The sequence below is a fragment of the Aythya marila genome, assembly GCF_965140915.1.
Source record: "Aythya marila genome assembly, chromosome: 3".
In the NCBI taxonomy this organism is placed as follows: domain Eukaryota; kingdom Metazoa; phylum Chordata; class Aves; order Anseriformes; family Anatidae; genus Aythya; species Aythya marila.
The window spans coordinates 50,380,799-50,669,156 of record NC_139044.1 but is presented as its reverse complement, the minus strand read 5'-3'; the positions used below and the strand labels follow the sequence as shown (position 1 = coordinate 50,669,156).

Genomic DNA, 288,358 nt, shown 5'->3' with positions numbered 1-288,358 from the left:
TCTTCCACATAGTCTCTTTCAACAGGCAACATTCACTTAAATAAAGCTCTTTTTCTCCCCCTTGTACACAGAGGGAGAAAAACAGTCTCATAAAACAAGAAAAATGAGTAAGGCTGAACCGTGTGTGCTTTAATTCATATTTAATACTGCAAAAAATACAAAGCTGCAGTGCAGTGTACATTTAATAGCCCAGGAGTAAAGTCCTGGAGAAAAAAAAAAACAAACATAAAGGCAGATGGACCATTGTAGAGAAAAGTTGCCAGTATTATACTGGGGTTAGAAAGTAGTGGTAAGCAAACTTTTTCGCAGAATTATTGGATGCTTTAAATGAAATGGTCAGGATTGGCAGGATGCTAAATACTAGTATGCATGCTGTTCTCCTGAAGTATCATAGCTGATACTCCAAGAGTATTACCAATCATTTGGCACTACCTAGCTGCAAGCAAAAAAAATCAAAAGCAATGTACCTTACTACATTTGGAAAGCATACATTATCATCTTAATTTTTTTTAAGAGTCTGACTTCTGTAGGAGCCATTAGATTCACTGGAAGCGTGCTGCCACGGTGCCACAACACCTACTGACATTGCAGAGACTGCATTAAACTTCGTCTCTACTAATAATCCTCAACTCAGGCCATTTCATCTTGTATTAATGTTCTATTGCCCTACATAAATGAACTCTCAGAAGCATGCAACAGATGATCACTATCTTAAATTCAGATGCATTTTCAAAGATTATTTTTGTAAGCAACAATTCAGCCATTTGATAGGATAAAAATTTATAGGCTTTTATGATTGCGAGAAATAATTCCATCTCGTTTGTCCCCACTCTGATCCCTAAATTGAAACATATTCAAGTATACATGTGATGCATAATAGTTTAAGAGAGTGGTCCTTACATTAATTTAATACTCAGTTACCTTCATAGAAAAAACATTGCAATTGCCACGTGCATAATAATCCCAGCTAGCTTGCCCTAAAGTCAAGGAATATTTTGCAACTAGCTGCAAAACGGTGCAGTAACCCTTTACAAACAAGAACAGGCAAATTTTGTGACATCTTCTACAGCTTTGCCTTTCACTCATTAATGAACAAAAAGCACTTTAAAATGTTTTATGTAAAAAAAAAAAAAACACAGAAGTATTTCTTCACTGAAATTCCACATTTCCATGGATTAGCCAACTGCTACCCTAAAGCTCCAAGAAGGCAACAATTACACCGCTTGTGCTTCCTTAAAGGTACTCACTTTAAGCTGGAGACTGAGCAGTCAAAACAAAGAAGTTCACCAGTACATTGTCTGTGCTAATAACAGAGAAAAGGCATCATCTACTAATTAACAAACCAATAATTGAATATTGATTAGAGTTTGCCAGATTTAAAATAATTGATTCCATCTTGAGTCTAACAACCAAGAGACTGTTAAAGATTTGTAATAAACAAAGGATCTTCAATTCAGAAACGCTTTGTCAGCTTTCTTATTGTGTTCTGTACATTGAAAGATGCAAGCAAAATATATTCCCCTATTTGATAATTTTCCCCATTTTTCTGTTACCAAATAAAAACAATTGGGGTAGCCTAAGTGCACAAAAGTCATACATGCCATTTAATTTCCATATACAAAAGAACATCCAAGTATGACATATTCAAGAAAAATAAGACCTAGTTACCGCTTAATGTTACATTATTTACTGGAGATTTAGGATAAAATTATAAGGGTTTCATGGCAACTATGAAAAGTCAGTAACACAAAAGAATTGAGGTGAAGGTTTCTTTTTTTGTTTATTTATTTAATTATTGGAGGGTGAATTTTCAAAGAAATAGCAAAAGTATAAACTGTGCAACTACCAAAAGCTTTTATATGATTCTACAGAGCCATCCAATCCTAAAAAAATAAAAAATAAAAATGTCTACACTTGACAAAAACTGGAAGAATGATGGCTGAGAAGGTACCTGCATGGTTAACAACATTAATGAGTAAAGGGTACAATCCTGTCTGGAAACACGAAGGCCATTAGTCTTCAAAAGTTTTCTTCCTAGGAGTGGGAAGAATATAAGGCAGAAGAACAAAATATTACCCCCAAGCCAGAGGAAATGACAGTAAATGGAATGTTGTTCATAAATACCACTGTAGTGTACTTAACTCATCATATGCTTTCTCAGGTTTGAGGGTCTGTAGCCCCTAAAAATTCAAATTAAGGCCCATAAAACCTAAGACTGGATGTAAAATGGTTGCTTTTAAAATAACAATGACATTATCATATTTCAGCTGGTTTTGACCAACGGATTTCATATTTTCTAGGGAAGTTACTTTCTTAGTATGTTAAAAAAATCATGTGAGAATACATAGACAATATAAATATATGCAGTTTGCCAACTTCACTTTAAAAAGGGTATTAAAGTTTCATCCAAAAAGGAGTTCTTAACAGCATGGATTCAAGAAATGCATATTAAAAAAAGTCATCCTGATTCCAAAAATTTGTACTAAAATAGCCAGTTTTGTGATATTTGCATCACAGATGTTAAAGTACAGGGCACCTGCCAACTGAAACCGCCTGTTTACATAAGTGACTGCTCGTTTCTTTACTCTCTGATCTGAAAAAAATGCAAGGGCATAACCAAATCATAAAGTCAGAAAAACACTTGCTGTGACTAACTAGTACTTTAAGTGTAACAAAATGAAATGTTATTGGTCAAATAAATAAATAAAAGTATTTTAACGTACTTAATAAATTGGTCAATTCATAGGTATCCCTTTGCTATTTCATGTTTCTTACAAGACTGAAGTGAAGGGGCTCTACAGTTTACGCTGCAGCTGGGAGAGATAGTGGTATAATATCCCACCAAACAACATTTTTTCTCCTCATAGAAGTTTTCTTCTGTGAACGGCTTTTGGGAAAAATACATTCTGGATGAAGGAGTCAATTTTTCATTAAAAGTCACTGAAGCTCATCTTTCAAATAGTGCCAAAAAGGTTTCCCGCACTGTGACCCCCTGTGTCAGCATTCGGCACGTAGGGCATTTTTCCAGCAAATTCTACACCTCCCGCACAGCCTGGTTCAAAAAGGAAGCACGGACACAAGGTTAGCAATGGCCACGTTATGATAAGAAAGAAGGGAATACAATGACTGTGATAGTTTTCCAAAGCCCACCTGGAGGACCTGGTGGCTAAATGGATTATTCGCTGACTTCTCACCTCTGGGACTCCAGCCCTGGCTGGAGTGACTGAAAATCATTCTGATCAGCCAAGTGAAAAAAGACCAACGTGAAATTAGACTGGTGGTTTCAGCTCGGTTCCCTCAGTGCTGTACTTCCAAATCAGAGAACCACAGCACGTTGCACGCTACTAGCAGGGGAGAAAGCGAGAGGCTTTAAGGCTTAATGAGCATGAATCCAGCTGCCTCTCCAGCTCACAAACACCTTAACATAGACCATAACCACCCCATACAAACAGGCACAAACTGGAATAAATGACTGTGGATTACCATACAAATTAATCAGAAGGAATCCCTTGCAAACGGGTATTGAAATGTCTGCATTGCATTACATATGACAATAATATAATTGTTAATCTTATTAGATTAACTCTGACAGCCAGATGATACTTTGTGAATGTTTAAAGTAAGTCTCTAACAGTATTTGAACATTTCTATAAAAAACATCACATGCCCTTCCATTTTCATCGCACTCAAAAAAAAAAAAAACAAACAAAACAAAAAAAAGATTCTAAGATACCCTGTTACCTACATATGCAGATATTATTTTAATTCACAAATGAAGAGTTTAGTAAATGCAGAGACTGAAGGGTTTTCTCCATAGATTTATAGGGCCAGAGAAGGCTGCTGTGATCATCTAGTCTGACATTACACTTGCCACTGTCTCTGCACAAGAGTAGACAGCAAGAATCAATAAACAGAACTGCTGTTGGGATGCAAGAGTTCAAGACTGGAAACCCCAAGCTCAGGTCCCCATTAACTTTTAAAACCAGGCGTAGAAAATTTGCCTTGATATCAGTGTTTTACTGCAAATAAAAGTCTTGCCCTGTGCTGCTGTCTTGAGCTGTAGCTTAGCCAATAAAGATAGATCAAATCCCTCTTCCTCCAGTGAGACAATTTAAATGGGAGATGAGAGCTAGCATACATTAAACGTGTATGGAAAATACCTTATCAAATTACTCTTTGGAACCAATCAGGAGAAAGATCTCTGTCATAGTGTGAATAATTCAAGGTTTTTGGAATATTCTTCTCCCCTTGCCTTAATTAATTTTATATGACCACTTCTTTATGTCAGAATCTGCAGAAAATACTCCTTTGCTACGTGAACATGACTGACATAAGGAAGAAACTGTGATTTTGCAGGTTGGAGCTAAGATATCTCAAAAAAGAAGTCTAGCAGAGAGCATAGCCTTAAAAAAAAATGAACACTTATTTATGAGATTATTATTTGGGGGCAACCAGCACGTTGTCATGTTTTTCATTAAATGAAAAATCAATTGAGCTAAAAACAGAGCCTTTGAATTTCTCCAGGGGATCAGGCATTGTTCCTCACTCAAAAGCAATGTTGGTTTTGCACCTCAGAGCTTTCCCAATTCTCACATCAGAGCAACAAACAGAACAGGAGTTCTTCCAAAGCAGCCTCAGCAACCAACTCCTGCTCACAGAAGTCTCTGACATTATTCTCCTCCCCTGCCACCTATCCATCCTCCATGCTCTCTTTAATGAGATTAGGGAATATTAGCAAATATGCAACACTGGACCGTTGTGAAAATGTGTGAGAAAAATGTAGAAGTCAATTGAAACGTCCTGTGTACGTGAAGAATTTTCAAATATGGCTTGCTGCAGAAGGCTTGATTAGCTAGATATGATTGCAATCACTAATTTTCTTCTTTAGGGTCATATGACTGCTCAGATGCCCAAGAAATTTCAATTACAAAGCAAATAGGTTGTGTATGCTCCATAACTGTTTCACTAGCCTAATACTAAAAATCTTTCTTAAATACTGTGTTTGTAAATACAAGGAATTTCATAATGTCATGCTTTTGAACTATTTGTCTTTGTTTAACAATAATTTCTTCAAAGGATTTTTCTTGGTTTAATTTAAATTATATACAATATAAGACTGCTTGTGGAACTTTTGTACAACTTAATATTTAATGAAACGTTATGTTAGAAGAAGTTTTAGGACCTGATAACAACTGAAACACTTGGTAGCTACTTGGTTATGAACAAAATACACTTTACTCCAAATTAATTTATTATTATATATATATATATATTTATTATAAGTTATTGCATATACCTTATAACCCAGGCGCTGTAGCACGTTTATCCTGCAGCTCACTGTTTTTTACACTGTTGTATCCATAAATTGGACTTTTTTTGGATTAGTCTTTGACAATTGGGACCTGGATTATTTACTATAATTCACTGAGCTAGGCTTCTACTGAAAAGCATGTGGCATAACTTTTCTCTAGTAAATCATATGCATTAGAAAAAAAAAAATGGTTCACTGAGAACCTCTGTGAAAACTAGTCTGAAATTAATTGGTCTCCATACAGACACAGATACGAGACAAAGGACCTGATACACTCTATCATAAAGGAAAAATCAGATCTGCTAATACCATTTACTGCTATGCAAAATTAAGGAGCTAGATGCAAGTTAATTGCATCTGATGATTCATCTGTTTCATCACAGAAAAATCTTCATGTGCTCTGCCATAGAAAAGCACCACTATAGAAAATATTACTTTTGTTGATGCATCACCAGAAATTGAAAATGGCTTTTTAAAGAGCCTATTGGGGAACTGACATATTTTCCACATTTTTTTCTTCCTTTGTTTCTCCAAAATGGATTTTCTTATTGATTTTGGAGCTATCATACATTGTAGTTCACGGTAGCCTGGCATACTAAAACATTGCTGGGCACATCTATTTCTTTTGCTCTCTGCTGTTTGGATTTCGCATTAGATTCATTTCTCATCATGCAAGTCTGCATCATTTCCATTGGAGAAATCATATTAATCATTTTTAGCTTTACTTTCACATCAACCCTTTTCTTACCAAGGACAGTACATCTTAACTAAAAATGAAAAATCCAAAAATCTACTAGACTGTTTTAAGTGATCCCTGTAATATTTTGATTCATGTCAATAGGAATGTTTCCATTTATTTTTTTTTATTATTTTATACTTGCAGCAATATCCAACGAAATATTGCTGCTCCAAGAAAAAACAGCTAATAGAAAAAAATTTCTTCCAAAATACTTCTTCCAAATACTATCTCTTAAGAACAGCTATCAATAAGTCCAGTTTCGTTCAAAAGCTAGTAATGAGTCAGATATGTTATTCTCATTTAAATGCATGCTTGCATAAAGAATCATTATCTGTCTACATCTGTACAGAAAATCTCTCCCTCAGAAAATAAACCAGAGCTATGAGCTGAGCTCTGCCTGTGAATCAAATAGAAGGGTTTAGCTGAGAATGGACAAGCACCACTCTAAGCACTGCTAAAACACTGAGGGCTGGTACCACAGTTTACTCTCTGCCTGCATCTGAGATGACAAGCCATTACCACATTCAGGTTAGCATTCCTACAGGTTAGACATTGTGTTATGAATGTCCACTTCTCTCCTCCTCTTCTGCAGAAAAGAAATGGAAGAAAGAGAACGTGGTGGAAGTTTTGGGCACACTGAGAAACTTGCATCTTCAAATCAGGGCTCTACTCAGCAAAAAAGGGCCTGGGAGAAACAGTCTACATGAGGACTGGATTCCAGCTGAGATCTCATACAAGCATCCTAACAGCTGGTAACAAGATATAACAGAAAGAAAAATACCTTAGAGTTAACCAAAAGCATAGGAAGAAATGAGGTTGATTTTCCTGTATTTTGCTATTTCAAATGTTAATACACATGTAAATAATACATTTACCATGGTAAGGCATTAACCTCTTAATTTTATGAATTGATTTGTGAACATTCATATTGCATTAAGGATGTGTTCTCACAGCACCAAAGCACAACACTCTAAAGTGAGAGGCAGGGCAGGGAGGTTCCTCCGCAGAGCTGCAGCAGTGTGGCAACAGACAACATGAGGCACTGCGCAGAATGAATTGCCTTCAGACAACCAGCCACAGCCAGAGGGTCCCTAGTAAGCAAGGACAGCAGGGGAACAGCCAAACCCCTGGATTTGTGACCATACTGTAACGCTTCTCCTAAGAGATCCTTTTAGTTTGTTTGCTCTCTTTTGCTTTTCCCCAGCATCTTCACACAGTGGGATCTGCATGCAAGCAGAGGGCAGAAGCTCCCATCCTCTGAATCTCTCACCGCTGTGATCAAGTGCTTCAAGTGGATGCATAAAAGTTAGTCCCATTATGGTGCAGCGCCACTCCCATGGTGTTTCTGAGTGGTATAATTCTCCACTCTCCACAAATAAATAAATAAATAAAGCACAATAAAACTTATTTAATATGCTAAGAGGAGAGCATCTCCCTACCAACTATCTTTGCTAGAAGGGCCCTTGAGCACCCTTGAGTTCATTTACGCTGCTGATATTGGCAAGGTTTTGTTTTCCTCTTACTGGTGATTGTTACTATTTTTGGGGAAATGCTGTTTGAAACAAAAGCACCTGTAATCACCGACACTTCACAGAGTGCCCTCAGGCACGGAGGTAGCAGAACAACGGATGCCTCCCCACACATTTGCATATATCGGGTTTCTATATTCAGAGGAAAAGTTATTAGACACACAATATTTGAGACTGTCGATACACAAATAAAAGGACATGACACATTTAAATTAGCTTCCTCCCAAATAATATTGCTTGCAGTGGGTATTTTTCAATATAGTAAAAACACAAATGTCAACAGGACGAGGCTGTCTCATTAAAAACCAGAGGTATATGAGCAACTGAGACTATAGCAGCACATCCTATAAAGAACAAACCAGGCTGGTAGATGTCCAGCCATAGGCTGTGGGGAAACAGCTTTTCTGCAACCGGTGATCTACAGCCACAAACCCCAGGTGGTACTCTGAAAACTCTGAAGTCTCTCTCTCTACTAACATTTTAAAATAATAGCTACATCTCCCGAGAAATAATAATATACTTTTATTCTATAACTGACCTTTTCTCTTTAGAATTTGCCCAGCAATCATCAGGTCATTGTATGGCAGAAGGTAAAACTGTAACTGGTTGCTAGTTCTCTAAAAGCAAATGTTCCTAAATTCTTGCCTTCCCAGATAATATCTTCTAGTGCTCTAAAAGGCACCAGAACCCAAAACAAGACTGCAGAACTAACTTCTCAAGGTGTTGAGCATTATTTCACTACTAAACATTGGGATATACTTTTATTTGGTAAACTTTGGCTAACCTAATACTGTTCTCTTAACATCTGGATGAACTTCAGAAATTGCAAACCCCAGAACTTCTGTATAATAAAATGAAAAGGTGATGGGAAAAAACACAGCATTAAATATTCTTGTGTGCCAAACAGGCTATCTTTAAAGAAAACTCTAATTAAAAATACATTAAGTATTAATAAACTCTAAAAATATAAACTGGAAAACTGTAGTCAATATATATCATAGATCTTCTACAGCCTATAAACGCATTAGCATTCTGAAGCTGTAATTAAGCACATACAGCATTTATGCAATTAATTTCATTGTGAACACAAATAAGTACAAAAAAAAGTATGTTTTTTTAAGGAATGTAAGTTCATGCTACATCAAAATTAAAATGAAAGAAACATGAGTCCATTGGGATATTACATTTTTCCCATGGTATGAAAACAAGTAAGCCTAGATTTATTTCAAAACTCCATTTCATCTTTGAAAAAGATTGGTAATAAAAGTGGGAAAACACTGGCATTTTCTAGAAGGTTCTTTGTGTCACTCAAACCTGATGTTTTCAAAGTTCAAAGATTAATTATTAAGATAGAAAATAGGTTTCTTACATTGTTTTTCACATAATATGTAAACTAATGTACACAGAATTTTTCTTTAGCACCGAGCATTTGCAGCTTCTTCCCAATACAGTTTAACCAGAGAAAACTACAGGATACCATTGATCTTTTTCTGAATGCGCTTGGTGCTCAAGCTTATCTTACTTTAAATAGCTACATAGTTCTGCCCATTACACTAGACAAAATAAAAAGGTAAACCTGGAAAGGACAGTCCAGGGACTGCAGGCAATTCCATCATGTAAACTTTATGTTGATCACTTCACTGTTCCTTTCATAAGTGATTACTAATCCTTTGTGAGATTAACCAGTTTTTGCCCTCTCTGCTGCTCTTGGCATATTGCTCCAGAAGCCTGTCCTGAGCCTACCTGGTCATGTGTACTCAGGGACAGTTATATTCATTCCAGTCTCATGTCCTCCTTTAGCTGAAACAGCTATTTTGCTCTCTTCTCTGGTGCCTGCTCCTGAAGGAGTAATTACATTTCTAAGCCTTAATTGTAGTTGTACTACATTTAAGGAGCCAAGAAGGTCTCTCCACTACCGTCACGACTGCTCTGCTACCTCCACAAAAGTGCATTGCTTCATACTGGCTAATATTACTGGCTAATATCTGATTCATGGATGTACCTTCGGGTCATAACAGGTCTTTTTTTTCTTACTTTTCTTACTTAATTTCTGAATGAAGAGGACACCTCAGTGCTGGGACTAGCAGCCTATAAGGCTAAAGAAAACAAGTCCAAGGACTCTATACTGCCACCTCCACATCACACAACAGCAGGGTCTAAAATTGGGACATCCTTTGGCTCAAAGGATATGGTGATGATGATTACTATCACTGGTACTATTATTACTATAGTGCATTTTTGTTTGTTTGTTTGTTTTCAGTTCAAAGTATCTGAAATAACTCAGAAGCCCAAGCTACATTGGCTATTTTTGATGCTACAAACAGGAGAGTAAGTGTAACATGCAGCACAAGGCTGTGGTCTGAAAGCTCATGGGAATGTTTGGAAAAGTAAAGCCTGTGGGCATTGGAAGACTGCAAAGTGGTGCCAAAACTGATTTCATCTTTTCCAAAGTGACTACTGGGAGTGGTGTTTGGAGCACACTACTCCCTGAGCCATATCTTTATATTGTCTTGAAGAAGGCTGGTTGGCATGGCCCAAAAGCACATCATGGAGTGTGCCAGAAATTAAGACCCATGCTAAAAAAATAAGCAGTAAAAAACAGCAATCACTCCACAATCTCATTAACTATCTCCACTTTATTTAGCAGTCCTACAAATGTAGGAATGATCCTACATTTGTTAGAACTGAATTTCATCACATTTCTGTTACAATCTTCAAGTTCCTCCAGTTCTTCTCATTTCACTAACTCAATCCCCTTCTCTGCGGTAAATCCCTCTTAAACTTGTGTCAACTGCAACAGGAGTACAACTTGCTACAAAATTATTAATGAAAATATGACATACTCCATTAACTTCCTTATCTCTGGGAAATTCCACTTCCTTCTCCCCCTCAAGCTGGTTATTTTTTTTTTCACTACAATCCGCTGTCATCTCTAGTTAGCTAGATATCTAGCTTTCTAATATTTCACACAGTAACTTCAATCTTCCCCAGGTGTTCTTTTCTTTAAAAAAAAAAAAAAAAAAAAAAGTTTTTCACCATTCCTCTCTAAAATTAATTTGCCATACTTCAGTACTACTCTGTCACTGTAAATTCCATCTAAATTACTAATTCCAAACTGACAATCTTATTTAAAAATCTTCTCAGAATTCTGGGGTATAAGCTATGAATATAAACTCAGTTCTCCAGAACTGAGCACATTCATCTCCAGAAATTCTGCTTGGATGCAGTAATTCCCATTTTCACACATGCAGTCCACAGCTCCTTGGGCTTAATCTCAGCAGAGCCTCATATTGTAGAAAATCCAATTCTTCACTACTCTTTTATATACAGAGTTGAAAAATTTATTTTGAAACTTCTATAAGGATTTAAAAGAAGTGTACATGTGCCAAAATATGAAGCTTTTACAGTAATACAGCTTCACTTTTATTATACCTTTATGGCAGACACTCTCAGTTCTCTCTTCATACTCTAATTAAATAGTTATTTAAACATATGCTTGGTTCAGAACCTCACAATAATGACAATGTAGATTCATAGCAATATTTTTTTTTTGAGCTTTTCAAGTTCTGACCTTACCAATGAGCTGCTAATGAGTCCAAATTGTACTGTTAAAATAATAACAGAATTGAACTTGATTTTAACTTGACTTTTCTAATCATATTCTTTTAAACATGCTTTAATGAAACAGCTGTAATAGCTAGTAGCAAGGAAGTATTTGGGTCTAAAAATACTTGGTTTGATTAAAAGTGCTGAGTCTTAAAAAAAAAATAAGACCAAATATCACACTATTAATTCCTTATAGCCTATTGCTTAAAGGCATAATATTTTCTTTTTATCATTTATCTTTTATCATTTTAATTTATAATTTCATTTATCATTTATCTTTTTATCATGTTTCAAACAAATAGGGTATCAGAAGTTTTTTAAAATAAATAAATAAATATTCTACTTGAACTTCTGAGCTCCTCTTCTCAGTTACTTCCAAGAGCTCCTAAATCTGACATATCTCTGATACAAGTAATCAAAAAAAAAGAAAAAAAGGAAAGTGAAATATAGCCTCTGTAAGAAGGAGAGAGGAGATAAGCTGATACACTTTTATTTTATTATTATTATTATTTTTTTTTTTTTTTTGAAAAGGGGCAACCCTTCCAGCAACCCTCAGCCTGGGACACCAGATTCAGTGAAACCTTCTTGCTATCCCAAATCTAGCTGTGCCTCACATATTCTGAAAAAGATCATACAAAGGTGAATTTAGAGAGTTTGCTCCTTCTAGTTTTTCTTTTGTTTGGTTGGTTTTGCTTTCTAGCAGGAAGAGAGGATTTGCTTCTGCTTTTCATTGAAATGTATCAAAAAGAATACCTTTAAGAATATTTATTTTCTTTTCTTCACCTCCTGTTCTCTCAATTAAAAGACAGAGTATAACAAAAAGCATATTCTGATTAGTATTCCACAAAATAACCAATCCCCGGAGCTCATTCTCCTCTCAACAGCTGAAGGAAAAAGATAGGAGCTAGAGCCTTTTTATCATAAAAAGCTGTCTTTCTATGCAGTCAAAAGGGCAGTTTATTTATTATTTGTACATTCTTCCATTCATTCCAGCAGTCCCTTTGACCACAAGAATTACTTACACCTGCAAGGCTAATACTAAAACTGATTTATAAAAGTTGTTCTTGGTCCATCCTTCACCAGTACCTCCTGACCCAGCTTCCTCTGCCTCTCTGGAATTAAATGAAAGCCATATGCTGAGAACACATAACTTGAACACTCTTCCCAAGTTAGCAACCTTATGACTTGTACTGACAGAGCAATACTTAGAGGATAAAACAGCTACAGTGGTATCATCCTTTCAGAAACACTGCACACAGACTAATCTACCTCTAGCAAGTAGAAGCATGGAGAAATTGTTTTTGAAGACAAACCCACTAACTAATTTGATGGACGTTCCTCCCTTTCTCCCAAAGACAGCTAATGGTACACTTCTTTTGAAGTAGGAAAAAAGATTCCCACATTTATATATAGAAAGGTAAAAACACAGTCTCTTTATGGTCTGACTGAGAATACCCATGGAGGCAGAAACACACGCTGAACCTTGCCAGATTTATTTTCTGACATCAGATGCAAAGCAATTTTGTGTGAGCATGCAGTTTGCACTGGAGGAAGACCTTACAAAAAAAAAAAAAAAAAAAAAAAAAAAAAAGAACCAACAAATGATTCAAGATGCTGAATCTCAGCAATACCGTTCAACAACGTAATGATTTCTGAGAAATATAATTGCATTCTCACACAAAAGGACCCAGGGAACTGATCCTTTATTACCAAAAAGCTCCAGTCAAACTGTAATCCTTCATTGTCAGGATATTTTCAAACAGAAACAAACTTCTAAAGTGAAACAGTATGAGACTAAATTGTGGTTTGTAGAAGGTGTCTTTCTTTCTTCAGCAGACAGTTGTATTAGGTCTGCATGTATTATAAACTTCAACTCAATTAAAAGAAAAAAAAAGGCATATTATTCTCTAGAAAATGGAAAGTAAACTTCTATTAAAAGTACATAAATAGTTATTCTTTTAATGTGCCATTCCTAAATAGTAATAATTTGCACACCACTACCTCTAGCAGAAGTGGAGGTTATAATGATGGTGATGCTCTCAGAAGTTTCATCATCTGCACCTGTTTTTAAAGAACATTACCAACTTCCATATTATAACACCAAGAAATAAACATTTTTTTAATTTTTTCCAAAATATATGACTAGAGAAAACAAGAACTTCCCTATGTTGGCTGCTGTCAATGAATTTGCATAAGTATCTGTCATTATCACCTACAGTTCTTCTGTGGTTCACTGTATTTTAACTACAGCTCCCAACCTGCTGAGAATGGATGCAGGTTCACTTCCCCAGAAGGTGATCAAAACATCTAATTTGCTTTCAGTGAGAGCTTTTCTCACAAATGACTTTTTGCCTGAATGCCCTTCTCTAAAATCTCAATAAAGCTTTTTACAGGCAAAATTACTTTTATCACTTATAGTTTCTTTTATTTTAATTAATAACCCTGGATGTAATTGCAAAAGGACATTTTAGAGGGTGCAATTATAGTTTAATAAACCATGCAGGGTATTTAAAGGCAAAGTGCCCTAGGTTTTCAAGTACTCTGCACTATTTGCATACTCTTTGACATGCTTTGTGGCTTAGTCTGATGTGGCTTTTCTAATTAGAAATAAACAGAAGTTAATCATTCAGGAGGCACTGGGAAAGGGAGAACCAGAAAAAAAATATACCTATTTTGCAATTACATCTTAATTCCATGTAGTAATTTAGACATAATTTATCCTTTTTTGTTTGTTTGTTTTTGTTTCTCCTCCAAATAGAAAGAAGATTTAGAGTGAAACTGACAATGAGAAAAGAGAAAAAAAAAAAAAAAGACGAGGATAACTTACAAGTGCTAAAGCAGGAAAGAAAAGTTCTGCTAGTATTTAAGAGTGTGCACATCACTTCTTTCCACACTGTGTTTTCTGAACAATATATTGTAGTATTCTTCAGTAGGGAATACACACCATTAGTTAACCAGATGATTCAGAAAAGAAGAATTTGATAAGGATATCACCCAAGTTGTACATGGAATCTGCATGACTCACCAGTCACATAAAGTCTCTGGTATCATTCCATTACTCATTTCCTAATATTTTGGGACCGTCTAATTTCAGTTGGGATAATTACTAGGAAAAAAAATACAATCAAATTGTCTAGGAACAAGGTCAGATGTTTATACAACTCAAAGACTTTCTTAAACAAAGCAACTGCTCAGCCACTGCCTTGCGGAAGTTCAGAAAAGATAAGGAAGCTGCGTGTACACAAAGATTTTTATATACTTCATAGTAATGAAAGGGAAATGCTTAAAATAGTCAACCTAATGAATAAATTCTGTTTTAAGCTTGGATTTTTGAAAGCTTCCTTCCCTGTGTAAATTACCCTCCACTTTTGACCTGTACTGTTTTCCACACTGAGTCAGGACCAGAACCATCAAGGTCTGTGGGTGCTTGCTGCTACAGGCTGGCATTTCAGGGCCTTCTCAAAATGTACTGCCATGATAGCGTTTGCTCCATAACACGTTCTCTCCCTACTTCAGACTATTTCTGAGGTGAACTAGTTTTACAGCAAATATTCTGTGCATTGAATTGTGCTTTGGATGAAGAGAGAAATGAAGAAGAGGATCAACTCACCAAGGAAAATTACTACCAATTTAATCAAAGAGGAAAAAATAAAAGTTCCTTCAATTATTATAGAAACAGGATAGAACATGACAGGTCTCTGCTTAACCTTGTAGGTTATCCCCAAATATTGATTTGCAACTATTACCCAAATAATTTTCTAATTTTTCTTGCTAGATGTGTTAAAATTAACAAGCTAAGGGTTCTGTGAAGCATGCAGCATGTCTTCATTCTTACTATATATATATTCTAGGTGCATTAACTTTTATGCGTATTATTCATTCTAAAGAAACCTCATAAGAATATCCCAGAGCCCTGAAATTTTTTTTTTTTTTCTTTTTCTTCTTCTTGTTCCTCCTTCCTGTCTGTAGATTGCTTTGTCATTCTCATTTAATGAAAATCCTTTTGAATGCAGCAATTTAAAATTCACAGCTGCTCAGAGGACTACAGAAAAGTCTCTGACCACCAGGTGCCTACATTATGCTGACACTTGGGACTGCTCTTTTGCTAAATTCTCATGGAACTTTCTGTGAAGTATTAGATTCAGAAGGTAGTCAAAAGCAGTTGGCATTTTTATAATGAGAGAACAAGCCCCAGCTCCAGTAAATGGAAAGTATTTGCTACATGTGCTTGTCTTCCCAGCACCTGTGGGAGCTGCTGCCAGAGCAGATGGCAAAGAGGAGGATGAAAAGGAGATGGATGAAGGAAAGAAGGAACCAGACTGACAAGTCAGAGATAGTATTCATCTAATTGTACTTTTTTTTTTTCTTGTTTCTTCCCTTCTGTCTCTTTGTCTATTCCAGACTAAAAAATAAGTTGCACTTCTTCAGGATGTTTTAAAATTTTACAAGGAAACTAAATGATTATATTAATTCTGCTTTCATAGGACTCCAAACAACGAGTAAAATAAATGTTAGCTTATAATGGAAAAAATGCTAAACAAGACATGTGCTTATGCCTGCAATAAAATGTCTTTCTGATTATGTGATTCTCCCATCACATAAGCACAAAATTGTTTCAAACGATTCAAAGACATTTCTGAATTTATCTTCCTTTATTCATGATTGTCCCTATAGTTTACTTGTTTCTAAACTGCCTTACTCCTTTCCTGAAACCAGTTCTAATACACATATAAACCATTACTAAAAGGCATATAATTAGACTTAAATCAATAGCTGGATATCTGGATTGTGCAGTGGCAAAAGTCAGGCAATTCCACAGAAACAGCCCCTGAGGAATATCCTCTGCTGCTGTATGAGGTTTTAGATTTTACTTTCTGCATTTTGACTGATTAATACAAAATGTGTCTTGGCATTTTTGCTGCTTATAATGCAAAAGGTTCGTAACATTCAGCAGGATAATCTTACATTTGCACAATATTTCTGATACAAACACTGCCTTAAGTTTTCTGAATTAGAGAAGCAGATTTATTTATTTATTTATTTTTCTCCCCCTGTATTGGTAAAAGCACTAGCTTTCAATTTTATTTTATTTTTATTGAGAATTAAAAATCTGTTTATTTGATTTAATCAGCTTATTGAGCATTCTCTTTGTGCCTCTAATCCCTGGAATGGGGATGTCAAGGCATGTGATAGCACATAACCATGACGATAATCTCGAGGTTTTCCATTACTGCCATTTGTAATAAGTAATGCATTTTAGTGTTAAAGAGACAGCTGTACTCATTAAAAGGGAAATTTACTCCTCCCCATGCATAAGAGCAGCAGCATCTGGCCTTGGACAAAGAATTATTAAGGTCTTCAATGTACACAACCCATTCTCCAAGCAGGAGCTGGCTCTGCAACCCTCCACAAATGCCACGTCAGTCCATCACCTTTTTTTCTTCAGCTTCTGGAGTAGGGAGCAAGTGATAACTAGATCTTACTCAGTTCGAGTTACTCCTCTAGAGTCCCCTTCTGCTCTTAACTATACTCAGAGACTGCCACGGACCCAACACTTTGTTTTCCCACTATGAACATGAAGGAAAAAGAGCCTTCTATATCCAGTTATGGATAGCTTTGTGTATATGCATTCATGTGGTGTATACGGCATTCTTTGACTCTGAATCAATGACTATACACACAAAAACATGCCCAGCTTTATCTCAGAATTGAGTATCTTTAGTTAGACAACCCTGCAAAAGAAACCGTTCAGAGATGCTGGTTAATGGCTCTAAGAAGGGCTGCCAGAGCCTTAGACAATCAGGACAAACTTATTTCATCTGCTTCAATAACATTTTATATACTTATGCTCGAAATTGAGTGTTGTTGGGCATGAGTTGTAGATACACATATCTACAAGCTAGGTTAGAGAACAATATGCCAGAACAGCAAAGAAAATTTTTCATCTGGAGATGAAAACACACTGTCCCACTTACCTTAAGTATAAGAAAAACAATTATTTATTATACAGTTTCCTCCCACTTCAGACTCCTGTTCAGTACAGATTAGTTTTTCCTGATAGTCGCCCTGCTTCTCTTTACAAACTCATCAGTGCCTGCAGTTGCACTTCATGATGGAAAAAAAAAAAAAATAAAGAATCAGTAACATGCTGTGAAGGACTGTACAATGCTGACTAGCATTCATTTGAATGACATGTCCACTCAACAGGGCAGGTAAAATAAGTCAATAAGGTTATCATGATTGCTCAGTCATTCTGTCTCTGGAGAAATACACAGTCATCTCAAATAAAGCAATTTTTGCCTCTTTTCGTAACTCACTGAGATAAGAAAAGTCGAGCCATTACCCCTTCCACCTCACAGAGATGACTTGATTTTTCCACTAAATTGTGGCTGTGAACTTCCAAAGAACCATGAAAAACCAGACAGTTTGTGCTCATATAAAAGAACCATAACATCTGCCAGGGTTTATCACTGTCAGGTTTGGACTGCATTTTATTTTTGTCAAATGCAACAGTTTCTTGCATTGGTAACATGTTTATATTCATTTGCACTTTGTCATATATGGGTCATGTGATTGCCTTTAACTACACAGTTGAAAGAGGTTCTGGGATTTCTACCACAGCTTAAGTTTGCTGCCATTATTTGAACATGCATATTTATGTTTGAGCTTTAGTCTGCAGAAACCCTGTGAATATCAATCACAAAAACTCTAAGAGGATGTACAATATAACCTCTGTGAAGTGACTAGATCCTAACTAATTGTCATCTTGAGGCAGCAGGACAAGTTCTATTTGGCTACGTGTAGAGGAATAAAAAAACTCCTTCAGTGCAACACTTACTCTAGAGTCGGACTCAGTGTTACTAAGAGCACAACAGAAACCTTTACCCACAGATAGCAGCAGATAAGCCAGCAAAGTTTATGCCATGATGCTCACCTCTTTGTGCTAGAGTTGACTCTGTTCTAAAAGATATTTCAATACATAACTGAAGAACTAAGCAGGGAGATGTAAAACATCTAAGTTCCTACTGGCTTCTTCTAGAGATAAATATCAAAAGCTGCAGAATCAGACACACTTTTTTATTATTATTAGTTTTTAAACGCAATAAGCAAATGTCTTTGACCATTCCTTTGCTAACCATGTGAACCCATGTGGATACCCAAACGTAGCAACAACAAAAGCAGCAACAAAGCATCCTACAAATTATTCTATGGAGAAAGGATGATTTCCATAACACATTTTTTAGTGTGACATTTAATGCCTGCTAAGTCATTAAGCCGAAATTTGACTTTGATCCACTCTGGGGAAGCATTCTCTCTCCTCTGTACAAGCATGTGCACTGACTAGAAACAACTGTAGCTCACCACCAGAGCTGCTTCAAAATAATTCATTCCTTATTTTAAGATAGATAGGTCTCAAATCAGCTTGGGGCCTTGACTCCCCCTGCTAAGACAAGACACAATACCTGTTGTATCCCCTCAAAAGAATCCACAAGTCAGAAAAACTTTAAGGCATCAAATTCAGGTGGGTAATTGTGACAGTCACGAGGGCTGTCTTGTGCAGTGAAGCATGCACAGAGGAAGATTTTCTTCCACTGGCTGTGAAGAATCTTGTGCAAGGACATTAAGAAGCCACTTGCTTCTACTCTGATTTATCTTTGTCATCAATTAGATAACTTTTATTTATGCCTTAGGGCTGTGCTGTGTTGGCACTTGCTGTGCACTGTTGCCCCAGTGAATTTATTAGCCAGAGATGTAATTTAATCAGTGATTTCAATTTACCACCAGCAAATCACATTTACCATCATTGCTTCCAATAATATTGTTTTTCAAGAATGTGGTGCTTTATTCTACCTCACTTTAAAACAGTGTCTTTGCTATTGCCAGTCTGGTCACATTAAGCGTCCACCTGCATAAAAGGATGGGATAGCTCCTCTGAGAAGCAGATCTATTACTTCAGAACATGCCACATGACAAAAATATCATCAAAATTTAAACTAACAGCCTCCAGCCAGTTCCTTGTCTATCTTTTCCTACCCTGTTCCAATATCTCCTAAAAAAGCACTTGGATAACAAGAGATTGAATCAGAACATCATATGTGCACCAATGATTAAATTACTCTTATAGATCAGTTTCAGTTCCATTACTTTCCTGATACAATTCCCAGTGGTCTGAACAAAACAAGGAAAGAAAAAGCAAGCCTCAAAATCAGCTAAACCTGTATAAGTGAGGTAATACTGGCAAAGGATAGAAGAATGGCTGCCCTGTTTGAGCTCTTCATCAGGAACCTTTTATTGTACCTTTGTGATATCAACTCTTTTGTGCACGATGGGCATGCCTGGGACAGGAGTTGAAGTAGCAAAGGAGCAGCTACCAAAAAAAATATCTCTGATTTTCATGGATATCCCAGCTGATTATGCTGAAAAGGCACTCGGATATCTTCTACTTTGCAGCTGGTGTGGTAGGGAAGACTTTACAACGTTTGCACCTTTCAGTGCTGCTAACAGCCTAACACAGGGAAACAGCTAAAAAAAAAAGGTAAGAAGGGCCTTGATGTTTACAGCTGCAGTCCCTTCTAGTGATCCTACAGGGGTTGCCTGGAAACAGTCTTCCCCAGATATTTTGCTGTAACGCTGAAGACCTGTATTTGCAACTTAAGGGTAATTCTTTGCCATCCAAATAAATGTGACATTTATCATTTTGATAATGCAGGCCAATCTGAATACCTGTCAGTTTTGCATAGAAATTCAAGGCACCAAGCAAAAAGGTACTGCAACAGTGGTCTTCAATGGAAAAAAAAAAAAAAAAAGGAAAAAAAAAGAGAAGCTAAGTGATGAAAGATGAGCAAGTAATGAATTAATTAGCACTTAAAAGATGTATTCACTTACTAAACATAGGTTCTCTACTCCAATCATTCATTATTCTCTTTAGTTGATATTAAAATGAAACCTTTAATTATGGATTATTATTTCTAGAGAATTTGGTATGTGTATAAATTCTATAATTCAGATGTCAAATATCAGGCTGGTATGGAGCAGTATTTTGTGATTTATTGGTTGTGTTGTGTAAATATATTTTTTACTGTGGTTTTATATACTCTTATTAGGGTTAGAAGTTAACATATCCAGATAACAGGGACTTCCTAAAAATTACTAGCAAATATGGATAATGGATCTCAAAAAAAATCTCATATAAAAATAAACCTCTCTGATTAACAGTATTTTATACCCATACTTTTTAATGAGTAAAGACTGTTAATAGCAGCAATGAACTTGATGAGAAAATGTTTGTAAGTTTTAGTATTTTTTCTATGATTTAATTTCTCACATGCATAGTTATAATTAGCAAGAATAAGACAGAATCTAAAGAAAAAAAGTTAACACTTTGGGTATCGCTACTTGGGACTACGCTTTTCCTGAGGTTCAAAAGTCTTCTTAATATGGGACACAGGTAGAGATGAAAAATCCCAGTTATTCAAACTAAAGAAACAGACATTTAAATTAATTTGGGGAATGCGCATGCTCTCTGTAAATGAAATCTGAAGCCTGAAACAAAGATCCCCATCTACTGCAGGTCCTTTAAAGTATATGTACTCATATTCCATCACCTCCACAGTCTTTCTACTTTAAATAACCCAGACCGGATCCTCAGATGCAACAAACCTGACTTTTGGGCAGGACAACAAGGACAAATTGTAGGCAGATCACTCCATCTGGCATATCTAACTTTTACCTTTCTATTACAGAATATAACAAATATGTTAAAAGAAATAAGATAATATGACTGGGGTTCTGTTTTATTGAGTATTTTAGTCAGTTTATGTATTAGACAACAGACTTATAAAATAACCATGCTAAGCCCACATCATCACAGACTTTCATGAGGATCAGGAGCTGCAAACAAACTTTTTGAGACAGCTAGAAATTCAGTCTACTGGCTTTCTGTTAAGTGGCTTTAGTTACCTGCCTGCTGTCATACTTTGCCAACCTGCAGCGTATTCACAAAATGAGCCAAGGTCCCAGGTTATCACTCTGGGCAGTAAGAGAATAAAATCATGGATACAATCCCATGGAAGATGTTTTAACATGAACTTAAGCCAAAGTGGTAACAAGAAGTCAAAACCTTACAAGTTCAGAGGACAAAGCATGATCCATTCTGAAGGTTTCACTCCCTAGTTGACAACATACAGAAGAGTGTAATGGACTTGAACCTAATGTGTTACAAGTTTCATTCCTACCCTGACATTTTCTTTTATTTGCAACACAAGAAGCATAAAGTTCTGTCCCATATACTTAGTTTGGGCTAGCAGTCATTTTCCTATTGAAATGTTACGTAATTTCTAAGTGAAAGTGAGGTTGAGTCTTCAAAAAAAAAAAAAAAAAAAAAAAAGAACATTGAACTAACAAACAAACAAAACAAAAAAACAGCTTCAGAACTCTCAAAGCTTTCCAGATACACAGAAGAGACTACAGTTGGGCAGTGATGTTTTCCTGCATTACACACATTCAAAATACAGCCATATAGGAGCCTGAATCACTTATGTGCTAACAATTAATAAAGACTAAGCAATTCGAGAATTTAGGGATATCAAACAAACAAGCCCCAAAAACCCCTTTGTACTTCACACTGCATTGAAAATAACATTTAAAGAGATCGTTTATGTCTTCAGCTCTCAACAGAAAAACAAATTATGTTCCATTCTCAGAAAAATTTGGCCAAAAGAGATCTGATGATTAAAAGTCCTATGTATTTAGGGTTTGCATACACACTTTTAGATATCTAAGGGAGCTACCTACAATGCTAGGTCAATAAAGTGTGGACTACTATAAGGTTATCCATTTTGATATTTAACAAATGGAAATGGTTTAATCACAAGTCACCAAATGGCAAAGCTAACACAGTACCTGAACAGTTAAAGAGTTCATGGTTTCTGCCTACCATTCCACCAGTAGGAACTGGGCTGTCCTAAGGCAGTCCTCCCAGGAGAGCTAAAATACAAAGGCATCTTTGGATAGGGTTAGGAGAAAGCTCAGCTTTATTTATTTATTTTGAGAGGAATGAAAAAGGGAGTTAATGGAAGCATCTGTTCAGATAAAGACCAAACATGTAGAATACAGTCTCGGTCTCAGAAACAGAAGATATCTGAAGACAACAAGATTGCTTCTAGATAATTTTTGAATATGTTACTGCAAAGTGAAAAACTCAACAAATTAATTACCCTGAGAGGTATCCAATAACTTGCACTCCCGAAGAGTGAGATCTACAAGGCAATAACTGCTTCAGTTCTTTGTAAAGATGTATAAAAAGTAAGTTCAGCATAATTCACTATTTAGGTGGTTGAGGAGTGCTTCTTCCAGCACTTCCAATGTCAGCCTCATTACTAGTAATAAGATACGGACGTCTTGATACACATTTCATTTTCTATAATAGTCTAAATTGGTGATGCTGGAAAAGCTTTTTAGGCACATGACCTTCCTCTATAAAACTGCAAGTCAGCTCTTGTTTACAAGTGCTGGTGTTGTGTTATGCTGTTATCATTATCTATATATCTACAGCATAAATCACATTATAGATCTAATTTCTGAATGGTTTGGGGATGAAAATTATATTTGTATGATACAAAAAACTCTCCAGGCAAAGTATTATATAGGTAGTTTTTAATTTTCCCAAACTATTACTAATAACAGTACTTCATATTTCTGCCATAAGTCATTCACTGGTACCCAAATGCTATTTAAGCAGTAATTAATTAGTTTTCTCAACATGCTGGTGAGGTACTGTGGCTATTATTTCCATCATACTGAGAGATTAAATGACTTGTTCAAGGACACGGAAACAAGCAGAGATTCAGATGGAAGTTTGAATCCTAGTTTCCTGCTTTTAATGGTGATCAACACTTTCCTTTCCTTTTCTGTGGAGAGACTCTACCATGAAGATTTAAATGTGTAATCCATTAAACATATAATTTTGCAGGCTATCAGTATCAGTGAACATAAATACATAGTCTCTAAGCATTTCATCTTCACTGTCAGTCTATGACAAATTACTTCAATAATACTGAAAAAGGAGACTTATCAGAAGGAGAGATCAGAGGTTAATTGTTATCACATTAAACTCTAAAAATACGCTCCCCTTTAACACCTCATGACAGTTGCCAGAAAAGCATACAGAATCTGTCACATGGGAACAAAAGATCCTAATTTGCAGATAAGCCAAGTGTACTCTACAGTAATAAAGTCAGTTCTTGTTGTTTCTTAATAATGAGCTGTCAGATTATAGCGAGGTTTGACACCAAACTCCTTCCCATGGAGAGCCACAGCTTTCTCCATGGCACTCACTGCCTTCCCTCCACTCGGATGCATCGATGCCATCCCTTATAAAATGGCACCCAATTTCACGCACAGTACAAACCAACTTTGAAACCCTCAACGTCATTTTGTGGGGCAGGCAGGCAGGAGGGAAACCACTTCATAGGCAAACTAAATCATGTTGCTAGATTATCATTTCTCACAAATAGACTCTGGTACCCTCTCTCTTTTTCCCCTTGCCCCAGGGCATAACACAGCACCGTGCAGCATATTGCCTTATGAATCTTCTTCAAGTACCCAATTATCCTGGTGCACCAGACCTGTCATTACCATGACAGCTGCATGCAGTATGCAGTACATGCTGTCAGAGGTGAAAGATTGCACACAGGCATCCTGCATTTCCATTACAATGTGGAAAGTGAAGGGGAAGAAAGAGACAGACAAACACACACCCCCTCAACAAAACAACTTTCCTAAAGAAGCTGATTAAAAGCAGAGGTTAAGATCATTTTTATAAGTGGTAATGTAATTGCCAGACATTCCGGTGCTGTCCCTGCCTCTAGCAAAATTCCCCCGTGTGTTTTTTGTCATGATAATCAATGAGGTGGTGTAAGTACATTTTGAGCACTTTTAACAGAGTTGAATAAACCAGTTCATCAGCCTGCAGTTCCTCGGGGAGGAGAACTAAGCTTTTGAATTTTCTCTTTCTGACCAGTTTTCTTTTTTAAAGAGTAAATATCTCACCTACCCACAGAAAGCCACCCCAACAGGAAAGCCCATTCTGTCACTGCTGTAATTGAGCTGTGGTGGTTCAAACAGGCTGCCAGGAACAGGAAGGGGTACAAACATGATGTAGGACACTTGCCCTCCAGGTGAACATTGCAGACTGAGCACAGAGATCTGACCCAAAACTCATCTCAGTAACCACGCTGTGATGGATAAGAGCTGGCATTCACATTGCGGGAGGTAACGGATGTTACCCCTCTGAGCGTATGCTCATGCTAGGTGACATATGCCCTCAATTCCTACTACCATCAACAACGACCATGCCCTGCAAGCACCACAGTTGGTATCTCACAGGATCAGGCCTTTAATGACGAATGTGCAGCGCAGATGAGTGGTCACAGTTCATAAGAATATGCTGCAGATTTTCTAATTGCACGTAATGTTTGGCATTTATGTCCTGTGTCTCACTTCCTCCTTCCTGAATTATCCCCAGCAGGCCCCCACCAATTCTTCGTGTGATTGCACAGTTCATTATAGCTATAAATATAAACATCCTTTTTTCACAACCCATCATTATTAGGAAACCAGACGGGAAAAAATATCCAGATTAACAGTAGACATACTGAGATTTCTTGTTCCCTTGGAAAGGGAAAATTTGCTATTTTAAACCAATGAATAATAAGCTTGTGGAAAACAATAATTACAGTATGTATAGCTAGGACAGTTAAGGATTCTTTCTGAAGACAACCAGATGGGAAAGGCCATCTAACTGAAATAACTCATCATTCAAAATTAATTTCATCTACATCAATAGAGACAAATGGAAGCAACATGAAACCTCTGGTCAAGTATTCTAATACCAACACTCAAGGAGATATATCTTCACAAGCTGAAATGGAGAAGTGGAGCAGATGCAGAAAGAGAAGGGAAGAAAACAGAGAACTCCCACCTCTCCCTTGCAAAGTGGGGACAAGGTGTTTATTACTCAGCATCAGCTGCTTGCTTTTCATCAGATGACATAACAAATGAAGGCTCTGAGGTCTAGAGTTAATACCCTGCACAGACAGGCAGCACACTTATCTAGCCAGAGGAACTGTGAGGGTGAGGTTTCAGGGAATATTCACAAAGACTCACTGTAGCCCCTGATAAACTTGGGCTCCTTCCTTGAATGAGCTATATAAATGACGTCTCCCTCAAATCAGTGTCCTGTCATCAGACATGACAGCGTTCTTCTCAAGTTTGGAAACATCACAGCTAACAGGACAATAAGGCAATCTCACTCTTTTCAGAGATAATAACATCAAAGACAAAAAAACGTGTAGAGAGCACATGAGCATTGAAAGTTAAGGATGCAGAAAAATGTGAAAGAATACGGAATTAAACCATTTACTCTTCAATATGATACATTTATTCTTCAATATTGCTGCTCCATTGCCTAGCAAGGCCTAGGAACATCACTGTATCACCATCTTTATGGTGCACTTGCACCAATTTCTACAACAGATTTTAGTCTGAAAAAAAGATCTTTGAAGATGGGGTAAGAATTTGTACAGTGAGATAAGAGAAGAGAAGGGGGGAGGGAAGGAAAGAATAGTAACAGCAGCAATAACACAGCAAGCTCTAAAAAGGATAAACTAAATATTCATCTTATCTTGTAAAAGCAGCTCTGACAAAAAATAAACCCAGAAGTTAATCTGACATATATAAAATAAACACCAGTTTTACTGGTTTTGAAAAGTGCAGTTATTTTGTACTGGAAGTTAATCAAGTTTCATATGTTTTAGATTGTTATAAATTCTTTAAAAGTTTACATTCATCTCTTTGATAAGGACATTTTTCTATGTAAAGCAAATTGCTTTCATTTTAAATTATGTACTATCCTTTTTTTTTTTTTTTGGCTAAAACTAGTACTTATAACAAGTCACAAATACATGGTTTACTGCACATTCCTAAAGTAAACATCCTCTTATGAAGCTTCAAGGTCAAAGGAATAAAATACTCACACAACAATGTTAGTTGTAAGAAGGAGCTATAAATAACTAATTTTATTACACATCTTCCTCCCAAGATCCTTTCAGTTTGCTAAAGCTTGTGAATCTTCTTTGCATTGCTGAAATAGAGCACTATGTATCTGGAGGACAACTTTTATGTTCTAAAGATATACTTAATACCTGGACAGTAGCTACATGAAAGCTGAAGGAAATCAGAAAGCTTAGTCTTCAGCTTCTTAGGCATCCTTTAGAAGCACGACTAAGTTCTGGTTAGTCTTAGCTCTACAAGATGACGTTCATGCTTAAGATTTTTTTATTATTTTTATTTTTAACTTCTATTTTCTTTCTTGGCATTCTGGTACTTTGAATTGCAAATTATCTGAAATTCTGGCTGTCAAAAATAATTTTGTTAGTTTGTGATTAACAGTCTTGAAAAACAGTCTTCCTAATGTGCTATGAAGGAAACCAGAGGTGCTAAATGCAACTTTCATTCTGAAAAGCAACACTAAAATTAATGTGCATGTACATAAGTGTTTCTGAAAGGCAAAAAGGATGCACTATCCTTTCTAACAACAGAATGAGAATTTCAGAAATTATTTCATGATAAAAAGATATTTGTTCCTTAAAAGAAAAAACAAAAACAAAACAAAACAAAAAACTAAAAAAAAAAACAAACAAACAAACAAACAAAAAAAAAAAAAAAACACAAGGAAATTGCCCTCAATATTTCCACCTTCAGCTGTTTACACACACACTCCCAACAAAAGAAATTAAAGATACCAGTCTGGTAAATGAAGACCTCAAGTTACCAGAACTTGTGTGAGCATACTGGCTGTAAACCACTGATACCAACAGGCTCTCCTTATCCTTATATGTTTTGGATATAAGGAAGAAATTCTTAATAATGATTGTGGTGAGCACTGGAACAGATTGCCCAGGGAAGCTGTGGATGTCACATCCCTGGAAGTGTTCAAGGCCAGCCTAGATGGGGCATTAGGCAACCTGGTCCAGTGAGTGGAATCCATGCCTGTGGCAGGACAGTTGGAACTGAATGATCTCTAAGGTGTCTTCTGACCCAAACCATTCCGTGATTCTACGTACGCTGATGAAGATGTGCCACAGTTGCTGTTCACGAAGTTTTCTTATTTTTATTCTGATTGTAATTGAGCTTTTGATTTTGAAGGCAAGCATATTATCCCAAACCTTCACTTCTGTTACTGTTATCATCACTCAAATTACTGATAGTTTTCAAGATCTGCAGTAATCCTTAACATACACTTTAAAATTATTTCATACAAAAAAAGGAATTCAGCAATGGAAATTTTGACTTTTTGTTTTGAAGAAGGGAGAAAAAACATTAAAGTGAGTAAAGATATCTAAAAAATGTGTATTTCCCCAGTGTCCCTGTACACCCATAAGACTATGCTGTCTTCATGCCTTAAATTAGCTGTAACTGTTATCACTATCACTATTAATAATTACAAATAAAACTAATAGAGGTTAGTGAAAGATTACAAACCAAGACGTTCTACTTCAGGAAAAATGAGAGTGAATACCATGCTCATGAAGAGAATTAGCCTGAGCCTTTCAAAATCCTCACGTAAAACATACAGTGCTTGTGGATTGAGATGCATGGTGCTACTCATTGTGAGTGTCAAACATTCCAGACAACTGCGTCCTTCAAAAACAGAAATTACTACCTTTCGCTGACCTCCAATTTCTTTTCCTTTAGTCTGCTGTTACATTTTATTTCTATATTAGGCCTCCCCTGCCTCAGTTCAGCCAACTGATATCTGTAGGTAACATTTAGGAAACTGGGAAACAGTCTGAGGAGTGCCTGTAGACCTAAATATTCTAATAAACTTAGTATTTACAAATGATAATTTTTGTCTGCTTTATAAGACTGCAAATGTTACACCATACCTGGAATCCATTATCTGTTGTCGACGTAGTAATATGCACCTCCCATAGCATGCACAACAGAGAATCATTAACCTTACAGGATGATGCTGTAGTAGCTAGAATGCCCTTTAGTAACAGCAACAGTGCGGGGGCCTAGCACTGCCAAATTGCAAAAGTAGCTATTGCCATGGAGAAGTGATAAGCAGAGAGCCTTAACCATTATCATATGCCACTGGGGCCAAAAAAAGCAATAACAAGGTAAACTACTTGCATCCATAGACTAGGAGGGAAGCTTCAGAACGTGCTGGGTGAGGACCCAGCCAGAGCTGCTATCTGAGCATTCGATAGAAGGAACTCTATCTACTCATAGCTGTAGGAGCACATGCTTTCACATCGATCTAGCCATCTTGTGCTACAGAAATAGCAAGGTTTTTGTTGACTAAGATTATGGTGAAACTTATCTGAGGGTCAAAGCCTTAAGCAAAATCATTTATATACCTGTAGAGGAAACGCTGCTGTTATGCTCTGCTTGTGATAACACCAGGCACTGAAAGTCTTTGTTTTTTCATCATATCATAATAATTCGAATCAGCAGAGGTGTTTTTCTTAAAAACAAACAAATGCAGCATCATATTAGAAACATTTGAATATATTAGCAATGTAAGTCTTAAGGAAAATTGCCTTCACGCATAGACAGTCTTGTAATTTCCATTTTCTCCATTCTTCTCCTATGTGCCTTTTAATAACGTGGCACATTTAAACTGTCATGGGACAAAAAATATGTATTAGCAGAAATACTCAAGAACAAGAAATCTAGGATGAAAGTTATCTTCCTTCTTTTCCCGTGTCACAGAGCAGCAGCTCCACTCTCTCCTGTACACAAACTCTCTGTAGAATAGCTGCCAAATCTGGGTAGCAGAAGACCTACCATTTTTTCTGATCTTCTCTTGCTCATTGTGACCTCCAGCTCAAATCCTGCTCTATGGGATTGCACAGACACATCTGAAGAGTTGGCCTATTCCTTTCAAGGATGCTCAGCATAAGTTTCCCCAAACCCTTTCATCCTTTTATGCAGTGTCATAACATTGATTTGATCATGTCAGCGAGGGTCTAAAAGTATGGAAGAAAAAGAAATTGCTCAATCTGCAGCAGAGTTTACCCTTCAGATTATGTCTGTTCTCAACATTTCTTGTCAAAGTTGTTTAGCTTCTCCTTCTAAGCAAAGATATTCTCCACTTGTTTATAACCATCAGTCTGACATTTAAGAACACTTACAGAAGCAAAAAAAATGCAACCCAGTTTGGAGCAACTGATAAGCAATAAAAGTACAGGTCACTTATGAGCTTTGAGTCAAATAACGGCAAATTGCCAAGTTGACTGACAAACTAGGACATAGCTTACTTGGCTCTTTTTTTTTTTTTTTTTTCCTACTCCATTTACAGCAAATAGCAGAAAGGTCTTTAGCATTTAAAAATGCTAAAGTTGTCTGGGAAACTGTTCTCTATTTAAATTCTATTGCTATTTAAAAAAGTAGAGGTGGAGATAGAAGATGAATTTTCCATATCAGAAGAATTACATCCAGTGAATGGCAAAACAAATTGTGACATGTAGCACACTGCCCAATTGCTTTTCAGTCACGGCTTGGGGCCAAGCACTGCTTGTCTATTTGCTTTGCACTAACAGCTGAACACACTTATCCATAGTAAGCTGCCTTCCTAATTACATCTAACAACATAATTATAAATCTTTAAAACAAAAATGGAGACACAGGAAAAGGTTTACATTGGGACACAGTATCTGAGTGTAGAAGAATATGGCTACTATTCAACTTTTCCAAACAAATTTTTTACATTTCAGAATTTGGTCTCGGTTATATACTGGAAGCTGGGGTGTAGGTTTTAGTCTTTCACAAAAAAGAAGCTTTATAAATTTGCAACAGTAAAAGTATTAATTAAAAAGTAAAAATCAAGGATATTGTAAAAAGATAGCATAAAATTGAGAATATTATTTTTTAAAGAATCTGAAGTTATCAAAGCATCTTTATCAATTAGTTGCTGCTGAGTGCAGAACTCAGTCCTTTAAAATATTCAACACAGTTCATCAGTCATCTACTAGATAGCAATGTTGGAAAGCTCTTATAGCTGAAAAACTGCAAAGAGGACTTCTTCATCCTCAAATTACTGCACACAGTGACACATGAGTTCTAGTTTGTGTGTGCGTGTTCTGAACGGTAGTAATGCTTCATGAGGAGGTCCTGTGTCTGCTTTCAAGCAATATTCTCTAAAAATACATCAGAGTAGAGTCAGCCATAGCCTGGAAGAAGACATTAGAAACACTTTGGTTTACTATACTAGTAAATGTTAACATGTCAAGAAATGTTCCTGGGTACCAAAACTCAGCTATCTGTACTTTTAAAGTACTGTAACATGCTTTGGGGCTGTGATGACCAGTATGCCCTAACAACTACCTGCCATGGTCCATGAGTTAGGACGCATGGGAGGCTACTCCAACTCGGCAGTCTGTCTGTAGCCATGCTGTCTCTGTTTTGGAGGGTATGAAAAGAGTGTGAAAATGTATTATGAGTGTACAGATGTGCCATAACAGTTCTTGGCATGTTTAATTTACTAATGACTGTGTGTCAGTACAGTACAGATACCAGAGGCTGACTCAAGTATGCTCTGAGCAAGCTATTAATAGACACTATGTTCAGCAAAAGATAAATGTTTTAATTTTAAGTACATGTTTACCTTTACACAGATGGTGTGCCTAAATGGCTGCCATGAAAGAGAAATGAAGACACAAACCATTACTACAGAAATAAAAATTTCCAAAGAATTTGCATAAAATTCAAAGCAGCAGTAAGTGCACTAAACCATGTTTGTGGGTTCAGCCAGTTAAGTTTTATTTGCAAGTGCAGTTAAGTTACTACAGTGGAAAAACATTACTTCAGGGTAAAGATCTTTCTTAATAGAAAGGGGATTCCTATAGTAGTAGTCTCTGTATTGCAGATATACAGCCTAAGAAAACAGCGCACTGAGACTGTGTGGAATAAACCATCTAGCATAATAATGTAATTGCCATTAACTTTAAAAGGTCACTACTTTCTGAGCACTGAGTAAAAATGACCAGTGTGAAGATGAATTCAAGTAGAGTGCAATTTGTTGCTGCTACCAGATGTATGCTAGCTGTGTTATTTGTTTTTACTTGTTTAGGAGATGAAGGAAGTTTTGTTCCTCAGAAGAAAAGAGGACTGGCAACATTCCATCAAGCTCTTCTATGTGCTGCACCTCAGGGGTCCAGCCAGCAACTTTATTTTGCTTTTGTTTTGTCTTTACATAAGGGTCTCCATATGCTTTACCAGCATATCCATATGCTGTTTCTTTGGGTCTCTGAATAAAGAATTTGGGATTATTTATTTATTTGTTTAAACTAACAAAGACTTCGTTAACACTCATCTCATATGAAGTGAAAACATAAAGTAGAAATCAAGAAAATAATCTTATCAGCTTTCTTTTCACCTCCTGAAACCTACAAATGGCTAATCTTTTGCTACCTTTCTGAACACTCAGCAGTCAGTTATAATACTTGGAGTGGAGCATGTTATCATATATCTTAAGGAATTTGGGACAGAGACTTCTAAACACTATTGCCTCAAAACATATGGCAAAATTTTTCTCCCAAGAACATATACAAATTTGAAAAAAGCAAATGTCAGAAGAAGCATGCTACATAGTTTTTATTGAATGTCTCTCTTTATAAATACCGTTTATGCTAAAATTCTGAAAGCCAGTCTTTAAAAGTTATCAATAACTACCACATTGCAGTTTATTTCACACAAACACAGTGCAGACTAATTTCTTCCATGTTGTGCATGTGTTTATTTTTATTTATTTATTTAGTAGCAATGTAGTATTTAGAACTACTAAATAAAGAGATGGAGCAGAATAATGGCAACTAAAATTATTTCATCTTTCAAGGTCACTATTTAGTACAGCCTCTTATTTAAGTCCATCCAAAGATTACTTATTTGTTTGGACAGAGAAAAGTCAAGTGCTTATCAAAATATTCAAACAATCAGAGATCTTAACTTTGATATGGAGAAGCAGGTTGGCAGAGACAGACAATCTTCTTGAATGGAATAATTTCTCATTGTGTAATTTGGTTTTCTATTCTTGACATCTCTACAGCACTTTCTAGCGTATCACCTCCAGTTCTCTATTCTTCATGTCTCTTTTTTTTACAGTTCTTATAAATAGAACATTTAGCCAGCTTATCATCTAGTGACATTCTATATATTTATGTATACGTGTGTATAGATGCTGAAAAATGTTATGTGGAAAAAAAAGATTACCTTACTCATACGCAGTGAACATGTGCAGCTGGTCATCCACACACCCACACAGCAGTAGCTCTTGTAGGCTGAGAAGTTAATAACAAGTGCTTCTTTCGAGTCATAATATCTCATCTTTGTTATTGTAGAAGAGCCCTTGTGTTACATATTTACATTTCCATCTGTCCACATTTCAAACATTTTCTTTCAAAATATGAAAAAGTCTGCATATTAATTTCATTTTTAAAATAAGTATACAAAATATGACTTAGTACAACAAAGTACAATAAAATTTTATTATGAACATATGACCATATCCCTGTGAGTTTTCCCTTCCCATGTGTGTTGTCCTCTCCAGGATACTTCTATAAAAAGGTACTCTAAAACCCACAGAGACATAATTACCAAGCATCATGTCTTTATAAACTGAGAGCTTCAGGTAGATGCAATGAGATGAGGAAAAAAATAAAAGTGAGTTAATAATACTTAGAAATCTTAATTGCGCCAGGTTGAAAGCAAAGATATCACTATCACAAGCAAGAACCTGCAAAACTACATAGCTCTTGCAGTGAAAACACAGTCTCTTCAACCTTATCAAAATAAAAATGCAACTGAACACATTCATGTTTGGACCAGCCATATGTCAACACAGCTCCTGCCCACTGATTTTATTTGCATAACAGCCAATTACTCCAAAGAAATTTGTTTTCTATCATGGCAATGACACTATGTTATTTTTTTCTTCCCTCTGCAATACATTCCTTCTACATTAGATACTCTGTCCTAAAAGGAAATTTTTGGTTATTCCTGTCCCACTAATTTTTGTAAAAACAAACAAACAAACAAACAAACAAAAAAAAAAAAACACCCCACCAAACCTAGCACTATCTGATCACCATAACAATGTAATGCTGCTTGTGCCATTACAGCAGCAAAGGGGCTTTCTTGATTCTTCCATCATCCTACCTTAAGGGTTATGTTTTTAAAGTAATGCAAACTTTTCTACTTAAAGCAGCAATCCATAAACACACAAGACAGACAGCAAGAATTAGAGCAGATTTCACTATGAGAGCTCAGACAAGAGTTCTTCTGCAGTAACAGGGGGGAATTGAAAGCCTGTGTGAAAGCCAACAGTAGCGGAGAGCATATTTCACTGTAGTCTGACAATCAGCCACCATGTTATTTTGATGGTGATATAAAATAAAAATAAAATTAAAATAGAAGTGTTTCATAAAGCTTAAGGCTAAGAAAAGAAACACACAAAATACAGGCTGGTGGACCATAATTTTTGTTTTGCAGTAAGACTGCATAACATGATCTGTGCCTGACTTTCTATATATTCTTAGGTTGGCAAGTATTTTACAGTATCTTTAAGTACTATCTGACAGTTAATTTGAATTTTCTAGAGATCTCCTCTTCCTTTACTTTTTTAAATAACATGTAAAATTTTAACCCACAACAGAATCATTTCTGTCATAGACTTCATATCCTGTAAATTAAGCAATCAGGACAAAATTTTACAAGAAATGTATAGAGAAAAACACTTCAGTATTTTCAGCTGTTCCTCTAACATCAGCCAAAGAAATATTCCCTTAAGCTTCACAGAAGCTAAGCGACAGAAGCCAAGTGATGAGATACAAACTAATGGAATGTGCATCTTCTCCATAGATACTACCTTAAAATTAGACATTCGCCAAGAAGTACAACACAAAGAGCCAAAGACAGAAGTAGAAGGCCACTGTAGCAGTCAAGAAGGAAAGCCAAGTTGGATTCACACTCTTTTTAAAATAGGGTAGCTGGGAAGAAGGGAGAGGAAATTACAACAGCACTTATGTCTAAAAGCCCAGGGGTTGGACTACTTTAGGGGCAAGAGACCCAAGGTTCAACTTCTATGTCACTGTATAGAATGAATTTTTCTCCATAGTTCCACTGGCAAAAAAACCCAAACCAAACCAAAACCAACCAAAATAAAAATAAATAATAATAAAAAAAAAAAGAAAAAAAATCACAGTAACCTGAGGCATGAGCCTTGGTGTAAGAATAGCAGACAGATTTAAACTCCAAGAGATGAGGGTACTTTCAAGCAGCAGCAAAGCTCCTGTTTGCTCCTTTCTTGTCCTGTAACTCCTGCATGCCTGGCTGCACAGCCATCTACCTTCAAGAGAAGATTGGGGTGGGAGGGTCACTGTCCTCATAGCCTCTTCCGAAAGCATCTGCTTAGAAAACTCTCCTGATAAGAGACATCTGTAGCTCAGAATCCCCTCAAACTGAAGAAAGCTCTGACTTCCAGGTAAACCATTAGAATGCTTCCAAAACAATCCCCTTAAACCTTGCCCCTCCATGACCAGTCAAAAAGACAGTCAAAAAGTTCACCTAAAAAAAAAAAAAAATCACTTGCAAATCACTTGCTCACAGTGGAAAACATGCTTTGTGTATCTGTCCTGTAGCCTGGAAAACGGAAATGAAAGATGTCACACTGTGTAATTTCATTTTGCAATGTTCAGTAACCAAGTGCATGGATATTATGTAACACTGCCACAACAGTAACCACATCTTTTCTTATAACCTTTGTTTCTGCTTTTCCACTTTATCAAAGATGACAACTCAAAGGCTTTCACTATCACTTATACTTACAATCTCAGAGCTAATTTTCACTTCTCTCTTTCCTCTTTTCTGTGTCTAGGAGTCACACTCAAATTCTCTGCTGCTTCATTCTTAACATCTCTGAGATCCTGCTGATATTTTCTATAGCCAAGTCTCCTAACTCAGACCCACATTATACCCCACCTTGACAATTGTTAAACCTTGCTCCTTGAGTTGCCAGAAAGACCCTCCTCATTCTTTGCATAATGCAGCTGCAAGAGCCATCTTCTTTCACCTGTCCACTCGATCACATCAAGTCACTCCTTCTTTGAAACCTTCCACTTCTATCACATCAAATTTAAGCTTCTTGTCATCACCTTCAAAGCTCAAATTGCCTGTCACTGTCCCCATATTCCCCTGACCTTATGCTGTGAGTTCCCTACAGCAAAAAATGTTCTCCCTGAATACTTGTAAAGTGATTAGTTGTACAACAGAGGCTATTACCAGAAATAAACCATAAACAATAAAGATTGCGCCAAAGCTCATTGTTTATTTCCCTCCTAGCCCTGCAAACTAATTTCTACAGCTCAGACAATAGTGAGATAAATTTCACTTCCTGGGTGACACCAACAAAATTTCTAAATTATGGACCTCAACACCTCTCTTCTCCAGAGTAACAGAGAAAATTACAGTGTAGAGATAGAAACAGAAATGCGCAGGAACAAAATACAGCACACACACAAAGTTTTTCACAGGAAGAATTGAGGGCAAAAGAACCAATATAAATTCTCCTCAAAGGAGGTTTACACAACAGCAAATAAATGCCCTTTATGTCTAAATGAAACCCTTACAGCAGGGTTGTATGCCTCTGTATGCACATCACCTCCCACCATGAACTAGCTGCTTTCCTACCTACATGACATTCTGCAGAGAAGCCCTCTGTTTCTCAGGTGTGCCAAACATGGAAGAAAGTTTCACTCTGCTGCTTTACAAGATTATCTTGCGTAGTAATATAGCTGTTGTATGTGCTCTCTCACCTGCACTGATACAAAATTCATATCTGAGCAATCCAAACAGGGTAATACTACTCTGCTGTGGTGCTAGGCTGACTGGAAGGAAAGACTTTTCAAAACTGGAAGAGCTGTGAATCTCCTTGCTGTTTCCTTCACCAATTTAATTATAACAGATTATCATTTTGCTACAGATATTCAGCACAAAAAAATATTATTTACAAATAAGCTTTTAAGAGATTCCTTAACCTCTAATGCTGCATATAACAAGAGGCAATTGTGTTTCACCATCCAACTCTTCTGTCCAAAGGTACGCCGCTCTGTATTGGAGAGGTAAGCAAGCTGACTAATTAGCGGAAAGGGTCTGTATCTCCCCCACAGAGCTTTTCTCTTTATACAAATTCTGGCTTTGCGTGTTAATTTAGAGGAGCTAAATCTCCACTGGTGTCATAAGCCTGCAAGATGTCAACATCTGTAACAGATTTAATCCCTTTTTCTGTAGCAAGCATTATGTCAAATGCATGCTATATTTTGATCATTTCCCTGCTTGCTTATGGCAGATTCAAACACCCATGACAGCTCAGCACAAAGGAACTATTCAAGCTTTTGCAGATTCCAGGAAGTGTCACCAGGAAATCTCTTTAGGCCACCACACAGTCCTACAGCCTTCACATTTCCACCTTGCCAGTGAAGGTACCTGTTGTTCTTACTATTCTCCTCTCCTTTTATTACTTAGATACTTCATCCACACAGTGAAGTTAGCCTGTAATGTTTCTAATGCATTAAAAAAAAAAAAAAAAGTTTATCAGCATCTGTTCTGTTCACGCAAATCTTTCAGGAAATGCTGAGGAATTCAAAAGGCAAAATATCCCACAAAATCTGTTGCCCTTTCTTCTGTAGCAGCTGTAATTTTCAAACCCCTGCCACAAGTTCATAAGGATAATAAAGAATAGTGATGACAGCACAGTCTGGTGGGTGCAGGCTTCCTGAGTTCATTGCTGGCTCCCTGCACCTCTGTTTCCTGCCCTGTGCTTTATCTGCTCCTCTGGCAAGGCTGCTGGGGTGAAGAGACACTTTACAACCTGAGCTGACCTGAATGATGCTGCTACTGAAGAAGGAGCTGTAGGTACAACCAACTCTTCTGCCATTCCCCCCTTGATCCCAGTGGCTTCTTTGTGCCACAGCAAGTGCTTGCCCCACTCTGCACTACATATAGAAGAGGTGTCGAAGAAAAGCAAGTGAAGAACTTTCTGCTGAATTAGCAAGGTGAAGGGACTAAATGAAAAGCTGTGTGAGAACCACAGCTGCAGCAAAGGAGATTGGCAAATGGTGTGGTTGATAACAAGAGGCAGGAGGAGTATGGGAGGAGAGGGGAAGACTTCTCTTTACAGCACTCAATGAGCTCAGCTGTACCATGTAACTACATCCCCAGGCTGAGGCTCTATAGCAGGCCAGATCAAATCAGCTTTGGCTCTATGCAGAGAAATGCAGGTTTGATGAATACCAGAACTGCCAAAAGTGAGTGGGACAGGACTGTGCAGCAGAGGAAGGAGGAGAGTGGGACTGTGCAGCCAGCTGTTATATCAGCTTAAATTCCTGTTAGGTGCTAGCAGGATCTTCAGCTGGCTTTCTGAGACAGGAGTGTCTCTCATCTGCATTCATACAGCACCTCATACAGCACAACTTCAAATTCAATGAGGCCATTAAGTGCAACCACACTGGAAAAATACAATAACAGATAACATAAGACACCAAAGCGAACACATTTCTTGTAACATTTGCCAAACAGTTATACTTACTCCTTCACTGGCCACATTCTTAGCAAGCGATAGCATCAGATGCATCGCAGATTTTGCATGGAAAATGCCTCAATATATTTGACAGACCCCTCACAGCCATTCAGAATGACAAATTCCAACAAGAAGAGTTTTCATTTTGGAAGACCTATGGGCATCAGAAAGAGAGCCATAAATCCTTTATTTTGTCTCCAGATCATTCTTTGTAAGACCAATAGGAAAGATACATCAACCTAAATATACTGCACCAATGTAGAAATGTGTGGGACCTTGTTTAACAAACTGATGCTCTTTCTGTGACAATTTCTTACTCTTTTTATAGACTCCTCAAAGCTTAAATAAAATCTGACAGTTTTCCTCCTGCCATATGTAGAGGTAATGAATCTATCAAGTCTCTTGAGGCAGCCAGCAATTATCTCTGACATTAGATACAACACACTTGCATTTACCCACACAAGCATAATTTTAACTATGGGCAAGAATAATTAAAACTTTGGAAGCTGCAATGAAGAACGGACAGAACAGCTGGTGAAATGAAAGAGCACTGCAAATAGATTTTAAAACTGCAATGCGCTGATTTTCTCCTGGCCTTATTTTTAGTAGTTAAGGATGTTCATAGAGAGATGTTCAGTGCAACAGTTTGGCCCAATCCACCTCTGAACAGCCCAAGTGTCTGCAGATCTACTCCTCTCTCTAGGTCCCTTCCATATCCCTTTTCCGAATCCTTCAGTGACACTTTGAACTCGCTCTTCCTCAGTCCTTACCCTGACTTCAGGCTCCTCATCTCCCTAGTTTTAACCTTCTTCTGGCTGAACGGGTATTTACTCATAGTCACCATACTCCAAAGAGTTTGGAAATTTTAGTTCAAACCATAATAATAAAGGTGCTGGGGTTGCCCGTGAGTTAAAAAAATTTTAATGCTCTGGGGCAGGCAAAGTGCCTCTTGTTTTCCTGTTCACCAGTCATCTTTGCATGGGGATGGTCAACCATAACAGCAGACTCTGCCTCTCTGCCATGTAGTAAGGCTGAGAAGTGTCAGAATGTTGCTAGTTATTCGGTGATGTTTCCACAGAAAATTCACTGTCTCAGCTAGCTGGGCCAACTCTTGAGAGACAAGCCAAGCTGATGTCCCAGATCACCTTGCGATAGCTCTCAGGGAAAGGCTGTCAAGTATCCCTCAGCAGCTAAACTGCAGCACACTGTCTTGGGCATAGGTAGATGTGTTCTTGCTGTAATACAATTTGGATATCCTAATGCAAGACGGAGTGACATTTTGACACATGCATCATGCTGTCATTCTTGGAAATTGGTAGTTTCAGGCCTACATGCCTTACAGCTAAGCAGTGATTTCTGTTACGCAACTCAGAGAGGAGCTTCCCAGCTCTTCCTTTTCATCTTTATCTGGGCTATCAAGTCCTCAAGCCTACATCACAAGAGGAGACTGAACTGCTTTTTCCTCTTTTCTTTCGGAGTAGATGGTTACTGCAGATAGGCAGAACTTTGTTTCCAGACTGCTGTATGTGCTAGCCAGGCTTGCTTAGTCAGCAACACACACACAGTTTGTACAGGTCAGCAATTACCTGGGAGCAAGCAGAAAACAAAGAATACGACGCAGCTTACTGATGCGCCTGTTCCTGCTCACGTCTCCTCTGGCACTCTTGGGCAGTGGTGCAAGGTGACTGCCAGACCTCTCCTGCAGCAGCGTGCAGTCCTGCAGTGAAGTACTGTGTGTGCATAGAGGACAGTCACGTCTGTTCTCACCATGGCACTATTGCCTCTGCACCACACACATTATGGCTTGGGATTTGCAAGGTCTGTACAGGACCTTTACCTGTCAGTACAAATCAGAAGCCTGACATTCTTGCCAAGAAGAGTTACAAAACAACTGTTTTTGTGAGGCTGCATGCCTACACTACAGCGGAGAAGCACATCTCTATTTTTGAATTACGTTTAATTCCCTTCACCCGCTCCCTGGAACTCATGGGTGCTGAAGACCCCTGAAGTCAGAGTTTCCTGGTACCAAGCATAAGGCCTGCCTGGGTTATGCTCACTTTGGAAAATCCCTGTTGTTGGCACCATGGGAGTTTTTCAGGCCTCCTTGAAAAATACTACCCTTAGTCTCAGAACTACTAGTCAAACTCCCCCAAAACCATTTCACAGTTATAATTATAAACCCACCATATGCTGGAAATAGACATGTAAACTAACATTTGCTTCATAAGCTTACTAAGTCTTCTAAAAGACAATTGTTAAAATTTGTTTTAATTACCCTTACAGCTTCCTATTGTTAGGACATGATGAAAATGAGCAGATCTGATGCATACTACAGAGATGCATGTTAGCTTTGTGCTTACCTTACACAGCAACTGGAGGGAGAAGCAGAACAGTAATTAACAAACTATCTGAATGTTGTGGCAGTGCTAATTAGACACTGCTAAAGCTGATTTAGCACCACAACAATTTCCACTTAGGTAGTCACTTCAAGCATTTCTTAAGGGGTCTTTCTGTCAATCATATAGAAAGATTCCTGCTTTGCCTTTTTTTTTTTTTTTTTTTTTTTTAAGCCTGTCATGATATAACTAAAAACTTGCCAGACAAAAGAATAAAGATCAAACTGTGCCTCGTCTCATTTTCTCTGAAATCAAAACAAACTCAATACTTGACAACTCAGGCTTATTTAACTTGCGCAGAATATGTCCCATCGTAGCCATATTTAACTGAGGAGTGATTTAATATACTTGGCCACAGGGCAAAACAAGAGTTCAGTCACTGCTTCCACTCTATTCTCAGAGGTGAGCAATGCAGAAACCAAAAGTTTAAGAAATCTGCATATTACTCACTAGAAGAGAGAAGTAAGCAACTCCAAGAAAGCAAGACAGATTTCTGTGGAAGAATAAAATTGTCAGGCTTGTAGTCCTAATGTACCAAGCACACAAGATATGTCATGTCCACGAATTGTTGTACTTGTAGCTAACATTTTGGAATGAATTAGATGGGTGGACGGTTAAATGACAACAAGTACTGTATATCTTTAGCCCTCAAGGAAGACAGTACTTCAGAACCCCTTACATGTCTTTTTTTTTTTTTCTTCTTTTAGGCAATAAATTTTTCCAGGAAAAGGTCAGGCTGGTGTGACAGAAAATCATTCTGATTTGAAGGCTGTTAGGAGTCATGAGAGTAACACATCCTGCTATATTCAGCCCGGCTAGATGTGTGCAGAAACCCACAAAACACAGACACAAAGAAGGTGAGGGGTGTGTGGGGGACAATAGAAAAGAAAAGAGAAACAAAATCCTTGCAATGAAAGTTTTATCAAAATTACATCCAACCATGTGGGGAAAGACAGAATAGTTCTTTCTATTGACTACAAAGCCTCTTATATCTCTGCTAGCACCATTGCCTACCATTTTTTTCCCCACATGAAAGTAGCTATTTCTGTAAAGTATTTTGGAACAAGCTGGCTAAATACATTTCTGAGCTTTCACAAAGCATGGAGGACCCAACTGTGAGGTGCCTTGAATCTCATCCCTTGAAACACGTTGACCAGAAGAGGTGAGCTAAGGCAGAGAGGAGATAAGCAGTGGCAGGTTTAAAGCCTGTGATAACGCCCTGATCTAGCTCCAGGACACACACAACAAAGCTTCTTCGAAGACTTATTTCACTGCATTCTTTACCAAACAAGGAAATCTCCTCTAATCTGCAAGTAAAGGAAATGACAAATGCGAACAAAAACTGAGCCCGTTGCAGACTATTCAACCTTAGATTATATTACTCTGAACTGTTAATTAAACTCTTTTTATAACTCTCTCCTGAGCCTGCCTGGGGCTATACCTTTAAATTACCTTTTAATGGGAAATTGATGTGAACAGCGTGCAGCCACAAGTCTGGGGAAACATGTCCCCATTCTTAGGACGTTGGCTGCATACATCAATGGACAAGCGGGGTTTGTGTCGGGCCGTTACCTCTATTCTGGCCGCATGAAGAGCCAGCCAATTAACCGGCTGTCAGGAAGCGCACACGGCACTGTAACACTTGGAGAGAAAATGAAAAAGCATACAAATCAGAGAAAAGAATACAAGATAAGCAGGTCACCTATCACAAAAGCGTGAAAAAAAATAGCTACTGGAAATACATGAGCACGATGGCTCATGCTTCCAATTCAGTAGAGTTATACTGAGGTGAGCTTGGCCAAAATGTTTACAAAATGATATCTATTACACTGTGATGCCTTTTGGAAATAATTCCAAAATCCTGATTTATACTTAAAAGGTATCGACTGGTAGCACATGTCAGATGAATGGTGTAAATAAGATTATTGAAATGACAAACTTACAAAAAAAAAAAGAGAGAAATATCAATGACTTTATTTTGTAGCCTTAAGTTAGGAGTGTGGAGTAATGCTGAAGGTTTGAAAGGGTTTTGTTTCATTATCACAACTCATTCCTTTTTGCAGAAAATACAGGTGTAATATAGCTTCAGCATCTCAAAGCTTTGCTGTCAAAGACAGCATTTTCCACTAGATCTATCTTCTGAGAAAATCCAGATAAAATAAAGTTTTAGGAAGTGAGATAAGAATTTATATCTATAAAAAGAAGAACTGCAAGCTGTCTCAAATAAGACACTATTAGCACGAAACAAAGTTGAGCTAAGTTCTGCCCTTAGGTTACAGCACAGGAAAATCAGCTTTCAGACAGTACACAAATGCATTCAGGAGAAGACTAACTCAAAAGAAGAGGACTGGCAGGAAACACTAAGAATTCTACAAAGAAAGGCAACAGTCACCTTTTTTGAACTAAAGAAAAACTACATGAAAAGAATCACCACATGACATAAATAGTTGAGGTCTTGGTTGAACTTCAGCAGCAATGTAAATCAGAATAGCTATGATGGGAACTGAATTCATGACCAAATTACAGATCAGGTCAGTGCTCCATTGCTTAGACATTCCCAGTACTGGGGAAGCAAAAATAAAATAGCTCCAAGCAACAATTTCTGAAACATTCTTTTAAAATACATATTCAGCTATATGAAATTCTCCTATCCTTACCTGAAAAACCACTAAGTAGTGTAAAAAAAAAAAAAAAAAAAAAAAAAAAAAAAAGAAAAAAAGTCAATGCATTTTTTCATGTCTACAGGGCAGATTTTACTCTTTACTAATAAAACCAAAATTATAAACCTAAAAATCCTGTCCAAATTTGAAGCCCATAGCAGTTGATGTTTAGACAGAAATTACAACTCCATCAGTGCAGCATCATGCTGTGCACTTCTGTTCTCAGTTATTTCAAAATTATCACCACAGTTTTAACTAAGAAGCACAAAGCTAATGACGCACAGTACAGCAGAAGCAGGCCTAAGATCACAAACCTGAACACCTTTGTTCTGCAACAGCAACGTTATAAGACAGCAGTATGGTTGGATCACAATAAAAAGTGTACTTCGTTAAACATTTCTGATATGGCACCTGTGTCTTTGGTTCAAATACACAAGTGTTGATCATCACACAAAAACTAGATTATTCAGCATTTCATATCCAAAACCTTTTACTCCTCTTTAAGCAGAGCCAGCAGGAGGGGGAGTAATGATTTGTTATTCTAACAGGTTATCGGCTAATTGCTACAGTCTTAGAGGAAAGAAGCAGCAAGGAGGGAACAGTAGGGATGGACTATATCCTGCTGATTCAATGCAGCTTGTAGAAAAAATCCTTTATTTTGAAGTAGAAATGCAAATGATCTTGATGGATGAAATCCTTCCTATTTCCTCAAAAAAAAAAAAAAAAAAAAAAGAAATGCGATATTTGCATGCGAATGGCATCCTCAGGAATCACCACTTCCATACTGCATTTCAGGATGCTGACATCTTACCTGATCTTTAACATTCCTAAAATATGACTCGGCTGAACCATATTTGTGTCTGCTAGTCTTATACTGTAATAGAAACAGCAAAGAAACAGCATTTCACTGGAAAGAGCCTCAGCAAGCGTAATCGTGTAGCACCCAATAAAAAGATAGGAACCTAGCTCCCCTTTTAGGAGTGATGAGTACCCCCAAAACAACAAGAAAAAGTAGTCTCAGTAAGGCTTTAGCCTACCCAGTGATTTTGAAGCAGACAAGTGGAACATTTTACTGCACACAATCTACAATGCACAGCTGGAAACAGAAGAGTAAGTGCACAGCATTTAAACTTCCAAATGGCTAAAGGCATATGGAGACATCAACAAGGATGTAAACAAACCCTGTCAGAATTTAAGAGAGGTAATCTAGGAGGCATCCTTTCATGGAGGGGTTATCTGTATTGGAGTCTCGCTCTTAAACTACATGATTCTGTTGCTCACTACCATGCCCACTAATGCTGATAAAATGCCACAAGAAGAAAAGTAATCTTTACAGCAGGCAAATAGTTTTGCCAATGGCATTGCTGAGAAAGTAACTTTTAAGAGACAATCAGTTATAATTATAACAAGTTACCAGATTTTTTTTTATTTTTATTTTTACTTTTGGACTTAGCTCCAGTTTCAGATTACTTTAAAATGCAATCAAGCAGAGTTAATTACTTTCAGTTACTTTTTCTTACACTGTGTATTGGTACACAATCAAAAGAAAGATTGCTGAAACGCACAGACATTTCCTTCCTCCCTTCCCCTGTGAAAGAGGAAACTTCAGGGATGCACAGGGACAGAGCAGAGGCTGCTGGCTGCTCTTTCAAATTGCGCTGCATCACTGCACCATTCAGCTGTGCAAATGCAAGCTACAGAATGAAAAATATCACTGATATTCCCAGTGCGCCTAAGTGGAACACACATTTTACTTATACACGTTTTTCTTGGTTTTGAATGTTGATGTCCCCAGAGCCTTTACAATAGGTTTTCATTTTGTTTCCCTTATGGAAAGAAAGACTGGGTGAAGGAAAAGGAGAGAGAAGGGACGCACTGACCATGAAACTAGAAGCTCACTATTTCATGCAGCTTTTAGTCAGGATAAATACAAAGCACAAGAATGCATGATATTTTGGAGAAATTTCTTCACACTCCTCTCTCCCCTCCCTTACCCATTCTTTTCCCTCAAATCCCCTTAAAACCCTCTGCTATCACAACTACCAGAGCTTGACAATGGTGTAGGCAATGCATTACTGCAGTACTGTTTATCGTCTTGGATTTCACAATTTGTTACAGAATGTTGATAAGAATATACACTGATTTGTGTACGTATATATATATCCGTATACATGTTATTTCTAATAAAAAAATATTTTTGAGCATGATTTACAGATAAATGTAAAACAGTAGAATATTCATTTTAAAAACCATATTAGAAAATCTGAGAACACAAACAGCATCCAAAAGCTGCCTTCAGAAAGGGCAGTGTGCAGGGATGAATGCAGCCACAGTCTAACAAGGAAGGAGGATGTGCATCGCCAAGCATCTCGCACAGCATACAAGTATACTCTGCTCTCTCCTCAACTCCTCCCTGGTGATGGCTTGGGTGCTTCAGAGCTTACATCCTCTTAGTAAATAGTGTATATGGTTGACTTGACAGTTCACGGATTATTTTTATTTCTACAGTGATATTACAAAGCATTTTAGAATGTCATAAAACTTCAGTCCACTATCTTCAATAACCAAAAACATCAACTAACAAAAATATCAAAAAGGGGATGACGACCTGAATTTGAGATAGAGTGCCCAGGTACCTTTTTGAAACCTGGCTGTTCCACACATGCAATGAATGTTCTGAACCTCTCCAGGTTCAGAGATGTCCACAAGTCCTACAGTTTTCCATACGAGATTTAATTCAAAGTGGTTTTCTGACCTGATAGGCTATAAAAGCCTTGACATTAAGAATGTATTTAGATTAAGTTACCTAATGCATTATTGTAGACACATAAGGGGAAAGATGAGAGAGACATGCAATACTAAAGGTTTTATCCCTGATTCATATTACTCATTTTAAGATCGAGATTTGAGGAATTGGATAGCAAAACATGGCAGAAAGCCAAACAAAGCTATTATCATTACAAGAAAATAGTCTTAGGCACTAGAGGGAGCGTCTGCCTTTACAGTCAATGAACAAAAGTTTCTGTGTGCCTACAACATATACATAAATTTCACTATTACGTGGAATAAGCTGTAAGTCATACTTTTCTCACTTTTTGAGCAGTTATCGAATAGCCTAATAGTTTAACACCATCGCTTGACTTGTTCAGGAAACAACAGCGACAACATTTTATTTTAAGGACACAGTTTCAGAATTCTACAATGCAGACACTTCCACATCTTGGCTATCTGCCTGGACTCGCCTTGAGAGAAGGGCGAATCTGGGCTGTGATTCACCTGACCAACTTTACACAGCTGTCAGAGGATGAATGTGTGAATCATTTTCTAGAAGTGCCACATCTATGAACTGCAAAGGCAGCTGAATGCAAACACCAAACATGTACACCATAGATGATTAGACCACAGGATCCCCACCCCAAAACATAAACAGTACTTACTTAGCAAAAAATTGTGTGACAACGTTAGTGAATACAAACTGTGGGGGTAGGGAGTGTGAGACAGCATATAAATTAGGGCCATTAAGGTGAACTAAGCTTGCTGAATTACGAACGCTAAATAATTTGTTTAAAATGGAAATGACTTCCCCATGGGGCAGCAACTATGACAGTGACAGAGCCTTAAGAAAAAACTGCGGCAATTCAGGAATATCATTCTCAGCAGAGGACTATATCAGTTGGTCACCCAGAGTGTACTAGCATCACAAACTGATGGTAAATTTTTTAGTACCATAAAGCTCTTCATTATCATTACGTGCAATACATCCAGTTAAGAAAGTGAAAGCAAGAGACAAAGCAGAAATCCTGTATTAAAGGCTGTAATAAGCAACTGAACCTAAACACCTAAGCTTGCCTCCAGAACATGTAATAGCTTTTGTTTTGTTTTGTTTTCTTCCCCTGAAAGCAAAAGAAAACATAAGTTTCTGTGGTGTGTATTTCCCTTTAACATCTCAGCTGTTCTATGAACTCCCTTGCTGACTGGCAGGCATACATGCTCATCTCAAGGTAGCCCTCACCTCTCTCTCTGGATGCTGATACCTGAAGCAATGCTGAGAATCATGGCTTAGTTACATACCTTCTAGAAGTCATTATCGACATCAGACATTGTGATCTTAGACCTCATGCCAAGCCCTCAGACAGGAAATTTTATTTTCAGGTCCATCAAATTGGTCCTGCTGCAGTCAAGGATATTAAACTATGTAGGTTTTGTTGTGCCTTTTTTTTTTCTCTTCTGTCCACAATCAGCCGTCACATAAGAGAGACTATAAATTTGGGAAATAACATTTATTTCCACTTATGTCTTTAAAGCAAAGGACAGTGATTGAGGTTCTTCAGAATTTTTACTAGGATGCTGCTTTCTTTCTCCCCTCAATATAACAGTATTTCTTCATTTTTAGACAATGACTACACAGTGCAAAGGTGGAACTACAGTAGGATCTACAGTTATCCTCCCAAATGAGGAACACTGTCTGGTCTATCCAGTGCTGAGGGGAGGGTAGGGCAGCTGAGTTGCTCTCACCATAGCAAAGGTGCCTTCATGTCAATGTTGCCCTCCAGAGAGGGAAAACAAAACAAAACAAAACCAAACAAAAAAAAAAAAAAACAAAAAAAAAAAACCAACAACAACAACAACAAAAAACACCAAAAAACAGATAAGCATGAAACCAGTTCAACCTGATGCAAGAATACTGTGCACAAATTCTTAAATATTCTTTTGACTGACAAATATTAGCAAAGGGATCTCAATACATGACTTAATGAACCAGAATAAGATAATGGGAGCCTCTGAAAACCCAGTTTCCAGATAGGAATGCTGGCAATGGTCAAAGTTGGAAGATCTTGCAAATCCACTACTCTGGACCCTAACAAAGCTGAACAGAACTTGTTTTACCAAAAGAAAGCCACAGAGTAGTGTTTAGAAATGCAAATTTTTCAAGATGTAGCAAATACAGAGGTGTCTAGGGTTTATGTGTCAAGATTTAGTAGCAGAGGGGCTGCAGGAGTGACCTTTGTGAAAAGAGTCCAGTAGCTGCCCCACGCCAGATGAGGGCCAGCTCCAGCTGGCTCCAGAAGGGACCCACCGCTGCCTAGAGACTAGCACTTCAGCAACACTGGTTGAGCTTCTGTGAGAGCAGATTTAAGCAAGGGGAAAAAAAAAAAAACTTGCTGCTCAACAGCATCTGGGATAGTGAGGAGTGAGAGCCAACCCTGCAGCCCCTAAGGCCAGTGCAGCAGGAGGTGCTCCAGGTATGCAGCAGCAGTTCCCCTGCAGGCTGTGGAGAGGGGCAGAGTAATCGTAAAGGAGTGGCACCAGTGCATTAGCAACTGACTACAACCCCCATTTGCCATTCCCCTGCACAGCTTGGGGAGAGGAATGAATGGGGGGAAAGTGTTTTTAGTTTGTTTTATTTTCTCAATGTCCACTAGTGATAGGCAATAAGTTACATTAATCTCCTTATGCTGAGTCCATTTTGCCTGTGCCAATAACCATAGAATGATCTATCATAGAGTGATCTCCCTGTCCTTATCTCAATCCCTGAACCTTTTCCAGTGCATTTTCTCCCTGCTTTCCCTTTGAGGAGAGGGAGGAAGAGAGGGTGTATGGTGGAGCTCAGCTGTCCAGCTGAGTAAAACCACCACAAGAGTGTTTCATAATATAGAAATACTTCTATATGCAACTAAACTTGCCTTATAGTCCTATGGTCAGTCCCTTTGGTGCTGTTGTAACAAGGCAGATGGAGATTCCCTTCAGCAGTGGAGCTTATTAGTCATACTGAATGTCTGAACTGCAGGGCACCTGACCAGGGTGCATGTGGTTGCAAAGAGAAGATGAAAAAAGGGCAAGAGGACCAGGAGGAATGAGTGTGGTTTAGACTTGTCCCAACATGAAGGTGGAACATTATGAGACTCGTAATTTAGAAATGAGCAGAGGTGAAGAAAGTCTTTCATCTTTTGCACTTTCTCCATTTATTCAGTGTGAGCTTCAGCAAAGACAGAAGTGCCCAGGTCTCTCAAGTTCGGTATGCAATATTTTTCTTTTTCCTGCAAGATTAAAATCTCTTTTTAAAGTGCTGTGTGAGCTTTAATAAAGTCCTATAGCTAATAATGATCCAAAACACTATCAACCACAGGGGTGATCACTAAAGCTCTTCTCTCTCTCTCTTTTTTTTTTTTTTTTTTTTAACTGTGTCTTGTACAGAGATTAGTTTCATGTACTGAAAAATAACAGGTTACCTATGTGTCTGATCAATAATGTCAATCTATTCAGAGACTACCCCTTCATATTCTATTTCAAACAAGCCACCTCCAGCCATCTAAAAACATCTTTTAAAGAGTTTCACAATCTGAGAAGTTTTATATTGCTACCTAGATTCACCAGACAGAACGTGTAATCTGAGTAATTGACACCCATAGCATCCCAGATCTTTAACTCCTGTTTATGTGGGATCCATGAAGTTGGTCACGGTACCAAGGCCCAAAGTTGAGATGATGGTGCTACAACCATAAAACACTAAAGAATCAGAAAGTCCCCTTTTTCTTTTCCTTTATGGAAGAGGTACATTAAAAATTGCAGCAATCTATAATGTTGTACTATGAGGACAGAACACTAAGTCTAGGAAGTGTTTACTCTCCATTGCTAGCTGCTTTTAAAAAGCAATGCAGGGACAACTTCTCCATGTAACAACTCTACAGGGACCTGCTTATTATGTTCTGGTTATATTTTTAGGAAAAGTTGGACAAAAATTGTGCTAATTTTAAGAGAACAGAGAAGGACATACGAAAAGTGATTGGTTCTGATTAACAAGATAAGTTTTGAGACTGAGACTGCAGAGAATGAACAGCTAGATCCATACAGTGTGCAGAATGAATTACGAAGTACACCAGAGCAGACTCAGTCCACAAGAACAAAGGTGCTAAAGGCACTCTTGTCTCCTACATGTCTTAAACTGCTTAGAGGTGGCTCTGTAACTCTCACCAGCTCCATCCCCCAGCTACTTGAGGACAGCTTCATGTACCAACAACAACCAGAGCAATGCTTATACTTCTGTTTGGTTCACAGGCTTCCTCCCAAACACAACAGATTGTACTACAGGCTGTGAGTGGGAAGGCTACAGATTACCCCCATCGTTTCAGTCCTCTATTCCTTGTGCATTGTGGAGAGAGGAAGAAAAAATTATTTAAGATATATATACATATATATATATATATTTCAGTGCAATTGAATTCCTACTTAGATAGCTACTAATGCTTTGCTCTATAATGGTGAGCTTTTTTTATTATTGTTATTTATTTATTTTTAATTTAATAGTGAAATCTGGTAAGGCTGTCTGTCTTCAAAAGGTTACAGGTAATTATTTTTCCCCAAGCTCTGAAAATGACAGAGCAGAGCCCTGTGAACCATTTTCTATACAAACTGTGGGACACTTGCTGTCTTAGAAGCAACACATAAATATGTATTACCAGTTTATAAATATGTATTGTATTATAAATGAAGAAAACAACTGAATAGAAGATCTCATAATTGGTAGGATCATTTATTTACAAATAATAAAAAAGGAATTACATAACTCCACAAGGAATTACTTTATATCAAATCATTAAAAGATTGCAGAATAGTTTCCACTTCTTCATACTTGAATGTAGCATTTATGTTTGAACTTTATCTAAATTCTGTGATTTTTCAAGCCAACACACTAGCGTAAGTAAAGGAAGGAGGCAGAGTGAGCTGTCTGGATTCTTGGGAGAAGGAAGATATGGCTATTCTGTACCCATTCACATGCCAATAATGTTTGTGCAAGCCCACAGCATCTCACACTGATTCTATCTTTCTTTTTAAGACTGGTAAATACAACAGTGTCCAGTTGAGACCTTTCCCTTAAACAACTACTATAAACATGCCATCCAGTTCTTGCATCTCTCTTTTCCAACTACATCAAAATAGACAAGGGTAGAAATGTGAATATATAATTCTATACAAGTTCTTCCTATCAAAAAAGTTAATCAGATATTTGAAGCCTTGTCTTATAATTTGAAAACTATAAATATAAGAGAAAAAATTGAGCTGACTGAACTTCCCTTTGAAAAGTATAGATTTTGTCAAATCTATTCTGTCCATCTAAAGTGTTCCCGATTTAAAATGACATCCACAGATCATCCAAGTACTGCACACCCCTCAAAAAGCACTGGACATCATCGCTGGCCAAAGAAACAACAGCAGCTCAGCATCACAGCTGACTGTGTACTGATGTGTAGCTATAGGAAAAGACACACAAACACATGTCCAGTAGTTTAGGCTGCTGAATCCTGGGTGCCTAGTGAAGACACCAGGAACCTGAATCAACTAGAGAGGCAGAAAAAGTCTGAAGCCAAAGGCTAGTCCTCTAGAAACTTAAGTATAAGCAAAAACCTGAAGTTATGTTTCAAAATGTGTCATAGGCCTCCCATTATCTAGTTCGGGTGTCTGGCAGCAACACTCAAGACATCTGAGTTGGTTGACAAGAACCCACTGAAGAAAACGCCACTTCATCGTTCAACCCCTATCATGAACTTAACAATGGAAAACCAGAACAGTTTACAAGCTTCACTGCAGAATTTAGTGGATAAGTCATAAAAATCAACAGTGTACAAGTTAAAAAAAAAAAAAAAAAAAAAAAAAAAGTGACAATATCAGTAAGCATACTATTTCCTTTTAAAAATAAAAAAAAAGAATGTAATGTACAAAGAGATGCAGCTATATTATTCACTGTGAATATCACATACTTCAGTTTGTATATCAGAATATTATTTTTATCTTCGTCACCTGTAGGGAGCTATACCAAACACATGTTCTATGGATACTGAAAATCTCTAACCAATTGTTACCAGACACATTGCAGGCAAGTTTTCCATAGGTCAGAATGAAAGACTCCATAAGATGAGCAGGGTACATAAATGGGCATTTAATAAGAATCACCTCCATGCCAATGGACATGATTTCCAGATTCTTTTTCTTTAATGCTAGTTGTAAGGGTAATTCTACCAACATCCCCAGGGGTAAACCTAAGGAATATCAAGCCCACAAGGCAAGTTTTGGGTTGCAACTTGATGATCCAGACCAAAATGAGCTGTTCTACTGCAGAAACAGAAATGGAAAAAGCTAGTCACTTGAATCACAGGAGAAACTTACAGGTTGTCCAAGCATCCTTCTGCCTAGATCATCCAATCTCTGTGTTTGAATCCCACCCTTGCATATGAAAGACAAAACTTCAGGAAGGAGTCTCTAGAAACTCCATAACATCCATTGCTCTTAAATTATTTCTCTACATATAAAATGAATACAGACTAGGGAGAGCTTTTCAAGAGCATGCTGGAAGCTATGTAGGCTATGGAAAAAGACCATCACATAGAATGTTACAAAAGGTGACACAGTGATAGCCTGCGGCCATATCTTCCATGTAAGACAAATCGGGACTATAAAGGAAACAGGAATCCAGGGTTGAGCCCAGACCATCCATTCTTTCATGGCAGAGGAAGATCTGGGCCTTTGGTTGTATTTCTTTTATTTCCAGGAGAAAAATGGTACTGAGATTTGCATGTAACATATCACTTATTTTAACGTTCTGCAATTTAAATGAAAACAAAAGCAGACTTTGCAATTCAGTGACTTAAGGTTCTGAATTAATGACAATGAGATGACGAGAGGGGAATATAAATGAAAGGGCTCAGTACTAGAATTCCCATGAATAAAGATCTGAAGGATTCTGAGAAATTTTCAAAAAACAAAACAAAACAAAACAAAACACATGAAGTTATTTCACTCTGTTATCCTTCAGTAAGGGCTAGAAATATAGTGCCATTTTCTGGCAATCCACTAATGTATATCTTTATTGAAACTTCATGTTTTATTACTAAATGAAAAGATAATTTACCAGTTTATGAGTTAGAAATTATTTTACACTTTCGAATCTCCCTCCCACCCAAATACCATAAATGTCTCATTGTTCTCCCAAGAGCACATCTCTGGTGGAATATAAAGATGGTGCTTACAGCAGCATTTTGAGTCACTTAGTAGTTAATCATATGTATAACTGTAACAAACTAGGGGACCAAATCATTTTTAAACCTCCCTCATGCACTCTGTATTAGTACCTTGGGAACCTGACAGCCTGATGAATAGTGGGTCAAAATTGCACAGAATGCACAGTGTTTAGGTGACTGAAAAGGTAACTGTAATAACAGCAAGGAAATTACAAGGGGAAAAAAGTCTTTAAAAAAATCTGACTTCAAGAACAGTACACATTTAAGCATGTTTCTCATGAAATTCAGCTCTCAGGCCAGCAAGAAGAACCAAAAGATCTAGAAACCAGATAACTGGTCAGGCTGGCAGAACATAAGGAGGTGAGTCCAGTACACTGTATTTAACATGCCTCCTTATTGTCATACTGAAATGGGATGAAAGCATAGTCTCCAACATCTCATGAAGTTTATCATCTAGGACTGACTGTCTTTTAATTTTTGGATTTCCATTTGATGTGGATATATATAGGAGCACATGTAGTAAGGTGACCAGAGGACCCGTGTTTACCCACGTATAATTTAATAATAAACTATGACCTCCATGTTCTGAACAAAGTCTCTGAGAAGTATTTTGCCCTACATGGAGTTCACTATGCAGGATTTTTCCTCTTTCCCTCTTTTAATCCATGGCTTTAGGAACTCACCTATTCCCAGCCTCCAAAGGAAGGCAGGAGATAGGCACCTTGGAATTAACCCTATCATCATATCAAGAAAGCTCTTACTCATAATCTGCTGTAAGGGACGAAAAGCTCTTAATTCATGATGCTACATTTCATTTTTGAACCATTTTATTCTTCTAAAATATTGTAACACTCCTCAAAAGGTGAATAGGTCCAAGGCCCAAGTATGCAAGCTTCATAAATTATGAAAAGAACAGCAGTGCCATGAAGCAATAGCTACATTACCCTTCCTTTAGGAAAAAAAAACTCTCCAAAGCCCCACAGTTCAGACTCCTTGCCTATTTCCACTGTGAGAAGTCAACAGAGGCTGGCTTTGGTTGGTTTATGGGGGAGCTCCACCCACTGTGAGCAACCTTTCACTTGGAGCTACTGGCTCCTTGCAGTCATGCAAAGATCTGCATGATTTCAGTGGTCAGAAAAGACATACCTATTCCCCTACCACGTCAGGCCTTAAAAGGTGGTACAGTTTCCTTTGAAATCACTTAGATTTGAGGACAATTTGTTCCTAACCTTGTTTCTACACCAACTTACTACCATTTTAGTGCTAATTTTCTAAAAATACTGTGAACCACATTCACTGCCTTGCTGCTCAAGATGAAACAAGGGGGCAAAAGAATCCTAATATCAGAACTAATTCACCTTGGAACATTGGAAGTGCTGTAGACATGACAATAGGAGGTTTTGTAATTAAATACCATGGCTTTAAAGTCATCCAAATATTATATATACATATATATATATATATATTCATTCCCATATTAAATAACAGTATAATAAACCATAGAACAGAAAACATTTGTTTAATTTTTTGGGGGCATTCTGATCTTCTTCACACAGTATCTTGCTGTACAACAGAAGAGCAACAGTGTGGAAACTCCCTCTTCAACTTTTACAGCATTTAGGGGAAAAAAAGGTAAAAAGCAGCCAAAAACTTGTAAAAAGTAAAGAGTAAATGGCATTAACATTTGGGGACTAAAAGGAAGAATATTAAGAACAACATTCAGAACAGTATATTCAGTACTTTGGAAACTTAAAAGAGAACAGCTCTAAAATCTGACCATGTCACAAGGAAGTGAAAAATGTGTGTATACTTACTACTCAGCTGGCAAAGAAGCTGCTTGTGTGAATGCCAAAGAAAATTAAATAATATTCATTTGGAAGCCATTCAGGGTTTAGTTTCACATGATTATAATGAATTAAATGCAGCCAGGATTCACAGCATCAAAGTACTCAATCAAAATAAAACAATGAGAAAATAGGCAAGTGAACTTGATGATTTAAATATGAACAATTATATCATAGAACAAATAATTCTCAGTGACACAGCCAAAGGAAAATAGGTGAAACCCTACATTATGCATTTTGCCTTTTGGTGTTTTTGCACCTACTGTAGAAAAAACACCATTTGTTTGAAAATATATAATACTACATTAAAACTGGAATAGACTTGATTGACAGAGAGGGACAGGGATTAAAATCCCCAAGGTTTACTAGCCTAAAGGCAGTCATGACAAACTGCTGCCAGTTGCCCAAAGCCTGCACAGCTACTCGAGCACACAATCCTCAAAATAGTCATATGTGGCTGAGGACAATCCCTGCTGTGCAGAGCTGAATTTCAAACTGGGCTCAAGAGAAGGGAAAACATCAACACAATCACACACCAGTCACTCACATCTTACATTCATTATCAGGTTTTTCAAAGGAATCCCCAAGGTGGCTATATTTCACAGAACTGAAGATTTAAAATAAAAGAAAGAAAAACAAAGCAGCTCCCTCCATTCAAAGATGCAGTTATGCTATTTTACAAATGCACAAGAAGACAAATAAAATGGTTTAAGTAGATATTAAGAAAAAAATAAAAGACGTTTTGGAAAAGAAATACTAACAGTGTAGATAACTTAAATATTAACACTGTAGATAGTGGGAATAATAGTGGGACTGGGCAGTCATGAATGATGACAAATGAATGTCATCCAACACATAGGATTCTTAGCTGAATACTATTCATTTATAAGAACCTTATTTTGCAGTAAAACCCACAAAGATCTTGAATTGATATATACAAAGTACAGCTACCTGTCTTGTTCTTTCCACTGTAAAGACTCTATGTACCACTGCAGCTAAATATAACATATTAGCAGGAGGATGTGATAACTTAACACGCTCTAATTCCCAGTATTTCAACAGAACTGATGTGTGAATAAATTTAAAGCCTGCGCATTAGAATGATTAATAGAGTCTAGAAACAAAGTACACGATTAGAAAAATCTGTTTGAATTAAGAGACTTTGCAGAGACCTCTTACATAATCTACATATCAACATGCATGTGAATAATTACTTTTTTTTTTTTTTTTTTGATGTCAGATTGAAATTTTCTTTACTGTGGTACCCCCCCAAAAATAAAAGGCAGAGAAGAGATTACTAAAGATTTCAGAAGGATTTGCGTGTACTTTAGTGATGTAGGTACAACATATTTCTCCGAGAAATCCAACAGTAGTCAAATAAGGCAATGTTTATCAGTAACGCCTGCGGATAGCAGGCAAGCCAAATAAACATACATCTGTGATGGATGTTTGTATGGATGAGGACAGCCTGGGAGTTGCTGTTTGTTTTCTTTGTTTTTACTGCAAGACACAAGTAGCCTACCTACAGCAGTGCACTGTCCTTGTGAGAACCCTTCTTCTGCATTGCCCTTTCTCACCAGTGGGAAGTATTTCAGAAAGAAGTAAAGCTTGGATTTAAAAGATCGAACTGATCAGACTGGTTAGCGAGACTGACTGCAGCCAGCAAAGTAATTGTCACTATCCAAATCTATGAATTACCCATCACTCTCACAAAGGAAATGTGGCAACCAGCAAGCCCTGCTTGTGTCAGGCACAGATGGGAAAGCTCCCTCCTTCTGCTAATTGACTGGGAAGAAAACTCATTAAATAGCACTTTTCACCTGTCACAGACCATGAGCAGACTCAGCAGCCCTCTCAGCTGCCCACCTGTTGGGGAAGGCAGAGCTGATGCTGCAGTGGCGTCTCTCCTGCTACTGAACAAATGCCCTGTTGCTCGACACAGAAGAGCAACAGATCTTCCCTCTGACAATTAAGCTCCTGTAAATCACAACGTCACACACACCACTCAGTTTGATCTCCACCACAGAAAGTGTTCTAACCCGAGACTTTTTCATGGGTGGTATGTAATGAAAATTAGAACAAGAGATCTGCATTTTTCCCTTCTTTTCCTTCCCACTTTTAAAGCACTGTCAGCACAATGGAGCTTTATGAAAAGATGCATTTGGATTTTAAAAAGTGCATGAATTGTTTTCTTGTGACTTTTTCCTTTTTCATAAAGCAAACCCATCTCTATTATTTACACGCATTATAAAAGAATGTAAAAAACAATACAGAAGGATTTCATTTTTTTCCCCGTTTTCTTAGTACGCTTGATTTAATAGCAGCACAATTTTGCTAAGTCAAACAAAGCAAAGGCATCTATGACAATAACATAAATCCACGCTAGGCCAGCAAATCCTTTACTTCCATGTTACACTGGTAACAAACAGAACAGAATTTGGCTTGTGGCATTTGCGGGAATGGTTGAAGTAAATCCTAGACACTTGTGCTCCTTCACTGCGTTGTGAAAATTGACAGCAGACTTAAAGAGAAGGAAGCTTAAATATCACATTTAAAAATTAATATTGAACAATACATTAGGTTCAAATACAGTGGATATTGACACCCTTCACAGGGAGGACCTACCACAATCATGCATTCTCTCATATAATGAATTACAGCAAGAAAAACAAAACAAAACACAGAGCTAGAAATCTCACAAGAAATAATAGATAGTTACTTTATAGTAGAACAGCAGACAGCAAGAGCATATAATTCACATCAAGGGACAAAGTGGAAAAAAGACAGTGAAGGACTTTGGCAACCTCAGAAACACATGGGACACCGCCACCCCCAAAAAAGTTCTAAACACCTCACCTCAATACAGTTCTAAAGAAAATTCCACCAGAACCCTGTCAAAGTGAATCAAAACGATCAGCAAAGTAGGAAAGTGGGCATAAAGTGAATCAACAGTCACAAATCCTGCCAACAATGCTGCCCTTCCCAGTTGCACCCCTTTCGTCCCCCCTCTCCCCCCCCCAAAAAAAAAAACAACACCAGAAAACAGAACAACGTCCCTCTCCCCCCAGCACTTATCTGTACCACTGTTCATCTGTACCAGTCTGTTCATCACAGAGACCTGTCCTTGTTGTTAGGTGAACGGAGCTGCAGGAAGAACAGGACTTTACTTCAAACCAGTGTTGTTTTCAAGAGCCACTTAACTACCACTCTTTTAATTTTAAGATTTGTATGCCAGCTCTAAACCACAATAGAATTTTCTCTCATGAACACTGGAGAAGCTATTTCAGGATGCTGACAACGAAATTGAAAGAACAAATAAGAAAAACAGTCCTGAAATAAATTCTTTTGAAAGGAAGCATCATGTGACATCAGCTTTAAAAGAGCTGGTCTCAAGACCTCAGCCACTTTTCTACTTGGACAGTTTTTCTGTGTTGGTCTCCTTTTTCCTTTCATTGTGTGTTTTCCTTTATGCAACATGCTAACAAATTTTGGTTTACTTAGCCATGGACCAAGATCTCACTGCTGTAGAAAACAAAATGCAGAACACAAGATCCCTTCTGATTAATACGGTATTATCTACAGGGAAGATGGACATGGAGAGATGGAAATCCAATAAAAAAAAAAAAGTTCAGTAGCAGCAGCGTTGGTCAGCCCAACAGTCACCAGCAGGTCCTTTATCCATAGGCTTAACACTCATGGAGAATTTAAAGTAGGGATGTGAAGGAGAAGAGTGAAGCAGTTCTACAGATCTTCACAATGAGCCCCAACCAAGCATGGAAAGCTTCACATGGGCAAATACAATGGGTGCTCATTTGAGGATGTGTTAAGTAAGCACTGGAGACAGATTGTAGGTGTAGGCAAGGGAGATGATGTAATTTTGTATTAGTCCTACCCAGTACAAGAGCAGAAAGATGCCAAAATGGAGCAAAGACAAAGAAAAAAAAATACCAAAAAAAAAAAAAAAAAAAAGAGGCTGAATGAGCATTAAGTTTGTCCTACTTCATTCTGCCAGCTCCAGAAGCTGCTGAAAAAACACTGATGGAACACAAAACATGAAGAGATATCCCTTACTCCCCCAAAATGTGATTACTTGATTCACAATTCACCCTTGCCTGTTTGCTCACAAGGCAGAATCCAGTCCTCAGCTACTTTCCCTCTTCTTAAATTTCTTTCCGTGTGACATGATGGTAACAATCATCAGGTTAGGCCAAATTTGCCGCATAGACAAAATTTTCCTATTTTTCTACTTCGTGTGTTCTACAACTGACAATGCTCCAAAGAAAACTATTGTGCAAGCTCCTTGGTTTGGTTGAGCTTTGTGAAGATTACCACAATGTTACAAAAGATCTCAAAGACTGCAAAAAAAACCCCATATTGTTAAAGTTATTTGGTCACTGCCATCCTATTCGAAATGCCTTTTCTGCCCCTTCCTTGCTTCAGATGAAGCAGCCCCATTATGTTTTCAGATGTCAGACATAGCGAGCACAATGCTGTCAGACTATTACAAACAAAGTTTTTTTTTTTTTTTCCATAATGTTATTTGTTTGTATGAAGAACTGTGCCAGGGATCTGCTAAGTTATATCATATCCTTCAATGAAAGTAATTTAAAAGGAAAATGAATCATGGGCAAGGCAAGGATATCAGCTATTCTACATCCACCCTGTTCCTTCCTGTATCTGTGCCTGGAAAAACCAAGCAACAGGAACACAATAGACTGAACTCAAATCTGGTGTAATAGCACTGAAGTCAACGATGTTATGGCATGAATGAATTTGGCACAACATCAATTTATTTTTTAGCAGTGCTGAAGCCAATCCTAGCGTGTGAAGATTTGCCAATTAGTTGGCAATATGAAGATGCAACTTTTGTGTCAAAGCACAGTATGACACATCCATTCTGACTGAGAATTTACAGGTAAGTGGGAGGCACAACATATACTTAAAAGTAGGTTAATGCTGCAGCAGAACAATGCAATAATTGCTATAACCAGCTGAATGAAGAATTAACAGTAACAGCAGCAATGCGCTGCCACAGCCAAGCAAGATCCAGTCATTTTACATCCATATACAGAGTATAGCATCAGAGGGACAAGGTCAGATTTATGATTGAAAAGTTATTTTTATCGTTAGTCCTCATGTCAAGCATTTTCATACATTTTCTTATGAAGGTCATTCTCCAGGAGAAAATTTCTTATGCTTGAATTGTTCCCATGATTTTGGGGTGTATTTGTCATTCTCTTAAAATTGCACATAAAATAAATAGGAAATCATATGCCCAAGCATAAAAGTCCTCTTTCATCAATTTAAAGATTATACAGATATTTTTTCTTCCCTCTTCAGTTACTCAAATGTAATATTTTAAATTATCCACACCTTTATTTACCACCCATTTGATCTTCATTAAAAAGATGGACCACATTCCAAAGCCCACACAATGCTTCTTTGATTTATTTTTTCTCCTCAGTGTCTCACTAGTAAAACACGTGTTGCCACCAAAGTCAATGATTCTCCATACTTTGAGAAAATGTGGACAGAGAAGGCACAAATAAGGTTGCAAAGATGATGAGAAGTGCATAGAACTGGATCAAAAGTTGTGCTGACAGACAAATGATGAGACATGAAATATTTTATTCTTTTGGAATTAAAGATTTTAAGTGTGCTTCTGTAATAAGTGGCAACAAGACAGCATTATAGTTGTTTTTGTTGGTTTTGTTTTTACTTTGGTCAAGAACACATGGTTTCAGGGTCCCCCATCCACTATTGACACATTCCCTTTTTCAACACATTGAAATAAACTCTATCCCTATGTAGCTCATACCCACCACTTCAATTTGTTTTCAGAACTCTTTGTCAAATGTCTTCAAAGTCATATAAATCTAAATGCACACTTGAAGTATCTCTTAAGAAAATGTACTGAGCAGTGTCGTTATTTAACATTCACACATAGCACTATAGCAGGGTGTAACACAGCATCCCTAGCCTACTCTCCCTGTTCAGTAACGTGGCAATCATATCACTCGTCTGAGCTATGGCATCTAGGCTTGTCACTGTTGTGTCCTAAAATTCATACAGTATGTAGAAACTTGTAGCACACCTTTTAAAACTAGACCTATATTCTTAGCAATGAAAATTGATTTTAGATTAAGAATGTGTAACTATAAACTGGAAATCCATGAACTTGTGTCAATTTGTAAGAAGGCTTTTAAATTAAACTAAAGAAACAAAGATGGGTCAAGTATATGAAAGTATGTAAGCATGAAAAACATACATACATTTTCAAGTATGAAAAACAGCAATGACCGACTCCAGAATATGTATGCAAATATGCTGGCATTAAAAAAGATAATTCATAATAGGAACAAATAGACCATTCACACACTGCTTCTATGCATCCAAAAAGCACTTGAATCACTCTCAGTGACAACAGATAGGTCAAGCAGAAGCTGATGATCTGTTGCAATGGGTGCCAAGCTGATACTCTGGTGACTGCAACCTGCTGGTGTCACTGACCTCAGCCCATCTCTTCATGCCTCAGTTTCCCAGCCTTCAAAATGAAGGCCAATGGCCTTACTGAAGTACTTTCAAGATTTCTCAGGACAAGCCCTACAAACACTAGGAGCTGGGTCTTGTTGCAATTAGCAGTATGCCACATGCTTTCAATCACACCAGCTTTACTACTTGGGACTGAAATATAGCCTTCAGCAGAAGAGATTTGCAAGTAAAACCTCTCTGGTCCCAGTTAAGTGTCTAAAATGGCATTTTTCCTAAATTTGCATTCAGTGGTGACAAGCAAATAGGACACAGTTGTGCAGCCTCAGAAATAGTCTAAGGGAAACAAATACTCACTTTGTATTCCTCTCCTCCTGGTGCTCCCAAGGAGAGTAAATGGCACTGAGTGTGTTGTTTAAATGCATGTTGAAAGCCCTTTCACTGCCCTGGAGCACAGCACAACCTATTCTGCAAAAGTGCAGAATCACCCAGCTCCTTAGGTGAAGGCCTGCCTTCTTCTGTAGATCGAGTTTCTATTCTTGTTTTCCAGCAACTCCAGTAGGTGACAATGAGATGTAAAAGGATGTATATATCCCTTCCCTATGAAGCCATTTTGTATTTCTATATGTTTTCAGTGTCTCAGAAATAAAAAGTTTAGCTGTGTGATGAATGTTCCGCAAGGGCTGGCTGTCATCTATCACTTTGCTTACTGTAATACCGTAAAATGTAGTGATTATGCTACAAGGAGAGGACTAAATCTGAAGTCTGTATTTAAAAAGAGCAAGCAAACCTAGTGAAAAGTAAAGTGAAAAATAAACTCCCAAAACAATAGAAGAAATGAAAAAGAAATTTAAAAGCAAGAAGTAAGTAGGAACAATTACATTTCCAGATTTCTTTTTTTTGTAACTGTCAAATAAAGAAGAAGTAATGTTTAAATCAATCTCATAAAAGTAATGTGGCAAATTAAGTAAGGGTACTGCTTAGTAAAATAATAGTAAAAAAATAAATATAAATAGTAAAAAAATAAATATACTGTAAGTCTCTGCTAAACTGATGTGTGAGCTACAACAACATGATTCCAAAGAATAGTACTGTTTGTTCAAAAACTTAACAGAGGCATAGGTATGAAGAAATTAAGGTAAACAACCAACACTTACTGAGAAGAAATAGATATCTACAGTGATTTTGAATTTACATTATATAGACTTTTTTTTTTTTAAATAGATGGCTCAACAATGTGTTCAAACAACTAACTTCAGCTAGATATCTCGGTGATGACTTTTTAACCCATATGACATTTGCATACGTGCACATACCAACTAGTGAGTACTACTAAAAATACAGTATTATGTTTTATTTCAACTGGCACAATGATGCACAATATCATCTTATTCATTCCATAGGTATGTCAGTGGCACACGTGAGTTGCAATTGGATTTCATCTGTGAAGACTAAATCCACTTTTGAAGGTTTAGAAAGTTAGAGTCCTGAAGCAGCTTACCACACATGAAACCATTTGTTTTTCCAACAGAAAACAAGTTCTTTTTTTATTTAGAGGCCATTAAGAAACTCAGCCTGTTATTGTTTAGAAGCTTAAATTTAATTCAAATACTCTCCTAAATATTGCTTAACCATGATTTTTGCTGCATTCTTAGTGGTAACTTCACATTAATGAAGCATAGCACATGCATATGCTGTGGTGATAACAAGAGAAAATACATTTTATCCCCTCCCATGTCACAGTTAGTTATGTATTTCTTACTACTTTTTCCCCAGAACACACACAGAGCTAATGTTTACCTCTCTGAATTCCTTATATTTTCTTCTACATCCTTTTAACACCACCCTAGGTTACTAGAATAATGTATTTTTCATATTCATTGTATTTCTCTCTCATGTTCAGGATATTAGCATTATTTAACATCAAACAGAACATTATCACATAGTATATTAGGCATAATGCCAGTGTCTACCTACTTGCAGGTGATTGAAAACCACTAGCAAAGTTATATTACTTTTAGTCTAAGACAATCATCCAGAAAAATAATTTTGACCCACATAATTCTAATCCTAATCAGCCTCACGGCTAAATCTTTGCATATTGGACTAAAACCCCATGTTTAAGAGGTATCTCCTACAGGATAATGCCCTCCTATACGCAATTAGCTCAAGAACACCAAAGGTCTCACGGCTCTCTGTTCAGAGGTACGCACCCGCACTGCTCCATACTGTTAATTACTCCACATCAGCAGATGCAGAGCTTTACTGGAAGTTGCCATTGATCCTTAACAACAGACTTCCAACATTGTATTTGAGCAACATTGTTAGGCAAAAACCAAGCATGCAAACAAAACCCGGTAAAGACTTCCAGCAGGATTGTTTTTTCTTTTTCCTTTCAAACTTAAAAAAGTGTAGGAGATTTTGAAAAGAAGCCCTTCCAGACTTGCATGGCTTTTGATCATGAATCAAACTATTTCACTGTTACTCCCTTTACTCCCTGCAACCTCCCACCCTCCTTACCAAAAAGCAAAGAGGTGGTCTGCCTAAAATATAGCTATTTGAAGCAGGCTATTGTTTCCTTCCCCCCTCAGAGACCACCCAGATTTTCTATATTGAATCTTCTTTGCACTAGACAGATTAAACTAGCACCACAGCTCTCTGCATCCTGCAAAGACCTGCTACTCTGCAATGTATTTGTCACTATTTACCACCATCACTGCATAAACAGAGCATACTGCGCTGGCTAAATGCATATGCAGAGATAGTGAAAGTTAGGAACTCTGCAAAATCATAGGCATTTGGTGGGGTGCTCAGGAAAGCATGTTCAAAAGTTGCATATCTTTGCCTTTTAGGGACTGTATCTGAAGTCTTATTTTCTTTACACACCTTGAGTTTCGACTGCTATATTTTCAAGCTGGGGGGTTAATTAAAAAAAGGAAATTGAAGTTATCACATAATAACCTAATTTCAAGCTCTAACATTTATGGGAAAAAAATAGTGCCTAAAGGACTCAAGTTACAGTTTGTCTTAGAGGTTAGGGCTGTACATTGGGAATTAGAAAATAAGAAAGCCATAATTAGAATCTGTATAAACTCTTTCAGCTCACGATGTTTCAGTTTCCCACCTAGAAACCAGCTATATCGCTGCTGAACTCCACTGTGTTTTATTTCTCTTTTGTGGATTTCAAAAGTTATGAAAAGAGCTATGCTGTTATGAAAATGAAGTGGGGAATCACTCAAGGGATAGATGTTGCTTAGGGGCAGGATTTATCTAGTTTTAGCCAACAACAAAAAAATAAAATAAATAAATAAATCAAGCCAGGCACAGTCTTCTTTTATCACACGAAATTATTGAGAGCCTCTCTGGAAGTAGATACGAACAAAGTTGCTGTCTGGAGATGCTCAAGAGAAGTCCTTGTCCAATCAGTGATTTTGTCAACTCGAAATTTATAGTAGGTATCAAAATAAAGTAAAGTTATATGCATGCAAACATATTAGGCATTTATCCTTGGCTCAAGGCACCACAAAGGCACTAGTGTTGTAATGCATTTTATCACATCTAACATAATTGATTTTTACCGTGATCAGCTGTACATTTTGTTTTACTAATCATGAATTTGCAACCCAAGACTTGACTTCTTACAACTGTCTGAGAAACTGTCCTATAAATCTCAGCAGCTGCTAAACGGTGAGGTGGGGCAGGCAAAGAATTGCCCAAAAGAATGATTGAGAGAGGGCACTTTCAGTGATAATACGTATCCAGGAACATGTAAAGACAAAATTACAGGTGAACCAAAAGCATGTCATTATTAAATCTAAATAACTAGTATCAATAATGTTAGACAGGGAAACACAAAATGGAGAACTGTACACTAGGTTGTGGGTTATACTTTAAACATCATATTAGAACTTTTAAATCAGGAAAAACATCAGACTGAAAATACTTGCTCTGTCACTACTGACATTTAAAGTGGCTTATAAGTGAAATGTTGCCCCTTAGATGTTGGGCTGTATTCTTAGTTTCCCATTTTGGGTCCCTGCAAAACCATACAAGTCTGTATGACAGCTTCTCTTGGAAACAGGCTGCTTGTGCCTTCTCTTAATTGCAGCCAGCACAGATGTGATAACCACAGTTTAAGACACCAAACTGGGGTGGGTGGTCAGAGTTTTCTGAGAAGTGCACAGGGACAAGATAAGTGACAATCACACAAGTTGTAACACGGGAAATTCCAGTGAGATATCAGGAAACAAGTTTTCACACCAAAGAGTCTAGCACTGGAATAGGAACACAGTGAGGCCGTTCAGTATTCACCTCTGGAGATACTCAAAATGGCCTTATGCAACCTGCTCTAGGTTGGTCCTGTGTTCAGTGGAGGGTTAGGCTTAGGTCTCTGAGGTACCTTCCAAATACATGTGTATTCCTCTCCAATTTTAAGCCACCTTTAAATATATTTGCTTTTTAAATGGCTACCATTCCTTCTAAGCCATTTAAAATGATTACAGTCATTACAAGATACTATTTCCATTGTGCATTTTTTCTGCATACAGTAGCTCTATTTTTGCTTCTTAGGTGGGAAAACAACAAACAAACAAAAAAGGTTCAGCTGGGATCCTGCCTTGAAAGTCTTAAGTTTGCTCAACAAAAACTGATTTCTTTCTCATAGCCCTCACTTGATCCCCGTGCCCTCCAGCCGTACCCCCAGATATGGTCTGTAAGCGGTTTTCTGCCTGTAAAATAACCAATGGCAATAGTTCTTTGATAACTATGTTGTGCTTTTGCCAAGTTGAAAATTTTAATGAGGTTTGCTGTTGCCCAGTTCCTGACCAGGCTTTGAATCCCTCCACATGCAGACACAGAAAGAATTGTTTGTGCTTCTGTAACCCAAGTTTAACTGCTCAATGCTATTCATTTGAATGAGCTATTCCCCAAAATAGATTTCTCAAAGATATATTAACATACAATAAAAAAGGAAGTGGTTGGTATGCTCTTTACCACACTGGTGGCTACACTGGCTCATACTAACTCAAAAAAAAAAAAAAAAAAAAAAAAAAAAGCACATTCAGAATCCACAGGAAATTTTGGAACAACTGTATGTTTCCCAAATAAACAGTTCTTCTCACCTCTAGTTCAGATATATCTTCACAGAAACCATCCCAACTGTAAAAGGTCAAATGGCAACTGGTATTTCACAGAGGTTAAAAGGAGTTTGAGGGAAAATATTCCTGCCACTTCTTGCCAATCTCATTTCACTTGTAATTTGATAATACAGAAGGAAGAATAGGTTCACAGGTACCTGACATTAGTAACTACATCAGGTTAGGGCTGGGACAGAATAGTAAATTAGACTCCATCATCATTATAATCATGGTTGTTATTATGCTATATGTTCATCAGCTACTGAGCTTCTGAACACTTTAGGGCAGCAAGAACAGCTGTCATTTTACAAACACCAAACCTATCTGTTCCTGCTTGCATGAAGATGCAAAAGTAGCTAGAGGGAAAAAAGCAAATTTAAACTGAGAAAGGGATGAAGTGGACAGGTGGCTGTTTCTTTCAAAATATGTTAAGGCTAGAACATATACAAACACTCATATATTTACAATGTTGACTTTGTCAACTGAAGGTTAGCAGTTTTCATGTGATTTCTTCTTTTGTCTAAGAAATACAGCCTTACTACACCTTCCTTACATTTACAATTTCTAATATGAAAAGCTAGTTTGACACAATATTAATGCTGTACTGAGATGGAAGCCATTTTGCTGCCACAAACGATTTTGATTCTTTTTTCTAACTATAGATAAAACATTTAAAAAAAATCAAATACGGCCTCAGGCCAAAAGTTTGGAAAAAAAAAATCATTCTAAAATCAGATGAAACATTTCATTTTGATAACTACAATTTGTTTTACTGTAAATTAGAGTTAGAAAAAAAAAAAAAAAAGAGCTTTTATTTAAATAGTATTAAATTAGAATGTCACAACAATTTCAGAACTTCAAAAACATTTCAAAGCAGGAAATTCCTGACCACTTCCTATTAAGGCTGAAGCCAGGAAAATTCTGCTGTAGCTTGCTGCTCTGCCTGGCCTTTGCATACATGACATTGAGTATTTCTAATACAGTATAGCAACGAAGAGATAGCATTCTGAACTCCACGGTGTTAGAAACTGGAATGAGCTGTGAGGTACATTTTAGGAGCTATATTTACATAAAGAATTGTCAGTGAATCGGAAAAGCTTAAGTAAGAAAGGAAAGAAAACTGCCTGCACATAGGTGTGAGAAGCAATATTTATAGCACCTTATGCTTTGATTCTTAATTCATTGATTTTATCTGTGCAAAGATTATTTTAAAAACTAGTGAAAAGCTAACAAACTTGTCGTATACTCTGGATTGTGAGTTTATCTCATGCACTAAACCATTCACAAAATCATAAAATACAACAGTAAAAGGATAAAATTGAATGTAAAAGGATCAGCATTGAATGAATTATTCTATCCCTGGATCCCCACATTTAATCTTCAGATGTGTTACAGATGGACTCAAGATTTACTGTTAATTCTTCAGATGTACAGGATTTAAGAGTTATTATGTTTTAGAGAAGACCATCTGAAAAAGAAGAATATTTGGCTCTTTGACCATCATGTTACACATAGACAAGCTTAGCACATGCTGCCGCCTTTGTCTTGGCACAAATATTTTGCAGATTTCAGATGTGGAAATGGCCTAAGCTGATGCTGATCATGAAACTGATGTATTTAGGTAGGCTGCAAATCCTTGTTTATGATGGAATTATACAGGTTATTTTCTCTTGGACAGAAGATCAACACATTCTCTGGGGACAGAGAAGCCACACAAGGGCCAAGCTATCTGTGGCCTGGATTGTGCTGCCAACCTCCATTGCACCAGCCTGACAGTCCTGAGCTGTGAACTACTCTCTGCATTCACAAGGAAAGGAGGTTCCTCATGGCACACCCTCAGAAACTGGCAACCTGGGTAGGTGGATGCATAAGCACTGCCAATCTAAATGCTTATTGTTTTTTGAATTAATGCGTGTCATGGTGTTGGCTGGAACAGAGTTAATTTTCTTCATAGAGGGACATATAATGCTGTGTTTGGGGTTTCTAATTAAAACAGAGGTGGTAACACCCTGACGTTTCAGCTGTTGCAGAGCCATGCTCACATATCAGCCCAGGACCCTTCTGCTCCTGGCACTGCCCTGCCACCGAGGAGGATGGGGGTGCACCTGGAGCTGGGGGGGTACATAACCAGGACAGCATGCCCAAACTGGCCAGAGGGATGTCCCACACCACAGGGGAGCTGATGCCAAGGAGGAGGAAGGGGGGACATTGGGAGTGATGGCATTTGTCCTCCCAAGGAGCCACTCTGTGTGCTCAGCCCTGCAGGCCTGGGAGCAGCTGAGCCCCTGCCTGCTGATGGGAAGCAATGAAGGGATCCTTCGCTTGGCTTTGCTTGGGAGCCCAACTCTTGCTTTACTTGGTGAACTGTCCTCTCAGCCCATGAGTTCTCAACTTTTACTTTTCTGATTATCTCCCCCATCCCACTTGGGGAAAGTTGCTCCCCTGTTTCTCACAACAATGAGCAATGAGCCTTTTCCTCCAAAAAGCAGTTTTAATTAAGGGCTGTGTAGGACACATTCTTGGGCAGCCTGGGCTAGCACATTCTTGGAGCAAAGAAGATGTGCTGCAACCTCCCCTGTCCTTTCTGAGATCCCCAAAATGAGCAGAGGGTAGCCCCTCTCTCCTTCTGTTTTTTGTTTTTGTTGTTTTTTCTTTCCCCTGCTGCAGTCCCACTGTGAATTTTTGATGTAGCAAAGTGACAGGTTTTCTCTGAACACACGTACTGGTTCAGCTGCATCAGGAAGAGGCAAAGGGGAAGAAATGCATCCTACGAACACTCAGACACAAAACAGGAATAATGAATACTAATTGACCTGAGGCACACACATGGTTAGACGTGTCTTGAGATAATATTTAGGCTTTCTTTTTCTATCTAGTTTTAGGCCCACAGGGGCTAGGGCACCAGTGCTCTGTTGGAATGCATGGAAGTGAAAACAAAGAGCAAGAAGGCAGAAAGCAATTTGCCAGTGAACACTGCATGTACACACAAACAAGTGCAAGATGCTCCAAAATGTCCAAGAGTAACAGAGGACATTTTCTTTCACACCTTACCTCACAGCAGAATCCTTTGCATAGAGCTTAGGGATATGGTTTAGTGGGGACTGTTAGCATTAGGTCAGAGGTTGGACTTGATGATCTTGAGGTCTCTTCCAACCTAGAAATTCTGTGATTCTGTGATATTTCGAGCATTCAGCATTACGTACTCTTCAGGGCTGCCAAACAAAAATGTTTTCACATGTAGCCATGGAAGAATGGGAAAGTGAGGTCCCAAAGATGCACAACCTTTACAAGTCCTGTAGTTGACAGCTTAAACCTTCCTTACCAAGCCTCAGGTGATACCTGTGGTGCTTCGTGACTTTACAGATTTAGTTATGTCTTAAGTATTTAATAACTAAGAGATATAAATAGGAAAACAAAACAAAACAAAACAGCAGCATCTTGAGAAGCTTCACACTCTGAAGGAAAGAGATATGTGGCTGTCCTCTGGCATTTGTTTTCATTGCTTCATCTCCTGAATAAAGCTGCTGTTTTGTAGGCATTGCAGTGCTGTTTCATAGTGCTACTCAGACTAATTGAGAAATTAACTTTAGTCATGTGGAGCTACTAGCAGTGAACTTCAGTCCCATCTAGTTTTATAGCACGACAAGAACAGCATCAATGGCTACAGGAGTTTATTGCAATAGTAGCATGTCACAGGGGTGTTCACAGCAAGTAACACACCATACTCCTACTAGTTTCCCAGAGAGTTACTCCCTTATTCCCTTACAAAAAAAAAAAAAAACAAAAAAAAACACCTGTTCTGCATTTTTTGCAACTCTGGGGGAGGGGCTAGGTGTCATTTCTGGGAGCTCTTCCCCCTAGTTTAACCATAGTTGGGATGAAATAAGTAGTTTAAACTGCTGAATAGCAATTCCAGCAGAATTGCTGGTTCATGTAAATTACCTACCCCCTGTGGCATGTTTACTAACCAATCAAAATATTTTCATCAGACAAAGCAATGCAATAAATTTAAATGAAAATAAGGACAACTACAACACAAGACACATAATAAGAGATTTGTGCACAGCATGGAAAGTATCTTATAAGAAAATTATGTTCATGCTTTACAGTGCCAAATTTCCAGAGTAATAAAGCATATTCATCACTTGATACAGTACAGTTATTTCCAACAACTTAATGAAAAAACTCCAGCTATAAGTGGCAGTTGCTGTTGGACTCACTGGGAATAAAAAATTAATCTAGGCAAAGCATTTGAAAAAACACGCATATTCTATGAGAGTAGGTCTTTTATCACAATCTTAACTATAAAGAACGCTTACTGAAATGTAGATTACAATCCTGCAAGAAAATTCAGTTCAATAACTTCTCGGTTCCATCACAAGGATGGATGAAGTATAACACAGATGTCATCAGAAGTTACAGGACAAGGCACAAATACCAGCTGAACAGAAAGGATTTATAAATACCCTGCAAAATAACTTCACATCCCTTCAACAGAAGTACGTTAAAGATCCTATTACTACCAGGCTTAGAAAGTCTCTGTCTTGGTTTTCCCCACACCCAGAATACTGTAGGGGATTATGCCTTTGGGATCTGATATATATCCCAACACAAGGTAGAAGGTATTGTATAAAATACTTCTATCTTCTAAAGGGTGCAGTCCTTTGGTCTGCTTTTTCATTAAAACTTTTGTATAAAATGACAGAAGTCACATCCACAAGACCGTCTCCTGGTAATTTCTGCAAAAACGTCTGTGAATTGACAGTCCCAGAGCCTTTACATGAAGTTTTTCCCTTTAGCCTAATTACTACTTTGTATATTTAGATAAAAACGTGTTACAGCATCCTGAGTCAGGATAAAATAAGATTTCATTCCTCTTTATATCTAAATTTCCACCTGATGACTAAGGATGTTGGATGTTCTGGTACTTGACAGAAACTACCTGCTGCTACATTGAGAAAGCTGGCTCTCTGTGACTTTCTCCATGGGGAGCTTTATGGGGTCCTGTACACATATAGCTAAAAGCAGGTAACTACCTACAGCAGTGGATTTCTGGGGGCTGCAAAACAGACCTGGCCTTTCTTCCTCTTTTCCCATTTCAGAGCTGTGAGGAGCGACACTTGATGATGGAGATGCTGAGGAAAGTCACAACACACTGAGTTACTCCAGCCTGCAGCAGAAAGAACCAGCCTGGCCTGAGCCACTTTCCCCAGCACCATCACTCCCCTCAGGAGGAAATAAGTTCAGTTTTGCTTAAAGGGACTCAGTGACACCTTACAGACTTCACATATTCTGCTGAAGGGCCTGGTAAGCCTGCCTCATGGCAGTCCCCTGGGCACCCACTGTGCTTATCCAACAAGCCCAACACAACTGGCTCTGCTGAGCCAGGCCTTGGAGCTAGCAGATGGGACCAACAGCAAATTCTTAAAACAAAAGCAGCATTCACCTGCTGCTAAAAACTAAGTATTCCTACATGAAACTGTGTACAATACAAAAATTAATTGTCGCATGAAGGTAATCTAGGAAAAGCCTTCAAACAAACCCAGCCAGCAACCTCCCACGATTCTTCACCTTACCTCACCAAAAAGCCCTTTTCTCTCAAACTACCTCCTTCCCTGTCCTCCACCACACAGCCATCTTTTACTGTCCCAGCATTCCCCACCAACTGCTCTCGGTTGTTTTTGCAGTAGCAATTTACTTTGAAATACTCATTTTCACAACTACTTATTTTTCCTCCCACAGCTCCCTACTAAACTGAAGTTGCTACTCAGACAGTGAACCCATCAGCAAGTAAGTATATCGATATACCCAATTATGTAATTCAGACTCAAAGAGCAGTTTAAATTCATCACTTCTGTACCAAATCAGAGCTATTAAAATGAGAACATCATGAAAAGGTTCCTTGCCACAAGTGCTTGATAGGCAAGCAACAACAGCTGCCAAGCTGCCTGGCACAGCAGTTCCCAGTCACCTCAGTTATTTGTCCAGCCAGGGCATATCTTCATCTACCCAGCTGTACCACATCTCACCCAGCAAAGGCCAAACATTTGGGACATTACAAAATACAGAGGACATCAAGGAACTAGTGGGGACAACACAAAGGCAAATAAGAGGCATACACACATGGGAGCAATGTGAGGGGGAAAGAAGAGAGGTAGTGCGCACAGCGAAGTGTGCAGTGATCTATAATGGCCCATGCACTAATCTGGTTAGACTACTGTTCTGCTTTTGAGAAATGGGCAAATCTTGCAGGCTGAAGCTGAAGACTTCAATTTTAAATCTTTCACTTTGTTCAAGAAAAAAAAAAAAAAAAAAAAAAGATTAAGAACAAATGATAAAAAGGTGAAGTAGTAATAGCATAGGTAAGTTGGAATCAGTCACCTAACATTACCAGAACAATGAAACAGAAGGCAAGAAAAAAAATCAAATAGAAGAGTGATCACTATTGTGTCACTTAATAATTAAATTGAGGCTTGTTGTAACAAAGCGACTTAAAATTCAAAACTGAAGCAAGAACATATCTACATTATTGACAGCCATGTGTAACTTGTAGAGCTGTCAAGGATACTTAAATTTTGTGAAACCAACATAACATTACAAAAAGCTATTAAAATCCTATGCTTTATGATTTTAAACCTGTCTTTAAATATCTATAATCAGAATAAAAACAGTTGTGAAGAAGAAATTATCTGCCCACTGTGCCACTTCTCCATTTTCAGTTATCTGATGCTGTCAAATGCACTGTCAGAGCCAGGACATCAGCCAAGGCAGCACTGGGAGCTGGTATTCCTGCAAACAAAGGGCTCATTCCTCATCACTGAGGTTTCCCATAGCCATGGTTCTGCAGACTCAGTGATTCTCAAATAAATCCGGGTTCACAGACCAGGAGAACAACTTTTTTTGGAAAAAGGCTGTGATGCTGGAAGGGGATTTACAAAGAACAAAAAATTGGAAACCACTGATCTGCATGCTGTACTTAATGAAGTATGCTAGATTTCCATTTGAACAAGAAATTATCCTTTTTGTCCTGTATACCATATATAACATATATTTTAGTGGAAAAATCATTTGTTTTTAACTTTTTTTTTTTTTTTTTGAATTAGGGAAGATTTATTAAATCTGTATAATATCTTTGGCTTAAATAACTATTACAACATCATGACAGCTTTGGCTATTCAACTGAAGCAAGAACTGAATCATCCAAAGTGAAAATTAAGCCCAGATCTGAAGCAAAGAATTCTGCTTTAGAACAGTAAGAACAAAAACACTGAAGATTCACATTGGGTCCTGGTGTAGGTTTTTGTTTGTTTGGTTGCTTTGTTTTGACTTTTAATTATTTTGCATGAAAACTTCCAATTATAGTGAGTTTTATAGTCTGCAATCTGTTTGTATATTACTTTGAGCTAGAGATGAAAACTACACCCAGCAAAACATTTTAATCCAGAAAGTTAATGAAAAATGAAATAGCCCAGTTCTTTCTGTATTATCAAAAATTTTTGCCTTGAATCTTGGCTGAAATCTCCTTATTTCCACTGAGAAAAGAAGTTAACTTGAGTTTGGATAGCCTGCATCCTGGCTAACTAGCACAGATGGCAGCATGGCTTAGAGCCCAGGATCTAGTTTCAACCAAGTTAGCACCTGCTTATTTTGAAGAGAGAATACAAGTGAAACAACACAGAATCCTCCTGTGCCTTTCCTGCAGTCCTTGTTTCCCCCATAAGAAAGGTTAGTGTTCCACATCTGGCTGGGATAACCTCAGAGCATCTCAGGTCTGCAGGATGTGCTCCATCCACACCATAAAGCAGTACAATAGCTACATCTAAAGAAAAATAAATAACTGAAGCTTACGGTTACAAACTTGGGCTTATAACACCTGAAATTGGTGTTTCCTGGTGTCCACCACTTTGATGGACTTGCTTATGGAAGAGTTTGTGATCATCTCCATGCACAAACACTCTGTTGCTAGGGTATGGACATAGAGCTTATCAGACACAGCTTTATGCTCGAAATTCACACTTCTATGATGAGAAACATTTGAAAAGGTAACCAAGGCTGAGTTTTCGGAAGCACTGAGGCATCAGGTCACTGACAGCTGGGATGTGACTAACGTCAGCCAATGGGCAAAAAATTAGCCAGGGGGTGAAAAAAATCTATGAAAATTGCAGTAGGTGTCCAGCTGCATCTTCAGAGATGTAATCAGGCTGCTCAGTAAGTGGGGATATTACACAACCCTCCCCATGGAATGAAGTCATACTAGCTATAAATTTAATAGAAAGTGTAAAACTTAAGAAAACATGAAACAACTTAAACATCTGTACTGTTTAATATGCTTATTAAAATAAATCATATACAGTAGCTTCTCGTTTTCATACTGGCATTTATAGATGACTTTTCACCTTCCACCCTTACCATGCTTTAATCTCCAGTTAAGTCCAGCATCTCATAACCCTTCAATAAATGTATCTTTCCAAATATCTGGCAGGCGCAGAAGTGCTATTCTCTCATGTTTCATAAATATGGTGCCTGGAAACTCATTATTAAAACCATTTTTGTGAACACTCAAGTTCTAATTCATGACTTCTCTGAAACTCTTTAATGAAACCAAGATGTCTGATAGTCAAGTTCTTCCAATGGGCATGAGCAACAGATCTTTCACAACCTGTTAGAAGATGTGCCAAGACTAGTTCCTTTCCTGTGTAATAGAAGCCACAGGAATCAAAGTTTCTGATCAAAGTCCAACACCTCAGCACTGCCAAAAGCTGACAAGCCCTCCCTTAACCCCCCCCCCCCCCCCCCTTATTTCCTGAAAACAGCTCTGTAATCATGCTGAATTTTAATAGGATAACTATCTCTTGGACTCAGACTGAACTTGGTTGTATTAAGCTATGATTAAGCCATATGACAGTTGCTACATATAGCATTACTTCATATATTTATTTTTAAAGTGTGACGAGATTCTTATGCAACCTACTACCACAGTCCAGGTTTTCTTTATACAAAGCCATTTTTCCCTTATTTATACTATCCATGAAACAAAATATTCAAGCAGTAAAGTGATGATTCTAATGCATTTACTGAATGCCAGCCCAGAACATGCATGCAAGATGTAGTGAAGTTATTCTGATTTGACCAGTGTAACAGAAGAGATTTTAACACTTGCAAACAAGTTCTTCTTTTCATCCCTTTGTCCCTCTCACCCTGTGGAGCCATGCACAATAACTGCTCTTAACCTGTTCGTGGCTACAGTCCTGGGCAAATGGTCATGGCTACCAGATTTATGCAGTAAGGCCAAATGACTGAAACGTAGAAATGCAGCACAGGTCTGGCAAAGCTTACCCGCTCCCGTTTTGCACTGTAGCTCACTGACAGCACATTTCCAGCTCACCAGTGAGGCACACCCCCATTTGCGGGGGATTTAACCTGAGGCCACATGAAGTCTTTCTTAAAATGTGAAATTGGATAAACTGTCCCTGAGTAAGAAGCAGCCTTAAGAGGATTTTATGTAGACAAAGGAGATTTTAATTTAATATTCCACATAGCCAATTCACACTGCAGCCAGAGCAGGGCAAGGGGTGGGGATGAGTAAGGACATTAACATCCTAATGAGTGGCTTTCCACAGCTAGGCTGATGCAGAGCTTCCCACAGAGCAAAGACACAACCACACGTACAGGCTGAGTAACTCAAGCCTTCTCTGAGCAATTCTTGTGGACAAGTGCCACTCCAGACAGACAGCTTCTCTCATCAGCGAGACAGATTTTTATTTTTATTTTAAAAACATTTCATGCCTCTTGAAATCTTTCAAAAAAAAAAAAAAAAAAAAAAAAGTTTGGTTTCCATCAGTTCTCCTACAAACTAGTACAGATGCTTACCAGCTTTGGATGTATAGGTAAACTTTAGATGTTATTTAATTAGGTGAAATATTTGTTCCAATAGTATAGTATTATATGGGAGTTTGGACTCTTAAATTTCTTATCCCTTCACATTACTGATTTATTCTACAATCACAGCAAAATCCAAGAGTATCCTAGTGCTTTAGTTACCAGAAGCAGTAAATCACTGTCCAAAGTGTGATGTTTAATTAATGTTTGCAGAATACCTTGACAGCCTTATTGAAAAATTCTCAGAACTGTAAGTCCCAGGACAGTTAAGTTTGTGAATTTCTGGTCACTGCAAAGGAAGCATGTCTTGAATTTCATCCTGGAATTTAAGCATAAAAATGTTCCTAACAGTCACAAGCTTCAAGCTGAGAGTTTGTGCTCCATTCCTTGAGAGTGCTGAGTTTAACAGTTATCCTGTCCAAATATATGTGTACAGTGGGAAGGGGAGAAGTACAATACCCCTGGTATAAAGAAGTCTAATTGTCCTCCAAAGAAAAGAGTAACTATAATACTTAGCCTAAAATGACGAGTCAGAAGAAAGTCCTTAGTTCAGAGAGAAATGCTCTTTTACTCAGGGGGCAGAGAAACAGTTTCAGCTCTTCTGTTTCAGTCAAATCACTGTTAAATATGTGTGCCAATGACCTAATTCTGTTTTCTAAGGATGTATTACTTACGCAAGAGAGACCATAACAACCTCTTCACAACTATTCCCAGTCAATTGCAGGGTTACATATTTGCCATATGTACAGCGCATAGTGAAACTTAACTGTAAGGAAACATGCAGAACTCAATTTAGCAGAGGGATTATAAGAAGTTAATAGAGCCTCAGTTGCATCTCAATTCAGTAAAAACAAATCTATCAGGTTTCATACCATATATTTACAGAAATTTTAGCACCTACAGAGAAATGAGTTAACCTCCTGAGGCACCAATACTTTCAAATTTAAGACATTATAGAAACAAAAAGACCATCTATAGATGATGATAAACCTCTAATCTAGCATAATTTTTCCTTTAAGTGTAGTTTCTCACTGCTCTCTCTCTATTTAGTATTTACTTATATGCCCATAATATTATTCATCTATATAGGATTTAAAAACCTGTAATAGTAGAATCACCCCAGTTAATGTTTTGAGAGTTTCTATAGGAAGCTTAATTTGCACTGTATGCTGGGATTTGTGTTAAGAACAGTTCTTGAAAATCTTATTTTGTTTATTCAGATGCGCAGTGCTGACAAAACCTCACAACTCACGACCTATGTTCAATTCTCAGTGAGGACTAAATCACTTTGATGGATAACAGGTTTCATTATGATATATCATTCCCTCTGAATTATCTTTTTGTGGCAGACTTGCTAAAATTGTCCTTACATCCTAACCTAAAGACACCAGGCATTTTTTTTTTTTTTTTTTTTTTTTTTTTTGATAAATAAATACCTGCCTGTATGAGTTGCTTCTGATGGGCAAGCAGCCACAGGAACAAGCAGACTCCTCTATCTCTGGCAATGCTTAAGTTTGTTTGACCAGTCCCAATGCAGCCAAGGCTTCCAGTGTGGGGCTGACACATGCAACCTCCCAGCAGTCATCATGTGAGAGAACACTGCAGGCTTGGGCCCAAGTGGAGCCAACCGTGTGTCAGAGCACTGTTCATTTTCTTTCCTACCCATTATTGGCTTGACATGCTTCCCAGCCAAGTTCACGAGTTTTTCCTACCAATTTCAGCAAGAGAAGAATTTTAAACTCACAATACTTTCACGATTTACAAAACCGCACATAAAGGTAAAACACCAAGGCATCATAAAACTTGGAAAATTAGGTATTTCTCACTCTCTAAATGCAGAAACCTTATATTCACAGTGACATTTTTTGGGGGAAAAAATCTCTGAAAGTTAAAATCTACAATAAAAACCTGATGTGCACCTGAAAAGGTTTTATTTCACAGGTTGTATCTGAAACATAGCTGTTCACATCCTGGCACAAGCGAGCCAGGAAGGTCTGCACTTTGCTCCTCTGCCAAGAGTTCCTTTACTGCTTGAGTGGGTATTTAAGTCGCTTTCAGTAACATGAGTGCTAGTTCAGCAGACGTACTCCTCTTGGTGAAATGGTCTTTACATCCCCACCACACCACCACCCACATCCACCCCTTTCCCTTCCCATGGTACAGCTGGTTTTACTTGTAAATTCTTCCTAGTGTCATCCTGAGCAAAGCAGACCCCTCTGCCAGCACTGCTGCTTGGCCAGAGTGCAGGGAAATGTTTGTTCACTTCACACTGCTCAGGGGGAGGCAGATTATCTCATTATTGCCCAAATGGGGGAGTTCAAGCCACAAGTGCTCATATGCCTGATAATGTTTGTATACATGATGATCATGCTTCCTAATAAACTAATTAGCGCATTTTGGCATGTTTATATCCATAAGCACATTACAAGGCATCTAATGCTTAGATATAAGAGAAATTACCTGCCGTGATGAAAAGACACATAGAAGAACTGAGGAGTAGGGGAGTAATTTTCCAAGTTATTGACATCATGAAACAAGATTTAAAAGAAGAGCTAAAACGCAGGTAATGCCTTACACTACATACTTGCCTCACAGCCCAACAAGAAGCAGTGACTAATGTAGTGGACATTGTAATCTTGTAAACCCTCTGCTGTGACCGAAAACTAAAGGATCAACACAAGTGCTTGCCTAATGTGGAGCACAGTACCACTTAGTCTTCCACAAGGCAAGACTTATTACTGCCAGTGCTAGATCTTCCTAACTACCACTTTCTCAGAGTTTACTATTAAACTATTATCTAAAAATATAAGATTTAAAAATAAAGGCATTTTAGAATTCCCATACAAAGTGTTAAAATCCCAAGAACCCTCATCCATCATGTCGTGGAATTAAAGCTACTGTTATTTATGATGTTTCACATAGAAAAGTACATTGGCAGCAATGAGCATGGAAGTGGATAAAGACTCCCTATTTGACAATATACAAGAGGAATAATTCTGTAACACGAATTTTACTAAGAGTGATTAAAACTGTCTTTCTGTGTTTTCTTCAGTTGTGTGACCAGAAGAATAATAAAAATTCTTTAATCCTTTTTTGCCTTTTTTTTTTTAACCAATTCTAGAGAACTTCCTCACATGTTGACACAAAATTCTGCATATGCCAAACCCTAAAACATTTTTCTTATTCCATGTTGGGAGATGCATAAGTTTATGGTGAGTAGAATGTGTTTACGCTCTCTCTCTCATTGCATACTTTCTAGATCAGATCTTGGCAGGGATGGAACAGTATTCACTGTTAAAGTTTTCTTGAAACCTTATTGCCTCATAAAGTACCAGCAGCGCTGCAGTACGTCCTTCCATACAAATACATATTAAAAGTTTCCAGATATAGAGAGTTGAGCTTGTTAAAAAAAACAAGAAAAATGAAGTATTGTGAAATGCTTGTTTTCCCACTAATTGTTTTGACATTACGAGATAAAAGTCTGTGAAGAAACTTCCACAGCAAAACAGTGTCTGTAAAGGATTTTGCAAAGATAATAAATCTTTACATGTCAAGTTTTGGTCTAGTTTCCCAAGATGCCACTTATTTAAATTTCTCAAATCAAAATAGCTCAATAGTTAAGAAGTCAAAGCAGCACTAACTAGCGTATATTTCAATTTTATTTTATTTTTTACATCAGTAGTAATTCTGGGGTCATGTCAACCATATGTTTAGCACCTTGTTGAACTACTAATTAAGGGCTTCCATGTGCAGGTTGAAGAAAATTAACTAGTTGTACTATGGTTTATGCAATATGCATTATAGTTAAAATAAAAAAAAAGTTCATATTTCTCTATCTAAACTGAATTAGGATTCTTTACGAGAAATGACTTCATACCATGCACAGCTTTTTAGTCTTACAACATCTACTTCACAGTATGCCTGATTAGAATACCAAGGACTGTTTGTATTTTATTGTCCAGTTATTCTGATTTCTTATTTCCTCTACCAAGTACAATCAATACTTTGCAAAAATGCATGCTTCTCATTTGTTTCCAGCAGTCATCCCATTGACATTTAACTAAACATGGAGATAGCCATAATCCACTCTTGACAAGTACTCATCTCATTAATGCCTTTTTAATCATCAAGGATGACATCCCTGTCAAGCTTTAGATAAATTGTGTCAAAACACATTCTACACACAAAAGCATCATTTTCTCATACAACTAAGTATAAATGGGTTCATTTATGGAGAACTGAAATAAAAAAAAAGCAGTGGACAATTTATAATATATACATAGCAAGTGTTTTAGTGACATTTTAAAGTGCCAAGGTGATTTTTATTCTTGTTATTTTGTTTGGTTTTAGGTATGCTGGTTTATTTTTTTCCCCTCTAATCCCTGTCTTCTCCTGTGTCACAAGAAGATATGACCCATCAAGACTACGACTGTAAAGCTGTAAAACTGCAGTTGTTTGTCCCGGCATCAGACTTCAAGCTACCTTATGCTCCCAGATCCTTCCCCCCACACACACACACGCACACGTGTACTGGGTCTGGCTGGGATGTTAACTTTCCCTGCAGCAGCCCATACAGTGCTGTGCTCTGCACTTGTAGCTAGAACAGCAGTTGTATCACACCAGTGTTGCGTCTGCTGCTGAAGAGTGCTGGCACAGCATCAGGACTCCCTCTAACCCTCCTAGGGGGTGGGCAAAAAAGTGAGAAAGGAACTTCACCAGGGCAGCTGATCTAAACCAACCAAAGGGATATTCCATACCATATGATGTCACACTCAGCAATAGAAAGTGAAAAAAGGTAGAAGAGGGGAGGGATGGGCTCTTGTTGTGAAAACATCTTTCCTCCCTAACACTGGCTACGTGCGTTGAGGCCCTGCTTCAAGGACACAGTCAAGCATCACTCACTTGTGGGAAGTAATTTCTTTCCTCTGCACTTCCACACAGCCTTCATTGTTTGTTTGTTTGTTTTCCTTTTCCCTTTAGTTAAATTGGTTTATTAATAATAATAATGATCTTTCCTTAATAATTATTTTTTCCCGTTAATTAAATTATCCTTATCTCAACCCGTGAGTTGTTCTTTCCTTTATTTCCTCCCCTTGTCTTCTCAGGAGGAGGAGTGAGAGCGCGGTTGTGGTGGAGTTCAGCTGCCTAGCACGGTAAAACCACCACAACAGGCAACACAATTTTTCCTCCCACCACTGTTGCTCCACTGCCACCGAAACATTTCAGCACTGCTCCACCCCCCTCTTTCTTTGCACACTTCCATATGACAGTGTCTGCCCCAGCACTGCCTTGGGGCCAGCACAGGGTTCAACAACAGCACAGCAAGACAAGGGCTATGATTTCAGTTTCAGTGCTAGTTCTTCAGCCAGGAGCAGCAACTGCAGTAAAACGAATTCAACTTCAATGCTGTAGCTCCAGGCTAAAACAAGTTAAGCATCCCAGAGATGTTGATATGTGCACAGACTGGTCAGCAGTGGCAGAACTAGAATGTGCAGCAAAATGTTCACACAGCTTCAGAGATTTTAGTAAAACAGTATTATTCACCAAGGCTAGCTTCAGTCAACTGGGATTATTCTTCCATGACTTTCTCCAGAAGTAAAGAAAGAAGAGAACAACTCAGCAGGAACTTAACTTTGATCCTTTGAATCAGCCATGGAATAACTTGTTTGCCATTAACTACAGAGAGGATCAGCCTTTTTCATTACCTTCCTTTTGACTCTATTCAGCACATGCAAGTAGACTTTAAAGTTTATATTTTGGCAAACGAATAAGGAAAGACAAAAAGGCCACCTGCTCCTACATTTCAAGTCTGTGCTCCCAACTATTTAACACCATACATAAAGCTAATAAAATCCGCTGGAATCATCTGAAATCTAAAACATTTTATCTCCTCATCTTATTTCCCAAAACTATGCAACCACTTTTTCCTGAACCTTTATAAAATATACTAGAAAACAAATTCCACTACAGTGGAAAAGTTAAAAGATATCTATACATTTGTAGTACTTAATCCTATCAAAAATATTGCCTTGGCTCCCTTCGGTCACTCCAATGATCTACAGAATTGTCTCAAATCAAACCATGGCAAATGACTTTATTTACAAGTACACATCTTAATGATAAAGAACACACAGATTTACTCAGGCTTATTGTAAACTATTATAACGTCATGCAACAGGGAGGTGTCATGCAGAACGATCAATAGACAGAGGCCAGCTTGTAATACTATTAGATGTTATTAGCACTACACACACACTATTTTTAGCCTAGATCCTTACCTTTAGAAGTGAAACAACAGCAAAGACTGAAAGTTCTAGTAAATGTACATCCTCAAGATTTGTTCCAACAAAGACACCACCTTCTCTCAACACCTCATAGGACCCATGCCAAACTCTCCTCACTAAACCCCTGCCCCAAGAAAATTGAATAGCATTATAGGAACAATAGTTAATATAGCTGCATTTTATACAGGAACTTGACCAACTTACAGCTTGATTAATCCTCTTATCATAAAATGAGATATAAAGTGAAATATATTCAGACCATACAAGACTTACTCAAGCCTTAAATTTTGCAGTTTCTAACTTCAAAAGTTTAGCTAAGTAAATGCATTTCATTAACACATTGGTTAATCCATTTATAAAACCATCAAGAACAATCACATTGTAAAAAAAAAAAAAAAAAAAAAAAAAAAAAACTCAGGAGAAATAACCTTTAGCAGTTTTAGATCTTAAAATATACTTTAAAAAATATCTCTAGACTAGTCAAGGTAAAGTAAGAAAATACAAATGAATGGAGTTTTAAATAGTTTCAACACTTTTCTATATGCCAATTGTTTCAAATCAGATGCAGCTAAGAAATATTTTGACTTACGCGATACTTTGATGAAAAACTTTCCTGCTATCAAATGTTACTCATATGGGGAAGGGTAAGCTGATGGCCAAGTAGTAGCTTTTAATGTTAAAAGATATATTAAAGTAACATTGTTAATACATTCCTATTCATGGAAGGCTTCTAGGCATGCCTTTGAAATATTTTTTTTGAACATTTGTCAAACGAGTGAGACTGCACACTTCTATATTATCTCTGACTCATACAAGATAAGTATCTCCTCATCCCCTCACCAACACTGGAACTCTACCACTCAGGCTTTCTGATTATCATTCATAATTTCCCCCTTCTTGCCTGTAAGAGAATCCTTTCCTATACACAAGCTTTTCAAAACAGAATGTGAATTTAGAACCACTGCCTTATATCTCAAAAAGACCAGGAGAAGAAAGTCCAGTGAAATATGTTGATACTAAAATAATAATAAACTCTAAAGAATGTCAATTTTTCCAGCTATTGCCCTTTTTGATGTTTATTAAGTTCTACCCACTGAACTTAATTGCACTGCATAAATGTATCCGACATGAGAATTTGGCTAACAGTAGTTAGAAAGTATGGCAGTAGGTCAATATTTAGACTCCCCTGCCAAGGGCAACAGAGTATTGAATATTATAAACATTCTGCTGGGCTTCTTTGTCACTGCATGCCAAGTTGTTCTCTTCCCACACATGGGCCATAAACCTCTGGAAGCAGAGGCTGCAATTGGGGGCTTTAAAGCGGCTCATGATGGCTAGCCACTGAATGCCCCATTGACTGGGCATTTAATTTCTTTTCCTCCCTCTAAAAAGCTTAGCTTTCTTGCACGGTCTTCTAACATAATGGATGTTATACATATAAAATAATGTTCCCATACATCAGATTTCTGAAGTTATTCAGCTGTCTCAGTGCCTAATGGGATTTTTCAAAAGCACTGAGTAATTTAACATTTATTGATTTCAATGGAGGTAAGCAATAGTATGATTACCTGCATCTGTAAGTATACTAACATATATAATTTAACTAGACTTATGAGATCACCTAATTGGATACTCCAGTTTTGTCATTGCTAGTGGTGTGACTTCCAAAGACGCTGAGTCTTTGCAAATCCAAGTGACTCAGAGCTTTGTAGATGCTCAGCACTTCTGAAAAGGCATGCTATAAGCACACCTGCCCTAATCAGAAGTGGAAGGCTACCTTTGATCAAGTATGCCTGACACAGCACATTTATTTAAAGTGCTGAAGTATCAGGCACCGAACACTGAGAGTCTGCCTGAACAGGAGACCAAGGGGCCCTTCCACTTTCATTCAGAGTTCACATGACGTGCCAGCAGTGCGCTCACAGCACTCCACTTAGGTAGGCTTGAAGAACAAAAGGCTATTCATATTTCAAGGATCCTTACCCACATGCATCAAAAAAAAGAGTTTCAAACTAAATTCCCTTTAAAACCTGGTCTTTGCTAAGAACAGTGCAGCCTCCACAGTCCTACTCTGCAGCAACAGAACCAAAAGTTACAAAGCCATTTCTGTGACTACTTCTTTGGCATTTATTTATACCAGCTCAGAAACTTGGCTGGCACATCACTGTAAGCCTTCAAAAGGATCTTGCTATTCAAATAGCAAGAATCTACTACACTCGAGACCATCCAGATGAAGTAAAAAGTTTCTCTAAACATAACAAATAGCTAGTGTCAAAGGAATGAAATTCAACAGGGCAGTGAGAAACAAAAGCACATAAAAGACATTGGCAGGGAGGAAGAGACTATCACTTGAAATAATCTCAGCTTTGAGGTATGCTTTTAACCTCTGCTCTTCAAGCAGATCTCAGCCCTAGCTCAAAGTGGAGCTTATTGCAACAAGTTACCTACTTTGTACATCCTAGAAGGAAACTTCTAATTCATTAGTCGTGGAGATCAGAAACTATATTTCTCATATTTCTTCAGCAATTAATTTAGAGATCTATAATAGATATTAGATAATAAACAACATGAGGAAAAGGTTCTTATTAGTGCTACTGTAAAATGCAGAATAATATAACAGTAATGACAATGATCTATTTTTTTTCCTCCTGTAAGTAAGTTAAAGAGCCTGAAGTAACTATTATAAATATAACTCTGATTAGGACACAAAAAGGGGAAATCAAGAGGTCAATAAAGCTGAGACTCAAGATCAAGCATTTTGATTTCACTGCTAGGGAATGCTTTCAAAGGCACAAAATACGGCATGATCCGAACAGTCTTATAAGAGCAACAAAACTTGTACACGTAATTCTTAATTCTGATTGTTTCAGACAGCACTGGTTATCCTTGACTTTGAGTCTGTGAAAATGTTGAAACTGAGGTCGGATGGCAGGATTTCTCAAATGCTTTCATATTGCAAACTCTCTTAAGGTAGTCTTAAATTTCTTTGACGTATATCCTTCCTCTCATAGACGCAGACAACCATCCTTTTCCATTCACAAGTCATACAATATCTTTTCAATGACTACCTAAATTGCTTACATAAGAGAGCAATACTGGCAATGTGGTTTTGTCTTTCTTTTAATGAAATTTTGAAATAGAAAATGAAAAGGACAGTTGAAACCATATGATTAGCTAGCTCTCAGAGGATCACATATTTGCCATGTACTTCCCAGACCATCAATAACTACTGAACCACTAAGTGAAAACCAATGACACAGTGGAAAGTCACGATAAAAGTAAGCCAACTAATTTTTGTTTATTTCATTTCAAATGATTCTTAGCAATGTCGTCTAAAATCCATTGAACATACTAGAGCTAATACAATAAAAAGTGACTGGAAAATTTTAAAACTAGATAATGAATTCAGTTTAGAAAAGAGGGTGGGGGAAGAGAGAGGGGAGGAAAGAAACTGCTTTCCAGTTTCTGATTAGCCAGATTCCAAAGATTCTTTGGTGAGAAAAAATATTTGAGATGTAACTGTATGAAGCTCTTCAGCAACAGTACCATTTGTTTTAGAGGTGGTAACATATTTTTTTTTTTTTTGAGGAAATTCTTGCATAATTTCATGTGTTTTCTTTCCTCTACTTAGACACATAGAAATACCTATTTCCAATAAATAAACTAGATCAAGGAATCATATGTAACTTGGAAAAAAATCTCAAAATATCATTTGTTCAGCTGTCACTGAGAGGTTTGCAATTAATGGGGTCAAATTTGTTTTTTCTCTCCTTAAGATCACAACAGATTAATCTGATGTATAGGAATACTGAAAAACTTTAAATATTATCTTAATAAAGCTTTTAACTTTGAAGCAGACTTGGGCTCTTCCTAATTCAGAGGAGTTTTACAGAACTAAGTTTTGTGTTTTCTTCCTTTAATAGATTCAGGATTTATTTCCTCATATGTTCAGCATTCTTTCTATTTTCCAGTGAGCCCTCTTTGCTTGGTTAGCCACAAGCAGACAGCTATTGATATAGTGCAACAGTAGGTTTCAGCACAACACAGCTCAGACAAACACTTACAGCTATCTCTAGCTCAGTCTATAGCTAGAGACAGAATTATGCCGCTGTTCAGCCCTCAGTTCCCAGAACTCAGCTGTAAACTGAGCCAATATAATCTCAAAGTTCCCTAAAATATCTGCATTAACACTAAGTTAAATGGACAGCAGCTGAAGGAACCTGAACAAGATGTTTCCTCGGTAAAGCCAGCTTCACTCAGGCCTTCAAAGTTTCATTCAAAGGAGTTGTTTCTTGTTGCCAATAGTTTGCAAAATTTGAAGCCTGCTGGCAAAAACCCAGCCTGTCACCTCAGGAAAACCACCTTCCCAAACAGCACAAGCCTTCAGCAAGATGTCACCATGGACGAACTCCAATTGAGAACATATGCCCTCGGCTCCTCTGACACTGTCCTTTCCCAGTGTAACACCTTTGTCAGCAAGGATGCTTGCCACTGGGAGAAGCAGCCAACTCTGCACATGTTCCAGTAATACAGCAATGCTGGCAGCTGTGGGCTGGCAAGTTTGGGAGTCTCATGGCTCACCAACACAGGAATATAAGTGGAATAGATTGCATTCTAGGATTTCAAGTTAAATACAGTTTTCTTTTGGCTTAAACTTCTTATCTTCTTTCATACCTGATAAATTAAAAGGGAGTGTGTTTTAAGAGCAAAAAGTGAAAGGAGAAATAAAATAGGCCCTTGTCTCTGTGGGAAACAACGTGCTAGCAAAAAACATAGCTATGGCAGCTTAGAATTTACCTTTTAGCCTGTTGTACGATAATTAGAGCTGACTGGGTAATTTATACCTTGGCGTCTACCAAACAGGGAGGAAAGCATGATCACCAGTTTCACTGCTTTTAGATGACTAATATTTCATTGCTGAATGGACCAAGAACTGTTTTAGTCATGAAAAAAGATTCTAAACGCCAAGAAGTAATATTTAATTTTGAAACTCTACTGTTCCAAGAAGAAATTACAAGCCAAACAGATCTGCACAAACACGCACAGATATCCATCTTTAGTACAATGAGTAAATTTTTTAATTATTTATTTATTTTTGGTAAACCCCATGCACAAACATAACTTCAGAAAATGCAAATTTAGATATGCATAGTGTATGGTCACAGTACTTTCCATTTCTGTTGAATAAATAGTATCAATCAAGCTAAAGGACACTGTCTTTTGCCAGACTTGACCTAAACAATAGCCCATTTTCAAGCTGTCCTGCAAGGCATCATGCCACCAATACAAACAGCTCTTCAGGCTGTGCTATTACACAAGTTGGTTTCTTGATACCTAAGACCAAGAAAAACAACTTTTGATACCTAGATGAAAGCAGACTTAATAACTTTCACTGTCCTTGCACACACTGAAAGGAGGAAGAGAGGGGGAGAGACAGCAGGCAGGTTGACCAGGTCTTCAGTAATAGCAGATTACCCAAATTTTGTACAAAGTAGGGACCTTGGGCTCAGCACAGAGGCGTGTTCCCATTCATAAGAAAAACAACAAATGCATCTGAGTAAATACCAGAGTTCAGCAGCAGCAGCACTGTGGTGAGATCTTGATTAACTCACACAAGGTAAGTAGGTTTCTGAAAATGAAAACAATTACGCTATTTATGTTTATGTTGTAATATTCACTTTTGAGAAAGCTTTTTCTGGGTCAATGGAAAGGAGGCCATTTGAATAACGTATCCTTAGATTTTAATCACACATTAACTATTCACGAATATGTCAGGTGGCTGAATGGAAAAGTAACCAATGATAATTGAAAATAGATTTTTACTCAGAGGAAAAGTTACAACTCATGTAATTCAATAAATTTAGCACCTGTTTACTACACAAACAAACAAATGAAAGATTCTAGTTCACAGTTCACAAAAATTCAACAACTAATGTTTCTGCTCAAGGGACAGTATCTAAGCAGACATCTGGAGAATCTACTGATTAATTAATAGATTCATTAATTAGACAGCTGTACTGTTAGAAGAGAATTTAATTGTTTGGATTAATAACCCTACTAATTAGTCCTAATGAAAATCATCATCAACCCTTATAGCTGAGAAAACGCTGACTTCCTACATGCCCATCTGCATGATTATCTTCTTCCTAGAAGATGCTAGATAGCTACTGGCTGAGGTATGATACCACATGTACCATGGGAACATCCAGAACAACCCTGAAGCCAGTGATATTTCCAGTCTCCAGCAAACATTCCAGTGTAGACAGGCACTAAAATCATTTACCTGCGTCTTGACTCTGAAACATGGCACCAGCACAGAAATATGTGAAAAACAAATTATAAATAGCAAGCCTGTGAGTGGGTACAATAAGTCATGAGGCAGCAGATGAATATTACTTAATTTAAAATCATCAAGGTGAGCAATCTATACACAATAGCAAAGAGAAGCCTTTCAAAACCATGACAGGGCTGCAGCATTCACAAATAACCTTATATAATTGTCTTGTCTCACCAAGAAGATACTCATATCCCTTTCCACAAAGAAAAGATTGTAATTATGAGGTATTTCATACGAGCTATGACCAACTACAGTATGTGACAGCCAGCTTAGAGTGCTGATTAATAATGAACTAAAGACTTCATTGGAGAATGTTCCTGTCATCATAGCTGAATCAAACAGTACATCTATACTGTGTTAAGTACGCTAAAAATTCTGATACTAGTTTTCCTTCTATGTGTTTAAGTTACCCAAATGTATAATGGAGATAGTACATCAAGGGATACTGAGGGGATGTGAGGGGGAAATAAACATAGTGAATTTTATGAAGCACAGATAACTAAAATCCACCTTAAAAGCCCATGGAGAAATGAATAGTTTTGAATTATAGTTTAATTAGCATACAAAAAGCATATTGGGGGCATAGCAAGGAAAGATTAATTTTGCACATCACATGTGGTAAAAAGGTTTGTGATCAGTTAAAAAATAATTTTAAAAAATACACATGGAAGGAAAGGAGAGGAGAAAGGGTGAAGAAGTTCAATTTGCACAGGTAGCCACAACCTGATACTTCTTCAGCTATGCGTGTTTGTTGCTGACATTTCTCTTCCCGTATTCCTGAATTCTTTAGCTTAAATCTGTGCATGCTATTTATTTTTGTAACATCAGGTGTACTGACAAATTCCAACAATGAAAGCAAACATTTCACATCAGATTATAAAAGTGACTTGTCTAGAAGAAAATTCACAGAAGTGCCTGGTAGAATTTCTGTGGGAAAGAGACACCAAAGAACATTCTGGAAATCCCACTACATCATTTTGTGCTCAAATTCCACTGGCCCAAGATATCCAAGAAAAGCCTTCATGAATGTGTCATGTTATTACATTTACCAATAGACTACATGAAAATAGGGCAGACACATGGTATATAATTTAGGTGAAATTAATATTTAAACAAATATAGAAGATAGCCATCATTCTTAATTTTTGTTGAGTTTGCTTGGTTGACCTGCAATGTAGTGTTTGGGTATTAGTATCAAAATTCCTGCTCAGTAATGCCCATCAGCTCTGCAGTTGGTTGTATGACCAGAAGTTTCTAATAGAATATTGACAAAGCACATTCAACTGGGTACCCACACACTGCCAGATGTAAGCCTAGTGCTTCCAAAGCAGGTTACATCCCACCACAACCACCATCTGCAGAGGGGAAACTGATGGGAGGAGTACTTGGAGAAATCTTCAGTCCAAGCAGACTGCTTGAGTGAAGACCCAAGGAAATGTTAATTTTTTCCACAACTTGAAAACAAATAATGGGGATAATAATATAGGGGCTTGGTAGGAAAGTATTGTTGATGGGAAAAAATGGTCAATATGTAGCTACAGTTATAGTATTAGAAAGCAGAATGGGCATGAACAGAATGTGATTTATAGTCACGCACAGACTTACACATTGAAACTGAACCTCTCCCTGCCACTTGTATACAATACATAGCCCATCTTCTTTTAGTTTCTTCCCAGCCTGGGTTCATGAAAAAGGTACCCAAAGAGCCTTGACTACTGATAAAGAACTTGTTGATATCACTCTACCCTCTCATCTCTCTCACCTCCAAGACGTATATGCTAATAATCAAGTTGTAGGGAAAGTATGAACTTTCTGCTCCCATGCTGAACTCATATATGTTGAGTGACACAATTTCTTAGGATTTCAAAGAAAACGTAGAAAAAAAAATGGTAGGTGACTCCACAATCTGATACAGGCATCCATTCACTGTTCTACCCACCAATACCTTTTTCTAACAGAACTACCTATTTGATCCAATTTACTGTTTCATACAAAATACAGATACAGGTAGCAGAATAGAGACCTCAACACCCAGGAATTCTTCATAAAAACCTAACTGGCTAACCATGAGAACTTTAACTCTATTTAACATTAAACTCCCTTGTTTCAGCAACTTGCTTTATTACTCAATTATCAGAACAACTGGACCTAGTTGAACAAGTTCCCTGGATAACCTGGCAAGGAAAAAAGATGAATTAAGAAAATGAGATTGACCATGCATTTGGGGCATGGGGGAAGAAGAGCGACACTATTTCCAGCTTCTCTTCAATGACTTTTATGGAAAAGAGTGATTTGTTTGTGCTGATAGAAGAACAACAAAACTCTATACTAGGTTTTGCAAACCAAGTCCAAAATGCAGTGAAATATGCTCAAAGGAATATTGCGTTACAGGAAACTACCTTCTTGCCTTCTGTAAGTATTCCAAAAGTTATCAGAAACACAGTAGACAAATAAACCAAATATTATAACCTATGCTAGGAAAAATAATTCTGTAAGTAGATTTACTTCATGTATATAATCCACAAATTCCTATTACAAGGTGTTAGGGAAAGACAAATATCTAAATAGATTGCTGTGGCTGCAGTCAATAAACATATTTCATCACTGCTGCTGCCAAAACAGTCTGTACAGAAATGTGTCTGACAATCATAAAAAGAACTAAAAGAAATTGAATTACTTATTCCTTGCATTACATTAGTAACTCAAGTGTTTGGGGAAGGATGGACCAAGGGGGCTAAAAGTAAATCATTTCTACAGCATTTTTAATAATAATCCTTACTCACAGCTTCTATCCTGACTTTTCGTATGACTTTTTCCTCTGCATTTAACACCCTTTCCTACCGATGCCTTTTTAAGAAAGCATCACATGCACTCAATGATTCTGTTTACCTGACACACACCAAAAAAAGCACATCCTAACATAACAATTACCAAGTTATGTATTTAAATTGCAAACATCAGATAATAGCACATTATCTTCTGGGTACGGAAGAGCACAACTGAGCATAAAAGTAATTTGAAGGAGGACATATTGAACCAGACTAATGGATCTAAACAAGCACCATTGGTGACCCCAGAAGTACATCTACTGTCCTTTAGTTTCCCCCTTTTCTTTCTGTTTTCTTAAGACTTTAAAAAAAAAAAAGATAATTCAAGCTATGAAATTATTTAGGTTGGCATAGATTAAGTAAATCAAGACACACACCCAACTGAAGTGTCAGGAGAGAAAACCTGAGCTTTTAGTTATGTTGAAACACAGCTGTATTCAATCTTTAGTAACTGATCAGCATCAGCAGCTGGTAGAGTGTCAGCTATTAAGCCAAGGTAAAGCTAAATGCCCTTGCTACTATCTCAAATATTTTGTACTAACTTTTTTAAAACATAAAAAACACTATTACTGCTACAGCTGAAATTATTGGAATAACTCTTGTAGCTGAACTAATTATTTATAAAACACTCCCTCCTTAAATTGCTTGCATCCTTATTCTCAACTCTGCATAAGGTGTGGTAAGATCCAAATTTACCAACACAATAAACCTGCATTCATTTTAAAAGACAAATTTTTATGATGACAAAAGGAAAGGCAATTTACACAGACGGAAAGCAGTGGCCACATAAAATAGTAGACCAAACAATTTTGGAACACAAAACTGAAGGCTGGTATTTTACTATATGTAAGTAGGGAAAACTGAGACAGTGAGTTTTTAATATCTGTACTTGACTATAAAAATCTTATGACTCCATTATAATTAAATGTAAATCTCACTTCTTTTATTAGATACCAGGACTAGAAGAACTAGAGTTTTGGTGTGTTATTTATTTATTTTTCCTCTAAAACATGCACATCAACCAAATCATATAGTGTGTCAAAATGTGAGTGTCAAAGTCAGCCTGCTTCCTCTGTCAAGAACATGGGGAAGATATGAACATGTTGCCAACTTCTATAACACTGTCAGAAGTGCTATCAGCACTTTTCTTTCCCTTTGTGAGGCATATGGTTAAGTGACAATGCAATGAGCATCCGTTCTTAAATAATGTGTTCTTTGTAGTTGGGTAAAAAAAAATAAAATTAAAAAGCACAGAAGTAAAATCAGAAAATTTTCATAAGAACCTGAAAGAACCAGAATTGATCTCATGATTTTAAATCAATTTACTTATTTCTTCTGATTGAAAACACTTATATAATGCAGCTGTGTTGGCCTGGACAAGCAGAAAAAAGGGTTACTGCACTCTTAGTAAGGTCTGCAGATGTCAGTACACTGAAGCTCACCCAAGAAGGAGTTGAAATAATTAACAGTCACTGTCAACAGGACATGTACCACAATAAAGTGAACGTGTCATCAAAGCCTGTGGTACGTGTCCCTCAAGCGGACAAGAGCACCACAGCAACTCACCACACCTAGGACATAAGACATTCACTGCAGAATCCACCACTTCCCTCATAGTTAAGACTAAGGGTGATGAACCAAGCCACGTTCTCGTGTAGATCTTTCAAGAGGCCTATGCAGCAAGTACCTTCCTGCTGGGCACTGCAGGACCACAGAGCACTGCTATTCCTGAGAATGCTAATGAGCTTCTGGCACAGGTATGATGGATCCATGGCATATTTTGTCACAAGTGAGAATCTAACAATATTTTAGTACTGTTCACAACCATTTAGAGGTGGATCTATTGCATACACTCCTGTATGAAATTCTCTCTCATCTCATCAACCAACTGACATCTCACAGTTCCTGTTTCCCAATGGAGACCATGGAGAATAAATTAAAATAGTCCATAAGTCATGTAGGTAGCATCCTTCCTCCCTCATTCCCATCGTTCTCCTCATAGCATGAATTCTGGACATTCTGGGCAACAAGTCTGGCCTGACCCTAACTGAAGAACAATATACAATTCAGTATTTTCACTTCTCTATATATACACAGTCTCTCCAGGGCATTTAACAAGTACTTCATGGTTTTCACTAAATAAAGCTTTACAAAAAATCTCACTGCCCTACAATAGACTCTTTTCTCAGAAATCCCATATCTTCCCATGGAACGTTCTGTTAGGGTAAGTCGATAGAAGAATAAACCTGGGCCTTAAATGAGCACATCCCCATCTCCACAATATGCACACCACATATAGCTACGTTTTCACCATCTGTTCCACCTTCAAATCACACACAAAAAATTCACAAACTAACACAAAAAGTAATAATTATGATTTCTTAACGTTTGTGTGTTTCATTTTCAGCAGGGAGAGCAGTTTGCAATGGCACTTCCCTGAAGCAGAGCAGCATTTTTCATAGCTCTACAATATGCTGTATTATGGAGTAGCTATACTACATCCTGCAAGTCAAATCAACAAGTGGTATGCATCAGTGTACTGTCATTAATCCAAAAGGATTTGTATCCAGCTTCACCATGTAATACTCTGGCTTTCTATTCATTTTCAGTATGCACTACTTCAAGATCAACAGGCTGGCTGTTAGGAAAAGAGGGGATGTTCAAGTAATGGTCACAAATATCCAGTATTTACTTCCTGATTCCTTTTAGTGGTTTCAGTTATGTGATTCTTGATAAATAGGTAGTAATAAAAATAAAGGGGAAGAAACACATGGGAGAAAAAGGGTATTGTAATAAAACAGTTTTGGAGCAACTATTATATTTAAGTGCAATTATTCTGGATTTATTTCAACTCAGCTGAGGACAGTATTAAACCCATTGGATTCTTTTACTTCTTGCTACATCTGCAAATCAGCTTGCTGCCTGCAAGTACAAATAATGAGATTTACTGTACATGGGAAAATAACAACAACTATCTCAAAGGCCCCTGAATCATCAAGAAATGTACTTATTTCAAGAACTACTGACTGATATAATAAAAGAGAATGGTAGACAGCTTTCAAAACATAATTCCAGCATTTACATTTTCACAGCTAAGAATTTAGCAGAACTTTTATTATCCACTACCAGAATGGAAAGAAATGTGAAACTTCCACAATGCTTGCACCAAAACATTATACTCCCCCAATGAAAGTTACCCCATGATAATTTGATTTACAATAACAGGTTTGGTGAGTGTTGCCATTGTAAGGCATTTTTCTGCCTTTCAGTAAAAGGATTGCTCTCCCATTTCATCTCATTCTTCCATAGGAAAACACAGCTTTCTGGAAATAATAATCCAGGACAGACCATGGGCCTGCTCTACTCTCTGTGAGCCCTGACACGTTTTGCACATTCAAATGCAGTGGTATTGCACCTCTGTACTGCCCATCACTAATCCTCTTAAAGTCAAAAGATACTCCTCAAATTGCTTGTTCAAAAACTAAAAACCACAACTCAATTACAGCTTCATGTTTTAGTTTTATTTTGCTCTCAATTTTGCATTTTCTCCCCTTTATTTTATTTTATTTTTTTACCTTATGCTTTAAGTACTATTTTGTCAGGAATTCTTAAATCCACTTTTTAAAGTTTATCTTTCCCTCTTCCTTGTGCCCTGTCAATCCCTTTTGTCTTTGAACTACGATGATAGCTGTTCTTGATATCTCAGCATGCAAGGGGGGGGGGGGGGGGGGGGGGGGGAGGGAAGGAACAGAGTAGTTTTGCAGAGGAATTGATCCATTTCTGTACTACAGAGATTACCATAGTATAAATTAATGCAATAATTTATTTTAGAATCCAGTCAGTGAATACATGGAGTCAATCTAAGGTTAAGTATACCACAAAAATTTTGATTCTGGAAATACTTAGAGCCTAGGGTGCTCCATACCCCTCCAAGCTGATCGGTAATAGCACAAGAGAGCAGGTCCAAAACAGGAAGCATGTCCAAAAATCAAAGCAATGTGACACTGTGTTAAGTGCTGCCAACAGTGGCTGCAAAAGCATTCTTGCAGCAATCATAGGATTTCTGTGTAAACAGCCAAGGCATGTGCCCTCTCTCAACTGAGCTGCCTCGTAAGCATCTGACTGACAGCTTGCTGCTTTTAATGAACTGGAAAATCTATATGTTTCCTGCCTCTGCAGATATAGGCAAGTTCAGCTCTACAAGAAATCATGAGCTGCTTTCCTTACCTTTGCCCTCTCCATCATCCCACTCCCTTTAATTACCCAAAGCAAACTGCTAAAAAAAACAAAGGCTTGTTCTTCATTGTGAAAGGTTTTCTTGACGCCTAAGACCCATCACTCCATCTTCTCCAGTAGCTTTGTGTCATTCAGACAGAAGACTCAGATGTGTTTGGAAGCCTCAAGGACTCGCTGACAAAAGCTTTTATTCCCAAATGAAATGGGCTCTTCTTTTTAATTCTTAATATGTTTGTATTCATTAGCAAGATGACATTTTCCACAGAACTCTGCCTACAGAATGGGGCATATCACATTCATGCCACGACTACCCTACAAATAGCCATGCTGACTCAGGGCTGCTGGAGCCAGTGAATATTTACATAATGAGTAAATAAGGTCTTGCACACTGTGGAATAAAGATAAAATTAGAAGACAGGCAAGTCAGTTAATTTTTTTTTTTTTTTTTTTTTTTTTTACATCAATGGCTATTAGAACTGGGAAAAGTGCTTTGATTAAAAAAAAATAGTGGGCAAGGGGGGAAAGCTCTAGCAAAGCTATTTCCTTAGCAAGAGACTGCAAGGCAGGATGAGGATGTTGCTGAAATTCTTCCTTGCTGTAAAATTAAATTAATCTCCATTTAGAGCTGCCAAAACACTGCAACCGGCACCACTTAACTGTGTGGCAAGATTCTAGATTCTTTATCCCACTCTACTTTTAAAAGGTTGCATATAATTTCTATTCTTTACCCTTCCCTCACTTCTGCAGTTGTCACCAGCCCAAAAAACATGTTGGCAGACAGGCGTGCCTGATTTCCTTCTGGCAGCCCCTCTGCTAAGAGCATCTCTATGCTAGCCCAAGTACAGCCAGCCTCTGACACCCCTCTTTGGGACAGAGCGCTTCATACAAGTGCTCACAGAGGGCAACTGGGATACTTGCCAATCTCCTGCTGAAGGAGCAGAAATAACTGTCTGTGATGGAGATTTCTAACTTTGTGCTCTGACGCTAGACTAAAAGTGGAAGCTGTTGTTCTTACTAGTTGCAATCTCAAAGCTCGTCCAAGTTCTAGCTTCCTGGACCTCAGGCTGTGGGTGAAAGGACCAGCCCTTCCCTCCAGAGGCCTGCATGACAACAATCAAAACATCTGCTGCTTCAGTTCTGCTCTGTGAAATATCCATAAAGAAGCACTCTAGCTTAAAACAAACACTATTCTTTCTTCTTTATATATATACTTTATTTATTTATTTAAAAAAAAAAAAAAAAAAAAAGAACAGCATGCTCAGACATTTTAACAACTTGTTCTCATTTTGAGAAACAGCCACTTTTTACAGTGCAAGGATGTTGCGCTTGAACACCAGTGCTCTCAACGTATCCTATGACATTTACTTTTCTCTATTGGTTCCAAAGAAAACATGCTATACCCTACGCAACAGAAAGTGGAAAAACCTATATCTCATCATGAGCCTGCACTTGCAACACTGCCAAACTAAACAATCCAGGGTAACCGGACACTACGTCTTTCATCACTACACAACTTTCATCCCTCACTTGTCCTCACTTAGCATATACGAGGACAAGAACTTGAAGATTTTTCACCAAAGTCCTGTAGCTTTCTGTGCTCTGCTTCATCCCTAGAAATAAGATTGAAGTGATTTGTGTGTAATAAACATACTGAATGGTTTGAAGTGTAAATATATTTTTTCCCATTTGAGAAATTTTAGAAGTAATGCACTGGTGGGAAATCATTTTTGCTGATGTATTTAACTACAAAAGTCATAAGCAAATTTCATAGCTGAGTGAAAAAAACAGTTTGTCCTTATTTTTATAAAAGTCTTTTATAATGAATTTAGTACTTGGAAGACATGGGCTTTGCAGTTTTAAAAGCTCTCTATTTTTCCAGAGAGAAGAGAAAACAGACAAATGATGCATGTTTTTAAACTCAATCCATCCCAGTGCAGAGGGAAATCAAAGTGACTGGTTTCAGGTTATCTGCTACTTTATTAGTTAGAACCTCCAGCTCTTTTTACTCCCTAGCACTCCCTTCAGGGGTCATATTGAACAGTGTCCCACTCTATAGGCCATTTAAACAATAGGAAAAGTAAGCAACATGGTCTGCTGGGAAAGCTTTGTATTTTAAAATAGAAGCATTTGGAACTGTTTTTAAAATAAAACCAATCTTATAGTTCCTTCTCCTGATTATGAAAATGAGATTTTAAACAGCCTCAGGAAAAGCAAGTTACAGTCACCATATCAGTCACAAACATGCCACTATACATGTTTCTGTCCTCTTAGGTATACACACATGCATTTTTATCCACAAGTTTCCAATGATACTCAGTTTCAAGTACGAGTACTGTCATTCAAAAACACTTCCTTACTGTAGAGCACATCAGTTTTCAGCAACGGAGTTCAAGAATCACGGAACTGTAGGGGTTGGAAGAGAAGTCAAGAGAACATCAGATCCAACCCTCCCGCCAAAGCAGGTTTCCTAGAGCAGGTTGCCTATGTAGGCACCCAGATGGTCCTTGAATATCTCCAGAGAAGGAGACTCCACAACCTCCCTGGGCAGCCTGTTCCAGTGCTCCGTCACCCTCACCGGGAAGTAGTTATTTCACATGTTGGTGTGGAACTTCCTGTGATCCGTTTTGTGGCCATTGCCCCTTGTCCTGTCCAAACCACTGAAAAGAGGTTGGCCAAATCCCTCTATCTCCCATGCTTAAGATACTTGTAATTGTTAATAAGATTCCCTCTGTCTTTTCTCAAGGCTGAACAGGCCCCAGGTCTCTCAGCTTTTCCTCATAGGGAAGATGCTCCAGACATCTGGAGCATCAGGAAAAATAAGGGAGAAATTACGTTATTTTTCAAATTCTATTAATAGAACATATTTTTGAAATTACAACCTGTACTCAATACTAATATATCTACCCTTATGAATCTAATGCTCAAGTAAAGTATCTTGTTTATTCACAAGGTACAGTTGATCAAGTAGATTGGTGCATTACCATACTAAATCATTTAGCACAACCTTCCTTTCTCTTTTTAAAAAATCGTTCTTTGTTAACTTCACTAAAAAAAGTCTCTCCCACACAAAGAAAACTCAAAATTAATTATTCAGAAACATAATATGTAAAGCATCATAATATAACATGAAATAAAACACTAATTATATTGGAAGCTTCCCTAATAATTGTCAACAAAACCTTATATTAACTTGGCAAGATCCTGTAGATTTTGACAAATGCAAATGCCAGCTAATACATTTTGACAAGTAGTAGACTGGAAGAAGAACATCTTGAAATACTGCGAGAAATATGAGACCACACTAACTGTTGTGTAAATAGTCATTTTTCAAAATGCTTTAAATATTAAAGAGCTGTCAGATTATCTCCTGAAATGCCAACAATTTAATAGATTTATTAGTCTGATGCATTTAATTTTTGTAATAATTTAGTTAATATTGCTGTACATATCTCAAGGGTCTCAATTCTGGGCTATTTGTACATAGCACAAGAGATATTTAAAACAGAAGTTAAAGTTATCATTTTAAATATACATCTATGCACATTATAGTCATTTTGTGCTGCAGCTTCACATGCCATTCCATTTGTTTCCCATCTTATTATATAAAAGACCCTTTTGATCAAAGCCTTAATTTTTTCCATAATTATTCAGTCCAAAAAGCAGTAAAACATAGGGTTTGCAAAGAGTCCAAGAGAGTGCTCCATTCTCTTTCTTCACTTACAATATTTGTCTGTACGCAAAGACAATTAAAGTAGGAGAGATTTTTTCTTATTTTCATCAGTTTAAGTAGGGAATATTCAGCCACTGCTTTTAATATCTTGCAGAACAATGCTTTAGGCAACTGCAGTTATCATGTTCAACTGCATTCTGCTTTTTGGATTAGATTTAAATTCAACCACATTTTTTTTTCCCATTTTCTATTACATTTCCTGGCTCCCCGTCCCCCACTCTCTCTAAACAAACAGAAAACAAAGAACTATGATGAGCTTATTCAGGGCAGCATAGACACACACACACAAGAATATTTCTGAATAGATTTGCATTACTACAGTCCAGTGGAAACACTTAGTAAAGTGGTTGTATTTTATATTCATTGAAGCAGACACGGCTTGGTATTAAAACTTAAGATCCTGAATAAAGTCTTCAGAGACAGCAAATACAGAAGTGACTTCTGGATGAACTGCAGGAAAAAGATACAATTAACAAAATAATGAGGAGCAAAAAAAGGTAAGGTAAAATGATGGGAGAGGAAAGTATACAGTATCCATGCCCCCAGAAACTGATCAGTGAGACAAGCATGATCTATAATAATGCGAGACAATTAATCAATTTGACTGTTTTTAACATACACTAGGAACCTGAAAAAAATATGTATATTTAATTATATTGTATTCCTAAAGCTTGCTTGGAAGAACTTGGGCCTTTCATGCCAATCACCAGATACTAGTATGGCTGATCCCCCAAGACACAAATGCTTCCTCTAAGAGAGGAAGGCAAACATCTTTGGGAAGGTCAGATCCTGCAGAATACTTTTGTTGTTAAAAAAACACAAATCACACAACCCCAAACAAACAAAACCAGATCAAGTTGCTTACTGTAAGAGGTGACAGCACAGAGGGTTGTAAATGGAAAGGCACAGGGGTACCCCAAGCTCCATCAGTCCCCGCCAGCAGCCCAGGATGGATGGGCAGCAGAGCCTGTTCTGCCCAATGATGATGGGTCCTAGTCCACTGGCCCCAGGGCAGAGTCAGTCTCCAGACTGCATAATCCACACCTGATTAATTGAGATCAGACAGGTACCATTTTGTGACGTTCAAAATATGAACAAAGTGATGGAAAGGTTTGGAGCTGGGGAATACTTTCAAGAGCAGAGCAACCACCATACAATGTTTAAGCTTTTCTTTTTCTATACTAACATATGAGCAAACACAACATTTCCTTGTCCACAAAGACAAAATTCAGCTCCTGAACACCACCTGAAATTGTTCTTCAATAACTACCATCTTTTACCTGACATTTAAAGACAGCACAGCATTATACTGAAACTTTTTTTTTTTTGGTGAAAGTAAATGTTTTTTTCCCATAACCTCTAAATTTTTAAAATAGTTTCCCCATGAAAAACTCAATGCTACCACAAATACCACGAGCAATGATTATTTACTATTTGATTAATGCAATAACTTAATACATGTAGTCCAGTTCAAGTAAGAAACAACTTCACAAACACAACAGTAAGACATTGATATTTTTTTCTCCATGCTTGTGGTTGGTTACATGCATACCATTAATTACACAGATGCACACTGCCCACAGGCAACCTGAAAAATGATTGATAATCACCTTCATGATTTTTCCAGGGCTGCTTCTTTATAATTAACCTTCTAACAGTGAGTAGAATACACATTAGACGTAGTAGCATGATTTGACTGCTTTTCAAAAATATGAGGACAGACCTAAAGTTATACTACTGACAAGATTATGTAAACCTGCATATTCTGCAAAAATATTTACCTGAAAAGATAAAAATAAAGAATCGCCAGTCTCTTTATCAAAAGAATATTTCCACAAGACAAGCTAAACATTCAAAAAGTTGTTTTGATTTTATGCTTATTTATAAATAAGAGTCAAATTTAGAAGAGCTCTTGACCAAGGGATCAGAATTTGGTATTTATATAAACTGTTACTTGTTTTAGAAACCAAGTTTGTAGATAATAGAAAAATCTTGAGTTTCATGCCACTAGTAAAGGATATACCTACTATTACTAATATCAAACAAACAAGGTTCCTCTAGGTTTTTGTTTATTTTTGTTTCATAGCAGCATCTATTGCAGTGGAAGGATTTTCAGGACAATATAAATATACAAACCATCACTTAAAGTACATTATATAAGGTAAATCACATACTAACGCATGTGTTTTGACATTAACAACTTAAATTTCTGCAAACCCCACACATACTAAGCTGTAGATAAGTTTTATTTAATTTTCATCTCAGAGTAAATAACACACCCTCTTCACAATTTGTTGTGGAACGTTTTGACTTTCTACAAGCAGATTTTCTCTTCATCTGTTTTGCACACTGGAAGGGGATGGGAAAGGATGTAGCATGTGCTACTAATATTTGAATGAAACTGAATTCATTTCCAAGTTGTTTTAATTTTCTACTCCAATTAACAGTAATTAGACCAGAGAGCAAAATAAATTCCTATATTCTTCAGCGTACTCAAATTTATTAAACACACAACTAAAGATTCTCCATAGGGAGTATATTAAGTGAGAGGAAATAGCCACGTTATTTTGCCTTTTTTTTTTTTTTTTTTTCTGTGCTTCTCATTTCTGGAGCTTTTAGATGTAATCCTTCAAACTGCCCTCTCAGCCTCTACCTCTTCCATTGTGAGGGAAAAGGGAATACACTGCTGCCTATCATGTGTCATTTGCCTACCATTTTTTTCCAGGCACACAGACTCTTCAAGTTATTGAAAACATTTAGACTTCAGATTCTAGATTTTGTTATTCTTTGGTTTACAACCTAGTGAAGATTCTGGCACCAGACTGGAAGGGTCCACAGATGCATATGGTTGAAGAAAAACTAACATGGAGCCATGGAAATGAAAGCATGGTAGCGTACCCCTCCTTTGAAATAAAATGTTAAGTATTTAAGTGCACGTCAAAGTAGGTAAAACTACGCCATGTTAAATAAAGTGAGCAAATCATCAAGGCAAGAGCTTGATGTATTCTGTCACTAGTTCTCCTTCTTCCTAATTATACAAATTAAGGATGGCTATAATAGGTGTTACAAGACTGACCATGGTTACAACTCAAGTAGCAATTTTTTTAATTACCATTCCACATTAAAAAAAATAGGTTTACCTAATTTAGTTTAGTAAAAACAAATAATTTATAAGCTTAGAATTCTTGGGACGCTCTTCAGTTTCAGGACTGGGAAATGTGTTTGTCCCTTATGTTACAGATGATTCATATGTCTCTGATAATTCTCTCCCTACACATGCGATCAAGTAGTTTAAAATCTTACAATTTTAATATTTTAGTTTCATAATGGACTTCAGTCTCAATCATCTATATTTGGCTCTAGGACTTATAGGTATGCCAACTTAAACACATGCTAAAGTATCTCTAGGAATGTCATCTTTACTGTGGGTATGAAAACAAAGTTTGGGATAATCTGAAAACTTTGTGTAGCATCTTATTTAGAATTTCTATTTATTTTAACACCCAAGAGTCTATCTTTATTATCTGTATTTTTATTTCAACATATGATAATGCTAGATATCTTGGATGTACACAAGTCAATGGGGCCAGATGGGATCCACCCGAGGATACTGAGAGAACTGGCAGAGGAGCTGGCCAAGCTGCTTTCCATCATTTATCAGCAGTCCTGACTATCAGGGGAGGTCCCAGTTGACTGGCAAACATGATGCCCATCTACAAGAAGGGCCGGAAGGTAGACCAAGGGAACTATAGGCCTGTCAGTTTGACCTCAGTGCCAGGGAAGTTCATGGAGCAGATTATCTTGAGTGTCATCACATGGCACTTAAAGAGCAACCAGGTGATCAGGCCTAGTCAGCATGGGTTTATGAAAGGCAGGTCCTGTTTGACAAACCTGATCTCCTTCTATGACAAAGTGACATGCTTGGTGGAGGAGGGAAAGGCTGTAGATGTGGTCTGCCTTGACTTCAGTAAGGCTTTTGACATCATTTCCCACAGCATTCTCCTCAAGAAACTGGCTGCTCATGGTCTGGACTGGCATACGCTCCGTTGGGTTAAAAACTGGCTGGATAGCCAGGCTCAAAGAGTTGTGGTGAATGGAGTCAAATCCAGTTGGAGGCCAGTTACTAGTGGCATTCCCCAGGGCTCGGTCCTGCGGCCAGTCCAGTCCTCTTTAATATCTTTATTGATGATCTGGCTGAGGGCATTGAGTGCACCCTCAGTAAGTTCGCAGATGACACCAAGTTAGATGCGTGTCGATCTGCTCGAGGGTAGGAAAGCTCTGCAGGAGGATCTGGATAGGCTGTACCGATGGGCTGATGTCAACTGTATGAAGTTCAACAAGGCCAAGGTCTTGCACCTGGGGCGCAACAATCCCAAGCAGAGCTACAGGCTGGGAGAGGAATGATTGGAAAGATGCCTGGCAGAGAAGGATCTGGGAGTATTGGTGGATAGTCGGCTGAATATGAGCCAGCAGTGTGCTCAGGTGGCCAATAAGGCCAACGGCATCCTGGCTTGCATAAGAAGCAGTGAGGCCAGCAGGGCTAGGGAAGTGATTGTCCCCCTGTACTCGGCTCTGGTGAGGCCGCACCTCGAGTACTGTGTTCAGTTTTGGGCTCCTCGCTACATGAAGGACATGGAGGTGCTCAAGTGAGTCCAGAGAAGGGTGAAGAAGCTGGTGAGGGATCTGGAGAACAAGTCCTACAAGGAACGGCTGAGGGAGCTGGGCTTGTTCAGCCTCGAGAAAAGGAGGCTCAGGGGTGACTTTATCACTCTTTATAAGTACATTAAAGGAGGACTTAGCAAGGTGGGGGTTGGTCTATTCTCCCACGTGCCTGGCAGGATGAGGGAGAAATGGGCTAAAGTTGTGCCAGGGGTGTTTTAGGTTGGATGTTACGAAGAACTTCTTTACCGAAAGGGTTGTTAGACATTGGAACAGGCTGCCCAGGGAAGTGGTGGAGTCACCATCCCTGGAGGTCTTTAAAAGACATTTAAGATGTAGAGCTTAGTGATATGGTTTAGTGGAGGACTTGTTAGTGTTAGGTCAGAGGCTGGACTCAATGATCTTGAGGTCTCTTCCAACCTAGACAATTCTGTGATAGATTTTCAAAGTTATAGCTTATACTATGGTAAGCTCCAATTTCACTGAGAACAAGAAAAATGAAGGGAATTCTATGCAAAATAAAATTATGCTAAAGCTAACTAAGCTTAACTTGAACTATACTTCAAGTTAGTTACAGCTTCCAAAATATACATAACTTAACACAAATTTAAACCTTCTAATATACATAAGTAAAGAAGAAAAAAGCTGATTGATGATCTGTGGCTAAGAGTCATTATACAGGAAGACAGCCTCCAAAGCAAAACAATCGCAACCTCAGTCTCAGGAGGGCAGGTTCAACAGAAGGGGAGAAGGGAAAAACACGTAATGGGCAAATCCTTACTAAGACATTTAATATTATCAAGCATGCATTATTAGACTCGCTACAGCCAGAAGATCTGCTGAAGAATGTTTGGTTTTGACCATGCTTAGTCTAGCCAACATGTTTTGAAATGCTAGGGGATCATTCAATGTAAATTTAGCCAGTCAAGTCACAAGCTAGAGGAAAAGCCTGTGGTTGACCTTGTCCAGTCAACATTTTGAGTATTAATTTTAATGTTTGGCACATGGAATCATTTTGTTAATAAACACAGGGCCTCCCATGCCACTGTTGGCTGGAGCCAAAACATATCTGCCAATCATTCTCACCAACCCACGTCCACTTTGAATCACAGAATCACAGAATTTTTCTAGGTTGGAAGAGACCTCAAGGTCATCGAGTCCAACCTCTGACCTAACGCTAGCAGTCCCCACTAAACCATATCCCTAAGCTCTACATCTAAACGTCTTTTGAAGACTTCCAGGGATGGTGACTCCACCACTTCCCTGGGCAGCCTGTTCCAGTGCCTCACAACCCTTTCAGTGAAGAAGTTCTTCCTAACATCTAACCTAAAACTCCCCTGGCTCAACTTAAGCCCATTCCCCCTCGTCCTGTCACCAGGCATGTGGGAGAACAGGCCAACCCCCACCTCGCTACAGCCTCCCTTGAGGTACCTAAAAAGAGCGATAAGGTCACCCCTGAGCCTCCTCTTCTCCAGGCTGAACAAGCCCAGCTCCCTCAGCCGCTCCTCGTAGGACTTGTTCTCCAGGCCCCTCACCAGCTTCGTCGCCCTTCTCTGCACCCGCTCAAGCACCTCGATGTCCTTCTTATAGCGAGGGGCCCAAAACTGAACACAGTACTCGAGGTGCGGCCTCACCAGAGCTGAGTACAGGGGGACGATCACCTCCCTAGCCCTGCTGGTCACACTGTTTGTGTCACACTTTGTTCACAAACTTATTCACAAGCATGTTTTGCTTTCAACAGAAAGCCAATGAATATTCAAGAGAAACAAATATAATCAAAGATTTGTTTTCCCCCTTTCAGAATATGTGCTCATCAAATCAAATTTCCAAGTTTCTGTATACAGTTGTCTGCCTGTTTGTCAAACATACAGAAGATCTGACAGCCACACAAAGCATGCATGTTCTCTTCAAGGGGCAGCAAGGAAGAATTGCTTCAGCCACAGGACTCATCTGTTGATCTTACAAAACCAAAAAAAGAAGTGTTAGATTATGGAATGGTGCAAGGCAAAGTGAAACTGAACAGTCACTTGAGGATCCAGGTGAGGATCACCTACTAATAGATGCTTATGCAAGGAATTTGGAAATACTTCAAAGATAAGGTATTATTCAGGGGAAATAATGGCAAATACAGTTATACTAAAACTTAAAGTAAAAAGACAAAGGAAAAAGCATGTTTATGCTGGCTGTGAAGAATAAACATGCTACTTCAGTGTTACAGGTCCCCCCTCCTCAAAGGACTTCCAACAGGAAAATACTTTTAGGACAATATTTAAATAAAAGTGAAGACCCCACACAATCTCATGTGAGCACTTGCATTGCTGAACAAGACTCAGAATGATTTTTCAGGGACTGAGCAGACTTCATATTCTTAGACAGTTTTACTGAATTAAACCATTAGTATGGAAGAACTGCTAGAAATGGTAAACATGTACAGCCATTCGATTAAATGCAGAAAACAGTGGTGCCTGACATTTTGTCCCTGTGATGTACTATTTTATCCTGTACATATTTTAAAGACTGTTTCAGTTCTGAAATATATATATATATATTTTTTTTTTATAGAAGGCATGATACAAAATACATCCATAAAAGACTTTTCAGGTCCTGAATTATGTTTAAAAGTTTATTTCCTTCCTAATGTTCCACTGGAATGACTTTTTGGCAGAACTAGCTGGAAAGCAGAAAACAGATCTAAACGCAGTTTAACCCATTTGCCTCCCTTCAGAAATTAATACTAATATTTATTTAAACAAAAAAAAAAAAGTTTTCCCAAAGCTACAAGCTACAGATTTATTTTTTTAAAAAATTTGCTTTTCTTAATTTTCTCTTTGATATTTGTTTCCCTAAGAAAGTCAAGGGAAATTACTTGAAAAAAACAGCTGACAACTCCAACCTCTCCCCCCCCCCCTTCAGCTGGTTGATGGGATTCTTTATACAACTTCCAATAGCAGTTTTCAGAGGGAAAGATTGCTAGTAGCCCGATTCTGTAGTACACTTTAATGTGCACTATCCAGCACAGTCCTGTACTTTTTTTTTTTTGTCTCAGTAACTGCAGAAACAGAATTAAATATAGAGCATATTTACATGAGAGCTTGATAAATATATATTTCATAACTTGAGATGATCACCAACTATGGTATTGGTTGCAGCTATTGGACCAAGCCCAAAATAATAAAAAAGATTAAAGCTGTCCAGTTTAGTATCATTCTCCACAGTAAAAGTGAAGATGCCTAAGGTTTGAATGAAAAACAAGTGTCAGTACAAGACATGCAACACAGTAAGCCAAGAGATGCTCATGAGGAAAATTATTGGAAACTCAAAAAAAAGAAAACCACCCTTCCTTGCTCTTCAGAAAAGGTATTACCTTTATTGTGGGATATGTAAAATATAATGCTTTGTTTTATACCCACTCCAATTTTTAGAAAACAACCTCCATGGGATTAACACTTCAAACATCTGGCTGTTTCCTTAACTTCAGAAGTATGAAGAAGAAACACTTTCTATTCTAGTAGAACAGCTCATTTGTATAAAACTAACCTTACAGTGTTTATAGACCCTTATATTAGAAAGCCAGTTAATTGCTCAGCATAGCAGTTCTATTAGAGCACAGCAGCTTTATCAGTACCCTGCCCAGCTATATTCATTACTACAGAGTATATGGAAATTATTTCACAGAAAGACTTACAAAGTTCTACAAGTTATTGCAATCCTCCTTCCAACTAACTACTTTTCACATGACAAAGGAGTAAATAACATACAATTTAGAAACCTAATTTTATATGCAAGTGAAACACACCCAGGATTTTGCAGCATTTTACCCTCTACTACAACTCAAAGCGGTGACTTGGAGATTTGGTGGCACTTGTTAGAACTGTTCAACAGAGGGACCTCAACTTTTAAGTGCATCCTTTGGCATTAATTAAAAAGTTAAGCCAGAATCCTACCGTGTAATTTGTCATACCAAGTATTTATTTTGAAAAAAGAAAAAATGGTTGTAGCTCACACAAAAACAGGTGTCTTTTCTTTCTTATAAATGGTATTAAAGAGAAAAATAGAAGTAGCAGTGGCAAGTTTCTACAGATACTATAAGAACAGATGAATCAGATTGTTGTACTGTAACTATTTAGGGCACTATGACCTTTCTGCCTACTACCTGGGGGAGGTTTGAGTAATTCCTCCAACAAAGATTTACTTTGGACACTTCTGCTGCATCAAAAATTCAAAAGCAAAGATCTCTTCTGAATTGCACCTTCAATGAACTACATTAAATGGGTTGTCTTCAAAGCTGATGTGAATTCTCTGCAGCTTTACTTGTTCTTTGTTGTGTGTTCCCACAACACAGCAAGTTACCAGGAGCAGCACGAGCTCAGGGTTGACACGTGCTGATAAGGAATTCCAATTTGCAACCCGCTGTCAAACTCTGTGCTAGTATTTCAAGTAATAAGAATAATACTAAAACTGCAGTTTGAGGAAGAGAGAACACCCCTCTGCAAGTAATGGAAAGTTTAGGATAACAGATAAGCCATCAGAATTTGACAGAAATTGTATCATCATATCATTCTGTAAATAGTACGTTCATCTGTGGATGTATATGGACTGGCACTTGTAATAATTAATGAAGACTTCTAGAGCATCCATGTAATTTCTACAACAACAAAAAATATCGTATCTTATGACTGTAAATCACTCCATTACATAGGGCCCTATAATTAAAGAGTTCAAGCCACTTAATTTGCAATATTCAAATAAAAGGGAAATCACACAGAATACACGATGGCTAGTGGCAGATGGGTTTTCAAACAATACTTAATTCTACTTAGAGCCACATACACTGAAAAATAATTTCTATATGCATGATTCTCTGCAATTACTTCACACATTTCATGATCATTTCCCTGTTTATTTTCCTAGGGGATTACTTTATACTGCAATACTTTGTACTTCATTTCATTTAAATGAAAGATTTTGAAAAACAGGCCTCTCATCATTAGATTTCCTGCACCAGAATCTTAGTCCTATCAAAGGCTCATTCCTCTTACCTTCCTCCCAAAATAGGAAACTTACTGAAGTACAAAGACATTTTCTTTGCAATACTTCTTCGTTTTGCTAAAATCATTACCAAATGATAATGACATTAATCTCTACATTACACTTGACTAAAAGCAGCCAAAGTAATGAGGAACTCAGAAATATAAAGTATCCGATTGTGTTACTGAAATCCACCAAGGGAACACTGAACATCCACTGGAGAATGTGTATATATGGCATGTAAGTTAGGTGCTGCTTTATCATAGCATATTTATTCATGGCAGTGTAATTAATAACCAGCTGTCAACATCCTGAAATGGTTTTGGAACCACAGGATGTTTAAGTATTTCTAACTTTTTTGTTAATATGCTTCTCTGAACAAGCATACATGTATGTATATATATAAGTTATACACACACACAAACAATCCTTAACTATTGTTATGAATGCCTGAGGAGGATTAAGAAGCTTTCTTGAAATGCATAGACCCAGAGGGTTTCATCTGCTATGTGGGAAGCCAGCACTGCTCGTGGGCTTCTCAGGTTTATATTACATTCATTATCTTCAAGCACTGTGAGGTGTTGACAGTTTTAACTGCCTTCATTGGAACTACAGCCCCTGCAAAACTGACTGCAAGCATGAGTCTGTGATTTACTGCCCATCTGCCAGAAGGCAGAGTCAGCCCTTCTTAAAGGTGTGCCACAGTGCATCCTCACCATTGCTTCTAGGGGAACACGCATGGGTAGTCAGGGTGAGGAGAAGGGGGAAAGGGGCTGGGAAAACAACTTCCAGCCCTGCTCCCTGGGAGCTTCAGTGTGAACTGCTGTAGTCACCCCCTCCTGGAGATCGCATAGCCTCCCAAACACCAACAACGATCTTATGAGGCTTACACAAAGTTAAAGTTAAGCATAAGACCATGCCTCAACCTGTTCTTCTGGAGCAGTCACCATGAGAATGTGATAAGGTTTCCAAAAGCAGAGTGACAGAGGTGAAATTTAGAGATTCTTTAGTTGATGACATGAAAAAGCTTAGATGATTGTGTTCTTAGTTAGTCCTTTCCATTTTCAATGCCAGTAGAGAGTATAAGCTTTTGTCTATAGACCACATGTATTTTTTCAAACCAGATATATAGAAAGCATGTTTTTGTCATATTACTTTCATTATGCTATTATTGTAAATTTCATTAACAAACCCAACAATTCTAAGGGATGGAAAAAAAGAGAGAAGGTCACACTTAAAGTAATTGTCTGCTGGTACCAATGTGTTAACTATTAGGCTGTTATTAATTGATTTGGTACCATACCAAATCATGCAGTGCAACCACAGAATGGTAGATACATTCCACAGGATTTCACTTGTGAATCTTTTTAAACTGCCAATTATTTTTTCCCCACCCCCTAAAATTGCATTTACAAATACTGAACTAGAGGGAAACAATGCAAAGGAAGAACCTATCGATGTTTTAATATAATACAAAAATGGTAGCATGCTGTTCCATATAAAAAAAGAAATCTGCTATCCATCTTTGCTAGCGAAGTTCATTGACAAAGAGCAAACTGCAGTATCTTATACCAAAATAGACTGTGAGAGACAAAACTGAGATAACAATGTGGAATAGCTTTAAAGAAATTACAGCAGAGGTCTTAGCTTGCATTGTCATTGTTAAAAAGAAATGCAAAGAAATAAAAACCTTATGTTTGCTCTGTAAAATAACCCTTTGAAATGCCTTCCAGTCCTTTGGAACCTTTCCCTACCCTATCTTGTTATGAGACTGACCTTAGAAGCAAACTCCTACATAAGTTTACACAAGGTAAGTAGCCTTGAAGTCAAAAGAATAAGTCATAGCTGAAGTTAAGCATTCAAGTAACTGATTAAGTGGCACCCAGAAACACAATCCTGCCAAAGCTCATATGTATGCTTAACTTTCCACAACAAACATAACCCTACTGCCAGGCTGCTCACAGCATGCTCGGGTTGAACATTTACAGAGATCATCAAAATTTTGCTGTATCAAATCTGAAGCTAGGAGCGAAGAGCAATGTTTTACTGAAGAAGCCACAACTATAGAGTTACCTCAGTAACTTAATTTACCACACAAAAATTCATGAAAAGAGGGTCCTCACAACAATTAGACACTGCTGGAAATGGTATCAATGGGTTACATCCATCAGTCAAGAAAAAAAGAGGAAACACCACATTGATTCAGAAGGGTAATGCTTATATCTTAAATAATCAAGATATGGACCAAAATCCACTTTGGTTTATTTTTCAGTAGCAGAGGATACAGAACATGAGGGCAGATGTGGACAAGAGATGACTGAACTAAGACTATTTGAGGCAGAGGTTTTAGCTTGAATTTGGAGAACCAGATGTTCTGCATTCTATAACTGCAAGCAACAGTGAAAGTCAGAAGATCAGTAGGAAGATATGTGTGTGTATATACATATTTTTTAAAAAAACATAAATCACCTTTTCCACACCAAATGACTTGTGGGAGAACATGAAAAAAGACGAGTGGCTCAGTCCAGCACCTCATTTATCCCTGCTTTCTGCTCCCAGTAGCAGCAGGGAGAGGAAGCTCTGCTGAGGGAACACACATGGGAATGGCCACTTGCTGCATTTGGTTTCCCTCCCTGTTGTGGAGATAAGCAGTTATGGAGGTTCTTTTTTTTTTTTTTTTTTTTAAAATCTGTTTTACATCCATATGCTAAAACTTTTGAGCAGCTTTCATATCACAAGACTTGATGAATTTGCAATTCACTCTGTGAAGCTGTGATCTTCCATAGTGCTTTCCCCCAGCCCTCCAAACTTTTCCTCACAGCACTGCTACTCAGATCATTTTTGCCATCCTTCTTGATACCTGGCATAACTACATTGTACCCTATTTTGTGCTCAGTTTGTACTCAAGACACAGGAACAAAGTTTTATTCGGTAGCTAAACAATACTTTCCATTTTATTTTTGGTTCTTTCCCTGGAAGTTCCCAGTATTTTTTTGGCTTCTTTAGTTGCTGCTGCACAATGAATTTAACATGAATGTCAAAGATCCTAAGTTGTAATTAGTATTTCTAGGTTCAGAAACATTTAGTTCTGGTTTGGATTATTTTTCTCCTCAACATACTACTTTCATGTCTGTTTACGCTAAAGCCATCTGCTGCGTTTTTGCCTACTCACTCTGCTTTGTGAAGATCCTCCTGCAGTTCTCCACCATCACCACACCATTTGACTACCTGAACAAAAGCTCAGCATCATCCACCAGTCAGCCTGAGTGGTCTATAGCTTCCAGGCTCCCTTTCCATACAGGCATACATGGGAGACATACAAGCAGTCCGCCATGCACCACAACCATGGATCCCAAATGGGACCTTACTCAGCTCAGTCAGTGGTTCAGTAATCTTGCATTTCACAATGAGTCCATTCAGCACCCTGTGGTGGATGGCATCTGGTCCTGGTGAACCGTTACTACCAAATCTGCTTGGTCTCACATTTTTAAGATATTTACATCAAAATCATCTAGTTTCCTCAGGGGACAGCAGGGTGATTAGTACATGACTTTGAAAGTAGTTAAAAATTTAACTAAGTTGAGACTGATCTAGTGTACTATTTTCCCCTAACACTAAAAAAAAGAAAAAAGTAGAATTTGTGAATGTCACAGAGCAGGGGAGGTTCAACACCACACCAGAGAGTCTCTTTTTAAAGAAAAAAGAGATCTTAAGGATGAATATATGGAAGAGAGACAGCTATAACACTTCACAAAGCCAGACCAGTTTATATCAAAACAGTAGAGGAGGAACATGGGTAAATATGTCAAACTGTAATTAACTGCAAGTGTCAGCAGGACAACACTGCCCATGGGAAAAGCAAATATAATCCTGTGATGGATCAACAAGGTATTTACAACAGAAATATTCAATTTCAGCTGAAATAAATCCAATTTATGCATACCAGACATTTAGTTTAAGGTTGGAAATAACACTTAATCCCACTTAAGTATGACTCTCTTTGATCTTCGCTGGACTCTGAGTATAACCAGTCTTACAGCCTCTTCAAAAAAAAAGTACTGAGACCTCTACCTTTATTAAAAAAAAAAAAAAGAAAAAAGTTTTGCAGAAAAAGACAAGTCTCACTTCATACAATAAACCACCCCTCACCCCTGCACTTTTTCCTTCATTCTTTTATGCCATAAAGACTAATATTGTCACTCTACAAAAGACAGCTTTATCTGAATTTAAAAGTTATATTCACGCTGCAGATAATTAGGAATATTAATGATAATTGAGGTATAAGAAAATATAACCTTGCAGATAATTATATTAACCTTGCAGATAATTGTAAGCTAGTGCTTGCAAAGAGCCATGAAAATACAAGCTCTATATATAGCACTACATGCATCCATACAAGCTACCCAGTGCTGTTCTTAGCAACTGCTTTATTTTATTTTTTTTCCTGAAATTTTAGGGGTGGCTGCACAAGGCAGTATTTTTTTTGTTGGAAAATAAACAAAAGCGACACAGGAAAATTGGGTTTTATTCCCAGATCTTCAATTGATCTAACATGCAATTTCAAGCAATTTATTTTACTCTACTATTCATAAAAGTTTCAACACCTGTCAAATGATGTTTATTTCCACTGTAAAGCACATGAAAATTACTGAAGACCTCTTCTATATAAATGAGCACTTCTTTTTCAGTTGATGTCATAGGTTCTGTAACTTGTTGACCTAGACACCTACAGATTAAATGAAGAAAAAAGTTAATATATGCAATAATAGAAAGTAGTCCCACAATCTTGAGGGGAATCACTACTGAAATAGCGGTTAATTCTAGTTGGATTTAGTTTTTGCTTTATTGTGCTCAGTTTAAGAAAAGCACTGTTAAAATTTTGTTTATTCCTAAACAACCTATAGCTTTCTTAGAAAAAAAATAATTCTCAAGTCAGCCAAAGGAAATATTAATTTAGGCTTGTAAATATTTTTCTTCAGAAACAACTGCACTGGCTGGAAAAACCAAGCAACTATGAACTGGCTCTTTCTCAACTCCAATGAAAGCCAAGCTACTGGAACATTACATGCTAATTTGAAACCATTGATACTGATCAAAGTTGTTTGTTTGTTTTTAAAAAACAAAACAAAAAACAACACACCATCACCATTTGTCAAAAACAAAAGCCAAGAGCAGAACTCAAAGTAGTTTGTAATTATGTTTTCCAGAACTGCTATCTTTCTGTCTCCGGGGAGATATTACTGAGGCTTTGCTTACTTTAAGACATGAACATGAAGGCGGTTTTGTTGATTATTCTATTTTATTTATACTTAGGTTACTTTATCACTGAAAAATATTATGGATAATAGCCCCAAACTTTACATTTAAGTGAGTGAAACAGCTTTGCCTGTGACACGCTTGGAAGCAGGAAGTAAGATGGCAATGTTTGCCAGGTTAAAAAAAAACAAACAGTAGACAGGAGCAGAAGGCTCCCAGCCAGCTCATCAAGCCATCCTTGCTTCCTGAATGAAGGAAGAAATGGGAAAACTCTCACGTTGGTTCTGGGCACTCCAAGCACGATGAAAATTGTGTCACTTGGCACAACAGCAGCATCAGGTCACCCAATGCAAACTATCACATGACAAACCATCAGGCTTCATGTATTAAGAAACATCCAAAAAGGCGACTTCCAGAGGAAAACTTCAGGGCTGCTGAAACAGGCAGGAATAGCTAGGAAAGAAGATCTCCATTTCTCTTTATCAATAATTGGCATAGCTTTGAAGGCAGGCTATTAGCCTAGAAAAGTCTAGTTCTGGTTCTGATATATGTCAGTTTTACCTTTCACTTTCCCCAAGCCTCCCATAGTTCATCTTGCCTCTTCAGATCATAAGAGGAAACAAGTCATTTTAATGTGTTTGTAAAGAAATATAGCACTAGGCACTAGCCTGGTACAAAGATAATTCTCAGTAACACTAGCACAACACCCAGTACTAAATGAGAGATTTTCAGCCTACCACTTCAGGTAAAACGTGTAGACTGAATTGAAGCCTGGATGATATTCCGGAACTCAATATTAACTTCAGCAATTTCCCATTAACTGTCAAGTCAGTTCCAGCTTCTCCTTCCTTCCATCCTCAAAAAAAAAAATCTGAAAGCTGTTGCTCCTGGGAAAGCAGTAATTGGAAAGCCAATACACATGATGTGCAAAACAATCCTGTGCTGAGGATGGTGCAAGCCTTGTGTACTAATTAATTCTGAAATCCTGGGACTGCACTAGCATAAAAAATAGAAAATGCACATAAACCGATATTACACAATCAAGCGCATATTAAACATAACTTTTTTTTTGCACTTCTGTATTTCCCTGACTCCAGCTCTAAGACTTCAATTGTTGTCGTCTAATTGTTTAAACACAAAAATATGGTGCCTTTTAATTCTCTAATAAAACTGGAACATTTAAGAGTTTGGAAAAAAAAGATAAAAATGCAATGTCCACTTCAGTAAACACTCCTAGTGTCTGTTTTTAAGGCTCAGGAAACAATCTTCACTCCCAAAGTCCTTGTTTTTCACATGAATAGCAATGCTGAGTTCAACCAAGACTGCTATTTAGAAAATTTTATTTTTTTAGTATAGAATTTAACTGCATCCATTTATCTCTGTTACACACCTTCTGCCACCTGTGACATATCATATTTCTTGACTTCATCATCAGAAGATGACTTGTTTCATATGTTTTGTCTTTACGCTGCCGTGCATGCATTCCAATCACTGACATTTTACCAGTGGGAAAAGAATCTTGTGATTTCAAGACACAGAAGGAGACTAATGACAGAGCCCTCAGCAGGACACTGCATCTCCTTGACACCAATCAGAGATTACATTTCCTGCTTTCCACCGTGGCAGAAAAGCACCAGCTGAGTAGTGCTGAGGAGACCCAAGTAGCTTCAAAAAAAACGGAGCCAATCACAACTGCCTACTGGACACAGCAGTCACAAAGAGCTAGATTAGTATGCAGAGCAGGAAGAAGATGTAAGTTATTTATTAACTCAGTCATCTGCGTGCCTTATTAAGCAACTGGAGAGAAGGCTAAAGAGACAGAATGTAATGAAAGTGTTAGAAAGCAAGAAAAAAAAAACAAGAACACCTGCCCTCTGATATTATAAAAAACTATAACAATTAATTGGAACAGCTATTCAAGTACCAGTGCTCTTAGGCAAATGATGTATCTGCTCTGCTCTCATCCCCACCCAGATTTCCTAGAGGACTAGGAAGTCCAACAGTCAGCTACTTTCCTAAGCATGCCATCCTACACGGGAAGGGCAAAGGCCTGAGATCCTCAGCCTGAATAGGAAAACATCATCATCTTGTCTAGACGAATGAAAATCTTGAGAAAATGGCACCACTTTGGTTGGGCTGCACTCCATTGGTGTCAACAGCAAAAAAAAAAAAAAAAAAACAACTTAAGTTATAATTGGCACATGTAAATGGGAGCATCTATTACTGAAACAATCCAAAGGAGGAAGAATAACATGCAGAGATGCTCTGCACAACACTACAGAAATAAACCAGCCTGAAGGCATGAAGAAAAGCAAAAATTAGCAGCACATCTTGAAATTTCTTTTTGCTATATCTGGAGTAGCTTAAGACTTCCATGCTAATCATCACTTGATATCCCATACAGCAGTGAAGGTCTGACATAATTTCAGAGTTGTAAGAACATAGTAGGAACAGTCCTGCACAAGCTTTGTGTGATTGTTTGTGCTAGTTGCAGTAGAGACCTGGTTTGGTGTGTACCAATGAAGCAAGACAATCGGACAAAAGATCCTATCATCTGTGACAGATTGGAAAAGGATGTAGATGCAATCGGTTACAACAGATCATGATCAAATGAATTTTAGGTTGTCAGAGATAAACAGTCACGTAACACTAAGATCCAAGTTTATTTTATAATAAAATGATATGCAAACCTTAGGGGTAGAAATGAATATGTGGAACATGTAGATGTGCTTTAGAGGACGCAAATTTTCTAAAATAATTCACTCCTATTTGACAAGATTTGGCTATCACTGTTCAAACACAGGGCAAGGATAACAGTATGTTTGTGTGGCAGGCCACGGCTTTATTTAATTCCCATAAGTATGAGGAAAATTGCCCCAAATGCAGCAATGTAACCATAATCAATCACATACTAGGTTTGGTACGGAATGACTATACTGTACTACACCTGTATCAACCTTTTTCATATTCCTTTTTACTCAGCATCATCTCCTTAGTTTCCAAAAAGAGAATAAAGTCATACTGACTCTCCTGGATGGCCTTCATATTCTTTCCTTTGCTCTCTCAAATTCATTAGCTGGCAAATCCTGCAACAGCACCAGCTAATTTTCTGTTTCAAAGTACAAAACTAGGACTTTGAAGATTCTTTTCTAGAAAATGGAAATCTCATTGTCACAAAGGTAAAAAAGACAAAGTTTAAATAAGTCTGTTTATTCAATTAGAATAAGGACTGAAGATTGTCCGCTTTAAAATACATATATATATATATATATATAAATACATATATATACATATATATATTTTACCCTAAGGAATGGTGCTGTTTCTTTCTTGTGAAAAAATAACATTCCATTCTCAGAATGCTGCAGTATCAGATCCCATGTACTTAATCAAAAACACTGTTTCACTAAAATATTTTCAGAAAAAAAATCAACCAGCTCTAGTGTCCAATTAAGTATAACAACAGCTGTTTTAAAAATTTGGAAAAGTCAAGCCACACACTCCTGAAGCTTTAGGATTATGTCAGAGGCAGAAAATTATGTCTAGAGAATGGACAGGGAATCATAATCACAAGATGTAGAATCTAAAGAGCCCATTTATATATCAGGACAAATAAGACTTAGTAGCTCACAACAATATATAATTACCATGCAAAAGAAGAAAAAACACCCCCACAAAGACTTCTCTAGTCCGTATGAGACAAGATATTCTGGTACCTCTCTTCTGCACCTCATTTACATTTGGGACAAAAGAACATTAAAGTTGTGGCCTGTTTTTCCCCCCACTCAGTTAATGTATTTCATCTCTGCTCACTCATGAGATGTCCTTGGCAACTAATGATTTACCTCACCTGTTCCAGGAACAAGCTGATTGTAATAAATTACTCTGGCTTTCAACACCACTTCTCCACCCATATGGCCCCTAGTATACACTCATCATTTAACTACAAGGTTTTCTGAAACAAGTAGTGGTGGTGAACCTACTGCTCCCACAGTAAAATAACATTTCCATTTATTTATGAAAGATGAGATTTTGAGTGAATAATATATGCTCATGGTAAGCTTCAGTACAGAATATGTCCTATGACTGATCAGTCACAAGTGTCTGTGGTTACAAATGAGCATCTAAAATGGCATATTATTACTTTTAGGCCAATCACTGAAATAAAGCATCTATGACATATGACATCACAGATAAATTACAGCATTACTTTGCAGGAACCAATACACCAAACATTAACGCTTTACTACTATCACAAGACAATATTAATCTCACACTTGCAATTATGCAAGTACATGCCAGCTGCTGCCATTTCACAGTCTTTACTGTTCAATTTCACTGTTTTAATAAAAAAAATTGCAAGTAAACAGAATTGTAACTTTACCACAATTCCTTACCTCTCTTCCAAAGCTTTGCCAAATAAACCTCAATATTTAGGTTGTTGCTCTAATGTGTCTTCATGCTTTGGTACTGCATGCTTATTGAAAGTTTGTACATTGCACAGATAGAGCATTTACAATGCAGTAAGAAGAAAACCTGCAAGGGACTGGTATGAGCTGTCTTGGTGCTCAGACTTCTGCAGATTGTTACATAAACTAATATAAGAACTGATATATATTACAACATTTACTCTAGGACAGTGGAATGAAAATTCTGATTCATTAAGAAACACAAGAAGGTGTAGCTGTGGCTATGTAGAAAATAGTTAAAGAATTAACCCAAAAGCAATTTTCCTGAAGTTCCTGTAAATCTGTCTTGTGACAGTACTATTTATAGAGTATTCTGCCTTTGACAGGATTGGAAATATGAATTTAAATTTGTTTTACTGAATATTGCACATCCTGCTACTACTGCTTTAGAAGACAAAACACACCGGATTCAACTCCACAATGGCTCTACGAGAGTTCTGTATGTTACATCAGGGATGGATTGTGTGCCGCCCCTCCCCTCCCCCCCCAGGTTTTGTGAGCAAACAAAAACCCTAACCCCATATATTTTTAGATATACACACACAGTCAAAGACACATGACAGAACACATGTACTTCTCTCCAGAACAGCACCAGCCTAGTGAAAAGCACCAATCCCTTGGACAGCCTGAGGTCAGCATCAACTCGTGTGGTGATGGCAGTCCTCTCCTACCTGTCTGGCAAGGGTCCTTGCAGCCACAGGGCACAGAGCATCACAGGGTACCACATTAGTCCAAAACCCTCACATGTGCTACCCACAGATATCAGAAAAAGTGAATTCCTACACCAGCAGCAAACTGAGTATCCCCAAATACCTGAAACAGCAATGAATGCAGCAGCTTCCATTGCTGTTGCTCCTCAGTGCCCTGCCCATCGTTCAACGATAACTAACACATTTAAAACAAAAACTTTAAATGATAAATTCCATATAGGTTACAATTTCTGTTGATAAGCTACGCTAACCTATCCCAAACAGCTGCACTCCCACCTCATATGCAGCCACTGTAACTTAATTGAAACTCATGTTTTGTTTTTGTCAAGAGAGCATCTGTACAAATAAAGTTAATGCAATCTTAATTTAAGACTCTAGCAGACGTAAAGGTCTCCTTTAGATAGAGATCTAACCCAACAGTACATTCAATCAATTCCATGTCATGCTTTCTTACTTCTGTTATTAATAAGTATTCAGCCCATCCTGGTCTATGTTAATTCAGCCCAGGTACTTCAAATACTCATTCTGAACTCAAACGCTTATCTAAAAGTCCAACTCTTCAGAACAATGAAGCTTTAGCTAATTATGCTAATTAAACTAATTAGGCAGCTCCAGCTAATGCATGTAGCCGCTGCTGGTTTTAGAATATTTCATCTTAAGAGGCTAGCATAGTTCAGCATAACTGAATGCACAGTCACTTTTACAGCAAGGGTTAACAGCCAGCTGTAGTGAGTTGTTTTGCACAGGAAACTGTTGCTGTCTTATGCTCCCACAGAGAGAAAAAAACACTCAGGGGTCTCAGTAGTACTTAAATCAAAAACACTCAGCTCTGGGACAGTGGAAATGTAACTTGCACATCTACTTGCCTTGCTGCCCAGGAACCTCTCAACAGGATTTTACAGTCAACAATAAAGTCCAACATGTGACAACGTGTGTATCATCCAATGACATTTAATCTGACAAGTCTGATTTTGCCTTCACACAATCAGATGTCATGGCTGTTACATGGCCAAGGGTCTTCCCTGCCCTACAGACCACAGATTCCTTATTGGAGCTTCACAAGCTAAATGATCAATATGGAGTTAATGGGATATAATACACTTCTGACTTAAACATTCAATCCCTTTTGGAGGGATTTTGTATTATAATGTTAATTATAATGTTAAATGTTAACATTTAATGTTAAATGTTAAAAATGTATTAATACGTCTTCAATGTTAAAAATGTATTAATACGTCTTTGATTTTGTTAACGTGATTACCAGTTGCTATGGATTACTACTGTCCCTTGAAGGACCAGAGGCCTCAAACAGTATCTATTGTAAGGCTGAGCTCCAAGAAATAGACTGATTTGAAGTCTGACCATTTTGCACTTTGGTAAGCTATTCACAAGTGTAGAATATACCTCTTCCTCATCCTGCTGCATAAAAGCATTTGTTAGGATGACATTCAAAAAACATATATGTTTAAAAAAATATTTGGGTGGATGAGCATAAGGCCAGATAGAATCAGAGTCAGAAAGAGCATCCAAACTGAAATTGACCTATACTATCAACCAGTAGTAATAGAAGGATGAAGGGCCAACATCTTTTAAAAGAAAACCTTGAGACCATATCCTTCAGTAGGAAAAAAGGTACCAAGAAAAAAAAAATCAGCAAAAAACCAGCATGATAAATGACAGTTATGGTTAAATACAACTAAGAACAGTAGCATTCTGGTGGTCTATTTCATTTTTGCTTACTGTTTATCTTATTTCCTTGTCACTAAGGAAATACCTCTTTTTCCTACATGGGACTGTAGCGACATTTGACAAAGTAATTAAGAGAAGGACGCTCATGATCAGCTGCCTTCGCCCTGTTACCAAACACAGTCAATACACAGTTCATGACTCCAGCAGATGTTCATGTTTTACAGACTTTGTGGGAACTTAAGGTCTTACTTTTTCTGTCCTTCCTGTATGACACAGAAAACCGAGTCTAAACAGAGAAACCACTCAATTATGAGCAGCAAGCATTAACCCATCCAGTGCTATCTGCTATGCAAATCAGAGAATAAACTCTGCCCAACAGACTTATTTTGGCAAGTCCACAGTTACTTTGAAACCAGCAGGTCTGAACTCTTGGCAAATGGAAGAAAAGCTAGTTTGAGCAAAGAACTCTGTTGGGGCTGTTTAATACTCACCCATCACCCACTACTCCTTCCAGTTTATACTTGGCTGAAGTAATCCTCCTTACAACACATGGATCTACAGCACACAAGGATAGAGAGTCACATCTTAAGGAGGCAGGGGAAAAGTGACTCAAATAAGCTCTCCTGAATTCCCCCCAGCCCTTATCTTCACCTCTGCTCCACCTCCTCGCTTGGGCCACTTGTCTGTGTATGACCTTGGATTTTCACATGACGCAGGACTAAAGAAAGTCAAAACCAGTCCTCCTCACACAGAGAAGATTTTGCATCTGTGCTTTTGCAAGAGAGGGAGGTAGCACACAGTTTTAAATGTAAAAAAATCCCTCCCCCCCCCCAAAAAAAAAAAAAAAAACAACAAAACACGACAAACACCTCCATACAAGCAGTTTAAGCTGATTGTAAGATGAGGGCCTCCTTCTGCTTCAGATTCTACTTTCATTGCTGATTTGGCTAAAGACATCTTTGATTATGCAAACAAGTGATCTGACTGAGCAGCTGTGAGGGTGCACAGGGCACGTGGGCAAACTCCTCCTGGCCTTGATGATCAATCCCTGGACGTCAGAAATTGGCATGCTGTCACCATACCCCGGAGTAATACAACACAAGCTAAAACAGAATACTATCAACTTATTCTGGTGACAATATGGGTCAAAAATAAAAGGGGCACTGTTTCCATGCAAACTTGTAGAGAGAAACCACTCATCCAACAGCTGGGAAACTTCCCTTGTTTCAAGTTTTTCAGTCACTATTTCCAACAAACAGGTATATAATCAGTAACTACACCACTATGTTTTGCATCGTGACTTGACTGCTAATGTACCTAAGCACTATCTTATCTCAGTTTAAATCCAGATTTAATAAGAAGGGGAAGTGCTGTTTATGCTAATGCTTTTGAATGTTCTAGAGAAACATGTTTTGGTTAAAATAGCTTTAATTCTTATAATTACCAAGTGTAAAACCTAATCCATAAATAACATGTCTTAAAGTTGGTAATCTGTTTCCTTGACTTGTTGCATCAAGGTACTAGAAAAGAAGAAATATTGGCAAGAGGAAGAAAATGGATGGAAAGGAGAAGTGTGAACAAAATCCACCACATTCTTACCTTATTCCAAAAGTATTTAAAAATAAATTCTCAAGTAAAATGCCTTCCTTCCCTACATGATTTTTAAATGCTTGTGGTTTCAGTATATTAGCTACCTTTTTAATAATTCATATATATCTAAATATGTGTTTGTGGTACAGGTAGAGGTGAGGAAGAAAATGACATTTACATTACTTGCTAGATACAAATGAGTCTTGCAGCTATTCTTAAAATTCATGGACTGTAATAGAGACTATAAGAGAAAATACATACACACAGCTTTGGCTGCTCAAAGCTAGCTACTTTATTTTAGTTGTAATTAATTTTCAACAGCAAAAGATACAAAGGGCTACATACGTATTCTTTAACTTACAAGATTCTAATTAATATAACTCCTGTTTTAAATTTACTGTTATCATCTATTAAAGAACAAATAATTGTACAGCTTTCCAACGTGTAGCTCAAGCTTTAAATCACTGACCATAACTAATAAGCAGTGTAATAGCATGAGTGTCTTAACTAAAACCATAGACTGCAATTTTGTTGATTGTAAATCATCATCATTTTTAATGCAAAAGCAACAGCAAATCTCTGTAATTACTGGGTGCATTTTGAATCACTTTTATGATTACTGCTCTATACCCATTAAAAATCCAAAACACTGAATTGCACAGGGTATAAAATTAGAATTATGATACACAACAAGCTATAATTGAAATCCATAAATTTCTGTACTAATGTTCAAGAATTATTTTGTTGCCAAGAATTGCAGCCCTGCAGAATTGACTTTAAAAACATTTACTTTATCTAACAGAGTAGTAGTGGCAGTGATAGCAGTAGTTACTTTGGGGTATTTAAAAAAAAAAAAAGTAAAATATTGAGGATTATATTTAGCATTCCTGCTTGTTTGTTGAACATGTGGCTATCGATGCAAGAAATGCAAGCATTACTTGGCTCCAAATCTCTCTTGCCTGTGCATTTTAACTCTCAGAGGCTTATTGAGAGCTTGCTCATTTTCAGCAGCACATCCGTCCCCACAGTTACATAACAAAAAGTGCATTTCCACCCACACCTGACCAAGCACTTATTTTATAATAATAAAAAAATATATATTTATTTCTGCTAGGCTTAAGGTGTGATAGTCAACCACAACATCACAGTATAGAGATCCTCACAACACATGGCCATCACACAGTCCAATTAATAAACAGCAGTTCTTCAGAGAATGGTATCTGTAGTTTCAGTAGTTGACCACTGTTAACAACAGAGGAGACTTGCAACCTCCCTGCTCTTGTGAGTCACAAGTAAGGGACAGGTTAGGTGGCTTTAAAAAGTGAAGGAAGTCCTAGGGATTAGAAGTGTGAATGCTGAAACCCTGACAAAACAGCAGAAAAACACACAACTGTGAAGAAGAAAGTAACATTTCACTGTGCAAAGTGAATAAAGGTTGTGGTATGACCTGTAAATCTGCTCCTGTGTCAGTCATTCAATTGCTCATACTCATACAGAAGGCTACCCCAAGGCCTCTGTCACTGACTTTATGTCAACTACAACAAACTGTTTTTTTGTTGTTTTGTTTTTTCCCTCCTCACAGTAGCTGTAATAAACAAAAACAAAATAAACACAGCCTACAGAATACCTACCTGCCTGTTGTAAAACCTACAAGACGTCTATGAAAATTTGAGGTCTTGGTGCAAGAAAAACTGCAGAAGAGCATAGACAGCTTCTTAAAAAAGAAAAAAGCCAGTCCACCAGGTTACCCAGAGAAAAAGAAGTTGTTGCAAGAATATGGTAAAATTCCAAACTGTGATTTAAAAAGTGCATTAGCCCTACCCCTAGTGACCCTGAGTTGGGTCAGTGTGTCTGCAGGGAGACACAGAACAGACGCATTTATTTTTACATGACGTGCCCAGCAGGGAAAGCGTTTCCTACAGCTTACACTTTTGTAGACTTAACACAGAAGAGATACGTCTGAGGCTTGAGAAATTTAATCATGATTCATCTGTGAATTACATCTCCACATTACTGTTTTTTTCAGCTGTGTCCTGAACTGTAGGATGGGTTTCAGTGTTCAATATGCATCAGGTCCTTGGCCATGGCCAAAACATGCTCAGCACTCCCCAGGAGGGGATTTATGCAAGTGTCTCAAGGCTTTCTTTTGCCTCACTTCTGCACACACACAGATCACTGTAGTACCTATGAAGTCTGCAGTCCCCAGGGGCAGCACAGTTACCCTCGGCTCCCATGTCCAGTAGTCAACTAGCAGCAGAAACAGAGTAGACCCAGGTGTCTGTGCCCTGCGGACATCAGATGCATAGGGACAGACAGGAGAGGGGCTGCTGTACATCAAGAAAGTATGTTCTCCTCTCAAAATCGGTGCTGTAACAGTGATCAAGAGCAGGTATTTGTTTGATAAAGGTAGATGACTTGTCAAGAATAAATTACAACAAATTAACCTAATCTCCTTACATACCAAACAGCAAAATGGAAATAAGTAGATGTCTTACATCTTGACTTCAAGAAGCCTTTCGATACAGTTTCACTGGACATTTGTACTCACAAACTAGGGAAGCACAGTCAAACACAATTAACAACTATAAATATGTTTGCAAAATTATGCCTCCAAACCACATAAGACAAAAATTTGAAGAGTTATAATTGAGAAGCTTTACAGAAGCTGTCCTCAGTAGAACAATAATTATTTTTAGTACCAATTTGGATGATGAAAAGGAGAATATTTTGATAACAGTGGGATATATTCAACTGGTTGGAGCATTAATGCACAGGAGGCCAGGCTTAGAATTTGCAGTGGTCTTAAACTGGAGAGAGCCAAGTTATACAAGCACATTCTTCATCAGGGACAACAGCAGGAAAAACACAACTGAACATGTATCGTTATGTACGCAAATAATGGGAATAATTGGACTGCATTACTACCTAAAGGCCACAGGGCCTGCTGTAGATCCAAGGCATGAGCCAGCAATATCATAGCATTACAAAAGGTTAACAGCCAGACAGTGACAAACAAACCCAGTTATAAACTGCAAAGACAAAATAACTAGCACTCTGATCAACACCAGCAAGACCCCAGCTGGGACACCTCGTCCAGATCACTTCAGACCCATGAGTGAAAGGGACAGAAGGGGCCAACTTCAAAAAATAAGAACAAGCCTAGAAGAGGGAGATGAATAACGCATTAATCATTACTTTATTAATTAACAAACCATTAATTATCAGAGATTGTTAGGACTTGCAGTACTCTCAATTAACTAAACCTTACCACCATCAGAAAAGAAAAAGGTATTCTCCATGGTCCAAGAAGACACAGGAAGAAGTAAACTAGAATTGTGGTATGGAAGATTTAGGTCGAATACTAAGGAAAAAAATAATCTTAATGCTAAAGACAACTTAACACTAGAAAAGGATTAATAACTAAGATTAAGATCACCAGTAACACAACCTCTGTAAAGTTAGACAACAGAATCACAGAATTTCTAGGTTGGAAGAGAACTCAAGATCATCGAGTCCAACCTCTACCTAACGCTAACAATCCCCACTAAACCATATCCCTAAGCTCTACATCTAAATGTCTTTTGAAGACTTCCAGGGATGGTGACTCCACCACTTCCCTGGGCAGCCTGTTCCAGTGTCTAACAACCATTTCGGTAAAGAAGTTCTTCCTAACATCTAACCTAAAACTCCCCTGGTGCAACTTTAGCCCATTCCCCCTCATCCTGTCACCAGGCATGTGGGAGAACAGGCCAACCCCCACCTCGCTACAGCCTCCTTTAAGCTTGTCAATCAGTATTTTTAAAAGCCAGCTAATGCTTGAGAAAAAACCCACATCATTATTTCACCTCTATTCAGAGGCTTAAAACTATTTGGACAAGTATTTCGACAACAAATTACTAAGGGTTGGTACTTCCAATTCGGCAAAGAGAAGAAGGACATTTAACTCACAGCATGGATCTGGTGTAATGTGAGCAAGAAATTATTTTTTAATTTATTTTTTCATAATTTCAGCTATCTCAGTTTAGTCGAACCATAGAAATGTTGAAGGGAAACACACGGAAAACTGCTGCAATAATTTCACTGCTTTTTCTGCTCTTTAGAGATATACACTTGGTTCAGTTCCATGCGGCAATACCACTTTGTACGGTGGAAGAAAAAAGCTTGCAAAAAACTGCAGGAGTCTTTTTCTAAACATATTCTTCAGCTGCAAGCTGTCTAAACAACATCCAGAGCTGTGATTTAAACATGAACCTATTTAAAAAAAAAAAACAAACAAAAAAAAAAACGTGCTTTTCTCTTCCAACCTCTTGAATTTAAAAGACACTATTTGGAAACCCAAGGTCTAAGTATTCTTTATGCAGAGTTTTGGGAATTCAAAACAACAACAACAACAAAAAAAAACAACCACAACAACAAAAAACACACACACACACACCCTTAAGAGTGTTATTTCCAATACTTTTTTAGTTCCTATTCCCTCCCCCCCTTTCAATTTCCAGGCAGACAAAGCTGTCTACATGGGCAACAGCAATGGGCTCACAGGGTCTAGGAGCTCATGCATTTATCAGGAAAGAGAGCAGAAACCAGAGATTCCAAAGGAAAAGCAAAGGAGCATGTTGGCAGACTGCCAGTAACTTCTCTGATCATATTACGTTAAATGAAAAAAAAAAAAAAAAAAAAAAAAAAAAAAGGAAATTAGTTACAATGCCTGCCAAATTTCCACCTTCAGGATTGACAGAACATGTAAATAAAGCAATCTCCAAACAAATCCCACCATTTCATCCAAATCAGACAGCGATCTCTGCCTTCGGGTTCATAGCTGTAAAATAACATGATACAAATTCTGTCTAAAGACCTTTTTCTCAACCTAGCTGTTCTGATGTTTTCTGTACTACAGCTTATGTTTTCTTTCCAAGTTTAGGTTCTCCATGGCAGTTTAACCCCAGTAAGACAACAACAATCAACATACAGGATTACTCTTAGATGTGCTAAAAGTCCTTCTGAGAGGACTATCGAGCATCACAGCACAACTATCAACTGTTTCTATTTACTACATTCTAAATATTTTCATATACCAAAAAGCTTCTTTCTTACTAATTATATTTTCTATGTCTTTACTTCTGACCAAAGAAATGGAAAGTCAGCCAGGATTTCAGCACACGGTTTGACAGGCTATGGCTTATTTCACACATTTCCAGACCGGAAGAATGGGGAAGGAAGAGAAAGGAGCAAAAGAAGAAGAAAAAAAAACAAGTAGAAAGAGGTATGTATCAATTTAACATTATATGGATAGTAAAAATACATTTGAAGAGCCACTTAGCTCAAGGCAAGGCAGAGACTAGAAACCATACTGATTATATTTTTGTATTTAGTGGTTTGAAAGACAGACTACAGATCCTGTGCAAAAACCTCTCTCATTTCCTAATACAAATCAACACCAAGAGCTCCACCAGCTTTCACAGCACAGGGCCAGAACCCACATACCCAACCACACCTACTGTACGTGTACTTTTGAAAAATCCTACTGTAGAAAAAGCAAAGCATGTGCAAGACAAATCCAGTGCTGCTGACTGTTTACGAAACATTACAAAAGATCTAAAACTAAAACCCAAACATTCTCTGACAAGCTCTGTTGCACTGAAGCATGCTTATTTGCATTTAATGGCTGCCATACTTTCTCATAGCAGTTATTAATCAAACATCCTGAAGCATCGGTGATTAAGCACACAGCCATCAGACAAAAGGGGACATTAGAAGCTCTTTAGATGAAGAAATCTCTCTGACAGTTATAGCTTAGTTATTAACACTTAAGAGCATTGTTTCTTTAGCACTGGCTAAAGCGAGTAGCATTGCAGTGAAGAACTAACATCAAAACTAAGGTTCACTTGTCACTTAGGGCGTAAAAATGAATGTATACAGAACAAGCAATACATTAAGGAACCTTCACACAAACCACATGCCCCTAAAGCCATGCAATATACACGCCACAAGTATTGCTCTGTCTGCTTATTATTCATCGTCTCTGTGCTGTAATAGTTGGCAATAGATAATCACTGTTCAAGAACTTATCCAAAATAGTCTACAGAAAAATAGCAAATACTTAAAAAAAAAAAAAAAAAGATTACAACTAAAGAGACAACTTAAGTTCTGGGAATGATTGTATAAAGAAGTAAACATTAGTGAAAACACCTGAACCACTCTGGAAGTTTTTCTTAAAAATACCACCTCTAGAACTGTAGAACAAAATTTAAGTTTCCTTCAGATTAAAATTTGAAAAAAACATAATATCACCACTTCAATTAAAAATAGTACATCTTGAAAGTTTAAAATTCAACTCCACATAATATGAAGAAAAAGGACAAAAAAGAAGATTATGATGTTAGGGCACGATAGGATGCTCTAGCTCCATAAAGGATGAAATTATTTCTGTTCAATTGTACAGTAAATTCAAATTAGAGAAAGAAATCTTTCTGTAATAAATGTGACAAGAGAGGCAAAGCAAGAGAAAAATAAACTCCTGAATTCTGTCACCACCTTTGCCTTGAATTTAGTTGATATTCATTGCAAGAGCGAAGCTATTATTAAAAGGCTAGTGCTCATTTCCTTATCCACATAGGAAGCAGTGTGCTCAGCACAAAGAAATTTCTGCCTTATTTTCCACATCTCGATCAATACTATTAACTATCACATCAGTTTCACCTACTTGAAGATCTATAAAGACACATTCTATAAAAACAATTCATTCCCCTGGACAAATTTAGGCTGCTAGCAAAAACATCATACACATAGACAGGAAGGATGTACCACAATCACTTATTTCCTGTTAGACATCATAGAAATTGATTTAATGAAGCTAGTGGTTGCATAGGCAGCTCTTTTTAATATATTTATGTTTAGAATATAAGTTCTCTTTTAAGTACGCTTCCAGTTCTGTGATGAAATAGCCCCTTGGGGCAACACCTGAAGCCTTTACAACTTCCTGCATAGGTGAAGCAATACCCTCTACTAAGGGCTCATAAGAAAACCTCCCAATTTTGTAAGAGACATTTCAAAAAAAATGCACAGCACTCACACTATCACATACTTGCTACAATAAGTTGATATTGTAGCAAGCCTGCTTCATCGAGAGAGTCAGGCTTCCTCTAATTATAATAGACTCTCTCTACTTTCATTGATAGAAGCTTTTCCAAACACATAAAACTTACTTACAGTAACTGGTACTACAGATGATGTAAACTCCCTTAGAAAAACATCCCTAAGTGATTAAGCCCTGTCCAGGGCACTACTCAAGATTTAAAAGCTTAAATGAGCTCAGGCCACCAGCCTGGGAGTGCCCAGAAGCAGGCCAGGCTCAGCTGATGGTCGTTAGCAGTTAAAGCAGTTCCCTTCCTTCCCCAGTCCAGCACTCATGTGCTTTTCTGTCAAAAAGAATAAAATCCTTTTTCCAGGAAATGACCCCATCAGGACTCAAAGAAAATGTTCAGGATGAGGGTGGTGAGGCCAGGCTGGATGGGGCTTTGGGCATCCTGGTCTGGTGGGAGGTGTCCCTGCCCATGGCAGGGGTTTGGAATGAGACGGACTTTAAGGTCTCTTCTGACCCAAGCCATCTCTGATTCTAGTACTGAAGGGGTAAACAGTATTTTTCCAACATCACTTCAAACGCTGAGTTGTTGTGACCACAAACATGGGGAACAAAGTCTACTTTTTAGGAGAATTTTGCCTTAACCTTTGCTAGGGTTGCTGATGTTACTTCTTAAAGAGGCGCAGTATGATTAACTTCATATGCATTGTTCTTCATGTTTATTTTTGTTTGGTTTTGACTTTATTGTCAAAGTGACACACATTTTGTTCCTTCTAGTCACTGGCTGCACAAAGTGTGTCCTTCCTGTATGCAATTTTTAGACCCGGAAAGAGAACAACTAGTGGTAGCTTGTCAAACTTTCTCTTGCTCCTTCTATTCTAAAAGTTATAAAGCATTATTTTTACCACTGTGTAAATATCAAGTGTATGTGAAAATCTTTCCTCTGAAGTATTCTCTTGGCAAAGTCTTGTTTAGAAGTTATCATCGCAAAAGCCTAGTAATTTCTTTCATGTAAAAATAGCAAAGCAGGTGAGATGAATGTGACTTTTTTTTTCATCTTTCTTGGTATAATTTCAGTCACATTTCCTTTGCTTCTGCTTTTCCCCTTTATTTGAATGTTAACACCTATATAGGATAAAAATGAACGGACCTTCTTGCTTAGTAATTTCCATAGTTCTCTTTGTTAACGCATTAATTTTGTCAGAATGGCATTTTAAAATGAGAATTGTTTGTGAAGTTTGGTCTAAAATAAGAGTGAATGTAGTCTCAGGGCCAGAAATAGTCACTCACTCTTATCTTAGGTTAAATGTTATAGCCCAGGAACCAACACATGAAGATGTAACAGGTCTTCACAAGGGCAAATTAGATTCTTGATGACTATTCTGGTACCTCCCATTCCCTAGCTATGGAAAAACCCTTACTAAACTAAGAGTTGAATATTTAGGGGGAGACCTTTACTACGAGGTATACAAAAGATCAGAGGTGTGTCTGTATACAGTTCTCTATATAATACAACACAATCAGTTTTTAGTAGAACAGGTTTAAACAAAATTGCAAGAAAAGCATTTTGGCAAACACCACACAATCGGACTAGAATTAAGAAATGCTACAGTTCAGAGAGATTACTGAGATCACATAATAAGCACCCAAAAACTATGCCAACAATTGTTTTCAACATTTTTGCAGTGAACTCATAACTTTTGGTGAAACTACAGCTTTTTTTTTTTTTTTTTAAGTGATACATTCCATCTTGCTTCATAAAGACCAATTTGGTCTCATACCTATTTTCTAAAGCTGTAACACCTACTCCTTTCCCCAGATCTCTGGGAACTCTCCCAAGTGGGAGAAAGCCTTTCTTCTCAGCAGAGCGTGGAGGAGGCAAGGGAAGGATCCAAATTACAGCCCAGCACTCTGGGACAGTGGGAAAGGGAGGTGGAATAAAACTCATGCAGAGCTGGGGATGGGATGGATAACTAACACAGGGCTCAGCATGGGATTGGAAGGGGATGAATCAAATGAGAAGACGGAGCATTGTCTCAAGCTGTACAAAAAGGAATTGCTGCCTCAGTTCTCTCTCTCCACCCAAATAGATCAGCGGTAACACTCCTCAGCTTTGTTGAGTGAATCTAGACTGGGGTGAAAATGGTTAGAGAGATCCAGGAAAAAGATGTACATTCTGATCTTGAGGTCTCTTCCAACCTAGAAATTCTGTGATTCTGTGATTCTGTGATTCTTGGGTGGGAAACACATCGCTCTTAAGGAAGAAGGTAGAGTGTCTTTAGGCAGATTTAGGAGAGATGGGCAGTGGGTAGCTCTGCGATGAGCAGAGGGCTCTGGGGAAAATGGACTGGGAGGTGCGGAGCCCAAAGGACGGGAGCTTCCTAGCACAGAAGAGTCACTCCTGGCAAAAATCTCTACCCAAGATACACAGGCACCGATGCCAAATCTGCATCTGATCTTAGCTTTATTTAATTATTTGTTTGTTTTCTCTATGGAACATTGACATATTGAGTGCATGGCCAGTTGGCCACTTAGCTAACCCTGGAATATAAACTGCTCAAGCTTTTCTTCATCCTGGATGGAAAGAAAAGGCTTTTATTTTTGACTTTTTAACTCTTTCCTGAATGACACAAAATTTACTGTGTGGTTTCTGAGGCACAGACATCAGAACTGGGCCTAATTTCCCCATCATGTTCCCACAGATGTCAAATGCAGAGTGACAATACCACATCCCTACTTCAGAGTGTGGATGCCCAAGACCAACGCAATTCTTGGAGAAAAAAGAACTCATGGAAGACGTATGTTTGTACCCAGTTGTAAGTTTTATTTGATACACGCCATTTCTTTCTGATTTATAGTTGCTGACAGGACAACTGTAAACAACTGTTTACTTGATTACAGCCAATATAGATGAGCATAGATTTCAGAGAATATTTACTAAACATTTATTCTAGTGTGAACCTGTGAGATCTACACTCAGAAGTCTGCCTTGCTGCTGTTCAAGCTGCTAATGGTGATATTTAAAGCCCTGAAAAAGTTCTGGTTTCTTTTTGCGTGCTACTGCTATATTTATCATTCTCATCTCACATCGTACTGTTCTCACCCATCACAACAATTACAGTTGGTAAGGGTGTGCTTGTTAGCTGATTTAAATTTGAACACTTCAAGCCAAACCCAGCATCAAATGAAATCCCTGGCAAAATCCTCAGTGACTTCACTGGGAATGAGACCAACTGGAGGAGCAAGACTCCAGCAAGAGGCATGTATCACTGCAATTCACATACTGCTGAGCTCGTGAGAACAGGGACGAGGCATTATTTGAAGGCAGCTGCAGTTGTGTTTCATTTTACAAACCACTTCTCTTTTGTTTTGCAAAATATTAAGAGACTCTGCAAGTAGCAAAGCTAGCAGCCTCGATGACTCAGTGCAGACAGTTTTGGGCCAGCCTGGCTGCAGACTGGCAGTGCTGGGGAAGGTTCAGGCAATTCTCTGCTTCCTGATGTACAGCCATTCCTAAAATAACGCGGTGGTGCTAAACATAGCTCTGCCATGTACGTTTAATAAATGACAATTCCTGCAGCGTGTACAAGCCACCGCGTTTGTCAAGATAAGTACATCAATATGAGATGTCATGTTAGCCTAGACAAAGAGATTGAACCAGATAGCTTTGTCAAACACAAAGCAAAGGGGCTCATTCAAACTGACAAAGGAAGAAACGTAAAAGTTACACCTACTGATCCAGCCTGAACATACTGCGTCCTCCCCTGCTTTGGAAGAATCTCAAGCCAGAAAGTGACCTCCTGTACTAAATTCCCTCTTAATTGGGAACAACAATACTCCTTTCACCTCAAACCCCTCTACCGCATTTTTTGGAAGTTCAATGATACCTGTCAGTGTGTTTCAGATCATACATACATGTACTGTAGTGGATAAGGACTTTTCATAAATGACATATGCACACAGGGTATGTCTAACAGGCAAAAATAACAGGCATAGGTAATTGTCATATATCCAAGCTACTATTTGTTCCTTGATCACTTTTCTTACTTACATATAGGGAAGCTTAAATTTAATTTTAAGGCACTGGCGAATGGCCCTGCACATGCACACACACACACAGAGTTCAGAATTTTCCTGAGAAAATTCAGTTCAGCCTCGCACCACTGAGCTCTGACTGAATCATGTCCCTGGGGGGAAGAAAAAGCCTTCTGGGAACTACAAGAGGCCAGGCATCTCTCTTTTGCCAGGGAGCTGTAAGTTGAGTTTCTCCTTCAAACGTAACGCCATTTGAAGGCTGGCTAAAGCATCCCCTTCACGCGCAGTTGATGCTGAGCGCAGGGGAAGGCAGCTCAGCTCAGCTTCCACTGAGCTCAGGACCCCACGCTCCACTTCACCCTTCCAGCACCCACCATGACCAGACCTGAGAAGACAAACAGGGGAAGCGAACACAACCCTAGAAAAAGAGAGAAAATACTAAAAGTGGATGCTATCCTCTCTTAGGACTCCACCTTTAATACACCCTAATGGGATTTTCTTTCCTCTCAAAACTGAGACATAATGAAACCCAGGAAAATTCACATTCAACATTTCCAGAGGAGAGTGAATACACATTAAAATATTCAGGAAGTATTCAAATGCAAATACAGCAGAGTGCTGTATTATTCATATTCTGCAATATCTTGCCTTAATGCTCTTTTGGGAGAAGACCTTTTCCAGTTTGTTTGTTTTTTTTTTTTTCTGAGTTTAATAAATTGTGACTTTGAAACAACTGTCCAATATATGAGGTGCTGTATTTTCTTTAAAAGAAAACAGAGGTATGAAGTTAAAGGCAAATTCAGTGCTTCCTAATATAAAATACCTTTTTACTTCCTGAACATTGCCTGTAGCTTTGCTAATTTATTGCCATGAAAATATTGTTACTACTTAATGCACTAGTACTTTTGTCAATAGGCAGCTTTCCCCAAGGCATATTTGAGAACGCTCTGCTAATCAGGGTTGATGCAGTTATTCCAAAGCAGCCAGGTCTTTAGAAAAAGGTTCATGTTTAATTCCAGTATGGGTGAGTGTTGCCATTTCTTCAAAGCACAATATTTTTAATTCACCGAATTCATTTCTGTAGCTATCTGAAGCACTAACTAAATTATCCAGTCCCAGACTCAGTTTGAATCAGTATGTTTCAAAGAGTATTGCTGGCATCTTTACCTCTTTACATATGACTTATGTGAGATATTCCTCATTTTGCGATGGCAAGGATTAAACAAAGATTTAATCAGAAACACAAATCTGTGCTATACCATCAGCATGGAACGTAAAAAAAAACATAGTTGGATGTTTAAGCAGATACTCACTTGGATCTGACTTCTTTCTTTTCTACATCTGCTTGAGCTCTTGAGATTATGACCTCAAATGCAGCTGAATTTTCAGTGTTTGTTTTCCAAGCATGCTGATAATCGTAAACAGCACAGTGAGTGACAATGAGGTCACATACAACATACACATGTCATACTACAGTTTTATTCTCTCTAATAAATATGGAAATCTACATCAGTATAACTTTATTGAGGCTACGCAAATCATCTTAATTGGTGTGGGAGGTTTTAATGCATGTATATTTTCAGTCATTTTTAATGTATTTGCAGTTCTCTGCAGATGAAAAATTGAATAAAGTTCCTCAAGAACAGGTCAGGCCATTTGTTTCAATTAGAAATAGTAATGAAATTCCAGTAAACTATTAAATGTCACTTAATCTGTATTCAAGATAAATAGAATACTTAATTTCTCTTGACATGTTCCGCGACAAGGTACCCTACTCGTCTTTGTATTGACTAAAGTGGAGCTCCTCTGCTTTCCATACCATAGTGACATTTAGTGACATTATTCCTGCTCGAACCGAGCATGGACATAATCTGGTTTGCAGACAGCCCACCAAGGTAAGAAGTGTGTCTGCATGGGGGTGAAGGCTCCACTGCCTTTGTTCTGGCTGGCTCAGGTCAGCACTGAGCTCCCCTTTGTTCATCTGAATGGGAAACTTGGCATTTTGCTCATTTTAGTTTTCTTCTGCCATCGCACCCCCTAAATTCTACATGTCAGAAGAATAGCAATACTATTCCTACATCCGGCATAACAGATTCCCTAACTGAAGACAGAATTACAACCAATTATTAAGTAAATATTTAAAAGCAGCTAGATGTTCTGGGATGACTCAATGAGGTACCACAAGCTCTTCTTTGAAGTGCACTGCAGCCCATCACCTCCACAAGAAGTTCCTCAGATTCAAGGGACTTGTAAGGAGATCTGACACAGCAGGCTTGAAACCGAAACAGAAGACTTGGAGTATTAAGGAAGATTACCGTTGTGGAGAAAAAAACTGGCCTCGGTAGAGTTCTTCTCAGTTACAGTTATATTCCTTGGTTTACATTTGAAAAATATAAAAGATTCAATTTGAGGAAGTGAGGTCTTAGGTTCTAATTCTCCTGGAAATAATCAAGATGGCTTGCGATAATTCTCCATGTCTGAAGTCGCCCACACACATGGCTTGAATTCAAAGCCTGCACGTCTTTAAGAGATTTATATTAAGCTGCATTAAGTAGTTGTTACTCATTTTTTCTGAGTGCGATCAAGCTAAGTTAAACTAAAATTTACCTTGCCAATACATTTCTATCCCTCACACTCTGTGTTTTCCCCCTTCATCTGATAAAACAATGACAACACTGAAAGGAGACAGCAAAAAGATGTTTTTAACATCTCATCATCCACACCTAGTACTCATTTTTGGTGTTTTGACAAGCCTGCAGCTCAGGAAGCTAGCAAAAAGATGTAAACAAGGCAGAGGATCAGCACTTCCAGTTCTCAGGGACATTTTCAAATAAAACTCCAAAATTGTCTGAGAACTACATAACTGAATGCTTTAAGTATTCCTCAGGAAACAAGTAAAATACATATATAAATATACACATACAAATACACATAGGCATGCTCCTCTGTGTAATGCTCCATTCATAGACATTGAAAGTCTACATGAAAAGATGACATTGTTCATGTAAGCCATGGAGTGAAGGAGAAGGCTGGTTAGGAGCTCAGCAGCAGAAATGCAAACAGATGTTCAATAGGTTGGTGTCTAGTGCCCTGCTCCACACCAGCTACATGACCATCTGTAGACAGATGTGTCTTTGGATAAATATATACAAAAACTTGGGATATACCTGAAGCTGATTCTTTAATCTTATGTGCAGAAGAGAACACATCCAGTTTCTTTGGACATGCAGAAGTCTGTACACTGCATATTCTATATAAAAACATATAATACAGGTTGCTGAAATTACAGCCAGTTTTCTAAAGGACCTTTTTCTTCAAAAGAGGCACAATTACAATACAGTTCTTTCCCAAATGAAAGAATACAGTATTTATTTCTCGTGTTCTACACAACATCCAATGAATAATGCACAGTGACGTGATCTTTTGGTATTCCCTTTAAGCCGTTTTTGAGATGGATTGCTACAGTGGGTGGCATTCACAAGAACACATGTTGAGCAACACACATTCAAATCTTGCCAGTTTTATGGTTTCTTACAACACGCTTCAATGTGAAGTGATTCACATTAAGAACATGGAGAAAGTTTTTCTATTACTGTAAAAAAAAATGATGTTATATGCATTTATCATCCAAAATAAACACTGACACCACAAGCTGAAATAAAATACAGAAATAAAGCTTAGTTCCTCTTTCTACCTCAAAATGTTACATTTACATTTAAACCCATTAACGTTGAGTGACACTTTCCATGTAAGATGAGCTTGTCCTGACAGTTAACCCACATTACTATCAGACCCATCAAATTAAAACAAGGTGAGCTAAAGAAGAAATCAATGCCAAAGATTTTAATTTCCGTGATGTCACACGCTGGCATCTTAGGAATGTTATAATTCCTATAGAGAAGGTAGCAAAGAGAGAAGGTAGTGAAGTGAGAATGCAGGGAATTCCTTGGTAAGAAGGAATTGATGACTGTGAATATGCACAAAGCTGAAAGAAAGAAGTGAAACAGCTGTGAAGGTGGGAAATGCACTGCAGCAGCACTGATAAGCAAGAACTTTTATGGAATTTTGTTTATATAAGACGTATAATGGTAATTTCAGAACAATGTCGGTCCAATGACATATCACTTTAAAGGGAAAAAGATCTCTCTGAAATGACACAGTAGGTTTTGGAAGATGCTGTACTTAGACTCAATGTATACGTTCAAGGATGTCTTGGCCACCACCCTATCAGATTTGGTACATTGCCTCTGATCCATCTCAGATTGTCTCTTCCTGAAACATCTGTCATCAGTCAGATGTTTCAGGAAGAAGTGAACAAAGAAATGTATCAAACCAGTCAACTGTGCTGTACTGGAGAAGTGACTAGTGGTCCTCTATTAAAAAGAGGAGTCCTGAAACTTATTATCCTCTTAGCCTTATTATGAGCACCTCCACATTGTTAACCAAGCTGAATTTCACCCATTGTTACCACATCCAGGTCCCCTGCTGCTGATGGTAATTCTCAGTTTTAATTCATCACAACCATAACCATTTCTAGAGACCCAGACCTGCAGACTTCCCCATCACCTTACTTCCATGTCTTCTGGAAGTTTTTTTCCGAGGCAGAAAGTGCCCACAATTTCAAGGTCAATTGACAACGGCTCAGGTTTCCTGAAAAAACATTATCGAAAATATGGGCAACCTGGGTCATCAAACAACTTTCCGAAGCATTTCATTCTCAGCTCTGAAGCAAACATGCATTTTAATACCTTATTTTCTTTCACAAGTCACTTTCTCCTCCATGGCACTGCCCGTTTAATTCTATAGCTGTATTCATCGTGCATATCTTATTTGCAGTAGGAAATCTACAGAAAACTTCAGACAAAACAATTTCTACCTTCTGGACCACATTAACCTTATGCTTTAACCTTTCCAGAAGATAAGAATTAGGTGAATGTCGGGGGTTTATCAAACTGGAATACACTTTTCTGAGACCCGCACTTTTCCGGCCTTTCAGCAGAACATGTGTCCTGAACACCAACTGACTCGTGCCCGGGGCGGCTGACGCATGGTTTTGACATTCACCGCTCACTTCCATCCCCTAGTAAATAAACGTGGGCAACAGGAGCTGTTCCTCCAGCCACAAGGCTGCTTCCTTCGGGAGCCACTTTGCCAGCAGGACCTGACACTAGCATACTACCTGTAAGGGCTGGTGAGAGCAGCTATCAACCCCCAACACAATGGAAAAGTTGCAGAAGGCAAAATAAATAAATAGAGCAGAAATAAAATAACAAACACTCGAAGCATCTTGTAGGTGGTCCCGTCAATCCCTGCCTTCACACCCAAACCGGACCGGAGCCAAGGACCCGGCCAAAACCCCGAGGAGCTGTCTTACCTTGTTGGAGTAGGGGGGCTTGCTGAGGTTGATGCCGTCGCGGACGAGCTTGTCACGGATCATGATCTTCAGCTTGAGCCGGGGGTAAGCCACCAGCCCCCCCCGGCCGGGGCGGTGCCGGGGGGCCGCCAACCCCGGCCCCGACGGGGGGCGGCCGGTGTCGGGGGGCGCGGGCGGCGGCTCCAGGGTGAAGTAGAGCCCCGCCGCCGTCTCGGCCGCCTCCTTGAGCCGCCGCACGGCTTCGTGGATCCGGCGGCGGTGCTGGGGCACGGCCACGCCGATGGCATCCAGGTCCGGGTCCCCGATCTGCTTGCACACCTCCAGGTCGTCGTAGCCGTTGTCGACGAAGGACTCGGCGTACTGGGGGAGCTGCAGGGTCTTCAGCCACTCGTACACGATGTTGGTGCACATGCTGGCTCCGCGGGGACGGCGACCGCAACTTTCAGCACCGGAGCCAGCCTCCCCCCGGCCGGAGGAAACAGAGACACGGCCAGGAGCCGCGCCGCGACTCGCGGGGCTCGGGAGCAAGGTCACGAAATGAACACTCACAGGGGGTGGGGGAAAAAAAAAAAAAAAAAAAAAAAAAAGCAAGCCACGAATCCCTAGAGCAGATCAGCAGCGGGGCATCGGCAGCGCTGCCGAGCGAAGCCCTCCCGCTTCTTCCTCCTCCTCTGCTGCTGCCACCAAGCGCCGCCGCCCGCTGCCACCGGAGAGGGGAGGCTCGGGCGAGAGCGAAGCCAAGTGCGAGGGTGCATCCCCTAAAATCCCCAGCCGCTGCCGCACAACATCCACCCACTTTCTCTGGAAGTAATTCGCCGGCGCTGTCTATTTTTTTCTTTTTTCCCCCCCTCTCTTCCTTCCAGCTTCGGTTTCTGTTCCAGCTCCCGTCTCACCTTCCCGTGCTCTGTCGCATGATCAATCCGCTCCCTGCCTGGGGCCGGTCACGCCGGGCGAGCAGGATCCCCTTCCCTCTCCCAGCACAGCGCCGTGCTTTTTTAAATTATTATTATTTTATTTTTATTTTTACGTCCTTTCCCCTATCCCTGCCGGCAGCGGGTGCACACAGGCGGCTTTCGCTTCCCTTTTAAACGGCTCCTTTCGGATTAGGATGGGGAAAAAAAAAAAAAAAAAAGAAAGGGAGGGCTGATAAGGAAGGATCCCGCTCACTTTCCCGAGTTACTTTCCCCGCTGCCCTTCATCCCCGCCCCGGGATGCCGGCATCAGCCCGGCAGCGAGCCCCCCTCCTGCTCCCCCTGCCCCGGGCGGGCAGGCAGCCGGGCGCCGGCCGGGCACAACTTTGATCCCCCTTACCCCCCTTATTCCCTTTATCCCCTTGATCCCCGTTATCCCCTCTTGTCCCGGCGGTGCCGAGCGGGCGGCCGGGCTCCGCGCATCCCCCGGCGGCAGGGCTGGCCCCGGGGCTGCCGAGCCGCCCCCCGCAGGTCGCTGCCGCCTGCCCCGCTGCCTTGGCCGAGCCCCCCACCGGTCCCCGCCAGCGGGACCCCTCTGCGGAGCCCCCTCCCTGCCGGCTCCTCCTTCCCCTACCCCTGGGGGCTTCGGGTGGCTCCTCCGCCTCCTCCCGACGCGGCTTCTCCCCGCTCCTGCTCCTCCTCCTGTGCCGCCAGCCCCTGCCCCGCCGCCCTCACAACTTTGGAGGGGGTCGCGGGCTGACAGGCAGCCGCCGCCGGCCGCCCCCTTTACACGGCTCGGGGCTAGGGCCAGGGGCTGTGGCAGGGGCAGGGGATGGAGCTGGGGCAGGAGCAGGGGCAGGGGGGCTGCCCGCTCTCCACACGCCCTCCCGCCGCCCCGTCCCCCTTGCGGACAGCGGCAGGACGGGCAGCGGGTCCCGGCCAGCTGGGCACCGCGCCCCGAGCGGGGCTGCTCCGGGGGCGAGCCTCGCTCCCCTCAGCCCCGGCCCCGCCGCCCCTCGGCCGGGGGCTGCCTGAGGGCGGCCGCCCTGCTCCGGCCGCACCGCCGGGCTCGCGGCGCCCTCGCCAGGCCGCCGAGGGAAGCGCCGCCACCGCCGGGGCCAGGCGTCGCCCCGGGGGAACCCAAAGGGGCCGGGGGGGGACCCAAAGGGGCCGGGGGGGTCGCCTCGCCTCGGAGGGAGCCGCGGCCGTGGCGCTGCGGGGGGAGCGGGGCAGCGCCTGGAGCCCGCGGCGTCCTGACAGGAGGCTGTGGGCAGGGGGCAGCCCGCATTAGGCTGCGGGGAGCTGCTGAGGGCGCCCCTCGTGCCTCCCCCCTTCCGTAACTCGGTTGGTTGTAGTGGTGACAAGGTGCCTGGGGGACCTCTGTAGCGGGTGGGCTCGGGTTTCTCCTCCGGACTTGGTAGCAATTCACCCCAGGATTGTTTAACACAGCAACATCCTCAGCTAAAGCACTGTACATGTATTATTGCAGGGCGTTTTTTAGAAGTTACATACTTACAAGCGGTTATAATGCAGCCTCTGGGTATGGCTCACACATTCATACACTAAAAGGGGAAAAAGAACAGCACTTTTTCCCCTTTAAAATCTCCTTCCACCCATCTTCTCATCTGGTATCTTATTTTCTTTCCAGGCCACGCAATATTTCAAACCCTCTCCCCAGCCCCGACACGGAGATTGCAGCAGCAATTATCTTCTTTTCACAGGCCTGGTGAACGACTGACAAGGCCGGAGAAATTAGCAAGGAGGTTCCGCGAGCAGAGCTGGAATTGATGGTGTCAGAGATAGATGGGGAAAACTGGCTGGTGCAGCCCCCATTCGTCGGGCTTACTGACAGCACATACAGAATTATATCGGTTTCATCTGTGGATTTCAGAAGGGTCTGGGAGGGCTTTTTAAGGTATTGCAAATATTGTGGTTCAGCTGTGGCTTGGCAAACCATGTGCCTCCCATCTGTAAGAGGGCAGGGTCCTGAGCATCTCTCTGAACCTGTGCATTGCCCCCTCAGGACTGTGGAGTTCAGCCGCAGGTTACAGCGTTATGAAACTGTCTCTGGTTTGGCATTGACATTGATTTCACAAAAAGAGTTCACCTGGTAGCAGATACAGCAGAGTTTTAGGTGACAATTAAATAAAAAATAAATAAATAATAATAATAAAAAGTTATGTCCTCAAAAAAGACCTTAAAAAAAAAACAATCAGAGGTCCATGGAGGAAAAGACCCATCCTCTTCACCTGGGAACACACCAGAGCAAGTCTTCATGAAGAGTTGTGTAGAGGTTTGGTGGCTACTGAAAAGGGCATTCCTCGGGGTTGATTGTGGGGCCAGTACTGTACGGTATCTTTGCAGATGCCTTCAGTGGCAAGGTGGGCTGCGTCTTCTGTGAGTTCCCAGATGACCCCAGACTGGGAGGGGTAGGCAATAGCCTGGGGCCCTATATTAAGACTGAAGGAGGAAGATCTCCAAGTGGAGGAGCAGGAGATGGAGGTGTGTTTTGAGTGATAACAGCAAAGTCAGCTTGAAAACCTGTTACATGCAAAAATGATTATTAAAAATTATTAAATGTTAAATTTGTTAATTCCTCAGATATTGAACTACAGTTTTGATCCAGCTCATGCCAAAGTGTGTGTTTGCTGATTGTAAGGCTCCACTTGTCATTTGTATCTTATATGTAGAGCTATTAAATAAGATAGTAAAACATTAAACAATATTTCTTACAGTATTTGCAGATTAATTTCAGTGGTGGAATAGAGACACTATTTCAGCTTATATTTAGCTTTTAGCTTATCTCTGCAGAGTACACTATTTATGCTCACATTATATACAGATACTTATTAAGATGTTAATATATCACAAGGTGGGGGAAGCTTTCCCTGAATACACGGGTTTTCCTGACATACATTGGAAATAGTCTGTGCTTAAACAAAGAGCCAAAGCACAAGCAATTGGTAAATGAAAGGCACACAGGCTAATAGTATGGGTGAGCTAAAACATGTACAGGTAAATCTACCTTCAAGTTCCAGGATAAACAGCAGAAAGGAAGTAGCACCACACATCCTGGCTTTCTTCATTAGGTATTGTACCCAGCTTTTCAGCGTGCAAATACTCTTCCTCTTTTCTAGGCCCTGGAATGGTCTGTGACCTTCCAATGGACCACATGAGAAGGGATGAGCCTCCCAGGGAAAATCTGAAACATGCTGTTCCAGTAGAGATACACAGCAAATATCTTCTTACCTCTATGTTATGTATAAATGTAACCACAGGTATATATGTAATCATGCAGGTGACAAGTGAGAACAGGGCACTCCTCCTTGCTTCTCATACTTTGCCATTCAAATAAAGACCACCACTTTTGGGGCAAAGTTAATCAAGCGACACTGTGACTGGAATTCATTAGAATTGTGTGGGCTGATGATAATTGACACAATGCATCTAACTTCTGTAGTGCTCCATGCGAATTGATCGTCTCCAGCATTTCCAAACTAAATCTCAGCTTTGTTTTTCAAATTCAGAATATAATAAAGAGAACACATGTTAGAAGCTTCACTGATATACAGGATTGCAATGTTGCAGTCACTATCTACATAAACACATTATGGAGGGAATGTTTGCTACCAAGTTAGTAGAATTTTCCTTGTAAGCAGTTTGGTAGTGAAGGGTAAGGACCAGATTTTTGCTTTTCAGGTTAAGTTTGTAGCAGCTTCCAGCAAAATGGATAGAAGTTATTTCTAACTTGTATTCAGAAGAATCAAGTCCAGATGAGATATGTGGCAGAAAAATACCATTTTTCCCTAGCATTTTTTTTTTTCCAGCATCTTTTCAGGCGCACTATGAGGGAAAAAAATGAGAGTCCTGGCAGGTTTCACCATGTCAGACTGTATTATTCATGTAATATGACATAAATGCGATACTTATTGCCAAAAAGGATACATCATAGCAATGGCAAGTTTGTTTAGCAAATGTAAAGGATATTTTAACTAAATCAGTTTAGGTAACCTTCAAACAGAGGGCACCCTGTATTCATCCAGGGCACCAGCAAATGAAAAATGTTTCATCCTTGAACTTCTGTTCTGAAGTGTATGCTATTAAAATACATGCTTAGCTAATGGATTACATTGTCAGATAATGGTAGATTTTGCAAAGCTATGGTCACCCATTTTCTATACCGTGAGATGCTGTATATAGTCATTTTGTGTGGAGTGGGATAAATCAGATTGTAGCTGAATGCTAACTTACACCTAGATAAAAATATACTCAGGAATCTTTAGAGGTTGTTTCTGTTTGTTTGTTTCCTACCTTTACCATTACTGACTCATTTTTGACACATTAAGGAAACATGGCAGGCCTTTGCTCTGGATAGCTGAGTACTTAGTGTTTTGAACCACAATGATATATTTGATGTTTGAAACAAAGCTAGACATAAACATAAATATTCTGAAGGATAATCACCTTGTGCATGAATTGGAGGAAGAGTCTGAAAATAATAAAATTCAATTAAGGTATTTGTGACGCTCAGCTAGAAAAGTAAATTCAACTTCACATACAGCATGAGGGTATAGCACATGATTACATAGCTATAAATAATTTATTGAGTGCAAGCTAATACTTCTGTACTTTTGTAAAACACAGAAGCAAATTCCCAAATACTTTTCTAAGGTTTCCACCAGGGCAAAAGGTGAATAATTCACTAAAATGAATGTAACTGCTCATATACAAAGGTAAATATTTGCAGAACTAGGCTATTAGTTAAGGTAAATAGAGCTCTTTATACTTCCTTGTAAAACGTTGCAAATGTGTGACCATACCTAGAATACATTGGCAAAAAGTCCCAAGGAATTTAATGGTGATGAGATAAAGTTTGAAAATACTCTCTTATCTAAAGGTGAGTGTGAAGTGAAAAATATATAAATACAAAATTCAGCATCTAAAGGAAGATTATCTCATGTAAACTCTGCAAATAAATAAACTTATGTATAAAGGTTAGAAATTCAGAAATTAGTACACATTATGTCAGCTCTCATGAATTGTACTAACTAATGAATAGTACTGACTTAAGTATTCTGATGACTCAATTTTCCTTATAAAAAAAAAAAAAAAAAAAAAAAAAAAAAAAAAAAAAAGGACCACTAACTACTTTAAGTACACTTTCATGGAAGAATGGAAAATTTAGATTGGAAAGGACGCCTGAAGGTCATCCAGTCCCATACCCTGCTGAGAGCAAAGTGAGCTTCAAAGCCAGATCAGGTTGCAGCTGGGTTTGCCCACCTGATTTCTGAAAATCTGCAAGGATGGAGATTCCCCATCTTCTCTGGACAACCTCTTCCAGCTTACTTCCTCTCTTACCAGGACGAGCATTTACCTCCTGTTTAGTGAAAGCAACTGCGCCCTTCGTCTCATGTCCTTCTGCTGGGCACTTCTAAGAAAGGTTTGGCTTTACCTTCTGTATAGATTTCCTGTTATGTTGTCAAAAGCTGAAGACTGGTTTCCTTTGCTTTCTCATCTCTAGGCTAAACAAGCCTTTGCCCTCTCTTCATATGTTGTCAGTAGACAAAAATTTGAAAAGATACTATTTGTGAGGAATTAAGATGTATTTAAGCAAAAGCTCTATCACAGAAAAAAGAAACAGAAAATGAAGACTGACGTAAACATGGCAATATGGAATTTCATATGAAATCTAAATGTAAAAAGAGTATTGTTTACAAAATGAAATGTATCAATTGTTTATATAAACAAAGCAACGCTTTAATTTTAAATGAAACTTCAAATATACAAAAACTTCAAAAACTACAAAAACTTCAAAAACCACCTTCAGTCCCAAATATACTCAGAATATTCATTTTTATAATAACATAATACTTATTGAGTCTATCTAAAGGGGAAAATAAAAGAACCTAGCTGATGAAACATCTCTCTCTCTCTCTCTCTCTCTTTTTTTTTTTTTTTTTTTTTTTTTAGTCATGAAATTAAATTATTTTGGATTTGAAATCACATTTGAAACAGAGTAGCTACCTTATTTACTGTGGTACTCTTGCTTCCTTTCCCATAAAAATTTACAGGCATTAATTTAAGATCAGGACTATGATAACTAGATCACTTTCTGAAGGTAACAGAGAAGCAAATTTAATAGAAATCGGAATAAATATCTACATCAAGGCTGTTTTTCTCAGACCAAGTTCTGTAACCAGAATTCAGTCTAAACATTTAGCTTCTTTTTCCTCAGTAGCAGAATGAGAAGGTGTAAGAGCTAAACTTCTTCCATAGAGCAGCCCATTCTCTGTTAACCAGAAGACTCTTAAGGTTTTTTGCTTGTTTGTTTGTTTTGTTTTGTATTACACTTCCAATGAAGAGCTAAAACCAGTCTGCACAAGTACTGGCTTCTTGGCTTTTCATGGCAAAAACTCTAAAACCAAAACAAGACAAAACCACTTTATCCCTAGAAATATATTGTGACTGCTGTTTCATTCACTGCTGGTGGACACCTATTTTCACAATGCAATAGTTCCTTCCCTACAATAATTCAGAGTGGGCTTGTCTTTACAGACTTTGAACAGTGACCAGTATTGGCTCTGAGCCAGAAGGCAATGCTGATGTGGTGTGCACACAGGAATTTTACATTTACCCAAAACATTTTACTTCACACTGAAAGGTTTTTAAATAAACTACTTATAGCAGGCAAATGTAAAAAAATAAAATAAAATAATAATAATCCTATATTATTATTAATAGTAGTGTTCCTGGTACTACTTATGTTGTGGCAATCCCTAGAAATACCAGCTGAACAGTGTGTAGAAAGTTAATTAATATAAACACCCACATAACTTACAGTCTAGCACTTCCACATGACACTGCCTTGGAATTATAATGAACAAAAAGCCGAAAGCTTTGGTTTCTTGGACATTTACTGTGTGCTTCTGTCACCTTTTTTCTACAAATGTCCGCATACTCCCCTTCATCAAGAAGAGCTCCTTTATCAGATGCTTGCACAAACCATGAAACAACAGTCTTTATGCAGCTTTGAAGTTGTTTGTTCTTTTTTCTTTTTCTTTTTTTTTTTTTTTCCAATGAGAAATTGAATTTAGAGCATACAGCTACTGCCTAATAAAATTGAACTCACTTACAGTCAGCATAGTCATATGTCTTACACAAAGACATTGTAAAAACCTGCAAACATCAGGCAGGCACCACATTTCCAGGACACAAAAGCATTTTGTGGAGAAAAAAAGATGATTTTGTAAAATGGGGAAAAACGTATCCATCATTTCTAACTAGCTTGCGCAGCTTGTCCTAAAAATTGTGGCACTAATCACCAGCTGCAATTACAGTGGGGCAGGAAGCGTCTGTCAGAGACAAGGGAAATGATCAACCCTTCAGAAATTATCCTCTTGGTTCCAGAAGATTCCTCCAATGTCCTAGGACCGCAATGCAATATTTTGACCCCAGGGAAAAACACCCTGCTGTTTTTGTTCAGCTGAGGTTTCCATGTCATCGGGGAGCAGAGTCACCCATTGATTTTACAGAGCTATCAGAGAAGCTGCCAACTGACAGTCAGCTCTTAGTTTCTCCCATGTTTGCATTTACTCTGCCTCTCTTCAGAGGCACGCAGGTGAAACCCCAGATTTGTAATGTATTTAGAGGGAGATAGATAAAAAATGATGAGACTTTTAAAATTTCTCAAAGCCACAGCTCTCTAAGTACATAAACATTAGAAGTGTATTCTTAAACTCCCTTCTCTTATACACACAGCCAGTAATAGACTGGCTATTTTCATTACCCGCTGGCATATGCTCAGTTCCTTTGACCATGTGCTCCTTCTCTGACTGCTCCATTCATCCATCCTTCCTCCATGTCTATTATCCCTACCAATTTCCTGCGGCTCTGTCTGCCTCATGGACTGTGTTTTCCATCATCTCCCATTTCCACAATTCCTCCTCTTTTCCTTCATGCCTTCTGTGCTGAATGGCTTTTTTGTTAACGCTCTTCACTTTCTGTTATTTTCTCCTTTTCTCACCATGTCCAGATCCGATTCCTGCCCCCCTCCAACAGAAATAGTCCAGTTGGAAAATTCCCTTGCTGTGTTTGCCTTGTTCTTATACTGACTTTTTGCTTAGGCTCTTGCTACCTAGACAGTATATCGAATTCATGGGACTTACCTGATTCAGTGTGGCCATTGCTGTGTGTGATCTTACTAAAGGTGAAAGAACAGTCCCAGCTTTCCCTTTTTCTCTCAAGCTCAGCTGCTGTAGATGGCATAAACACACAGAGCTTTCTGAACAGCACTTGAGACGCAGGACATAAAAGCTAGAGCCCTGTGAGGTAGAAATCATCAAAAGTAAAGCAGAGTGTACTTATTCTGTTTCTTGAGACTCATCCAAAGTAAAGTGCTCCCTTGTAGGGAGAAGTCAAAATTGTTATCCAGGTGGCTATTGGGTAAAAACCCTTGGAGCCAAGCAGTGCTGCAGGGTAATAATCATGATTTTTCCTCTTACAGGAAATTTTTCCTCTTCCAGGACACCTTTCCCAGCACATCAGCAGGACCAGTAGGCACCCAGAACACATGAGGAAAAGGAGGAGGGGAGGGAGAAGGAGAAGGAAGGAAAAGAGGAGGAGGAGGAGGAAGGAGGAAAAAGTGGAGGAGGAAGAGGAGATGGGAGAACTGGCTGTGTGAAAGGGTTCAGCATGGCCCTAGTAAATTAGACACTCTGAGGTGGCTAAGGATTTGGCTCCTCGCATTGAACTGTGGGGTCCTGATAGCACTGATTCTGAAGAACCTCCAAAAGGAGATTAGAAAGCTCTCTTTGCAGCAGTTCAAAAGTGAGATGGTAAAAAGTGTTGGATTTATGCAAAAGCTCCTCTCCAAATAATCAATGTTTGAAAGAATCAAACATTTCCCTGAATTCCCCTCAGACACTCCCATTCTGGATGAGTAATGAGAAATTAATCATCCTGTCAGAATAAATGCCGTGAGACCTTTTAGTCATGCTCGCCCCTTCCTCTGTAATAGATTTTTGTCAGTCATCCAACTAGGTATCCCAGAAGGCAGCACTGCATCCCAGCTCACACCTTTTATGTGGCCTCTCTTGCAGCTGGGGCCTGTTTCCAGCCCTGTGGTGTGTCAGGAGTTGATCAGGCATCACAGGAGCCTGGCCCATCACACCTATCTCTGCCAATGGCCGCCCTGCAGCACCTTGCCATCGCTTCCTTATTTTGGGTGGGTCCCAGTCTTCCTGCAGCTGGTACCCTGCATCTTCCTAACAGGCATTTGGGGATGGTGTGTCTGTGGGGTTTTAACTGCTTGGTTGTAAAAACACAAGCCTAGCAGAATATTACAAGATCAGGGAATTAAAAAAACAAATGGTTTCTTGAATTTACACCATGCATATTTCTGATAAAGTGGATCTAACAGTCTAATTAAAAATAAATAGAAGAGAGAGGAAGAAGCAATATGTGCTTACCATCTGAACAATTTTTCTTTGTTAATAAAGAATCATACCAGCTAAAAGAGCCCTGAATTTTTCCAAAGATACAAAATCAGGATGAAGGGTTTTATCTCCAGAGAACACGTCCAATGTTATATCTCTGATGTATTATATTTTAGTTTCTTTTTCTACAGTATCTGAACAGAATTTTTAAATCTATGCATTTTTGAGTTGTCTTTTCTCTATATCATGCATGCAGTATCCATACACTTATAAACACTTTCACTTGAGTGAATTATCATCCATCTTTCATTAGCAGCTTATTTTGAAGTGAATTTGGGAAGATTCCTGAGAGGTTGCAGAGACACAGGCAGATCTGTCAGTTAACCTCTGCACCTCTGGTGGGAGAAGATGGAAGAAAGAAGACTTTTAAAGCAAACAACTTTCAAATATCAAAAATACCATGTGTGGAGATTGCTGCTGTTAGTTAACCTTGGAAGTGTCGGTAGAGGGATGGAAGAAAAGCTTTCTTCGCTTCCAGTCTTCCATAAGCTTTCATAACACACCTATTTCAGTGGAAAATGCAAAGCAGGAGTGGGCTCTTATGCATTTAAGGGCTGTCTATGTGAGATGATCCAAGCTGTGACACAATTCCAGTGCTGAGACCTATTTCAGAAACGGCCTCACTGACAACACCTTGGCATTTGTCAACATCTTCATTCTTATCATTACCTCAAGTCAGAAGAGGCATTTTTGATTATGGCTCTGCCTTTTAAGCATCAGAAAAAGGCTGTTTCAGCTGGGTGAACCATGGACATTTCTGAGCTCTCGGGTGTCTATGTCAAGGTACATTTTTCAGCTGTGTCACAACCTCTTACTGAGGTAAGTTTTCAGGATCTATGTGGTTACCTGTGCAGTGGCTCATAAGGTAAGAGTAGGAGTCACACAGACTGACAGACCGGTGTTGCTCACATCAGTGACAATCTCAGTTTGGATGGCTGAGAGACCCGGACATGGAAGCATGCCACGAAGCACACCCATCTTTCCATCTAACTGCAGCCTTTGGGTTTCAGTCCTGCTAATGATCTGAGACAGGTTAAATTGTGTCAGCATGAAGTTCACGACTCTAATTTGGAAGGAAGATCCAAGGCTTGATCTAAATCTAACATTAATAAAATAATGATGAATTAGCTTAATTTGGATTAGTCAAATATTAGGGCAATTCCTGTTTCATTCAGGACCAATTAAATACCCACATGGAAGACTAATATATCTTTATCCCTGACCAGTCTTAGCCTCATAAAATCAACATTGGTTCAGACTGGTCAGATGAAGTGTCAGAATTATTCTTCAGGGATGTGCTGTAATGATTTATTTCCTCTCTTCAGAGAATATAAAAGCTACCTCTTTCTAGTGATGCCAGTCAGTAAATTGAAGAGACAATCTGTAGTTTACCTTTCCATTGGCAGGTATATAAGCTACAACCCCAGATGTCCCCTGTCTCTCTATAATAAAATCCCACCTTTCTTATGGCAGCAAAAATCAAACCAAAAAAGCCTGCATCAATTCCAACACGTGCAAAATGTTCCAAATCCAGTGCAGGGCTCATGGAGTTACAAGATTTTACCAAAACCCCATCTCACCCAAATGGGTTATTTTATTTTGAGAAGAAGGCCTTGTCTTCTATGGATGTTTTTAATCAGAGCTTTTAAATTCCTAAGTTCCCTGTTTGATAGATGTTTTCTACCCTGCACACTGCAATGCTGAACTATGCACTGCATGTCTGCTGTAATAGTAGATCACAGGAAATGACACTTTGTTCAAGTAAAGTGAGAGCAAGATAGATGCCAAAGATCAATTCTTGTGAACTGGGTAAGGAACGCAAAATGGGGGCCCTATCAATGATATGACAGAAAATTATACATCTCTGTGATCTGCCTAGAAATTCAACCTTAACAAACATGACTGTAATTTTTAATGAATAATGAAATTAATTAATATTTCTGATGAAATTTTAAGCGTGCTTTGTACAACACAAGTGCATAAAGCATGGCTAGGTTAGAAGCCTTCACTGAGCTTCTAGAATTGACCAATTTCAAATTCCAGCTTAGTCCTAATTGCAGTGTAAAGCACCGAACACTATTTATAGGTGCCAGGCCAAGGAATTTTGGGGTTTCAGATCTCTGAAGAGTAATGATGGAAGGCCACATGGTCTTCACTTTGCCTCTGCACAAAGTACAAATAGAAAACAGTGTTTGTTTCACTGGAAACCAAAGATGTTTAAGGCTGCTCTTTTAATATTGGCTGATCTGACCTACGCTCTAACATTCTGAGCAGCTCCCTTGAGATGTAACACTGCTAAAACCTTGCAGCAGTTATCAGTGAAACACCTGTTTTTCTAAAGCGCTAATTCCGACTGTTGCTTAAAAACAGATTTATCTGTTCAAATACCATGACTGCTTCTAAGATATATAGATAGATTGAATTTTGGTATCCTATTGCTATATTCATTAGAAAGATATTATTAGATTAGCAACTGTTTCTGCACTGCATTGATTCCTATTTAAATGCCAGAATAAGAACCCAGAGATCCAAAAAAGTTGCAGGAGTGATGCTCTGTGGCCACTTGATCCTGCTCATTGCAGTGGCAGGCTGTGCAGAGCCCGAGGCTTTCCCCCTTTGGCTCCTATCCCTCAGCTCAGGTGTTCAGTACCAGCACAGGGCTTCAGCTGCCTTCCCCCTTTGGCTCTGATCCCTCAGAGCCTTTCCTGGGAAAGCACAGAAATAAGCATTACTGCTCCCCTGCCTTCCCACTAATGCAAACAGCCCAGGAGCCCTCTGAGTAGCAAGGACTTGTCATGCCATCATTCATCAATAGTGAAACAGAAATCTTGATTGCCATTAAAGAACTTTTTTACATTCTTGCGAGGCTGTAACAAGCATTTCAACTGTTCATTTGCGTTAACATTGCAAGATAGGGTGTAACCTGGAGACTAACTAATTAAATGCTCTTTGATTTTGAGTGAAGTGTTTGCTACAGTTTAGACAACAGCGTCTAATTAGCGCTGGATGTTTAATGGAACTAAAGACCCATGAAAAGCAAAAGGTGCTGAAATAAAAAGTCAGTGAGAGAGATGTGAAGATAAATGAGAGCAAAATAAGGAAAGTAAAATAACCCTTTGCTGTATTAGAAATACCATTCCCTCAAAACAAACCTATATTAATTATGAGAAATTGATAAAATCTCACCAACTCAAATGTCCATCTGCCTAAGATAATATAATGGAAAGCTATCCAAAACACATTATGCCAGCAAACAACAGACTAAGGTATTTCTCACCATCTCAGGACATTTCATTTCTTCCAGGCAACAAATTCACCCCAGTATTTTTACAAAGGAATAAAAACTCAGTATGTATTGCTTTGTGCTTTATGATTCACAGCATCTCAGCAGGAAATCGAATGTTTGCCTTAGCAGCACCTTTTTCTGTCAGTAAATGCAGCCAATTTATGGTTTTCCTTGGCTGAGAAAAATGTGTATGCAACTTTCTACCCATATGCAGTTAAGTCCATAAAGTTCAAAAAAAATTTTTTTTCTCAACAGATGAGTCTACAGTGTAGCTTTAAAACAATAAACTTTTATTCAATGCATGTGTCCTCTCTAAGAGGGGATTAAGCTGAAAGGCTTGGGAATAGCAAAATCAAGATTACATCCCCAGCTCTGCCACTAATTCCTTGGTACTATCTTCTGCTGAAGACCTGGGAGCAAGATGTGCCAAATCAGCAGTAAAAGCCATGGCCAGTTTAATTTTTCAGCACCTCAGGTTCCTAGGCACCACAGAGATAGCACTCATAACCTTTTTTTTTTTTTTTTTTTTTTTTTTAAAAATCAACTATGAAGTCAGGAGGCTGGTAATACATCACTTGTTTACATAATCACTACTGATCCCTAAACAAGAGTGATTAAAAAAAAAAAAAAAAAAAAAGAAAAGCACGCAGGGTAATTGTAGTACAAACACAGATGCTTTGATCCCACAGCAGCAGCATGTCAATAAGCCTGGAATCCCCCAACTGCTTTCTAAGAAACGACATTTGTGCAATGATGTGCAGCATCCCTATCTGGTGGCGTGTCATTCCCCATGGTTTTCCTTCTGCTCAAGGCAGAGAAAAAAAACAAAACAGGACAAGACATCACCCAGACATCACCTTTGCACTCCTTTGCATGGGGAGGCATGCTCTTTGGAAAAGGCCCCTGAGAGTGGTTGGATGCACCCTGGGAGCCTGGGTGGATGGGTAGGATGGTCTCACAGCCCCACGAATGAGTTTCAGAGCTCGTTCTTACACAACCTTGTATGAACCAACCCCAGCAGGTCATGGGCCCAGGCCCCAACCCCAACAGGCTATGACCAGAACATAGCAGAGGTCTCCATGCCAACATAAGGTTCTGCTGCACTTTGGCTATGTTTTTTTTTTTCCATGGGCTGCAGGTAGGCTGCCTTTTTGTGTTGAGATTGGCATCTCATGCTGTTAGTATGAAAGCCAATGCTGAACAGTTGCTGAACTGCCTTCTTAGATTGCTGCTAGAAGCAAAGTCCAAGTACAACAGCTGGAAACTAGAGCCTTAAAGTCACCAAACCCCTGTGTCCTTTGGCCACTGGTACAAAGAATGACTGGCTGCTTCACAGCCTACCACAGGCAACTTTTACAGCACGACTTCCAATCACGTCATATAGAGATTTGTGCTTGGCTTATGAGAGAAAGAGGCCACGGAGGTTGCCGAGATATTTTTGGAAGACTGTGTCAGTCTTAGAAAGCCAGTCTTCTTTACATCTGCACTTTGTCTACAGGCATGGAGCTTGGAATGAGCAGCCTTCTCAACACACCCACTTTTTTTTTGCCAGAAGGAGCCATTAGTTCAGCCCACTTCAAAGCCAGGGCATGAACTAACAGTTTACAGTTTGGACATCTGCAGGGAAATGAAACCATTATTAGGTCACATATGGGACATTGGTGCTACAGAGAAGTTTGGCATGCATAGGGTGTGCTTACATTTATGTTACAGTTTGGATTGGGAGTGCACAGTCTGAAGCATGTCTCACAATTTTTCCAGCTCACAGTTTTGATAAACTTGGTAGAGTTCAGAAAATGCTTGGTGGGCATCACAACACACCCTTGGAGTGAAGGAACTGGTTTCCTCCTGGCCAAAGCTAAACCAAAACACATGCTCTAGGAACACAAATAATGTGTTTCATCTGCTTACTGGGGTCCAGCCCAGGGGGCCAGAACAGACCTAACCCAAAGTAACCCTACTGACTGAAAGCCAGCTCTTTACCACAGAGTGTTTCTGTCTACAGACATCTTTCTACCAGGCAATACTGTTCTCTAATGTAGCTGTAGCCCCAGTGGTCTGTCTCTAGGACAACATTTTCACCTTCTCTACTTGTCAGGCTTGGAGCTACTGCCATCTCTGAGGAAAGAGAACTGATTCAGCAGCTAGAGCAGCAGGGTTTTATACAGATCAGCACAGCACACAAGGTGGCACCATATGTTCCTGCCCTTCAGCATCTTACAAATATCAATTAATTCCAGCAGGCACCAACACAGAAGCAAGTACTAATTAGAGATTTGGAGAAAGGGATGGCATTAGTAGTCTAAATATTGGGGGAAATTCATGCTATGTTTAGTTGTACACGAAGGAGGACAAACTGAAGGTCATTTGCATATTTCCATTAAAAAAGCTGTGATAGCAGTCAGCCCTCCCCTTCCCTCCAACATGCTAAGCTAGAGCTTTCTTGGTCAGAGCTACATCCCAGGAGATTTGGAAAAGAAGCTCATATTCAGTGCAATGAAGAACAGGAACTCAATTTAGACTCTCGTGAGGGGATAAAATGAGTGAAACTTTGAGCTACAAGGAAGATACTTTCCCTCAGGAGTATTGTGAATGTCACAGAGCAGCTTCTTGGTGCTACTGAAATATAGATAACACATTAACAAACAATAACTTCTCCAAAAGTGCAAATTTATATAATTTTAATTATTTGGGGTATTACATCACTCATTGCAATTCCACTAGATTTTAACTTGGATTTACTGCCTTGGATTTAATGCATTCATTCACCATAGCTGTGAAACTTATGTGATCACAGGGAAGAAAGATGTGATTTTAGGCCTGTTTCAGTGTTCTTACATTATCTAAATAATGACAAAAAGCAAAGCTATATCTTATTATCTTTCTTTCAGGGCAAATTTGTTATATTTTCAAGTAAAGTTTCCTGATTTTCTTAAAGGCTTTGAAGTACAGTGACTTGATGACAGGACTCTGCTACCAGCAGAAGAGTGGAAGATGCAGCTATGGTTGGGTACCCAAGCTCTTTCAAAGATCCCAGGCCACAGAATTAGAGTATCATCAATGCTGACATCCCTTCCAATTTGTGCTTTTGATTTTTAAAGCAAAACAAAACAAACAAACAACCAAACCAAAACAAAACAAAAACAACCTCCACACAAGTAAATGAAAGTCTGTAATTTGAAAGGCAGCAAGAGGAAGAAGGATCTGAGTGCCTGAGGTCATGGAGGACTGATTTTGGTAACAGTGACCACATCTTATCAAAGTTATTGTCTCTGGAGAACTTCCACCCCATCACTTGGAATCTGCTAGAGCAGTTCTATTGAAACATACATTGGCAAATATAATTACTTACACAGAAAAAAATAGAGCAAGAAATAATTACTGAATTTCCAGGTCTATTTGCACAGAACTTAGTGGTTTTCTTTTTGTCCAGTGCCAGTGCCAATGAAGTCTCTAGAGACAGTCAATACAAGTATTTCGTTTGGAGCAGAGGAAAGTCATGCCACTGGTGGTATGTCCTTCTCCATCAGCTATCCTTTGTTTCCTGAGGTGGGTTAATACAGTCCTTTGTTTCTCTGTTTTTCTGTAGGATCTTTGTTGATGCTAGAGGGGAAATGTTGAAGAGCAAGTTCAAGCTGAGATGAGAAATGCTGAAAAACTTAACTCCAAGGCTGGTTTTCATGAAAGATTAAATAGAAACAACTGGAACAATGAGACTACTGCTAGGTCTGCATCTCATCAGCTATTCACATGGATTAGTGCTGAGAATGAAGAAATTAAATGGGTGAAGTTCAGAAATGCAGACAGAACCCTGGAACACTGCTCATGTAATTAGTTCAAATGAAATTTGAGTTAATATCTGGTGCTGTGTGTTGTTTCTGAAGTCACAGCTGTTGCTTTATGAGGAGGGAGGTGAGGGAAGGGAGACTTCAGTGTTGTTATTTGTGCTTAACTTACTGCAATAATATCAGATCTCTGAAATTGAATCCCAGCACCAAAGCATGGCCTTTTCACTGTCAATCAATTTGTATTGTTTTTGAAGACTGGGAATGGCACAAGGTCACCAAATCTCAGAAAGCTTACCAAAAAAAGTCATTTAAGAACTTAAGCAAGAGAAAACACTGAGGTTTAGGAGACAAACTTTTGCACCAAGAAGGACATTCCCCAAAAGCACAACACTGCCTAATCCTAAAAAATTGAAAGCCACATGAGACATGGTTTCAGGCCAGTTTAGTGGTTAGACAAAAATGGAGGCAAACTATCAAAACAGAGTCACCATAACCAAAGTGGACTACAGTTTCTGTGGTTTGTTGTTGTTGGTGGTGATTTGATATTTTTCTTTTTTGGCCTTTCACAATCCAGTGGCACCCTGAAGAATTCTTTTACACCTCAAACCATCTAATTGAAAGGCAGGTCAGGCTTTATTGTGGCTCACTGTTGCCAACAGCAGTTTTGCTATTCACTCTAGAAATCCAGGACTGACTTTCTTCCTTCTAAGACCTTTCCTTTGATACAAAGGAACAAAAAAAAATCCCTGCACTAAGATTTGTTGGTCTTTTGAAAGATAAGATAATGTTCAGCATTTTATACTGACCCTAGCCCTACAGTCCAGAAGAAAAATGAATAGTATGAATAGTCACAGAATGTCCAGAGCCCACTTCCCCTTCAGGAGACAATTTTATTCATGATCTAACCAGAAAAAAGGTCTGAAATCTTCAGGTAAGGTTAAGTAAATTAGGCTTATAGGTAGCTCTGTGCCTCACGTGAGATGAGTCTAAAAGAGAGTAATGGATGCTAATCATGCAGTGTAAACCAATACAAATACTTACCATCACACATTTTGGCATTCTGTATTTTGTCTTTGGTGAAGACACTGGAGGCTCATGAACTGTGAGAATGCTCTTAAGCAATGAATGCCAAATAATTAATTTATGTGGATATTCTGCTCCCAGGAGGGTGAAATTCAATAGCAGAAAGTAAACATTTCATACTCTCTTCTTCCTGAAAAGACTCATCATTTGTGATAGACACTTTAAAATGCTTAATCCTAATTAAGACATGGCTATCATATTTGGTCAACACTTGAAATGGAAAGTAATGGCATTAAGCAGATTACTTGTCCATCAAAATTCTTAAGGTACTCCTCAGCCATCATAAGAGTCTCAAGGGAATGTTTGCTAGAAAGGAGAGAGATGCCCCTCTGACCTGACTGACAGCTGGAAAGGCAGCAGCAATTTTCCTGTTGAATTCAGACTGCTGCATGATAAACACTGTTTTAAAGTGAAAGCTTGAAATATGAATGTGGATCCTCTGCATCAAATTTGTGCTGACTAAAGAAAATGTGCTAGGCAACACAGGTTATCAAAACCATGCTGCCCCAGCCCTGCTGGTGTTTGCTTTTCTATATCTAACAACAAATCAAAGGAAAAGTTTGATTCATCTCATTTCATGAGTAAATTGTAATTTGTATTTGCGTGGTCCAGCAGACTACAGAATTGGGATTTGTAATTGGATCCAAACAAACAGAGCTGGCCACTTTCCAGCAGTGGAGCTGGGGGAGTGCCCACGGCTGCTCTTGCGTCCTCTTCGGTCAGTTCAGGAGGCTGAGGCTCTTTATGAAGCAGTGCTGAGATGACCACAACATTTGCCATTTTTAGTGCTAAAAACACAAGCCACTCCTTTGACCTCTTGTCTGGAGGAAGAGGTAAATGCGTCTTTTCCTCCCAGTAGTTTTGGAAAGTGCACAGGTATTGCAGTGTTAATCATCTGTATAAGGACCTCAATCAATAAATTGTGAGACAAAGGCACAGAAAGCTCTGCTGAGGCTGCACTCAAGGTGCTCTTATAACATAAATAACAAAAGCAATTTTACGGCTTGGTGCCTGAAAGGACAGGGCTATATGGAGCACTGATTAAAGTGGACAAAAAGCAGATTTTCCCCCAACAGCCAGCTTAGACCCATCCCTAGGGCAATGCAAAGCCGTGTGGAGTTACCTAAAAGCGAAGGGGACTGAGCTTTTCACACCTGGCAGCCAGCTCTCTGCTACAAACATGCTGGGGCTGCTGGACCCCAGAGCGAGCCTTGGTTTCTCTTCTTGGTGTGCAAAGGTGGGGAATCCTGAGGGAGTTACTGGAAAGAAAATCATTTATTAAACTTTGCCTATTCAATTCACTAAGCGCTTATCAAGGTTTATTTATTTTCAGAAACAAAATTATGGATTTTGACATTTTTAATTTTTAGTAGGGTTAGCTGGGGGTGGGAAGATGACACTGGACTTTGAAACTGGTAACAAAACCAGAATACTTCAGAATCTGAAGAAGTGCTGTTGGCAGAAACTATACAAGTGACACGGTAGGAGGAAAGAGATGGAGCACAGCCCTAGCAAGCCTAACAAGGATACAGATGCAAAAGATGGGGGTTTGTCTGGACCTTCTGGAGTCTTTCTAGAATGAGGGCAGTAGAGACAAGGAAGTGGTTGAAGGGCGTGAGGCAGTGCAGAGGCAGCTGGTGAAAAGACCTGCAGGGCAGAAGGAGAAGCAAGATGGGCACCACAGAGACAAAACTCTGGTCCTGTGGGGGACAAGGTCCCCAGCAGCACATGGGGCACTGGGGCAGGTTGGGTACAGCAGTGGTGGAGACAAGCACTAGTAGAAAACCAGGTGCTTGGGGACAGAAAAGGAGAAAATGTCTGCTTTGCAAGCAGAATTGTTCCAACAGTATACAAAAATGAAACCTATTTTGTCTTAAGTGGTCTAAATTTTCACTATCCAAAGTAAAAACTCAATTCGCTCTTACCTATTTGCTAGGTTAGCATAAAATTGTATAAATCTTCTACACATAAAGTATAAAGGACTAGCATAATTTAGCATCTGAAGTTAACTTCCCTTCATAGCTGTCTGTATTTCTGTTCTAGATCTGAAAGAAAAAAAAAAATGACTCTTTGTTTTAAGCCAGGTTGTTTTCCTTGAAGGGATTTCCTTCAGAATAAGCCTTGCTGACCCATCTGCCCCAGATCTCCATGGTCTGAAGTGTATTAACTTTCCAGCTGACATTATGCCAGCATTTATTAAATTTCCTAGAATTTTCTAAGCATGGAGAAAAAGAAAATGGCAATTAGGAAACCTCCAGGTATAACAGATTTTGAGGGGAGTTTAATGGAGAATGCACAGCAGGCATAGCTTTGTTATCAACATGGGTTCTTGTTTCCTTGGCCTTTAATTTGGTACAAACTTTGTTATACATCAGTTACTATCAGTTTAGACATGGACAAATGTTATTACACTTCTAGCAGCCCAGTGAGCAATTCTCAGTAAAATAACAAGTATACAAGCTTGGGCATGGTAGCCAGGACATGGCAACACACCCTGGTAAGAACTGTTTGATGGAGGGCTGCAAACTCACCCGTTATTCCGGCATAAAAGACGTGTGTGATGAGAACGGTAGTCTGTGAGGTGGATTGGATCCAGAACATCTGTCTCTGTCTTGCAGAAATTTGAAGTAGCTTGTCAGACGGAAAACATTATGAGACATAATGATCATAACACAGCTTTGAAGACTGACTCTAAGAAAAAAAAAAAAAAATCTCCTCATACAACCAACACATTCAATTCTTGGGTTGTTGCTCATAAATATGAAGTGCAAAGCAGCTGTATGACAGCCCACACACTGCCATGGGTTGAGGAACTAGGGAAAACTATTTTTCAGTGTTGGCCCTATCAGGGATGTACACTCTAGCACAGAGTATAGCATTTATACCACCATGCCACAGAGATCTGGCTCCAAAACACCAGGAGAACTCCATTGAAAACATAAAAAGTCTGTACAGTTATTTTCTTGGGGTCACAAACAATTGCTTTGCTTGACATGAAGACTTAATGCAGAGCTTCAAATCCAGAGAAAGGAAAGAATTGGAGGCTATATGAGGTTATTGCTGTAATTTGCCTCTGAAAAAAATCCCGGTTCTGCTTTTGCTTTTCAGTAATGTATTTTGATTGAGTTATTGCATTTTATTTTATTTCTTTGCTTATGACAACAGCTTCTATACCACAACAAGGAGGAAAACAAGCCCCAGGCACCATGGGCTCTGCTGTTCTTGGTTGGTGGAGGAGGAGCAGGGCTGAGTCAGTGGTTCTCACAGACACCAAACAATTTATACATCTCCAAATGTTACATAGGCCATGCTGGGATTGACTAGCATGCTGTTCTTGTATTCATAATGTTTTGTTTTAGAATTTGAAGAATTTTTCTAAATATTCACCGTCACATCTGCACTTGAAGAGAAACATCTAAAACTCTAAAAACACCTGAAAAGATCTTTTTCCAGTACACCAAAAGAAGAATTGCAACTTACAAGTTACTTCACTGCTGGTGATAATGAATCCACACCTTTTATGTATTCTACCAGCTGAGAAGCTCTGCCAATAAGCACAAAACTATGGAAGTGTGGTTGGGGTTGCAAAGGGACGTTCTGAAATAAATCTACAAGCAGCACTGAGAGAACGGGGTCTGTTCTAGAGATACCACATTAGCAAACAGCCTAAGTAAAACGCCTGGGCAGTCCGAGGCAGTGATGAGACACGGTATGAAATCCGCTGGGCTCCAGGCATCATGGGGACAAAACATGGTTAGTTAACACTTGCAGTAGCTGGGGTGGCAGAAATATGCCCATGAGCATTGTTTGTACAGGAAGTCCGCAGAACTCCTGTCTCAACAAAATCACTTGAGAATAGGGTTTGTCATAAGCCACTGATGTTACACACTACCATATCAAGGCATTGAAAGCCATTAATTTTTTTCCTGAGAACAACTACCTGATGGGTAGACAGCCTCACCATAAGGGGTGAGGGGGATTCATGTGCCTCATTTGTCAGGAGCACTTAAGTAATTATTTGTACATGTTCATTCTTGAAGATAGAAATTGTTTGCTTGTGAGCAATAATAAATTACATATTTTAAATATTTGATCCTCTGCTGTCAGAAAAACGTCATTACAAAAGCAGTTTCCACTAGCTAAGATTCATAATAGAAATTCAAGCCCTTTGTTGAAAAGTCCTTGGATTTAAGGATCTCATCTTTTTCTGTAGAGAAAAAAATAAGTAAGAACATTGCCTATTTAGGTGAATCTATATGCTTGATAAAAACTTTATAGGTTTTTCAACTGGCTATTACATTTAGAACGAACCCATTTAGGCATTGTTATTCTTCCCTTATTCTTAGCTGAAATGCTGGATTTTGCTAATGCACATGGCTGTTTAATGGGGTCACCACAATATTGAAAGAATAATTGTCAGAAACAGGGTAAATTGTTTTCTCTGCTCTTTATTGTTACCATTACTGTTCCGAGATGTATATCAAACAAAGTTACCTAAATTGCCTCTGAGAACCTCATTGCAATGTGATGGATTCCTACAATTTAGCTGGCAGAACAGATTGCCTCGTGGTCCTAATACACTGCCGTGCTTCCTCCCCCCACCACTCCATTCTACAGACATTGTGTTTTAATAAAAAGTTGTAGTTATGCTGCCTCACCTTCATCACAGACTAGAAATGCAGACTTCAAACATGCTTGAAGTGATTTCTATTTATTTTTTTCAGTAACTTTCCAGAGCAAGAATAATAATTATGCAGATTTAAATCATAGTTTCCACAAAACAGTTGATAGTAACCCTTCTGAAGAGGGTATCTGTAAAATTGGATGAAAATGTGAATACATGAGAGTTAATTAGGTCCTGCAGTAAAAACTTAAAGACTGTTTCTTCTGGAATGCAGTCATGTAAAAATGACTTCTAATTTCTGACTGAATAGCTCCTTACAATATCCAGTCACATCCGCTTACTTGTTTGATATAAATGACTTTTATTGCCTTTTCCCCTTGAGATACAGTACATACCAATGCTGTTTTAAAAGTCTCCTTTCAGTGCAGAACCACATCGCATGGCCAGAAAGGAGACAAAGACCTCAGCAAGCCTTTTCATTCCTGTACAGCCCTCCTCTCCCCGCAGTCAGGCATACGTGCTGTGCAGATAGGTTTTCTTTAAATTTGTTTTGTTGTTGTATGACTTTCTAATTTATTGCAGGTATCCAGAGAGGTAAACTGACAGGCAGCTGAATGGTAGGGTGATATTTCTCTCCTGACAACACTAGATGGACCCAGGCACAGGAAACAACGTGGTATCATGAGATATTTCTGCTGAGTATGATGCCTTCAATTGAGCGTCTTCAAGACTGCTTTGGCTTTAAATCTGAATTTACCAGATATAAAGGATTTGACATTGACCCTTCACCTGAGAGTAATACATTTTTTATCTTTTAATAACACAGAGTAGTGCTGCGTTGTGATTTCAGGAAGCTCTTTGAGTAAACAAATCATATTCATTGCCTAGAGACTAACATGACTTTCCAGAGTCTATACAGATGAGAGATAAGCTAAAAGATAGGCTTGGAAAAGTTTTGAGGTAGCTAACAGCAGAATTTAAGGGTATATTTCTGCACTGGTTAGAACTAACGTTTAGAGTGATTTATTTATTTTATTTTTTTAAGGTACATTTGTTTATAGAAATGCTAGAATTGATTTCTTAACACTATTTGATCCAAATAAGGGTTTTAAACTGGTCTGTAGCCCAGTTCCTTGGGAGGTTATATGTGCTCTTACAGACTGGCTGCTTGTACTGAGCAAATTGGTTTTGAATTTAAACTCCAGTTTGCAATTTCACTTAAATTTTATGTCATAGTGAAAATAATCCCCTCCAATTTCTGATACCTGTTCTGGCCATCAACTGTGGCAGACACACCATGGTGGGGACAGCTTTGGGGCTGGGCCAGGCTGCCCTGTGGGCAGAAACAAGTGAAGCTGGAGAACAACATTACAGTGAAATAAACTCTAAGTGGTACTTTTAAACAGAAAATGAAGACCACATCGGTAAAATTGAGGAGTTTTGTTTAAAATGCATTGTTGCAATGGCTTTCCAGGGGAAATTTGCATTGCTGTGGGTAACTATCACAGCACGTCAGGCTCTGCACCTACTTTACAGCCCTCCCAGCAGAGAACTTTGCTCAAGATCCAGTTTTGGATGGCAGCTGCCCCATATGGGGAACTTCAGCTGGGACATGGTGGTAGGAAGAAACATGCCCAGCACAGCAGGATGGCAAAAATATAACTAGCTGTGGGCTATGCTTGGAAATTAGCTGGCTGGGTGGGAAGCAGCAAGATTTGCCTGAGGTTGGAGGAATAACCAAATGAAATACTTTGGAACCTAGTGGGGTCCATAAGCACACTGGCCAAGCGGGAAAGGTTTCCAAGTATGTGGTTGGAAAACGACGGTAGAAGGACATATATATCACTGGAAAGCTGAGGACCAAATATCACCCTCGTTGCCTACATGCAAATCTTGAAGTTACTAATGAGAGTTTTGAAACTGTGTTCAAACTGGAAGGGAATATTTTTGTGTAACACAGCGGAGAGTAATTGCCTACAGATTGAAATGAACAGAACGTGCATTGTACCATTTATTTTATCAATTGAATTCTATGATTTGTTCCTCATCCTACAGTCTCTTAATAGCATTAAGTGATGATTGTGTGCTACTGTGGGTAATCAGAATGAAAATTAGCCTTTTTCAGTCAAATTAATTGTCTCTATTTATTCTGCTTCCAATTCAGTTTTTAGCTATTATTTATAGTCTATTTAAGAAAGATTGCATCTCTTCTGCAAAACCACTGTCTTCAGCAAAACCACTGTCAGAAATAAGAGCAGTTTTACAAAAAACTGAAATAACGCAGCATTTCTCATTTCAGTTGGATGTGCCTTCCATACTTAGTTTTTTGGCTTGAAAAGAAAGCCATTATATTCAGATAATAGTTTTCCCAGCCAAAAGCATGCACTCATATGGAAAAGATTGACTGTTAAACTCTAAGAAAATCTGTAATCTACGCACAATGACATTTTATAATAGAAGCCTACTCTAAGGCATTTTGTTTTTATTTTTAAAAACTCCCGAGGAACCACAGAGTTGGAGTATCTGAACACAGATCAGGATGTCTCTGTGCTTTTGACAAAAGCTGATTTGTTCGGTGCTAGAAAAGGTTGGGAGGGGTGTATCAGAGTTGTGGTGATTATGGCAAAGGTCACTAGCTCTAAAACGTTAATGTGGTAGAAGAGCTGGGTAACCTTAATTTGTGCCATCCTTATTATTGATCATCCATAATAATTGCTAAATGACCCAGCACTCACTTCATTACAGTCAGACCTAGGTTAAAAAAAAAAAAAAAAAAAGCATGCTTTTGCCTTGATTATGCATCTTGAAACAAAGCTTTGCCCTAGCTCCAACAGTCGGCCCCTCAGATGGGTGGTAAGCCCAGGCCTATATAAAGTATCCTCAGATAAACACAGATTTCTCAGAAAACGAGTTAGTGATGAGCAGGATTACATGGTGTGCAGTGCTCCTGAGTGCTGGGTTAAGCCAGGTTTTGAATGTCCCCCACACTGGTGCTGCTGTTCCTGTCCCTAGGGGATTTTCACGAAGCTCAGGAGGGGAAAGAGGCTGTGAGCAGATCCTTGTATTATGCTCTGTTGCTTAGAGGATGAGCTTAAACTGAAAACTAATAGCGTGAGCTGGAACAGTCATAGAAACCAAGCTGCTTCTCATGGCTCTCCAGTGATGCCTCATGTTTGCAAAACAGCACTTCAGGCCCTGGCAAGCAAAGCTGGGTTTTGCTGTGCCATCAGAGCAGCAGCCCCCCAAACAGAGACCTCGTCCCATTGCACTTGTCCAGCGCAGCCACCTCCATCCTCACACCCTCCAGCTGCTCACCTAGTACTGGTGACCGCCAGCCCGGTGTCCTGCTCCCCTTCCCTCACCTGCACAAACCTGGCAGGGCTCTGCCAGCTTACCCCTTGCTCCAGGGGCACCACCAGCACCATCCAACCCAGCTCCCCCTCACCGCCATGTCGGTGCCTGGCCCCACACAAAGTGCTTCCATCCTGCACTGCAGCCCCTCGCCTCCACCCTTCCTGGCCTAACTACCATGCTCTTCACCAACCTGATGGGAAGAGGGAGGCCATTCGTGAAGACAGCGTTTTGGAGTCTTCCTCTTCAAGGCAGGCCTGCCATGCTGCTGCTCCTGTGGCCCAGCTGCAGTTACTTGTCTGGCACCAACAGGGAGGAAAGTGCTCCATGGTGAGCTGCCTGCCCACCCGCAGAAACCTGGAGCACAGGCTTTGGTGATGCTTTCCCTCTAGCTCATTTCAGTCATCCTGAAAGCCCTATGATGTGACAGCACGACTTTTAATTAAACCCACAGGGCAAGAGCAGGAGGCTATTTCACTCCAGAGCAGGAGAGGTGGTAAGGGTGAGAAGGGGTGGCTCTTTACTCTAGGTGCCTCTATTGCTCCTACAGACATCCAACTGGTGCCCCACATCTCGTTACCTACAGGCCCTGTTCACTGCTCACAGCGACCTGGAAGCAGACACTCAAGTCTCAGGCATGCCAATGCAGCCTGGCCTCCTCAGCCAAAATTTCAAATTTCACACTTCACCAGGCTCTGGGAATAAAAGAAAAATCTGTTCCTGTGTCACCTGCATTTCCGTCAGGGAGCAAGAGGCCTGGGGCAAGGCAGCCCTGCAGAACAGTGACCATGAGGCCGAAGGCTACTCGAAGAGCTCTGTAATGAATCGTTTCTTCACACAAAATGGTGGCTGCACTGCAACACCCCACCGACAGATGCCGTCACATATTGGTGCGTGGTAGGAAGCTGCACACATGGTGTTATGTTAAGCATCATTGCCAGTTAATTTGGCCCAGAGCAGTGCTTGTTTTTCTCCTTTCTCTCCATAATAAGAAGATCTATAAAACCAAAAGTTGATTAATCTTCACCTTCCCTGTTAAAGAAAACCTGGACTATGTCTAACCATTACTGCTTCACAGCCACCTCACAAAAACACTTGGGGTCAAAACCCTAGTGTCAGTATGAGGGCAGGTTGCAGGACTGCATGAGGGGCATCCCTGTCTCCGCTCTGCCAACTGTGAAGGCCACCTGTATCCCTTGGGGAAGGGCAGAGGTCCCAGTCTGGATGCCAGGGAAGATGCAGCAATACCAAACCCTCACTCTCCATTTCCTCACACAACACAGCTGTGAGGATCATTTTGGAAGCCTGCTGCGTTGTGCTCTCTGCCTCCCTTTGTGTCACGTTCCCTTTGCATCCCCCTTCACAGCAGCAGCAGGCACGAGCAGTTTGTCTCCATGTTTATTGCCTGCACAGCACCCCATGCCCCGCCAGAGCTATCTTTGCTCGTTTAGTGGGATGCCAGATCTCATGTGGTAGGAGAACCATGCCAAACACCATCAATTCTGGTTAATTTTTTTCAAGCAGTGCTGCTTCATTTTTTCCATGCTGTTGTTTATGTTAGGGAGTAGCTCCCTGTAAATACCAGAACAGCCACACTTTATGTCCTTCTAAATGCATTCCTGCAAGCCCTCCTTTGCCACAATAGCTGCCAAAATGTCACAGGAATTCAACTGGTCATGTGCCAACTAGCTCAGCCAAACTTTGTCTCCCTGTTCTACCCCCTTTCCCATGTCATTCTTCTGCCAGGCTGAAGCCTATAGGGCCAGGCTCAGATCAGTGTTTCTTTCTACATTTTTGTAGCTCTTGTAACAGTAAGAACAGAGCAGATCACGACCAGGGATCTCAGAGATATCAGAGATATAGCAATTCACACAGCTCACGATCTGGCCCAACCTTATAGCTTAAGAAATTCCTTTCAGCTGGTACTGGAGAACTTTTAAATCATTGCTTGTCATCAGTTACATGTAGGACTATGGCAAACAGCCATTACTCGCATCAGCTTTGCCTTCTCTCCAGGTCAGGTCACAAGGAGAAGGGTCTTCAGACTTGAAATTGGCTTTCCAGGATGTGGTACATGGCCAAACCCTGTCACTGCTTATGTTTTGGAAGTCTACATGGATTCTTTGCTTGCTGTTCTGTTTCAAAGCTGATATGCACATGCATACTCCATCTGAAGACAATAACTGTAATGAAACAAAGCCCCACGAGGAGCCTAGCCCACTGCACTTTGCACTCCTTGATCCTAGAAAACCAAAAAGCACCATAGTTGGTAGGTGACCTCCTGACATTCAGAGAACAGAATCTCAGTAAGTACCTTTTCTAAGAAATTTGCAGGTGCCCCACAGCATGAGGAGGTACCACCTCGAAATTTTCTCTTTGCTCCCACAGAGAAGGCTGCATTACTCTTCCCAGGAGTCTTCTGCACCACAGAAATCACAGTTGTATAAAATTCCTCATTATGTCTGCTTAATTAGGCAGAGGCATTGGTAAACTTACCAGAACAGTATGCATAGTCTCAGACTTTGATTGGAAACCCTTTCAAATCAGAAAGCCTCTCAAGCCCTGCCTACACTGCGGATGAAGCAAGATACAGAAATGCTGTTATCTGCTCTGAAACAGAACATAATTCTTTCCACTTTCCTTTTGACTGTGGATTTTCTACAGTCCTCTATTGCCCCTTCTGAGCGGTTTTGGGGTCAAACAGCTGCAAGTGAGCATTGGAGAAGTGCTCAGATCTCAGCCAGCCAGAGCGTGCAGCTCCCTCCTTCCCTCCCTCCCAGCCTGCACACTAGCCCCAGCCCGCACACTAGCCCCAGCCCAGTCTCCTTTGGCAGAGAAATCCAGTGCTAAGGGAGCATTAATTATATATTGTGAAAATCAGCCAAACCACCTGGAATTATGCTCTGGTGCGCTGATGTTGATTGCTATGTCTGTACTCATCCTCCAGCACTGGACCTTAGTTGCCTACTGCCATGTTGTTAGGGGACGTCCCCTACTCCCATGTAACTCCCAGGCAGGGTTGGCCAGGGACTATTCCTAATAAAGAATCTGGATATGACAACCCTTTGGAAGGTGGCACAGTTTAATACTAATGTGCACACCCTCATGTGGTCAGCAGGGCTCAGATGTATTTCATTTAGAGTAAGTTTGCAACGAAACTGCCATAACACACGATATGCAGAAGGACCACGTGTTATGTGTCTCCCATCAAATCCTGGCTTTCACTGAATTAAAGTGCTTCATTTTGCATCCCCAGCTGGGCAATACTCCCCTTCCTTTTGTCAGTCCTTTGATGCCATATGCAGCCACAGGGAGTCCCACAGGGAGGATTTTTGCCACAGTAATGAAAACGATGACCAGAGCCACTAAGTGGCTGGAGTCATTGTCACAGCTCAGAACACCCTCCATTTAATTGAAGTTAAAACAGGTTTTGATTCCAACGCATCATCTTATTTATAACTCCATGTTTCAGGTTCAGAATACAAAACTTTCAGATATTAGAGAGGAGGAAAAAAAGGGAGGCAGGAAAGGTCTGGAACCAGCAGATTTTTGATACAGATGAAATTATATCCTCACTGCATTAACTGCATACTAAAACAACCAGCATTGAAGTATTCAACTATTTGAGGTGGCATGAGATTAAGAAAATTTCACCAAGGTGTTGCAGTTTCATACATCTGAGAATCACTGCCCCAGCCTCTCTTCAGATTCAGCATGTCTGCATTGTTCAGAATATATATATATTTTTTTTTTAACCCCCACAACAGTAAAAGACAGAAAGTTTAATGGATTGGAAGTTATCCTTGCAACATGTCCTTATTATAATATTATAAAGGACATCTTGAAACTTCAAGCGAAACAAAAAAAAGTCCCTTCTTTTGGCAAGAAGGGACTTACTGCACTCCAGACAGCAGGAAAATAACTGTTAGGGGAAGGAAAAAAAGGAGGGGTGGGGGGAAGAGAAGTAAATTAGACTCACTTCAGGAGAGATTTGAATAGTTTATTTTGCCCAATCAGAGCCCTTCAGCATAATGACACATTCATATACACATATATGAACATTTTTTTTTTTTCTGAAACATTAATGTATAATACATTTTAAATTTAAAATACCAGCTGCACAGGTATTTTTATTTACAAAAATATTCCATACTTATTTTTTTTTTTTTTTAACTTTGTTATGATGACATAGTTCAGTTCAAGTACATGTAAGTAAAATAACTCTATGCAATCTAACATAGTTGTTTGTAACAGTACAGTTTGCAGTTCATATGAAACTATATTTGTAGACAGATGGATTTGCAACCCTACCTAAAATGCATATTCCAGTAATCACCCTCAGAAGAGCTAGTGGGGCTCAGCAAGACTTAACTGAAAATAAGTTGCAATGAACAAAAAGAAAAAACACACATGTACACACTAAGTTATACATAAACGAGAACTGCTACACATCAAGCATGCTTACCCACAAGTGGGCAATGTTAGAAAAATTTACTGATTCCCCCCCCCGGCCCATGGTGCTGGTACAATGAAACAGTAGCGTAACTAGAAAGCAGCATGTTTTCCTAGTTCTAACCACTACAGATAGCAGAGCTCAGGTCTAAAATAACATATTACTGCTTATTTACAGTTCTTTTTTAAAAGGGAATATTTAAAACATGTTCCCACCCCACTGTCTTTGCATCACTGAATAGTAGTAGTAAACCACATACAACTCCTTACATGTCTTCAACTGAAACAGCTTAACTTCTAGTTATTTGCCTGTAATATGTAACTTAGGTACTAATAAAAACAAATGCAAGTGTCAAAGAAACCTACGGCTGTATGACAAACATTTTGAGGTGCTTTCCATGAAAAACTAAAAGGAATGCCAATTGACAGCTTTCATTTGACTGTTCTATGTTTTTATCTTGTCTTTACCAACATCCACATCTTTTAGCCTGAACTTTATAAAGAATAAAAGAACCCAGAAACACAGTACGCTCATCTGGCTTGGAACAGTAATAAAATAGATGACAGCACATTTTTATAACATACATAAGAGAGAAACTGGCCCAGCTTAAATTAGCTTTTCAATGAAAACTGAAATAAAACCAGTACACCTGATTCTCCTACACTACGCATTTGTTGATTCTCTTCCTCCCCTCAAACATCACTCATTTCTGTCTACGAAGTGAAGATTTCATGGTAGTAGCACAGTTATCAACATCTACCCAGAACGAATCACATCCAAGAAATATGCCAGAATGAAAAGAGTTCCACTGACAAGTTACCTTGCAGCTTGTAGAGGGAGGCAAGTCCTTGCACAGTTTTCCCACCACATGCAGAACTTCAGCCACTATCAGTATCCACCAGTTATGTGAAACCATGATGAGAAAGGGGAGGAGGGTACTTCTTCAGTCACAGGCTATAAGTTTTTCGACACACATTTGGTATACCAAAAAATGGTTTACATGTAAAGAGCTGATGTATAATGAAGACTTGTACATTAGTCAAAGAAAATCTTTATTGGACAAACCTCATTTCAATTTTCGGGAATTTCAAAAGTCCAAGGAATATAGCTGAAAATTCTTTTATATGAATACTTAAAAAAAAAAAAATATCATAGAAAGCAAGTCAGCCACTGACTGCAGCTATTGAGAGAATTTCTACGTTATGTTCATTTTCTGAATGTGTTATCTTCCCTCTTCATACTTAGGGAATTTTTTTAAAGACTGTTCAAAATGGGAGGTAAAAGTAAGAATAATTATTTTCTGCAAAGCAAAATGGGCTGTTTGTTTTCATTGCTTAGTAATTGTATCATCTCGATATGAGATATGAATGTATTCATAAGCTTAAAACAACTTCTTCTATGGATAATATACATACTTTAAGTACTTTGACTTAAAAATTGAACATAAGTCTTTAAAATTAAAGGTAGAAGTGTACATATAAAAATTACTTAAAATTAAAAGTATATTCTTAAGCAGTATGTATAAATATAACAGAGTTTATTGTATTATCTAGTAACAAATCTGAAAGTGTTGCAGTAATTTATAAACTGAATGCTGACACAGGATAAGTGCCTTTCATTAGATTCTACATTGTATATACTTGTATATACATATTTTGCTAAGAAAACACACATTCTGAATTATAGTCACATAATTAGCAAATGTGCCCCAAAATAACCTGCTCTAAACTCTTCACTGAATGTGTGTGCTTATATACAAATAATGAACCTGAACTGCACAAATGTCCAAACAAAATTAAGGAATAAAGTATCATGATTGAATTAAAGTGCAGGAAAAATTCAAGTTTAAAAGTTCAGGTAGGATCAGTGCTATTAATTAAGGAAAAAAAATAAAAAAAGAAAAAAGGAAAAGAAACAAAAGGAAAAAAGGAAAAGAACTTGCTTCCAAAAATCCTCCTTTGGATGTAGCTTTCTAACATCACCTGCCGTGTAAGTACCACCTCAGGCAAAAATCTTTGTATAAAGACAGACAAAGAACACAGCTATATATTACTATATTTTATAACTTTTTTTTTTTTTGCCAAAGAACAAATCACTGGAGATGCCTGTGGTGTAACACTTTCAGACTTATTTGGAATACACGCATATTTACACATATCAACATTCAGAAGTTACAATTTGGCAGGACTAAGGTGAAAAAAAGCTTCTTCAGTTTACAGTTCCTAATGAGACACACTACATATAAACAGATAGGTAGCAGCAGTTTCTTACACTTCCATCAAAAAAATAAAAAAGTAATAGCTCAATTGTATTTTATATTTTTTCAAGACACTCTAAAAAAGTTTCACACAACTAAAATGCTAGCAAAAAAAAAAACAAAAAAAACCACAGGGGTGTTTCCCCCCAGGAATTTCAATGTAGTTTGCTGTACAAAAGGTGCACCACAAATAGCAGAAGATACACGTATATGATCAACTTCCTTCTACAGAGAAGGAATAAGGAACATCTTACACTGAGATTGTACATAGCCCCTGTTATTGACCAAGAACCATTTTTTATATTCATCTTCTGAGCAATCATTCCATTGGTTTTCAAATCTAGAAACATGCTCTGAACATGTGCAACAAAAGAATCAACTATGATACATTCTATAATACCAAATAAACCACTGCTCTACTTATACTGGGCACGTGGTCACTCATTGCCTCATTTTTTGCTTGCTGGTGGTCATCAAATGTTTCCCAACGGGAAAAAGTTTAATATGCTTTTCTTTCGAGCCAAGGTCATCTTCCATTGAACTGATACCACAATTTGCTGAAGAGTATTTTTGCCATCCTCTCTCCCAGAGACTAACCAGACTAATTTTCCAGGATGATTCTGTTGTTCTGAAATACAGTTCATCTTCAACAAGTTACATAATATTATTTATGAATGTGAGAAAAGGACCAGCACGAATGTCAGGTAGGGTGTTACATTTTTGTAAATGGTATAACCAGGTATGATCTAGTTATCTTCTACCTGGACTTTGAACAAAATGGTATCAATTTAAATATGCATTAGTTGGACACTAAAAAAAATAGATTAATAGGCAGAGACAAAATGTGTGGAAAGCTGAGTTAATGTTGCCTCAATAGATATGGTACAGAGACATCAAGAAAACAGTACCACATGTTCAAATTGTGATGTTCATACAGCTGACACAGCATGGTATGCCTTCATACTGGCAACAAAAAATTATTTGTCTTTAAATGTAACTATAGATACAATCAGAAAACTTATCGATTTGTGCTACAAATCCCAAGCACATTTATTGGGATGAATGACAAATTAAAAAAAAGAATTAAGAACCATCACTAACTTTAGTATTTGGCATCTTTTTATATGTATTGTAAGGTTCACATATCTATGTACCTGTAACATCACTTCACAATACAGATATAACCCAGGTTTTTGCTTCAGAACATTTGGAAAGTATGTGAAAAAAACACACAGAATGCAGTGCTTGGACAAGCAGACCCAAATAATTAATTTCTGACAATATTGCAAGACATCACCTATCAGCTTCTAAGTATTCCCTTTTATAAAGCAAAACCAGACAGTAACTATTCCTGCCTTTTTGAGGAAAATAAAGGCCAAATTCATTTTTGAAATGCAAACATTTATTTTAAAAGACCCCTGGTCATCCCCACTATTACAGCTTTAGCGCAGCAGCCAGTAGCAAGTAAGGTCAGCTAAATTATTTACCTTACCCAACTTGAATATCATTTCACCAAGTTTTAGTGGACACTTAACATTGCCCACAATATTGAAAACACTGCTTTAGAGACTAAATCTGAACTTTAGACAAGCTGCCTTTAACACTTGTTGGGGCTGAGATAGGTACTTGTAAAATAGCTCTACTAGCAGGGTTTAAAAATTTGCTGAACAATATCTGACAATTATTAAATATTAGATGCTTGCCATTATTCATGCATCAGCACCTCCATGGAGTGTAAAACTGTTTGAAAACCTGAGTACAAGATTATCTGATTTCATAGTAAAGGACTAAAGGGGCATCTAGAACTTAAATTTTAAGTGACACTATCTCAGCTATTTTAATTAGTGGCTGTAAAGATACATTCTGTTAAACTTTTATAAAAATTCACAGCATGAATGGAACCCACAGCCAATTCTAAATGTTATATAAACTAAACCAATAACTGTTTTTGGCAAAAAGGAATATTTAACTAAACAGAAGTTGAAGTATTCTTACCACAATGAAGATGTTACCACATTTCACATTGCACATCCATAACACAAATGAAAACTCCCAGCATGACACATTCCAGTCATATTATTCACTTGACTTCTTTTAATGCAAAAATTGTGTATTCTCTTGTTTTGCACTTCACAGAGTATGATGTGAATACAAGAATACTAGATCGGGGTCCAAGAAAAGACTATGCACAGGTCAACTATGTATACAATTTTCAACATGAAATTTTCCAAGCTTCCAGCTTTTCTGATGAAAGAAATGACAGCAAGCTTCCACTCTTCGTCAACAATAATGGTAAATATAGTGAGTCCTAGAGAGGGTAAGTGTAAGTCAGCTACTGTCCAGCAAGACAAACAACTTTATTCCAGCTCTCGGACCCCTGATTTATTGCCTCTCCTCACAGGAGGGTATAACACTGGCAGCAAGTACAACAGCACAAAAACTTTTGGCATATGAAATACTAACACAGGATTGACCCTGCATTGCCCCTGCCCATCACACTACTTCCTTTATCCCTTTTCCACATATTCCAGTTACCTGCTCTGTTCTCCAACTCTCAGCTAACCAACAGCTAAGAAACACTCCAGGTTTCTTTCTTTTTATGTTTCTATAAAGCTCCTCAGTTAAAGCCACGACTGAGGTAAAACAGTGTGTGATTTGTGCTAGGAAACAACAGTATCCAATGTTGAATACTTTTTTAAATTTCAATGTTCCTGCCAAAATTAATGAAAAACAAGATTTTTTCTCATCAGGACAAAATTAAACAGGTGTAATTGATGAGCATCATCAGAATTGGTACCACTTCTTGTCTTTGTACTTCAACATCATCTAAAAAACAAAGAAACAATTTTTAATTAATGTTTCTATAATGTACCAAAGAGTGCTATAACACAAAGAAAGCATCATAGTTGAACAGTGAGGGTTTGGCATGATGAATTTTCTAATGGTGACATCATTGCTGATTTTCTGGTCTCTGACAGAAAAAGACAATTTTGGAGAACGGGAAGGTTGCACAGAAGATTGGGGTATGAAAGGAGATCTGCAGAAACACTCAACAGAACAGCTATCCTTCGTAGTGACTGAGGAAAAAATGAACTTGGAATCACAGACTGTTGGATCTTTAAGAACCACATGACTCTCACACAGAACATTACTTATCTAATTCAGTGACAAATTCTTTAAGTAATGGGAAATGAACAGGCCTTTTTGAAGCCTATACACCAGTCAGACAGATGGCATACCCTAGATCAATGTGCCAAAAAACAAAAGGTGCTTACCTTAATATTTAACTATTAGGAGTAATGATTGCAAGATAGAAATGAAGTCCTTTATAAATGACATTGCATTCCGTTTAGACCTCTCTAATATGTCTTTAAAGCAGAAGTCAGTTTCTTGCAAAGATTACATGTATTCAATAGACAACTAATTTAATGCTCTAAGTTTAACATGTAATAAACTCACCTCATGAGCATGTTTAGAGAAAGAATCGGCACTGTAAAGCATAGCTGCAGTTTTTTCTTCCAGTTCTCCTAGTTTCTGTCCTCGTTCATCTAGTGCCAACCGGGCTCGTGCTAGTTCACCAACTACACCAGATGCTGCTCCTTTGACACCTTCAATACCCCCAGGCCCTGGAATATGCTGGGCAAGACTTCTTGATGCCTTTCCAGAAGCTGATTCTCCAACTGGAGGCATTTGCAAAGCAGCAAAAAAAAAAAAAAAAAAAAAAAAAAAAAAGAACAGTAAGGTTTCTTATCATTATGACAAATATCAATATAACTGCTTTATAAAGAGGTGGTTTTTTTTCTTTTTTCTTTTTTTTTTTTTTTTAACATGGACAGCAAACAATCATAAGCATGCCTATGAGCAATACTCACTACTCTGTTACTATTTAATCAAATTGAGATTTTAAAAACATATTTCAGAGTTTCCAGGCAATTTATAAAATTTTAACCTCGTTACAGTTCAAGCATGAAATTAAAACCCACAACAGTGTTGACATCACCGTCATTAACAGAATTATGCAGTTTTTAAACAATACAGCTTGCTTCACAAGAAGGGTGTTGGAAATTCAGCAAAGCAGGAGAACTCCAGTAATAGGAGCTGCGGTCAATACTGAAAGTGCTTTGCTGATACAGCCTACCAGCATAAATTTCTTACAGTGGGAGTTCAGTTTTAGATTCAGACACCTAAAGACTAGGTATCAGTGATCCCATTAGTGTAAGCAAACATGTTTAAAAGAAAAGTAACATACATCTTGGAAAGACAGTGCAGCTGTATGAACAAATCAGTTCATCCTAAAATAAACACCCACAAGTAGTGAGCTGAACAGCTCTGCTCTGGTAACCATACTGACTATATCTCCTTTGCTCATAATGGGACATCAGCCACCTAGTTCAGTTTAGAAACTTAGACATTCATCTCTCTCTCAAGCCGAATTGTATACTCTACAAATATCAAAAGAAAGGACAAGAAAAGGCCTTCCTGGGTATTAAAGTCAAACCAAATAATCTTTTTATTTTTGTCTATTTTTAAAAATGAAATTATGGTTAACATTTTTTCCCCCCCAACTCTAACAAAGAATATTATTACTGTTAAATAAAAAAATTGCTGCAGTACTTCAGGATTTTCTGATCTGATTTTATGGTTCTAGGAAGAATGATTTTCATTTCAACCAATACTACATACAATTTGATTCTTAAGGAATGTACAGAAAATCATTTCACTTATCACAGACATTCTGCTGTGATCCTCATGTTAAGTATTACTATTTTGAATATGTTTTCAGATGTCTTAGTTGTCATTGAACTCACTGTCAGGCTACAATTCATTTGGATTTTTTTCCTATTCAGCATTTTTATTCTGACAATTTGAGCCAAAAAAGCATTTTCTATTGAAAACCACAAAGCCAGAGACTGTTATAAAAACCACTTGAGATCTCCTTAAAAATAGGTCAGAGGAGTCAGTGCAAAATTGTGGAAACTTGAAATGATGTAAAATGATACCTTCTAAAGTTACAAGTATGCTTTTCTGTTGCCATGAACTTGTAATTTTCTGGTGTCCCAGTCATACTAATTAAATGTATAATTTCTACATGCGAGTTTCTCTAATAGAATACTTGACCAACCTTTCAAATTATTATACGTACATAACTACAAATGACATTTTTAAATTGGAAAACACCTCTCAATATTTTTTATTTATAAATACACACGTTCAAAATATACAGGAAAAGAAGTAAGGATTAATTTTTACTGGATAGATCAAAAGAACTTATAATAGAAAAGTTTGTCAGGGAGCCTTGTCTGTTTTAACAGCAACATTTCACATTAAAAAGGAAACAGTTCTACTTACCAATAAACTTGCATAAAATGATGTTTCAATTAGCAAATCTATGACTAAGTAGATTTAATTTCCTTTAAATATATTAAAATGTTGCATACTACCACAATAAAAGGCTAATAAATATGTAATCAAGAAGTAATGACAAAACGCAATAAAATTTTGGCCAAATGTGAACTTAATTCAATCCTCTATTCATAGGACAATAAAGTCCAGTGATGAGTACAGTGGTGTACTCTCTCTCATTTCTGAGGCACAAGCCAAATGAGGAAAAAATCTAGTAGATGAATTGAATTAGAATAGTTTCAGTTTTCTCACTGTCCAAAGGTAGTGTTCTCCAGAACCAGTCTCTTTCAGTTTACCAGCATTAAGAGAATTATGGACAGTGCTATAGACTTAAAACGAATAAATATAAGATCAGTTGTCCCATTTGCTGTCTTATCATCCACTCTTGAATAAATAGGGTAAAGCAGCATGTCAGAAAACTAACATTTTCTGATCTTGTTGGTAAGGTGTACAACATGTAAAGCTATGAAAATTTATTTCTTATCATTCCCTTTCTCAGTTTCCTCTTTGGAAATGTAGTGTCCTATTAACACAGTCAAAACATTTCTCAAGAATCACTGGCTTCCTTGGATGGAAATAACAGAAAAATAAAGAACATTAAAAACTTACACAGTTCTTCTCTGTCAAGTGACTGTGCCCCACCTCCGAACAGGCCTTTAAAGAAACCCCTATTTGGTGCTTCTGGTGTTTCTACAGGAGTGAAGAGCTCACCCAACATTTCCTTTGCAATAAAGAGATACAACAAGGCATACATCATTTCACACACAGATTAACGAAATGTTCTGTCATTTCAAACATTTAGTTTGTGGATTTGAATTTCAAAATAAATGTTTTAATAGGTATCTGACTTTGCAGTAGGCAGTCAATGCTACTTAGCAAATAAAAAAAATAAAAACTTATTAGGAAATCTGTCCAGACCATCTGTTCATATAGTTGCAAGCTTATAGCTCAAGAATATTTGAGTAAAGCTGTATTTTCCTCTCAACTTGGCCAACACTTCTGATCTTGTTTTGTTGAAACTGTATCCACAAATATTCATATCCACAGGTTGCAAAGCAGAATTTGCATAATGCATTTCTGCTATATCTGTATCCTATACAACTTTGAAGCTGAAGCATTGTAGCGAACCTGCTTGAATTCTTAGTACCCCTGGAACATAATAGTTTCCTTCAAGTACCTTAAGTTAGCAATCTCCACTTTAGTCTGCATGCATCTCCACCAGCTTCATTTGAACAAGAATTGTGCACATGTTAAACATGGAAGAAACTGTTTCAAATACAGGAGTATGGATGAAACAGTACAGTATAAGAGTGGGGGAAATTCATCCTGAGTTTGACTCTACAGTGAGAAAAATCAGAGCATGATAGTTGAAGTGCAGCTTTGTGAGGAATATAATTACTGTAAGCACTGTGAATTTAAAACAGACTTGGAGGATAGCCATGTTAGAAGATAGTAAATTTGTTTTTATTAATTACCTGGAGATTTTCACATGTTTCTTGACTGTAGGTGAGCCTCTGTATTTCAGTTGGTGAGACAAGATAGAGTGCTTGTCCATTATTGGTGAAGCAGAATGTCCTGGCTATTCGCATGTTGGTGAGTGGCAGGTAATACACATCCAACAGTGGCCTTAAACTTGGCAAACTTAAGAAAGAATAAATAAATTAAAAAAATGTAACAGGATTATCTATTATTGATCAAATGGTTCATTTTTAAAGCACACTATTTTCCTCCTCACTATTTGAATAAGTACAACAAACACAGGATATCATTTAATGCAGTTAGGAAAAAATTCAAAACAGAACTATGCAATCTTCCAGTTAGCACCTCAACAAGAAAAAACAGACATCTGCAACAGCTGCATGTGAAAGCACCATTTAAATGATACTCTGAGTATATATATCACAGGTACACTTAAAGTACTATTCAGTAATTACTAATTAAATATTTTAATACCTGCTTTTTTTTTTTTTCTTTCATAAACAATTAAATACCCTGCCTCTTCTTTCAGATGAAGATTTTCTTCTTGAATAAAACCACAGGTCTGAAAGAACTGTTCGTATAATGCAGGAAAATACACAGGAGGAGTGCTTTCAAAGGATGACAGAATTCAGTAATTTCAAACGATAATTTTGTGAATTTATGCCCACCTGTTTTTTTTTTTTCCTGAGTGTATATTTAAGAGGAAATCCTCTTAAATCAAGGTTTTGCTTACCTTATATTTTCTGTTTCTGCATATGGAACTGCAGTACTTACTGCATCAGGCTACTAAAGAACAGATGCAACGCACTCATGCTGTAATAATGCTCAAGCTACCAGACATTCCTCTCCCTCAAAGAAATACTAAATGCATGGATAACTTATGTCTTAATGAATGGAACCCAAAATGAACCCCTACCTCAAAAATATTATTTGTGAAATTTCTGTAAAAATAGAATTTACACAAAATGTTAACTGAAAATCTATCGACAATATATTAAGCAGCTTCTGCTGCAGATATCATCTAAGATTACTAGTTCTAAAGACTTAAGAAAGCAGGACAAAGTGAAGCTGGAACTAATGATAAAGTTAAAAAATATAGTGATAGCAACAATGATCTGCCTCCCCCCCCCCCCCCTTTAGTACGACACTGAAATTTCTAAATGTTAAGCTTGCGTTTTACAGACTGTGTATTGTCCAATAGCAGGAAAAAGGAAAGAGTAGATACCTGCAGAACTTTCCTCTAAAGTCATATTAAGAAATAAAAAGCAATATTTTCCTGTAAGCACATCATCCAGCTATGACACATCTGCACTGCTTGTATGTAAAATAGGAATATTCCTAGACTGAAGAGGGAACTGCTTTGCCTCAAACTGCTGGAAGCATCAAATAATCCTTACAGCTTTGAGAGAAATCATGACAATATTAGGTCACATAGGACAAGCATGGCATTAATGACAGCATTTTCAGAGTATCAAACAAACCTGTAGCAGAATGGTCTTACCTAAATTTATATCTGTAGATAGGCATTGGGCATCTTGGACATGACAGTGCTCTGACAACTTTACACAAATGGCAGCAATTTCATGCTTATGAAATATCCTCTTAGATAGGTCCAAATCCCTTGGCAAGCAAGTGTAGCTGCCACCAGAAATAACTATTTCTGAAATAAATTCATGTTGTTCTAAATAAACTCATGACAAGAAGTCATGTCAGGGCAAGGTTGTCATAGGAGCCGATCAATTCAATATTTATAATTTAGCACCTACTTCTCAATGCAAAGTTCAATAGAAAATAATTGATCCTGAGAAAAACAGGATTTGTTTGAATATACGGAACATGAACGTTACCAAATTCAGCTTCAATTATGGAAAAAGCAATACTTGCCCTGCAAACAAACAAGATGAGCAGCATTTTCTAGAGATGTTTAGAATGTATGTTGGGGTATAGATCAACAGAGTTACCAACAGACTTAAAAATAAAGACCTACTTTTTAAGTTATGATATGAAACAGCTTTAGTTTTATTCCTAGAAGCTCCCTGGAGAAATGAATATCTTTTTACAGAATTTCCCAAGCTTAGTACTTGATATTTGCAACTTTTAAAATGATCTTTTAGGAATTGTACTGGCACAATTTTGAGTGCCATATTCCACATTCATCTTACCATTAGCCACGAATAAAATATAGGTGCAAGGATATAGGTATATACAGTCTTCTCCCCCCTCCTACTGCTACTCAGAATAAAACTGCATTTGCAAATACGCAAGAGAAAGGACAGGTAAAAGTTACAAAAGTGACCTTCAAACATTACTTTTACGAATGTTTAAATTAATAACTTAAACCTCTTAATTTAGATGATTTTTCTATACTGCAACTGTCATCAATTTGACCTTTATAGCCTGAGTTTAAGGCCTTTGCGACATGAGCAAGCTACAGAACGAAACAGTAAGCTCAAGACATGATTGAGAAGCAAACAGAACTGTAACAGCTGCACAAAAAACATGCAGAGCTATGATTAGCTAAAGGTCTAACTTAAAGCAGTTTCCTCCATCAAGGAGTAAGCTCATGTTTGAGACAATCTTCATGAGTTCAAGGACTTATAATTTGTTGAATTGCTCTAACTTGAGTTAGCGATAAATAATAAGAATATATAATCAAAGGTATCCCGGCCAGATGTTAGAGGTTCATCAACACTGAGGTGAATGTATATTTATTTTATTGATATTATTCTGGAAAAATAACTTGAGTTTTATCTAACTTAAGACTCATTTTTTACTTATATATATATATGTATGTACATCTTACTATCAAGGAGGTCTTACCTAAAAGTCATAATATGTCCATTGGCACAGAAACATGCAAGGCAGATACTGTTACTCAATGACACTATGTCTCCACGAAGAACAAAAGAAGTCTCTGTTATGTTTTGCTTATAAATACAGTTCTGGGATGGCAGTGAGATAACTTTTGCTTGCTTTTCAGAACATATCACTGCATATTGGTTTTCACTGATTTCCTGAGAGGAAGAGGGGGACACTGAAACAGGTCGTCGCTTTTTCAATTTATCTTTTTCATCTTTATCTTCAGGAACATTGTGTTCTCTCCAGGGTTCATGTGCTGGTGAGACTAAAGATCCTGTGGTATCCAGAAAAGCCATTCTCAAGATTGCCCCTTTTAGCCTCAGGATGGTTCCTAAGAAACAGAAGTTGAGAAGATATCTAAGTTGAATTTTAAATATAAAAGATTTCTTTATGAAGTTAGCAGAATGAAAGCTAAACAAGAACTTAGACTTGCCTCAACAAAACAGAAGAAAAACCTTTGGATATTAATCTGAAAACCAATGAAACATGTGCAAGTGCACATACCTATTCAATAAGATGCTATACCAGTTTTCAAAATTTAAGTGTCCGAATATGCTCCATTAACATCAATAGTAATGTATTTATTAAAATAATAGAGCTGGAATGCATATTTGTAACAAAGTTTACAAACATGCATCATGTTCTGCAATGACGTTGTAGTAGGAAAGCTAAATCTATGCTTAACAGCACATTATTCAGTGTTTACCTTTATTTAGGCAACAGTCTGAAAACCATTAAGACATCATTACAACAAAATCAGTTGCTGCATATCAGTAAAACAAGATCTCTCAGTAAATCACAGGAATACTTCATCATTAGTATTTAAACCATTAAAATACACAGCCCTTAATTTTTATTTATTTTTCCCATGATTCTGTAGAACTGAAAGTTTCCTACCATGCTACTGAAGAAAAAACAAAATACACATCTTCTCTACTGTCTCTGTTTAACTATTGCCATCCACTACATTAAAATGAGAACGTCTACTTTTCTCAACAGATATACTTTGATTTTTTTCTTTTAATATTATGAGATTATATTCTCAACTCTGGAACATTAAAATTCTGATAATAAAAGTAACCAATCTATATTGTTAACCTTATTAGCTAGACCAATGAAGTATATATTAGTTTCCAATTACTCCATAGCTGAGAAAAATAGTTTCTTAACATAATAAAATAAAAGCATGAGAAACAACAGCAATATTTATCTTTAGGCTGTACTCTGCTTTCTACTCACCACTAGGAGAAACAATTACTGGCTGAAGAAGTCTTTGCTCTCCTCCTGGGGGTAGGTTCAGTACAATGACAAGCACTGTACCTAGGGTGGTCCCAACCCACAGGCACGGGGAAGGTGATGTATCAGCTTTTCTTGTGAAAGTCTCACAAAAATGAAGAGCTGAAATTGCCTCACGTGACTCTTTATCAATGCTAGTTACACTAGAACTCCTGGATCGACTGAAAGAATTGTCTTTGACATCTGAAAACAGATAGGTATTAATTAGGAAGAGCAAAATGCAGGAATTAAAAAAATTGAGATCACCTTTTAGTTTTGTTCTTTCGTATGTATTATACTACTGCTTTTTATTACTACTTTATTCTTCCTTAATCATATTTCTACTATGATTTTTCCTTAATCATTTTTTTTGATTCTATTTCCAACAAAGCACCCAATCTTTCTTCGCAGAGGTAGTGATTAAGTAATTGCCATGAATGACTTATCACAGAATGGTTTGGGTTGGGAGGGACTTTAAAGACTATCTTCTTCCAACCCCCCTGCCATGGGCAGGGACACCTTCCTCTAGACCAGGTTGCTCAAAGCCCCATCCAGCCCAGCCTTGAACACCTCCAGGGTTGGAACATCCACAGCTTCTCTGGGCAACTTGCTCCAGTGCCTCACTACTTCTTTCTTACTAGTATCAAATCTAAACCTGCTCTTTTTTAGTTTAAAACTGTTATCCCTTAACCTGTCACTACACTATAAAGCATACTGGACATTTCTGCCTTCTAGAGACAAAGAGTAAAAGTTATCATTAAACAACAGGAGTTTAAAAAAAAAAAATTATAAAAAACTGTCAATTAGCTCATTGATCAGATAAAAAATGGCAAACAGCTTAATGATTTTTTTTTTTTGAATATTTAACTATTTTAGTTTCAGAAGGACAGGGACAACCAGACATCACGATTACACAACCTGTAATGACTTACAATATTGTCCCACTTCAGGAAACTGCATGAGTTTTCATAGGCCATTTGCACACACCTGAACTTTTAGTAAGAGAAACATCAAATGCTACCAAATGCCACTTGGCACTGCTATGAAAAGCTGAAGATCTCCTTTTTGAATACAGTACAATATGTCAGTAACACTTTTCATTGGGATGTCTTAGTCTTTTTGCTTGGCAAATACGGTTCTTTTAACAGAAAGTTAATTAGCATATTAACAAAAAAATTAAAAACAAACCATGCTGCTCTATTCTAGCCGTGTGTTGTCTGTAGCTGTGGTGATACTTAATACATCAGCATGTCTGAAGTTATCTGTGCACTCCAAATTAATGCTTTACTTTCTCAATGCATCATTCCACAATTTTAGCACGAGACAACACTTCCCAGTAAAGTCTGGTACACTTTGTTTATATCACGACTTCCTAAAACTAAATTATTATTTTAGATCTTCAGGTGGTGCACGGAACATTTCTTAAGCAGGATTATGAAGTGAAGAGCAACGTTTAACTGCATATGTACTAGAAGTATCAATATGGTAATTTCATTAAATAATTGCAACTTTTCTACAAAGAACACCCAACATGCATTTGAAAAAATCTTACAAACTAGATTTCAGCTGACAAAATACAGACACGTAGACAATATAAACAGTGAAACTCTCAGGAGAGATTTGTCTCATTCCAACAAGGATAGAAAAATTATTGTCCTGCCTTGTTTTTATTTTATTTAATTCAAATGTAAAACATCAATCATAAAAATAAACTAGGTCAACCACTCATATGCTGACATCTCAAGTTTTCACATTTAAAAACATTGCCTAGGAAAAACATCAAATCCAGGATAAAATGATGAAAATCCTTTTATATTTTTTTTAATGACCACAACCTCGTACAATGCTTGTTCCTTCAAGTTTGAATATTTATTGGCTTTTTGTTTTTTTCCAACTGTAATAGATTAATCACTCTGAATATAATCATACATTTGAATTTTGCTGACACTAAAATACATATTTGCAAAAAAGGCATAAATATTCTGTAAACCAAATTAAGGCCAAAAAACCTGGAATATATTGGTATATTCAGAATTTAAAAATGCAAACCAACTGTAAACCATCTGCATGAATAAAAGATAACTCAAATCCTAGCATCTCACTAGAACATGGGACTACATTAATTATACCCCTTTGACTAACAATTTGAGAACATACTTCCTATACTCCTTATTTCAGAAAAGATCCTTCTCCTCTTCCTGAGAAAGATACAATTACTGCAACAGGCATAAGATGTACTTTTCTTCAGTTGCAGCTGGTTGAACATTTGAAAAGCATGTGTACAAATTCCAGAAGTATTGGAACAGACAGGGAAACACAGAAATTAACTAGCCAAACAATACAGGCATTGTAGAGAGTGGACAACTCATTCAAAGAGAAGAACTGGGAGTGAAAGATTTAACTGCATTAGTGCATATTCTTTATCCTGAAGTCAGGCAAGAATCTAATTTCTTAATAGATTAGTTTTGAATGAAGAGGAAGTTACAATAGTGTGACTACAAAACCACTTCATCAGAAGGAAGGAAAGATGAGCCTCTTCTAAGCAACTAAAGCTAGGACCTAGTGGTAATGGTACCTTAATCATCTGGGTTACAACATTGAAAAACAATAGTATAATGCAGACTACAGTATGCTTAAGACAATTTCTATTTTAGGAATTGAAAGATAAATATAGGAGCACAATTTGTTTTGGCTACTTAGAGAGAATGGGGAGTAGATCAAAGATTTAGACACAAAAGTATTTTGAAAGAACACAACCATGAAAGAGTAAATGTGATCAAGGTTCAAGAAGCCATGGAAGAAAATGAGAGAAAATATGGATAATGAACTTGTGAGAAAGACATTTCAGAGCTGTGTCCTAGATCCAGTACATATGGTCACCTAAGTGACAAAAAAAGTACAAGCAAGCTGAGTCACTGAAGAACCCTATGCAAAAGCTATTCCACTAGCAGAAAAGATGGTAAGTCAAATAAAAACAGACTTATCATTGCCTAAGGAAGTTATTTACAGACCTGAAAATCTAAGAATTCTATACAGAACAAAATGAGGTGTGTAAGTGCAGACGGCTACACATGGGGTGAAGTCAAGCAAAACCAAAGACTACAACTAAGTAGTAAAGAAATACACCAGAAGTGAGTTGAACAAAAAAGCTCCATTATTTCATTAGAACAGCAAATATTAAATCATGTAAAGAATGCTGGCAATTTTAGCATTAGAAGATACTGTTTTAGCATTCTCTTTTCTCCTTGCTCCAATTAAAAAACAAACAAACAAACACAACTATGCACTTATTGCTATTGAAGAATTTCAAGTAAAAACAACAGTAGAAATAGAATGAATTTGATAACATTTAAGCATAAATGCATTCCAGTTTGCAAAGGCTGATCAAGTTCACCCTAAGCTGAAATTATCCCTAAACTGTCAGTAAAAGTAGTAAGGAAGAACAAACACACAGTGAAAAGACAAACGAATTTTTTGTGTTCCTTAGTGCTAATGATGCCATGTTTAAATCATTCTAGTGCTACACAGAAGACCTTTAGAAAGACGAAGAAAAACTCAAAGTCCAGAGGCAATTAACAGAAGCCAGTCTAGATTTAGACAATGTAACTTAAAAGTAGCTTGATTTTGTTAAAAACAAACAAACCTAAACCTATCTGCAAAAATGAAGATTAGCATGTGATGACAGCTTTCAACAGCATAAAAGATGGACTAGCAAAGAGAAACAACAATAGCTATCCATGTTCCTTGTGGAAAGGACAAGAAAAAAAGCTAAGTTAATATGGAAGCAAGGACTATTGTTTGAATAACAGGAAATTTGTTTAACTGGCTATAAAACACAAACTTTGTCTGGTATTTTTCTAGAAACTTATTTATTGGAGGCTCATGAATGAGAGGTTAAGCTGCCAGACACCTGGATCCTTGCCATAGCAATGGATTAAAGGATTTCTGAGGGTTTCTTCCAGCTTCACATTTCTCTGAGCAGAGCAAGCTGTAATGTAAATCAGGGTGGTCTAACTCTTAAGTTTCAGGATATTCCAGTGCCATCAACTCTTCCCTTGCTGATAGCAAGGGTTGTCAAATACACGGTTCTCCAGCTGACAGTCCGATCCTGATCTGTTTTCTGCTGGGGTTGTACAGGGGATTCTGCTGCAAGAGGGGAAAGGGAACTGTGGCAGACAGAAGGCAGCTTTCATATACAGGCTACATCTACTGCTGTAGGTCTACAGCTGTCCCTGATCATTTTTTTCTCTAAAATGCTGGATCTGCTCTACAAGCTGGTAGTCAACTTTTGATGAAAAAGCTCTAAAAAAAAAAAAAAACAAACCTATTCATTTGTATGTTGTTTTAGTTATGCAAAACATTTAGCATTACAAACTTCACAACTTATTTGCTTATTATGTAAAAAGGTATTGTACTTTTTCAAGGAAATTGAAATTCTCAGACTGGCCATCTACCCAGCAAACAGCTGTATGTTATTTTCATTTATGGAGAGTGGTCACAAGACAATTACTATTTGTAAAAAGCATCCAACTATTTGCTGAGCAGACCTCAACATATCCTGTTGTTCCCAAGATACTGCATTTTTCAATTTAAAATATATCAGATGGTTTTAAACAGGCAAGCAATTTTCCTTATAATAAATTACCTGCTTATTCAACACTTTTTCTATCACAGCACTATTTTGAAAGTAGGAGTGACAGATGCCTAAAAATTATGACAAAAATGTGATAAGCCATGTACAAAATTTGCAGGCTTACCTTATGATGACAGCAATGACATTTTGTGCCTGAGAGCCCCCAGGGAGAGTGGAATTAAAATTTTAGTTCTACACTTCAGATAATGCAACTCAGTCATGATAGTTTACATAAGTAAGGACTCTTTAATGTATGCACACTCTGCAAAACAGTTTCAATAAAGATAAAATCAACTATGTAAACTTACCTAAATCAGGCTTTAACTCAGTTGGCAAACTTAGCTTCCTGGACATCTTTGCTGAAAAGTGAAGTATATCTTTTTTTTAAAAAAGAATAAACATAATTCTGCTGGCCTTTATTTGCTGCTTTCCAAACATTTAATAAATTATTCTTCATTACATTAACTGCAGTACTTAACAGGATTTCTATTAAAGCAGAGCCCAACTTTCACAAGTGAAGGGTGCAAAGTAGAACGTGGAAGATACCGCTGTCTTCAAATACAGCATTTTATTACTCTTGCCCAACTTCATTTCCCCTTAGACTTCTGAATGAACTTGATGGATTGGATGAATTTTGCTTTGGCTCAAACTCAAATTTTATCTCTTTGGGTAAGAGAAGATAATGCAGACTCAGTTACTGCAAGACTATACACTGAAGTTTTCAGAAATTGAACATCCCCTCCACTCTTCTTCTGCCCTACTTCCTGATCACACCTGAGATACTTCAAAAAAGAAATCAGATGAAATTTTAATTGCTCTAAAATGTAACAGGTAAGAGTACATGTATAAAATAAGCTAGTAATCTGAGATGTAATCAGCAATCTTAAAAGAATGAAATTACAAGGAATAATTATATATGATCAGCAGCATACAAATGTAACATGCAAAAAAGTCAGATTTCAACAGTACTGGTCATGTGAAAAGTAGAGCTTGATATCATCACTGACATAGAGAATTCTGTTTGTAGGAACAGAAATCTTATGGCTTATTTAAAATGCAGTATTATGCTAACAAACATTGATAAAGTAATAGTCACTAGTAGACTTGTAGCCATACATCCTTCATCTTTCTTTTAACAAGTAGTAGAAGGAATAATTTTGATATAGCTTAACTTCTAGACCAGGGCTAGAATTTGAATTTCTCAGCCACATGCTATATCATTTAGTTCTTCACTGTCTTTTAAGGGTAATACTTCTCCACCTAAATAGATGTTGGATACCCGTCATTAGGCAGATTGAATCTTGCTTATTCTCTGTTAAAAATGGGAGTTCGCTTATTGTAATTATCTTTTTTTTTTTTTTTTTTTTTAACAGAAATCATTGTTTGCAACATGTCCTGAAGAAGAGTACATGATTTAAAGTTACTTCCACTCCTTCAAAAGGAGAAGTACTTCATTGTATTATCAATTATGCTCATCAATATTACAAATGCTAGTTATCTGAATGGTTGAACAGTTTTATTCCTGTCATACATTATGAAAATTTGAGAGTAAGGCTCCAGAAATAATCTTCTCATTTCCTTCACATGTCATTGTTACAAAGTATGTCCTGTTCAAATTAAATTCAACTCAGACCACAATGCTAGTTATTTTAACTTACTTTAGTGCAGGCTGAAACGGAAAAGGGTGCTGCACCTACATGTTTTCTACCCTCACAGCCTTGCATTGGCATCTGCCTGGCTTAATGATGAGGCCAAAGCTCATCTTCAAGAAGTTTTTGCCAGAGGCTGTTTTCAGCAAGACTGACTTGTTTCAGATCAGTGCTCAGCTATACATATGGTAAACTGTGGTACAACACTGCACTAATTACAATGAACCCTTTTTTCTGCTGTCAGCTTGAACTTGCATCAGCTTGGTGCAAGAACATGCAACCTCATCTGGAATTAGGAAATATAAGACAGGTGTTCCTCATCATAAGATTTATTTTCTGTTTTGGACGTGTAAATCATAAAAAGCTGAGATACTGAACAAAAGCTGAAACATGCACACAAAAATTGATCTGGTCTTGGCTTTTCACAGCTTTTACCATGTGTGAATATCAGTAATGATTAGTTTATTTAATCATTTTAAAGACTAGAGTGGTTATTTTTGGCTTCTCAGATCAAAGTGTTTAACAATTTTAACTCAGAAAAAATGGCAAGAAACACAAGGTATAAGGCAACAGGTCATACAAATACAGGTTCGTGTGTCAGATCCTAAGAGTCAATCCCTACTTTTGGCTTTTTTGTTCACTAGTAAAAGGCCAGCTGCATGGTCTAGGTTGACAGGGTAAAACAAATCTGCCCAGCATCTTCTTCAGTACATACTAAAAAATGCCTCTCATTAATAGGACTACAGGATACAAGAGGTAAGACTATCATTGCTAGAAATCATGAATTAACGTTATCAAGAAAACTTACAGCTCAAAACATATTTCAATGTGTCAAAAGCCTCAATAATTCCAATGTAAATAAACAAGAGCCTATTTAAATAGCAGTACTGCCATCTTGTGCTTAAAGAGAGAAGTGCCTGAAGATGCAATAAGAAAATAGGAATATTTCACCAGCCAAATCGTTTTTTAACAGTACTTGGTATAATAAACTGCTTGCATTCATATGTGGCTTATAGTTTACAATAGTTTTAAGAAAATTCAGTTTTTCCATGAGTTAGATGAAAAACAGCAATACTGCCAGACAGCTAGAGAACTACCACATAAAAGATAATGATCGGGGAAAAGGAAAGGAAACAGGATTGAGATGTCAGTGTCCGGCTTTTGACTCTATTTGTAGAACAGGTGATGTCAACTGCCCCTTCTGAGTGTAACTGACCTCATGCAGCAGCTGTGATGCCACTGCTGAATACCTCTGCCCCATTTACAGCCAAGGCTGCCTTTCTGCAACCAGCGCAAGACAAGGAGTCAGACTAGGGAATAATTCTGCTTCTCTTGCCTCTGCTTAGACCTACACTTTATACTTCTCTAAATTAGAAAACCTGAAGTTGTACATAGGCCACATACACACATTATTTTGCTTATTTATATAACTAAACGTATATTATGAAAATATGAGATTAGAGAACTGTCCAAGAACAACATCCACGATTCTTGGAGATTTCTCATATGTCAGTCTTGAAGTGGTAAAAAAAATAAAATAAAAGGTTAGCTTTGCACACTGTGCTATTTTTCAGTATAGCAGGCTCAACCAATTCAACGAAGAAAATCTGAAGACTACCTGAGACATATCTCAACTGTCAACAGGAAGCTATGGCTTAAAGTAATAGTTATATCTTATTTTGCAGTATGTTACCCTGAGCTACTTTACAAAACATTACATTGTATAGCGCATTAGTTTGAAAGCTGTAAACTGTTTTCTCATATATTCCCTATTCAAGGAAACAGTCAAAACCCTCTACTAAAAAAAAAATCCTTTAAACCTAAAATAAAGTAAGACAAGTATCTTGGTGTTTTGACAGACAAGAGAATAGTTTACATGAAGCATAATACATTTAACATTTAATGAGAAATATCTAACCAGCCTTGAATTTTCTTTCTTGCTAGTATTTTAGACATACTCAAGTTCCTATGTGATTCAACGTTTGACAACTGCATAAAAGGAAAAATTTAAATTACCAAATTTCATGATGCTTAAAGAATCAAATACTGTACTGGTGACAGTTAAAGAAATAGATTATCAATGCTGAGATGTCTAAATTTGTTAGAAGAATAATGAAGTCATTTTATAACAGAATGCCTGAATCAGACAAAATATTAAAACGCTGGAAAAAAACACTGGCATTTGGGCATCTGAGAACTTAACCTTTGATTCTGTGAAAATGGAATTAAAAGTCAATGACTTTAGCATTGTTTGGCAATTTTAGTTGTACACTTCATAATGTGAAAAGCCTTATGTTAATGGTAACAGCTATGAGTACAGAAATTTTGAATTGCAATTACTCTGCTTAGATCTGCCTAATGATATCATTTGCAATTGTTCTTAAACTTGCAGATTGCAAAAAAGAAATAAAAATTATTTTACTGAAGAATGCAGTCTGAAATAATTATAGCGGTACTGAAGTCTACAATATTTTTGAAGTCTACAATAACTTCACTAGAGCTTCTTACAGAAATGGATGTTGTAATACCTCAAGTTCTGACCAGATTCATATTGATATATTAAGTCACATACCAGTCATTGTACCAAATACTTTACTGACACAAACATGTAAAACAGCTAAAGATATTGCTTCAGCTGGAATCAGATCACAATGCCTTTCTACAAAAATTACATGGTCTTAGACGTGAAATACCTATTTTTTTCTCTTTACGTCTAACGCACTTTTCAACAGTAATTCACAGAACATGACTTACATTTTCAAACGTTTGTCATTCCCAAGAGAAATGTTTGCATCACATAACAGCCAGAGTATTTTCTATAAATTCCTAGTTGGTTAAACCAAGTATCTCCTTGTATCTAAGGTAATTGCAACTATTCTGAAGTTCACCCCAATGCAAACGAAGGGGAAACGTGACCCTAAAGCCACATATTAACAATAGACCTTTGGATAGGTACATCTGCTTTTTTTTTTTTTTCCCTCCTAAATACTCGTAAAGACAAAGCTGAAACGTTGGTTCATGAAACATTTGCATTTTAACTTATTTATCCTACTGTTGCAATCTTTGATGGTTTTGGATCCTTTAATGAAGTAAGAACCCTTGCCTGATACTGTCACTAATGATACATATCAATGGAAATGAAGATGCTTCTATATAAAAACTTCAATAAAATGATTTAATTGACAATGGTTTCATATTTCTAAATGGATGCATTTTCTGTTACCACCTTACAGGCCTATCACTGAAATTAAATTATTTCTGTCTTTGTCAGCAGTTTTCTCTCACTGTTCACATCTGACAAAAAACACAGGGGTGATATTAACAGTGACTGAAATTAACTATGTAAACTATTCTTTTTATTTGTAACCCATTTTGACAGGTTGTATTTCACACATGGATAAAGACCTGAAAGTACTTGAACTGATTGCATGATATGCCAGTGCAAAAAGCTACGACCATGCTACATACACACAAACTCATTCCTGTGAACACAGTTGATCGTAAATTGTGTTCTTTCATACAGCAGTGTGAAGATAATGACAGAAAGTAGCACTCACATTTTACAAAACTTATTTTCCATTCACATTTAGCTGACAATTCCATTTAAAACAACGAAAATGCAAAAACATGCAACTATTAGCACCAAAGAAGTGGCATAGCATTTTGCCTTATTTTACATATACCGAAGAGCGTACAATATAAGTTCAGAAAGTCATGCAGAGGAAAGATGCTGGGTATAAGGTATAGAAAACATAGTAGTGGAGAAAAAACAAGATCATTCCTTGCACAGCATCCAACTAACGGAATGCAGATGAAATAATTACATTTCTTCAGACTTCCATTACACTGTGCAAGGTACACAATCAAAGTAAGGGCTGACTGGGAAACAGTTATGAATTATACATCCAATGCATTCATTATGGCCTCAGCTCTGCATTTAACTTACACCCAGAAGAAGGCATTGCTTGTAAACATTATGCTATTTTAGCTGTGAAAAACATTCACACTTTTTTTGAAAGGCTTCAAGCTGAAACAGATGTCAACAGTTCTATAGAATTATCATTAGCATGTTTTATTAATACCATAATATTACTCTTTTAAAAAAGGGAAAAATAAAGTAATGCTCCAACACATTATAAGACCTCATATCTTGTGCAAAAAAATAAGTTTAGAAGAGACTGCTTTGGGACAAAAGGAAAATACCTCATCAACAGGCACTGACCTAACATGCACAAGATTAAGTGTTGTTTTTCTCAGGAGAAGAACTGAACATAAGCTTCCAGTTAGCCAGAATCCTTTAGGAGAACATATCAATGAATATTCACGTAAACCATGCTCAAGTTTTTCCAATTATATAATTTAATTGACATAATGATCTATTACTGAGAGACACTTGCTTTTTTGAATTATGCTTCGGCTTCTCCTGTCTCTGAGCTCATCTTCCCTAACCTGTTATCGCTGCAGTTGTGATAGTACTGAGCAAAGGGGACATTTCTTACTCTTCCTCATGTTATGCTTCACATTCCAAAGGAACCTTCACCATAGTCATATTTTCATATTAATAATTCTTCTCGATTACTGAGTTGTGGATTTGTGGTTTAGGATTAAAAGTTAAGTTGTCAAACAGCAAATCAGAGAATAGTGAAAAAGAAATGTCCTCCATCACCTGACCTTATGGTTCAACATAACCTTTGAAGTAGTACTTCAGCAAACAACTTCACTACACAAAATAGTTTGGTTTTTGACCTCACAAAAAGAGTTAAAATTAAGCCTTCCTGCTAACATACTATACATATAATTTACATATACTAATGTAAAAACAGAAAACATAATGAAACATTAACATAGAGATTCTGAAATGAAAGTAGCCATATCCCATGCAAGAAAGAAAAACCCTTTCCCAAAATCAAATCACCCAGCCCCTGGACTTCATTTATTTAATGACCCAATTGTTATAAGCAGAGTTAATTTTCATTCCAATCACAAAAGTGTTCAATCTATAACCCACATACAACATATTCCAAGGCAGTTTGTTGCCAAATTTTTAAGTGAAGTCTGGATTTGGAAGGAAATTGTGTCACTGTTAGATGCAGAAAAGTAAATACAGTCTGGACCAGTAATGGGGTGTACGTAATATACATATATATATTTATGACCAAATATTTAGTCATATATATATATTACACACACATATGACCAAAAGTCCTTTTCCACGTGATTAAATCAAAACATGATACTATCTCCACCTTGACCACTGTAATATGGAAATCTGACCATGTGGCTATGAATGTAACACACAAAAGAAGTTTAAACAGCCACACGTTCTCAAAGGGAGTGTACCTTTGCAAAAATAATGGAATAATGTTGTGAATTGCATAGACTGAACTCTTAGTACAGATTAGAATTCCACCCATCCAGAAAACAGAGAAGTGCATTTGCAAGAGTGTAATTTAAGCCACCAGTGTCCTTGATTTTTTTAAAATTGTGCCCAGTGTATTTAGTACAGAAGCAGCCCACAGAATTACCAATTAGAAAAAAGAATGAAAAACAACTAAGTATGCGTTTTTAAAAATTTTATTTATTTTTTGCTGCTGAGTTAGTGTTGCATAGAGTAAGGCACTGGATTAGGAACAGAACATTTTCTTTCTACTTCCTACCTATGTCATTGGCTACCATCCTGGAAAATTTTCTGCTTTTGGTCTTCACTGTAAATAATATATTAATAAAAAAAGGTCAATCTATGTATCAAAGAATAAACTGGAAAAAAGACTTTAGAAAAGAAAAATACTGTACCCTTTTCTATAAAATTATTCATTTTTTGATCATCATCAGAATTTGGTGAACCAGAACCTATGAGTGAAGACAGAATGAAATGGATATACATTTAATTTTGACACAAAACCAATGCATTAATAAAATTTTCAGTTTAAGGTAGATAAAAAGGTTTGTTAAAATATAAAATACTGATGGTGGTATTCTCTGGAAGCTGGTAGCTGTACTAGATACTACGGATTGCAAATTATTTTATTGGGACAGGAATTCTGCCACATTGACGTTAGTTTAGTGAGAGAAATATTTCTCTCACTGAATAAAATATTTAACACTGAGTAACTGTATTGCTGTCCTAATCATGGTTCCAGATAAAAAATTAGCCCAAACTACAATTCACAGAACACAGTAGTAACAAAATAAGAAGTTTTGAAAGTCTTTTTTTTTTTCCCAATGCAATATAACATTGTTTGGCCACAGCTCCTCAATTATTCCGCCAACAGCTCAAAGCCAATGTTGTCACCTAGGATTTTTCAGCATTCTTAATACTGAAAAAACAGTAGTGGTGTCTGTAGGCCACTACTTGAAGCCTCCTACTGAAAATAGAAAATTTCACTGGATTTTATTTTGTGCAAGTGTAAAAATAAGAATGGAATGCAAACATTTTGACATTTGTGAATACAAAAACATGATGGTTTACAATGCTATACACTTATTTTATGGTCAGATGAATGCCCTCAGTTTATCACCTCTTAATTTCTGGAGAGGAAAAAAAAGCAGGAGACAAAGTTCCCATCTGTCCCTTTTCCCATCCCCCCCTGGTTTTCTGTAGTTCTCTTATTAAAACTGTAGGATACACTCCTAACTTGCAGGTGGCCCCTTTCACAGTCCTCTAAACTGTATAATCACCCAATGGAGCAAATCAAATGGAAGTTAGCTTCCGTATCTCTTCACCTGGGGACTGAAACGTGGAAGACATGGAAAATCTAGATCACTAGAGCAAATTCAGACTTCAACCCAAACTGACTGGTTTGTTTTACAGGTCATATTATTAGCAGTCAAAGCCAGCAACATATTAAATTTTCAATCCACCCCTCCAAAATTAAAGGTAAACTTTTTGTGCTAATACATTTCTTTCTTTACTAGCCAGACTATTTTGGAAAAAGTTTATTTAAATTTGGCCTCCATCCTGCACCTCAAGTTCACCAGTACAGTGCGATACTTTCTCCAAAATGTCCTCTCTTATCTTTCTGAAAACAGCATGTCATCTTCACATGACTAAAAGAAGACTACAGTGTTGTGATCTTGCCCAGAAAAGGTGTAAAATTCAGAAACCAAACCTAAGGAACTGCAGTTCTTCTCATATCCATAAGAGCCGGCCTTCCCCGGAACATACAAGCATCACAAAAAGATTTCTTATCAGTGAGGTGACTGCCTCCGTCCCTAGTTACAAGTATCTTTCTCAAAGGAAAACTGGAGAAGCCTGCCATGAACCTTCTCATTCATGAAAAACTGGGAGGAGAGGACAGAACAGAGGGAAGCAGGACACAGTCTAAACTTACCACTTCAAGAATCTACTTTACAGGGCTTGCAGCTGTGGCTTCTCAGCTCCCTCTTTTCTCTATTCAGTATTTTTGGTATTTAGAATTATTTCTCTTTAGTAGTGCATGTGTACCTAAGAAATCATATACTCTTTTCACAGAATATTCAGCTCCCCAAAATTCTAGATTTTATTATGAGTAAGCTACCTTCTAAAGTCTTCTCAGATCATCAATTTATAAATTAAAACTTAAATCCTACCACTCTATGGTTAAGATTTACCCTCTAATTTTGTTTCCTTTCAGAACATTTAAATCTGTCTATTCTAAGTTGTCCCCTTATTTGATTCTCTTTAAAATATAATGCAATTTGGATACATATATATATTATCTACTCCAGCTAACACAACCCAGACATGAGGGAGGGAGGGTAGGCAGATTGTTAAATTTAAGATTTTTCCATATAACCTTGATTCTTACCCTAGTACTTCCATTGCACTGTTAGTGGAAATGGTGATTTGAGTTTTATACCACTTCAATATCAACATTATGAAAAAAGCCTCTAATTCAACTTAGTGTTTTAAGCTTTAGCTATACAAGTTGGAAGTCATTTGGGCTGACATTTGAGTGATGCTGGAGCAAGAGAGAAAAAAGATTGCAGTTACAACTCATTATTTGTTCCCTGTAAACATTTTTGCAAAAACAGTAAGTTTTTCAATGGAGATGGGGCAGATGATAACAAGATATAACACTGCATTTCAGTTTTAAACAGTTTCCTTCATGGCTCACTTCCTTCACTCCTCACATGGCTCACAGGCTACCATAGAAAAGGAATCTATCCTTAGACCCCTATATTGATTACCAGTTTGCACGACCTTGCAAGTATACTAACTACATTACACTAGCTACCTGTGTAAACCTTTGACCTTTAATTTGGAGCAGAGCTTTCAGTGAAACAGATGAAGTGACAATACTTCTTTAAAAGTTTTGTCAAGAGTAATGCTGAAGATGCGTCTTTTACCTACTACATGAAATATTAATTTCTAATACTATACACTGACACATACTATTTAATATTTACATATCTATAGCCTCAATGAGCCAACACTGAAAAATTTTAAAGTTGTGTAACATACTGCTGAAGCTTTCTTTTAGAATATTAAAGTACATGGATATTCAGTAACTACTGAATATCCATCCCCTTCTCCTTTTTTTTTTTTTTTGGAAACAAGAAAATCATACTTTGTAAGGATGACAGCTTCTGAAGACCTCTGATTCCAAAGGAAAATGATAATTTGTGGAAGCAGAAGTAAACTAGCTCCTTTTGCAAACTTTTTTTTTAAACTACTTCTGACAAGTGAAACACCAGATACCTGAACTACTACAGGAATTCATACACCTCTTATCAGTGTTTCAGAATTCCATTGTGCAGTTTAGTAGTCTCCCTGAAACACAAATATTGCAGATTGTATCTCTCTTCACTCATTTTCATGACATTTTTATTGCATCTGTTAAATAAACTTTGCTTTAAAAATACAGTGGAGCAACACAATGGTTTTTCAGGACTTCTCACAAGTTATACAGGTTTTATATAATTACTTAACCAATATGCGCTTACTTAAAGCATGCCATCTTCTGTGCAAATAGGAAGATGAAAGTTAGAGAAAGTGATGATTACCTGAAGTAGGTGATTTGCAGCGATCTTCTGGCACCATTGTACCTTCATTAATATCACAAAGACCTGCTGGAACACAAAAACAATGTATAGTGAATATGGCTGCTATTTCATCCTTTCTTCCATTACAGTTAGGATTTTTTTTTATTAAATACAAACCAGCTGGCTGTGGTAGAATTTGCTACATATTACACTTTTTAAAATTTGGACACTAGCTGCAGCCACTGCAAAGCTATTCACTTCATCCTACTCATTAAATTTCAGTGAAAAGAACTATCTTTTAAGCATGACACACTTATCTGAGCACTTAATTACATTATATAGATATATCACATATACATCATTTCTATTTTGAAAAAAATCCTACAAAAATGTAATTGTTAAAGAAAGTCACATGAAAGAGGATCTCTAAGACTACAACCACATTCAGAGTATACGTGAAACTGAGTTCTTTCACTATTTGTTTTCTATCTGTTAAAGCGATGAGCTTTGTATTTACTTTCATTCTGTGAAGTTCAATATGGAGTTTTACTGAAAGATTATGTCATTTGCTGAATTTAGGGTATTAGGGTGCTTAAAAAAGCCTTCTTCCTTATACGAAGGCATTTCACTAAATTACATTGTCAACTCTGACCATTTGAATAATGAATATGTTAACATCTAAAGCTCATTCCTTACATTCCAGTGAAGGAAATAAAGCATAGGAGTTCAGTATCTGATGCTAAAGATGGAAGTTACCTCATTAATGTACTAAAGATTATTCCATAGCATTAACTATGAATATACAAGGAATTTTGCCCTTTTCCTTTTTGATAATAAATTGCTAGCAACACTGTCCAGTTTTAAACACACTTGTGACTATAAATGTTTTGTACTACACAAGGTTGTGTAATAAATTTTCTTAAAAATACACAAGCTGCTCTCCCCAAAAAGCAAAATAAATTCTAGACAGTAGCATGGGTGGACAATATATTTTTATGTATATTTAAAGGACGATGTCTGGGATACATTTACAGGTAAATTTCAGCATGTTATCTCTCCAAGATAGTCTGAGCAGACCACGTGTTATACATTCAGAAATCAATAGCTCTGCTAATCACAAGTAAGGGTGATCAAAATCAGCTTAGAATTAATGATCTTTCTCGTTAAGATTTCTGAAAATTCACAGAGCTCCCTTTTCACAGATTAAAAGCATGTGATTACCACTCTGAGAATATGGCCTTGGTGAGAGCAGATGTCCCTCAAAAATATAAAGACAGATCTTGATGAGGCTTCTTTAAGAAATAAACATGAATTTTTGGTGCTGGGAACAAACAACCAAATCGAGACTGCACTTGGTTACTACATGGGGAAGCTTTTAGATGAGAATGAGGGGAGGGGGGGGACTGAAGCCTCCTTTTCGGGAAAAAAAAAAAAATATCTTTTAAGCCTAAAATGTGCTTATTAACAGTTTTAATAGCTAACATCCAGAAGGATCCTCTGACCCTACCTAAAACAGATATTAAACATCTCCCTACTCTTTCAGCTGGTGGAAAGCACAGGCCTCACAGAATGGTTTCACTGGGCAGCCTATATCATCAATAGAGGAACAAAAAAAACCGTCAGGAGTAGCCACACATAGTTTATCAAACCAATTAGCATCTTCTTTATAGAAGTTTTAGGTGTCCTGAATATTTGAGGTGGAGTCTTCTGGTACTAACAGTTGAAAAACCAGTTTCACCCACAGAAGAACAAATACCATTTTGACATTTTGATGTTCTTTCATCACTGACTGTTTATTCTTGCCTCTCCCCACTTTCTTTTTTGGTAATCCAGCAAAAACTTTGCCAGCGTTGCTGAGTAGGATTTGAAAATGAACATGGTCCTTACGTATGAGGGGAAACAGTTCTTGCAAGCGTGACAAAGAAATACCCAGGAGGTTTTCTGGCCTTCACTTTAAAACACGCTACCCAAGGCCTTCCTTCTGGTGTCTGCCATCTAAAAAGCTGTTAGCTTAGACACAGTGCTGTGCTCACACTGCCGCTCAGATGCTACACATACCTATTGTACATGAAGCTCTATTACAACATGCAGAAATATGAGCTCATTACTCCCAGTCAAAGCACAGTTTCAATTCTGAAATGTCACAATAGACAACACAGTATCACACTATGTAGACTGGCTCATTACTGGAAGTAGGAGGTTTAAAGAACGCTCTTTGACCAAATATTAAGTAAATTCTCACAGCAGTGATACAGGGAGGACAAACATATATATCCTGTGCTTTTAGAAATAGTCATGTTTCTAAATCATGCTCCTCAGGGAGCCAAACAACATAAATCCTAAGATGCAGTTCAGGAATTTAACATCCTCTCTCCTCACAAATATTTTAATTCTTTATCTTCAGAGGAAGAATTGAGCTTCTTACACTAGCTTCGTCTCAAAAGTGAAATCCTGCTTTGTCTGGAATAGACTTTAGACAAGAATAAAGTCATATACCTACACATTTGCTTCCTCTGTAAGTAGTATTTAAGTTAAATTTGATTAATATCCATCTTAATGAATGACTCATATCAATTGATCCAACAGAAACCCTCAAAATATAGTCTCTTGTCATAAAGCTATATGCCAGTTTTATGCATTAGTTACGATTTAGCCTACTAAAGAGTAAGTGGGCATTATGACCATCATTATGGCACATAAACCTTGGAAATCTAAGCATAGTCAACACTGCTTTTATTTGACAGATAGGAGAAAGGGACAGAAATATATAAAAAAAAATTATGTATTAGTTGTTACAATGAGCAGAGAGTAATGAAGATGATCTGAGTTGAGCCTATGAACTATGAAGGCCTGTCTACCTTATAACCCAAGGCACCCTGATATAACCCACGTGTACAGTAAATTCAGGAAAGGTTTCAGGCTTACAACATATGTGCAACTTGCTGTGAATTTCTAAACCAATTGATCCAAAGTCTTCTATTTCAGAACTGCAACCTGACTAAAACAAATATATGGAAAAGTGATCTTCTTAACAAGCTCTTAGCTTCCTTCTGAACTCTAGTAGCAGGAAATTTGAAATAAACTTTAAAATGAATCAAAGTCATATAATGCTACTAAAGGTAGAAAAAACATCATGCTGCATTAAATGCTCCCTAGAACTACAACCAAATTTAATTAATGTATTCATTAATGAGATGTTTGATAAGATGATTCATAAGATGTTTGATGATTTTGTGCATAAGCTTCAGGCAGATTTATCACAGAAGAAACAACTTCACAGAAAACCTGCCTAACAAAAAATACAATTAAAATAATAAACAACATGAGAATTAGAATTAAAAATAATTAACTTGAGACAATTAAATAAACACAATAATCAAACTGTGATTTCAGTTCTGTATTTGGCTTAGCCACAATTGATGTTGGTCTGGTTTAGTTTAAGCCTAAATTTAAAAATTCAAAACAAGTTCATGTCCAGATCCAGTTGGAGTAGAAATAGGATGGGTAAATGAGTAGAACAACCAACCCCTGTACTTTCTTCTGGTTTGATTCAACTCCAGTTCTGAAATCCTTGTTGGTTACATTAAAAAAAGACTTTTTGATGTGTAATCAAATAAAAGTCACATGCAAGCAAAAACTGCTTCTACTTTGTCTGAATAATTCTGAACTCTCTCTGCTAAAACATATAAAAACGTTATAGGAATATATAAAACATACATACATTTCTAGTATATTGTACTTGTTGAAAAATCACAGAAACCCTTGCAACTCCCACCAATAATAAGCTTTGAAAGAGTTAATAAGGTTGGTGTCTTCTGTGAACTCAAAATTATGGGACTAAGCAAGCAACAACTGCTATTTGTAGTTCTTTTGTGTAGTCATAAAATTTTGAAGTGTGTGATATTTGGTATCAGTACTGGCTGTCTTCTTGCTGACTCTATTCTCCTGTCATATTTTGGAATTTGTATATCAAGCAAGGATCTCAAAACAGTATTAACAGCCACTATGAATAGATTTCTCATCATCCTGTAGAAAATTTTCTCACATTTCAGCATACAGCCAAAGCTAACTTTTTTCTTCCACAATCACGAGTTAAAGATTAAGATTGACTTTGTTTTTATCCATGACAAGCACCTGAAGACGTTGTTTAGCAGGCCTTCACAAAACACATACTGCATGCTTCACAACCTATAAACTGTCACCTAAAACACTAGTAAAATACCTGGTAAGATTCACTGAAATTGCAAAATACAATCCCAACCATAGCTCGTACCTGTAGAACTAGTCTGAAATGTCAGTTCACAGTCAAGCTAGTGTGGAGTACCTTGACTCTAAATAGATGTTGCTTTAAGATGCGACCCTGAAATTCTTTTCCCAAGTAAAAAGATGACAGAAACATACATCATATTCTTGTATCACAAGTGAAGGGAAAATCTTGCATTTCTACTCATACTTTAGAAAATACATAGCTCTTAGTGTATGATTTATTTTTATTTTTTTTATAAAGAAAATCTTTCTGAATTTTCAACTGATTAACTCAGAACATGCCATTTAGTAAATTATAAATGTCTATTTAATAGACCATTTAGACCATCTGCTTACAATTTATGCTGGAACATACGAAATAGCAGGGTTCTTACTGAGGAAGGATCAACTCTTCTTGCTTTGTTTGGTCAAAATCTGTGGAAATGGTTGAATAACAGAATATTTTTTTCCTCTATCATGAAATCATTTAATCTTTGGTTTTGCTAATCTTGGATACTATGGACAGTAGCAATATGCCGCTTTGTCACACTGTCTGAACCTGAACTTCAAACAACTAATTAATAATTTGTCTGAACGCCTACATAGGTTAGAATGATTACCTTCTAATGCTGTTGTTGTCTCAAAGAATGAGAAATACACTCAAGTTTCTCTAAAACATCCACATTAAGCACACAAACACTTTTTCTAGGAAGATTTACGTACTGAGTACTAGTAATGCCTGAAGGTTACTAGAACTGTACAGCAGTTGAAACAGTCTTATGCATACAAATCTTCAGATGTATTAAAATAGAAATGCTTTAAAGACAAAAACAAAAGAATTCAATGAATGTAGGCTTGAAATACAAACGAGTGAGCATAAGTTCCTTGTATTTTTGAAGGCACTAAACACCAGTATTAACATTCAAGAACTGGAGAACACAAACCCCCAAAGTGCACTGACTAGCTCATATAGCACCAATCCCATAAATACAGCAAAAAATTATGCTTTAGCTTAACAGAGTTTTGTAAACATATACAACAATAATTATTTATTTTTAAGCTACCAAAGTCTGGATAACAGCAAGAACTAGAAAACTAGAAATCATTAGAGATGTTAAATAACTCTAGAGAAATTAATTTCAGTCTTTATAGAAAGTGAGTGTGCAGCTCTAGCTAGTCAAAATTTGGAAAGGATGGTGAAGGAAGGCAGGATCAACTACTTGGTTAAGAAACCAACTCTCAAAAAAACTATTCTAACCTACAAATATTCCAGGTAAACTCAGATTTTCAATTGTTGGCTTCAGAAGGCAGTTCTGGAACTTCTGCCCATCTTTTGCTTCCCTTCACAGTGTCAAAGGAGCATCAGATCCCAGCTATCAGTTCTTTATCATCTCAAGGTGGAAGCGTTTCTTTCATGCCTAACTGTTCCTTGGCAGCAGATGACGGAAGACCATAAAGAAAGAAATAGTTGGCTATTAAGCCTACCATCTCTGAAATGCATTTATTTTTTTCTCTTTTGGAAAAACCACAGAGAGAAACTAAAAAAAACTAGACCACAGTCTCAAGTATGCCTTCCCCCACCCTGCTCACTGTTCCTTGGGTTTAGTTTTATTCTACACTCCTGTTATAAGGTGGTCGGATTACAGCCCAAGGGCTGGAGAAAACTAGCATACCAGAAAAATGCACATTGCACTTTTAAAATCTACTTTATATTTTCTGAATTCTTGAATGCTGTGACTGCTGGAACACATCAGAGAAGCCCTGAGGGTAACTCATGGCTCTGATGGGCTACCATCAGCCCCCTACAGGGCTGTGCAATGCACCAACACCTGAACTTTTAAACCAAACCCTACAAGCAATTTCTTCACAGAAGTAAGCTTTCACTTTTAATGGACAAATCACCATTACAATGTTAATAAGTAAATAAATAAGTGTTGTCATCTTGTAACACGAGTTCTGAAGCTTTTTCAGCCAGGATGGGGACCAAGCAAGAGAAGGTTCTAGCCTCAGAGGACCACTGGATTTGGTGAGTCAGATCTTGAGCCTATAGACATCAGCAACTTATGAGACAGGTTCTTGCTTTCCTCCTCTCTCCTGCCAGTACATAGACTATTATCATGGTTGCTTTTTTCCTTCCAGTTTCTTTCAATGAAGCCATGAACACGTGATAGATGTATGATTGATTAAAATCAGTTTCTAAAACTAAAACAATTACTTATAATGGAATAACAAAAAATATTTCTGGTGAATAAACAGCAAGTAAAAAAAAATCAGGTTCAGATGTTCAAAAATATTTTATTGCCATGAGATGACTTACTTATATAAGAGGTGCGAAGCTTTTTCACAGACTCTGAATATAAGTTAGAAAGGCCGCACATGCAAGAAGCCACAGTCAGCATACCTTTATGCAGCAATGAGAAAAGGAAAGACGGAGACACTAACAGTACATTTGAGAGAGAAAAGCCAGCTCAACAACTTGTATAACCAGGTTTAGAAAACGCTCTTGCCATGCAGGTCATTAGTATTAAAATGTAAGATGAAAAATTATATGATTTCATGTGACAGTTACATTCATGAGCAAGAAAGACTCGATTCATGAACATCGTAGCCAGAGTGTTAACTCAGATTTATGCTGAACATTAAAATAATAAAAGGCAAGAGAAGTAATTTTTAACACTAAAAATGCAGTTAATACATAAATGCATGAGGTAGAAGTTAAGCCCTTTACTACCAAGTGCAATTAACACAGTGAAGCTGCAAAGTTATTTCTTTCTTTCTCAAAGATAAATATATATATATGTTTAAATTATACTTAAAGTATATCTTATCTGACACAGGCTAAGAACTGCTTATGTTCTGCTTTGTGCTAATGCTTTTTTAAAGCAGTTTTCTCAGTTGAAGTAAGCTGACTGGTGTTAACTACATCTTTCTCAAACCAATGTTTTACTAAAATTTCCTGGAGCATCAATTTTCACTTGGATAAAATGTTACTTGAACTTTATTCTGGATCAGTTAAAATAAACCAACCAACTCTAGAGCATGAAGAAGTTTTTTGAACATCAATAATTTCCCATCAAATGGTAATCATATGGGGGAAGCAGTGACTTTGTTGATAGCCCTGTCTTTAGCTGCTTTCCAAATTAGCTTAAAATTATCCACTAACTAACAAGAAGGAGAAAATCTTGAAATTCTAACTTTTAATTTTGGCAACAAAAAGTTTGGAATTCTGACTGAAAGGTCATTTTCCTCCTCCACTGCAAAGAAGCACCCTTCTTACGTATACTTTTGAAGTCAAGTTCATTTTTCAAAAAAAGCTTCTATTTTACTCATTTGGATTGTGAAGTTTAATTGATTTATTTATATCAAAGGCTTCCTCCGAAACTAATATAAGAGCATGTACAATATTATAACACTCTTTAGATTATCATGGACCTTTCTAAACAAAGGTTAAAATAGGATGCAAAATGATCTCAGCAGATACAGTGACTATCTGCTAATATTAATAGGTTTATACATGCATGTGACATGGATACTAGGCTTAGCAGAAGAAATGACTTCAAGCTGTGTTAAAGGCATAAATCTACTGAGTGTTTGTAACTTACATCTACATACACAGAACATGCGTTTCCATCTGTTTTTTAAAAAACTAACATTACACTAGAAAACATTAACAATGATATCAAGCATTACTGAGTATTGTTTTATTGAGTATTATTTTTGAAGGAAAAAGTAACAAACCTGCAATAGTGATGATCAAGAAGAAAGGATGAAACCATAACGGCAAAAGCATACTTGTATGCAAAGAATAGACACTGTTAGCCTTGATAAACTCAGAAGATAGACATAGCTGGTTAAAATAAGTGCTGAATAACTCACCCCCAGATGGCTGCCGAGTTTTTCGGGGAGATCGTGGCTCCCTACGATAAGGATCATTGGAGCCATACAGTTCAATAGTGCCAAGATTCAAGAGCACTGTCTTCTGCAGGTAATCAACCATGGCAATACCATTACAGTTTCCAAAAACTACTCTGGAAAAAGATAAGTGGAAGGGAAGATAATGCTAGTCAAATATAGGTATAATTTCAATTTTGATATTTTTTTGCTGTTAAGAATTTTAAGACTTCCTATTTTTTTCTTACTTTATTATTACTATTTTTAATAAGTTGCCCTAAATTAAGAATCTGTATCAATTATAATTTTAGAATGCAGAATTGTTTGTGTTCTTTTGTATAAAGATGTGACACTGACTAAAGTAGATCACTGTCATTGTATGTGCCAACCTATCTGACAGAGGCTTAACTGACATTTAGCTCTACAGTGCAAACACAAGGAAGAATGATGCTGATTTGTTTCTGACATTAGCATCATCAGCAATCACTCTGCCATGACCCACAAAATTTAAGCACAGGAAATTGATTGCATCTCGTGTTGCTGTGCAAGTCATGTGAACACACTGACTTAATTTTTAATAGCTGCCACATTAACAAGATAATGAAAAACAAAATTGCATAGAATATACTTACAGGCCATATGCTGAATTGACTGCTAAGCTGGTTATCTGCTGAGGAGGTTCTCCGCTCACCCACACTAGTTGGATAACTAGCTCAATTTGGTAACCTGGAGACTGCTTAAGAGGAGAATTTTTAACTCTGCAAAGTAAGCAAAATATATCTTTTTGACTCTCTAAAATCTTTTTTTTTTCCTTACAGGCTCAGAATTCACTGAACTTTTGAAAGTTTGGATAGCTGCAAAGAAAATCAACCAAAAACAGAAAACTACCTCAGAACTGCTCATCCAGTGTTTTAAAAGCCCCTTTGATTCATTATTGTGTTGAAAATAAATTGAGCAATGATCACAAACTCCATTTCTCTCTTCTTCAGAAAAAGTACAGTATTTGCACTCTGTACTGACTTGAACAGCATCTAAAAGGAAGGTGGCACTAACTCTTTTCTGAGTTCCTAAAAGAACTCTGGTTTAGAGGATGTAAGAGTGAGGCATGTGGATGGAAGAAGCATATGGAAAATGAAAACAGAAGCACAAGGTATTAGACAAACACAAACAAGAAGTTAACAATAGGGAAAAAAATTCAAAGCAATGTAAGATGACTGTGATGGTAGACCAGTTACAAATAAAAAGCTTGAGGGGTGGGGAGGCGGGGGGGAATTGAAGCTCTTGGAAACATTGCCTGCATGCTGACAAACAAACTTAGGAATTTAATTTAAACATTTTTATTTAAAATGCTTGTTCTACAGCATGAGCATCTATATCTATACTACCATCTGTGCCAAAGTTTCCCAAAACAAGCAGCATAGTCATAAAACTATTTTCTGATTATTATTATTAATATCAACTGGAATTAGGACATTTAAAGAAATTAAGATTGGAATCAATTTATTGAAAGGGAATTTAACTTCCAGATATTTGCAGAATGTTGCTGTAACAAATGTGTTTCACTGACAGTAACATTTCTGTAAGATTTTTCCAAGTAGATATATTATCAGCATACAAATTTTCTTGTTTCAAACTCAAAAACAAAACAGAATATACTTACTTTAAACATGGGACATTATCACGAAGTCCATCAGATGAACTACTACTAGTTGATGGATGAGACTGGGGAACAATGGATTGAGGATTGGAACCTGTGCCAGGAGTTGGTAAAGGTGGCACCTGCTCACCATCTGGAGATTCAATATCATTTATTTCATACAACAGACGTACTTCCAGCATCTGCAACATAAAGTTAAAAACAACAACAAAATCTGTCAATTCTGTCTTTCAAAAAATACATGAATTAAATGAAGTGCAACCAAAGTTACTAGTGCTAAAAGTGACATCCAGGACTTCTCCATCTTTTTAAAGATAAGTTGCTTAACAAATATCACAACCTGAACACACACGGTCTTCAGAAATAGAGCAATACTAGCTACTTGAGATTGAACATACAAAAACCTGAAAACCTAACTTATTTCTCACCATTTACAAGTTTCCTGCTCAATAAGGACAATAAAAGGAAATACTGAATACAAGACTCATTTAATTGTCATTATGTGCATGTAATACTCTTAGTTATGATGAAAGCTTATTTTATGTAGTTTGGGAATGCTGAAACTAAGAAGAGCCAAAGGCAGGTGAATAGTTTGACTGATATACCCACTCAGTAGCACTATACGTACAGAACTTAATTCAATTTTTAATGTTGTATCGATCTAGACTATACATTTTAAAGAACAGAAGCTCATCATGATTTCAGATTTTCTTCTGTTGGATCTGCAACAACGTTAGTATTAATTGCAGCACAGTTTTAAGAAAGTTTTCCAATATCTTATTCTCATCTGCAAAGCAGAACTTAATTCAGACAAACAAATAACTATACAGTAAACTTTAAAGCATTTCGAACAAAGAATCAGCTTGCTACTTGCTTATTTCTAAAAATCCATTAGAAAATACTACTACTTTAGAAGGGAATACACTTACACATGACTAAACACTAGAAGAAAAACAAACATGGCTCATCTCCTTTACTGAGACTTGTCTCAAGTGGAAAGAATAAGAACTGTATCACCACTAATGATTTATTCAGAACATTGATAACTAACCATCTTCAAGTTAGCTTTCTGCTCATATATCCAGATAAGCAAAGTTGCATGTCTCTAATTTAACAAAAGATTTCTCAAACTCTTGTACTAGTCTTCCCAAGTCTTCTACAACTTGTAATAGTATCAAATCAATAACAGCAAAGTCCTTAATAGACCTTTGGGCATGTATTGTACAGTTCTCCCCTTCTTGTTCTGCATACTGCAGAATTGTTACCAAGAAAAATAGTAATTATTAGTAATCAAGCAAAAAAAAAAAAAAAAAAAGGCATCAACCGAAAGATTTGAAAATTCTTTGACTCCATATCTCATTCACTTCCATTTAAAATATATCTCTGATTCAACTAAGTTTTGATCCATGAGTTGGTTTGATAGAGCAAAGTACTATTATCAGTAGCAAGATCTGAAAAAGGCAATGAAAACCAAATCTTGGTGTGTAATTTTTATTTCTGCTGAATTTCATAATTTATCACTTTTCTTCCATGAAAAGCCCTCCCACTTTTGAGATGATCTTTTTTGTCTGTTTTACTAACAAAATGAAAAACTGAATTGCTGCAAAAATCTTATTATAGCTATATCCTATAAAGTTATACAAATTACCGGAATGACTTCTGTTGTCACTTCCTGCTTGCTGAACCTGTAAATAATGACATGTGCAGAAACTCCAGCTATGCACAGCATTCTACTTTCTGGACACCATGAGATGATCTGAATAGCATATGGATCTTCATCTACTATATCCGTGTTTGGCCTGTCATCCTTATTCCGTGATTTTTCAAATACTTTAGCTGTTTTGAGCTTATAGAGTACTTGCAGCGTTACTAGGAGCAAACCAAGAGAAATAATAGTTAGTTCCCATTTAAGCAAATATTTTTCTCTTGATAGTTTTTCTAGTTTAGAAATGTTTCTTGGTAGAGACAGCCCACGTGTTCAGTAAAATACAGCAGAGTAGAAAAAAATGAGTAACTGTTGATACCACCCATGCAGTGCACCACTCGTCCAATGCAGGATCAGTTAGTATCAAAAACTTTTCCCATCTATAGATATATATGCTAAGCTTAAATTACAAACTGCTGTCAGAGTTTCTCACGTTTAGCAACACTTCAGGTTCTCTTTATATTGGTAAAAACTAGTTATATTTACCACACCACAACTTAAGCCTATGGTACACAAAGTGAAATTCCTTCCCTTTCTCCTTACAGTATTTCAAATCCATGGCCTCTTACTTGTGTTTTCAAACTTAACAGCCTCAATTCCTCCAATTTTTCAAAACAATTTTTGCAATGATTTTTGTATGTGCTGACACTGCACTCCCACATAACTTTTTTTTTCTAGACTAAGTTTTGAGTGTATAGCCTTGATCCTATATTCAAATAAATGGTCTCATGCTACTCAACAGTCAGTAATATTAACCTCAATTATAATTGTAATTCTAATTCTTTCTTCCAGTATTCTTGCAACTGCCCTAGTGTTGCTTTCAAACTGCACAGGAAGTCTCTGATCAGTCATCCAAACCCTTGACATCAGTACTAATCATATCCCTATGAAAACCTAACCTATCCTTTCTGCTCTTCTGTATTTCAGTAGCTTCACCCGACTCACATACTCACATTGCCCTATTATATCTTTAGGGCTGTGGTGTTGGAGAAATTTGAAAAAGGTTCAAAATTAAGACACAGGATATCTGTAGCTTCCACTTTAACAGGCTAATTAATCTGTTATTAAAATGAAACAAAATGGCTATAACAGGAGCTACTTTTGACAGATCTATGCTGAGTAATATTTTTAACCACAGAGAATCAATCAGTTTTTCTTTCTTCCAGGTTCCACCCCCACTCCAAACAAATTAAAGATCTATAATACTCCCAATACTCCTCCTTCCCGTTTTTAAACATATATATTGCATCTGTTCAAACCCACACACTCCTTAGCATTTTGGAGCCTCACCAGTCTTCCACAAGTTTTCAAAAGACAACTGATAATGATTCCAAGATTGTTTCAGACAGCTATAAAGCCCTAAGAGTAAGTTTAGTCAGAACTAGATGATTTAAAATATCTAACTCAATGTAGTCCATTCTAATTTGAATTCTTACTGCATTTCTCACTGTTAGCTGTGTAGACCATCAGAGGCAATTGACCCTTTAAAAATGTAAAATGGCTTGTTCAGTGCTACAAAGAATTTTACTGTTCTCCTGCCTTTCTTCACAAACGTGTAGATCACTTTACTAGCACAAATACTGGCTCCAATTCTCATTTTTAGATACTCTGAGTTCCAGGGTGCTGATATTATATAAAAAGAGCCCTAATTTTAGGCTGAAATAATTTACTGAAATTCAGTTAGTAAAGTAAGTACCAAGTACTAAAAAGGGATGCATTTGGCTGGCATTCTTCTGTATGGTCAATAAGCTACTTCTGAAATTTAAAATACAAAAAAACTTCTTTTCCAGCTGGGCCTTGAACTACTAGGACAGATTGCTGTACCTGGGTTGGGGTAATCCCAGACAGTACAGCCTGGGAGAAGAACTTACTATGGGAAGCTATGTGGAAAAAGACTTGGGGGGTTCTGGTGGACAAAGAGCTTGAAATGAGCATGAGCAACCTGATCTAGTGGGTGGCATCCCTGCCCAGGGCAGGGGCTTGAAACTAGATGATCTTTAAGGTCCTTCCAAACCAAGCCGTATGATTCTATGATTTTCACTGAGGTGGTTAAAAAAAAAGTGAAAGGTTAACTAAAAAATCATGTTAGTTTTATTTAAGTTTAAATCAAAATTTCATATGGAGTTGCTGACTGTACATAAGGCAGGAAATAAAAGAATGACTAGTTCGTAATTGCATTCCATTAGAGAAATCAGTAAGTTTAGAAAACTCCTGCTGAACAGAAAAAAGTTCTCTGCTGAAAACACTTACTTGCTGAGGCATCCCAAAACTTGATTGACCCATCAGCATGCCTATGAAATATTAAAAATTAATAAGATCATAAAAAGGTTAGTTTGAGTGTTAGACCTCTTTGCTATTAACTGATTAAATATATGGCTGACATTTATTAGTATTTGTTAAAAAACAAAATGTCATTACAACTTATGGTAAACCATTTACAAACACATGTCCCACGTATTTAGACAAAAAGGATTAAAAAAACATTTAGAGGTTACCTCACTGAAATTCCACTGTAATAATTTCCCATTTTAAACTGATTTGAGTTACCTACATTTCTCATAAGCAGTTTGGCATACCTTACCATGCGTTATTTCTTAAAATGATGCCATTATTTGAAGTGACACTCAAAGTAAATGCCTAAATTAACTTTCAGTGTATTTCAGCGTAAATGAGTTTTCGAATTTGTTTTTATCCTTAAAGCATAGTCAGAAGACTAGACTTTCAGGATCATCTCTCAAAATCTCCGTAACATTTAGTACGAAGGTGACAGTAATCCTCATTGGGACTAATGGGCTGTTCTTGAAAGAATATTTTACTGGTGCGCTCACTTTCAGTGATGCACTGCATGGTTATAAATTAGATTTCCTTTCTACTGCTTACAGTAGAGTTAGAAGGACCTGTTTTAAAAAAAAAGATCAAAACAAACATTTAAGTATTTGGTTGTTTATTTTTAAAAGAAAAACTTGGCTTTCCTTTGAGAACTGAAAAATCAATAACAATTTAATGGACTTCCTATGCTTTAAAACATAGTTCAAGTATTTTCCAAAAGTTAAGAAAAAAGGAAAAATTCCAGGATGTATAGATAGCAGACAATCATAATAACACATAATAGTAAAACACTTGCTTTCATACTATTCCTACCTTCTCTTCCACGTTTTACTTTCTTGTCAAGATTATGTAAATATCTTGTCTAGTGAACATAATTTCTTAAATGATTAAACCACTCATGGAACATTTTTCTTTCTATAAACGATCAAAATATTCTCAGTTCTACTCAACCAGATAAGTGAGTTATTACTACACTATGGTGTCACTTACCCTGTAATTATTATCTCTGGATAGCTTTGAGTAATCATACCCCAGTTGCCTCCACTGATAGGCCATTCCTAGAAGATTAATCAATGCAATACAGGATCAAATTTGGAAATATAGTACAGGAATTTGAATACAGGAACAAATACACCAAGGTAGAAAATAAGATACAGTGCAGAGTTAAGCCACTGAAATTATTATAGATAACTTTCTGAACTTGAGAAATATTAGAATCTGTGTTACTAGATATGTCTACAGCAAAGAAAAGTCAACAAGGTCTATGGACGACACCCATGCTCCAAGAAAACCCTTAGCTTCCAGTGATGTGGCAATCAATTGAATCACATCAGGAAAGCAGGCATGACATATGCTATGTCCTCTCTAGACATCTACTAGCCAAAGACAGAATAATTGGTCAGGTGGAGCTTTAGTCATAGCATGGCCACGCTTACACTGTTTGGAGCAGTTGATTTTCAGAATTTTCAAATAACACTTATGTACTAAGTGTTTTACCTTCTTACTGTAACCTTGACGTTTCTGTCGAGCGCCAACTGAATAGAGTGCAGGTATGAGGTCCACAGGACAATCAGCAAAATATTCACAACAGGTAACTGGAGACTCATGTATTGTCAAAGGATAAGGATTCTCAAATATAGGGTACCTTTAAGGGATGAAAGTGGAAGACTCAATCTAGGAAAAACAGTTTATTTTAAATCCAGAACAAGTGAAACACTGAAGACTGTTTGGGTTCTTTTTGTACAAAGAAAAATAAATGCATACAAAATTAGATTATGAATGAATATATTATGAAACTTTACTTCTCATCGAGTACACTATACAGATTCTGTAGATCTCTAAACAGAACCTGAAGTTTGTACTGTTCCTAGAATATGTTTACAACACTGCTGTTCTTTACAGCCTCATTTTCAACGTGTTAATGAGCCTTAATGTGGAAAAAAAAAGTCAATAATATTCGGGTATATTTATCTGTGCTCAAAGGACTCTTCAGTCAAATTAATACTATGCTTTTTGTGTGTGTGAATCAGAAACAGCTTTTCAACCCATTTAAAGGAAAAGTTAGCAAAAACATATGAAAACTTTATGCATACAAATAATTTTACATAAAGCTATCTGTGAAGCTAAAAATTCTTCTAAAAATGTCTGAAAGAGGCTTAATTTTAACAAGATATGTTACATCCATATGACAGCATGGGGCAAACGGAAAAATCCTGTAGCATCTACGCATGCACCTGTGCATCTTATTGCTTTTTCCAGGTGCAAAAGAATTAACACATTGCAAGTGAAACAAAGACCATGTAGGTCTTCTAAAAAACATAGCTACTGAAGATTATTATTACTTTATCATGAAACAGAACAGGAATTATCTTCAGATTTCAGGCACTGCCAACTACTTCACTTAAGAAAAAAAGACTTGTAAAAAGCATTTTATTTCAAGCCCATTAAACTTGTTTTATGAATTTTTGAAGCTTAATGCCATGGGTTTAATCAGAAACAAATTTTGGCTTCAGCATATGGCAATGTAAAAAATGGCCACGTAGAAAATCTAAATGCAACTGCTCAGTAGTTTCCATTCCCATTAAAGTTGTGAACTAAACCAATTTCAGATATTAGGATTAAACTTGACCTTCTTCCAAATTTCACAGATCCTTTACTGTCTAAGGTATCACCATAGACTTTGAGGATACTTATTTACAAGCTTTTGTTCTGCCATAGATGGATGTTCTTCACATGGTCCATTACTTTTAATCAGGAACATCACAAAGATCTTATCTGTCAAGTTCCCTTGCTACTAATCCATTAATAGTTGGTGGCTATTACCTATAATGATTTTGAAACCTCTGATAAAAAATTGCAAGACCCACCACAGCGTACAGATTGTCCTATGGGCAAAGTAACACAAGTTTCAAGATGCATGGGGTAAGTTTTAGTTGTGAAAACTGTAATAAGATACTAGTTTTAAGCAACCTCTTACCACACTAAGGAATGAGGGAATACATTACCATTCTAATTTTGTGTATATACACAATTTTTGTGCGTGTGTGTGTACATGGTAGTTATTACATCTGTAATGAGTTACCAATACTATCCAATACTTAAAACTTTTCAATTCGGGAATAATATTAACAAATATTTATGTATGTATATGATGACAACCACACTCATTGTCAGCCAAAATTACCCAACCTCTCAGAACAACTCTTACGCCTGCTCCCTTCCCTAAAATTCTTTGCAGTATTTTGCCAGCTGAGCTCTAGTTCACTCTAAAATAAACTGATAATTAAAAAGCACAAGTGATCTGCTAGTAATTTCCTTCAGTCAACTTTGGAAAAAGTTGCATATACTGTTCCCATCTACTACATGATAACTTGAGAAAAGCTGCTTTTAAAAAGTATTATATTCTACCCAATAAAACTTATATTAAATATTCAAAATGTTATGTTTTGGGCAGCGAGGCAGTATGGTGGATTAAGAAGCTAAAGATCACAACAACAAGCTGACTACTGCAAGCAACCATTAAAAAGACTATACAAGATTCTTACCCATTTTGTGCAAGGTCAATCAGCACTAAGTCCTTTTCTAACAGAACAACTACAGCATACGGTTCCTGAAAGTCTAAAAGCAAGAAAAAAGTTAAGTTATAGATAAACATCATACTCTGCATGCACAGCACTCAATCAGACCTTGCACTTGATTAGTCAAGAGTAGAGAAGCGATTTAGATGACACACGGTTTCTGAAGGTATTTATGCACTCACTCCTCTGAATACTCTGAGTTTGGAAAAGCCACACTCCTTTAGCTTATGTCCTCAGCTCTTTTTCAATTTGCTAGAAACATTTGAACAGATCATATAACATGAAAAGGAACATGCAGGTGAACTTGTATAAGCATGATTCTGAAAGTACCAATTACTGAACAATAACACTCCCCCAACCCCAAAATTTCCTTATTTATATAAAATAAATAATATGGAAGTTGTCAAAGTTTAGCTTGCTGTCTTTCAGAAAGACAAATTCTCAAATTCTGAGCTAAGCAGTTCTATACACTCTGATGGAAGTTGACAGCTCAAAACACCGGAATCAGAAATAATAGCACTAATGTGGGACAACTATCTAATCCATGATAAAGAAATCCCCTTCTGCAACAGAGAGATTACAAGTTAGTGAAGAATTTTGTGTGACTATTGGAATGAATAAGAAAGTCACTAAAGTTAAGAGTACTACACAAATGCTAATCAAGATTTAGCATTGACTGGAAAGGTCTCATGTGCAGTAATAAATATTGATGAACACATCTGCTGCAATAGCAGCTTAAAATTGTAATGCTACTTTTTGTCTGCAATTGCTTTTGGGGTTAAAAAAAGGAAAACATGCAACCAGCAATCAGCATTCTTCTAGAAACAAAACAGATTTTATTATGAACTCTTCTATTATGAATGCTTTGGGAAGAAAAACAGACCTCAGACAATAGGAATAACAGATGTTGCTACTGCTGCAGTCTGATCCCCAGAGATAAAACAAGGACAATAGTAAGAAATATTCTGATGGGATAAAACTCCAGAGAAATTAGGTCAAAGTACAGAGAAAAATCTTTACAAAGCCTACCGTTAGGATATGGTGTTTCACAGAGGGTTAGAAAATCAACAATAGAATAATCCATTTCTAGCACAGCAGTACTCTTCCCATGCATAACTGTTAAACAGGGTCTTCTTCCTACAGTGTCATATGACAAGCCTCCTGAGAGAATGATGAAAGGCTCCCTAGAATAAATCAGACATATATAGGATCAAACCAAGATAATAAGTAAAAAGATTGGTCATTTTTTGTGACCTAATAGTAAAGTTCCACAAAATATCATTAAGCAGATACATCAAGAATAACGCAAAGCAGCTCTGCATACAATAGGTAGCTTGGGTACATTTCAAAATTTAAAAAGACTGTTTCCCAAGATGAAGCAGTTTTTATTATTTTGTTGAACTTTAGAATTGTTTCTCTTCTATTGAAGAGCATATTCAGATTTGCCAACACCTACATATAACCACAATATAAAATATTCCTGCAGGATTATAAAGAAATAGTCTCAAGAATTTTGCTTTTTGTATAGAATTAACCTAAAGCTTGAAAGATGAAAAATTTTACGAAAAAAGGCGAAGCAATTTTGCAATCACAAAAACTTGGCTTTCTTAGAAAAGCAACCAGGTGCTTGGCAAACTTCAAAGACCTTACAAGAAGCAAGTACATAAATAAATGCCAATACTTCAACATATATTTACTCTAGATGTTTTATCTTTTTTTCCCTACCATCATGCATTAAATTGAGGGATTTTTTCTGTCAGAGATTACACTCATGCCGTGTAATTAAATGACTAAGTAGAGCAAAAACAAAAAGCCTTCTTGTCATGGTAGAAGAGATTACGGACTTTGGAAAAAAATTAAGTTGCTACAGAAGCATATTACAAAACATTCACATTTTCTCTAATATGCACATAATATATAATTTACTGAAAGTAAGATAAAGTAAATATATTGTACTAGATATTTTCTTCATTTCCCAATTATTAAAAGGCCACCACTCACTTTAATACTGTTTGTTTAAAATGGGGTCTTATACCTTTTTAAGAGCAGACTGACTGTTTATATAGCTGCTCAAGAAATCTCACCCACTACTGACTACTTCCTCAAATTTGAGATTATATTTCTGGAGGAACAACAGCCACTAAGGGGACGCAATTCCTCTTATTTACTTGTACACCGACTTTAGGATGGCAAGACACACCCTTTGCTTGTGTCTGTCTTAAGTGGAAGTAGTTAACACATCAGAATCTGGAGAAAATTTGTAGGGAAAATTTGTAGGGAAAAAAACTATTCTCACTGATTGAGAAAATGAGGCTGAAGAGATGTCTTTATGTTGTCTTTTCCCATAACTCCATCTTTCCAACGTCTAACTGGATTTCACTTGTGTTTCAAAGAAGTGTGACAGATTACATACATCTTCTTGAGAACTTTGCATGAAGGGTTTCTTTTATGCACATGCTGGCCCTCATAAGCTTGGCTAAAATAGACATTGTGTTTGCAGTACTAAAGGCAAAGCAGACTGGGACAGGTTCCAGTTTCTCATTATTTTGCCATCTGCCTGATCCTTCAGAAAGCCCTTTAACTGAAGGGTTAACATGATCAGTAAGTTCTGAGGCTGAGAAACAGATCTCAAAGGAATGGACATAAGCTAGACCTCACTGAGTTCATTCAGTACCCTGACTCCACCATAACCACAACTGAAAGCAGTAAGCAAAGAAGTAAGGACACTGCAAGCACTTTCCTTGAAACTTGGAGAAGTTTTTGCTTTCTTACACTTCCTCATATGGGAACTTCCTATAATCTTTTACGATTGGGTCCATAAAGTGATTCTCAGGAAGAGAATAAAATATGATATTCTTCAGGATGTTAGTGAATAGACATCACTTGTGTGATATGCTTCCAGTATCTCATTTTGATGGGATTATTTACTAAGTAGTTTGTTTTGGCAAAAGTTTTTTTTTATTATTATTTTTTATTTTATTTTTTTAGTAATGCTGCCAGGACAATTTATAGTAACAAGTAGACTTCTGGATTCACTTAGATCATCTGATAAAAACCATAGTGATACATTTTAGTTTCCAAGTTTCTAACATAACAGTGAACATCACATGCTGGTTTCTGCCAGTTTTATTTCTCAAGGTAATCGGGTTGCTTTTGGCAGGCTTACCAGAGTCTGTATCATTAAAAAGGAAAGAATGGAAGAGCTGAGAATAGATTACATAGGTCTGTCACATGGATATTTCACAGATGAGTCAAAAATTACAGTTAACTTTAGTCTGACAAAAAAGACAAATAGGTTTGGATATAAACTTTTCATATTTTCATTAAGCCAAGATTTACCATAAAAGCAAGTGTACATTTTCTAGTTAAATACTTGTGTTGTTCTTCAATTGTGATACATATTAGAAAGTTAGTGCACACTGATGTTTAATAAAAATGATTTAAAAGAGAAAAATAAAGATTGTAATTTACAATTACAATTAATTGTAATAGGTGAGATGGATTCAGCTTCAATAGGTACATATTACCTACCTAAATCTATAGGAAATATTTAACAAGATAGAAAATGTACAACATGAAGTGATGCTCAGCTCTTAGTGAACAGCTATACAGCATTTCCAGCTGCTGTGAACATCAATTCCTCATTGAAACAGTTCTGCTTCAGCAGGACTGAAATCAATCTCTTCACATTAATTTGCACGATCACTTAAATTTGTAAAATTACTTGGATAACACTGGAAAATATCGCTACATGGGTGGAAATGTTTCATTGAAAAAGGTCTCAAAACCCACAGGATTACCTCTTGCAGTGTATCAATACACAATACAATCAATATCAGTGGCTAACATTCCTGCAGGAACATTTCTGCTCAGTTTTAGAGGCAAATTGTTAAACTTCAGTCAGTTTCAGCAATCAGAATCAGCAATTTAGGTGTGAGAAAACAGATATAGACATCACACCAATGATACCAGCTGATTTGCTTTTCAGACCATGAGTGAACAATTTTCTTTCAAATCTATTACATGTACTTCTATAATTTGTGAAGAAATTACTCTCTAGTAATGAAGGCAGAAAAGGCTTCAAGAGTTATTTTAGTGCAAGAATGAAAGTCTTAAATAATGGTGAAGATAAATCAAATTCATTTTGGGAGGTGTGTTTTTCAACTGACATGCTCACAACACAAAATAATCCTACTAAAACTAAATTCGGTAACTTACTTATCTGGATACCTTCTCATTATTCATGTAATCTGTGGATCCCAATAATATACATTTATCTTGCTCGGAAGTGCTGCTGGACTGTCAGTCTTGACAGCTGCATTAGCTACCACCAACAGAATACCCTCTTCACTTATTAACAGGAAAATTTACAAGCTGTAATTTCCATTAAACAGAGCTCCAGTAGCAAAAAATAAACTTGAGAAATTTCACGTAATGCTAAGCCAGAGTGAATACCATCATGGACTGAACCTGGGGGGTGGGAAATTAGCATTAGGAAATTCATGAGATTCTCTGGATATGCTTTAGACAGGAAAATACATGTAAAGCCACCTCAGCATACTCAGATGGTAGCTCACCTTTGGAACAACCACTTCAAAAGACAGAATAATTTAGATGAACTTAAATGGCTGGAGAACAATGATGTTACGCTCTGTGATTGCAATGTTTTTACCAGTTTGATTAAGGAATACATCAGGAACCTGCCTTTTTGACCTCCTAAGTCCAGATACAGAAGGATTGTCAATAGTAACTTTTCTACAGATGTTAATATGCTCAGATGAATAAAGCTATAGACACACTATTGTTGAAGGGTAAACATAACTTCAGAGGGAAAAATTAAAAAAAAAAGCAAAAAAATGCAAAGACCCCCATAAACTTAAAGAACAAATAGGTACTCTGTAAGCACCCCAGCATGTGCTCACATCCTCCTGTTTTTCCCATTCCAACTTCATGATGTGGAGTAGGTAGTGGGGGGGGGGGGGGGGGGGGAAAGAGAAGGTATTAATAAGTGCTGCAACAATAGAAGGAATGGTGTCTCTAGCTGCTGCAACAGAATGCAATCAGTTATGCTCCTTCCTTCAGTGTGGTTGTGGACATATTTTCTCAGAAAAAAAGTGTTTATTAGAATTAGAATTATGTTTTCACAAAAAAAGAAGTTAGGTAAAATAATTTATTACGCATTAGCCACTTTTTAACTTCTTCTAGTTTTTTGTTGTTGTTTTCTGAAGAACACCTAGAGCAGACTACTATAGAAGCAAAATTATTTCCTTTACTGGCCAGAAAACCAGATACATGTCCTAAACAAACCCAGAAGTGATTATTCTCTTCTCTGCTACAGAAATCAAGCCATGAGCAAAGTATGACAGTCAAAATTGTTTCATGTTCACACACCTAATACATTTCCATTAGTAAAGAGAAAAGCTATGAAAAATCTAAGCACTGAAAGGTAGTTAGTCACACTTTAAAATTCTTGTTATAATAGAAAATAGCAAATAGAAATCCAGCTGCACATGTGAACAGGTATTTCTAGTGCAACACTTCCTTACTACAGGGCAAACTGTTTAGTATTTATTTTGATTAAACTTCTGGAAGGGAAGAATATGACAACATAGACATATTGTTATGGATTTAATAAGTACATTGAATGGAGAAGAATATTTAAGAGAAATTAAATTGAAATTGATTCAAACTGAATGTTTTGATGCACACTGGAAAATAAGGGGTAACAAAAAAGCCTACACTAGGATACATTCTCCCCAAAGAGCTATGTATTCTCAGAAATTGTACTGGAACAAGCTCCTTTTTAAAAGCTGTATAAAAGGTCAACCAGTTTCTGTATTGTAATATTGAAGCTTGTTCTATAAACTATTTTTTTTTTCAGAATTCATAGTAGAAGGCTTTTGACTGCAGAAATTGTAACCTGAAGTAGCTTCAGCTTCAAGTTATCTGTACCTTTATTTAGATCTCAGTTTGACATTTCAGTTGCGAAAATATGCAGACAGATGTAGACTGCTGTAAAAAAATGACTATTCAACTGCCTGTGGATGTTCAAATATCTGGGTACCAGCCCTAGGTTTCTACTTCACTTTTAGAAAGTGAAATTACACACAGCCACTGATATTATCTGTATAAATACTGATATATAGTAGAAATCAATATTACATCAATTAATAATATTCCATAGATTTGAATGCCTGGAAAGCAAACAAGATAATACATAAACATCCAGAAGCAAAAAAAAGAAATTCAAATAGCTAAGCAGGTTTCCATGAATATTTTATCTTTATATTGCACCTTATACTCAACCATTTTAAAGCACTTTAGAAACATAAAGAAAAGAAATCCCATAAAGTTCATGAAATCCTTCAATCCTAATTGCAGTCTTGCTAACAAAACATGCTATTCAAGATACTGTAATTCCATCTCAGCCTCTTCTTGCAATTACTGCTTTGTTACTTTTTCAATGTGCATAATTAGGAACAATTCAATGCATAAATTACTGTACTCTACCAGAACAGCTTCCGTCAGTAACATTTTAGGGGAGTACAGGGGGAGGAACATATATTCAGAATTTAGAATATCTGCATCAGGCCACTATTTTTCAAAGTTAAAATTTTTCAGTCCTCTACATTTCAGTGTCCTCTGTGCTCTGTCAGGCTTTTTTTTTTCTTTAATAAGATACGTTTTTGTTTTTTACTATTGTATAGTAAAAATATACAAGGATTGTTTTTGTTAGCATAGAATAAACATGTAGATGGTGCACTAGTGATACTAGTGATAGTGCACTACCTAAGTTAAGGTTTGTGTATATAGCAATTTTTTCATATTTGTTTTTGCAGTTTATTCAGCAAATCTGATTTTTGAAAAATTATTTCAGCTTTTTTACTGTAGCTCAGTGATACCAAAATATGCATCCCAACAACAGGAAACAAATGACATTCTTAGAGAGCTAAATTTACTTTAAGTATGCTATAACTTCATATTCAAAACAAGTCTTACCCAGCTCTAGTTGTTTTATATTCCACTTTAAGGATAGGTTTGCAGGGTTCTGGTTTCTTTCCATCCTTCAGCTGCTTTCCTAAAGTGAATTTTTCTTATATTAATCTTACAACTCCATAACATGATGGCAAATTAAGAAATTCACTATGCAACTTACAAAGTAGAACATTTATGCAAACATATATTCAACACCTCTGACAATTACAGAGTATGCCTTGAAATACCAGGAAAAAATTGTTAAAGTTATCAGTACATTAACCCTGAAAATTTAGAGTTTTGTTAGTGGTGCCTTTTTTGTGTGTGTGTCTTCAGTGTTGTGAAATCTTTATTTTCAAAAATATAATCTTCCCCTAAAATTATTTTAAGTAGCATGGAGGATTTAAAACTTATCTCTACTATTTTGCAATTACAATTTCTCAGCTTACAAGAACTTTATTTTAAGTTTATTCTAAGCATTACCCTTAAGAGCTTGAATATGAAGGGCCCTTCTTCCTCTGCTTTGGAGTATTAGCAACTAAAGCTTCTACAGTCACAATTTCTCCTGGAGTCAATAGAAGTTAGAAGTATGGTGTAAATATGCACCTATGTACATTGATAACATTTGATAAAGCTATAAAGTTCTGCAGAAGATTTAGTTTGCAGCCCAATAACAAAATGAAAACGGTGAAGATGACAAAACATAAAACTGAAGTTAGCCTTGCCTTTTTTTCCATGAGAAATTTATAGCTTCCTCTTTCCACTCTGGCCAACATCCACTATAATAAGCAGGGACTTGCTATAGTCTCAGATACGTAAACCAGAATGCTTAACTACAGCATCCAGCATCTTACAACTGACCTCACAGATTATCCTCACCATTGCCTTCACACTTGTCTGAAGTAAATAAATTGCCGTGTACAGATAATACTCTGTATACTGATATATATATTTTTGAAATATGCATCCGCATATTTCACAGAACATGTTAATTTTCTAGGCTTAAATTAATGCAGAATTATCTGAGAAGTGGGAACATCTTACAAGATGCAAATCTTATTCTTTTACAAACCTTTCCAAGAATTTATATGGTAATCTACACATTTATACATGAAACAGATGCTTGCTTATATGTATTTTAAACAACATATGGGACTGTAATGTCAAGCAAAAAGCAAGCTCTGCAAAACATGCCTTAGTTAATTTTAAGATCAATGTCATTGTGTAAAAAACAGCCTAAAGTTTAGAGATTTAGATAATATTGCATTGAGCTGGTCTCCTATTTCATAAAGACCAGACTTTTTTAAACATTAAATCTATCAGAATTTGACATGACAAAATCTACTTGCACTGAAATAATAGATTTTTAATACTTAGTTTTATAAAACATATTTCCATTAAAAGTTTCCATTAAGTTTCCTCTGGGTTTTAAGGCACACAGTGGGCATCTATTTTCAATCTTACCATGTGGAGTGATTGTCTGGAACGGTTTGGTAGGAGATTTTACATTCCATATGGTCAAGGTACCATCTGAATGACTACAAATAAATTGTTTTCCTTCATGATGCCAAGCCACAGAATGGATAGCCTATACAAGAAAACAAACAAAATATAACAGTACAAGACTAATATCTTAGTATCATTTTATCATTACTCCTTCCTTGATGACATTAGACAACAAAAGGAAATTACAGAAAGCACTACCTAAATCTTGTTGCTCTTACTATGTCCTAAATTACCCATGTTCTAAAGTACTTCTTTCAGACATAATTTATGCATCAAAAACATTACCTTCATTGTACTGACATGTTTAAGGGGGGGGAAAAAACCTCCTTGGAATGTTGCATTAAAACATTTTCAACAGTTGGTAGTACACAGAAAATAACTGCAAACTCTTATTTGAACTTCACTAACCAAAGCTTATTATTGGGCAAAATAAATTATCTTGTTGATACTGAAGATCTACTTGAAGAGATCATTAAGTCAAAAATTAACATGTCATTTTGAGATGCCAAGTGGATATGCACAAGAGGCAAACAAGGGCTGAGAACACCAGTGAAATGAGAATTGAAGTGATCAATAAGATTTTTTTTTGAAGAAATTAAACATTTCAGTTTCAGATGAAGAAAACAAAATATTAGCGTTCTGATGTTGCAATAGCAGTGTTGAGTAGGAAACTACTAGTAAATCTTTTCACAAATAAAGAAATGTCTTAATGTTCATAAAATTAGGAAGTGAGCAATCAGCCAAGCCACATAAAAACCTACTGCAGAAAAAAAAAAAAAGAAATCTAGTTGCTGCCTTTAGGTGAGAAAACAATGAACAATAAAGCAATGCATTCAGATAAAGCAAACAGATTAACTAGTAGGAATAGATGATTGTTGCTATTTCTGCTTCCAGTCTCTTAGTACATGAAGACATTATGAAACCATTTGGTGATATTCAAGAAAATGTTAGTTATATCATGAAAATATCAATAAACAATGATAAGTCCAAGTATTTTATCTACTATCCAAAAGGTGCAGAAGGAAGTATTACCTGCTATAAATATTGAGCTTTGGTCCTGCTCAGAAAGTAGATTTGCTTAGTAATCATGGTGGAGACATTACTCTAGGTAAACAAAGCAGAAACTGAATGTGTGAATGCTAATAGGCTGTCCAATACTATCTTTTGAACGCATACCCTCAGTAGAGATTATTTGTAAACAGGGCTCAGACTCACTCCATTTCTTATGTACCTATGGATTGCCTCTGCAAGGATCCCTACCCAACAGTGGACGCTTAGGTAGTAAATACTTGGCAAAGAGCAAATCACAGAAGACAGATGTAAGACAGCTTCATCTAAAGTGATTATACACAGATCTGATCTTCACATTTAATAAAGTTATGCAGAAGAACAAGACAGCTTTCAGCAACACGAAGGGAGAATCCAGAGACAACGTGACAGACAGGAAAATGACTGCATTACATGAGCGTGGAGTCTTCAGTACAAACAGTTTCAATTGAATACAGCAGATGTGGATATCTGCAAACCACTAATTAAATTTGACAAAGAAATGCTAAACTTTAAGGTAATCTTGCTCCCTCTTTCATGTGGAATCACTATGGATTTTGTTAGAAAACAGATTTAGTGTACCAACATCTCATCTACACATTTGCAGCTTGGAAACCTAGACAACTCATATGAAGTTAACCTAGAGACCAAGTAAAATAGTCTTGCTTAATCTGTCTGTGAGGTAATATTTAATTATCAAATAAAAGCAGGAATTATAAAAGCAGTTTTGCTTATAATTTTTTTTCTAGATTATGTTATTTACCAACATAGTACCAAAGTTAGAGATCAGTGAGTTTGAAGTGTAGACTAGCTAAAGCAAAGGCTGTATTTGAAGAAGTTCTCTTCACTTGAAAGCTATCTACACTATTAGTGATGCAATGTAATAAATGTTTCAAATACTCTCCCATATGTAATCAGCCAACTCATAGTGTAAATTAAGCCATTTTTATGTCTATGAAGAATAGGCCTTAAGATCCAATAAGAAAGCAAACTGCACAGAAAGAAGGATAATTGAGTGATGGACAGACACTTTCTTTTTATTGAAAAAAGGTCAAGAGGGAGGACACAAAACAACCCAGTACTGTTGAAGTGCATTAATGCTTATGAAAATCGAGATCTGATAAACCGAGCACAAAGGAGAAAGACAATTGCTATCACTTAATTTCTGCAAGGAACCCAATGAGATGGAAAGAACATTGCAAAAAGAACAATGATGTCGTGGCTTTATGACTTTATTGACTAATTTTATAGACCATCTGGTTAAATTTAATGACAGTTAAATATTATTTAACGCATAACATATTTTATGTATTTTTCAAATAATTAAACTAAATTCTCTGGACAGAGTATGAAAAACTTTGGTACTGAGCACTATCCTTTGCTATTACACAACTCAACTTTAAGTCTAAAAATCAAAAGACTTGTAAGTAGTTGAACTCTCAAGGTATTCAATGGGCTGCCTAGGGCAAACCAGTTATAATGAAAAAACTACAGTAACTTTAGGTGGCACTAGCTAGTTCGTATCAACACCTTCAATCACCAAAAAAAACTTTTTCCATGGTTACTATTAGTGCTAGAATTAGAAAGAAAGTATAACATCCAAGACAGAAAAATCAGGCAGAATACACTGAGGCCACAAAGATATACATAGCTTCTTAGAGAAGAAAAAGCCCTTAAGAGTAATACATTTTTCCACTAATATTTTCATACAAGACCTACCAATCCAGAATAAAACTACTTAAATTCTAATCATAATTCTTATCTTTGATTATTAATCATCATCTGGTATCCTTTTGGTACCAGAGCAATATGACTAAATCATCTGATGCTGATTCAGCTGCATCTCATATTTTTGTACAATATCTCACTGGTCACTTGGATCCTGATCAGACAGTAATCTCTCATGAGATCATGCACTAGTACTGCAGAGGACTGTTGCTATATTTAAGGCAGAAGCTGTTTACATCCTCAAGAAGAGTTGCCTGAATATGAAGCCTCCTCAGTGGCAGGGTAACACAGGAAGCAGAGAAGTCCTTGACTTAGTGTAAACACTGCTTTGAAACAACATCGGTGTGTTATCAGCATTATTCTCGTCCTAAATCCAAAACACAGCACCATACCAGCTACTAGAAAAATTAGCTCTATCCCAGCTGAAACCAGGAGAGCAGCCCAAGGTTCTGACCTCAGACGAATACCCTGAACCCTTCCATTCACAAACAAGCACCAAATACACAAAAACTGTACATGAGATTAAAGATAGAATGCTCTATTAATAAAGTAAATAGATTTATTTAGATGAAGTGAATTATTATAACTAAAAGGTGTCTTATTAAATTAAGAAATCACCTCTTTCACTTTGATTGTAAGTTAAGGCAGCTATTCTGGGTTAAGTGGAAGCGTGTTTCATAACTTTCTAGAAGATAAGTAACTGCCTCAGAGGAAATAAATCCATACATTTTTGAACAACAAAACCATCATGCTTGACTTTGCTGTCAAAGCAAAGAGTAAAATCCAGAAATGTAGAAACTGACCATCCTAATGTACTACATGGAGATAGACGGTGCACATAGGAAGCCTTACTTTCACCAGCTGTTCCAGATGCATGATCCCATGTGAAAAAATGACTGCTGTACTGCCTGCTATGAAGCTAATATATTTCATATTCAGAAGGAAACATTTTTGCAATGTCTGCAACAGTTACCTGAGAGAAATGGTAGGACTGTAAAGTGAAAGAGTCCGAGAAAAACAATTAAAAGCATTTATTTTTCTACACAAGACTTAATTAGATCACTGATAATGAGATTGATGCATTTTAATATTTTATGCAACTTTTTTTTTCTGCTACAACAGCTTGTTAATATCCCTAGAATCACTATTATTTCTTGGCTCTTTAGAGAGGTACAAAAAATTAGAAATTCTAAAGACAACTTTTACTTAGCATCTCAGAACTAAATTAATCAATAGAGACTCATATTTTCATATGTTTTGATCTTTTTTTTTTTTTTTTTTTTTTTATATCTACGGAGGGCATTTAACTGTTTCAGTTCAGAAAATCTTTCCAAAAATAATCTTTTCAATTCATATAGACCTATTTTAGCCTTAGAGCTGATTACATGCATACTATTTTAGAACAGTTTGAAACTGCTCTTCATTTTATCTTCCCACAAGACAAGATACATGCAGAAACTGATACTTTGATATGAATACAGTATTATTAACCTTTTGCAATTCTCCCTATTGATAAAGAATTGTTTTAAATCACATTTCTAATATCAAGCTTATACTACTGCAAATACAATTGCTATGACTCAGAACAAATTTAAATCATCTACCTTTTTAATTTTTATTATTTTAATATGCACATGCCTGTATACTTTTCAAGTATTAGAAATCTTCACTGGCTAAACACCTCCGCATAATTTCCCAGAAGAATGAACCAAAACTGGGGAGAATTACATTCATAATTTGTTTTTGACCATGATTTTATTTATTAGATTTCCTCCTTATTATGATAGCCTTCCATCTCCTGCATGGACACATAAAATGTTTTTTGGTCAACTTGAACAGGTGATGACACGCGTTCTTTTTCTACTGGTTCACCAAAGTATCCAAAACATGCATAGTAACGTCAACATTCCTGTTAACTCTCTTCTGTGGCATTTTTTTCCCTTTTCTTAGGCTATTGAGAAGAAAAAAAATAAAAAAACGTAGTTACTGAAACTTAAGTGAATATGTAACTCATGAAGTTCATTTTGATGCAATGGAATGTGCAAGGCATAATGACTGCCTGATCGTGCTTCGGTTTCTGGCAAGTCATATTTCAGGGTTGTGGATTTTTGTTTGTTTTAAATTAATTTATTTAAACTCCCCCAGGATACTTTGACATGCTTTTAATGCTGTAAAATAATCCCTTACCCTCAGCCATGTACAAGAAGATTGAGCCTAAAAATAGCAAACTGTAATACATTCTTTGAGTTAATGCTATCAAAGCTGACTTTAAATCAGAAGAAAAAAATACTACTTGAAGAATAGACTTTATTGAATACTAAGATTGAAATGCATTTTTAAAAATCTAGTTTATTTAAGAAACTAACTTTATTTAACAAAGTAATATTACAGACTAATATTAAGTATTGTTTTACTTATTTCATGGCTGCAAATAAAGAAAGGGAAGCATCTGTAGTATAAACCGTATTCCATGGGAGAAAAGCATAACTTAAAAAAAATATCACCAATATTTGAACATAAAAAGCTTAAAAATTATGCAAAGAAAAAAAAAGATTTTACGCCTATTTTCTCACTAAGCCTGTCCAAGACAAAAAAAAAAAGTTTGTTCTCCAAATTCTGTGAATAACAAGAATTTAGAATAATTCATAAATGTAAACATGCAACATATTGCTGTTGTAATAAAAAAGTATATACTACTAGAAGTTCAGAACCTCTTTCGTGATACAGAAAAATCAAGAACAAATTCTAACTAAATTCCCTATCATAAACTCGCATGTTGTAGAGGGAGGATCACTCCAGTAAACAGTACTAATACTTTACTCATTAGCCTCCCCCAACCATGGTTCAGCAGCAATATGGTTAAAATGGTTTTATGCTGTCGTGGTGGTGTTGCCCATCCTTTAATCATTCCTGCCTGTCCTTGGGATGAAAGCTCCTAATTTTGTGCTGCAATTATCAGAGTATGGGGCTGGGTGGGCATGCAAGTTCAGACAAGAGGAAAACAGGGACAGTGTTCCACTGACTCAGCTTTCAGATAACAGATCAATCTGCCACACAACAACATTGGAATTTGCTTCAAGAGAGCCTCCTTGGTGGTCATGAAGTTCTGAATGAAACCCAGCAGAAGTTTAAGAAGTTGTAATAGGATTCAGCTTTCTCCAAGGAAGCTGCACAGCTATCTTGCCATAAACCTATGATCATATAGGAAGGTTACTCCTTGCTCATGAGTAGAGGAAGACAGTAAAAGGATAACATTTGGACCCCTGGACACTTGGGAAGTTTAGAGTCAGTTACATTAAATGACACTGGTAAAAAACAATGAAGGTAGAAGAAACTTATCTAATGGCAAGGTTTACAAACAATTTTTATGGTAATAAGTGTCTCTGGCCATCCTGTCTGTGACACCTACTGAAGCCTAGTCACCCATTAACAGCCATCATAACTCAAAATGTAGCAGCATTGTGAAGCACACACATTTCTCTTGTAAAGAGTCTGCAGAGCTAGAGATTCACCTCTAGGCTCCAGAGGCAATACCAGAGGCAATGCCTTGTGCTGCAGCACCAGGCTCTGCTAGTGTCGATCCTGTAACTCCCAGCAGCAAAGATCATGTCCCACATAGAGAGCACTACAATTTTTAGACAGGTGTAGACTCAGTCATTACCTTTGCAATGACTGGTGGTGGACTTTAATCGGACTGATGGGACCAATATCAGTATCGGAGTCATCATCTATTTTCAATAGGGTTAGAGCCAGAGAATGTTTTCCAGTGCTAATAAGCAGGCTTCAGTTGCCAAACAATATTCCTACCACCAATTTCTTAGACTTCTGTATTATGAAGACAGAAGATCTCTTAGTGCTCCAGTAAAAAAGTTACCCACCTTTCCACAGTAACCTCACTCAGCATTAAGCAAATAGGATGGCTTTTCTCTTACCTGTTAGGGATACTGCTCACACAAACTAGATTTATTTATTTTTTAATCAGCAACACTTACTTTCCCTTAGCTGAAACTTGGCTAGCTGACAAACAGCAGGAACAGTATATTCATATAGGCCACTAGTTAGTCAGCATGGATCAAAGCATAATTAGGAAGTTAACATTATGAAGCTTAACATTTTTTTTCACTGACAAATTCAGGGAGATTCTCAATTTTTGCAGCTGAACACAGAACTGAGGCACTGAAGAACAAAATGAAGGATACAGGACAAGACACACCTCACCTAGCCCATGCTAAAAAACAGATCATACACATACGAACAAATAAATCTAGTCATCGTTCACTTTCTGCAGCTTTACCTTTGCTGCATCTGATACATCATCTCTCATGGCCATATGGCCAGAGACAATTACAGTACTCTCTGCAATGACACCTGTCAAGAAATATACCTTTTACATGTGTAACAAGATTAATCATTTTTAATTTTATGCCACTCAATACAGAATCCAGAAAAATATGATACTGTGCTAACTGTATCAAAGCCAAATTCAAAAAACGGCCATTGTTCTATTTTTCCTCCTTAGAAAGTTAGATTTAAAACACATGCCTATAGATTTATTTTTTTTTAAGGAACGTTATCGTATGGTGATGCTCACTAATGAGAACAGTAAAACTTCTCAAGCTCACTCCATATATCTTTTTTTTTTTTTTTTTTTTAAAAGGTCTCCTCCTTATCCACCTCCAATTTATCACATTATCACAACCGTAAATACTTTCTTTAGCAAAGCAGCTTACCTCAGGTATTTCATTACCTCTTCTGCAGTTAAAAAAAAAAAAAAGAAAAAAAAAAGGAATAGCTAGATGCATACACCTACACATCCTATAGAAAATTAAAAATGAAATGACTTAACTATGCACTGCTGTTTGTGACCTCCCAAAATCAGGTTGGTTCAGGAAAACTCATAGATAACAAGCATGAGGTCAACCTTTAAACAAGTGGGCCACAAAATCCAAAGAAAAACAAAATAAACAGCGTAATGACTATTCTGGGTAAGTTTCTATAACCATTATCAAAACTTTATTAAAGAACTAACCAACGTAAGAATTAGTTTAATATACCAGGTACGAGCAGTCAGCATGCTTTTTGTAACAGGAAATCACATCCAACAAACCTCTGAAAATGTAAATAAGCATGTGGCTAATTGAAACACCAATTAAGCCATCTACATAGATTTTTTTCCTCAAAGTCTTCAACAATATTTCTCAAAGGAAACCAAACAAACAGATTAGATATCCTTGAACAGATGAGTAACTGGTCAAGGTATCAGGAAGTAAAGCAAGCTGAAGGAAAGACAGACTGGCAGTAATTGATCAGTTAACAGATGAAGGTAATTGGCAGAGAACCTCAGGGATCTGTGCTGCTTGGTTTATTCATAAATAGCCTGGAAAATCAGAACAAGAATATTGAACTGATAAGGTCCACTGACAATACTAAGGCTTATTCAAGGTAGAAATGAGTCCTTCCAGTGAAGAACTGCTGAAAGATTTTTTTTTCCCCTTTTCTAAAATCAGCCAGCACATGCAACTGTGAAGTGATGCAGACAAAAAAAAAAAAAAAGAGTTTAGTTTTAGTATTCTCCTGGTTTCAGCTAAGATAAGGTTAATTTTCTTTATTAGTCTCTGGTATAGAATGTTGTGGCTGGTCTACAGGTTTTGGATTTAGGAGAAAAATAATGCCAATAACACACCAATGTTTTAGTTGTTGCTTTTACTTGTTGCAGAGCAGTGCTTACACAGAGACAGGAATTTTTCTGCTTCTCATGCTGCTCTGCCAGTGGGGAAACTGGGGGTGTACAGGAAACTGGGAGGGGACAGAACCAGGACACCTGATCCAGACTGTCCAAAGGGATATTCCACACCATGTGGGATCATGCTGAACAATAAAACTGGAGAGGTTGGCTGGGGGGCTGTCCCTGCTCGATCTCAGGGACAGGCTGGATGTTGGTTGGTGTGTGATCAGCAATTGCATTGTGCACCACTTGTTTTGTATATTCTTTATTATTATTATTTTCCCTTCTTTTTCCATCCTGTTAGACAGCCCACAAGTTTTTACCTTTTTCTGATTCTCTCTTGTATCTTCTAACCCCCACTGCAGGGGAATGAGTGAATGGCTGTGTGGTGCTTAGTGGCCTATCGGGTTAAACCACAATTATACATTAAAACAAGGGGCACTGAGCTGACAATTGACACTAAAAAGTGATACAATACTTTTATAGCAGGTTGTTCCAAGGGAGTATTGTTTGATCCTTGCAAATGCTAATCCAGTATTTAAGATCGAAAGAAAGAAAATGAAACCAAACATGAAGTGATTCCCCAGTAGAAATGTTATGTGCTTACATCTTGAATAAGCTATTTTGTTGTGTTTTTCTTTTTAAAAGGTACGATAAGACTTTAAAAAATAAAATCTGGGATGAGCAAGAACAGTAAGAAGTATAGAAAGAGATTGAAGATGAACAAAAGTAAGACTAGAAAGAGATGGAGATACGAAGTAGTTTATAAAATGAAGCAATACATAGAGAGAGTAAGTGAGGTGCATGTAATGCAATTGGAAGGTAAGAAATTATTCTTCATATAACATACTTTGTGTTCAAAAACAACTGTACAAGCTTCAAAGAAATCTCATCCAGCTCTGATGATCTAAGGCTTAGGCTGCTTCAGAGATTCACCCTTCAGAGAAACGCTCCATAGGTAGAGCTGACACATGCAAGTATAAGTACTAAGCCAGAACAACCACAAAAAAAAAAGAAAAAAACACAGAAAAACCTGTCTCGTGAAAACTTAAGCGCAGAGCTAAGAAACATACTCCTTTTGTGATATACAAAGCATGTCTAGAGTAGCTAGTACCGAACAATTATAAAGACATTTTAGGATCTTTTAAATGTAACAAAGACTAGCTTTATGTTATTTTAAATAAAATGCATATAGTTGCATAATGTGTTGAACGATTGATTTTTAGTTTGTCTTTCCAGCAGCCTGAATTCTCTTAAAAAATCAAGTTGTAAGAAATAAATGCCATTAAATGCTCCCCCCAACCTTCTTAAAAAAAAAAAAAAAAACAAACAAACAAACTCTCCTGGTTTTAACATTGATCTTATCCTACAGTGAAAAGGTACACTTACAGAACCATCTTACTGAGACTATTAATTAGTTTCTTTTTTCACATTTTTCAGAATGTGAGATTTTCCAAACTACAAAAATTGCTACGCTATCTTATTTCAACTAAAGACTGAAGCTCTTAACATGGATGAAAGTCACACTACTCAACAGAAAAACAGAGCTGAAACCTTAACCGCAGAAATTGGGGAAGAAACCTAATCCACGACACCAGTCATTGCAAAAAACTTGAACTCAAACACTTCTTCAGTCTGAAGTTTCTATTATTCAAACACTCTTTCTTTTATAGAAAGCTTCAAGTACTTGCAATTTCAGAGAGACCTATTTATTCATCCACTAGTGACAAGAGCAGGAGAAGAACTGAATAAAATAATCAAAATGGTATCTCTAGAACTGTGAATGATGTCCTCATAATATACAATGCAAATGAAAAATCGTTATTACCTCATCGTGTGAGTATCTGTAATCTGCCTTCTTTGACTTCAGATCCCACAATACCACTGTTCCAGACTCAAAGCCAATCAGGAGCTGCAATAATAAGCATAAATATTAAGTCTTTATAAGCAAATAAAGATTTACATGGCCTGTAGTTCTCGTCCCAAAGAACTGCAGCCTAATACTAGATGAAGCAATCGCAAGTGATTGAGAAGCCAGAAGTTAGCGACAAGCTGTGAAGACCTCAAAATTGAAGACTTACTTTATACTGTTTATCATTCTCTTCCAGCTAATACAATATTATTACATGATGAAATTCATTCAAAGTTAGAAAAAAAAATTGTCTTAATCTTCAGAAGAATCTTTGGAAATCCCTTTGAGTTCCAGAAAGCCCAACATTAAACACTTTCCTAATTGTATTCTTTCCTGAGTGAAAATTATGGTTGGGGGAAGCACTTTTTGTTCACTAACATATGTTTTCATCACTAGAATTTGTTCTGCTTAGATTTGTTAGAAAAAAAATACACTCATTTCTGAAGTTCTGGGTATTGTTTCATTGTCTCTAAGAAAAAAAAAAATATAAGCTTTCCCCGATGTTAATAAAAATTGAGTTAACTGGCTAAATGAACACAAAGAAAATTAGCTGTTCAAAGGAAAGGTAGAGAGAAATTAAATATAATGCTTTTTGAAATCATATTTTTCAAGAAGCAAAACTATTTCTGCAGGGAATGAAGATCCAAATTGCTCATAATAATTGCATTATCACATTGCTGAGTATCTGTTTTGTTTTCCTATCTTAAGTGACACTTCTCTTAATGAAAACAAAACAAGGCCAACATAAAACAGTAGTAACAGCCTTTGTACTTATCATATAATCAAAGAAGGTTCTTCTTATTAGCTTATTTTACAGTAGTTGGATCTACTCCGAAAGCCTTCATTTCAGCAACACTGAAGTGCAGCATTATGCAGCAGGCCTTCAATTCCACTTTTTTTTTTTTTGTCCCAGCAAGGACATACAGAAAAGGAGTACTTGGCTACAGATATTTATTCACTGCTGTAACAACCTATTTCATGTAAGCTGAAGCACCCCACGGACTGATCTTCATACTAGAGGTTACAAAACACTGCCTTTCCATACATGCCACTGCAGTCAGGGAAAAAGATCTACATGAGTCTATTGTTGTACCTAGAGGTTTTGCCTGAACAGTCTTTTCAAGATTTTGAGTTTTTCAGGGTCTTCAGTTCTATCCAATATGTAAAAGAGGATCTCCAGCCAGCATACAGACAATATATTCTATTTCATTGCTACATAACACAAAAATGACTTAAACACTAAGCGTGTTTGATCCAGTAAAAGTGAATGTTAGATATTTTTCCTCACTACATTGTCATGTATACTATTATTTTACACTACCCTGCTTACCATAAGCCATTTTATAATTTTTCTATTTTAAACTTCAAATTTAGCCTTCTATTCATTACGATTTTTCTAAGAGCCTGAAAGTTTTAAGAAGCAAGTACACAGCAGATTCTTGCAACTGCACAGGTCTTTGTTTTGTTCTGCTTACTTTTATGGATTTTTTTTTTTTATTTATTTTTTTAATTAGAAAGAAGAGGACCATAAGGTCGTTCTACAAGACTAAAGAACACTCAAACTGATAAAAACAATACACCTTTCACTTTAATTCACAATAATTAAATATGAAATATGGGTAGAATACACCATACTAAATAGATTGCTCGTCTTTCTCAAGTTACCATAGTTTAATTACATTTATAATCTAGCGTTCATGATTCTGGAGTGCGATTCAGACCAAATCCTAGAGAAAAATCCAATAGTTACATGCTTACCTCAGTGAATTTCAAGTGAATGGAAAAGCTCTACTTGTTAAATTCTTTTTGGACTGAATCCTCAGACATCTATGTTACAAGCTCACAACTAGCATGCTGTTAAAATATTCAAATCACTGCTGAGACAACACTATCATTGCCCAATCTTTTCAGTTTTATCCACCACTAACACATCAAACAGAAAACACAAACAATAATATTTTTCCTGTACAAGTAGAACAGTAGAAAGCAACATTATTTTCTCTCTCCTCGAAAGTTCTTTATTCTTGGGAATTCAAAGCTCTACAATATTTCTGAGCCATTACACTGACAAATAAACATTTAGAATTTAATTCATCAATATATTCAATTACTTATACCTGAATATATCTATATATGCTCTAGAGAGGAATCAATGAAAATCCGTTTGAAGAGACAAACTTTCTCAAACGGTATTTGGCTAGACATACCAGCTCTTCTGGTATACCTAGCTAAATTATAACCGTGTTTTTGAAAGTTTTGAAAGGGGTCTATACACTTTTGGAAGAGATGCATATGTACTATACTTCTCAAATCCCTCCTTTTACCTTTTTTTTTTTTTTTTTCCCTGTTGTGAAAATTAAGGAAAACCCTTCCTGCTTACTCTTCAACTGTGGACCAAGACACCTGAACAAAAATTGCAGCAGATCAGTTAGATTTACTAAGTAACTATGAGGCAATGCAAGCTAAACAGGCTAAAGATCCTTCAAAGCGTTAGAGTCACAATCTCATCCAAAGATTAGAAAAGAGATCAGACAACTGAAGCAAAGCAACCATGACTGAAGTGAAGAATGAATTATGGCAAAGCCATAACATATATGGTGTCATTCTGTACACACTTGATCATGTGTAAGTGATTCTATAGCATGTAACAATACAGAATAAAGCACTTAGGAAACAGATACAACAAAAACAGATGTTCCAGCACAAATGGAAGCATTTCTTTATACAGATTCTTGAGGGTTTCCAAGGATTCATTGTTTTCTAGCACAACTATCTTGTTCCATCCAGTGTAAAGAAAGAAATCAAGTGGAATAGGCATTAACCACGCAGCCAAAAAAGCACTGAATTAAACTGCCTAGCAGGTCACTTATTTATAGAAGTGTAAAATAAAGTATAAAAAAGTATTGTTTTAGTATTACAGTCATTGCTCTCAGAGAAAAATGTTTTAACTACTTGCCTTTATTTTTAATTCATGAAATCTTCACGATGAACTTAAGTTATTCATTCTACATCATTTTTACATGTGCCTTGCAAGAGGTCTCCCAAAAACAAACAGTAATACGTGCAGATTTATTCTAGAACTAAGAAAGTTCTAAGAAAGAACTTATGACCACTGATTTCATTGTTCAGGTTCTTCTTGTTGGCTGCTGTGTCACAGGACATTACAATAAACGTTCTGTGAGGGCTTCAAGAATGTATACCATCAAAAATTATTGTTAAGACGACCACGTTAGCAGTATCTCACAAGGATAATACAAGTCTGATACATAATTTTCTTGCATGTTTTACTACAGATGACTTTTCTTTTGTACTACAAGCCAGTTAACTTTTAAGCACTAGATACTGCTAAGTGATAGTTTGTCGGTTAGATCTTGAACTTCATAAAAATTGCTGTCTTGGATTGGCTAAAGATAAAGTACACAGTAAGCTATATAAATACACTTCAGTGACCACAAAGCATTTTACAGTTGTAAAAGTAACAACAGCCCCATGGCAATATAAAGCTTATTAATTTTCATCCCAAGTTGTTTTTTTAATCAACTTTTTTTTTTTTTTTTTAACCACAAGTAGTAATGTTCCTTGCTTATATCTTCAAGGATTTCTGCAATTCAATACTTTCACCTGTATTTTAAAATGTTTCTGATTACAAGATACATTCAACTACCCTAGCAGTGTTTCCTATATTCATGTCTGTACTTTACTTCATATTTCAGAGCCTAACGCCTTGATTTAGTCTTCCTTCATGCATCCAACATTGTCCTCATCTACTTAATCCCTCCTTAAAAGCAGTCGGATTTATTTCCTTTTTTTTTTTTTTTTTTTTTTTTTTTTGAAGTCTCACTTGAAAAATAGTTTGGTGAAAAGCCTTCAAATGTATCTTACCTTTCCTTCATCCATTGGATTGTCGCTGATGTGAACAATAGGTCCTGGGTGAGACTTAGATGATCTAAACAAGGAATAATTCCAATTAGGCAAAAAAAATAGCCCTGCCAAAATTACATCTCATAAGGTGATTACAAGTAATTAAAAAACTATATTTACTCTCATATTGAAACATCTAGACATCAATTAATCTTAAAACATCTCCTAAAGTTGATCAGGAGAAACAAAGCACTTTTAAAAAAAGATCAGTAGCGTTTCATACAATGCCTATTTCACGTGCCACTTTTCTTCAGAAGATTTCAGTAGACTACATACAGTAGACTTTTATCTTGTATTCCTGCATACACACAGATTATCTGAACTCTAACTAACAATAGCTGCTACAGATAAGACAAAACCCATGTTATTATTTCCATAAAGCTTTGCCTCCTTTAATTGCACAAACTGGAAAGCTACATTCTGCTATCTTCCTTCTTCCACATGCTCTTTTGTAGACAAGAAGATATGACACGCTCTCTAAACTGTTAATTCTTCAGTGATTAAAAAAGAATTAGAGTAACTGTTTTTTAACCATTATATAATTTTTATGCTGCTCAAGATGGGTACTATTAAAATGGGGTTTATTAAAAAATATATGTTTTTATGTTGACTTCTTGCTATTAAAGAATTGTTATCTTGATATTAAAGAAGACTGACAAATGAAGAGATGTGCTTTTTTTCCAAAAGCCTTTGGCAAGTGATGGACTTCATGTATGTTTTGAAGATAGATATAACACTCTAGAAACAACAGCAGCACAGCAACAGCAGCATATAAGTATGTTTTCACCCACATACCACTACATTTACATTCACAAATCTATTATTAAAAAAGGAAGGAAGAACGGAAATAGCTGTAAAAAATATATTTTGTTCTTGGAATAGGCTTATTTAAATTTACATTTTCAGCCAGTATGCATTGGCCCTGTCACAATGCATATCTTTACACTCTGGAAGATATTCTGCAAGGATTACTGAATCCAATTATCCCTGAAAACATGCTGATGTTAAACAGTTCTGGGCATCACAGTCTTAAGTCAAGTCAGAAATAGTTTTAACAAGCTAGAAAAACAAAAGTTCACCAAGTTAACATTAACACTTCACTTTTATGAAAATAAAGTTATTTACATGCCCATGTACTTTGCCCATATTATTTGGTGCAATGAGACTAATATGGAGGTTGTTCTAGATAAGAATGTCAATTCTGCAACTTAAAACATCTTGGACACTTGGACATCTGTTTCCCTCACCACCACCACCCCTAACAGACAATACTAGACAGAACTCACAGTTCAATGGCTTTATTCCACATAATGACATAGCCTGAGAGAGTAAATGATTCCACATTGACAATGTGAATGTTTCCTCTTTCGGTGCCCACATATAGCCATTTACTTTGGAAAGGTAGATGACAAAATGTTATCCTGAAAAAGAATACCACCAGAAAAAGAGGATTAAAGAAAAGTTTTTTTTTTTTTTTTTATAAATCCTGTATTTCAATGTCTAAATTGACAAAAAGTAGAAGAAACACAGCAGGCAAACAGGAAAAAATACAAGTTACAGTTAGATAAAAATAGCAAAAACAGTATTGATCAGAGATCCACAGACAACGTAAAATTTAGACTAAACATGGAATATAAACCAAAGTATTCTAAGACTATTAAGTCTTTCAGATAAAAACCACACCACTGCCATTGAAAATCATCACATTGAATGTTTTTCCCCAAGTTAGCTGCCATTTTAAGCTTAAAACACAATACTCTTATGTTATAATCTATAAATCTCCCTTTGAAAACTATCTAATTTCAAGTTTTGAAGAACAAAACTTAAGTTAGTTAAGTTAAGGAAGTAGCTTGCTGCAGTTTAAACTGGCTTCAAGTGAATGAAGCAAAGGGAGAAAGTGTAACCTAATAAACATAAGTTTACACGTAACCCAATGTATCCCCCAAAGAGCAAGCCTATTAACAACCATAAGACCTATAAAATAATAAAATTCATTTTAAAAGTAATTTAAAGTTGGTGTTACTATTTTACTTAAACCACACTTTAATTTCCAATCTTGCATTTTTCACCTCTGTTGCTAGGAAGAAATAGCTGAACAAAACCCAAATGCTGATGTCTGGTAGAAATCCTCTGACTGTATCTCCAGTGCAAGAAGTAGTATTTTAAAAGTTACTTATTTCTGACCTCTTGAGTTCTGCTTATTGTTTAATTTTTTGATAAAGGTAATAATGTATGCATAGGAACTGGAGCTTCTAAAGTATTTGAGTTTTCTATATAACAGAAATACTAAGTTAAACCCTAGAAAATTTCTATAAAATGTTTTTGAATTTACAGTTTCATCTGATAATGTCCAATATGGTAAAAACCTGACAAATTCCTTGGACTATCAAACTAGGATTTTCAGAAAGGTTTCAGTGATAAGCTGAAATAATTATTAATTGGGAATTTGTTTTGTCAGTGCTAATCCTTAGCTTTACATATTTTTTCTTATTTTCTCCCAGTTGGGTTCCCTTCTTGCCAAATCCATGCATCATTTCACAAGCCTGTTAATAATTATTTACGCAAAGAACAGCTTTAGATCCTTTGCATTAGATGTTCTATATATGCATTTAACAAGCACAAAAGCGAAGTCTAACAGCAGCAATGCAAAAAATTACTGAAGGATGAAAAGACATTAATTTGTATTACAGGTTTCAAAAGTTAAGGTGTCTGTTGTAACACTACCTGGATCCAAAGTGCACCACTTAACTTTTTATATCACTTATTTCCAGCAAGGGAATGCTGATTGCTTAAGCAAATCTTTAATTTATCCATTTTCTGACTTTCTTGGTTTCTTTTGCTCTTGTACTTTAATATTAAAGTGCAAAGGCTGCACTTTTTTTTCCATTGATGTTAGATAGAAAAAAGTACTCTAGGCAAGGTTTAAAGTGCTCCAACTCAGTGAACTTGTAGAGGTTATAACATTTTTACTACAGAGTAATCTGTAAACACTGCAGGTGAAGCACTTGCATTTCACCAACTTCCTTGTGTCGTGGTAGAAAGACAAGACAGATTTTATTGGAAGTCAGAAACATACATCCGTACACACACGCCATTGAGGACCCCAAATACCACTGCCCAGTAAGAAAGCTCTCCCAGTGTAAGCAGGACAGCAGGGTATATGAAGAAAGGCAGCATGAGGCAGGAGGTAAAGCAAACTTTCAGCACTCTGCGATGCTATAGATTTTTTTCCTGGCACTCCATGTGCCAGAAAAAAGCTGGCAGCCGCATCAGCTGGATCTAAACTTGTGGCCTAGCAGCCAGAAAGAATATTCAAGAGCAGGGTCACGGGTATATCTATGTTGATCTGTGAGTTAATATTGTCACCTATAGTTGCCCAACACTCATTCTAAAAATAAAAACAACACAACTAAAAACTTAAATCTATTTCATGGCATTTAAAGGTGGACAGAAATATAATTTTGGGCTGCAATTTCAATTGCTATAATGAAAGGGCAACACTTGAAGGTAAAAGAAAAGCGTTCAACTCCTCAATACTCTTGATACCTTTCTGGAATACTTTTTGCACTCTTCAGCCATACTCAATGTCTTCTCTGTGCAGCAGAGATTACTTTTGTCAACAGTTAGCAAGCAGTGAAATACTTCCACACCAAGAGTAAGTTACATTTGATCTAGTAGCTTTACTAAATCTCAAAGTCAGGAGGCAAATGACTTCAGAATTGTAAGTATAGGTACATTTAAAACAGTGTTCCCAACCCAACCTTCAAAGTGTGCTTTTAGCAGTCTTCCACAATCAGAAAGTCTTCCATGATGTTTATATAACTAAAAAATATTCTTTTGGAGCTTTCATGGTTCACAGAACTGATGACTAGCTAAGTCCAAATGGAATTCACTGTGCTGAAGCTGCAGTGATGAAAGAATCACTGCTATTACTCCATTTTCTTTCTGAGATAAAAGTATACCTTCCAATTTTCAGAAATTCTATTAAATTTTCATCTATTTGATTCATTTCAGATAACTGCATTTATTTTTGCATTCAATTTACAGAATAACATTTCCAACATTATGGTCCATGTACTGAGTTTCTCTTCTCTTCAGTGTTTAAGGCTTCACCTAAGACACTAAGCAGATTTTAAACAATGGCTGGAAAATTTATAACCCCCTTAGAAAATAAATTCAGTGAAGCTATGACCATCTTAACAACCAGAGAAACCGCATTGACACGTTAACATATAACTATGTCACCTAGCTTATTTCATTTTAAATTGGAGTTGGGTCTGCAAGAGATTTAGACTTGCTTTGGGAGATGAAAACAAGTTTCAAGGTCTTCCTGGTAATCAGGCAGCTCCCTTCTGGCCAAGAACAGGGCATTTTTTTTCCTTAAAAATGCAGACTTTCCTCCAGAAATCTTTATTTCTGTCATGATATGATTAGAATATGATATTAGATACTCTGTCCCTAACGCATATATGATTCACAGAAGTAGAAACTGCCATACTATGCCCTGCCAATTTCCAAAACTAAGGCATTATTCTCCTCTCCTTACACACAAAGGGATACATACACTAATGTAGAGAAGAACCAGTGGTTGGGCAGAGATTGAAAGCACTACAGATGCACCAAACCGAAGTGAAATTTCTTTGCGAGCCTTTCTTGAACACAAATTCCAACTGCCTAGTAACAGTCAAGAGCAGTACACATTCTTTCCTGTATCAAACCATTCTGACCAAAAAATACCATGAGAAAGGCATCCATAAAAAAAAAAGGACTAGTTTTGTGCATCCAAAGAGACAGCTCAAAAATGGGACTGCATGAGCAAGTGATGAGAGAAAGCAGGCTTCTGCAGGCAGTTCGTACATGGCACAATAAATTTATCATGCTATCTCTTAAGAAATTTCTGCTACCTCATCAAGTACATTCTGTGAAGCTGATGGAACTTTTGCCATAATACAAGTATCGTGCTTTATTCCAAATATTTTGAATCCCTTTATAGAAGAAAACAATGCTTTAAAGAGTTTTTCTCCAATCTGAGATATACAATGACTTTAATATATGCTAACATCACTGCCTAGATGAGGTACTGCTATGCAAGCCCAAAACAGTCAGCATAGTCCCAAATTCTAACGTATCCGTACTTTTCTAGAAGCATTAATTCTTCTTCCTTACTGCATACACATTCACAAAGCCACTGTACGTGCTCTCAACCTCCCCCTGCAACAAGCTAACAGAACCCAAGAAGAAGCTTTCCTGTGAAATGTATTTATCAAAGTTTAACCACTATTTCTCAAGAAAACAGTTATACACAGAATACAGCGTTGCACTAGCAGTGGAAAATGCTGATAAGAGAAAAACCCTAACCCTCAAAATATATATATATATTTTTAATATTTTTACTGCACTCAGGATGTATTTTGTGTTGTTGCTTATGGGAGAGCATTAGCAGTGACAGGAGTCTTTAAGCAGCCATTTGGAAACCCACTGAAAAGATTTTTTAGTAACCGCAGACCATGTATTTTCTTACAATGTCAAAATTATTTAAAATTTTGATTGTGGTTGTGTCACAGCATATATAAATAATTATAGCAAATTACAGTATTCCCTAGAGGAATTTAATTATAGAAATCTCAAAGAATAGAGTTTATTAAATTAATATGCCAACAGCCTAATTCTTCCACTTAAGGGAACTAGTAAGTAAAAAAAAAACGTTAAGTGTATTATTATGACAATAAACATCCTTCTAAATTAATCTTTACCTTTCCTTAGTCTGCTGCATTATGAAGTATTATGTTCTTCAGAATTTTCCACTGCTTTAACAAAGCACAGTGACAAATACTTTGATGAATGTCAAATGCTGATAACAGGTTTTATTTTTAAGACACTAAACCTATTTCTAGAACCTCACGCTATCATTATAAGTCTTCAGTTTGTGCAATTACATTAGCTGCTCAAATTTGTGTATATGCAAAATGTTTTTTTCTAAGAAAAGGGGTAAGCTATCAGTCACCTTCTGCATACATCTCTCTCCAAGCTATCATACATTGGATAGTCAGAACAAAATTCCGAGACTGAAAAGTTTAAGTCATATACTAGACCAGACTCCATGTCTGTGGTCCCTGTGTCAAGTATTTAATGGGCACAAAACAAAGAGCCATTGTCACAGTGACTTTCACATGGAACCAAGCAGTAGCTGTGATTTTTCCCATACTTCTGCCAAGGGGTTATTTCCAGATTTGTTAACTGCAAGAGGTTTTATATACCTACTTGTATGAAAAAGGCCTGAAGGGGCAGGAAGCACAGGCAGAGGAAGAATTGTTCTTCAATGCCCCCCAAAATTTTCCCTAAAAAGGCCATGTTGGTAAAGGTAGTACATCATACAAACTGGCCTAGGTACTTTAATTCTATCTATATCACGTAACAGCACTCTCAATGATTCTTCTCCAAATATGATCACTTGAACACCTGGCTCTGATGTTGACTGACATCACTATTACATCGACTTATACTCAGTATCTGACTTCTTCTGTACACTAGTGATGTCAAAATGTGGTATTGGGGAAGCTAAATCTGAGAACAATAATGAAATAGAAGAATGCCATGACTGATGCAATCAATATTAAGGCCTTTTATACATCATTCCAGATAGAGGCTCACTTTTAGAGTTTCTATACTCAAGGAATAACCACCATGTTTGGCATCAGTCAGGTAGCTTGCTATAACACAAGCAGTTCAGGCTAAACATTTATTCTTGGAAGTTATATATGAGGATTTATAAAATGGCCACATTGGAAATGTAAATTTCCCATAGGAGAAAGAAGAGCTATGCTCATCACTGGTGAGGAAAAGTCTGCCAGGCAGGCAGGGCAAAAAGACTAGAGGTTGAATTCAACCTAGGAATGTGGCAGTTGGTCATTATGTGGCTCACAGCACTGCAAAAATCATTGGTGTACAGGGAAAAATGGTAATTGGACAGTGGAGACAGGTTTTAAAAACTGTTTCATAGAAACCTATAGTCTCAGAGTAATAGGACTCAGTATTTCAGTTCTGCCTCAATGCCAAAGGCAGCAGAAGAAGAAAACACACAATTGTAGCTCCATCAACCGCACCTACACATGGGACAGAGAATGCACCGCATGGCCTCCAGAAAACATTTTTCAAAGGAATTTGATCTTGCACAAACGAGACATTCAGACCCGCAGCAAACCCAGACAGTTGAAGAGCTCCTTTTCCCTTACTAACTTCTTGAAGCAAGATGGAACTCAAGTATGTCCTCTAGTGGATCACCATTAAGTAACTTTAAGCCCAACAGGAAAAAATGGTCTTATATGACATCATAAAAACAGATGATCATTTCATTTTGATCTTGAAAAATAAGCCAGCTTTAGAAAAAGGGTGAAAAACTTAGCTATGTGTCATATGTCAGATCTATACTCAGTATATTATTAACTCAGAGTCCAAACATTCAATTTCTCAGAAGTACTGTATGGATGTGCATCTTTCCAGTTATACTATAATCCTACCTCAAAGCATATAGGTCAAGGTGGGGGGAAAAAAACAGCCCCCCAAATAAATGGTGGAAGCACAACTGATACTAATACACAGAAAAGGGAGGAAAAAAAAGTCTATCATAATCTCTTCTCAAAGGCAAAAAAAAAATCCTGTATGTCTTCCTGCTATCCACAAAGTGGCAGAATTGGTCAGTTTATAAATTCAGTGAGGTGGAAGGAGAGAGAAATCCTTTCAACTAATGCCTGGTAATGCGTGGCCTGAGTACAAATTTACAGTATCTAACAAGGTGAGGTATGTGTCATAATAAAAGTCCAAATTCCTATCTGTTAGTATAGAGTAAATACAAGTGGGATTTTTCACACACAGTGCAGAGTTTGTGTTTTAAATACAAATGTGAAGTGGCTGTTTTTCAGAGTACAAAGGCAGCAATACTTAAAACAATTTGTTAACTCCAAATCATGCAGTTTCATGCCGAGAAAGACCATTTAAATCCTACAGCACAGAAGGTGACATATTAAAAATTAAACTGCTCTCAATGCATTCAATGATCGATATGCAAAGCACTGGTACACTAAACACTTGGTTCTATTTTTATGCTGTGATTTTGGTTCTTGTCTTTACGCTAAGCCACAAAGCAAGTGGAACATTTGTTTCTGCATTAAGGCACGGAATCTCAGGCAGCTCAGGAAAGATGCAAGTCAGGTTACAAAACAAATTTTTCATGTCCTACATTAAGCTGGCATATTTTCAAGTTTATACAGGTACATAGATGACAAAAACTATTGCCACTCACTGAAAAAAAATCTTAGCAATGCATAAAATCTAGGATACTAATAAGTTCACACTCTGAAACGTGTATTTCACAAGGAGATACTAACACATTAATTTGCACGCAAGCAACCCAGCCCTCCATGTAAGCACCATTACGCATTTTCTTCTGGCCCCTACATGCTGCCCCTCTTCCTCCTTCCCACAGTCAAGGAGCAGTGGCCAAGCTCAGCATTATATTGGTTTAATATCTTCTAACTTTTGTTTAGTAACTAGAACATGGAGCAGCTGCAAAACCCACACAAATGTGACAAGAACAAAAGGCTAGAAAACTTGCAAAACTAGCTTGTTTTGTATTTCTGATATCTGCCATTATTTTTTTAATTTGTTATACATTAACAAGTTCATCAGTCACCAGGTCAAAAAAGACTTGTTTCAGATTACTCACCAGCACTGATACAATAGGCAGCTATGAATTTATTAAATGACCAAATTCTTACTTACAGATAGTAAGACTCATTTACAGGTTCAACAGAAAGCGGAGTCTTTAAAGACTCCTGGCCGCTACTTTTAAAGAAACATTTTGTTCAAAACTGAAAAGCTGCAAGTTAACCAATGAGGGTATTTTTCACTGATAAGAATGAAGTAACACTCATGAGTGTTACCCATGTTAATGGGTAACACTCACGTAAAACTCTTAATCTCCATTCTTAAAATTCATGAGCAGAAAAGCAAGAATCCAGAACACTTCCCAGTCACATACTAGAGGCTGCATTCTTAATTGGTTTACAGGTAATTCAATACTTCAGGTTATTGTTATTGTTTTCCTTTGTATCAAAAATATTTAACATAAGAATTTATAAACAAGATGTGTCAATTTTTGTTTCCTTGTTTTGATCTGCTCAAAACAGGCCTAAAATAAAGATAGTCAAAATACATCACCAACAGGTGAGACAAATACAAGTTCTGGAAATATCATCATTAAGCTAAGAGCACATTCACGTGTACGGCTAAAACCAGGGAATTAACCAAAGCTGGTAAAAGGCTATACCAGGAGAAGAAAGAATTCAATAATGCACCATACCCCTACCTTTTTTCTCCCCCCTCCTCTTTTTCAAAACATTCAAGAATAGGTTTAAAAATATATCTTTTAATCTGAGTAGCATAAACTGTTACAGTTAGCTTTCTATGCAACAAACAACTTTATAAATCACATCAAATCCTTATACATCAAAATCCAATTTGAAAACAGAATCTGGAGAAAACCTGCCCCTTGACATACTGAGTTAAACTCTTTAAGTAGAATACAAATACTGTTTTTCTGCAATGTCAACACACTTCCAGGTACTCCCAATCAGGCGAATAATTTTAAGCCTTTGCATCTGGAGTTCTAAGACAAATACTGATATAACCAAAGCAATTGATTCAGTTATTTAGTAAGATTTGACTTGATTTCTCCTCCAAGGACATTTTCCCATTCATTTATTTTCTTTTACCCAAACTGATTTCCAAGATACTGAAAATCCCTACAAAGTGCAAGCTGGCAAAGTGAAGCATCATTGGAAAACATTTCTATGAGGCTCAGTTTTAATATTTAATATCTTAATAATTAATGGTTGAGAAGTTAATTATCCTTATGAGAAAATCTTAACCCCAAATCATAAATTATTTAAAACCGTTTTATTAATTAGGTACCTAACATCTTTGCACTTGCTAATTGAGTGTTCAGTTTTTTTCATGAACACTCTTCTTAATTAACTTCGTAGCTAATACACAACATAAAACTGACCCAAACAAAGTCAACTACTTCAAATTCACATAACATAACAAACCTATTACGAGTAGTAATAACATTAATGGCTCTAAGTTACTAAAACCAACTAAATAGAATTATTCAGCAATGAATTTGCAATTTTCTAAAGTTCAGAATCAAAATAATTCCCTTCTAATAAGATTGCACTTTATAAAATAAAGCTTCATTTTATGAATTAGCCAAAAGAAAACTATTGGAAAACATATGTAACCGTCATCCAGCATGACTTGATAAATGGCTGGTGACATTGGTGGCTTGGGGACCTTAAGTGTTCTGGCTACTTCTGTAAGTTATAATGATGGATACTTTAAGATTAAAATTACTACAAGAATAACCCTTGTCTCAGAAACTTTATCTTCACCACTCTTGATAATTAGGATGATCTCACTACGTATTTCAGCAAGGCACAGCTTTTTTTTTTTTTTTTTTTTCTTTTTTTGAAAATCAGTAGTCTGCCCAAAACTAATAACTAGTACTGCTACTCAAGAAATGTGAGTTATCTAGACTTTTCCCTTAGCCTGTTCTGTGAATGGCAGACAAAGCTCAACTGCCTATGACAGGTTTTGCTTGTGAGAATACCCCATTTAGAGCAAAATGACAGTTTAAGATTTCCATTGTTTAAACTAAGCTATATCTACATCTAAGACTCTAAAACAGCTTCCAACTGATTCACACACAGTCACCTTCTCAGACACCCATTTTAAAGAATTAGTTACATGCTGCTGTCCAATGCTTTGTTTCAGACTGCAAAGAATCTTGCTTTGTAAGCAGAACTTTCCATTTTGTGCGTAATAGTTGTGCATCACAATCACGAAAACAACCTCAAAAGGGACTTGGGACTCACTTAATCCTCTACCCCAGAAAAAACAATCTGCTTCTGTGTCATTCCTGACAAACCTGTTTATGATCTGTTCTTTAAAACTACAAGGTTACTCCACAATCCACCCAACAGTCTACTGTAGCATTTCATATGACATTACGTCAGAAGGTTTCACGTAGGTATTTAAACCTTCCTCTTTCGCACTACCTATTACTTAAAGCCTACTGCTTTCCCGCCCTATTCAGAGGTACAGGTCACAGACTACTGTGCATTCTTGCTAGGCTCCTCTCAGCTCTCTAAGAAGTCCAGTTCAGAAACACACTGCTCAGGAAGTACACATAACATTCCAATTGAGACTGTACCTAATCTGGCAAGAAAAAAACTTCCTAAAAAAACTTGAAGAAAAATGATAGAAATATATCTCAGAAAGCCTTCAAAAATGGAGATAGTTTTCCTGTTGCCTTGTTAATACATACAAACACTTCTGTTCCAAAAATTCATTTGGAGACAAACTAACAGTCTTTTTTCCCTCCACTTGATAAAGACAGGAATATTGTTGTTCAGCAAAACAATGCTCACAATAATAGAGAAGTAATCTCAAGTTAGCAGACATATGGTGTGTCTACTTATAAGCAATTTGGACCCTAGCAACCTGGAAGTCAATCCTAAAGTAAATCCAGTTACAATTTTTAACTATTTATTAGTTGTACTGCTATAATAAATCCAATCTCCCACTTACACAGTGTGATGGTAATGAGCAAAGCAAAAATAGTCCAATTCCTACCGTTCTCGGTTAAACTTGAGCGAATGAAGTATAGCAGGTCTCTTCTGACGTAAGTTCCACAGGTGTAAGGTATCATCAGCCAAGGCACTCACAAGAGCTCCCTATTAGAAATAAGTTCAGTAAAACTTTATTTCTAGAAACCTAGTATTTGTAAATCATGGTATATACAGTATTTACAACATCAATATCAAGTATGTAATATTTGCTACCAGTATTAAAATATTTACAAGCATGCATGTCAACATCATAGAGCAGATAGTTTCAAACAGTAGTAACAAAGTAACCGATTTGATCATGACACTGAACTCACACACATTTAGTTCAGTGCTATACTGAGGGGTAAAGGGGAAGAAAAAGCTTTTTCTGGTGTGAGTACATCAGTTCCCTCACATACACAATTTGCAGAGAAATTAAGCAGTGAACTCAGTGGCTAGTGTCTATGCCCCAACATAGTTAGCAATACTTAATTTCAGCATTCCTCTGAGCTAGAAATCCCTCTAGAAATCTGGCGATAGCTGGTTTAAGAACAGCATTACTGTCGGGTCTCAGCTGCAATATTTCTAGAAAAAACACATCCGAAATTACTGAGGGATTAGATTAGGGATCTTTGCCCAGCTCACATCTAGAACAGTAGCAATCAAAATAAAATTAACAACCCACTGAAACTGTTGGCACTATTAAAAGCATACTTTACTACTGTAAGGGATAACATGCAACATTCAATGACACGAATACATTTTCCTAGCAAAACAGTTCTTGCCTATAGCAGGAGCACTCCAGAGACAGCCAGTTTCAGCAGTTAGTCTAGCAATTTATGTGATTAAATAAAGGTACCTTAATTGTTATCACTGTTTAACAAAAATGATTCTAAGTGTGAATAGGATTAGTATTTTGATGTTTTCTTAATGAGAAGTTGAAGAAAACATACTTTGTATCTTCTCAAAATTATGGAATATAAACATCATTTTACTAACCTCATTAATCAGAAACTGAAGCTGGATTACTGCAGCTCCACTGTCATGCTGGCAGTAACACTCCACTCCTGGCCGACCAAAGCTGAAATTGGTACTGTTAAGGAATAATTGTTGTATGCAATGTAGGAAAAAGAAAAATGTTATCAACATCACTAGTATCATGTTCAAACAGACTAACATCCTGCTTAAAGCTAGTGCACTCAAAATATTTAACCACATAGACCTTAACGATCACTGAAAAAATTCATAAACAGAGTAACAACAGTTGAAAGGCCCATTTTATTTATCCCCATGAAGTAGGAAAATTATGTATAACTGCTAAACTTACCACATTTATTTAAAGGATCCCTCGTCAACGAGAACACAGCGGAGGATGATGAAGCAATTATTTTAGTAGTGTTAAATATCAGGACTAGTATAAAAGAAAGTTAATTTAAATAAACATCACAATCAAAATTTTTTTTTTTTTTTTATTTAAGTGCTAAAGGAGCTTTCTCTCATTTTTAGATGCTACTTACAGATGAAAGAAGAGTTGAATAATGCAAGGCATATTAAAAGAAAATGTGCTATGACAGAGATAAAAAGATCAGTAGCCAAAATATGGAGGAGTCAATGGTAAATTATGTATAAATGTAAATTTCCAGTATCTCTGTATCAAGATTTCCTGGATTCATACCAACTATGAGATAACAAAAGTGTGCTCATTTTCACTCCTACACATAAATCAGTCCTCTACTTTTATAATGAATATCAAATTGAAGGGTAACAACACAGATTCTTCCTTATCTAGAAACTAGATTAATTTATTAGTTGCAAAGACTTTGTATTTCCAGTTTGGTTATCCTCTTTCTTCTGTCATGAAATTAAGGAAATTTTCCAACCTCTAGGAGAAGGAACAGAAATAACACAAGTCCAAATGAATTACGTGAAACAATCAGTGTACCATCATTACAGTACAAACAGAGTTCACAGAGAATAATTTGCCAAAGAGCTGAACACCTTCCCCATATGCCTGTTTAAAACAGGAGAATAGAAGACATATGCAAATCAGGGAAAATAATGTACAATTTGTTCTCTCAGTAAACAGTAGAAATTAATAAAACATTACTATTCTCACCCATTCTTCAAGCTTTCTGTTTACTGAGAAATTGTTGATCACAGCAAAAGTGAATATAAATAACCTTTAAAAAAGTATATATATAACAATATATACAGTACATAATTGTATTCGGTTTACATGGCAAGGGCTTGGTAACAGGGGGACTGACTGCAGGGGTGGCCTCTGTGACAAGGGTCCAGCAGCTGCCCCATGGCAAGTAAGGGCCAGCTCCAAAAGAGGACCTGCTGCTGGCCAGAGCCAAGCCAATTGTGATGCTGGTTACAACTCTGAAAACAGATTTGAGAAAGGGAATAAAACTTGCTGCAAAACAGCAGCTGGAAGAGATGAGTGAGAGCCAGCCCCGCAGACCCCAAAGCCAGTGCAGAAGGAGGGCGGGATGTACTCCAGGCACGCAGCAACAGTCCCCCTGAGGCCTGTGGAGAGGACCCTGGTGGAGCAGGCTGTCCCCCTGCAGCCCATGGGTCCCACATGCAGCAGATCTCCACACTGCAGCCCACGGAGAGGAGCCCATGCAGGAGCAGGAGGTCTGGGAGGAGCTGCCACCCACTTGTGGGGAACCCATGCTGGAGCAGTTTGCTCTTGGGGGATGGATGGACCCCATGGCAAGGAGCCGTGTGGTAGCAGTGCTTGGAGAGCTGCTGCCTGTGGGCAGCCTCCGCAGGCTCAGTTGGGGAAGGACGGCATCCCGTGGGAGGGACCCCACGGGGAGCGGGGGCAGAAACCAAGCGTCAGGAACTGGCCGCAGCCCCATTCCCTGTTCCTCTGTGCCTCTCACGGGAGGAGGCAGAAGAGGATGGATGGGGGGAAGGTGTTTTCAGTTTGCTTTTATTTTCTCAGTGTTCTAGTCCACTAGTGGTAGGCAATAAATTATATTAATCTCCCAATGCTGAGTCTGTTTCGCCCATGATGATAATTGTTGAATGATCTCCCTGTCCTTATCTCAACCTTTGAGCCCTTTCCATCACATTTTCTCTGCTTTTTTCCTTTGAGGAGCAGGACTGAGAGAGTAGCTGTGGTGGAGCTCAGCTGTGTAGCACATTAATTTATAATGCACCACCCACACCTCACAAATATTTATATATATAAAATATACATTCACACCAGTGAAAAGTGGAAAGGCTGAAATAACTACTAAGTTTCATGCAAATTAAAGCTCAAACACAGATCTCCCACTCAGCTTCTAAATAACAAGATGTAATGCAAGCAGAACTGAAGTAGGAACAAGTCTGCTTGAACAGACCTCAGTGTTTTACCTTTTCTACTTCAACCACTTTCTTCTCTTAGCTTAATGAATCCGTATAACATCTAGCCAAGTGATAAGAGATATACTAAACAGATGTTGAATAATCCAAACTTAATTCCAGCTTTCTTCCCTGAACAGAATTAGTAATTTAATTTTGTTCTGGAGTGGAAGGGCTTAAAGAGCCAGCTTGCTTCACCTGTTTTTTCCCCTTGTATTTTACATTCTTATCAGTATGTTTCCTGCACAGAAGCGTCATCAGCCAGTTCCATATTCCACTACCATGTCATAGCTCTTAATATAAATAGGAAGCTTAAAATCCACGTTCCCCTCCCCCACAGATTAGGGTACTTCACAAACTCAGGGTACTTTTAATGTAGCAGCAGTGCTTTTACAAATTGCCAGGCAAGAAAAAGGAAACCCCCACAATAACAGAAATTTCAGAGTCGATTAGTGGGTTTACTTCATGTTTCTGCATTTACTTAAATTCACAATTTCTCATAGAAATAGTCAAAGCCTTTTCCGAAAGTGAAATTCAGATGTTTACAAGAACCGAATTTTATGATTTGTCAATTATTTATCTGCACTGACACAGTTTTCTAACAAAAAAAAAAGATTTCCCAAACACCTCCACTGAACATCAGCTTCCAATTTAAATATGCAACACTTGTTTCAAATAAATTGTGGGTGGTGAAGGAATTGAGGCTTTATAGCTACCTTGCCTTAAAACAAGAGTATGACCCAGAGTATGACAGCATGACCCAGAGAAACCCACAGATTCTTCAAGTTACTCCAGCCTTCACAAGCTCTATCCCTCAAACGTTGGCTTCAAGCACTTTCTGCTGCAAGTATTTTCTAGAAGCACTATTATAATATTGAAATTTGTATTCACTAGTTAAGAATACTTGAACTTTTGACCAACAATCCTTTAGCATTTTGCAGGACATCTCAACCAGTTCCCTCTCCAGATATCAGTACATCCGCAGCATTAAGAGTAAGTTTATGTAAATTTTAATTGTACAGAGGCAGTTTCTGCTTTTTGACAAGTTAGTGGAAGCCTCATGAGCAGATCTGGAGACAGAGTTTGATCTCTTATCTTGCTTATGTTTATCAAAAAAATTTAAGTGCAAACAGTCCTAGCAGTCAGTCCATTTAGTTCCTCTAACCAAGGATTATGTAGCCTTCACTTTTTCACCTGGTAGCTAAATTTGTTCTTCTCATCTCAAATTAATATCACTCTCCTAATCAGCATTAATCTTCTTTTCTAAAGCAATGCAAAGCCTTGCAGTTTTGTGGGGGTATTCTATGTTGAAAAAGCACGTTACAAATACTGACTGTGCAAGGAAAACAGAACAGTTCAACTGGAAGGGACCTTCAGGGATCATCTTGTCCAACTGCCTGACCGCTTCAGGGCTAACCAAAAGTTAAAGCATAGTAACAAGGGCATTATCCCAATGCCTGTAAGAACACATGGCTGTTAAAATACCCTTTCCATGTTAAGCATTTCTCGATGAACCATACAAAACACACAGTATTCCAGGGAGCGCAGTTTCTCCAGTTCCTCTATAGCTGTTGCGTATGAATGCTTAAGGCAAGAGAGCTCACTGTACTAAGCAGTGGCCGTCTACCACGTAGTAGTCCTTGAAACAGGCAAAGATTATAATGGATAATGACAAGACGGGCAAAGCATTTTCATGCTGTAGACAGGAAAAATTCTCTGCCAAAGAACTAGGGTTGCTCAGGAAGAAATAGTCTGCTCAGAGCAGTTTTGTTTTGCTTTTTTTTTTTTTTTAAATCAAATACCAATCCTTCCTCCTTCACTTCCACACATTTCTTCCTACTGTTCCTGTTTTGTTCCTAATTCCAAACATGAGCAAGTAAGTTCGATTAAGAGCTTCTCAGCTATAGTTGTGAATATTGCTTCTGCGCTCCTAAATGCCATAGGAAGTTAACCCTGACAAACACAAGCATTTGTCTCCAGTGCATGTTTTATGAAAAAGCAAGCAAAAGACAAAAGGCATGGCTGAGAGAAGGAAGAGATAAGGTACTCATGTCCTAGCGTCAGTGTTTATTTTCCTAACTGCTAGAAGCACAGATCATACCTTAGAAAAGCACATTATCACACAAATACAATATTACATAAGGACACCAACTTTACTCTGATTTGTAGCAAGAGTTCCAAAAGGTATTTTTGCCCAACATTTTTCAGAGCTCAACTTGCAATTTTTTGTTTGTTTTTAATCTAAGCAAAACTAAAACATTTCAGTTTCTAGTATGTGTGTTAATGCTGGAAAATATTCTGTTTAAAATACTATTTAGAGCTTATCTGTGTAAGAACAACTCAGTGCATATCTGCCCTTTACAGTAATGTTCTGAGAATGAAAACTAATTCCAGAATACATATGAAAGACTGCTCAGAAGAGCAGTCCATTTATTTATTATGTTTTGGTTTTAATTCACCTTACTCTAAGTAAACCTACGGAGTATCTGGGTGTTTTTTCACTTCTGATTGACCCATATGACACTGGAGACAGTTGCAAAACTTGTAACTATATCAGCTCAATCCCCCAGCATAAATCAGTTACAAATTCAAAACTACATTTACAATATAAGATACCTTTCAAACTATCCCCACCTTCATGTTCATACATTGCAATAAGGTTTTGATAGTTTAGTACAAGATATAGACCATACTCCTGTATCAGATTTGCCACTGTTATGATAGTTTGGGATCTTCAAGACAAATACAGAACTAACAGCTTTTAAAATTCATCACCAGATACTTCTTAAAGTTGTAGCCGTAACACCTGTAGCTGTAACACAATTTTTAAACATCAGGCAACTTTGACAGAAAAATAGATCTCCTAGTAGAGGAAGATACATACTACTGATATGAATTATGTACAAAATACGTTGCTTACAATATTCTTATATACACCAGTCTGTAGCATATAGCTCTACAGCACCACAGATTACACGTGCATTTTTACTATACAATCCCTCACAGAAACAGCCTCCAAGAACAGTTTATCAAAATACACAGCTCGTCAGCAAGAGAGTTATGCCAGAAGTTGGGAAGTACCACATTCAATACTGTCTACAAAACTAGCTTTGACCTTTCATGTCCATTTAATACCAATAAACAGGATAAAATTAAGTCACAGAACATTTAGGGGAGTGTTTTAGATTTCATGTCAAGCCCAATATGGTAGCATATCACCACTTTTCAAGAAAAAACAGAATTATAGAATTTCTTTCCAAAATCTTAGGCCTGAATAGCATCTTGCTGTATTCACATCCCTCAGCTAAGCAGGTCTTTATTCTTCATGAAGTCTCACTGTTTATGCCTGCAACAGTATAAAATAACATTCAGCAACATTTCACATCCACTTTCCTTTATGAAAGTGACAACATCAGGGAAAAAAATAAACAAGGGCTTCTGTTTTTTTTACGTAAACAGTGCTACAGCTTAAAATGCAAAGAGGAAAACAAACAGCCACATCTCTAAATGAAACAGCTTGCTCTTACATACCTAGAATCGTTAAAACTATTTTACCCAGAATTGCAGCACTTGCACACACAGACTTAATTTTTTTCTTCGTTTTAAAAATCAGGTCCCTTAAGTTCTCCAGCTCTGACTTTTCTGACCCCTACCTTAAATAGCGACCCAGCAAGAGCTACACTCACCCTGCTCAATGAGTGCGCTTAGGGAAGGTGCAGACGGTGAAACATTATGAATAAATTAATCTATAATAAGTATGCACTTATGAAAGGCAGAGATCTTTTATAAATTTAAGGTCAGGTACAGCTCCAAAAGAAAGCTGTAAGACTTCTCAGATTTTTTCATTTAGCAAAATGGTAGTCTTAGTCCAACTTGCAGACTTACTGAGAAGACTGATGAGATTTCTCCTTTCTTCTGACCATCTACATCCCTCTGGATGAATTTGGTGCCATTAAGACCCCTCTTCAGTTTTATCTAATCCTTCCATTACTAAGGGGTACTACCAAAGTAACTCCAAGCCTGAGTTTTTTTGCAGTAGTAGTTAGGCTTTTTTCTTTGCAGCTCCCCCCAAAGTCTGTCACACTAACAGTAACTACAACCAACTGTGGAATAAAGGAGAGTGCCATGAAATAAAGCCATCTCCACAGAAAATAAGAGCTATTTTTATTTTAAAAATACAAAGGATATACAACCAAGAGAAAACTTCGTAACATATCAAAGGTACAAGGGATAACCGCTAATCTGAAGAAGCAAGCTTTTGTTAATTAATGAGCAGGTCTCATTTTCTTCAGCCTTGAAGCATAAAGCTCATATTGCTGCTTTCCAAAAACCAAGAAATTCATACACGAGTTACAAAAGCACAGAAATACGCAACATTGCTAACACTCTTTCAACACTGAAGAGAAGCTGAACTCACTTCTACGGACACTTTTTCCTCTCTCCTCTCCTCCAAGTACAGCCAAACACCAGCTCCCCCACAAGTTCTCCTCTAGTGACAATGAAGGCCCTTCACCTCCATACCCTCCCACGCATTTCCCCAGTACAAGCCAGAAGTTTCAAGGACAGGAGCTGCAGCCACAAGCAGGCCTAAGAACAGGCAACAGGGTGAAGAGAAGCCAGGACAAGTGTCCGCACAATGCAGGCTCCACTAACTCCCACTATTTCTTCCTGAAAACCACAGCCACACCTCACAGCCACTACCCTCTTTGGAAGTTGAATAGTTTACTGCTTTGTTACAAGGACCATAGTGCTGTCATCCGCACTTCCAGACTAAGTACAATTAGCTTCAAAACTGAGATTAAAGGTTGCCAGGTGGGAATATTATCAAATTACCAGCAACAGCTGGCTATGGGAATTCCAGCTGGACTGCTGTAATGCATTCTCCTTCTGCCGGCTAAGAAGTGGAGAAGGCAGGGAAACTGACCTTAAGGAAGCAGGATAAGGAAAAAGATGCCAGATACAGACAGTCAGAAGACACTGGCTGTAATGCCTGTGCATCAAATATAGCACTTGCTGAATTAGCTGATACAGTTTGACCTAGTTATTTGGACAGAAAAAACCATCAACATTATATATATTGTATTTGGAAACCAACTCAGGCATCCCTAGACAGTAAAGAAATAACTTCCAGGCAACGAAAAAAAATCTACATATAGCTTCTTTCTATTAGTCATAAAGATGAAAGTAAATGCAAGGCACCTCACTGTAGAAGACACAAGGATCTCAGTGCTGGGAAAATCTTTTGCTAACCTTCCAAAGGTCTTCCCTTCCTTGAGAGAAAGGAGAGAGAAAAAAAAAAAAAAAAACAAAAAAAAACAGTCCCCCAAAACAGAACTAACACTCAAAAAAACCACAAACACCCAGGAAGGTAAGTTCTTATGGTCTTACGGTCTCCAAAGATACCATTTACACACAAAAATCAAACCATTACGTTTTTCTCATTTCCAAGAAACCTTACCATTGTTAAGGTATTTTTGAGAGCAACTGTACTGAGTGATGAGTTTTTTGTGTTTGTTTTTATTTTTTAAATATGGCCACTGAAGGCTAAGAAGCCACATTCAGATGGGTTATATGTGGCCAAAAAAGTATTTGAGATGCATTGTCATGATATTATTTGATACCATTTGAACTCAGGAGTTCATTTACACTCAATTTTGAGTTCACAGTTTCCCAGAGGGTAGAAAACAACCAAAAAATTAAACTCAGCATTTCCTTTGTCCAATTAGTATCAGCGAAAGAGGGTGACAACACCCTGGGCAATCTGCTCCAGGTGGCCCTGCTTGAGCAGGGGGAGCTAGACCAGATGAACTCCAGAGGCCCCCTCAACCCCAGCCATTCTGATTCTGTGAACATGTGGTATTCAAGCATTTTAGATCTTAATCTTGTTATTTCAAATGCCATATTGGCTGAACTACTGCTGCTTGCTCCTGCAGCTGCAGAAATTCCACTGAACCAGTGACTAGGCAAGCCCCTGGAAGGAGGATTTCTCAACTTCCAAGTCAGTCACTGATAACATCAGTTCCTGCATAAATGCAAATCATCATCCATAAGCATTCACCTTGTTCAGAAAACAGCCTCAGCTCCTTTAAACATCATAGTCCAAATGATTCAATAGTGTTTTCAGAAAAAGAGAGTCTTACATGGACAGGGTGAAAATAGGCAGGCAGTTGTAGCAATTTTAAAGCGTAAAAAAAAAAAAAAACGAAAACACTTTTCCTTAGCTTATGTCAAAATTATATGTCAATTATTGAACTAGCCTCCACAGAAACTGATTCATGGTGGATATTGAGCAGTTATATCAGATTTATTTTCTAGCAAAGAATAGCTAAGAGTCAAAATACTTAAACTTCAAAGCTACTTACATAAATAGGCAAAAATACAGCATTTCCCAAACAGCTTTGAGAAGTACCAGTAAATTTTCTGTAAGGGCTGTATTTAGTAGAATTTTCTCCTGCCTGCCAGTAAGAGGCAATCTTTCTTGAGAATAAGATGTAAACTAGGTAGTAAAAACAGGATTAAAGCCCAACTTAAAAAAAAAAGGAATTATCATTAAAAACAATTTTACGTACATTTAATTCACGGAAAACAATGCATGTCATTAATTCAAGGGGCAAAAATCATCAATTTAGATTAAGCAAATTTTTCAAAAACCCTACAAGGTTACTGGATTTTCTTGATTTTACTCATTTTGTTTTCTGACAGAATCTCATCCAGGTCCTACTACTTAAGCCTAAAAGCTATATTTTAGCACCAACAATGCAAAAAAAAAAAAAAAAAAGATTTATCTGGCATTTATTCACTTGGGATGGGAGGGAAGAAGAATGGCAGAACACAAGGGGAGAGAGAAGGAAATTGCTACAAATATATTTGCATAATGGTTCCTCTGACTACACAAGATGTACTGAAACGGGTTGTAACTGCTAACTCACTGAAGTTTTTTTTTTGGAAAGACTATATACGGAAGAATAAAACTAGCAAATCATTACATACTTTGAAAGACCTTTATCAAAATTCAGAAGCAAATCTTTTTATTCTGTTATATGCTGCTCATCTGTCATCCATTTAAAACTGTTTAATTTTAATTATAAATATCCTATCTCATCCATCCTTCTGGTAGCATATGCTATATCACAATATTAATAATTAACCAGGCTTTTTCTTCTTATGTTCATAGCTTCTTGGCCACGACTGAAGGCATGGCCACTTTATGCTTGCTCTCTTCCCTGTGTCCAAATATTCCATACAGATATTGCCAAAAACAGCATTAACAAATGTAATGTGCTGAACTAGATGTTAAGTGAATTTTTATATACCTATTTAGTTTAACTTACAAAAGCATAAAGAACCATATATATTACCTTACAACAATAACTTAATGTTATCAAAGAACATAGCCAATCCCTGCCCAATCAATTATTGTCAATTAATGCCAATTTCTGACAGTAAAGCAACTGTTGGGTCCAGAAACATGTCTCACCCCTTATTTTGGAGAAGACAGAATGATCTAAAATACTTCCCCTAACGTTTGCCTGCCAAACATACCTTATTCAGTTATTTTTCAGTCACAAAACACAAGATACTCATGGCAGAAGACACTGACTGTTAGAATTTCATCTCAACCTCATTCATATCTAAGCCTATCCTTCAGTTCCCTCCCTCCAAACTGAGCAGCAGCTAGTCCAGCCTGCTGAGTCCCAGTTTCACTTCTACCTCCTTAACCCTTTAAATCTTTTGTCCTAGAATAAGACCAGAGAGCATTACAATTCCAACATTAACATAATTTCTAATTTTGCACAGCATATTTGCATTTCAGTGCTATCTAAGCAGTAGTGACAGTTTTATGGAAGGCTAGCTCAATATTACCACCACACAGAACTAAGATACAATTCAAGCAATTCAGTAGATGGCACTCTTTCACAAAAATCAAGAAAGGAAACTGTCCTCGCAATAAACAAATGATTACCTTGAAGCTGCAAAGCTTATTTTTTTTAATATGTAAGAACCTGAAATACTCATTGGAGCATTTAATATTTGGTACTTTTCATAAGAAACCATGTATGAATCTTTTTTACATGCAAAAACATTAAGAGACATTGTTACTTTTTTTGCCAAAATGCAATTCCACATTGCTATTTTGTCCAGACATTTGTCTTACTACATAGAGGTCCATTTCTTATCACAAAAATAACCGTACATGAAGAAACACTGTTCCACTGTAACCATTGTTACATGAAGAAACATTTTTGTGGCTTTTTTTTTTTTAAACCAGAAGCCAGTCTGAGAAAGACTACAACGTTGAAGTTGTTCCTCGAAGCTGCTTATGCAACCTTAATTCAGTATCTCCTGAAATGCAGAAGACCAAAAGGTCTTCTATTAAAAAAAAAAAAAAAAAAAAAAAAGATTAGGCATTATTTTACCATCGCTAGTAAACATTTGGCATGATTTAGCCTAAGCTTTATTAATAGTGTCAAAAAGATAGATGGCCATTAAATCAATTTAAAACAATATTCAATTCTTTGATATTACAGAAACGTGAATATAGTAGATAGAAGGCTTCCTATTTCATCTCAGCTCTTCTTTTAAATTTTTTTTGTAGATGGCACCTTAAATCCTGCTCTTTCTCATTGTACTTGTATACTTCAGATAGTTCCTTTGGCCACAAGAAATGCATCACCCTGTGCTAAACAGAATTCCCATGAGAGCATGAACACAGCACTACTGCTTGGTATGGCTGTGCATGTCAAACATACCTCTTATTAAGATTACGAAGGACAGAATTCATTAAAGTCTTGTAGCACTGCAAGTATCCACTGCCCATTTTAAGACTACAAAAGGATGGAAAAAAGAACATGAACAGAACAGCCCAGTCCAAAGTAGTTATCCTAAGCATGTTTCCTGCAGTTTTTCCAGGTGGAATTTGACTGCATGGAGATATACTACTACCTTGCACACCTCACTTCTTTAAATGAGGGTGGGTTTTTGTTTTTTGTTTTTGGTTGGTTGTGGGTTTTTTTGATAGTTTAGAGAATCTGCTCATCTTTTGGCCTTGTGCACTTCCAGTTCCCATCAGATTCCATGTAATATCTGGTATTTAAGGCAGTGCTCATCCGCCCTGCTATCACAAGAATGTTTTACTTCTTTGTAATCTGCTATTTTAATCATTTTAAGGCTGAAGAATTATTTTGTTCAAGTTTGACAGAAAGGAAGAAGTGTTGCAGATAATGTTTTCCTGTAAGCTTTATGAAAATAGGAAGCTGAAAAGAGAAACCTAGATTAGATGCAGAGCCCACCAAAAGGGCCAGCATTACCTCAATATCCTAAAATAGAGACTCTGCATAAAATGCTGCAGTCATGGAAAACTGTTACACACACCGTTAACAACAGTTACCACACACAGGGTAATTCTATTACAAGAGAGAGCCATATGATACCAGGTTTCACAAATTAAACGTCTCAGCTTTTTTTCCCCAGGTAAAGGAATACCCTCATCCTTTAACTCTTTTCCTATAACTGAAACTGTTACAGTCCCAGGAAAGGAGAAACTGAACTCTTCATATAACAGTTCGAAGGAAAACATATATGACAACATGCATCTCTGGCTAAAACCCACAGAAATATACCTGCTTTTGCTGCCCAGCTCCTCCAAGGTTCCTCCGCAATCCTGCGGCTTGAATGAAGTTTCTAGCACAGATTCTGCAAGAATGAGATTGTCTTCAAAAAAGCCTGCACTGAAATTTAATAGCTTGAAGGCTGATTTATGAGGAGCAAGGAAAGGGTCAATGCAGGGAGCGGGGGGAAAGAAAGCTGAGCATTTGTCTTGCTGCATAGTCTTAGAAAAGCTGCAGAAACAAAGACTAGAGCTTTTCCTTTCTACGCAAAGTGCTGCTGTGTCCTTCACTTACCAGTCTGCTCTCCAAATGCCAAAAGAGATCTTCATTTCCACCACTTCTCTCCCTCACCTTTCCCCCCTTTTTTAAAATGGTAAAGAGAAAGAAGGAAAGATAAATACCAAGGCTGTACAGAGATCTACTTGAAGAGAAATCCAGCTGGATTCCTCAAGAAATTGTTACCTTTAATTGCATTTTTACAGTTAAAAAACTAAGGAAGTTTGGATCGGTTTTTGAGCATTTTGGTTCTAACTGGAATCTTTTCAGCAACTCATTTGCTCTTGAGAGCCACCCCAAGAGGTGTAAACAACCACTGTTTTAAGTATCACAAAAGTCAGCGATTCTAAAAATCAAATAATTGCTATTATCATTACTAGTTCCAGTACTACTTCCCACCCCACCCCCAAAAAAAATTTAAACACTTGCTGTTTGTAGTAGGCTATCTGACCAGTTCAGAGCTTTACTGAGGTTTTAATTTCAAAGCCTGAAGTTACAGATGCCAGAGGGTTTCTCAGTTTGTCTGGGTAAATTTTTGTAGAAAACAGTACTGCAGAAATACCACAACACGACAATATCTAGGGATTCAGGCAAGAGCAGAGGTCTCTGGAACAGGACTCCCCACCCAAACTCAAAAAGGTTTTGAAGCAGCAAGTTCAGACCTTTAAACTGAATCCAGCCTAGTGAGTTGAGACCTGCCGCACGTCAGGAGAACCTGCACTGATACAGTGTAATTCACTGCTTAAAACCCTCAGGGTACAGTTAACCCTCCCCCCTCTCCCCCCCCTTTTATTTTTTAAAAGGCTGAGTATTATATGGATTTTTATTACTCAGAAATAAGAAGTGAAAACATTTGTTAAGCTTCACTTCTGTAATGCCTTCCATCAAAAAATATTCCAAGAAACCGCTGCTGCAGCTCTTAACCAAATACCGAAATCACTAGAAGTTGCAACATGCAGTAGTTTTACATATGCTGTACATGGTAATGAATAAAAACCGTGGGACGCTCAAATATAAGCTGATACAATAAGCATTTAAGTTGGTATCTGTCATACCAAGCCTGTCATACTGTGATGATGTTCTTAAATGTACGCTAGAAGGAAAAATAAAAACAAAAACAAGGGGGGAAATTTTTTCCCGCCAAGAATTAGGTAGAAAAGTTCAGAGAGAATACATGTAAATACCATGTTTACAAGATATCATTCAAAGCTTATTACTTCCTTCAGATGTGGGCATACTAGAACGTCAACCCTTTAAGCAGGAACAAGCAACCCTGTTGCACATAAACCATTCTAGACATCTGTGGGAACTGAAAAAAATGAAAAAAAGGATTAGCCTTCCTGCTAGTAAAGAACTCCACTTGAGCTAAACTCAACTCAAACATGTATAAAGAAAAAAAAAAAAAAAAAGCTGTCTTCTCCTAAGAAAAAACTTTATTGGGCAAACTGCCTGCAGACTTGTTTTATTTCTTTCAAGTGCTACAAGTCTGGAAGTGTTTTGCCTACAATCCCAACTAGTTTTGCATCCAAGGGCTACAAACAAAATCCGTTTGATATGCTAGCACAACAAGTCTGATTACTACTCATTTTTCCCATGAATGGCCAAGGTCCCAGCTCCAGCCTCCCAGAAAGGCTGATTAATCGGGAATCACCAACAAATCCCCCCACACGTTCCAAGTCCGTGCAACTCTAAACTTGGGAGAGCAGGTCGCCTTCAAAGCCACTCTGACATCAACAGGGCTGCACAGCACAGACAAAGAATTTTTTCAATAGAACCAAGTGCCATCTCTTCCCATAAGCCACATATATAAGCAAATTTGATCCTCCTGAATCAGAAAAGCAAGAAGAAAGTTCGATTATTAGGCCCAGACCACCTGAGATAGTTGCCGAGAGCATATCTGGGCTGGGTGCTGGAAGAGGCCACTCACCACAAAGTGCTATGATGAACTAACAAAAGCAGTGCTGTACCAATGAACACTCAAAAACTGAAACAGCATTTTTGAAGTTACTCCATGAGAAAAATACATCACCTACAGACACAGAAAACTGCAAACATTTATGATAAAGACAGACCAACTATTCTTTTCTGAAAGGTAAGCAGATTATTTCTATTAACAAAAAATTCCCAACATGCAAAACAGCAACACTCTCCTCAAGGAGAACAATCTCCTCCAATACAAGTGAGGAAGGAACTTATTTAAGACCTCCACGTTAGGCCAGCCAACCCCCACATTGCAGTCACACAGGGACAAAAATGATATAGGGAATGGCAATTTTTATAAAATGGCTACTAATAAAGGCAACCACAGAAGTAACAAGGAGTAACAGACAGTCAAGCACTGAGCTATGAAGATACTTGAGGCTGCTTGGTGTTTCAAAAGTTATTAGTAGGAACTGAAAATATTTATAGAGATTCAGCATCCCTCACACAGACTGCATTTACACTGGTCATCTTTAAAAGTGTTGTAATAATACAGTAAAAAGACTAACAACACGTATTGCCAACTGAGTAATTTCATTAGCAGTAAACTTCCCCCCAAATTGCATATTGTATAAAATATGCAAATTTATATTTTTTTATTTTATATTTTTATATTTATATTTTAAATTTATAATTTAAATTTATATTTTAAATATACATTTATATTTAAAATATATATTTTATATTACAAATATAAAAGTATATTTGTAATATGTACAATAATACGCTTCTTAATATAATTGCCAACAAGAGGTTTCAGAATACATGTAGAGTTGTGTTGTGTTTGTTCGCTTTTAAAGGGTATTTGTGCTTTTTTGTTTGTTTGTTTGTAGAATAAACCAAGTTTAGAACAGAAAACACACCTATTATCTTCAATGTCAAGTCTGGGTACAACTACTGTGCTAAGATGCTATCGTGTTTTAAGTGGCACAAAGTAGTTTTCCCCCTCAAATCTTACTCAGCACCAAGCTTCTGACCTTGCTTAGCACTCTGTTCTAACTGCAACAATAACCTCAGCTACAGTCAAAAAAAAAAAAAAAAAAAAGGCAGGAACATTAACTGATCACAGTGTGGTTATCACACTCAAGTTTTCATGCCAGCTTCTTTGACATCAAAACTCACCATCACCAACGCACCAACACCCTTGGCATTTTACATTACGCCATACCACAGAAATTGTTTCATCAGCTCTTTAGGCATCAGACAAATTTTGCTTAAGCAGCAAGGATTATCCCCTTGCCACTAGACAGTACAGGCTTAGAGAATTTTAATTTGCGTGCTGTAAAAACAATCACCATGCAAAGTACTGAGCTGAACTGAAGATGTGTGTGCAGCCACACAGCTAAGGATGTCTTTCCTCTGACAAGAGCCAGCTGACGACCACAGAAACCACTGCGCTGACTCAAACCAGAGGCCCGCACATTCCGGCACCATCCTCTACATCATCACTATGTGCTATGTAAGAACAGCACACAAATCTGGCCAGTGTATTACATGTTTCTAAATGTATTTAATATAAAATATTATATTCAAGTTGAATTCAAAGAGGTGAATTGCTATGAAATTATACCAAGGACTTAAGAATTAAACATTTAAGTAACACTCTTGGAATTGAAGTAAACTCTCCCAAGTTTCCACAGCCTCACTAGGAGCTGATCTTTTTCCTCAGGTCAGTCTTGAAAATAGAGGAAGACTACATTTGTAAAGAAAAACCCAAATTTAACCTGAAAGCAGGCAACAAGCACTTTTTCCTGTTTTCGAAGCCATCCTTATTAAAAAGGGTTTCAGCAAAGTAACAGCTAAGTGTGTAAGTATTCTACCCAGGTCAGGGTCAACTAGACATAGAGAAGCTAAGGTCATTTTTGAGCACTTCAGGGATAAAAGCCTGCCCATAACCTCAACGAAGGATTTCTACGACTTCTGTCAAATGAAATGAAATGCACTGGGTACTTCTCCTGTAGCCAGCTCCTGTTTGCCTGGAGGAACTGGAGAGCTGGACTCAGTGATCCTCACGGGTCCCTTCCAACTCTGGATATTCTATGATTTTCTGAAGTGGTGACACTGACCACCTGTAGTGCTTACTATGCCAAGGCAGATGACTTGACCCTGAGGTGCAATAGTACTAACAGCTTTATTTTTAGCTATTTTAGGATGGAGCAAACCTATTAAGATTACAATTTTTAGTAACTATCAAATACTTGCAATTTAAACTACACAGAACCACCACTGGCCCCTTTGGAATTATAATCACTGGTATTATAATTGAGCTGGTTTTAAATCAAAAGTCTACACTAAATACAGGTCTTTTCTTCCACAAAGCAGGGAATCAAACTGATACGAACGCATTCAAATATTAGCACTGCAGAGCTGTGTTTGCTATCCACAGTAACAGAAGCCTTTATGGCTGTTACCACTAGTGCCACGTTGTATGTCTTACAAGCAACTTTCCTGCATTAAATACATGTCTTCACTAAGTTTCGGTTACTTTTTCTGTTGAAAACTACAGGAGGTAAAGAGGCTGCACAAATGCCATCAAAATCCTGGTCTGGAAATGACAGAACTCATTGTTAGTTACGTATAACAAGACAATCATAAAATGCTGGAACTGCTTCTGTTTATTTGCTAAAATGCAAAACTGCAGTTCTTCAGTATATTCTAAGTGTACTTCACTGTTACCACTTTCTGTTGTGCTGTTTCTCCCACTGGGAATTGCTAGCAGAAAAAAAAACAACAACAACAAAAAACGTATGATCAAAAGTTGGACAATTTGCTCAGGAAAAGCCACCACCTCTCCACAATTTACCTCCACTCTCTGCCCCAAGAACAGCATTTATTTGATCTAGAAGTTACTGACAGAACATTCATAAGGAAAACAAAACACACAGTTCTTTTAAACTGCCATAGTTCTCAAGTTTTTGTCCTTTGCTACTGAAGTACGAAAAGAATGTTATAGAAGTTAACTCCTGCTGCTTCTTCCTTACAGCATCCTCCTCAGAATGGATAAATTTCATTCTTCCATTCTATGCCACTGCCCACCACTTTTTTCTTTTTAAACAATCCCTTTCACTGCTCAAGCAATTGGGACTATATTCATAGTACTTTGATATCTCCATAGGCAGTGCCTGAAAGAAAACGGGTACAACAGTCAAGTACCCTGCGTCAACAGCCACACACACTGTAGAGAATTGAAAAAATAAGTTTTGAACTTACATGCCTTTTGTTTGCTTTGTTGTTGTTGTGTTTATTTATTAACAGAAATAAATACAAAATAAGTTTTTAAAAAGCAGAGTATTCAATGGGAATGGCTGCTATATGAACACTATTTCCTTTGGTGAGCAGCCCTTATGAAAAGGCAGGGACATTACCTTAAAGAGGTAGGCTATTCAATCTCTTTTCTCTAAATTCAGTAACTCACCAGGATTTCTTCCCAAAATGTTGTGTTTGCCACCTAATTATTTTAACAAACGAGGAGATATTCACCTTGCCAGCAAGAGATCTCATTATATTTAGTCACCTAAATGGGAATTTATTGGGCAAGGGTGTAGAGGGAAGAGTTGTATTTTGCTTTGTTAGGTGGCTCTGCTTTTTATCTGACATCTAAAGGTGGCTGTGAAACTAATTTCACTGTGCCAGTTCACTGCACAAGTTTCATACTTGTACAAAAGGGAATGCTGTGCAAATTATTGTTATGAAGCTCACTCTGCATATTAATAAGCATCACTAAAGCTTTAATACCAACACTACAAAGTTCAGTCAAGAATGTTTTTCAACTGTGAAGATGAACATCTGTTCTGTTTAACAAGGTAGTAAGACTGGATTGAGCATATGCTAAAAAAATACAAGCAAGTTAATCCTATCAATTTAACATTAAGTGATCACAAAAATACAGCATTCTATTCTTTTCCCGTAATGAGCAAGTAGAAAAATGCAAATTGCTTTTGTCCATCTTCTGCTGAGCTGGTGTTACTAGGCCACAAAGAGGCAGGACCTTCAGCAGAGGAGGCAATAAAAAACATTAGATACCAGTTGGATTACCTCTTTAGTTGGCTGTTCCTTAAGTGTTAAATATTTCATTTTAGCATGAACCAAAGATCTGGTGTTAATCGAACGCATACAGGGTACATGCCTGGAAGCAGCTTCAAGAGGCTACGCAGTGCACCCCTCTGCTTGAAACTGCACCAATCACATGAACTAAAGCAGGAGCTCACCAAGCAGAGCCACAAGGGCCTTGCTTACTTTGGACCTGCATCCTTTCTTTAGTTGCTTGCTTTCCAAAGCCAAGGCAGTTCCTGTGGATGTTTTTCAGGAGAACACAGGAGCAGAATGAGACAATTAGGTCTTGGGAGAAACCTCATGAAAGGGTGAGTGCAGTCTGCAGCCTTCTTGCTGAAGAACCTGAGTCTCTCCCCATCTGCTCTCCACCCATGCTGCTTTCATGAGCACTGTCTGGTTTGAACAGGACCTGCTAACAATTATTCTGGACATGCAGTGGCCACTGTGATTTTCTCATCTAATTATGAAAGGAAAATAAGATTCAAGTTGCCCAGACAGAAAACAGATTGTCGCTACCTGATTAAGACATTTATTAAACAAAAATCCAACGACATTAGGTGAAATTAACAAATAAACAAGTGTAGCCTTAGTTATTCCTATCAAGGATAAACTTCTCTGTAGAACAGTGATCAGGTAGACAACTTTGAAAACTGCAGTGCTTCAAACTGCACAGCACTTGGTCAAGTAATTCAAGATCAGAGTCACTACAAAAAAAAGTTTCATAGGCTTTAATTGACTCAGTCAATATAACCTTACATTTCTCAAAACATTTAATCTTGCACTTTGTTTTCTGCACTAGCAGGGAACACCCATTTTAAGTTTCACCTACCTTCACTATTCTTGACATTTAAGATAAGGATTTCTCATTCACTCTGAATGTTAAGTACAGAAACACCAATGCAGAGTAGAATTACTGTAGACAAATGACTGGGGAAGCCATATCCTGAATACAAGTGAAAAATTTCACCTAATACAATTTAAGCTATATCAATTGCTGAGTTACAGTTGATTTTATCTCAGTATAAGCACTATCAATACCTAGCATACTTTTTTTTTTTATTAAAAAAAAAAAAAAGAGAATTATCCAGATTTAAAATAGACTAGCTCTGCGCAGGAAGCAATTAAGTTAGAACTACTACTATGCAGACCAGGGCTTTCATCAGGTTGTACAGATCTCAGACATAAAAGCAGGCATCTCTTACCAAGGAGAGATTTTAACTGCAAGACAAAATGGTTCTCATTTGTGGCAGAGTCTCAAACAGAACATCAGTGTGTCAGATCAGACTAAATGATAGCCACGAAAGGAGTACTTTCATGAAAACACTGTAAAAATCAAGATGAATCTAGATTCAGTATGAATCTCCAGAGGTTGAGAGAATTGCTACATATTTTAGAAATGAACTAATAAGGAAATTTACCACTCTACCACAATCCTCATTAGTGAATATTTCACTTGTAGCTATTTCTAAGACTCATTTTACACTCTGCCTAAATTTAGTGGTGCAAATATCACTGCCAGTACTTTGAATTGCATTGTTAGAGCTTTACGTGTATTTGCACTGGAAGTCAACACCAGTAGTAACTTAGTGTTCTCTTTGATAAACACAAGCTGTATTATTATTATCAAGTGCCTACAACAGAAGTGTTGACACAAAAGGTCACGTAAGTACCACCAGCTGAATACTAAGAGCCTATGCCAAGGCATAGCCCTGATTAGCACTCAAGTGTCAATTTCAATACTACAACTCAAACTTAAGTTCAGTAAAATAAGATAACTGTAAGAGTTGATGGAAGTGTACTGGCAAAAAAGCGGTAAGCAATGCACTCTCATACACAGTCTTCATTCATGAGTACCATAAACTTTTTTCTCAGGTCAGCACACAAATAAATACTCTGTGTGTCAAAGAACTAGATCTCTGGAGAATTAGAGTCTTGTTTACTTAACCAGATGTACTTTGCAGGTCTAAGAATCAGCATTTTTCAAATAAATTAGCATGATCATTTCAACGGTGCACTCCAGGACGGGTCAAATCAGGAATAGCAAGAAGAAAAGAGAAGACCCAGGGGATTAAAGACTTACTGCAACATTTACTCTCTCAGAACTGAGAAGTTTTTTTGTTTGTTTGTTTGTTTTTTCCCCCAAATGCAAAACCATTACCAGACAACTAAGATTAAGGACAATGTTCCTAAAATTCAAGTTTTCCGGTATTGTTTAACTTCAAACAGGCACATAACAATTTGCAGGTTTGATTCTGTTCTTTCACTGAAGTGCTACAAAGACTACCCTATATAAACAAATGTTCTACAGGAACCCTGATAAAAAATGCCTTTTTTTTTTTTTTTTTTTTTTTTTTACTGTTCCAAAAGCACTAAACAACACAGGAAAAAAAAAATAAAAAAAATCAAGAAACAGATGTTCTAGAAGAGCAAGAAGATGCATATAAAGTAGTAACTGAGGGCACTTCTGGTCACTTTAATTAGCTGGATGGTCACAATCAAAGAACAATGAGTGGTGCTCCTCAGGGGTCAGTAATGGAACCAGCACTGTTTAACATCTTTGTCAGTGACACGGACAGTGAAATTGAGTGCACCCTCAGCAAGTTTGCTGATGACACTAGGTTGTGAGGTGTCGTCAACATGCTGGAGGGAAGGGATGCCATCTGGAAAGAGCTGGACAGGCTTGATAGGCAGGCCTGGGTGAACCTCATGAGGTTCAACAAGGCCAAGTGCAAGGTCCTGTACCTGGGTTAGGGCAATCCTGAGCACAAACACAGACTGGGGAGAGAATGGATTGAGAGCAGCCTTGAGGAAAAGGATCTGAGGTTGCTGGTTGATGAGAAGCTCAACATGAACCAACAGTATGCAGTAGCAGCCCAGAAAGTCAACCTTATCCTGGGCTGCATCAAAAGCAGTGTGGCCAGCAGGGCAAGGGAGGTGATTGCTCCCTCTACTCTGCTCTTGTGAGATGCCACCTGGAGTCCTGTGTTCAGCCCCCAGCACAAGGACATGGAAGTATTAGAACAAGTCCAGAGGGTCACAAAGACGACCAAGAGCACCTCTCCTATGACGACAGGCTGAGGGAGCTGGGGTTGTTCACCCTGGAGAATAGAAGGTTCTGGGGAGAAATTATAGCAGCCTTCTGGTGCCTAAAGGGGGCCGTACAAGAAAGCAGGAGAGGTGCTCCTTATCAGGCAGCGTAGTGATAGGACAAGGAGTAACAGCTTTAAACTAAAAGAAGGGAGATTTAGATGAGATATAAGGAAGAAATTCTTCACTCGGAGGGTGGTGATGCACTGGAACAGGCTGCCCAGAGAAGCTGTGGATGCCCCATCCCTGGAAGTGTTCAAAGCCAGGCTGGATGGGGCTGTGAGCAACCTGGTCTGGTGGGAGGTGTCCCTGCCCACAGCAGCGGGGTTGGAACTGGGTGGTCTTTAACCAAGGATCACCCAACCCAAACCATTCTGTGATAAAGGCACTCCATAAGAACATTTAGCTTTACCTTGTGAATTCTTTTTAAAAAACACAGATGTGCTGGACACTTAAAAGAAATCTAATGCAGTTACAACATTTTTGACAAACAGGAAGTTTTGTTAGAAAGGGCTTACGATCTTAAATTGTGCTTTCAAGCTTTATCACATCTCAAATCATGAGCCACTTCTGTTATTCCAGCCATGACTACCAAAACTGCTCATTTCTTCTCCTGCAGCAATAATGCTATTTCAGTTCTAAAAGCCCTTCCACAGCGACTGAGAAAGAACAAATCCAGTAAAATGTCGAATTAAGAGTTGGGCACTGTACCAGAAACCTGAAAGCCTAAGCTGGGTCCCAGCTGTCTAATTCCCTGTTACATTTTACCCTAAAATTCTGGTTCAGTGCTGTGAGGACAAAAAACCATCAGATCACAAAACTGCATCACCTCAGCATTTCACAGACAGCTAGAAGATCCGAGGAAACAGACCCTGCTGGTGCTACAGCAAAGCCTGCAGCCTCGAAAACTTCACTTGTTTTCCAGAAGATATTCCCTTCCCCAAGCTCACTATGACCCAGCAAGTTTCAGGTTGCAAGGCTACGTCCATTAGGTTTCCACTTTGTCAGTAATATAGCTACAACAGGGATGAAAAGTTTTCATTATAAAATTCATTTTCATAAACTATAGTATGAGATTTAACACAATTATACTTCAGGTATTTATGAACAACAGTGATCACTGCAAGCTCTTGTTCAGAATTACAAGATGAGATAATACTTCAAACGGATGACGCAGTTTTCTTACTTTAAGTATCAGTAAGTCTCCCAGCACGAATAACTATAAATTTTAAAAGTAAACCACCCTATACATTGTGAAGAATTCAGTCAAAGCTTTCTCTCTGTAGGACTAACTCTCTATAATTCTTTGCATTTCTAAGAGTTACACATCACACCATACCATCGTTTTGACCATATTTCACTCCAGTGTATCCAAAGGTTGATTGATTTTCTTCATTTAGGGGATGGGAATTTTTTTTCCCCCCATTAAAAGCAAGCTGTATGAGAGCTGATGATATTCATGTGAACTAAGTGCTGAAAGATGTGATAAGAAATGTGGTAACGTTTAAAGAAATGAAAATGTGATAAGATTAATGTATGCTAAAACCAAAGTACTTTAAAAAAAACACTCCTCCTCTATGTGAATTGGGTGGTGAGGTATCCAAAAAACATTTTCTCATTAATAGGTAATCACAGAGTTGCTCTGGCATGACAGTACTGCAATATTTTTTAGAAGCTTTACTGATGCACTCTTCTTCAAACAGAAACATTTGTTCAAAGTCCAGAAGAATGTGGGCACGGATTGAAACCATTCTCTTACAACATCCACATGCCAAAAACCTGACACTCCGAAAAACATTAGTTTAGTTTGAGTTTAGTAGAATCACAGAATCATTTAGGTTGGACACAACCTCTCAAATTTATCTGATCCAGTCTCTCACTTGAAGCACTGCCAACTTCACAGTTAGATGCCTGGTCTGAAAAACTGAAGTCTTCGCTTTGAATACTGCAAAAAGAACTCCACTCATCTCCCTGCTGCCCTTCTGACAGAAGAAAGAGCAGGTATTCAGCTACTTCAAAACAAACAAAAAAACAACTCCTGTTGATATTTCAGTATGAGGGGGAAATAATCAGACTACCTTCTGTAGTTTGAACAATGCAAATGAAAAAAAAGTATTGTTAATGGATATAATGTCACAAGTTTAACATAGAAATTTGTTAGAACTTTAGAGACTTCACTGATTTGCTTGAATTTTATGGTACACATCCACAGAAGAACTATTCAGATGCTGTAACAAACATTTCATCAGAAGCTGCAAGGAACCGCACATCCAGGCTTTGAGCTATTTTGATCAAAGAATTACAGTTGTGAGATCTTCTCACAAAGGCCAGAGAATGGAAGTCACAGAAAGTAAGTTTTATATGCCTCAGATATATGAAAACTTCAGCCATTTGCTTACGTAAGAGACTTCTTTTACTGCTGAAAAGAATGGGGGGAAATGAACAGATGCTGACATTCAGAATGATTGGGATCTTCAGTTATTTAATGACAGAATGACAAACAACCTAATTTTTCTCCTTCCTGTGAACAGAGATTGCAACAGGAAAAAACACTCTTTAAGTAAAGAACCTATTCTGCTTGGAAATAAAGACTCATGGCCAATTTGATCTGTGTGGAAGGCATAACATTTACTGTATGGGTATCCCCTTCCTTTTCAAGAAGTTCTCATGGAAATGGTCTTTTCAGACTCTTAGTCATGAGAGAAGCTGAGCTGCAAGCTCCAAATGAATGTTTATTAAAGACGTGAAGCACCAGTAGAAATGCTGTATTCATGTTGGCAGACAATTAAAATGTGACTTACTCGATCTACTGTCCTGGTTTTGCTATAGAGAAATTAAGGCACAGAGAACTGAACTACCTTGTTTAAGACAGAATAGTTAAACAGCAGGCAGCAAGTTTCCTTCAAATTATCTGCTCTCGCCTCAAAGCTTATCCTACCTCCAATCACAGTCAGCTGAGCTTCCCTGTTTGTTTTTAAGGCCTGGGCTCTGTACAACTAGTTACAAAGTTTTCAGGAAACATCGTTCCAAGTCCCAACAAATCCTGAAAAAGTGTTTTTCATGTTTATCAAACCTCTTCACTGCACAAATGCCATTGCAGTCAGGTCACATTTGACTCCTAGAGGGACTTTCAAGTGGAAGAGTGAGAGTAAACAAGAGCACAGAAGCAGCACCATTACCCGTGACACTGCAAGCCATCAGGATATCAAGGAACAGAGAGTCTGCCCCATTGAGCCATGCAGGTAAGTAAGACCTTAAGTACATACACCCAACTCATTAGAAGGTTTTGGTATGTGCTGGGAAAGTAAAGCACAGATGGTTGTTAGGCAGGAAACTTCCTTAAAATTCTGGACTGTGTGTCCTGTTGTAACGGTTGATGTATGCTCAGGAAAGAAACAAAAGATAGATGAACATCTTACAGCTTTATATCCAACACATCTGGGACAGGAGACCAGAAGGTGATAGCAACACTTGTAACAACAGCTAAATGGCTTACGGAGAAGCTGATGAGACTGGCCTGCAGTGACAGGTGAGGTCCCCAGAAGCTTATGCTGCTGTTGAAATTTGACATGTATAAATAGTGAGAAAATTGTTCCTTGTGGGGAATACATTCACGAGCATCCAACACTGCAGTAAGCCTGAGGTAGAAACGCCACACATGAAGGCCAGGCCACCAGGCAAGACTCAAGACACCTCAAACAGCTAGAATGAGCATCCTTCGATCAACACAATGAACACAGAGGAACAGCTGGATCACAGCGAGTGGATAATTGCGAGTATGGACAAGATAAGCAAATTCAAGTTTTTAATGCTGCTCCAAAGTGCACTTCTACTCTTGTTCCTATCGCATCACTCAATTTCTCCTGAAATACAGAACACAAAATCAAACTGCTCAATTATTTTCAACAGGTCCTAATGTCAGGGAGGATGTTCACGCCACCTGGCTGTTCTATGTCAAGTGCAGAAGGTCCAGGATCTGACACCTCTCCAGGTTTGTATTCTATTAAGCTATACATGTACACACTTTGTAACTTCTCCCAATACACAGTAAGTTGTTTTTTTTCATTGTTGATTTGTTTGTTGTTTTAAAAGGGGGTGGGGGCAGGATACAAGCTATAAGCAGCTCAAATTAAGCTAGTGAATACTACTAAACTACCACTTCAGTGACTTTCGTATAAAAAAAAGTTTCTTTCTACTACTTTATGGACTCCTCTCCCTCTTAAAACTGCAAGGTCTAGAACCAACTGCTGGTCATGGGAATGAAATGGTGACATTCTATCTCTTGCATGCTAACTCACCAACTCCACAGTGCTCTTCTGATTTTAACTGGTCAAGCTTAGGATAGGGACAAACATTGGAAATTGAATTAGTACTTTGTTAACAATCTGATTAGAGAAACATGCAACCTGTACTTCGGTATTTCCATTTTCACAATTACATTGTGGACTCAGAGCTTAATATCATGTTGATGCTATTTTGTCTTTATTTGCCTCTAATTGATAAATATACTAAATCAGTGAACTCCCGTTGTATTTCTGTTGACAAATTCTGGTTCTTCAGAAAAAGCTTTAGTTCTACTGTAACATGTAACTGTACCAATAGTAGAGATAGCAGTATTTGTGCATTGCAATGCATTTTTTCTTCCACTGTTTACAGAGTCCTCAAAATTAAGAACGAGATGGGAGCATGACTGAGAACATTCCTGCTCACATTACCCTTTTATAGACAACACTGAAGTTAAAATAACTGAATTGAAAACTGCTCAAATGCAGAGAACATGTTCTAAGAAGGGACTAGCTCATAAATTGCTGTAAGTAAATCAGGGCTATAGTATTCACTAGTACATAAATTAAATTTAAACCAGGTTACTACATTTCTTATGAGCATTTTATCTTTAATACCCTTTCAAAAAACCAAAACACCCCATTGCTTTGCAATTACTCAGATCACCTATTTACAATAGAAAGGAACTGAAAGCCTGACAAGCTGCATCCATACTTGAAGACTAAAGAAAAACACTAATACTCAACTCCCATCCGCCAGTAGACAATGAAGGAAGAAAGCATTATCCTTCCTTTACTTCTATATCCTCACAACAGAAGAGGAAAATAAGGATTGACTTTCCTTACACTTAGAATTTAGATCTCAATGAATACCTCTTTATTCGCTCTCAGTCTTCCTAGTTCACACCTCATTTCAATTAAGACACACTTCTGCAGCTCTAAAGAGAGCGTGGCTTAGATTACATGCAATGAATCCTTGCACGTAATTTATCATTAGTAAAAGCCTCAGCAGGTAAGATATCCTATAGTTACCAATAACTTTGAGGTTCAGTTTTTGTCCATTAGCAGTAGGGTGAAATAAACAGCTCTTGCAAGTTCCACTCCTTCCCAAGAGTAGTCTTCCTAGGTTTCACTAGGCAGAAAGTGAACCTGGTTTTACATTTACAGTGTATCTGAATCTATCCCCTCTGCCTGCACCTATCCCTACCCAAAAGCAAGTAATCACAGGAGATACAACCTCTGCAGCGCTGTTGGGTTACTGGGCTAACCCATCAGGCTAAATGGAGGGCTTTAAAACAGTTCTTCCAAGACTGAAAGTCAGCACTGAGATAGATGCTGACCCTGGCTAAGTTAGTGGAACACAAATGTTTCGGTCTCAGCATGAAACTTCTTCCCTTAGGAAACATTTTCTGTTCATGTTACTGCTTCCTCTCACAGCAACCGATGCTTCCCTTGCAATCCTGCTAGGCTTCTCCTGATTATTTAGAAAGCAATTCACGGGTGTAGTCAAAGATAAGTGACAAGAAATATTCCTTTCATACAAGTTACTTCAGTTCAACCTCTTCTTCAATACTGAAGTTCGAACTTCTCCACTTGTCAAAGACAACCTTTTAAAGACAGTTAACCTTAGACAGAACACTGATGTTACAGAAGGAAACAAAATGTCCACTTGTAGAGTAACATAGTTAACAAAGGAAAGAGAATGATGACATTTACCTGCAGTTGAAAGAGAATTAACTCGATTTTTCTAGCAAGATTGCTAAGCCTTCTCCAAAAATTCTCAGAATTCAGACAATTCCAGGACAAGAGAGAAATCAACTCATTCTACTCTGTTGCAAAGTAAGGTTTAGGTAATGTTAGTGTGGATTAAAGGATCTACAGGGCACCTTCTTTTAAAATAAAAGTTTAAACACATATGTTATTATGTGGCTTGGGTGGTACAGTACGGATGTGGTACCATATGGCTTTGAGCATATGGACAGTTCACTTTTTATTGAACATGAAGAAGGGGGGTTACTGTTGGTTTATTCCATGAATTTAATCTGCTCATCTCTGTCAGTTACAAACTATTAGTGAAATACTGTTCCCACACCCTTTAACGTCCCCACCTGAAACTACCTTTTGGCAATACAGTAGTAAGAAGATCTACAATATTACAACATTTCTCTCAAGAGCAAGACACAAAAAAAAAAAATAAAATAAATAAATACAAGTAGCATGGAGTTTTATAATTCCAGGGGTTATAGCAGAAAATGAAACAGACCCTCAGACAGGTCTTTTTTTTTATAGCAGCTGACTGTGCTTCTAATTTGTCAGCGTGTAGGTAATCCTCTACAAAATGTATATATTAACTGCAGATAAGGGGGACTAAGCAGCCATACCTCATAGCATTAACACAACCTGAACTGACACACAACAAGCAGAACAGCCAGGCCACCCACCACCAGAAAACAGAGATTTTTCCCCCCCTTCTGCATACCTGGTTCCCACCACACCTGAAAGGCTCCAGCAGCTGAATCAAAACATGACTTGTGTGAGGTACGCTAATTTCCTTTTCAGAATAGGAAAGGATACAGCCTTAATGCTCCAGTCTGAGTCCCGATGGCCAGTATTTTCTGAACAGGATCAAATGCCAGGGCTGAAGGTTGATAGGGGAAACCATGGCGCACAGTCTAACAAGTCAGAGCATCGTAGTAATGATGGGACAAGCAGCAGACCAAAAATAAACAGAATCAATATCATATGTTAGGGAATAGGATTCAGCATTAATCACAATTAAGAAAGGAACCCACAGATTGAGAATAACAGCTGTCCTATATTCACCAATTATAAAAGATTTTTTTTTAAGTTGGTCCAGTCATTCACCCTTGATCACCAAATGACAGTCATACTTACTAAAACTTAATGTGAATGTTGCATTATTTCTGTACAAAGACTGTATCAACATGGCTTTTTTTTTTCCATCCATGTCATCCTCTGAATACTCCTATTTTAGCCTTAAGAATGGCACTAACCCATTAAAACCTGTGATGTTCCTAGGAAGTTTGGCAACAAAGCCAGACTTGTTGTTAGAACTGTTACAAATTGCTACACCTGCTTGTCAGAGCTTCTTCAATTTCACTCCAACAGGCCCCACATGACAGTGCAAACTCTCTCATCACCTTTACAAAAAAAAACAACAATAAATAATCAACCCAACCTCCACAGAGCATCTCTCTCAACCTCTGCTTCCCCTCAAAACAAACAAATAAATGCTACTGAAAACAGACAAATAGAAAACATGCCATAAAAACAAACCAAGCCTCCTTAACCAAGGGATTCTTTCTTAATACGAAGCAGTTGGCACATCTGGGTTTCTGATTACCAAATTAGTCTTGGCTAATCAACCACGCAACAACCCCATTACACTTCTCAGGCTGCAATTAATCAGAATCAAGAATAAAAGCATTATCTATTCTGACTTCTACTATAGACGTATGCAACGTAAGCCACACAAACACTGGCTTTTCAACTGCAAAACCTTTAGTTTAACTCAGGGTTATTTTAGGACCTCATAGCGAACTTCTGATAGACTCCTTTTACTTCAGTGAAGTTGCAGGCATAGCTCACAACTCTCGGTATTTCACTGTGAATAAAATCTAAGCAGCAATAGCCCTGCTCTTCGCCGTGTCCTTCATGAGCAACTTGTAAAAGTGGCAGGAACACCTGCAATACTAGATAAAACAAGGAGGCGAATCCACAAACAAGCTCAGCCATATCAAGCTAGGCCACGGGTGCATTGTAAAGATAAAAATGGGTATTGATATTCAAATCAGTTTGTATTCCTCTAGGTACAGCTGGCGGATTAATTCGCTGCATCATTTTCCAAAAGCGTACGGGCACTAACTGCAGTTATTGTATCACACGCAAGCAAATGAAAAAAAAAAAAAAAAAAAAAAAAAAAAGGGGAACTTTTCCTCCGTCTCTGGAGAACCTTTGCAACAGCAGCCCCGGCGACTTGGCAACACACTGCAGCCACAGCACCACGAACGTCTCCGGCCCCCTCCAGGCGCAAAGGCAGCGGGCAGCCGCGTTCCCCGGCACGCAGCGCCCCAAACCCCGCTCCTCGGGGCCCGCCAGCTCCCGCTGAAGGCCGCGATGCCGCCGGGCATCCCTCCCTCCCTCCCTCCCTCCCTCCCCCAGCCCTCCCTCCATCCTCCACCCCGCTCTCCCCACGAAGCCCGGGCGCACCCCGTGGGCATCGAGCCCTGCGAGTCTCCGGCCAAGCTGCTCGCGGGCACCCCGCAGCCCCGCTGCTTCTCCCCCCCGTCCCCCCGGGGCGTTCACCTTGCAGAGCTGGAAGTGCTCGGACTGGAGCGTCTCCTGGATCTCGCTCTCCCGGTTGCCCGCCTGCTGCTGCTGCGCGGCGGACGACGCCGAGGCGGCGGACGAGACCGCCGTCAGGCCGTCCAGCACCTTCCTGATGTTAAATTTCCTCATGGCTCGCGGCGGCGCCGAGGCAGAGCCGAGCGGGGAGCGCCGCCGCCGCCCGCTCCGCCCGCTCCCCCCGCCCCGCCGGCGGCAGACGAGCCCCCGCGGGAGGGCGACGCGTTAGTCCGGCAGCGCAGCGCCGCTCCTCATCGGGGCCCGGCGGCTGGAGCCAAGCAAACGGCGCCCGGTCAGCCCGTGCTGTGCTGCTGCTGCCGCTGCCGCTGCCCTGCCCGGCCCGGCCCCGCCCGCAGGGGGCTCACGGCCCGCCCCGGCCCGTCCCACCCCGTCCTCCCGGCCGCCGAGCCGCCCGCAGCCTCCGCGCCCGGCCGCGCAGCCGCCTCACATGGTGCCACCCGGCCCCCCGCCCGCCGCCGCAGTCCCTGCTCGGCCCCCCCCGCCGCCTCGCAGCGCCCTCCCCTCCCTCCCTCCGCCCCCTCGGAGCTGAGCTGCGTGTGCCGCCAGCCAGTCACCGGCGGGGCTTCTCCCGGCTGCTGCCGCCGCCCGCCCCCGCAGCCACCAGCCTCCCTCAGCCCTCCTCCTCCCCCAGCCCTCCTCCTCCTCCTTCTCCCTCCTCCTCCTCGGGCCGCCTCGCGGTCGCTCCCCCTTGCCTGACAACGCGGAAGCGCAGCGCAGCGCAGCGCCCCGGGGGGGCAGCGGCGGCGGCAGCAGCAGCAGCAGCAGGAGGAGGAGGAGGAGGAGGAGGAGGAGGAGGAGCGGTGCCAGGGCTCGCAGTGGCCGCGCATGCGTCCCCACAGGGCCGGCACCCGGATGTGGCGGTGCCCGCTCCCCCCGCAGCGCCGCGGCGAAGGGAGCGAGCACCGGGGTGCTGGGGGCGATGGGGATGGGGACGGGGCCGTCAGGGCGGCGGCGGCGGGGCAGCGGGGACGGGAGCCCCGCGCCGCCTCTGGGCAGGGAGCAGGGAGCAGGGGGCGGCGGTGGTGGCCGTTACCGGCCGCGCTTCCTCACAGCCTCCCCCGAGTGGCGCCGGTAGCGGCACGCAGCGTCTGGGGGCTGCCGGCTTGTGCCCGGCCTTTGTTTTGCCTTCATTAGTAGGTCGCGTTCCTGGACTGTGCCCTGAGTGGCGCAGGTGGTGGTTGGTGTTCCCCCCTCAGTCATGGTGTGTCGCTGACGGCAATTATTCGTGACTCAGATCAGTCAAGTAAAACAAACCGGACCATCAGTTATCACCTCTGGAGGAAAGCTTGTAGAGATGTGGCTCAGGACATGGGCCTGCAGCCACCCAGCTGCAGCAGGAATGCCTGAGCAGGAGGCTCAGCCCGCAGTAAAATGGCATTTACAGGTGGTGCCTTCAGCCCCAAAGCCAGGCATGCACTATTAGCACACTCGGTGTGACAGTGCACAGACAAATAAGCGCAATCAGAATGCTGCAAAATAGTTACGATGCACCCACAATAATAACCTCAAAAGTAAAAGTTCTTAGACTTCTTAGACCTCTAACCCCATGTCAGTTTAAAGCCATATTCCCAGCAGGTGTATGGTGTATAAACATTCAAAAGAAACCAGGACGCTTACATACTCTTATGAACTGACAGAGCTTTTCACCTATGTAACCAGGACTGTTGGACACTTCCTCAAATCACCTTGGTGAACATGTGGAAGAATGTTTCCAGAGATGACAAAAATCCTCAAATAAATAAAAGTAGACTTAAATAAGCCTCATTAAATACCTGATAATAAAGTTTATTTCATTTTAAGAGGGAAGTGTGTGTATTTTCAATGTCTTTAATCATCCATCATATATTTTATCTAAGAGTCCGTAAGTTACAGAAATAATGTCTGTTTTTTTTTCCAACTACTCACATGTGCTTATTGCAGTACGCTACATTGGGAAGAAAACTTCTGGAACTCAACTATGCTTGACTGAATGGTAAACACTGATTGTGTTTACCGCACACATTGTGTTGATAATGCATACCTGTATAACCCTAAGAATGTAACAAATAGTCCATCCAGGTCCTGTTATCAGCATAGGCCAGGCCCTACAAGCATTCCTAGCTACAAGATTCATATCACATCTACTCTCATTATTTATGTTAATTATTTATAGAAATTGTTAAGGAAAACAACTTCAAAGCTTGCTGAAGAATTAAAGGCCTTTAAAAGCCATCTTTTTGCATACTGCGCTTTTTTATTTTTCCCCCCAGTGTATTTGGCCCTTGACTCCATTCTTTACCTGCATTGTATATACTTGAGTAGAGATTGCATTTCATTTTCTGTTTAGATTAACACTGAAAGCAAGGAGGACCTCATTCATTATTGTAACACTGTACCAATACTTACAAACATTTATGCAAGGTGTATATTACAACATATACACGGTTGAGACAACAGCATTTCTCTTCTCTCACACTTTGTAGCCAATGCCATTCAACAAGCCAATGCTTTCTGGTACAACTCCTTTAAAAAGTGAATGACAATCTTCTGTTGTACTGGGATACCAGTGGGAACAGTAGTAGGACTTTCATTTTATGGTTTTATAGCAAGCATCCCAATTATCTCTCAACATTTAGCTGCTGTGTTTCAGAGCTTCTTTGAGGTCTCCTGCTCTTACCCAACAGCCACATCCTGTTTACAAAACAGACTGATTCTGCCTGATTTCCTTAGTTCATGTTGCCTGCTCAGACCTTCCGGACACTGATATCTGAAATCTCTTGCCAATATTTTATAGCCCCGTCCAAAGCCTGAGTGACTTACACAGCTGAGGATGAAGCAATCAGACCCAACTAGATTGCAACCACTTTTGTGTTCTACTGTGACAGGATCCGCCTGTGACAGAGCCACTGTTAAATGTTCATGAGTCAGCCCCCAGCATCTTCAAGGGCTACGCAAATCCCTGCTACCAAACGAATCCACTTGGTTTTAGTCTTCTTTGCCTGTCTTTTCTTACTGATCATCCTATCTACTGCTTCTTGAAAAGGAGAGAAAAACTCACTTGCTCATTTCTTGATCCATATCTTACGGATACCACATTGGCAAACACTATTCCTTGTACTTATTTAAGGCATGGTGCACGTAGTATTGGTATACGTACCAATGCAGTCCCACAGACCACAGTTGGTGTAGGTCAGACTTCGCTTGGTGGGTCTTTTGCCTCAAGATAATCACCATAACTTTATGGATAACTGGAATGCAGCCATCACCATGCTTATGGTCTTTATTTTTTTTCAGGGGCAGGTTGTGGTAAACCACCAAAGCATTAGCATGAAGAGGGGATAGAATGATAGCAGTCCTGCACAAACCAGAATGAGTAAAATCTCACCCAGTTATAATGCATGCTAAGACTTGGTAGAATAATCCCAGAGCAGTGGGTAGGTAGTAAAGGGACAAGTCTTCTCACGGTGTTTTTCATTAGTTCGTATGTACACCCAAAAGTGTTACTGGTTGTATCCAGAGAAGTTCATGTACTTCAGGTGAATTGCACACTATAATTATTGCACTAATCAACATGGATGAGGAAAGGACCACCAGAAGGGGCCTTGAGACCTCTGCTTGGCCTGTAACCTCACTAAAGCTTTTGACAGTCAGTCAACCCAGTCTTTGAAGACTAATGAAGAGAATTAGCTTTCCTGAGAACTTCTTAATGGTGCTTAGTCACTCACACTGCAGAGTCAGAATTGACTGAATTGCCAAACATTTCTTTGCAATGAATAGAAAGAAGCTGGGATACATTTTTCAACTAATCTTATTCAGGTTGTTTTACTTAACTGCATTGGACAGGACAGTGTAACCACAGCTCCAAGTGAGTTTTGGAACCTTTTCTGGCTTCTGCTCAGGTTCTTTAGATTGTGAGCTCTTGCCAGACAAACATCTGTGATTTTTTCTTTTCCCCATTAATCTGTATTGGTGAAAAATCCAAGGAGGACTTCCAGCTTCAGGTGAACGTTTTGATATTTCTGCAGCTTACTTGGAGTACACTGTAAGCAAGAAGGAAATGGAGAGCATGTGTTAATTAGTGGGTCAGTCCCTAGAAAAAGCTGTGATAGGACTTGCCATAACCTCAGCTGGAAATAAACTGTCTAGTGTTTGTAAATTCATCCATTTCAGAAAAAGCGCCATTGACCATGCCCGTAATGATATGATGAGTTCCTCCTGCATCTGGAAGCCAGCATGGTCTTTGGCAGGCTCACAGATTATTTATTAAAGACCTATGGAACAGCACAACTAACACCTTGTGTATGGATGCCGCTAGGGAGAAAGAGGGCACATCCTGCTTCTGAAGGGACTGCACCAAAATTCCTGCATTTTGAGTTCCAGCCATTATAGTGAGATGTGTATATGTTGGTTGTTGAAGTATGAATTAGGAAGGCTTCTCAGCATTTGTCTATACAACCAGCAGAGGAGTGTCCATGTAGCTGCTTTGTGTTGAGCTGGAGCATGGCAAAAGAAGCAGATACAGCTGTCTTAGGAAGCATTCAAGGATATTGTTAGCAGTTGACCAGCGTAGATCTGACTGTTGGCTGATACCAGTGATATGTGACACAAGGCAAATATGCACTAGCAAGGAAGAGTACATAAGGCAGAAGGAAGGTATTAAAGCAGCACTATGTGATGGAAATGTGAGACTCGTGAAGAGGTCATGCACTGTTCTCCTTAGTGTCTCACATACACCTTTGTCCCACCACTGTCACCTTGGACCAGACAAAGAGAGTATCAGCTATTGAAATATACACAGAAATTTACCGTTTCTAGTGAAAGCACATTTATTGCTTTTTATCTATTGACCTATTTATGCATTGTTCTCATCTTCACTGAAGGTACACAGTCCTTTCAAAAAATGTTGTAGTTTGCATCCATCTGTCACTCTTTACATAGAAAATTAATTATGCCAAAGAAATATTCAAGAAGGATGTTAACACCACATTTTTTGTTTTCAAATTTACTTTCATTACTTTCAGCCATGTCTTCAGTACCTAAGGTTAGGTCGTCTTAGCAGCACAGTCTGACTGATTTGGCTCCAGCCAATCCTTTCCTTTTATCATTGTCTTCTGAAGGAATAATTTATTTTTCTGCTCATCAAAATTTTCTATGGCCACTGCAGGCACTTAATTAATTTTGTTCTTATGTTGTACTAAAATGCACAGTTCTTTTTTGTTCATGCAGTCTGTCAATTTCCTCTTTCTATACCACATTTTACTTAAGCCTGGGCCAGTTCAGTGTTAAGAATAGAGGCATTTCACCTACTCTGCTCTCATTCTTTTAATTACAACATCTTCCTCAGTTTTTTTTTTTAACCCTTTAAATTAATCTCTCATGCAATTAAAACAGATAGGTTTGGTGGTAAAGTATTTCTTCTTTTTTCTTCATGATTTTTCGTGTTAGGAGTATAAACAGTCCTAGGAACAGATTTAAGGACTCAGGACTCCTCCCTTATCTTGTCACAACTACACACCACCAGGGCTAGGCAGCCCCAGAATAAGCTGTTTCAAGCACTGTGTTGTGCTTTGGCTCCTAAAATCCACCTCTGCCATACTTCTGTTCAATTCTTTGTTATATTCTCTCAGTCCTAATTTTATTTTTATGGATACTTTCTTGTGTAGGAATTCATCTCAGTGTTTATCTCCCACTTGAAATTGAGTGTTTTCGGGTTCTTGACCTCTACATATTTATAATAAAATCATTACTTAGATATTTCTAGTGTACTCTGATTGTTTACAGGAGGAACATGTAATATATACAGTCAATATTTAAGTTTGTTTAGCATGTTGTATTTTTTTCCTTAGATGCCGAAATGAAATTGCAAATAATGATACTGAGGAATTTCCAATTTTAACCTGACTTAGGCCATCACTTCAACATGTAATTAATCATATGTTCCCTTCAGTGCCATCTGTGTACCTCCTTTACATGATGTATAAGCTTAAGCTACATCAGAAGACATGGTTACTCAACCACGTACAAAACTTGCATTATTATTTGCATTAGGTCATATTTCTTCTGTAACTGGATCTATTTTGAGAAGTACTTGAAACATATTAGTGCAGAATCATATGAGCACAGGATAACTGAGGTTGAAAGGGACTTGTGGAGGTCATCTGGTCTAACTGTCCACTCAGTTGTAAGCTAGATCCAACTTCAAAGTTAGATCACGTTTTTTGTGGTCGTGTACACTTTTAGCATATATCCAAAGATGGAGATTCTATTCTTTTGCATTATTACAAAATGAAAATACAATTTCACATCCCATGCTCTGCATTTTGCTGTTTTCATATTTTTACACTGGCAGTAGGCCTGAGCCAGGATTAAAGCCTCAGGCATATGATGCTAATACACCCAGAACAGGTT

The 288,358-nt window shown here is 37.8% G+C and overlaps 2 protein-coding genes across 9 annotated transcripts; both read right to left on the bottom strand.

The window, feature by feature from the left end:
* Positions 1-137,310: 137,310 nt before the first annotated feature.
* Positions 137,311-140,084, bottom strand: SAMD5 (sterile alpha motif domain containing 5). Its single transcript, XM_082757964.1, has 2 exons — positions 139,546-140,084; positions 137,311-137,421 (listed from the first exon to the last, which is right to left on the bottom strand). The coding sequence occupies exons 1-2, from the start codon at positions 139,954-139,956 to the stop codon at positions 137,359-137,361; spliced, it is 474 nt and encodes a 157-aa protein (XP_082614090.1). The 5' UTR covers positions 139,957-140,084; the 3' UTR covers positions 137,311-137,358.
* A 29,993-nt stretch (positions 140,085-170,077) lies between these two features.
* STXBP5 (syntaxin binding protein 5) lies at positions 170,078-282,763 on the bottom strand. Of its 8 annotated transcripts, XM_082755835.1 has the most exons (29): positions 282,664-282,763; positions 281,912-282,218; positions 280,160-280,257; positions 251,938-252,019; positions 250,964-251,064; positions 240,559-240,693; positions 239,234-239,297; positions 235,268-235,351; positions 224,898-225,021; positions 223,458-223,536; positions 217,488-217,642; positions 216,426-216,498; positions 214,378-214,525; positions 213,871-213,938; positions 212,803-212,843; positions 210,496-210,716; positions 208,851-209,029; positions 207,823-207,948; positions 207,176-207,327; positions 199,076-199,141; positions 195,884-195,940; positions 195,748-195,795; positions 188,750-188,800; positions 183,773-184,012; positions 182,495-182,864; positions 179,671-179,836; positions 178,805-178,916; positions 176,252-176,472; positions 170,078-175,618 (listed from the first exon to the last, which is right to left on the bottom strand). In XM_082755835.1, exons 2-29 carry the CDS (start codon positions 282,062-282,064, stop codon positions 175,577-175,579), a joined length of 3,456 nt encoding a protein of 1,151 aa, XP_082611961.1. In that variant the 5' UTR covers positions 282,065-282,218; positions 282,664-282,763; the 3' UTR covers positions 170,078-175,576. The 8 variants fall into 8 exon arrangements, with proteins under 8 accessions (XP_082611961.1, XP_082611960.1, XP_082611962.1 ...); XM_082755834.1 differs by lacking the exon at positions 282,664-282,763 and having other exon boundaries at positions 281,912-282,266; XM_082755836.1 differs by lacking the exon at positions 282,664-282,763 and having other exon boundaries at positions 199,076-199,138; positions 281,912-282,266.
* Between the last annotated feature and the right edge of the window lie 5,595 nt (positions 282,764-288,358).

Bases quoted from the DNA above. Each gene is read 5' to 3' on its own strand.
- SAMD5 (XM_082757964.1), bottom strand. From the start codon at position 139,956: ATGTGCACCAACATCGTGTACGAGTGGCTGAAGACCCTGCAGCTCCCC. The intron at 137,422-139,545 runs GTAAGACAGCTC...GTTTTTATATAG, and splicing joins AGCCCCCCTACTCCAACAAG to AATATGCAGTGTACAGACTT.
- STXBP5 (XM_082755835.1), bottom strand. From the start codon at position 282,064: ATGAGGAAATTTAACATCAGGAAGGTGCTGGACGGCCTGACGGCGGTC. The intron at 216,499-217,487 runs GTAGGCTTTGTA...TCTTGCTTTTAG, and splicing joins TGAAACACCATATCCTAACG to ACTTTCAGGAACCGTATGCT. The intron at 212,844-213,870 runs GTAAGTGACACC...AATATTTCATAG, and splicing joins CCAGAGATAATAATTACAGG to GCATGCTGATGGGTCAATCA.